The sequence below is a fragment of the Micromys minutus genome (assembly GCF_963924665.1).
Source record: "Micromys minutus genome assembly, chromosome: 1".
Classification (NCBI taxonomy): Eukaryota; Metazoa; Chordata; class Mammalia; order Rodentia; family Muridae; genus Micromys; species Micromys minutus.
In genome coordinates, this window is record NC_137969.1 from 120558328 (window position 1) to 120846685 (window position 288358).

A 288358-nucleotide genomic window follows, 5' to 3' on the forward strand; every position below is an offset into this window, starting at 1 on the left:
AAAGTGAAGCAAGTTATCAGCTAGCACACAGACCTAAGGCAGAGATTGCCCTAGGTTTGATAAATACCTTGATTTATGACTTTTATGTCTTCTGGAATAAATAAAAACCCATGTAACCAATTCCATGTTGGAGCATGGTATTTGGGGGGACATGAACCATGGGGGAACTGGACCATGATCACTCATATTGGCTCCTGACTAAACTCTTACTGCTTTTAAGGTGAGAGCTATTTTGCATTGACACTGTGTTTGTGTTGAAATTCATGTTGTCTCTCGAATAATTAAAACTAAACAACTCTTGGCTGGTCAGTGATTGGTTAGTGGTTGGTGGTGCACATCTTTTATCCCAGCACTCAGAAGGGAAGGCCAGGTGGATCTCTAGTTCTGACAGCCAGGGCTACACAGAAAAACTCTTTCTGGGTGGGGTTGGGGGGCAGGTTGGGCAGGACAAGACAAACAACTCCAAATTTTCGGCTTGAAACATAGTTTATTATTCTTTTAGTCTGGCAAAATTTAATGTAACCTTTGTCCTGAGGCAGCAAGGACTGAGGAATAAATAAGGACCTGTGTGCCAGCTGTTTTGGGTGTGGCATACCTCATCAGAGTCTGTCTGGAAGTATAAAGTCTATAGAGGTCTAGTTTTGCTGTGGCAGGGTTCACAGTCTAGTGGGTGGCTGTCACGCTGCTTTCTGCTGCTGCCATGGGTTTCAAATAGTGTAGAAAGCTGGGGAGGGCCTCTGTCTGCTCAGAGGAATGTCATAGGCAGGAAATTTGTAGGGTCATATTAAGTCAATATATGATTGGACAGTGGAGAGGTAGGTGGAGAAAAGATAAGAAAATGGAAGAGGAACAGATGGACGGGGGAGGAGATCAAGATGGACCCAGAGATAGCAGACCTATATCCTGGTGGTCGTAATTGGCATTAGGTAGCACTGAATATTTTTCAGGTATTCTATAGGTCTTTTATCTCTTATCGAACTGCAGTTTCTATCTTTGTCTATTTGATGTAATCTAATGGTATAGAGGGTTTGTGGATTGAGAGTTTGATTTATAAGCCTGTATGAAGAGCTATGAGGCCTTAGAGTCATGTTTGTGCTGGATGGTGGGGTAAAGAAACAAGCCAGGGCAGAAGTACCAGGGCAGGCAGAGTGAACATCCTGGGAAGGGAATCTCGTGGAGAGTGTAGCTTGTGGACCTAGTAACAGTCTCCAAACTAGAGTGGCATCTGTGGAGTGAGACCATGGGAACTGATAAAGAGATAATTTATATCCATTCATATACATATATATATATATATATATATATATATATATATATATATATATATATATATATATATAATTTCCATTTATAATATTTACTGCAACAGAAATTCTTGGTGATGAACCAACCTCTGAAGACAGTTCCCCAAACCCAGAGGATCAGAAAAGATATAGAAAAGATTCAAATTCAAGGAGGGTGAAACCACTCAAAGGAAACTTGAGGGCATACACACCCTCATCCTCATTCTATCCCCTGTCACCTGGATTTCTAAGAATTAGCATGCCATGTTATTTCTTTCTCCAGTTACTCCAGAATATACAGTAACAGCATCATGAAGTGCACATAGGTGTCCATGGTTTGAAACAATGTTCTCGAATTTCCAACTTGGCCTGCTATGTAGTAGCTCAGTGACCTTGGTCAGGTTGCTTAACCTCACAAAGCTTTGGTTCTCTCTCTGTGTGTGTTTTTAAGGACAGTTTTAATTTCACATAAAATTGAGAGGAACATACAGTGATGTGCCTACATTCCTTGCCCCTGTGCACACCTAGCTCCACACTTAGCACCCTTATACCAGATGAGCTTAAAATTATAATCACCCAAACTGTGCAAACAGTAAACAGTGACTACTAGAGATCGGCATGGAGGGAGGAATGAACAGGGCTTTAGGACAGCGAAAGTCCTTTGTTGGATTCTATTGTGATAGGCATGAATCATGTATTTCTCCAAACCACAGACTGTACCACACCACGACTGAAGCTAATGTAATTTATGAACACAAGGTGATAACTTTTTAGTTTCTAATCTGCTTTTATTACACTGATCTGTGTGAGACAGAGACAGAGAGAGGAAGGGAGAGGAGCCAGGGTGGCAATCAGAGGACAGTGTCCAGAGTGAGCTCTTTCTTCTACCGTGGGGGTGGGTTCTAGGGATCAAGCTTACGATACTGGGTTTGGCAGCCGGTGCCTTTGTCCACTAAGCTATGTAGCCATGCCCTCCAACTCTGTTTTTGTGTTTTGTTTTTAAATAAAGACATTTCACTCTGTGGTCTCAGAGGCCAGTCCCTGTTGCAGGTTTTTAACTTGTGGAAATCCATAGAGAGCACCTGTCATTGTGCATCGATGACGGGTCTGTGGCAGAATGCTTAGCCTGTTCTCTTACAACACCTAATCTTGTTGGGTGGCAGAAACCAGGAGACGCGACTAACTGATATGCCTACTAACATATCAAATCCCAGCCTTACTCCGAACCTGTGGTTCCTCCCAGCCTTTCTCACCCCTACCCTACCTTAAACCTCTCCCTCCTAGGGGTTGGCCTTCTGCTTCTCTCCCCCAGGCTGATCCTTATAGAATTCAGCCATTTTGGTTACTCTGGTTTCTTGCCCTAGGCCATCTCTCTTGCTCTCCCTTCTGCTCTCTCCTGTTTTGGTCCACTTTAGTCTGCTGGCTGTGTTTAGCCTGGACTCTTCCCCCTGCTTTCTCCTTTATCTCTACAGTAAAAGTCCGTGGTTTAGGGACCATGGTGTCCTCCTCCTTTTATTTAACTTATTTCATTCAACTGTCTTAGGAGAAAAGTATTTCATACCAAAAATGGCAGCCTGGTGCTCATGCCCTACCGAGCCTGGGCCTGACTGGAAGCATCTGTGAAGTTAGGAACACTCAAGACAGAACCATATGACATGCAGATACCACACAGATACCTGCAAGACCCTACAGTCTCAAAACCTCCTGGGAAAGATGGCCCCATGGACACTAGAACAGTAGTCTGTTTAAAAAAAACAAAACAAAACAAAACAACAAAAAAAAAAAAAAAACCAAAAACCTAAACTCTGTCTAAGAGACTGTGTCTGAGGGAGGAGATGTGGGCTCATTAATTTACATTTTTATGGTCTCTAAAATAATAGTTGTTACTCTTCCCTTTGGGAGATCTAGGTGTGCCAATCACCAAGTTTCTTTATGAGACAGACCTCTTTCTTTTGGACTCAGAAAGGTTACAGCTCTCCCCACCAGCCCCATTCTTTTGAAGGTTAGCCAGACCCTGAGCACGCTTTTTCTGGTACTCTGGGCTTCCTTGCTCTTCCTCTAAAGCCTTCCTTCCTACAGTGTAGCTGCACACGGCCAGGAGGAGATCACTGTGGACCTGGGAGCTGGTAACTGACAACTGACCACATGGCTTTCCCCCTTTCTGCATTCCATTCTCTTCTCCCAGGCAGCTTCCGAGTGAGTTACAGCTTTCCTGGGAGGTTTCTTTTAAATTCTGATAACTGCCCTGCAGCTTCTATTTGAAAAACAAATCAACAAAAAAGCCATTTGGAGTGTTTCTCTCTTATTTATCTTGTTGATTTATCCCAATTGTGATGCTATTAAGGCAAAGAATTGCTACTTCACTGAGGGTAGAAGCTGAGGTTGTTTTGAAAAGGTGTATGAAGTGACAGGAATAATACTTGCACCCTGCTCTGAAGAGCTCTTGAATAGATAGCATATAAATTTCTACACCCTAAAAGACAGAGTCCTCAGAGGCTTCAGTTTATCCCTGCTTTGTCATTTGGGCCATGTTTGAATCCTGCCAGGATCTGAGAAGTTTTCTGGATACAATCAACTCTGATTTCCCATGCAGTCTAGCAAGAGAAGTTCACAGGCACAGAGGTGCTGCCCACACCGTACCGAGGTGCAGTACAGAGGTATCTATTTGAACTGTGCATGCAGTTTTGTGAGACCCCATATTGAATATGGCTCTGTCAAAACTGTCACCCTCACATATGTAATTTTATACCCAAAACACAATGACTCTGGGAAGCTATTTCTATGTATTTTTTTCCTCCATCCTTTCTCTGTTTTATTCTTTTTGTAAAAATATTTTACATAGTCTTATTTTACATGGATGAATATTTTCCTACATGTGTATATGTGTATCATGTGTGTAAAGTGCCTGTAGAAACCAGAAAAGGATATCATGTCCCCTGAAAATGGAGTTCCAGGTGGTTATGAGCCTCGATGTAGGTGCTGGGGACCAAACCTGGATCATCTGCAAAACAGCAAGTGCTCATAACTGGTAACTATTTCCCCATCTATGTTCCAGTCTTACTAGCAGAATAGGAGTAGTTCCACTATAAATGGAAAGACATTATTAGGTCTAGGGATGTAGCTCTGTGGGTAAAGTGCTTAGCCAGTATACACAAGGCCTAGTTTCAATTCCCAACACCAAACACTCCATGGAAGATAAGTCAGCATTTTCTAAAGGAACAGAACTAACAGACGCTCTCGTTCCAGTGGTTTTATGTGTATGAACTTGCCAATAAGAATGAGAACAAGCAGACAAAGAGCAAAAGCATGCTTCTTCCTTGTCCTTTTTATAAGCTGCCACAAGAAGGTGTGCCTCAGATTTAAGGTGAGTCTTTCAACTTTAGTTATCTGGATTTAAGGTGGATCTTTCTGAATTTAAGGTGGATCTTCCCACTTCAAATAGTTGGGTTAACTAAAATTCCCTCAGAGTGCCCAGATGTTTGGGTTTTTAGTTTATTCCCAGATGTAGTCACACTGACAACCAAAAATACCCATCACCACATGTGAGAATCAAAGTTTGAAATAACACCATGTCTACAGATTTCTCCACGGGAGCAATGCATGATGTGTGCCTATATCAGGCTGTAGATAAAAACAAAAATGAACAAACCAGGGGCCTGAGAAACCCCAACATGATCCAGGCATGGTCCAGACAGTGGAGAACAGGATCCGGGATGTGAAAGGTTCCCACCTGCTCCTTTGCTAGTTCCTTGATGAAATTTGAGGAGCAAACTGTGACTGTTATAGTAAATATTAAAAATGGATTGCTTATCTCTTTATTGACCCTGTGGTCTCACTCCGTGGATGCTGCTTCTAGTATGGAGCTGTGAGCACGGAGTCTGTCACTCAGTCTGCAAACCATATCTTCCACACAATTTCCTTCCCAGGCGGTTGACTCCATCCTCCCTGATGCTTCTGCCCATATCCCTTCTTCATTCCTCCACCGCCCAGCACAAACATGACTCTAGTGCCACATAGATTTTCATGCAGGTTTATATATTCAATTCTCAATCCACAAACCCTCTATACAATAAGAATACATCCAATAAACAAAGATACAGACTGTCCTTCCATATAAGATAAAACCTATAAAATCCTTAAAATATTCATAGCTACCTAACACCAATTAAGTCCACCTGGATCCAACTCAGCCTTCCTGAGCTCCATCTTGATCCTCCTATCTTCCCTCTCCCTTTCTCCTCTAACCCTCTCTCTCCACCTTCCCTTCCCCTGCCCAATCACTAGCTCTCGACTTTATTTTACTAATTAAAATGGGAAGAAGGTTCTGATAAAGTCACCTGAGTTACTGGGCAGCCCTTCTTGGAAGGGAATTAACATCAAAATACAAATGGCTCCAGGACAATCCACAACATTTCCCTCTTTTTGTCCAGTTTAAAGGCTCTTTTCCCTCAACTATAAAATGAATACAAGTATTACCATTCTACAATTATGAAGTATTAAGACACACTTAACACCCAGTCCATCTATCCTAAAAGACTATAATTCTACACAGTTGGGTTGGCTATGAGACTATCAGTCTTCAGCCACATCAGAAACCCTAGAATGGATCTGGAGAGATGGCTCAGCGGTTAAGAGCACTGACTGCTCTTCAAGAAGACCTGAGTTCAATTCCCAGCAACCACATGGTGGCTCACAACCATCTGTAATGAGATCTGATGCCCTCTTCTAATGGTTCTGAAGACAGTTACAGTGTACTTGTATATAATAAATAAATAAATCTTAAAAAAGTAAAAAAAAAAAACCCAGAATGACTAATATTACCTGATATATGAGAAGCACAAAACATAGCTTCCAAAACTAGCTAATATATAGAGACCACTGATCACTTGGACAGTCCCTCATCCCTCAAAACATTGGAGCATCAGTCTTCAGCCTTCTGGCCTAGGATCATAATTGACAGACCTTTGTAATGCAGAATTTTGAAGGGCTGATAATTCTGGCTTGGCACAAATTATCAGTCGACTGTTTCGAATAATGTGTCTCTTTCTGGACAGTATTGTCTGTAGATGAATGAGGCAATTTTCACCTAGTAACTGTCTCACCACAACTGGAGCAACGCCACTGATGCTCAATTTCTTCTTAGAATCTATGAAGGGGTGCTGTCAGAAGCAGACAGGTCTCTAGTCAAATGATCGTTAATAAAAAAATTGTCTATAAATGTCATATTCTGTGGACTTCTGACGCCCTTGAAGATATCTACCTACACAAAGCATCTCTGATAAAGTGTATAAACCTTAAATCTGTATCAAATCAATTTTATAGCACTGTAAGAATTATAACTTTAACTTTGCATCAATTAGAAAGATTCCTACCAATGAAGATATGGCTTTAGCTTAGTTACCAAAAGAAGATTGTGGCTGTGTAATTCAATCCGGCTAATTCCCCCTTGTACAATTATAACCATTTCTAAATTCTTCGTAAAAACAAACTTACAATAACCACTCCCGGCCCCTACCCCTAAAGTCCAGGGAATCGGGCAACGACTCTTCATAGCTTCTTCAAGCAGAATATATGGGCATTGAGAATTTAGAAAGGGGATTGGGGGGAAGCTGGCCAGGCCTCAAAAAGAAAAGCCAGACTCATGATTGTTTTAGTCTCTGATGTTTGGAATCAGCTGAGGCCACTTTAGAATCTGGCCAAATCCCGCTGCAGAGTTGGAAACCCAACCCAGGAGCCCGCTGTAGGTCTTTCTAGCTGTTGAAACCATTTCAACATAGCATTGTGCAATTTCCAAAGGGAAGTTAGGGCTGAAAGTTACAGAGATGAACAGGCCCAGTTATCCTTCAATGCACTGTTCAGTACTCTGTCTACCCTCACTGGAAAATGAGACAAGAATCCCTAGATAACGTGGCTGAAGTGTCGAGCCATTTCTGATATGGGTTCCTGGGTTTAATGGTACAGCAGTCAAATGTGGCCACAAGGTTCACCTGAGACTTAGGGTTCCAGTGGCTTTCACGGTTTCCCTTTGGGACCCTTCACTGTTCTCTGTCCTTGGCAAGCTTCTGGGTGCTTCTGGCTACCGATGTTCTAGGGTTCCAAATTCTTCTTCCAAGTCCTGATATTGGCATCAGCATTTTCAGACTTGGACTTTCCTACTAGATGTCCGTAATAGAAGTAAGTGGCCACAAATTAGTTCCCCCGTGCCTCAGTTTCCCCACTGCCCTTTCCTTTCTGCTTATTCTAGGCCTGCAGCACTGAGAACCGTCGGTGCTTTGAGTGTCTTGGCTCTACCTGTCTTTTCTTCCCATGAGAATGCATTTTACGTACTTAGAGAGAATTTTAAAATAAAATAAAATATCAGCACCACCCTTGGCAATAGCCATACTTCAGTTCTTGGCCAGTCTTGTGACCTCATTTTACCCCAGAAGATTTCTGAAGCAAATCCCAGACCTGGCATCGGATCTCTAAATACTTCAGTGCTTGAAAGACAAGTACTTGTACACACACACACACACACATTGTCACACCTAAACATGTTGATCGATAAACAGCAAAATGACCCAGTCAGCACGGAACGTCCCCGTTTTTGTCTTATTTGTCTCATTTACATGTTGCTGGGCCAGGGTTCAAGCACTGACCACTCACTATGTTTGCTTAATCAATCAGATAATATAGAAATTATTTATCCCTCTTAGAATTTTTCCTTGTGAGTTGTTGTCTCAGACTACTCTGTTTTGGTTGACTATATGCTGCCCACTGTGTGGATTCTATTCACTGCTTACTTGTTTTGGGTATATTTTGCTTGTTCTTCTGGGCTCTGCTTTTCCTGTTAGCCAGTACTGTCCTTTAAGAAGCATGCTGACCCAGTTTTGACTTTCTGGCAACAATGGGATGAGGGGTCAGAGGGTAAGAGAGGCCCATACTATTTCTAGTTGTTCTTATACTTACAAAGTTTGGACAGATGAGGTAGCTCAGTCTGTAAAGGTGGAGGGAGAGACCTGACTGTACAATCTTGTCCTCTGACCTCTGCATGAGTGCCACAGCTTGTGTACCCATATAACTCATGAAAACACATGATAGGGCTGGAGAGATGGCTCAGTGGTTAGGAGCACTGATTGTTCTTCCAGCGGTCCTGAGTTCAAATCCCAGCAACCACATGGTGTCTCACAACCATCTGTAATGAGATCTGATGCCCTCCTCTGGTGTGTCTGAAGACAGCTACAGTGTACATTATATGTAGTAAATAAATAAATCTTAAAGAAAGAAAGCACAGTAATAATAAACTAACACAGTAGTAACATTTTTTAAGGTAACTAAGTAAATGGCAACAGAATTTACTTAAAAACAAAGGATCAGGGGCAGGGCAGATAGCTCAGTGGGTAAAGCACTTGCTGTCCAAGTATGAGGATCTAAGTTCAGATCCATGGTACCCACATAAAAAGCTAGGCATGGCTCAGTGTGTCTGCAGTCCCAATGTTGGTGGGTAGAAACAGAGGTATTAGGGAGCTCAGGAGCCAGCCAATCTAGACAAACAAGATAGAGATTGAGAAAGACAAATGATATCAACTGTGGTGGTTTGAATATGGTTGGCCCCACAGATTCATGCGTTTGAATATCATATAATATCCCACAGGGAATAGTACTACTAGGAAGTGTGGCTTTGTTGAAGGAAGTATGTCACTGTGTGGGTGGGCTTTGAGGTCTCCTATGCCTAAGCTCCACCCAGTATAGAATCAGGGCCTCCTCCTGGCTGCCTTTGAATCAAGATGTAGAACTCTTGGCTCCTCCAGCACTGTGTCTGACTGGATGCTACCATGCTTCCCGCCATGATGATAATGGACTGAACCTCTGCAACTGGAAGCCAGCCCCAATTAAATGTTTGCTTTATAAGAGTTGCTTTTGTTATGATGTCTCTTTACAGCAATAGAAACCCTAACTAAAGCATCAACATCTGGTTTCTATGGGCACACAAGTACCTACACACACACATGCATGCATACAAATCACACACACACACACACACACACACACACACACACACACACAGAAGAATGAATCAACATGCCCAATGCTACATGCCACGCATCGGTTATAATAGACAGACTTACACAGTAAGTAAGTTGAGGGAAGGAGGCTTCCTATGGAAGAAGTAAAAACAGTCCATGGACTGCCTCATACAGCCTTAGTCATTTACATCACTCTGACCGAGGGCTCAGAGCATTTAGAGAGTTCTGTTGGGCTTTGGGTCTTCAAAGAAGGTGATTTGTCACAGACCTATGGTGTTTTGGTTTGTTTTGTGTTTTTAAGGTTTGCCCACTTTTATTTTATGTCCATGGGTGTTTTGCCTACATGTATGTCCGTGGACCACACATGTGCATTGCCTGTGGAGGCCAGAAGGGGGCACTAGGTTCCTCCTGGAACTGGAGAAACAGATGGATGTCAGCTGGAGATCAACCCTAGGTGCCCTAGGGCATCTCTTCAGCCTCCACACTCTCCTATGTGCTTAGTGAGTCTGTTTAACTTGATCATATAGGAATTCTAGGACACACTTGGACATTTTTGTTGTTGTAACAATCAGCAAAGGAAACGTGTGAACAAGATGGGAAAACCCAACAGAAAGCTTTGGAGAAGGCTTGGCTTGTCACAAAAAACTGAGTCCTTTGTTGAGAAGGTTTGTGATCTGAAGTAAAACCCACAAAACCCACAACCCCCCAAAAAAAACCTACACAGTTTTTGTTGGTAAGGCTTTTATACGCGCGCGCGCGCGTGTGTGTGTGTGTATGTGTGTGTGTGTGTGTGTGTGTGTGTGTGTGTGTGTGTGTGTGTGTGATAGATGCATGTATGGGCACACTTATGTTGAGTGTTCTGACCTTGTAGATGAAGCTGACTTGCTAAACTCATAGACAATGTTTACATTTTATTTGGGGAAATTCTTGATTGTCCCAGTAATGAAAACTATTGAATATGACACTATCTAAATGTAAATGATTCAAAGATATCTCTTTGATGTTGAAATATTATGGATTTGCTCACGAACAAGAGTTCACTGTACAACTCATCCTGAAGCAGCTTTCACACCTCATAGCTAGAAGATCTGTTTCAATTGCTTCCGATCCTTACCAGTATAAACCAGTGGATAGTGTGTGGAGGTCAGCTTTCCCTTTCTAGTTCCACTGGAGACAAACTAAAATGATATGATAGTAATCTCAATTGTCAACCTGATGAGCTCCAGAGTAGTGCTGAATTGGTTAAAACCACTTTGGCTCCTGGTCGGTCACCTGCACTTCACCTGCTCTAGAGTTCTCTGGATTCAAGAATGAAACACACACACACACACACACACACACACACCAGCTAATTTTGATTTGTCTCGACTAGTTCAATGGATGGGCACTCTTAAACCACCCCACGGCTAGCATGCATTTTTCTCCGGTATTTCTGGCTCAACACTTTCTAAATCTATATTTTATCTCTGCTGCCCTATTCTCTTCTGGGCAGCCCCCTCCTCCCCAGGGCCACATTCTCTTTCCACCTACACTGCTGGATGGTTTTCTCCTGCAAGCTCTTAAATCTGATCTCTCTGCCTCTGAGTCATGGGGGTTGGTTTGCCTTCTCTCTGCTCTCCCTCAGTCCCTTGCCTGTGCGATCTAACAGTCCTGCCCTGTCTCCCTGCCCAGCCATTGGCTGTATGGCAGTTTTTTATTATCAATAAAATAAACCCTCAAGCCAAAATAAGACAAAGCATTAGAACCAATTCCCAACACTCTAGAATCATCCAGAAAGGCTGGAACATTGACCCACAGATGAGGAACACTAGCTGCTCTTCCAGAGGACTCAGGTTTGGTTCTCAGTACTCCCATGGCAATTTACAACCCAGACTGTCAGGATTTCATTTGCAATTCCACTACTAATGTGATATGAGACACATTTCTAGACAACTCAAATGTGTCTTTCTCTGTAATAGAAATGGGATAAAATTTGCTTTTCAAAATTATTCTTAAGGACATTTTTCAATTGCTTTGACCATAAAGGATACTAATTAGCGATTAAGGAGAAATTTGATTGTCTATTGAATTACCTCTTGTAGACCTCACATTAAGTTTTCTGGATGGCAGCAAATTAGAGTAAAATATTTGTAAATTGCATCAAAGGCAAAGGTTTCTCATCCTAGCGTAAAAGAATATCATATATATATATATATATATATATATATATATATATATATATATATATATATATGCACATATACATCATATATATAATGATTATCAAAAAACAATATGGGAATGGAAAGATGTCTCAGTGATTAAGAGGACTGACCTTTTGACCTTTATGTATACCAGGCATGGACATAGTACACAGATATGCATGCTGGAAACACATCCATATATGTAAATATCACATATAGATAGATGCTCAGGAGAACTTCTTTTACCCATCTTCCTGCACTGTTTTAAGTACACATGGAAGTACAACTGTTTTAGTAATTGCTTGTTAGGTCTTTTGTCTCTGTGTGTGTGTGCAGGATTGTGTGTATGCATGCATGTGTGAACATGTTTATAGAGGCCAGAGGACAATCTCAGCTGTCAATTTCAGGTGTCATCCACCTTGTTTTTGTCTTTTTTGTTTGTTTTTTTAAATGATTTATTTATTACATTTAAGCACACTGTAGCTGTCTTCAGACACACCAGAAGAGGGCATTAGATCCCATTACAGACGGTTGTGAGCCACCATGTGGTTGCTGGAATTTGAACTCAGGACCTCTGGAAGAGCAGTCAGTGCTCTTAACCACTGAACCATCCCTCCAGCCCTTTTTGGTTACTTAGGACAATGTTTTTCTGTGACTCTGACTGTCCTAGTACTAGCTATGTACATACTGGCCTCGAACTCATGGAAATTCTCCTGCCTCTGCCTTCTCAGCACCCGGATAAAAGGTGTGTGCCACCACTGTCCAGCTTGTTTTTTGTTTTGTCTCTCTCTTCCTTTCTTCCTTCCTTCCTTCCTTCCTTCCTTCCTTCCTTTCTCTTTCTCTCCCTCTCTCCCCCCCTCTTACTCCCTCCCTCCCTCCCCCCTCTCTTTCTTTTTTTCTTTTTTCATCTACCTTATTTTTCAACAAGTGTCTTAGTTAGAGTTTTACTGCTGTGAACAGACACCATGAACAAGGCAAGTCTTATAAGGACAACATTTAATTGAGGCTGGCTCACAGGTTCAGAGGTTCCGTCCATTTTCATCAAGGTGGAAGCATGGCAGTGTCCAGGCAGGCATAGTGCAGGAGGAGCTGAGAGTTCTACATCTCCATCTGAAGGCTACTAGAACACTGACTTCTAGGCAGCTAGGATGAGTGCCTTAAAGCTGATGCACACAGTGACACACCTACTCCAACAGGGCCAAACCTTCTAATGGTGCTGCTTCCTGGGCAAGATGTATAAACCATCACAACAAGATTCTCTTACTGGCCTGGAGTTTGTCAGGTAGCCTCAGGGATCTGCCCATTTCTGCCTGCACATCCTCTGCTGGGCTTACAAGTGTGGGACATTTCCTCTTACCATCTTGCTATCTGTGATGTTAGGTGATCTTGTTGTCACTGACTGGAGCTTGTCCTGTGGGTCTGAGGCCCGTGGGCTCAGAGGGAGATTGCTCCTGGGTGTTCGGCTCTTTGCAGATAGTCAGTGAGTCATGATGGCAGTGACCCGGCTCTATCTCTGGGCTGGAATGCACCCGTTCCCCGAGAGCACCATGCTACCTGTGCCCTGAGAGTTCCTGGTGGTCTCTCCCTGGATGGTCAGTGCAGGGCTCAGGTCAGGGAGTGCTTGTGAGGCTCTTCTGGGTGCTCTGCGGGCAGGCCCTGAATCCTGATGTTGGTGACAGGGCTCTCTCTCCCTCTTCCAATCCTCTCCCTCTCCCTCTCCCTCTCCCTCTCTCCCTCCCTCCCTCCCTCCCTCCCTCCCTTTCTCCCTCTCCCCCCCTCTCTCTTTCTTTCTCTCTCTCTCAGATTATCAGACCTAAAACTCTTTAAATCTTAAAATCTATTCTTGCATAATCAATGCAAAGTTGTTATCTCTAGCCTCCTCCTAAACAAGACTTGTATTGTTTTAATGTTTAGTTTATGCAATATATTCAAAAGACACACAGCTCAAAGGACACAGAAGCCACACAGCAAAATAACTTTATTCTTATACACAGTTCACACATTAATAGAGCCATCTTCATCAGCTTCAAAGGCATACAGCAATCTTGGGATGAATTCTTTTGTCTTGATTTGTTTTGTACAAATGGTAGAAGTCTTTCCCCGTTGTTCTCCGAAGCGCCTGTTTTACTATGCAGTTGTGAAATCATGTTTCGTGCCCTGACTTATTCACTGGCTTCTTCCCTGAGAGGAAGTTATTGAGCAATCCCTGTTCATTGTCACAAACGCACTGACATTCTGCAGTTGTTAATGGTGGAAAATCTACCTCCTACCGAAGTAAGTTTACTTCGCATCATAGCTCAAATCAATTTCCTTACAGAGGTTATTTCTCATCTGTGCTATTTCAAACAGCAGCAGTGCAGACGCTAACCTTGTCTTGTATCCCTGCATGTCTGATGATCTACTTCACTTTCAATGTGCCTCAGTGACTTGATTTTTGGAAGTAAGTGCGTCCAGTTCCTACCACGGGGTCTCCGCTGCACGCGTGCTGAAGCACCTAGTTTAGATGTTGTTTTCATCCTGGTCTGAAAATGTCTTCAGCCGCCTGCATTCTTTAATCCTACTTGATTTGGAAGGTGTGTTGAGGTGATGTTTAATTTCTGTGGCACTGTGACATTAGCACACACACTCTGAGATATGGTATGGTAAGGAGCGCAGACTCTTGGCACAGCTTTCTGATACATCCATGAAGATGGGGGACACTCTTGGCATGTCCCATTCTTCCACGCAGACAGAACCCTCCCGTATTTGCTAGAGGTAACAACTATTTTGGCAAAGTACTTTTACCTATTTGAGAACTCATATAAGTGAGGCTAGGTCATTTGTGGGGTAAGAGGACCGTGCCACCAGTCAGAAAAACTGGTAAGGCTGAGCGAGCTCAGACCCTGTTAATCTCAGAACTGAGTTCTCTATGCTAATGAGCTATCTAGATAGCTCTGGAGTGTTCAGCCAATGAGCTTCCCTTCCTGGGCATTCCTTCCCACAAAATGTAATCAATCCCTTGGTTCACCCTGAGTAAGCATTCACATCTACCATCAAATAAAACAGTTTGAACAAGCAAGGACTGAATCGCCATGGGGGTTAGGGGGTGGCCTCCCGGAGAAGCCCTCTCTTCTAGCCCCTCCATACTCTGCCACTCACTTGGAATCAAACCTGGTTCTGCCCTGTCTCAGGCTCTGCTTTCCCCTTCCTGCCTGGTGTGTGGATGCCCTGAGGAGACCGGCGACCTCCAACTGGGACTCCCAGCTACTCCCAGCAGCACCTGGGTACACAGGAGACTGGGAACCACAGTGATCGTCACAGATTCCAGTTGCCCACTCCTGGAGAACAAACTGAGGTCCCCCAACTATGGACCTCATTCTTCCTGCCTCTGCTTGCTGGCTGCACTCCAGCAGCAAGACAGGTCACAGCCCGGCAGCCATACCCTCATGCCGGGCTCTTTCTGGCCTGTTCTACTATGGGTATTTTTCATTGTGCCCATGTTAGATGCTGGTCTGTATTTCTTCATCTCAGGCTATTTTCTCATATTTCCTCAGCACTGTCTTCTATTTTTCTAATATTTCTCCCCCCCACTCTGAATTTTGTCTTATTTTTTTATTAATTTCAATGATGTTTTATTTTTATTGATCTTTTATTTTTTATTGATGTTTTATTTATTTATTTGATCTTTATTGCTGTAATTAATACTCTGTCCAATGTAGCTTAGGGGAGGAAAGGCCTTATTTCAGTTTATATAATTCATAGTCTATGATTGGGGGAAGTTGGGGTAGAAACTCAACAGCAACTTGAAGCAGAAACCATGGAGGAGCCTGAACACGGATGAATATATCTTTAATCCCAGCACTCAGGAGGCAGAGGCAGATGAAACTATGAGTTGGTCTGCATAGTGCATTTCAGGACAGCCAGAGCTGTGGAGAGAGACCTTATCATGAGGAAGAAGAGGAAGAGGAGGAGAAGGAGGAAGAGAAGGAGGAGGAGAAGAGGAGGAGGGTAAGGAGGAAGAGGAGGAGGAGGAGGAAGAGGAGGAGGAGGAGGAGGAGGAGGAGGAGGAGGAGGAGGAGGAGGAGGAAGAAGAAGAAGAAGAAGAAGAAGAAGAAGAAGAAGAAGAAGAAGAAGAAGAAGAAGAAGAAGAAGAAGAAGAAGAAGAAGAAGAAGAAGAAGAAACTACACAAGGAAATGCTGCTTGCTGGTTGGTTCGCAGGCATGGCCTCAGCTTGTTTCTGTACCAGCTTAGGACCATCTTCCCAGAGAACACTACCACCTACAGGCAGTGGGATGGACCATTCTGTACCAATTAGCAATCAAGACAATCTCCAACAGACAAGCCTCATCTGGGCAACTCCATCTCAGGTGACTCTAGGCTGAGTTAAGTTGACAGTTAAAGCTATCCAGGACAAATAATGATGTTCTTTTTTTCTCTTTTTCTAAATCTTCCCAATACAATGTTTCTTCAGGTTGCTGTGAAGCAGTGAGTTGTCTTCTAGTGTGTGTAAGTTTTGTTTCTCCTGTAAACATCTTTTGTGCCTTGCATTGCAGAAACACTATTGCAGAGTAGTTTCTGTGTGTGCTTCTGCGGATCCCAAGGATTTTGTTGTTTTATTGTTAGAATTGGTTTACTTATCTTTCAAAGACAATTTCATTTCCCATATACAATTCTAGTTATTAATTCCAATGCAGTTACTTAAAATGTTTATGTGTGTGAGTATTCCGCCTGCACGTATGTAAGTGTTCCATATGTATGCAGCACCCCATGAGGTCAGAATAGGGTGTCAGAGCCCCTGGAACAACAGATGATTGTAAGTTACCACACGGTGCTGGGAACTGAACGTGGGTAAGTGCTTTTAATTGCTGAGCCATCTCTCCAGTCCTCATCTACTTATCAATTCTAAGATACTATTTATATTTTTTAAATAAAATGCATGTTTAACTGCATAAAAGCATACATCACAATTGATACTTTGCTGTTGCGATAAATATTAAAAGGATGGCTTAACGTTTCTTCAGACCCCGTGGATAGTGTGGAGCGCACGGACTCTGTCAGTCGGTCCACAAGCTGCCCTCTCCACGTGGTTCCCTTCCCAGGCGATTTCCTCTGCTTGCCCTGTTGCTTCTGTCCCAGGTGGATAGGTCCGCTCTGGCGTCTTCCTCTCCTCCACCCCCCAGCACAAATATGACTCCAAATCCAGTACCAACATAATGCAATCCCACAAACTATACAAAGTCAACTTAAATGAACAAAGTAGGCCAAACTCGTGGATGAGAGGACACATGGGTAAGGGCAGGCAAGTAAGTGTTTATGACAGTTCTCTGGGATTTCGCCTTCTGCCTGTCTTCTGAGCAGAGGCCCTGTCCTAGGGGTTCTGTTGCTTTGAAGGGACACCATGATCTTGGCAACTCTTTTCTTTTTTCTTTTTTTTTTAATTGTATATTCTCTGTATTTGCATTTCAGATGTTATCTCCTTTTCCCCAATCCAACCCCCCCCATTGCCTCCATGAAGGTGCCCCCTCTCCCAACCACCTTCTCTCACCTCAGCGACTTGGCATTTCCCTACACTGAAAAAACAAGGCTTTGCTGGACCAAAGGCCTCTCCTCCCGTTGATGCCAGAGAATGCCATCCTCTGCTGCATATGAAGCTGGAGCTCTGGGTCTCTCTGTGCAAAATCACTGGTTGGTGTTTTAGTCCCTAGGAGCTGTGGTGGGTTTGGTTAGTTGATAATTTTGTTCTTCCCATGGGGTTGCAGACCCTATCAGCTCCTTCAGTCCTTTCTCTAGCTTCTTCATTTGGGTCCTCGTGTTCAGTCCGATGGCTAGTTGCAAGCATCCTCCTCTGTATCAGTATGACTCTGGCAGAGCCTCTGAGGAAGCATCTATATCAGGTTCCTGCCAGTAAACACTACTTGGCATCGGCAATATTACATGGGTTTAGTAACTGTATATGGGGTGGATCCCCAGGTGAGACAGTCTCTGGATGATCTTTTCTCCAATCCCTGCTTCTCTATTTGTCCCTTTATTTCCTCCCATAAGTGTTTTGTTCTCCCTTCTAAGAAGGATTGAGGCACCCACCTTCTGGTCTTTCTTCTCTTTGAGCTTCATAAGGTCTGTGAATTGTTTCTTGGGTATTCAGAGCTTTGGGGGGCTAGTATCCACTCATCAGTGAGTACATACAATCAGTGTTCTTTTGTGACTGGGTTACCTCACTCAGTATGATAGCTTCTAGTTCCATCCATTTGTCTAGGAAGTTCATAAAGGCATTGTTTTTAATAGCTGAGTAGTACTCTATTGTGTAAATGTACTTCAATGTATCCATTCCTCTACTGAAGGATATCTGGGTTCTTTCTAGCTTCTGGCTATTATAAATAAGGCTGCTGTGGACAAAGTGGAGCATGTGTCCTTGTTACACATTGGAGCTTCTTATGGGTATATGCCCAGGAATGGTACAGCTGGGTCCTCAGTAGTCCTATGTCCAATTTTCTGAGGAACCGCCAGACTGATTTCCAGAGTGGTTGTACCAGCTTACAATCCTACCAACAGTGGAAGAGTGTTCCTCTTTCTCCACATTCTCACCAGCATTTACTGTCACCTGAGTTTTTGGTCTTAGGCATTCTGACTGGTATGAGGTGAAATCTCTGGGTTGTTTTGATTTGCATTTCCCTGATGACTAGGAATGTTGAGCACTTCCTTAGATGTTTCTCAGCCATTTAATATTCCTCAGTTGAGAATTCTTTCTTTAGCTCTGTACCCCATTTTTAAATAGGATTCTTTGATTCTTTAGGGTATAACTTCTTGAGTTCTTTGTATATATTGGATACTAGCCCTCTAGCAGATGTAGGATTGGCAAAGATCTTTCTCCAATCTGTTGGTTGCCGTTTTGTCCTTTTGACAGTGTCCTTTGCCTTACAGAAGCTTTGCAATTTCATGAGGTCCCATTTGTCAATTTTTGATCTTAGAGCATAAGCCACTGGTGTTCTGTTCAGGAAATCTTCTCCTGTGCCTATGTGTTCTAAGCTATTCCCCACTTTCTGTTCTATTAGTTTCAATGTACCTGGTTTTATGTGGAGGTTTTTGATCCAGTTGGACTTGAGCTTTGTTCAAGGAGATAAGACGGGATTGATTTGCATTCTTTTTGCATGCTGATAGACCATGGGAACTCTTATAAAGGAAATCATGTAATGGGGCTGGTTTACAGTCCAGAGGCTTAGTCCATTATCATCATGGTGAAGCATGGCAGCATCCTGGCCAGCATGGTGCTGGAGAGGTAGCTGGGAGTTCTGCATCTTGATCCACAAGCAGCCGGAGACTGTCACACTGAGCATATCTTGAACATATATAACCTCAAAGGCCACCTCCACAATGGCACTCTTCCTCTAACAAGGCCATACCTACTCAAACAAGGCCACCCCTCCTAACAACGCCACTCCCTGTGGACCAAGCATTCAAACACTGGAGTCTATGTGGATCGTTCCACCACAGGCACTGATGGCTCCCTACATGGATTATCTTTTCAAAGATATCTGTACAGAAAACAGTTTGGAGAAAAAGGTAATGTCACCCCCCCACCCCCAGGCAGTGGCAGATTAGTTCTGATGTTTAAGATAATGGCTGACTCTCTCCCTCTGCATTGCAGAACAGGCAGGCTTACTAGGTCTGTTAGGATTTTCTAAGCTGGAGTTCCCCTGTGAAAAGCGGACCATTCATCATAGACCGCAGACATCCCAACGCACATACGGGAGACCTGAGAGCAAGCGCTGATGAGCCTGAACATGAAGTGCACCTACCCGCTAGGCAGTTCGCAATAACGCCCACTGTGCTGGGACTGCAAACGTAGACACTAGGAGAACAGTGGAGCAGTTCTTCAGGAAGGGAATCTATCTACCTTCAAATCCAGCTACGTTCCTGCCCCTAGGGCCATTGCAGATATGGCTGCTCTGTCACATGTACATTAGTAGGTGGCAGAAAGGAGAGAGGCTTATGTGTATAGGAGCTGTTCTGACCTACGGACGTCTAAATGATTAGTAGCCTAACCTTCCCTGAAAAAAGTGAGCCTGAGATGGCCACCTGTCTGGTGCCAGATGGCCTGGACAGGGAGCTAGCCTGAGATGACCACCACTCCAGTGCCTGGACAGGCTACCAGGACAGGAAGCAAGCCAGAGACTAAAAGAACTCCACCTAGGACCATGGGCCCCAGGCAGGGGTGAGCCCAAGACAGATGGCCACTTGGATGGACCAACAGAGGAGCGAGTCTGAACCGCCCACCAGACCAGCACCACGGGGCACAGATAGGGAGCTTGCCTGAAGTAAATACCAGTCTGGTGCACCCCAGGTCTTGGGAGGGAAGGAAGGGGCAGACCATGCTCAGGATGATCCCTGCCTGGTATTGTAACGCGTAAGTGAGACATAGCATTCCTAAAGTTACCCCAGAGCCACTAAGAGGATCAAGTAAATGGTGGAGAAATGAAAGAGAAAGGAAAAAACAGAAGGATGTGGCACAATGGAGAGGCAGAACCGGAGACTGAAGGGTGGTGAGGAACAGCCTGATGTCAGAAGCTGGTGATGCCCCTGGGACCATGGTGAGGTCGTGGCCTGTGCTGACAATAGGGGCCACATCTGGATCTGTGGCTCTGCAGCTGCAGGGGTCTGTCACCACCAAAATCCAGGCAGAAGTCCCTGGTCTGGGCTGCCACTGGGGACATGTTGATATCTGAGGTCTATGCAGAACTGGCCCTATCTGTCACCCAGGCACTGTGGGAAAGCTGCCCCTAGAGGCTTAAAACCAGGATAGCCAGTCACAGTAACTGGGAGATCAGGCCCCACACACCGTTGGAGTTGTGGGTTAGCCAGCTCCAAGGATGCAAGCTTGGGAGAGCCGGCCCAGTTTCTTGTCTGCTGTGTGATATGTTGGCAAAGGAGAGATTCTCTCTCCACTCTTTTACCCTTTCCACTGAGGTGAGCAGGAGAGCTGGCCCTGCCCTGTACCTATTCCAGCACTCAGGGAAGCAGGCCCGGTGCCCCATCTGGGCAGCACAGTGAAACGGACCCTGATGGTGGGGGAGCCATCCCTGAGGATGTGAGTCCTGCCTCTTGTCTGTCATGTTGCAGTGTCCTCCACCCTGGCCCCCTGCCACCGAGGGCAGGTAGTAGAGCTGGCACTGGGGTCATGAAACAGGAGACCTGCTGCAGCACTTGAAAGAGCAGGCCCTGTACCTGGTCTGGGCAGCACAGTAGAGCTGGTTGGTCCTGGATGTGGAGTTGCAGGTGAGCCAGCCACATGCATGAGCAAAGGAGAGCTGGCCCTGCCTCAGTCTGCTGGGGTGTGGTGCAGTGGAGGGAGAGATACCCTCCTACCCTCCCCATCCAGATGGGAAAGCTGGCCCCGGGGTTGTGAGAATGGGATAACTGGCCATGTCCCTCACTGGCTACAGGATGCAGGAGAGCAGGCCATGCATCTCACCTGGGCAGCAGTGTGGAGTTGGTTCTATTGCAGGGGTTTTGAGTAAGCCAGCCCCTAGGGTGTGAGTGTGTAAGAGCCAGCAGGTTGACTATCTCTGATCCCTCTCAGGCCCAGATCCAGGGTTTTCAATTGATCCACCCCAACATCTACCCCATCAATGAATTGCTGGAATGTATGAAGGGGGCTGGTTCTACAGATCCAAAACTACAGGATCTCCATGGCACAGGACAACAACAAGATACCTGAGTGGTGTCCCAGCGAGGTTCCAGTATATATAGTGTAGCAGAAGCCAGAGGCCTCGTACCACACCAATGAGTCATGGCTATGAACATCTGCAAGCAAAGACGTGTGAACAAAAGGAAATACTGTGGGACACACTGTGATATGAGACTATTCTCTGTTGAGGGAAAGGTTTTATGGGTGGAAGGTGGGTACTAAGGGAGGGGGAGATGAGTAGGATTGGGGTGTACAATGTGAAGTTCACAAAGAAACAATAAATGTTAAGAAAACAAAACAAAAAAACCCAGCTATACCACTCTTGGGCATATACTCAAAGAACTCTTCATCCTACCACAGACATTAGCCCAATCATGTTTCTTGCTGCTCTATTCTTAGTAGTCAGAGATTGTTACCAACTTAGCTGTTTCTCAACAGATGCATGGTGGGGGAATGTAGTTCATGTACACAATGGGCTGTTTCTCAGCTGTTAAAAGTGACATTTGCAGAGAAATGGATGGAAATCGGAGGTAGTTTCTGACCCAGAAAGAATACGATATGTATTCACTTATATGTGGATGTTAGTTCTTAAGTCAATGGTAACCAAGTTATGGTCCACATAGAACCACAGAGGTTAGGATTAGAGTAAGGTTAAAGGGGACACAGATCTCTCTAAGAAGAGAAATAGAATAGATAGTCGTGGATGGAAAGATGGGGGAACAATGGAACAGGAGGACCAGATGGGAAGACAAGAGTGAAGAGGGAAAGAATCTTACCACAGTAGAAGCTTTATAATATATATATTATATTATATTATATTATATTATATTATATTATATTATATTATATTATACATATATACATACATATATATTAAGGGGTCCTAAATGAAATCATTAGATACTGGGGAGACAGAGCCCCAACTGGACATCGCTTGTTACTAAATAAAGCATCCAGTTCCCTGATTGTGTTACACCTAATTGAGTTGTTGGCCAAAATGTTCCCATGGGAACCTTCAAATAACCCAAGCTGTTGCCAAGACTATAGGTCGCCCTCCATAATATACGACTCAACATGGAGATATTGAGCTGGTGCCTCCATAAAATCTCCACCCCACGTGCTAACATCGATGGTACAGGAAACCACCCTGCATGCTTCCAACTGAGAAACATAAGCACCGATCAGTCACAAACTCTTTCATCTACGATGGTGTCCTGCGTGCAAGATATATATGCTAATGTAATGGTGGCATGAAACCTCTGAGAGTAACCGACAAATAACTGATTTGACTTAAGATTCACAAAATGGAATCCATACTCAGTACTGCTTGGGTGACCAAAAACCTGATGATAGCCCAGAGACCTAGGATAAAACTGTCCTAAACAAACAAACAACATCAACAAAACCATAACAATAAAATGACCTCTAGTCCCATTCTGCTGCCCTCGTAGACCAGCCCTAAAAGGAATGCCTCCACCAAATCTCTCCTCAGGGCTCAAGGAACCCTGCAGAAGAGGAAGCAGAAAGAATGTAAGAGCCAAAGGAGACAGAGACCACCAAGAAAACAAGGCCTTCTAAATCAAGAGCATCAATGCATATGACCTCACAGAACGAGGCCCAGGGCCTGCACAGGACTGTACCAGACGGGGTCCTAGTGTTAAAAGGAGTGGACACAGACCCTCATCCCTATGCAGAAGCTGTCTCTAACTGATAACCACTTACAAATGAGAATTTAGTTTTCTCCAAGTGAGTCTCATTGAGGAAACAAACTTAGGCCTAGGTTACAATGCCCAGCAACCTGTGCAATGGCTAATAAAAAACAAACTTAAGATGTCAGTGGAGGTTCTTTGTCTCATGATGTCATGTCAAGATTGTTTGCTTTCAATTTTATCTATTTTTCCTTTCGTTTCATCATTTCTTTAGATGTTGAAGCTCTTCCACTAGGTTTTTACAAGATGGTGACAAACTATTTCTCCCACAGATTCACAGACAGCATAAATATATGGTTGAACTAACATTAATACACATCATCATTTTACCGACTACATAATAAAACAAATGATCAAGTATCCAATTATTAAGTTACAGAGCTTAAAAGGCATATAAACTATTTCTGCTCAGTTCACTAGCAGATCCCATTTTTTCTTTTGTGCAAGAGTTTGGGAAGAGAAGGTGGGAAACCATAATTCAAACAAGTTGGAAATTTCTGATAGGTATGGAAAACACAAGAATTTCAAAAATTTTTATTAAGAATAGGTTAGTACAACACTGTATCTCTATGTCTTAAAAATATTTACTGGGCTGAAGAGATGGCTCAGTGGTTAGGAGTTCAAAATCCCAGCAACCACATGGTGGCTCACAACCATCTGTAATGGGATCTGATGCCCTCTTCTGGTGTGTCTGAAGACAGCTACAGTGTACTTATAATAAATAAATAAATAAATAAATAAATAAATAAATAAGTCTTTAAAAATATTTACTAAATTAAAGAGCATATTCTACATGTTCTGCACAAGACAAAGGCAACATATTACTAAAGATATTTAATAGCCTCCTCTTGTTTCTTTTTCAGGCCCTCCCTGTTAGGTTGCACCTGAGTTCAAACATTAAAATAACCAAAAGGCTTTTTGTCTGGAGACATTATTGAAGATATGTGCTCCTGTAACAAAAATGGAGGTTTCTCAAAACAAGACAAAGGCATTACCATCACCGCAAGACTAGTTTTTAAAAAAATCATGATGGCTAAGCAAACCTGATGTGTTCTGGTGTGTGTGCGGGAGATGTAAACATGGAGTGAGGGGGCAGATAAGGAGAGAAGCCCTGCAGTGTTGGAAACGACTGAAGGAATACACCATGGGAGGTCTAGAGAGTTCTTAGTTCTTGGGATTTGGGTTCTGTACGATGCTAAAAATATACAAGTATTGTGCTGGGTGTTTTGGCACCTAATCCTTCTGAATTCCTTCTAGACTGATAGTATTCTGCCTCAGGAGTGCATTTAATGACATAACTCAACACCTCATTTTAGGAGAGGTCAGTTGCTGCAAATAATAAGCAAGTTTTAAATGCTGACCAGCAAAAAGTTTTGCTAAGGGTCCAAACATGGTGATCACAGCCCACACATAGAGGCTGCAATTCTAACAAGCTTGTGGCCTGGTAGAACTGTTTCCAATGTTCCTGTGGAGCTTCAGTAGACTTATTTAGTAAGCTCACACATTGGGTAATTACATATGACAAATTGGGTCCCATCTGACGTCCTGCTTCCAAGGCAATGGCATCGGGCGCACTAGTTTTATTAAATACAATAGTTGTTTCTATGACCATTGGAATCCCTGAAGCGGAGCCACATTTTCGGACGGTAAGTCTCCAGATACAAAAGCTGCTTGCTGTTAAAAGCTCCACGCTGTTTCCATTCCTCTATAACTTTGTTTAAATAGCATTGGCTGGATTGTGTGTAATAAGAAATCTCATGTTCTTGTATATGACTTTCACAGGAGCAGGGCGGTTCATTTGAGCCATGTTAATTTAGTTTAAAAAAAAAAAAAACACCTAAGAGGGTTATGAAAGAATTAAAAGAAAAATGAATACAGAAATGATTCTAAACCAAACCAAAACAAAACAAAAACAGCCTGAGGTCTACTTCAACATTCAATATACTCCCCTTGAAATTCTCAGTTATGCTGAGGCAACACAAAGGAAGTGCACTGAGGTTTACCCCTTCCATGTCTGAGCGCTTGTAAAATGCTCTGCCGATTTCAATTCAACACGCCCGTGTCCAGGTTCTCCACTCTTATTTATGGGGCTTCTTGGTGGAGTAGTAATGGATTTCTACAGTTCACTTGTCTGCATAGAGGTCGTGCTGTGCCCGGCAGTAATCTGCACTGCCCTTCAGAAACCCCATAAATGTGCGACTAAGAACACCACAGAACTGAGGAATATGTCTACCGTTGTAGATTGTGGCCTAACCATACAGCGGGTCCCAAGGCGCTGCGGGAGGCAGAGGCGCCAGAGGACGGTGTAGTGAGCTGCGGCAGCTCAGAGCCAATGCGCCGCCCGCCCCAGGCCAATTTTATCTTATTTTTATTTTATTTATATATTTTCTCTTTTTTTACCCTACAAGTTCTTTGTGTATAGGCTATGGCTTATAGCTTAGTGTTTTTATGAGATTCCTGCGTATGTGAACAAGTGGGTCTCCGTGTCCGTATCTGTCTCGTGTACCTTTCCTTCTGGTTAGTTGGTTGTTTTGCCCTATTCTGATGTAGTACTTTTTGGTTTTAATCTTATTATATTTTAGTATTATCCGTTTGTTTTATAATGAAGGACAGAAAGGGGGTGAATCTGTGTGGAAGGGGAAGTGGGGAAGAACTAAAAGTTAAGTGCGGGGACTACAGTCATGGTATATTATGTAGTGGGAAAAATCCACCTTCAGTAAAACCAAACAAAACCACACAACAACAAAGAAGTAGCCAAGCCCTGCGTGCAGGAATGTTTATTGTCCATGATCCCAGGGATTAGACCGGCCTCTAGCAAGTTGAAACATTCTTTCTTAGAGTCCTTCATCCAGTTAAAGCTGGACTTTGGGCTTTGTTGCAGAAGATAATTTCAGGATGACCCAGTAAGCCGCAGAATTGGAGTTTACTAGAGGATAGTTTAAATGTTGATCTTAAGCACAAAGATTAATTACAATAAGTAGGGCTTGAAAAGAGTGAGACCCACCCAAGTGGTGGGTATCAGCTTCTCGAGGACACCATGATTCACAACAGCCACACACACAAAAGTTCTGGTGATCTTTTTTTTTTTTTTTTTTTTTTTTTTTTTTAACTTACTATCTTTAGGGAATTGCTTAAGTTTAAAGGAGATTAGCAGAGCTCCTGCGCTGTGTGGGCGGGGCTACGGTGGGGCGGGGTTTCCGTTGGGCATTGTAGAGAACCTGGATTCAGGGGTTAGGACACCTTTCCTAACTGTAAGCCAAGGATAATGATCGTATTTGTGAGAGGTCTAGAAAATATCCAGGAGAAGAGTGAGCTCGTAACCATCACACTAGGTGTAAACCCCGTTTCCTGTTATTTTAGCGTTCTTAAAATAAACGACATCTCTGTGTCAGCAGTCTTCCCAGAGCTCTCTAGTTGTGCTGGAATGAATGGTCCCCAGCTGTGGAAGGGCTCCATTTCCTTCCCACGTTCCCATAGCTTTCTGCCTTCTCACCTACCTCTGTATTACTTGTGTGAGCTTTGAGTCCCTACACCGGTATTCATGCTTCAGACTCCGTGAACTCTCCTCCAAGTCGCCCCGGTTTCTGTGACTTCGCACCTCCAACCCCGGGTCTCAGTCAGACCATCATCCCCTTTGATCTAGGATAGGGAAGGACATGGTTTTTCATTTTGTTTAGTTAGGTTTTTTTTCCCCTAGATCTTTTTCAGAGAGTGGGCAGTGCTCTGAGTTTCTGCCTGGGAAGGGATAGGAGAGGACAGATAGGAACAGGGAGGGACTTAGGGGGTACAGTGACAAAGCAACACAGCCCAGCCCCCTCAGCTTCCTGGGTCTGCATCCCACGAAACTTCCAGCCTGGTCTGGTGTTAGCATGTTCTTTACACCCCTATCCCTGGAGATCTAAACCTCCTCTTACACCCCTATCTCGAGGGGACCCCCACCTCTCTGCCCTCCAGGCTCTCACAGGTCAGGAGGCTACAGCTACTTCACACTATTTTAAGCAACCAGGGCCTTTTTCCTTTTGTTCATTCCATTCCTTTCCTTTCTTTTCCTTCATTTTCCTTTCCCTCTCTCTCTTTCTCTCTCTCCCTCCCCCTTCTCTCTCTCTCCCTCCCTCCCCTCATCTCCCCCCCACCATGTGTGTGTGTGTGTGTGTGTGTGATTAATTTTTACAGGTGAAGATCATTTACCCCAGCTGTTTCTACTCTTGTTTTGTCGGGAGAATATAGCCCATCTTGGGATGTTCTTGTTGTCACTGAATACTTTGCATAATTTACCACAAGAAGAAACCAGAGAAAGTTCCCCACTTATGGCATGAGATGCAAATGCTACCTGGGTCAGAGGTAGACATTCTGGCTACCCATGTGTTCACTAGCACTGTCTGTGTCTGTCGCTTTCTTTATACAAGAGTTACGAAGCAAGTTTTACTGTGTGTATTTTGTAGGACACTGACATTTTTGTTTGTTTCTAACATAGGGAGCTAGCAGGACTGTGTATTTTTTATGTGGGTCTGTGAAATCATATTTTGTCAAACAAGCCTTTGACAAACCTTGCCTCCAGGAGAGGGCTCAGTGACTTTTCAGTGTCTCTGGAAATCAGGTCCTGTGTTGATAGCTAAATATTCAGTTCACCTGGGGCAGACAGACAGACAGCACAGCTGTGAATCTTTTCTTTTTAAATATTTATTTATGTATATGAGTACACTGTAGATGTCTTCAGACACACCAGAAGAGGGCATCAGATCCCATTACAAATGGTTGTGAGCCACCATGTGGTTGCTGGGATTTGAACTCAGGACCTCTGGAAGAGCAATCAGTGCTCTTAACTCTGAGCCCTCTCTACAGCCCACAGCTATGAATCTTGAGGTACAAGGTCCTAGAAAGAGTTAGCAAACTCCTTAAAACCATGCATCATCATTTTTAAAATGATTAATTTTTATTATGTGTGTGGGAGCACACACACATGTGGATACATATGTGGATGTGTGTCTGGATTTCCTGGAGCTGGAGTCACAGGTGGCTGTGAATCAAATTCTGGTTCTCTGGAAGAGCGAAATGTGCTATGAACTGCTGTGCCCTATCTCCGGCCGCATCATAAATTATTCCTCTCTGTTTTCTCATTCAACATATAGCTACTGAGTGTGCACTATGTTCTGACATCCAGTATATGCCTTGAAAACAGAGCCGAAACTGAAACAACCTTCTTTGCTTCTAGGGAAAGACAGATGACAAATGAGACAGACACTTCACCAATACAGCATAGGAGTGGGCAAAGGCTGTAGAGAGATGAAGAGCAATAAAGGTGGAAAGAAGTGTGTGTGTGTGCCTGTGTGCGTGCAACAATGGCTCCATTTTCAAAAATTGATCCAGAAGGCCTTCTGGAGATGGTACTACGTAGAGGATAGCAGAGACACTTGGGGGCAGTGTACCTGGGCAGAGGGAACGCCCTGATGAATCAGTATGTCTGTGGCTATGAGTGACAAGGTCAGTGTGGCTGAAGCAGAGTCAGTGGGGCACGAAAGGGGAAGAGATGCCATTGCTATATATAATTGTTAAGTTTCAAAGGACAAAAGGCTGAGGTGCTCTTTTAACACGTCAAAGCAGACCTGGTCTCCAGGTTTTCCCTGCACCCGTCAGTCACTGCGTGTTACAGGGTATGACTGGTATACCCCACCCTCTACCCTGGGACTGGGCTGCCCTTCCCCCAGAGGCTCTTCCTTATAAAATCTAGGCTACCTGCCTTTTTATTTTATTTTATTTTATTTTATTGTCCCTTTGGTTTCCTGGTTGCTGGCTGGCTCCCCTCTCTCTCCTCTCCCTTCCCTTCCCACCTCTCCCACTGGGCACTGCTCAGGAACTCTGGACTCTCAGATGTTCCTGCCTCTGGCTATGCCCTTTCAGCTATAATAAACTTTCTCCTTTACTGTACCTAGGAGCAGCCACGTCCTTTCCTTTTAATTTCTTTTTATTCAATAATTAGAACAGTATCAGCTATTATTTTATGACATCAATTTTTAATAATTATTATGCTACTAACTTTAGATATCTACTCTGGGAAGTCTGAGGAGCCATGGGGAGGCTCAAATGACCCAATTGGTACTTTAACACCTGTGTTGAGAATAGACCCAAGACAGTGCAGACAGCAGCAGGAAGCTGTTAGCCAGCTACGGCATTCCAGCTGAGATTTCTCAGGATGCAGCAGGCTAAGAAGAGGGGGATCCTGCAGGGTGGGAAGCTTGCTCAGTTTACCCACTTTGGGTGAGATAAATTGATTCGCTCCAAGAATGCACAGAAAGAGTCTTGTTGAGCTTAGCCAAATGCAGACTTTATAATAAGGGATGATGTGCTACCCAGCCCATGTACCGTTTAGTGTTTCCTGCCCACACTCATAACTCACTCAGATAGGAAGTGGGAACCCCACATGAAGGCTGGATATTATCAGCAGGCTGCATGGAGCATGCGCCGCAGAGCTGGGAGAAGCTGCTGAAAAGGGAAGTGGTGCTAGCACTCGGAGTTTTATCTGCTTTGTCCATAAAAGGAGATCAGACACTTTCCAGAAGTCCTGTGCCCAGGCTGGAGTATACATTCTGGTTTCAGTCCACACAGATGTATGTCACCCCATCCGTAGCAAATTCCAGCTCTTCACTCACTCAGACTTCTGTGTACCCCAGGTGCTGAAATTCAAAATCTGCCTGCTCGTTTTTTTAACTTTTTACAACACACTTTGTTATTCCCGGGCCTTTCAGGAGGTAAATTCAAGGACCACATCGAGGCAGGTCAGTGTATATAGCTCTGCTCTTGACTTTAATCTGTTTTCCTGTCATGAAGAATGGCTCTGGTGACTAATTAAGATGCATGGATGTGACCTGGATCCCTCTTCGGGAGTGAACCCGTCAGGCTGCTGGGAAGCTGCGTCCCTTCCAGTCTTGTACGCTTTCCCACAGACCACAGACTTGCTCAGGAGCCTGTCCACCTATGTGTCCAGAAAGCCACCAGCAGGCCATGGGTGAGCCACTTTGGCATCCCAGGATTCCATCCATTGTCATCTTAACTTTTGTCTTTCTGGGCCCAGTTTTGGAAAGGGACCATTGATTAAGACCTCTTACCTTAACATGCATATTTGGAAACTAAGTAAAAATGTATTGTGGCAACAATTAGGATTTGATTTCTTCGGGAATATGAACCTACATGATGTATTTAGTAATAGCCAGGTTTGGTGCGCACCTGTAATCCCGGAACTCCAGAGGCAAGAGGATTTCAAGTTTGAGGACAGTTCAGACTCCATAGTAAAGCCCTGTCTCAAAAGGAAAAAAATCTTCTAATCATTATTTTGTTTTAAATATTATTGTTTTGGAGATAGAGTCTCATATAACCTAGGTTCCTCTCAAACTGCTAGTCTTCCTTCCTCTACTTCCGTTTTGCTGGATTATGGCCACACACACCTTCCCTTAGTTTGGGTGAGCCTCAGGGCCAGCTCTTCCTACAGCTTAGGCAGCACTCTTCTGAACAAGCCGCATCCCTGGCCCCTAGTCATTAAAGGTCTTCTTTCTACATTAACCAAAAACTAGATTTTTTAAAGTGGCTCCTTTTACATTTTAAAAAGCCAATTGGCCTGTTTCCTTTGTCTCCGGGCTTTCTACTGGAACGGCAGGTTTTATTTTCTGAAGCTTGCAGCTATCTTAGAGCTGGTATTACTATTGCTAGTATTTGCCAATAAATAATTAATTATACTGCAAATGACTAAATTTGGAGCATAGGAATGACTCTCTAGAGAGAGCCCTAAAAAGAATGCTGTGCGCAGAGGCTTGGGGGCAGGGAAGCAAGTGCAGAGATTGTCTAAAGGCAACCAAACAGCATCCATGACTGAGAAAGATGGATTTTACCTATCAAGCCACCAAGATAGTCTATCCAAGAGCTCCTGCGTGTTTGTGCTCTCTCCCTCTCCCCGCTTCCTCTCTGAGAGAGGCAGAACCACAGAGGGTTATTGATGATTTAACTCAACCGGCCCAATATCATCCCATAGCCCAGAAGGAACTCTGCGGTGACACTCAGGCCCAGGCTGTTGGAGATGGTGTGCGGGGCTCTGCTGGAACTCCTGTACCTATGCCTCAGGAGGAGGAGCTACTTCCTTCCTATAACAAGAACACCTGCAGATGGGTGCGCAGAGCTTGGCTGGCACCGCTTACAGTGAGACTACAGACTTCTTTTCCTATTTGACAGTCTTTACCCTGAAAATCCCACATGCCAGCTTTACTCTACTAGAGACTATTTCTTCCTGAGCTGCTGGAAACCAAAGGGTGAAGTAGGCAGGCTGTCTCCTGATGTCCAGAATAAGTCAGTTAAGGTTTTTATTTTTTTCAAGTCCAGAATTCTTTATTGTGTGTTAAGTTATAGATGAATTCTGCTTTATAAAGTTCTGTAAACTTTCTCATCATCATTTCTGGACACTAAATGTCCCTGGGAACTAGAAAGGTGATGTAGAAATACCTGTTAGTTCCAAAGCCACAACCCTTTCCCAACCCAGGTCAGGGTTAGAGCATGGTTGCTTGCTAAGTTGTATGTCTCTGGGCTGGAATTTGTGGGAGACTATGGGGAATGAACTTCTCCCCCTCCTACCAATACTGGCTGGAGCCTGGACGACCAGGCTCTTCTCTACACAGCCACTGCCTTCCTTTCCCATCTGGCCTCTGCTTGACTGCTATGCCTCCTGTACTCCAGGACCAGAAGTTTAAGAGGGAGGAGGTGGCAGGGTTAAGACAAGGAAAGAAAATGGTAGATGAGTTGGCTCAGATGAAATGGCTCTGGCCCTACCCTGTAAGTATGGTCCAGAAATTCTCTGTCCCTTCTGTGACAGGACTGCAAGGCAGGGTAGTTAGGCAACAGGCTCAAACATCATCTTGTAGGCATGTTTGAAAGAAAGGTGGGTGTGACGCTCCTGAAATGGCTGGTGGGTCACCTGTCTTGACATGGTGACCTTCTAGAGGAAGGCATGGTCTGTAGGCCACAGAGAGAGGACAACTTAACAATGGGGTTGAAGGTAAAAGCATGAAAAACAGCAATGGCATGTTGCCGAAGACAGTATAATTTAACTGGATAACCTGATCCTGTTCTGCTGAGCAATTTCCATAAACCAATCAACACAATTCCCTAGACTATTCTTGGCTTTATCTATTCCTTACCTTTTTTTTTTTTTTAAGAACTGAATCGAGGAAGAAAAACTATGTTGTAATAAAGGATGAGTTAACCCACAAGACAGCTACAGAGAGTTTCAAGACAGTCGTTCCCACGAGCACGGCTCACTTTTCTTGGATCCCTTCTGGTGCTTTGAGAGCTCTTTGTGGCTCTCTGGCATGTACACAGGCGCGCAGTGCGTGTGTCTGTGTGTGTGTGTGTGTGTGTGTGTGTGTGTATGTGTGTGTGTGTGTGTGTGTGTGTGTGTGTGTGTGTGTGTGCTCCGCAAGCAGGGAGGGAAAAAGCGCGCGGTCCGGGCTCTGCGTCACTCCCCGAACCTGGCCAGAGATGGGTTTAGTGGCCACTAATCCGTGGAGGGCACTTCAGCCCGGGTGTTTTTCTGAGTCCCCGATTTTCCTGCCTGGAATGCCAGCGTCCGGTCCTGCTTCGGTTCCTGGTTTCCCTCCTCCTGCCATTCGACCCCAGTGCAAGAAGGATGATGCGGGGAGGGCTGGTGGCCGGGTGGCCTGCGGGTATGCTGCGCAATGATCTCTCCGTCGGTTCCGGAGGAGTGCAGAGAAGGAGGATTCCTACGGGAGCGCGTGCTCCACTACCACCTGCTGAGAGCCTCGCAGGCCAAAGCAGCGAGGGTAGAGCTACCTCGGAGTGTGACCACATCCCGCCGCGAGGGCCATAATCACGTGTGAGCACGCAGGGAATATTTTGGGCCAGGACTTCGCGCTGAGGCTGAATGGGGCGGCGATCCTTGCACCTTCCCCGAGCTCTCGTGGGGTGGCGCCTGGTGGCCCCTGGGCGGGTTGAGGATGGACCGCTGGGGAGCAAAGGGAGGGAGGCCGCGGAGGACCCGCACTGCAGCAGCTGTTGCTCGCCTGTGACTCGCCAGTCTGGGCCGAGTCGCCTAGCCAGAGAGAGGAAGGGAGGGCAACTAGTCCTGTTCTTGGCTCCCGGGGTACCCACTAGGGAGAGAGATCCTAGCTGCTGCCCCCTCCCCCGCCCCTGCTTCCCCCGCGCTCGCCCAGCCCGGGAGGAGGAAACGCGAGCAAGCCGCGCGCAGACACCTCCTCCTCCTCCTCCTCAGCTGCTGTCGCCGCCGCCGACCACACCGCGGTGCCTGTTGCTTTGCTGCAAGCCACCTCGGACCCGCCGTCTCTTCAACCCGCAAGAGAAGCAGTGACTGTGGAGCGATCTCCACCCCAGCAGCGTGAGGCGGCAAGAGCTCAGCCAGTCTCTGAGTACCATGGACGCCCCGCCCGCCCAGGCCATCTTCTGGGTGCCCGGGAGCATCTGCGCACCCCAGCTCAGCCCGGAGTTCTGAGCGCGCCATCTCACTGGTAGGTTTCACCTTGTATCCTTAGGGTGCGGGACAGCCCTCCACTTCCTGCACGCCCCTGAGTTCCAGAGAAGGCGCGGTCCCGCCACCCAAGGGCGTTGCTGTTGGGTCTCTAGGGGTGCTCTGGTGGGGGAGGGTGAAGAGGCAGGATTTTAGAGCTACCTTGTTGTCCCCTGCTTGGAGGGAACCGAAACCTTGATGCTTTCTGCGCTGCAACTAGGGTGCTTGGGTCCCCTCCTCTTCTTCCTCACATATCCCGCCTCCCCCTCCCTCCCGCCAAATAGAACCAGGGCGCAAGTGTTCGTAAAGCATCCAGCTTGGACGAGGCCCGTCAGAGTGACCCCAAGCCACCTTTGGAAAGTTCAGGGTACTTTGCAGCGGTAACTTTGGCAGCTCCTCGGTGCATGCAACATTTCTTTCTATGGGCACATCCTGTGCTGGTCATTTTGAAACCCGGCTTAATTGTTTTCTATCAGCTTCCGGGTTGCTACGCGAGTAAGAGGCTCACTCCAACTCACAGGTTGTTGCTGTTTTCTTCTTTTCTAAAAGATGTGTCGTTTTGTTTGAAACCCGCCTACGTGTGGTGTTCCTGGTTGTGATTTTATTTTAAATGGCTTGTTCTCCGGAAGTTGCTTAAAAAGGAAAAGAAATTGAAAGTGATGATTGTTCCTCTCAGCAAAACTTCAGTGTGTGGGGGGGGGGGGTTACTGACGGTGGCAGGCTTTCACCTCCTAGGAACCTCCTCTTTCATCCTCTTCGCGAATGCCAGCGTTCTTTTATTTAGAGCCAGGTGTTGGAAGGGAGTTTTTGAATGACCTAATTTAAATGGGTCACACCCAGGGAATGCAGCTGTCTCTACAAGTCTAAACTTCTAAACTTTTTGCATTGCATCTACATTGATAAAAGAGCTCCCTTTGAGCCCCCTAGATCTGAATTGGGATTCCGGGGAGTCACAGATTGTCCACACTTAGGCTTTATTGTTTGTGGAGCCTGCTCTAGGTGGGAGGGGTGGAGGAGAAGAAAGGGCCGCTGTATCCAGAGCTAGGAAAGTACCTCCAGCTACTTTTCACCATCTCACCACCTTTGCACTTGGCTGAGAGCTCACACAGGCAGGCAGTGCTTTTTTCTTTTTTCAGCATTCACAGGGCTCCCCTTCTGCAGAATCAGTCAGTCCCTTGAACCCCTGAGGACTTCCTTAGGGAGTCAGGAAGATGCATGAAAAGTGCTTTACAGCTGTTGGGAACAGAAAGCTGGATCTCTGATGTGCTTCTAACGTTTGTTCTCTTTAAGTTATAGGGGCCAGCTCTCTAAGTTTATCTGTAAGTAGTCGTGGATGTGCCATGTGATAGATGCTACAGTGAGCTAGATGGTACCCATAAAAGGCTGCATGTATTAACTGATGACCAAGGGACCAATTGTGGTCTAAAATCACCAGAGGACCATTAAAAGGAATTGTGTGTGTGTGTGTGTGTGTGTGTGTGTGTGTGTGTGTGTGTTCAGTAGTTTACAAGCCAGTAGAAAAAGGGAAAAAGCGATGGTGTTGTTATGACTTACTAATACCAAGGAAGAGCTTTGCAAGGGGCCTCCCTGCCACAACCTACCCTTATATGTCCTATAGAGAGCTGGAGAGTTCTATGCTTTGTCCCAGTACCCAAGGAGATCTGGAGGAGAAGGGTGGCTGGAGGAGCACCGACTGTCCCCATCTCTTCACTAGCTAGCCTTTGGCAATCTCTGATCCTACATTCTCAGAAGGCCTGGACTAAGAAGACCATGGCCAAGGTGCAGAACCAGGTGTTGGTGGGAGCTACTTTGGCCCATTGTTTTCTAGGATGTGCCCCTAGGGAAGGACTACCTAATGCCCCTCCCTCAACAGATGTTTGATAGTTGGGGCAAGGAAGGTAGCAAGGGTGCTTGGAGAGTGCTGTTTAAATATGCTTCTCTTTTACCTCAGCAAACGAAAACTCCCAGAATCCCCCCACCCCTGTGGGCTCCAACCCCCCAAATTTCTATATCCTCAAGAAAACTTAAAACACTTATATGCTCATGTGAGGACCTGTGTGTGTGTGTGTGTGTGTGTGTGTGTGTGTGTGTGTGTGTGAACGAGAGGAGAGAGAGAGAGAGAGAGAGAGAGAGAGAGAGAGAGAATTATTTTGCCTTGCCCTTTCTGTTTTACTGCCCTTCTCAAGTTTAATGACTGAGGTAATCCCAGTACTTGATCTGTCTCTCAGCCTTGTCAGCCCTGTTCTGTTCTTGGACATTAAACTTGGAGAAGCATAATCTGTCATTAAAATGACCGGAAGGCTCCAGCAGCCACCAGGGCATGTAGAATTCACATCCCAGGAGCTGATGAACAGACTTTGTCTTCAGAGTGGCCCCTGTGCAAGCCGGTTTTGCTGTCTTTGCCCCCTTTCTCCCTAACACTTGAGCTCTAATGAGATCAAGAAGAGTTGGAAATATGCCTTAGTACTAACAAATACAATTTGTTCTGAGTTTGGTGTTCCATCGAGATAACAGCAACCAATTCTCTCTTACTAGATAATACCTATCTTGGGTGTGGTGGTGTAATCTGTAATCCCTAGTATTCTGGGAGGAAGAGGCCCGGGAGGACCAAGGTCAATTTTGGCTATGTAGTGAGTTTGTGGCTTTCCTTGATTACAGACAATTCTAACCCTAACCAAACCAAACAAATTCCATCAAAAGATAACAACTTCTTTTAACTTCAGCAAATCATTATTTACTTATTAGCAGGGTGGTACACACCTTCAATTCCAACTACTGCAGAAGCTGAGGCAGAAGGATGGAGAGTTGGAAGCCAGCCTAGTTAATTAAGCAATATTCTGTCTTAAAATGAAAAGCAAGGGGGGCTGAGGATATAGCTCAGTGTTGGAGTGTTTGCCTAGTGTGGATGAGGCCCTGGCTTCAATATCTAGTATAGAAATAAAAACATAATAGCAAAGCAAATATTATATGGAATAAATGAATCTGTACTTCCCAAGTAATACAATATTAATGGGCTTGTTAGAATTTACGAACATAAACATTTAGAGCACTTAAAATATGCCTGGAACCTAATTAAAATTACTGCTATTTATTATCATGTTTATTTACTTTATATTTTAACTCTGACATTAAGCTTGAATTTCAAAGGCCATGGAAAATTTAGGTAGAACAAACAAGTTACCTCAATTAGAAACATGCTCGAGGGGTAATGATACTATTTGAGTGAGAAGAACAGGAGTTGTACACAAGACAGGTCTGGGTTCAAATCTTGCCTTTACCAGTAATTAGAGAGCTAACCCCTTCGGTGAAATGGGAAGATGAAGCTGAGCCCTCTCAGTTGTGAGCATCTGCATCAAATATCCAAGAAGTGGTTAGCTACAAGTGTTCCTCCAACAATAAAGGGTAAGCATGAAGCCAAGAGCCAAAAGAGCCAAAAGAGCCAGGTTCAAATCCTGTTCTGTACTTAAGCATTTGACCTTGATAAGTGCCCTTGCAGTTTTCCTCATTCCGTTGCCTGTGGTGGCTGAGAGTTCAGTCAGTCAGTGGATACACTTCACTGTTTTGTGTTGACTGTAGTTGCTACTCAAAGCAGCCAGGCAGGAGGCAGGGGTCATTCACAACTGTGTAACAAAGTGTAAGACAATATAAGAAGCGGGCACGACAGGCTACAGGACTAGCTTGAATTAGCTCTGACTTTTATAAGAAGCCATCCCAAAATGTCAAATTAGAGAGGCACACCCCGACTCCTAGCATTCGAGAAGATGAAAAGCTTGGGGTCACTCCTTGTCCACCTCCGCAAGGACCATCTTTATTTGATCACTCCTCTGGCTGGAACAGGGAGAAATGACAGCCATGTGCTTAAGCAGTGATCATACTGTGTGTAAGCAGTGGTCACACTGTGTGAGAATGGAGTACAAGGTTGCAATGCAGCTCTACCCAGATCTACTTGACTAAAGCACTGCCTCATAGGAAGAGACTGGCTCTCAGGAAACTTCCCACTTCTCTCTAGGTTCCCCAACAGCTGACTGATGTGTTCTATTTCCTAACCTGGCTGGGAACTAGAGCCCCTCCCCCTTTTCTCTGCCTCTTTCTCTTTTGCCTTAATCTTTTGTGTGTTGTGTGTGTATGTGTGTGTGTACACGAGTGTGTTCACAGGCACACATCACTATAACTAAAATACCTGAGACTGAAAACCTTGATGTTCAAGACAGGGTCTCAGTGTGTAGCCCTGACTGTCCTAGAATTCACTGTGTAGACCAGGCTGGCCTTGAACTCACAGAGAGCCACCTGCCTCTACCTCCCAAATGCTAAAAGTAGAGGCATGCACACCATTATACCCTGTTGGCTAGATATTTTTCAAAAGGGGGGAAAACCTATTTGGCTTACATTTCTGGTGAGATCCCAAACACCCCATATGCTGGTTAGTTTTTCTCAGCTTGACACAAGCCAAGAATCACCTGGGGAGAATGACTCTTGTTTCAGGAACTATCACCATCAGATTGGCTTGTGAGCATATCCTTCTTTTCTGATTGATGTGGGGCTGCCCCTACTCAGGTGGTTGTAGGTTGTATACTAAATCCAGCTGAGCAGACCATGAAGTGCAAGCCAGTAAGCACCATTCCTCCATGGTCTTGGCTTCAGTTCCTGCCTCCAGGCTCCTATTTTAAGCTCTTGCCCTGCAAGTAGTATACGGTAATGTTGAAGTGTAAGCCAAATAAACCCTTCCCCCTCAAAGTTGCTTTTGGTCAGTGTCTTACCACAGCAACAGAAACCAAACTAGGATGTCAAGGGACAGACATATGGTAAGGATGCCGTGACTGTGACATGGCACTGTGAAGAGCAAAATGAAGTTGAGGGTGTGTGAGATGTAGAGGTTTTCAGTGAAGAGGGGACGTAGCAAAGAGGGGATGGACCAGACTCCTTTGTAGTAATCCCCTTTGGTGAGAACTAATATATTCTTGCTAAAATAACTCACTGCATGGGAGGGGTATTTATCTCTTCATGATGGGGGTCTCAATTCAACCACTCAACACTAGGTCCCTTCTCTTAAAGGTTCCATCCTTTTTTAACATGATCACTTTGAGTGCCAGTCTTTTTGAACATGACCCTAGGGCATCCACCCAAACCACACTGAGCCCTGGTACCCTTCTGCCAGCATTTGGACAGGGCACAGCTGAAACTGCCCAGGCCAGCTATTGAAAAATTCTATCCTATCCTTTGTGGTTGGCTGGGATGGGGTACCACAGAGCCAGGGGTTCCCACTGCATAGCTTCTGAACATGGTTCCTCTTGTTCTTAGCCTTCATGTACTTCCCCCACATTTTTGTCCTTAAATCAAAGTTGGAAGCCGCTTTATCTCCTCACACAATGTGGAGGACATTTGGTATCCCGCATTATGGAAATCATAGTCACCAGATTTTTAGAAACAGAAGAAACTTGGAGATGATCTTATTTTATTCTCCTATAAGCGTAAACTTCGGATTTTGGAGAAGTTAAGAGACTTGCTTTTTTAACGTCACTCTTGGAAGTGTTCTTATGGGGGAAATCGAGGTTCTTTCCAGCTTGTGGATAGGAGTCAGGGGCTTGAACTGCCCCAAATCTGTCACTTAATTTAGACAAGTCACTTCTCTAGAATCTAGCCACTTCATTTCATATATGAGGGAAATTCCTAAATGGCTTAAAAGAACCTGGCTGCCTTAAAAGTTTTATAATCTTAAATGCATCCTTTCAGGGGTAGCAGATCTCATTAACAAGATCATTGAAAGGGCTCCAGAAAAAGCATGCTCTTGTGTTTAGGTAGCTATGTTTAAAGGTTATCTTAGAGGTTCAGGCTTGTCACATGACTTTACTAACAAGAGCCTGGGAACAAGTCACAGTGTTTATTGCTATGGGTACAAGACAGAAGAGACCTCACAATTGGTGTTTCATGTGGGAGTTTAAAATGCAAAATGTTCACTCCTGAAAGCAAGGCAACTTGGGATAGTTCTGGAAATGATGAGGTGATTGGCTAATATTATGGGATATCTCATTTATTTTATGACACTTTTGATTGGAAAGTAATATGATTATTTACCTAGCCTAAGTTACCCTGAGTCTTCTTGCATTAGTTACTTTTCTTGTTGCTTCAACAAAATACCAAGCAGAAGCAACTGAAGGGGGAAGACATTATTCTGGGTCATGATGAGATCAAGAAATACCAGTTCATCATGGTGGCTAGAGTCGGCCAACTTGTGTTGCTGTGATTGACAGGAGAAAAGGGGGCAGCCTGTGTTTAGGGAAGCATGGTGAAGCTCTTTACGTCTTGACAGAATGGGAAAAGAGCATGGGCTGAACTCAGAGGTGGATAAAGCCTTAGTGCCCTGTCCCCAGCAGTCCACCCACTTCTGTCTCCAGCAGCTGGGCCACACATCCCAAAGGTCATACAACTTCCCCAAACAGCAGCACCCACTGCTCAGAACAGGAGCCTGCAGGAGCCAGTTCAGAATAATCTGAATTACTCAGAAATAATTATGTATGATACTGAGCTTCAGTTTGATTTTTTTCTAAGCAGTCTTAAGGTCTAACTGCTTTTCACAGCCACGCCAGAATCCTATGCAGGTGGTTGGAAAGGGAAGTGCCCAAAGCGTTCAAATACTTTTGCCAATAAAATGGTAGAACTAATTCAATGAGTGATTGTTCACGGAGGGACTGAAATGACAAGAAAGCGGAGAGTGACTTTTGTCATGCTTGTTGCCACCTGGTTTTAAAGTGCATTACCTAAAATAATTGATAGACCAGGTCTGTCATTTGTGCTAATTCTAGAGTTTCTTTAATCATGTCTTGGGATTAGCAGCTGTCAACGGTTAGAACTTAAAGCAGATTCAGTTACAGGGCCGGACGTCAAGCCAGGCTTTTACCTGTAAAAGGGGGGAGAGTATTATTTACTGGATTATAAGAACTTAAAGGCTATCTGTTACCAAGAGTGGCTATGCGCTAGACTAGAGGATGAGAGGGAGAGACTCCACTTTCATAAAATATTTTAAGGCATGAAATGATATATTGTTTTATTGTTGAAGGTTTGAATATTTGAAAGGCTTTAAAAAAAAAAAAAAAAAAGCCAACCTAAAGCACTGGGGCTTGAGAGGTTCCTCAGTTCAAAGTGCATACTTCTTTTTGAGAAGACTAGAGTTTGATTTCCAACACCTACTTTGGGTGGCTCACAACTGCCTGTAACTCCAGCTCCAGGGAGACCTTTGACCTCCAAGGGCCCCTGCATTCATGTGCACACACCCATAAACATGTACATAGTTAGAAATAACAAAAATAAATCTTGAAAATTAGTTCTAAGCTATGTTCAAAATACAAAATGTTACTTTTAGAATACATGCATATACAAAATATGTACGTACATATATATGAAATGTGGGAAGACAGGGTAAAGAACAGACTTCATTTCTATCTCAGAAAAGGTTTAAAATTTGAATATTGATTTTTTTTCTAACCCCAAACCTTAACAGTTTATAAAGTGTGCAGTCCTGTTGAATTCAGACTTTTAAATAAACACAACAAATGGGCTCAGGGTTCAGTAACGGAAAGAACACGCTGCTGGTGGCTCTGACTTACTTGGAAGAAAGAGGCTGTGGTTGCTCTAGCAGTGATGTAAATATTTAGGCTGGAATCAAAGGATGAGAGTGGGGCTGACTGAGAAAGGATTCTTCTCTGTGGGTCTCTAACGCTTCTACACAGTCCCTGAACAGGGACACGGAATGCCTTTGTTCTGAACTGCATTTCTCATCATGTTTCGGCCATAAACATTTACAGTTGATAGAAACAGTGACTTCCTCTGGTGCAAGATGTACCCCTCCCCATAATGCAGTTCTCTAAGCCCAGCTTCTTTTATTAGAATCCATTGTGACAGGTGTCATCTGGCCCGTGGAAGTTGGGAAATTAGCATCAATGCTGACTCTGGTCATTGCTGTTGGTTCTTTACCTTCCACTCAGGAGTCTTATTTCTTCTTCCGTCAGCAGGTTAACTGTGAAGGCCAGCGTGTCAGCTACAAGTGCACTCATGTGCACACACCCACACACATGTGCCCCTTATAGTCAGTGATACGTTTGATGTCCTAAAGAGGGGGAAGGAACAGCATGTACTGTGGCACCAGGCCATGAGAAGCCACATCTTAGTTGGGGACTGTGATTGGTTCTTTATCTTAAGAGCCCAAAAGTGTACAGAAGAGGACATTAGAGAGGCATAAAGCTTGGGAGTCGAGAATGTTCGTGTGTAGCACTCATGGCGTGTGATACTGGTAGAATAGCAGAAGCATTCCCTAGGGGAGGGAAAGGTCAGATATATTTATATGGTAGAGTCAGGACTGATGGGATGGGGGAGGAATCTCAGAGCCTGTGGCCAGTGGTGTCGCATCCATCTGTAATGCTGCCAGAAGGTCCACGTGGTAAAAGCTTGGTCTGTGAGAAGCCACTCCTGGGAGATAAGATGGGACTGTTAAGAGGTGAGCCTTGTGAGGTGGGAGGGTCCCTAAGATGGCGGAAATCCAGGCCCTTCCTTTTCCTCTGTTCCTGTGAATTAAGTGGTGTAGTTGCCACCCCTTCTGCCAGAACGTCTCTCACTTAAGAGTAACAGCACAGCCAACCGTCTGAAGGTCTGCAGCCCTAGGCCAGAGCAAAGCTTTCCTCGTTCCAAGTTGGCTGTCTCATGTGTCTGTTCTAGGAGTGGGAAGCAATGACTAGTCAATGGGCAGTGATGCTCTTTGCTGGGATGCAGGAAAAGTTCTGTGGGGGAGGGGGCTGAGACTGAGTTGTGAAACAACTACAGTCAGGCTGAGGTGCTCATCAGCAAAGAAGATGAGCTGGAAGTATGAACGGCTGATCTTGAACTCAGAGTCTGTGAGAAAAATATCTGGAAATTATTAGAGTGTCTGTGGTCAGCTCGTTTTGTATGTGGGGTTAGTAGTCAAGAGGGCGGCCTCTGGGACCAGATGCGAACTCTTCCATGTCACTCTTCAAGAACTTTGATCCCCTGGTTCATAAGAATCTCCTCAAGGCAGCACATAGCGTGTATAAATTTGCCAGTAATATGAGTATTTGAATGTGGTTATTGGCACCAAAAGATAATGTTGTCTAAAGGAAAAGCAGGTGTAATAAGAGGAAAGAATAGGGTCAGAGGTTGTGAATCTAAAACAAAAACAAAAACAAAAACAACAACAACAACAAAAAAAACAAAACAAACCCTGAAAACAAGCACCCAGCAGGTAAGGCAGGAACCAGAAGACTCCCAAAAAGGGAAATATACAAAGGCTGGGGAGATGGTCAGGTAAGCTCTTGCCATGCAATTGTGAGCACCAGAGTTATTATCACCAGAGTCATGATCACCCTCATACATGCTGGCTGATCATCTAATAACATGTAATTGCAGCCTGGGAAGGCAGAGACAGGGGAGAGATTTGTGTGAGAAAATGAAAAGGGAGATTTGAGGCTGAGGGTGGTTCGAAGGCAAGGAAAAGAAATGCCCATTCTTCTCATTCTTCAGTAACATCAGCCTTTGAAGACAGGGAATGATTCTCTTGTACTTTGAGATATCCATGAGGTCAGGCTGGAGAGATGGCTCGGCAGTTAAGAGCAGTGACTACTCTTCCAGAGGTCCTGGGTTCAATCCCCAGCAACCACATAGTGACTCACAACCATCTGTAATGGGGTTTGGTGTGTCTAAAAACAGCTTAAGTATACTCACATAAATACATAAATCTTAAAAAATAAAAAAGATACCCATGCGGTCCCACTCTGTGTCAGACTCAGTATCAGGTAGTTTAAAATATCCTTGAGTAGGCCCTACTCTGTGTCAGGTAATGTGGAGTCAGAGTGAAGAGGACAGGTACAGCCCCTTCATGGAGATTCTCCTGTGTCAGTCAGTACTTTACAGGGAGGCGTGGACTCAAGGCTGGGTCAGGGTAGGAGTGAATAGAGCTTAAGATGCTATAAGCAATTGAACTCAGCACAAAAGGCTTTTACCATTCTCTGGGATGACCTTTAAGATACTTCAAGGGTAGATGATGATAATACAGAAAGGAAGTTAATCAAGAGAGTTTGGGTTTAGAAAGATACTATTGACATCTGTTGGTAGAGTGGAATCAGACTAATCTTTACCTTAGTGTTTAGATCATGATAAGTACTAAGGATATGTTCATAGAATATGAACTTGTGAGTCTGAGCCTCTCCTGTGTGGATCGTGTAGTTGTAGCTACACCACTTTGTGGTCCCAGCTGGCTTCTCCCCACCCAGGAGCTATTTCAGGTCTGAGAATAAAAGACATACCTACATTGGCTTACATTAAAACTGGCTTGTTGGTGGCTATGTGGTTCTTCTAGGCCTTACCTTCACTCCTAGCTCAACATCTCTAAGTCTGTCCTCAGCTTCGTTGCCCAGTTGTCTTCTGTGAAGCCACTGGTCTTGCTGCCTAAGACACTTTCAGTCTGCTTTCCCTTTTCGCCCACATTCTGGAAGATCTCCTCTGCAGCTCCAAGTCTGTCTTGTCTCCCTCCCCCAAGCATCTCAATTCTCTTCCTCTTTCCTAGCCTACAGGAACCTGGAAGTCCCACCTCTTTCTTTCTGCCCAACTATTAGCCACTGGCATTTTTATGGATAGATCAAAAACCAATTGGGGGTGAGGACCATCAGCATTAGTAAACTCAGATTCCTGATCAAAATATCAGAACCAACCCCCTTACACCTGTGGTTCTCAACTGGTAGGTCGCAACCCTTTTTGGGGATAATGTATCAGACATCCTGCATATCAAATATTTGCATTATGATTCGCACCAGTAGACAATTACAGTTGTGAAGTAACAAGAAAATAATCTTATGGTTGGGGTCATCACAGCATGAGGAACTGTATTAAAGGTCTCAGCATCAGGAAGGTTGAGAAGCACTGACCTAGACAGACTCCAGAAGGGCCCTTTACATTTTGAGTTTGGGAGACTCTGCTTTGCCATGCCCAGACCCATGTTCTTGGATGTCTCAGTTTCTTTCCATCTTCTTTCTTTCTCCTGATGCTAGTGCCTAAAATTTATATTAGAATATCTCAATAAACACCACCTCTTGGTGCTAGAAGGATGGCTTGGCAGTTAAGAACAGTGACTGCTCTTACAGAGGACCCATTTTGCTTTTAAGCACCCCACGTGGAGGCTTATAACCATTTATAATGCCAGTTCCCATGGAACTCTGTGCCCCTTTCTGGCCTCCTTGAGTACCAGATATTCAATGTGGTATACATGCATATATTCAGGTCAAATATTCATATAAATTTAAAAAATAAACAAAAAACCCCATCTATCTAGCTTTGCTTAAAAAAATAATAAATCAAGTAAAGTTGAATAAGATTTGAGTATGCCCTGGGGCTGTAGCTTAGTGGTAGGGCAGCAGCCTAGGATGAAAGAGGTCCTGGGTTTTTGTTCAAAAAGTAAATTTGAAAGTATCCTAAGTGATTAAATCAGTTGTTAAAAATGGGTCTAGTTCAGAAAACTATAAAGAAGGATGGTTGATACTTTTCTTCCTCACTGGATTCCTTTGGGGGTGGACTACCTCTACTAAATTTTATTGCCTTAGTAAAATTTCATGACATAATTTTTAAGTAATCCAGCAGACTGTAAACTGTCAGTCATCTCATTTTCTCCTGTGCTCTTAATCTCTCTCTCTCTCTCTCTCTCTCTCTCTCTCTCTCTCTCTCTCTCTCTCTGTGTGTTAGATTTATTCATTTTATGTGTGTTTTGTTTACATGTATGTATGCATATGATATATGCCTGTGAATCATATGCATGCTTAAAGCCTGCAAAAGTGAGGAGGAGATATCAGGAACGGGAGTTACAGATGGCTGTGAACCATGTGGGTGCTGGGAACTAAGCTTAGGTCCTCCATAAGAGCAACAAGTGGTCCTAACTTCTGAGCCCTCTCTCTAGCCCCTCCTGCACCATGATTTTCTCCCCCTGGCAATATGAAGCTCATATTGTCCAACAGATTCCCAGTAGGGTCTTTGTGTCCCACGGTGAGTGTGACAGTTACACCATTTTTAGGTGTAACTGGTTAATTTTAGGTGTAACACCATTTCAGAAAATCTTATTTTAGGAAGGGTTTATTTGAACAAGTAGCCATTTCTTCATACGTTTCAGTTTCAGACTGTTAAATTCTGGAGGAACAACTCTGCAAGTAGCTGATGCTGCGGCTTCATTAAATTCTAATGCCCTGTTTTTTCTCCCCCAGGATTCTGCCCTTAGAAGCATGCGAAATAGATTACTTCATTTAAAGTAGGGGAATTGTAGCACGCTTTCCTGGCTCTCCAGACCTCTCCCAGGATGGAGGCAATCACATTCACAGCGAGGAAGCATCTGTTCCCTAACGAGGTCTCGGTGGACTTCGGCTTGCAGCTAGTGGGCTCCTTACCTGTGCATTCTCTCACCACTATGCCCATGCTACCATGGGTGGTAGCCGAGGTCCGAAGACTCAGTGGCCAGTGCTCCAAAAAGGAGTCTGGGACGAAGCAAGTCCGCCTTTGGGTTTCGCCCTCTGGACTGCGGTGTGAGCCTGACCTGAGGAAAAGTCAACCGTGGGACCCACTGATCTGCTCCAGCATCTTTGAGTGCAAGCCTCAGCGTGTTCACAAACTGATTCACAACAGTCATGACCCGAGCTACTTTGCTTGTCTCATTAAGGAGGATGCTGCCCACCAGCAGAGCCTCTGCTATGTGTTTAAAGCGGACGATCAAACAAAAGTAAGTTGAGATGGGGATCCAAAGATAAGGCTTGGGTGGCCAGAGTTTGTATGGGGGCCAGGGTCCGGATGCTCTTTTCAAGTAAACAGGTAGTAATGAGAAAACACAGCCATTATACAGAGATTGCATAATGGAATTTGGGACTTACGGTGAGATGGTTTATAGTGTTTGTTGAATGATGCTTATAATAAATATTTAAGATGATAAACCTTGGGGTTCAGAACTTCAACAGAAACACCTGATTAGAGTTATAGACGAGAGCTGAGTTGTCAGGACTCATGTTCCTCAAGGCTTTTGTTTTAAAACCTCAGTGTCTCTTGAGTTGCACTGTGCATGTGAGCCATGGGTGATGGAGGTTAAAGCTAAAAACAGTCATGGCTCAGTGTTTGGTGGTTCCCAAGACTGCATTTGTCATGAGCGACAGGTAAAGACCAGGCTATTCCAGTGCAAACTGTATTCGGAGTAGCAAAGTTCTAGGTCGGTGATCTCCACATTCTTTAAGAAAATAATATGGTTATTTAAAACCATATAAATATACTTTTAGCCAGTTTCCTGAGACACAGATAACATTTACTCATACAAAGGTCACCGATAAGAGCCGGAGCTATGAATCTAAGTTTTGATACGATCAGAGCTCTTTTGTGCCTTTTTCCCGTCAGCAACTTCTGGTCGGATTGGATCACCATGTTGTTATAATGTGTTTGAGAGGAATGTATGAGGTGAGGTCAACACTCTGCTATTTCCTGCCTGTATGTATCTCCTTGCATGGTGACCGGAGTTATTCATAGTCCTTTGCAGGGCTCACTTTAAGTCACTCATCCATTTCACGAATATCAGTGCATGTAAAAATGAAAATAGAGGGCTGGAGAGACGGCTCAGTCATTAAGAGCACTGACTGCTCTTCCAGAGGTCCTGAGTTCAAATCCCAGCAACCACATGGTGACTCACAACCATCTGTAATGGGATCCGATGCCCTCTTCTGGTGTGTCTGAAGACAGCTACGGTGTACTTATATATAATAAATAAATAAATCTTTGAAAACAATGAAAACAGAATCTATGTAGGCACTTTGTCAACTGGATCCACAGAGGAAGATACAGTTTAGTACAGTACACAAGAAGCAGTCATGGGTCCCACAGGCAGCCCCACCAGTGGCTCAGGAAATGTTTGTTGTCTCAGGAGCTGGGCATAAGCATCCTGATGTGACTGGAGCTATGTCTGTACCAAGCAAGGTTAAGGAAATGACAGTACAGCCTGTGGCTCTTATGCTTTCTATTCTGTCCCTTCTTTTTCTTTCTTTAAAAGCAGGTTTCAGAGTTCAAGCTGGTCTCAGACTCAAACCCTCTATATGGCAGAGGTTGGTCTTGAACTGATAGTCCTCCCGCTTCTACCTCCCACAACCTGGGGTTACAGGAGTGGCCCCACTATAACCAGCTATGTTTTCCCAATTTCAGGTTTAAAAATGTGAATAGTAGTGCCAACATGTTCTATTGCTTCCTACGAGGTCTCTTTGCATACTCCCCAGGGTGTGAGGATATCATTTGGAAACAAATCTTCTCTATGCCAACTCTATCTTGACCCATTATGGTCACACGTTTCATGTCAGTGGGTTCAGCTAACAGCAGATAGAGAATATTGGCCAAAACATTGCATCCATGCCGAACATGTACAAACACTTTGCCTTTATGTTCTGTGTAACAACTCACAGAGCCCTGGCCTTCTGCCAGGCATTATATCAGCAATCTAGAGGTGATTTGAAGGATCTAGGACTATGCGGAGGCTGTTTGCAAACTCTAATGTTCTGTATGAGAGACTAGTGCATCTGCAGATTTTGATGTCTGTGGGGATCCTGGAACAGGTTCCCTGAAGATGTCAAGAGACAGCAGTGAACTTGTGGAGTTTTATGTTTGTTTGCTCCTTTTAATCACTGACGCAGGAGTTGCTGTTCTGGCTAGTGTCTCAGAGGTCATTAGCAGAAGCAGGTTGAGGAAAACAGATGTTCCAGGACAGATCGGGGCCTGTGGTGCATGCCAAAAGCAGGACGAACCGGCAGGTGGAGTCTAACTCATGCCCGGAGAGTAGAGAAGAGGGTTCTTTTGTTTGTTTTTTAAGTAACACTAAGGTGGGGCTAAAAGCCACCACCTTACCCAGTACCCGAGTCCTATGAATTTTGTAATATTGCCAGGCCTGTCTCAGACACGCCCCACAGATTCTCACTTGAAAGTTTAGAGAGAGTAAATTCCGGATTCAGATCCTGTTTCTGTTACCTAGAAACTAGTGACCCCGGGGAACTGGGTGTGTTTGCTCATCTGGAAAATGGGAATGATTACAGTAACTATCAACTATCTCATGTTGCAGGGAGGGTTAAATGAATGAGAATGGGATCCAAGACTGAGAATGCTGGTTTGAGGTTATGAGCCATGGACTAGCAGACATTAATCCCTGGCTTCTATCTCAAGCACTGCCAAGAAAAGAAAGAAAATAACCATCGTAATAAGCTTTTATGACCATGAAAAGTATTCAAGAAGGGGTTTAAAATGATATTTTATCTATTTTGTGTGCACTTGATGGGGGAAGTGTATATGGCATGGAGTATGGGTGGAGACCAGAGGAAAACTTTGAGTTGTCGTCTCTCTTTCTTCCTTATGGGTCCTGGAGATTGGACTCAGATTATCAGGCTTGGCAGCAAGCTTCTTTACCCACTGAGCCGAGTTCCAGGCCTTCGTACCCGGGAGGGTTTTATAGAGGCAGATTAAGTGGAGCTTTCACTCTAAGTGTTTGGAGAAAAGAGAGTGTCGCATATGGAAATGTCAGTCTTCAGCTCTCAGATGACAGACGTCCTCCTCATCCTTCACCAACATTTGACAAGCTCAACTTCCACAAAACTTCGCAGACATCTGTGAAAAGCGCTGGCCAGTCACTTGGACACCTGACTAAAGAGAGATTTATAACAAAGATTTTCAGCCCTGCTTCAAGTAGAGAACTATCCTTTCTCTGTGTCCTAAAAAGCCATCTTGGTAGTATAAATTAATTCTTAAGCTCTTGTGTACAGTGTTTTCCAACATGAGTTGCCATTAGAGTATAAATTGCTTTTGTCCTGCGCCTTTTATTTGAGAGGACTGTTCACGGCATAGCTACATAAGCTGGGTGTTTTGTTTTTGTCAGAAATAGAATAGTAAATGACAGTGGCCCTCATTTTAATTGACATATCTGTCACGTCCTCGAGGAGACACCTCAAGACACATCTAACAGGATCAGCTGTTGCAGGAGCATGCTAACCTGTACTGGCATCTCTCGACTGTTCTGTGACATTTGCTCAGTGAAAGAGTTCTCCAGATGAAGGCATCTTCTAAGTGGATGAGGTCAGCCTTGACCATGCTTGCCAAAGCAAACGTACCTTTGCTGCCATGGGCGCAGACATAGAACTCCTGCTTGAGAGAGGAAATCCTTTGATCAGCATTGAGTTTAACTTGCTGCAGAATATCTAAGGAGGATCGGCAGAGGTTTTACAGGTAGACCATTACACAGCCTTTTCCTTGTGTGTTCCACAGAGCATTCTGGAATGGCTTCACAGAGTAAAGTATCCATGACCAAGTAGCAACTGAAATGATTTTCCCTAAAGGCCAATGTTTCCTTTTAAATATCATTAAGTGAGTTGGGTGTGGTGACATGCTCTTGTGAGTTTGAGGCCACTTAGTCTACATAGGTAGAGCCTCTCCCACCCTCTCTGGTTTTTCAAGACAGGTTTTCTCTGTGTAACTCTGGCTGTCCTGAAACTCACATTGTAGACCAGGCTGTTCTCAAACTCAGAGATCAGCATGCCTCTGCTTCTTGGGTGCTGGGATTAGAGACCGGTGCTACCACTGCTCGGCTGAGAGATTCTGTCTCAACAAAGTAGAAGTTATCAAGTAGCCCAGAGACAATTAGTTTATGTGGTTCATGTCTATTAATACTTGCTCTATTAGAAATTAAAACTGAGATATTGCAAAGATACTAAGTTTATTTAAACATAAAAACAATGAGTGCCTTATCTGTTAATATAAACAACATTTTAGGGATTGTAGCTGTATTTTCCAAAAAGCGTTTAGCATTAATAGTGGCCAGATTTTATTGTTTCTGAGCTCTGTAGTGTCTGTTTAGGAGAAGATAGCTAAGTCTCTTGTGGCTGCTTTCTATTCGTTCTTTTGTAAGACATCATTTCCATCGAGTATCTGGGGGAAAAGTGACTTCAGGAAGATAGGCGGTGAGCAAACAGAAGCTCTGGGGACTTTTCCTTAATGCCACTGCAACTCAAAAACTGATGCTTTCTTGAAGTTTGCTGCAGTGCAAAATCTGAGTCCATGAAGGTCCTCTACACATGTTTTGTATTAAAATCCATTGGTTTATCCTGTGCTTTAATGGCAGTTTCTGCATTCATGATTCTGTACCATGGTGCAGAAACTATTGTCTCTTTAAGTAATATAGTGTGTTACTTAAAGTATGCACATGCGTGTGCAAGTATCCACGGACAACAGAAGAGCATATCTGATCTCCCGGAACTGGAGTTACAGATAGGTGTGAGCCGTCAGACTTGGGTGCTAGGAACCAGTTTCAGGTCCTCTGAAGAGCAGCAGGCACTCGTCACCTCTGAGAATCTTTCCAGCCTTGAGATATATTTTGTTGTCTTTATTCATATGTAGCTGTGTGCCTATATGACTGAATGAATGCCACATGTGTGTCCATATCCCTGGAAGCCAGAAGGGGGCATCAGATCTCTCAGAGCTGGACTTATGGGTGGTGGTTGTGAGCTGCCCCTCATGGGTGCTAGGAACTGAACTCAGGTCCTCAGGAAGAGCAGCAAGTTCTCTTAGCCAGAGTGTTCCTTATCCAATTGGAACACAGCTCCTCACTTACCGTTTCTGGCTCTGCTTCTGGTCTTCTGGATTTGTTGTCTAGTCTGTGCACAGTGTGGATTAATAATTATGATGGGGCAGGCGTCACTGGCCTGGGGGATGTTCCTCAGCTACCCTTTAACATTATTGCCAGTAGATTTTTGTTATTGCAGCCTTGTATCTCTGTCTCCTGAAAAGGAAGTATTTGTTTCCTGTTCCTAAAAGAGATGCTAAGTTTGAGTACAAGGGGTCTAAGCTTTGGGGGTGGGGAGAGCACCAGCGGAGTGAAGCTGGGTACCTTGTAGGAGATGCATGTCTAGAATTCTGCTTGGAGAGGATAAATGAAAAAAGTGTACTTGCACACTTCTTACATCCTAAGAGAGAAATGGTTTTCCTTGTTCTATGGCAACTAAACTACAATTCTATTATTTTTTTTATTAAAGATTTATTTATTGGTTTTATGTAAGTACACTGTACACTATCATTGTCTTAAGATACACCTGAAGAGGGCATCAGATCCCATTACAGATGGTTGTGAGCCAGGACCTCAGGACCTCTGGAAGAGCAGTCAGTGCTTTTAACCACTGAGCCATTTCTCCAGCCCATACAGTTGTTTTTTTATTTTTTATTTTTTTTTAATTTCTTACTTGTTACTTTTTGTGTCCATGATACAGTGTGTACACGACTGTATAGAACAGCCTTATGGAGTTAGTTCTCTCTAGCTTTATGTGAGTTTGAGGGACTGAGCTCAAGTTTCCAGGCTTGTTCTGCTAACATCCTTACCCACTGATACATCTTGCTGACACATGAACTACACTGCTCAAAGGAGACACAAATCTCAAAGTAAGCTTCTGCAGGATTTCTTACAGTAATTTTGAGTCTCTATAATCATTTACAGACTTTAAAAACTAATACATGTTACTTTCTGATATTTCTGGTACAGGCAAAATAAAAAGACAAGTACATCTTTGCTTGAGACTCTGTAAGTCCAATGTCTTTCTCAGTAAACACCCCTCTCCCCCAACCCTGCTGTGGGTTACCTTGCATTAAATAGGAGGGTGTTCTGAAATTGGTTTTGGCAACTAGTTTGACTGATATTTTAGTCCTTCTATGTTACCACTTCTCTCATCATGTGGCAAATGACTTCAGTCCGCAGTTTAGGCAGGGAGAGAGTCCACTGTGACAGTGACAGCATGGGACAGGAATGTGTGGAACTGGTCTCATTGGGTTCACAGTCAGAGAGGGAGGAACGATAGTGCTTCCTCCTGCCTCCTCCTCTATTCTGTCTGGGATCCTAGCCCATCAGCCCTAAAGACATACTGCCCACATTCACAGAGGGTCTTTCTTCCTTAGTTAAACTTCTTGGAAATATCATAGATATCTTTACCAGTGAGATGTGTTTCCTTGGAAACTGTAAATAATTAGGCAACAATGAACCTTAACATCAATTCACTTATATTGCTACTATGTTTCTTAATTAAAAAACATTTAAAGTTGTTTCCTTCTGGTGTTAGCTTTGTTCACATTTTACCCAAGGGCAACTTGTGCTAAGATTTCAGCATTTGAGCCAGGTACAGTGCTGCACACTTTTGTCTGATGTTTGTGAGTTTGACATCAGCCTGGTCTATATGGCAAGTTCTAGGGCAGCGAGGCATACACAGTGAGATCCTGTCTCAAAAATTAAAGTCACCATCTGTTTGGAATTTTATGGTATCAGTTTATTACCCACGCCACAGTTTTCGAGACACTAAATAGAGCCTGGTAAACAGTGGGCCTCTTACACACTGTTCTGTTGGCCAGCTTGGTACTCTGCCTAAGTGAAGATGGGGAAAGGCCACACTGAGCCTTGTGTCCCCAAGTCCAGTGACTCTGAAGAACATAGTATACATTTTTAGATACTCTTAGCTACAGGGAGCTGCTACAGTGGTTTTTACCTGTGCCAGGAGTTCAGCTGTTTGTCTTCATTTTTGCTGTGTAGGAAAGGGTTCTGAAAAGGTTTCTTAGTGGTGTTCAGAAGACTTTTCACTATTCAGTACCGACTCATCCTCTGAAGTTTTCTTTGGAGTGGCTTGTCCCCTATGACTTACTGTGCAGCTGCAGGGGACAGTGCAGTATCCATGTCAGCTAAAAGTTAGGTGACTGACTGTCAGGCCACACAGAAGCCAGCTGCTGGGTGCAAGGGTTGGCAAGGATTCTTCTCGTCTATAAAAAGAATGTCCAGGACTTGATGAACTCTGAAGTATTTGTTGGGAGGTTTCTGTTCTCGACGCTGGATTGATTACATAATTTATTTTTGACTTTGAAAAATGAGTCTGAGGGCTTTAGAAGTATGGAGACATGCTTGGACTTTAATTCTCTTTAGGTCTCGCTTTTCTTTTTCAACTCGAGCTGATTGTCATTGCCTTCCAATTTTAGCCAAATGATTTGAGTTTGATAATTGTTTATGAAAAACAAATCTATTCTTAAGAACAGATTTTTACAAGGATGTTGAACCTAAAGTTAACTTGTACTGAAAAAGGACATATTTATAGTTTAGACTTTTCCTCTCTAATATAGTAGCCACATGACTACCGAGCCAGTGACATGTGGCTACTGCCTGTGAAGTGTGGCTGTTCTGGAAAAGGATGCCCATTACTGAAAACACCATGGATACTGAGACACAGTTTGAGAAGCAGGATGCACGGTATCTCAATAAGATTCTGTGATGACTATGTATTGCAACTATGTTTTGTATCTTCAGGGTTAAATTACATGGGCCAAAATTGAGTTTCCTTCCTTTATTTTTATCATTTTCAGATGTTTTTTTTTGGGATAATTAAAAAATGTGTATATAGCTTGCACACTGTTTTCATGGGTTAGTATAGAACTAGGCGACATCGGGTATCCTGACCAGTATTTCTGGAAATAGCCTCGTTCATAACAGGGAGGCCTTCTTTGATGCTTTTATTTGTTAATGATAGGGTACTCATTATAAAGGTCACCTTTCAAAGCCATGGCCTGTTCTTAAGTCTAGCACTTTTGGACTGTTATTTTGGGAAGCAAATTACCTAGAATCACCAGGAATACATCCCAGGTAATTCCCATTACTGGGAGTCATCTGACTTTATTCTTGCTTCTTGCTTATCCATCTACTCACCTGCCTAAGCTCTAAGGGAAGAAGGTCCTTAATTGTTTTATCGCCACTAGACCTTGGTACCCAGCAGGGTCGGATGCAAAAGAGAGCATCTGTGATGAGCTGAGTATGGGTGGAGGAAAATCTGTGTTTCTAAGTCATTACCATTAGGCAGAGGGGTTCTGTGCATGCATGCGCGCGCGCGCGCGCGCGCGCGCGCGCGCGTGTGTGTGTGTGTGTGTGTGTGTGTGTGTGTGTGTGTGTGTTTTATGATGGGGTGTGTAGGGATGTCATCTGTAGTCAGTCCACCCATTCAAATGTTACTGTTTCAGACACACCCAGAATCAATGTTTAACCTGATCCCTGGACATCCCGTGGCCCAGTCAAGCTTATACAGGACATGAGCTGTCACACCCCATGAGCAGCTGCATGAGTTCCCTGCCTGTATCACTACACAGATTGTCCTGTCATCAGAATTGTGTTCTGAGATGGCCCCTTTTCTGACCACCCTGCCTGAGCGTCTTTTCCCTTAGAGTAGTAGTTCTCATCCCGTGGGTCCCCAAAAGACCATTGGAGAACACAGATTTTTATATCATGATTCATAACAGTAGCAAAATTACAGTTATGAAGTATCAATGAAAATAATTTTACAGCTGGGAGTCACCACAACATGAGGAACTGTATTAAAGGGTTGCAGCATTAGGAAGGTTGAGAAGCACTGGCTTGGAGTCTCCTTGGAATAATTCTCACTGTCTTAGTGCCCTGAAACCAGCACAGTTCTCCTTCTCAGGTTGAGAAAGGGACTTCAGTGAAGGAGGCAGTCTCTGATAAGTAACTTGTCAGTTAAGTCTTTTCAGCTGCAAAATGGGCCCAGGGTCTTTGCTCATTCTAATACAAAAGTGTGTTGGTTTTTTGTTTTTTTGTTTTTTTTTTTTTTGTGACTATAGATATATTTATTTTCAGTGTCAAAAACTAGTATAAAATGTTAGAGGTGGGGGCTGGAGAAGTGGCTCAGAATAGAAGAGCTCTTGCTGGCTATTTCAGACAATCTGGGTTTGATTCCAAGCACCCACGTAGCAGCTAACAACCACCCGTAACTCCAGTTTAGAGAAATCTGACACTCTCTTCTGGCCTCACTGGGCACCAAGTGTACCCATGGTGAATGGTGTGCATGTAGGCAGAACCCAAATACACATAAAATTTTGAACTAATTCTTTTAAGGTTAGGAGTAAAAGTTTGGCTGTAAGGCTGATGTAGTGGCACACAGCCTACAGTTGCAGTATTGGGGAGGAGAGGGAGGTGGATCTGTTCAATGTGAGGTCAACCTGGTCTATATAAGTATGTTCTAGGCCAGCCAGGGCTAAAACAGATAAAGAAAAGAAAAATTACCCTTTACTCGCATCTCCTAGAGAAACCAACATTAAGGCGTTGTTATTGTGTTAATTATAACCTATATACCTATAATTACTTAATACAATAACATAAATCATCATAGGTATATGCTCTTATTGATAAAATCAGATCTTTCTATAGGAAATACTTGTATGTATTCTGCTGAGATCTGGCTTTTACAATCATTTCCCCACTCCTATTAAGAGGTCCTCTGGGTTCCCCATTTCCCTCCTCTGTGATTGTTTCTTTTGCATCTGTGTTACAGCTGTCTCCTGGCAGATGTAACAAACTGATACAGATTCATAGCCAGGCAGAAGAGAATCCCCTGAACTGTAGGCCCGGCCCAGAGCCTCTTGCTGCTCCATGCTACCTCTCTGATGTTAACTTTCAAACCAGAGATTACATTTTAATTAAGATGGCCTGCCTTAGTGGGATTCAAAGCTTACAAAGGAGCAACTAGAGACCAGCATACATGCAAGGGGATAAATGTCACTTCCAAACAGTTTCCAGTGGCAGCCATCCTTTGCACAAGTCGGGCTTCTAGAATCTATTCTTGCTTCTCTCCTTCCTCAAAGTTGTGGGTTGCCTCAGGCCTGTCTATGACAAAGGAGGGGCCAGTCAGTGACTTTCACCACAAGGAATAAGAAGGGGGGGGGGAAGCATTGTTTTATGTCAAAAAGCAACAGCTAGCACTTGTGCATTATAAAGAAGATAAAATTAGACAAAATAAGATTTCAGGTTTTTCTTGGGTTTTTTTATGTTGTGCATAGTGACAAAGCTAATATTATCATGGTAAATTTCTGGCTTTTTCTTCACAAGGCTCACCTTACCCCTTTGGTCAGTCTCTAAAATGATATATAAACGTACACTTCATCTATCTATCATCCACGATGAGGTTGTTCTTGCTATAGCTAACACAGACTTTTAAAATTGATATTACAGTTCTGGCATATAAAACATTTTAGGAGATGCTAACATAATTCAGTGTAAATTGCCAAGAATTGTTAGATAACATTCCCCTTGTGGCTTTGTGTGATCACGTACTTAATACTTTTTAAAGGGCCTTTTAAAATTAGAAGCATGAGAAGTATAAAGGTCAAAAGAAAAAAAATATAGCCCAAAGAACTTTTAAAGTTAACTTTTTAATTCAGTAGGACTTTTCCATGTGATTATTACTGGGGAAGGAACAGCTACTTGAATTTACACTTTCTGAGTGGAAGGTCTCAGAAGAACTAATGTGAATGGAAACTCTTCAGGGTAGTTTGTTTGCATACATGTTTAGATAAACGGATTAGGTATTTTAACGATACAAGCATCCCCTCTTCCGTCTTGACTGTGTAAGTGTAGGCACGGACAGAAGGGGTTTTGTTTTTGTTGTTTTGGTTTGTTTTAAAAACTTTTCCTAGAGAGGGGAATAAGCCTTTAAGAAGTGAGACAATCTACATTGATTTCATTAGGAACCTTCGGTTGCAAATCTCATCCCTTGAGTTGACACATATTAAGACACAAGTTTGTTTGTTTGTTAGCCACAGGCAGTGTCTCTACTTAGCTTCTCTGCTGCTTGTCAGAACTGGTTTGTTACTGTGGGTGGACTTTGAGGTTTCAGATGTTCAGGCTGTTCTAGTCTCACTTCTCTGCTTCCAACTTTGTGAAAGCTCCCAGCTCCCACTCCAGAGCTATGCCATGCCTGCCTGCCTACTGCCGTGCCGCACCGTGAGGGCCGTGTTTGCTAATCCTCTGAAACTGGAAGCAAGCACCCGATTAAATTCTTTCTTCTGTAAATCACCTGGGTCATGGCACCTTTTACACAGTGATAGAAAAGTAAGACAAACCTTTCGTCATTATTATTATTTTCCTAAAAGACTACCTCATGATGAGCCTTGGGTAGCCTTGAACTCACAGAGATCTACTTGCCTCTGCCTCTTGAACACTGGGATTAAAAGTGTATACCACCACACCTGGCTTCATTTTGTCTTTATTTAAACTGCAGTTTTTTTCTTGCCAATTCCATAGCCTGTTCTACCAGCATCTTTCAGTACATACACAACTGATTTCCCACATGAACCTAGACTGGAAGTAAGCGAAGGGCAAAAGGCTTTGTACCTCTAATCACTACCAAGAGACACATCGTCCTTGTCATCGGTATGAAGAAAAAGTATAAATATAGCAAGGAAAATAGAAAATACCCTACCATCTTGCCTCCAAGAGATAATAAAATGTTAATAAGGTGATACAGCCTCCTTATTAGAAAATATTTAAGTAGTTTGAAATGAATATAATCTGTTAAACGAAAGAGGGATATAGACTCTAAAAGGCCCCACCCACCCCTGACATGTTTCTGTGATTCAGTTCCGTTGCTGTTGGTGAAGGAGCCAGATGGTACCCAGGGATGGTGCTTTTCATGACTCATCATCTCCAGGAGAAGATGCAACATAATCTGTCTGTATTCGCTGCAACTCTGTAGACTAGCATGTAACTTTGTAACTAATGTGTGTGCTTTGGAAGGAAGGTCATGATGTAACTATGTGACTAATGTGTGTGCTTTGGTGAGGAGGCATGCGGGAAGACCTCTCTAGGGAGGGCCAGCAGTGAACACTTAACAGCTAGCACCGAGACAAAGGTGACTCAAGTGATACTGGGTAAGCACCAGGACAAGAATTTCTCCCATCATACCTCTGCTTTCTTGCGCTCTTCCTTGATGTATTAGCATTGTTCCCAGTGAGAGTTTGGAACCTCAAGTGAATGAGACAGGCACTTTCTTCTAGGTGGAGCTTGGCAGATGGAGTCACAGTGTGTTCTTTTGTCACTTGCTTCTTTAGTGAGTCCCCCTCATTCACTGAACAACACACGCTACTCTGTTTCTTTATGAGGTTTGTTCTCCTCTGGGGATGGGTGTTATAGATGTTCTAGACATAAAGTGATACATCCCTGCTTTTAACGTCCACATTCCTAAGATTCAGTTTAAAAGTGCTGGAGTTACCGACATCTGCAGCTATGTCAATATTTTTGTGTGTGGGTCCTGGCGACTCAGCCTCAGGCCCTCATGCATGCAGAATAAGTGTTCTTACCACCGTTCCACCTCCCCAAGTCCCCATGGTTCACTTTGTGTTTCAGATTGGCCTGGAACCTGCAATCCCCTGCCTCAACTAGTTTAGGGGTAGGTTGTAGTGTGCACTACCATCTTTTAAAGACAGGTTTGTCTGTGTAGCCCTGGATGTCTTAAACTTAATCTGTAGACCAGGCTGGCCTCGGACTTAGGGAGTCATTTGCCTCTGCCTCCCAGGTGCTAGGACTAGAGGTGTGTGCCACCAACCCCCGGAGCCTTGCCTTGCTTAACTCTTAGTTTGCTTTTAAAAATGTTTCCAGCAAGACAATTGTGATGACACCTCACAGAGATTAAAATGACTGAAGCATTTTGTTTTGTAAACTTCTGATAAATGAGTTACCCCAGGTGCTTTGTTTTTCCTCTTGTCCTGATGAGATATCAAAGTCAAAGTCCAAGCAGTGAGCAGAACGGGCTGTTTTCCTTTCCCATGGGATTGCTGAGTTGGCTTCTGCGGGTTCCTGTGGCAGGGTCCTGCCTCTGTTTCGAATCTTGTGCAGACGATCTGGCTGGCACGCTGTCTTGCTCACTGCAGTGAGACTGCCAGCCCTTAAAGTGTGTAGACTTCTGAAAACTTGGATCATGACGCTGTAGCTTGTCTGCACACAATAAACTGCTACCCTGTGCCAGTTTTCTCCAGGGCTCTTTCTGAGACAGGAATTGACGCCTGGCTGCTCTAGTCGGGAATGATGTGTGCTTCTCAGTCAGAAGCCAAAATGTCACTAAAATGTAAGAAATCCAACTTTGAGGGACTCCAGTGTTTTTTGTTGTAGAAACAAACACTGTTTGATCTTACTGGTCGGGTCATGTGGCCATTGCCTTCACTTCCTACTCTACTCTACTTATTGTATAAAGGCAACTCTTTTTCTTTCATACTTAAAAAATCTATTGTATATATTTGATTGTTTTACTCCCATGTTTGTCTGTGTACCACATGCTTGTGGTGCCCACAGAAGTCTGAGGAGGGCATTGTGTCCTGCGGTGCCCACAGAAGTCTGAGGAGGGCATTGTGTCCCCGGGAATTACAGTCACCGATGGTTATAAGGGGTGCTGGGAACTGAACTTGGTCCTAAGCCTAAGTACCAAAAGTTCTTAATCACTGAGCCATCCCTCCAGCCCCCAGGCAACTTTTTGAAATCTAGGTTCATCCAAAGCACAGGCAGAATTCTTTGAAGTGGTTTGGTCCTATCTAAAAAGCTTCAGAACTGTGGCTGAAGAAACACCTCGTTCCCATCATGGTCTCTTTTGATGGGCACATAACAAGTCATGAAGAAACTGTGAATAGGTTCATTGGTAAACGACATTCAGTCTTGGGTCTCTTTATACTTTTTGATGATTTGGGTTTTGTGATGCTGGGGACCTAACCTAGGGCCCAGGGTATGAATATCCTCCTAGTGAGCCCAACTCTGGCCCCTGAGGAGTTTACATTGGTCAGTGGCACCTGCATTAAAGGGTAAGAAGCAGCTCTTTTTTCCTGTGTGTGGACTCTAATGTTTCACATCTGTGTGCTAGTTTGGCTTTAGGATCAGAATAGGTCACAGGTGATTTGTTATACATGAAATCCAGTGTCCTGAGAATTAAATATTGTCCAGCAGGGGAAGGAAAACCGGTGATCACAGCTCTAAGTTGCAGATGAAAGTGAGTGTGGGGGAAACTGTAGTTCTGATTGTTAACATCCACCCGACTCCCTGGATGGTGTGCTTCAAAAGGAGGTCCTTCAGCTTTCTCCCGGGAGCATCACATGTACCCCACCCTGAAGCAGGAGACTGTGGGACCCTTCTAGAACCATAGACCTATGTGCTTACTGCAGACCAGTGATGTTAGATCCAAGTTTTCTGGCAGCCCATGTGAGAAGGGAAGGTTTTCTTTTCATACCTGCTGAAGATAATTGAGTGTATGGTGTGAACAGATACTATGCTTACATTTATAAATGTCAGAATTCAGGGAGGGAAAGTCTGTCCTCCTCTTTAAAGTGACTGCTGCTGAGGCTATTGTAACCAATGATATAGCATTTGCTGACCTTCTGGGAGGGGTTCTGCAGTCTGTTAGAGAGAAAAGAATGGACAAACTGGGGAAAGACAGGAGAGTAGAAAGCGGCCTGTACTATTTGGACATGCTTGATTATACACCCCAGAGGCTCATTGTAATAGGAGGCTTGCTCCCCAACGTGATATAATTGGATATGGCACCCTAAGAGTTGGGATCTACAACCACAGGGTGGTGATGGGATGGGTAGAAGGGAGAAGAGAACTCTTGACAGGAATTGTAGGACTTCATCCCCCCCCCCCCATAGTTTTTTTTTTTTTTTTTTTTTTTTTTTTTTTTTTTTGCTCTTACACACACACACACCTTTGTGATATGTCTTTAGTTGGGGGTGGGGGTGGCTCCCAGAACTGAGCAGACACAGCTGCTGTGCCCTTGAACTTTCAAAACCCTGAGCTAAATAAACCTCTTTATATAAAGAAGCTTGTCTCGGGTATCTTAGGATAGTAACTGAACACTAGCTGATATACCCCATGATCCAGAATTTCTATTCCTAATTCTATATCATGCACACTAATGTCAGAAGACATGAATGTAAAGTCTGTAAAAGCATGGTTTATAATAGCAAAAGGCTGTGAGTAATATCCATTAGCAGTAGAGTGGATAACGTGTGGACTAGAGGAAGTACAAAATACCAACGACACGCCATAAACTACAATTATGCAGTAACTTGGGTACACTTAAAAAATACAAGGCAGATGGACACAAGTGGGTTGTACATGCCGTGTGGCTGTATGCGCATACACGCCACACGGCCCACAAATCTGCATACACGCTGCACAGCTCGACAAATCTAGAGCCCCAGGTGAACAGAGGGAGAACTAACCTGTTATTTAGGAAGTTTCTTCTTTTTTGGGAAAGGAAGAGCTGTGCAGCCTTTGGATACTTTGTCTCCATTTGGTGGACCTGTTTGGAGAGGCTCAGGGGTGTGGTCTTGTAGGAAAAGACATGTCACTAGAAGTGGCATCGAGGTTTTAAAGCCTGTGCTGTTATTCCAAGTTTGCTCTTTGCTTTGTGCTTACGATGGGATGGAATAATGTCCCCACGCCACAGCTCAGTTAGCTATAGGATCAGGAGGTTGTGTAGGGTGCTACCCACCAAATATTTCCAGTTAATGTGTTTCCCAGGCTTTTGATTTATGATGGGTTTATAGGGTCTTGACCCCATTGTAAGATCAGGAACCTCTGTGTGTGTCCTAATAGAGTAATTGTTCATGAGCTTAACAGGTTCAGCTGCATTGTGTGTTGGTTCCACGTGCTTAGCTCTATCACTCAGAACATCTTAAATAAAACCATGTATTAGTCTTATATCTAACTTGAAATAAAGTGAAATACTAAATGCCATGTCTTTTGACAGATTATCTGAAGAAACAAATTTTTTTTGCTTTATATTCTCAGGTTGGGAGTCAAGCACTTGCTAGTTAATACTCTATTAGGCAGTTACGTCTGCATTCCCTTAACTTTAAAAAGTATTCTTTTATCATCATGATCATGGTGGTGTGTGTGTGTGTGTGTTGTGCACACGCACACATGTGCACATTCAGTGTTGTGCTAGGAATCAAACTTAGAACTTGAAACTTGCCAGATGTACACTATACACTACACAGGCTGAGATTTCCTGAGGTTATGTTTCTATACTGCTGCTGGGCCTGTGGTCTTAGCTATGGGGTGCTGAGGTGGGAGGAAGGGAAAGTTCAAGGCAAGCCTAAGCTACAGAATTAGTTCAAAGGCAGCCTGGACAACCGAGTGAGCCTCTTGTTTAAAATAAAAAGTACGAATAGGCCTGGGGACATGGCTCAGTGGCCAGGTGTTTGTCTAACGGACACAGGTCCCTGGTTCATCCCCAATGCTGGGAAAAAGGTAAGAAAGCATTGTAGTCATTATTTTTTGCCCAATTTATGCTATTCACCTGGTAGTTTCTCGTGTGTTTTACTTTGTTTCCTTTAAAATTCTCAACTATGAACAGCTGTCAAGCATGTAATGCCCTTTTATGAACTGAATCAGTCTTTAGTTCTTGTTTTCCTCATTATCACTCTGCCTTACGATCCTAACCAAGCAGGATCCAGAAAGTCTCAGATAATGGACTCGACTTAAAGCCTTCAATTTAAGTCTCTGCTGTAATTTTTCTTTTCTCCTGCAAATTTTGGTTGGAGTCATCTGGGACCATCTCGCTCCCCTCTGTCACTGTTCCCCAGTGGCAGCTGAAGACGCACATTGTGAGCAGCCACCAGAGTCAACAGCCCAAGTCTTTAGCGGAGTCTCTGAAATCCAACTTGCAGGCGTTGCAGAGGGACAGCTTCTCGGTGAGCCCCTTCAAGTTGTCCTTTCCAGAAATAGGCTCTGTTCTCCATCACTCATGGCTTTCCTGGTGCGTGCTGTACCCCGTTAAACTCCAACAAAGTCTAAAACTTCATTTACTTCTACTTTACATAGGGAATTAGGAACCGCCACCAACAAAATCAAATTATTTTTGCTTTTAGCATATACGCCAGTCGGGAGTTAAACTTTTTCTCTTTTGATACTTGGAAAAATATGATATTGTAAAAATTTCAGGTAGAAAAAGGCATTTAAATGAAAAAGTCTAAATTGAGTGCCACTTAGAACCTGAGTATTACACCACTTTAGTTATCTAGATATTATTGCAAGAGGGATTCAGTGTGATGTTTAATTTTTCCGGGGTTGTGTGATTTGGGAGTAAGAAGAGCCCTGATAAGAAAAGGCCTCAAGTCATGATGATACTTCATTTTACACATGAAAATCTTCCTCCTAGAAAAGTGAGGTGCTGGAAATTACAAAACTGGGGCTACACTCCGGGACCCTGATTCTTCTCACAGCTGAGTTTCTTTCTAGTGCCTGCTTCTTCCCCTCCCCCATCTTCATGGTCGTTGCCATTATCTTCTTCCTCCTCCTCCTCCTCCCCTTCCCCCTCCTCCTCCTCCTCCCCTTCCCCCTCCTCCTCCTTCTCCCCCTCCCCCTCCTCCCCCTCCTCCCCCTCCTCCCCCTCCCCCTCCTCCTCCTCCTCCTCCTCCCTGTGTAGCTGGAACTGATTAGGTAGCTCAGTCTGGCTTCAAGCTTACAGAGATCCACCTGTCTCTGCCTCCCACGGCTATGATTAAGCTATGGTGTGTGCCACCATACCTGGCTTCTACAGAACAATTGTTTTTATTGTTTTAATTTACTTTTTATTTTACACAAACCTGTGTTTTGCCCACATGTACATCGGTGCACCACACGTGCCGAGCCACCTAAGACTAGAAGAGTCTAGTTAGTGCTGGGAATCCAATACGGGTGTTCTGTAACAGCAACAGGTGCCTTTAATCTTTGGGCTATCTCTCCAGCCCCCAAAACATCTTTGGATGGCTTCCAGACTACCACCATATCACCCTGAGTACACCAATTCCATGCAAATGATTTTTCCATACAGTGTAATTTTAAAAGCATTCTAGAGCTTTCTATCATATCATGTCATCTTAGATGTGATACCATATGGTTAAAGCAGAATATGCCACCTGTTCTAACTTAAGACCAAAAAAACCCTCATATCTTCCATTTACAAACAAATATCCATATTTTGCTTATTTACACACACACACACACACATACTTACAAACACACATATATACAAATATACATATACATATTTATATATGCAATCTTCATATTTACATATATACACAGATATTTGTGTTAGTTTTCCTATACAAACATACATAACTTCCCCTCTTATACATATGTATGCACACACATATATACCTTTACATCCTTATATATATACATAGTTAAGCACATACACAAAGAACAAAATGGTAAGGTGTGGTGTGTGTATGTGTGGTGTGGTGTGTGTGTGGTGTAGTGTGTGTGTGTGTGTGTGTGTGGTGTGTTTGTGTGTGATGTGTATGGTGTAGTGTGTGTGTATATGTGTGTGTATATGTGTGGTATGTGTGTGGTGTGTGTGTGTGGTGTGTGTGTGTATTCGTGTGGTATGTTTGTGTGTGGTGTGTTTGTGTGTGGTGTGTGGTGTGTGTGTGTATGTGTGGTGTGTTTGTGTGTGGTGTGTATAGTGTAGTGTGTGTGTGTATGTGTGTGTGTATATGTGTGGTATGTGTATGTGTGCTGTGTGGTGTGTGTGTAGTGTATGTGCGTGGTATGGGTGTGTGGTGTGTGTGTGTGTGTGTGGTGTGTGTGTGTGTGGTGTGTTTGTGTGTGGTGTATATGGTTTGTATGGTGTAGTGTGTGTGTGTATGTGTGTGGTGTGTATGTGTGTGGTGTGATGTATGACAAAGTCTCTTGTAACTCTGGCTACCCTTGAACTTGTTATATAGTAAAGATAACCTCGAACTCCTGATCTTCCTGTTTCGATCTCCCACCTTCTGGGACTACAGGCCTTGCCGCCATGCCCAACAAAACACAGATCTTTACTGGTGTGGCTGCTTTTCTTAGTAAGTTTCGCCATCGTATGAGGACAGAATAGAAGATCTGTGCTGAGCACTTGGAACCTGCCCTCCCATCCAGCAAGCTGTGACCATGAACAGTATGGTGAACGGTGAGCACACTGGAGAAAAGTGAGGCATGATCTCGGTATCCATGTGGACCACACCAGCGTGGGAGGCTGTGTTACCAGGTCTCACTGGGGTGGCTTGCCTGTGACGTCTGCCAGGCCTCTATTTTGGGCACTGGGTCTAAGCCAAGAGATATGTCATAGTCTTTTGAGGGTTTAATTTTTTACTTGTTACTTTCCAGTTATTTATTTATTTGTGTGCGTGTACTTTCAGAGGTCAGAAAAAGGGCATCAGATCTCTACCCTACCCACCCCTCCCAGCTAGAGTTACTGGCAGTCATGAATCACCCAACCTAACATGGGTACTGGGTACTGAACTCTTGACCTCTGGGGGAGTAGTGTGTACTCTTAACTGTTGAACCATCTCTCCAGCTCTTTAATAATAATTATTTTGCTTTTATTTTCTGCATAGGCTTGTTCATTTTGAAAAACTAGATATTTCAACAGAGCACGCATCACCAGCTCTGGCCTGTGATGCCGGGTCAAAAGTGTTTCACGAGCTTGGCAGGTGGGGACACAAGCCCACAAAAAAGCTAGCAAGGCCCCCTGTACTGCACGTGTTCTGCATAAGTGAAGGCACTAAGTATGCCAGTTGGTTTCAGTGAGTAGTGGCCCAGTGGAACCAATGGGAAGAACCACTGAACAAGCAATGTTGGCTGTAGGTACACCATGTGTTGTGATTCTGGGTGCTGGGATGGCTACAAGGCTGGCCTGTGGTTAGATGAAGAACCAGACTGTTGGAATCTAGAAATGTCAGCTGGCTAGGCAGCTGTCTGTCCAGGAGCAAGGCCAGACACACGGGATGAGTCAGAGCACTGGTATAGGGTGTTCGGAAGCTAGGCCAGTGCATGTGAAGTCCAGGCTGCCTGTCACAGGGATAAGGCTGGGACTGAGAACGAGGTTAGCCAGAACTGTGTCCAAGAACCAGACTGCAATCAGAGAAAGCCAAAGGCCACAACAGGGCAGGGACAGAGTGTGTTGCGGGGAGAGGATTGTTTCCTTTGCTTGTTAACTGACAAGAAAAAGGGAGATGAGGGTTCAGAGGATGGGTCTCCTCTCTGTGGGACAAAACCTGGCGAGCCCAGGGGAGTCTGACCCAGGGGAATTTGCAGTTTCTGTGGGGAGGAGCTCAGGGTAAGAGGGGCTACTGTGTTATTTCTCCAGGGTCTTGTCACATGGTTACTGTTCCCTTTCATCATATAGACTCAACTGTGCTGCAGAAACAAATGAATCCCAAAGCTGAGAGGCTTAGCACAAGGATTCTCTAGTTCCAGCTCTGGGGTTCCTGTGCATTCTGAGTTGACTATAGCCAATAATCTTTTGCTCTGAGGCCCGGCTCCCCAAACCACCTCTCTGTTGTATTCTGTTGTGACCTTTGCTATGGTGCAGAAGGAAAGGCTGGGAAAGTTCTCTTACTTCACTCTAACCCCACACTGTATTTCTTGTTTTTAATTTAATTGTTTAGTTTCTGTGCATTGGTGTTTTGCCTGGTTGCATGTCTATGTGAGGGTGTCAGGTCCCCTGGAACTGGAGTTAAAGACAGTTGCAAACTGCCATGTGGGTGCTAGAAATTGAACCCTGGTCTTCTGGAGAGCAGTCAGTGCCCTTAACCCCGGAACCTTCTCTCCAGCACCCAACACTGTATTTCTTATCTGGACTATTTGGGCAAGCTCCTAAACATCTCAGCATTCCCACCCTTCCCTTTCCCAGTTCTAGGCAGCCAGCTTCAGGCGTGACCATCATCACTGCGGATCTGGTGAACAGGCCCTTCTGCCGCCATCCCCACGTATGTTCTAGCATGGCTTTGTCCGCCAGAGAATCAAGCCGTGGAGGTTTAGTGAGATTGCCCTGGCCTTCCGAGTCTCATCTTGCCAGCCATCCCACCTCTTCCAGTTGCTTACATCTCATATCCCCTTATCCCAGGCCCATGGCACCCTCTCTCTGCAGAGGCTATAGCATGCCATGTTCTCTCTTAGTTCGAGAGCATCCCAGATTCCCTTTGTTCCTTGGGCCTAGATGGCTCGGTAACCTCCTCAGCTGGCTACTTTAACTTACTTGCCATACCTAAGCTCACATGCCACCTTCCCTGAAAACCTCTCCTGCATAAATTTCCATCTTACTCTCTGAATGACAGTCGACGGATAACTTCCTTGAATGAGTGAATGAACGAATGAATGAATCAACAAATTGTATGTAGAAAAACCAACACTAACCAACATAGGTGGAAAAGAGAATCATTTAGAAGAGTCTTCGGGTAGTTCACAGTATCATCATGACATGTGTAAAACCAGCCTGGCCATGCCATGAAGTGTTGGCATCAGGCAGGAGAAACCACAGACATGGTTACATCACAGAGGTGCCCTGGCAAGGGTACCACCATGACTCTGCTATCAGACACTGTGGGCCTGGCACTGCAGCTGCTGGACATTAGCTACAGCACCATGGCCTTCTTATGTGTCAGCTCTCATTACCCCTTGGAGACTTAGACAGGAATATCTGATGGGTGAGATGAGGTCAGTGTCCATTTGTGGCTGGAGACCTGGGGAAGTGAGTCCTTGTGCTTATCAGTGGACGGGGCATGCCTCCACCTGTTTTAGAACTTCTCCTTAACAAGATGGCCGTTCAATACCGAATGACCTCACAATCTTGAAGTATAGGATATGCTTAGTATAAAGATTTCCATCAACTCAGAAGGGCATAAAAAATTAGGAAATGTGAGATCACAATTTCTGGTCCTATTCAGTGCTAAGTTGGTAACAGTTCATCTGCATGTCTTCAAGTTGCTTCTTGGATCAGAATCATTTCTTGAGTCCTGCAAGGCTAAGTGTCGTAGCTGCTATGGTAAGCTTGTCCTTTGTATATGAAGTGTGTGCTCTGGGGTTTTTACTTGGGAATAAAATAGCTATTGAGAGTGTCAAGACCTGCCCTTGTGTGGTTGTGATTATGGTTGGGAACTCACAGGGAACAACAGCTGTCCCACGAGCAGGGACCACACTGGCTCACATGTCAATGCTGCTGCTTTGTGTGTATTATGTTAAGAAGCCCTGGGAATCAAGACACAATTCACAGACCACATGGACCCCAAGAAGAAGGAAGACCAAAGTGCAGATGCTTCAGTCCTTCTCAGATGAGGGGACAAAATATCCACAGGAGGAAAAATGGAGACAAAGGCTGAAGCAAAGGCCATCCAGAGACTGCCCCACCTGGAGATCCAGCCCATTTACAGCCACCAAACCCAGACAATTTTGCTGATGCCAAGAAATACATGCTGACAGGAGTCTGATATAGCTGTTCTCTGAGTGGCTCTGCCAGATCATGACAAATACAGATGTGGATGCTCACAACCAACCATTGAACTGAGAACAGGGTCCCCAGTGGAGGAGTCAGAGAAAGGATTGAAGGAGCTGAAGGGGTTTGCCACACCATAAGAACAACAATTCCAATCATTCAGAGCTCCCAGGGACTAAACCACTATCCAAAGAGTAGAAATGGACGGACCCATGGCTTCAGCTGCATATGTAGCAGAGGATGGCCTTGCTGGGTGTCAGGGTCCAGCCTCGACACAAGATTGGAGTTCTCAACTGGAATCAGGGATATCTGGAAGGTGTATACTAAATAAACATAGACTACTTTTTGGGTACAAGCTGACAGGCAACTTCTTAAGGCTTAAAATTGCGCTCTCTCTCTCTCTCTCTCTCTCTCTCTCTCTCTCTCTCATACACACACTTATGCTCTAGGGTTAAGGTTAGGAGAAATGGGAACTTTTTTTTTTTTTTTTTTTTTACAAATAGCTGCCTCAGGCTACTGAGATGTCTCTATCCCAGCCTACTGCAGGCAGTCTCTTATTTCAGATGGTGGGTACCCTGGAGAGATGTGTCTCCTGCTTCTCAGGGTCCCAGGCACCATCCTTTTTTACGAGGAGCTGCTGTGGGCTTCTGAGACATCTCCATCTCGGCCTACTGCTGGCAGTCCCTGTCATGGTGTGCTGCTCCCAGCAGTTGGGGATCAATGGGAAGAGAAGCCCTTGGTCCTGCCAAGGCTTAATGCCCAGTGTAGGGATTGTGAGGGCGGGGAGGTGGGAGGGATTGGGTGGGTGGGGCAGCACCCTCATAGACTAAGGGAGAGGGGGATGGGATAGGGGGTTTATGGAGAAGACACCAGGAAAGGGGATAACATTTGAAATGTAAATAAAATATATCCAAAAAAAAAAAAAAAAAGAAAGAAAGAAAGAAACTTTAGTTAAAAATGGAACAAGGAAAAAAAAAAAAAAAGAAAAAAAAAAAGAAGCCCTGGGTATTACCTGCCTGAGATTGATCAAGGATGTGACCCTGTCTATTAATTTATGGGTAAGCCAAGATGTCAGATTTTAGTGAGCCAAGATTCTATCCTACATAGAAATCCTTCACAGAATAAACCATGTGGAGAGTTCTGCTCTTAAGTTATCCAAAAGTGCGTGTGGTTTTTCTTCCTTTGTTTGTTTGTTTCTGGGTATTTTCTACTTAAGTAAAAACTTCGAGAACTAACCTACCAACACCTAAGTGCCTGAAAAGTTAGTTCCCACCTGCTCATTTTCTTTGTGTGTTGGTGGGTGGCTGACTCTTGGTCCCCTGGAGGCTGCGTTCAATAAATGAATAATGAACTTAAATGAGATCGAATAATTGCACCGGTGGTTATCAGGTGGCTGACCCTGACTCAGTAACTGAGTCGGTTCCAAAAGTAGGACCTCAGATCTGTCGTCTGCACCCACTGTGACCTCAGATCGGTCTGCACCCACTGTGACCTTCCGAGAACTTAAGATACCCATCTAACCTCCTTGGCAGCGTTAATCTTTACTTAGGTTTCTGCCTGTAGAAGACTCTATATGTGAGTTTTTGAGTGGTACCATATGCTTTTCTTTACTAAATAACCCATCCACAGAATTTCTACATTAAAGCAAGCCTCATGTGATGTATGTTTATGTAGGACATATGTCTGTATGAAGCTGTTATAGCTAGAATCAGTGTTCTATGCATATCTGAAAGAACAGCATTTTATATACTTCTGAAATAAAAGACTTTTTGTTTTGTTCTTTTGAGACAGAATTTCTCTGTGTAACCCTGTATGCCCTGGAACTAGCTCTGTAGACCAGACAGGTCTTGAATTCAGAGACTGATCTTCCTCTCTCTGCCTCTGGTGGAACTAAAGGTGTGTGCCACCACTGTGAGAGATATTTTAGGTCTTTTCTTCTTTCTTTCTTTTGTCCTTCCTTCCTTTTCTTTCTAAGACATGGTCTAGACATGTAGCCCAGGCTGGGCTGGAACTCTGTATAGATCAAGCTGACCTCCAACTCTTGGAGACCCAAGTGCTGAGATTAAAGATATGTACCACCACACCTGAATCATGTTAAATCTTTTTGATATAATCTAATGAACAGATAGCGCTAGATTTTTAAAATCTCTTTATAGATTTTGTTTTTGCTGTATTGGGACTTGAACCTAGGACCTTGCACATGCTAGGCAAGCCATCTACCACTGAGCTACACTCTCAACTGTTTCTTTCCTTTTACTTTGAGACAGGTTTTCACTTCCTTGCTCAGGCAGACTGGGATTCGGCTGTTCCAGTCTCTGAAGTAGTTGGCTTACACCACCAGGCCCTGCTCTGGGTTAGTAATTTTAAAATAGATGAATTGAGAGATTATTAACTTGGAGTCAACAGTCAAAAGTTAACTGTGATTCATTTGAACAGATGTTTGAGTGTTGATAATACACAAAATGTTGTCTTATAGCATGGATAACCGAGACAACAGCCCCAATACTTTCCGTATAATCTGGGCATTTTATATAGCATACGAGATTCAGTAGCAAATGTAGAAATCGATGAAAGCAGTCGTCTTTGGTGTTGTCATTGAAACTACATTGTTTTTCTTGTCTTGATGGTTATTCAAACAGTCATTGGAGGTAAGAAATAATGGGAAGCTTGTATCATGTGACTATTGAAATAATGTCTTTAATTTGTCTACACAGGAAATGACTAATTTTATCCTGTCTCACAGAGAGGCTAGGACCATGGCTGGGGCACTGAAGGGTCAGTAGGAGTCTAAGGAAAAGAATTAGAGGTATCTGCTGTTGGAAGAGAAAGTTCAATGTGTGCGCTAAGGTCAAGCAGCTGGGGTGACAGTGGTGTCTGGGAAGAAGTGGTAGGCATGGAGTCCAGCAGTGCTGATAGTTTGCTCTATCCACAATCCGGAAGCCATGCCCTTCAGTGGGATTTGCAAAATTTCCAGGAAGCCATAAGACTCCACCCTTTGCTATGTACTCAGAAAAAAATAAAAAAAGAAAGTCTGTGTTCACACAGGGTCTTACACAATCTGGAAATTCACTTAGAACCTGAAAATAGCCCAGATCTTATGAATGGTAACGAGAATACTGTGTGGCAAATAAAATCAGCATATCGTTGTGGTTTTGTGTGTGTATGTTTGTATATCTGTGTATATAGTGTTTATGTGCATGTTTCTGTATATAGTGCATTTGTGTCTGTATGCATAGTGTTTGTGTGCTTTTTTTTGTGTTTGTGTCTGCATGTTTGTATAACTGCATGCTTAGTGTGTGTGTGTGTGTGTGTGTGTGTGTGTGTGTGTGTGTGTATTAGGTTTGGGGGTGTTCCCAGAATCATTCTTCTAAGTGAGGCAGGGCAGGCCTGCCCAAAAGAAGTATGCAATACGTAATTCCACTTATATAAAGCTCTAGAAAATGCCACGTTCCTTAAGTGGCAAGAACAGAGCTGTAGTTGCCTAGAGAGAGAGAGAGGGATGGTAATGGAGATGTATCGATGTCACAGGTACATTCATATATCGAAACACAGGAAGCTTTACACAGTACATATGTGAGCTTATTGTAAAAATGTCTAAAGATACAAAAAAGAATAAGACTTGTTACATGTTTAATAAATGTCAGGTCATATGAACTAATAACTAGACACTGGTTGTTACTGTCTCTGTTACAGATGAGGGAACTGAAGCTCAGAGCAGGTAAATAACTTGCCCTGTACTACACAGCAGCCTAGAGGTGTGGTTAGCATGTTGTTGGCTCTAGGTATGGCAGATCTGACTCATCCCTAAACCAGCCAGAAGACTTAACAGTGCACTGTGTCAGAACAACCTCTAGGGGGCACTGGCAGTTAGTACCCAAGAATTTTAAGAAACTATGATTATTAAACCTATGGATTTGGCTTTTGAAGACAGGTGTGGTGGTTTATGCCTTTAATCCCAGCACTTGTGACTTCGAGGCCATCCTGGTCTACAGAGTGAATTCCAGGATAGCCAAGGCTAGACAGTAAAACCCTCTCTCAAAAATCAAGGAAAAATAATTTGATTTTCCTTATTCAGTTGTTAATTCCCAGGCAACAAAACTCATATCCAGTAGCTTTTGGTTATTGTATATTCCCAGGATCGTTCAACCTTCAACAGTGTATTTTCATAACATTTTGGCTTCCCTCAATGAAACCCTTTCATCCCTCCACCCCCAAGTTCCCCCCCTCTCTGTACCCTAGCCAGGCACTTGTGTTTCTGTAGGTATATGCTTGCCTCTTCTGGACATTTCATGCAAAGGGAATCATCTCTAAGTGGCCTTCTGTACCTCCTAGCATTTCCCCTCCCCACCCAGTATGTTTTCAGGATTGTCCATGCAATGCTAACTTGTTAGTTTTCATGGCCGAATGACGTTGTAATATATGGAACTTGATTTATCTAATTATCAGTTAATGGTCCCTGAAGTTGTTTCTGTTTTCCCACTGTTATGAATAACACGGCCATTCTCAGCTTTTTAGTGTCGGCTTTGTGTGGGGACTTCAGTGCTGGTTTGGATCCCATTGCCTTCCACGTGCTAGGTAGCTAAACCTTCTATTAGCTACAGCCCTGCTTCACCGTCCCCTCTTTTCCAAATGCAAGTGCTGGAAGTCTGGGCACCCACCACCACATTCATCTCTGAATCGGTTTTGCTTAAACGGGTGACTGCCATTTGTTAGAGGGGCAGGCACAAATGCTATTTGCTTTGTAGTTAAGAAAATGTGTGAGGGCTCTGGCAGTATTTTTCTTTCCTTGTATAAAGCATTCAGATGGAGACCAAAGGTCTCCATGACAGTGTTTTCCTAATTACTAGTGTTTGGGAAGACTGTTTGCAAAATAGTAGATAATATTTGTTCTCCTGTGCGAGGCATTTGCTATAAAGCCTGCGTGTATTTTCTGGTATAATTCCTACCCTAGTGTCTGTACGAGGTGTTATTATCTTTGCTACAGATGAGGCTTAGCCCACAGGCGTTGCAGACTACCTGACAGCTGTTGTTTTGGACGGCAGGATACAGGAGCAGCCTTTTAACTCCACTGTGTTCTCTGCTCAGCCCAGGCTTTCTGGGAGCCACTGGCTACTGGATTCCTCAGTAGCACTGGGAATTTTTAGCAGCTCCAGATGCTTCCCCAGTGTTGGAAATAAATACCCAGCATCCCCTACCTCCTCCTCTCTCACGTTCTGTGTGTGAGGTTGGCAAACCCTTGCTCCTGGGGCCTGAGAGTAGATCTCTTCCACCTACCAGCCTTCACAGACACTGTCCCACTGTCTCGGTGAGAACAGCCATTCGCTGTATGTGAAGTAGGGGATTGGCTGTATTCCAATAAAACTTTATTTATAAAAGAGAGTGGCGGTCACATGTGACCACTGGCTGCTGCTTGCCAACTTCCTGTTCTCCACAGTTTCGTGGGAAGAACCCAGTCACTCCTGGAGTTAACTGGTTCACCACATCTTAGTTTTTCTTCCCTGAGTGGCTGTTCACAAACCCTGACTCAGGCCTCCTGACACCATAAGAAGACAAACTCCAGTTCCTTGGTGCTGTTTGTAGGGGACTGAATTGCAGATCCAGGACAGTGCCAACCCAGTGCAGGATTTTACCAGGCCAAAGAGGGGGCAGAGAACTCCTGTTCTGTCCTCAACAACCCTGGCCAGGCTTTATCCCAGATCCTGCTACAGTCCTTCCTTCAGGAGAATTGTTTGAGTTCATCCGAGTAAATGAGTCCTGTGCCTAATACTGAGCTATTGTCAAAACTAAGATTGGTTTTGTAGGAAAACTTAAGATTTTTCTTTCATTTATTTAGTGCTTTGTCTTATTGGGCTGGGGGTATGTCTACGTCTCTGTGTGCTTATTTGTGGGTGGGTTGTGGGTATGTGTACGTGTGTGCAGAGGCTAGAGGACAGCCATGGCTGTCATTCTTCAGGAGTCTTTCTTGAACTTCTTCTAACTTGATCTTTAGACAGTCTCTTCCTGGTCTTGAACTCACTGATTCGAGTGGGCTAACTGGCCAGCGCTTCTTAGTGCTTCTCAGCCTGGAGTTTCTGTGACTCTAACGGAGATTCTCATGTTTGTTCAACAGTCGCTTTACCGAATGTGCCTCTCCCCGGCACCAGGACCTGGTTTTTAATGGAGTAGCGTTAGCTTCATAGAGAAACTTGGAGGATAGAAGGACCGGGAGATTAGCCATGGCTCCTTGTCCATATTGGTGAAGCCTACTACAGCCCTCCAGGAGCTACAATGAGGTCTGCATTAAAATACTCTGTGGGTATTTTGTGAGTCTGGGTATTTGTATGCTAACAAGAATCCGTCTTTGGTTATGATTTCTTGTGTAAAATATAAATGACTGGCCAGCACTATGTGCATTCTTCCAGCTTAGTATCTTTGAAAATCTGTCATCTTTTTTGTTTAAGAAGCCTTATCTTTAGGAATATGTACTGAAATCTTTATCAATGAAATAAGGTTTCAAGGATAACCTTTAAAATAATCTCTGGAGAGAGAATTGGGTCTGGATATGGTTAAAGCAAGATTGGTCCTGAGATAACATTTGTTGAAGTTTAGCATTAGGACTATAGTACTTCCCCATTTCTTTAAAAAAATTCCTTAAAGTGTTTTGGTTAAGACCCCACATCTTGAGACTTTATAAACAAACTTTACTGAGGTAAGAACTCCATGGTAGAAGGTAGAAGAAGGGAATTATCCCTGCTTAGCAGCTGGGGCCCAAGATGTTCCGATTCTGTAACATAGTGGGTCTTCAGGCTCTTTCATTCCTGAGTACACACTAGACATCCTTCAAGATCTAGGTCATGTGGTCAGAGGAAGGGGCATGAACCCTGTGGCACTGGGCTTGAAAAGGGAAGGCACTGTGACCTTCGCAAAGATGGGGAAGTGGGCTTTCCGTTCGTGCATCAGCAAACCTCAGAAAGATCCTGGAAAGGAAGAGTTCTCAAAATGAGGCTTTTGAGAGAGGCCAGGGCAAAGCTTTTGGAATGTGTAGGATGGGTGTAGCATTTGTTTAGGACAGTAAAACACTGGGATCTGTGAAGAGATTTGTCCAGAGGAGTACATCATTCTGATGTTTAACTTTCGTAATATTCACAGGCAGGCTGTTTGATAAGGCATATGGATTTTTACCGAGCCCAGTTCTCTGAGAGCACACATCTGCATGTGAATCCCCGAGAGTCTTCAGCAATGAATCAGCACATCCTAGATTATAATCTGCTCCTGTCAGTACAGGGAATCTTTGGAGGGGAAAGTGTGGAAGACCGGCCTGCCTGAAAAAAACGACATTGGGAGACACCTCTGTAGCTAGGTCAAGACCCTCACAAAGCCTGCAGGACTTCCAGGTTCAGACCCATGGCCCTGGGGGTGTTTATCTTTCCTCAAGCCATTCTTTGAAATCCCATCCTGATCATCACGTGGTTGAGTTGAAAAATGTTTTTAGTATGTAACTGGGGTTGTTAGTTTTAATTGTTAATTTGATACAATTCAGAATCACCTAGGAAGAGATAGACGCACAATGTATGGATTAGGTTAGCCTGTGGACACACCCGTTCGGGATGTTCTTACCTATGTTAATTGAGGTAGAAGGACTGGCACTTCATGGTTGGTAAAGTTCCCAAGGCTTGGCCCTGGACTGAGAGAAAAGGAAGGAGCCTTTTCTTTCAGCCATGCTCCGGCATGGGAGCATTCTTTGCTCTCTGCTTTCTGTTCCGAGGATACAGTGTGACTAGCTCCCAGCTCCTCCTGCTGTGGCTTCCCACAGATGGTTGACTGAATGTAACCTGGGTCTGTGAGCGGAAGTAAACCCTTTGGGAATGTTGTTTTTAACAGGGTATTTTGCTCCGGCATCTGGGCAGGAAACTAAGACAGTGACTTAAAGTTCTGTTGAGTTAAGGGCACCTCTAGTCTTCTGCAAAGTTCTGGAAATTGCAATGAATACCTCTGGATCTTGTTTTTTTTTTTTCCCCCAGATATCCTATGTGGCCTTTATCTTTGCACAGATTATAGGATGGTTATTTGCAGTGGCAATTAGAGTACCTCAGTGAACAGTGTGCTCTCATTATGAACCCAATAATTGACAGTGTGCTAATGGATGTGCAAGGTGAAATGACAACTGCAGGTGATATTTGTCCCCTTAGCCACATCCTCTTCCTCTTCCCACTCTGGCTGGGGACGGGTTTTGCATTCAGACATAGTAATTTGATGCCTTTTTCTGAATTTCTGAAAGTCCAGAATGTCCTATGGAAACTGTGATAATTAATGATGAGAACCAGGTAGGAATTAAAACATGGTCCTTAGAAAAGAGAAGGATGTTGTTTTTAAGTTGGCAATGATCATGAATTATTCTCCTGAGTTTCCTTTGGTGCTGCTGCATTTTTAATATGGGGCACTGTTTTTGCGTTTTTATTTCTGCTCTTTTTTAAGAAAAGCTTTCAGAGTGCCACATGCAATTAAGGCTTCATCAAGGAGAGGCACCTGCTTGTCATTACTTATAATAGAATGTTGCTCCTGGGGTTTTTAATTTCTGTATTACTGAAAGGGAACACAGCCATTTATGCAGTATAATACAGAACATTGACTAGGGAATTCAATAATTTTGCAATTAAGTTTGAGGACTTTCTATAACATTTTGCCCATTAAGCATGTGACTATAACCATTTAGTAGTGATTTGAGTAAGACTATGGAAAACACAGTTGGGGAAGCTGGACACATACAGATGACAGATGGGAAAAGTGGCCAAGGCAGATGTATAGCGTAGCAATGCCACCTATAGAAATTTATGGCTCCTTCCAGGGAGGTTGGGGCTCAGGCCAAGCCTGGCCAACCATTTGTGTGGAGTGAGAAGTCAGTGGAGTTAGTGTGGTTAGCTTGGTACGTGGACTATAGGCAGTAATAAGTACAAGTTCAGCTCAAAATAATCAAATGCCAATTTATAGTGGCTCATATCATCATCCCTCAAAACATGGCACTTAGCAATGTCACGAGAGAGCCTGTAATTAATGTAGATGCCAGTCCTGCCTCAGATCTATTGAACCAGAATTTTCATTTTAATGAGATTTGTAAGTGATTCATAGGCACATTAAAATGTGGTTTAGGCAAAAATGTTAAGATATCTCCCTAACTGTAGTCTGCAGGTAGGCTGGGCTAGTGCGGCAGCATTTACATCTTCAAGAATACGGGGGTTCGTTCATCTCATTCTGGTTCCTTTAGGTTTGTCGCGTCAGAGTTCTAACTTCTGTAGCTCCCCCAGCAATGGAGTTTTGAACAGGAAGGATGGCAGAGGTAACTTCTTATCAGCCAGACTTGGGTCATTGGCGAACTTTTAGACTAATCTTTGAGAAGCAGAAATGGCTTCACTCATTCAGTTTAAAAAATGATGACTTACTATTTGCCAACTCATGAGCACCCTTTGAGGCTAACATCAGAAGAATCTTTGTCCTGTGTGAACAAAATGAGGGTTCTGGTGATAATGAAGATACAGGGGACTGTTATGGGTAGGTAGCTGTCATGTGTAGGTTGATGTAATAAAAAGGAGTCATCGAAATCGTGACAAGAATAAATTGATCTGGGCTGGAGAGATGGCTCAGTAGTTAAGAGCATTGACTGCTCTTCCAGAGGTCCCGAGTTCAATTCCCAGCGACCACTTGGTGGCTCATAGCCATCTATAATGCACTCTTCTGCCCTCTTCTGGTGAGTCTGAAGATAGCTACAGTGTAGTTATTTATAATAAATAAGTAAATATGTTTTTTCAAAAAAACGAATGGGTTGATTTCGTCCTTGGGCGATTGTCATCTACTTTGTATTTTAAGAAGCAAGCACAATTATGTGGGGGATAGTAAAGAGATCTTTGGAGTGGTTCTGTGGGAGATGATGAGATTTGACTTAGGACATTGGCTGGTAGAATGGAGTCGGGACTGTGCTTGGCAATCCATAGCTACTGATCAGGGCACATGGAGAGATTCACTGGGACTTTGATGGGATGACACACTCAGCTCTCTGATGCTGGTTGACTTTTAAATATTTTCCTGGGTGGTGGTGGTGGTCCATACCTTTAATCTCAGCACTCAGAAGTCAGAGGCAGGTAGAGCTCTGTAAGTTGGAGCAAGTTCCAGGACAGCCAGGACTACACAGAAACACCATATCTATTCCAATCTCCATCATCAGAATATCTCTAACTAGCAAGCTAGCCATAGCAAACACGGTAGCAGGAACCAGCAGCAACCACCATAGGCTCTCTTGGGACTCTCCCATTTATACCCTCACCAAAGTCCCAAACGTAAACACTCTGCAGCTGGCAAAAATCAACACCTCTTTTAGAGTACGAGACAATCATAGCTAACGGGTGCGGACAAACTGAAGCAGCCCCATATCCCACACCTGGGTTCTTAAGGAAACCAGAACTCTCACTACACGTCTGTGAAGGCTTTTCTAAAGAACTCTGGGCAAGGAGCGCATTCACCAGTGCTGCTGTCTTGCTCCCTTTCTGGAAGAGTCAAGCTGAATGCGCAGATACTTAGGCTCGTGTCTCGAGTTGAGAGAATGCAAAAGCTGCATACACTTCTGCCCACATTAGGACAATGAGGCAGATCTGCCCTGGCCTTTCTCAAATAAGGAAGCAGGTGACTCTTCGAGTATCACATGATGTTATGCAATGCTTTGCCCTTTGGGATCATTAAGGTAGTAAGTAACTGTCAGCAGCTAAGGATGACTAAACCTGCCATAGACATAAATGCACAGTAAGAGGGGGGACTGAGATCTCAACCGTCTTTTGTCTCTAGTCTCTAATTTGTGTCACCCACACCGTTTTCCCCATAAAAACAGTTTTATTAAATATATATGTAAATGTATTCATTTATGTATACATTTAGTCCCCATAAATGTTTATGGGAAAAAGAGGCATTAAAGGTGGCCACTCCTCTTATCTGTGTTTCTCCTACTCAGAGCAGAGAATATAGCAAATGTAGCATCTAACGCAAAACACAACTGTGGCTGAAGTTCTGTCTTCAGGCGGCGTTTTCACGAGGGACTGGTGATCATTTTATCTGGTATTTAAAAATAAATATGCTATACAGGGCATCATGAAAATCTACCATCTGTTACACAATAACCATCAGCAATGGAAAAGGGGAGAGAGGAGAAGACGGGCGCACACGCGCTTGCGCACACACACACACACACACACATACACACACACATGCATGCACACCACATACACATGCATGCACACACACACACACACACACACACACACACACACACACACACTCACACATTGTAAATTTGAAGTTGGCAGGGGAAGAAAGCACGTTTCAGCAAACACATGTTCATCTAGACAACCTGTTTTCTGAGCAAGCCACTTACATCTTAGACGGATAACCTGGCTTGACGGAAACCCTGATGACTGGGCTGGAGATGGGTTTAAGATTCTGCACTCTATTCCACCCTCAAAGGGGGCTGTGTTCCCTACTGCCAGGCCATTTGCTTATTGTTGCTTCTTTTGTGCAGTGAGGTTTGCTCTACAGCTGCTTCAGAGGAATGTCCTATCCTTCATACCTCAAATGCTGCCTGCCCTCTCTGTAACACTTTAGGACTGGATTTGCTCCCACCCCTACACCCCAGCAGTGCTGTTTGCCTCCTCTCTAGGACTCATATACTGCGTCTTTTCATTCCTGAAAAAAGGCAGAGGGTGAATGTCAGTGCTGTTTATAAAATAGAATGTGTCAGCACATTTTCAGGGCTGGAGATGTAGCTCCGTGGTAGAACACTTACCCAACTTTTAGATAACACTGGATTCAATGTCCAGGACCAAGAACAAAAATCACATACTTCCAAAGAGGCCAATTAGCAATCAAGTGTGTCTGTAGTGTGTTCAGACCAAATCCACAGGGAAGTTATATGATGTCATATGAACTCTGCCTGAAGCACCTTGGATTCATTATGTGTTTGATTGTAGCCCCTGCATATTTAGAAACTTCCTGTTTCTCCCAAGTTGATTATGTCTCCCCCTCGTTCAGTTTGCAACTCTCAACGAGGTTGTGACCCACAGCTTAGGCTGGGGTCAAGAGAACAGAACTGGACTCAATATTGTGTGAGGGGGAAGAGAGCCAGTGAGGCTGTCTCTTACATTTTGTCTTCAGTTTCAGCTTTTCCTTCTGTTTTCCCATGAGTAGAAGGAGCCTGAGCCCTCTATGGATGTTCCTATTCTGATCTTGCACTTCCAAGCCTTTGGAACTAAGTGTGGGCTAAATAAACCTCTATTCGTCTCTTAAGGTCCCCAACTCAGGTATTCTGACATGCAACAAGAAGTGGTCAGAGACATGTTTGCATGTTAGCAGATCAGAGTTGGAGAGAGAGAGAGAGAGAGAGAGAGAGAGAGAGAGAGAGAGAGAGAGAGAGAGAGAGAGAGAGAGAGAGAGAGAATCTTTTTTTTTTTAAATATGGATTCATTAAAGAGCAGTAAGATGTGAAATCAAAGCCAGATTAGAAAACACTGTTCAACTCCCGTTTGTGCCTTGGCTGTTCTTCACTGTTCCTGAGAGGTTTGGAACGTTTGCATGTCTGGTGAATGGATGTTGCTTTGGTTGTGTAGGTATGGGGAAGGGGGTGTAGGGATCAGGTAACTTGCCCAAGTCTCACAGCCAGAGACAGTGCTGGTACTGAAGTTCCCAGGCACCTCTGTCTGACTTCAGGTCTGGGCTTCTCCCAAGAGGTCATCCTGGCTCTCAGATCCTGTACTAGGTGTGTATCAGAGTCATCCTGGCTCTCAGAGGACACCTTACGTGTGTAAGTTTGTTACTGCAACAATGGTGTGTACTCCCACTGACATTTTGTTTAAGTGGCCATGTCGCTCCCTTCTACTTGAGCTTTGTGTGCTTGCTCAGTCCTCTCAAAACGAGGCCCACAGTTTCTGAGAACATGATTTACTCCGTAGACAAAACAGGAGACAGGAAATAGCAGAGGAGAAAGGGGGGAAAGGCCAGGGTCAGGTCAGGATCTTCCCACGTCTTCTGTTCCCAGCTCTTCAGAGACAAATGAAAGCATGAAGGAAGTCCTAGAAGCTAGGGCACAGGCTTAAGGGTAGATGGAGGATCAGCCAAAATTCTTGGGGCAGGCGAGATAAAGGAGCACAGCAGCTGGTGATATTTCTAGTTAACATCCGTTGTTTTAAAATGACTGCCTGGTCAGACAGTGTTCATGCATTCCCCTTTTGCTTCTCCTGCTATCATGGAAAGCACTTTCCTGCCAGTCCCTTGGTCTCTGTTCTAGGCTCAGATGGAGACCCAAGTGGCATCCAGTGTCAATCAGAATCGCCTGGGAGACTCATAGGGGCTCCTGTGTAGTTTCTGAGTTCCAAGATGTTGTGAATTTCCTAAATTACAAGCTTGTTAACACCACATGGTTGTGGGTCTGAGGATACTAGTGAAAGTGGGTGCTGGTTAAGGCTCTGGAGGTGCTATTTTGAAAGAAGCCATCTAGATGTAGCTACAGGCACATCCACTTCCTCCCCTCCACTCTACACCGAAAGGACACAGGAAGACAACCGTGCACAGCAGACAGTGGTACCCAGTGGACATCAGGTATTGTCCCTTGACTTTAGAACTTTCCCCTACCAGAACTGTGAGCAGCGCTTGCTGTTTAAGCCATATAGGCTATGGTAATGGGATAACAGCCTTCGCTATGACACTCAGCATCCGGACAAGTGAATAAGAAGATAACTGTGAGGATGCTGTGATAGCAAGTAAATAATGTAGGGATGGGGAGATTCTATGTCCATTGAAAAATGGTTAGACGATTACGCTATGAAATAGTTCAGCAGTTAATAATACAATAAACAGTTTCTAAAGGACACACACACAGTGATACTGTGTAGGGAAATGTAAGCAAAAGAACAACTATTTTGTATTATTGTGGATTGGTATCTGTGGGGTGAATATCTAAAAATAGGAAAGAAGAGGTGACCCATTTGGTGTGCAATGGTGTTAAGAGTTGAGGGGAAACCATAATTTAGTACAGGATTTGGCAAGATGGTGCAGTTGGGGAAAGCACTTGTCACATAAGCATAAGGACCAGAGTTTGCTCAGAGCCCAAATAAAAGCCAGGCGGGCATGGCAACCTGCTTGTAATTCTAGCACTTGGGAATTAATGACAGGGCAGCCTGTGGCATGCTGGCTTGCTAGCCTAGCTGAACCAGTGAACTCTGGGCTCAGCAAGCCCCCGCCACAGTAAATAAAGTGGAGAGCCGTTAAAGAAGACACCTGGTTATTAACCCTCTGGCCTCTACATATGCATCCACACAAGTGTGAACATGCACACATATACACACACCACACACATATGCTCTTGCCAAAAAAAAAAAAAAAAAAATCCCATATGTATAAAAACATCAAAAACTGTTGTGACTGTGTGGTAGCTACATGGATGTCATAGTCCAGTTTCTTATGTGGGGCTGGCTAAATTCCTAAACAAACAGATTTATTTAGATCACGTCTAGATGCTGGGGAGTCCAAGAGGAGATCATTATAACTGGTGAGAGCCTGAGGGGTTCAATTCCTGATAGAGAAGCAAAAGGAGACCCAAGTGGAAGACAGGAAAGAGGGTCAAAATCGTATAAGAGCCACTGCATGCCTTCCAGAGAGTCATTAGTTCATGTATAAGCGTGATGACTCTGTGACCCAAATGCCTCCTATCAAGCTGAATCTCAAGTGCCTAGTGCCAAGGCAACGGCAAGTGAATCTCAGCATGTGTTTTGGAGGGGACAGACCATATCTGAACCATAAGAAAGTATACCCATCGTAGACTATTACATTTTGGGAGTTTTATGAGTTAAACTGTAGGATTTAGGATAATTCGATAAGATCTAGGAGCTGCAGAGATGGCTCAGTGGTGAAGAACACTTGTTGCTTTTCCTGGGTTTGATTCCCAACACCTATGTGGTGGCTCACAACTGTCTGTAACTGCAGTCTCAGGGGGTTCTAAAGCCCTCTTCGGCCTCTTTAGGCCAGGTACCCATGCGGTACACAGACTTATGTAGGCAAACATTTGTAAAATACTAAATCTAAAAATAAATAAATAAATCCTGTCAGTCCTTAATTCTAATGCTCTATAGATTGGGGACAGTCTTTCTCCTCTCTTCTCTGTAAAGGTAATTTCTCCTTAGCATTTGGATGCCTAGTTAAGGCTCCAAGCTGCCTACAGGGCCTCCCATTGGCTTAGGAGCCCTTTTCTTCCTCCTTGCATTGAGCACTCAGATGGGTTTCCTGTTTGCTTGCAGCATGAACTTGCTGGACTGTAACATGTTCCTTCAAGGGCAGGTGGTATGTCTGCTGTTGCAGCCCAGGAACTGATGTGCAGTGATGAGCCGTAGGCATTTAGTAGACTAATTGATGGTTGAGGTCTAGCCCTCAGTGGGGCCAGGTTGTATATGTAAAATTACCAACTGGCACTCAGTTTCCTCATCCTAGGGGGTCAGGAGGCTCCCTGTTTCATGCACTATGGATATTTTGAACAATGCTTGGGGGGGGGGGATCTGTGCTAATGGCCAAGGTCTAGGGTTCGCTGGTTTCCATAGAGTCTGGCAGGTAAAACACTGTGCATTATGCTCCATCACCGTTATCATTTCTTATCTCCAAGTGTTGCAATGATTAACGAGATAATGGCAAACATCTGCCAGACACTAAGTGCTCAGGGCTTAATACTGCTTGCTTCCTGATCTTCGAGAAGGCTTTGAGAGACGAGGCAGGCATCCATTCTTGATCTCTCCACTGAAGGAAGGATCTGGGCCTGAGTTCTGGAAAGTTCTAGGAGCTTTGGTGACCTGTTGAGAGTGACTCTGAACACTGAGTTATTTAGCAATAACTGTGAGCTCAGGCTACTAGGTTGGTTTGTTTTAGATGGGGTCTCATAGCTCAGGCTAGTCTGCAACCCTGTATGCAACTCTGGCTGGCCTTGAACCCGTCATCTCTCTACCCCAGTCTTATAAGTGCTGGGATTTCAGCAATGTGCCGCCATGGGATTCACTTCAGCATAAATGTCATAGTTTTCCTGAAGGAAGCTTGGAAGAAATGCTGGTGATTTTAGGTCCATGATAACTTCCACAATACGTTACAGGCTAGAGACAGATCCAGATGTGATCTGCCCCTGAAATGAGTAGGTGGAAACTAGCAGATCATACATGTCCAGCTGGCCCCGAGCCATCCCTGTTCTTCCTCAGAGAGAGCGAAGTTCAAAGGTTCAAATGAAAATTAATCCAACCACAGAAGAAGCCGCCCGACTCCCGTCTGAAAGCTGAGGTTATGTTGAAATTCATGAAAACAGGAAACTTCGAGTTGCTTGCACATTCATTGTCATATTTGGGGAATTCCAGGTAAGAAGAGCTACAATTCAGGCCTCCTGCATAAAAGCTCTTGAGAAGCTGGATGAGATTCTAACATGACTGGAAAAGAGAAGTCGTTCTCTCTTTAGATCCTCTCTCTACTGACATCTGTCACAGCCAGTAGGAGCCGGTTTAAGTTCTGTTCCTTCTCTAGCTGTGCAAAGAGGCCAGGGTGCACGTGTGCATGTGTGGCTTGTTTCACAACCCAGGCAGGTGTTCTTCTGCTAAGCACTAAATCCCCAGAGACTACTGGAAGTTGTTTCCCCCTATTTTTTCTCTCCCCTCCCCCCATTTCTCTCTCTTTCAGCAGTTACCAGGGACTGACACTTGGGTCATGATTTCTGGAAAGTGTTCTTGCTCAGTGCACCTGAAAATCCCACCAGGAAGAGCCTGAGCAGATACTTGTCAAGATGCAGGAGTCTGTGGCTCACTGGATTTTACCTTGAAATCTCAGGTTATACCAAGGAAGCAAACTTATAGCTTTAGCACTGAAAGGATGGATTAGCGGTTAAAGATACCAATCCTGACAACCCCAGTTCAACCCCTCAGACCATACGGTAGAAAGAGAGAACCAATCACAGCAAGTTGGTCTCTGACTTTCACACACGTGCCTGCCTCCCCTTGTCATGTCCCCAAACATATGACAATAATGTTTTTTAAAAAGAATCATGTTTTTGCATAAGGAAGCATGTTCATTTCAGACCTGAGAAAGGACTCCGCTATGGATAAAACCTGGGTAGTTAAAAGAAATTCAGTTTAGTTAAAGTCTTAGAAATTAAAAACGTTTAAAAAAATTGTATTCAAAGGCAAACTCAACCACCTATGACCTGCTGTGCAGGTAGGGAAAAGAGTTTGGATCAGGTTTTTATTTGCTAATAGACTAGTCAGGAAATAGCATTTTATACTTTTCAGTCTCTCTCTCTCTCTTTGTAATGTTTGTGTGGTGTATGTGTTCATGCGTGCATAAAGGCACATGCCAGAGGCCAGCTTTGCTTGGCATTGCTAAGGAGTTCTGTAGGAACACGGTGGCTCTTGGTCTTTCAGTCTTTGGCTGGTCTGGAACTCACCTATTAGGCTATGTTGCCTGGCCATACAGGAAGCTCCAAGGATCCGGTCTTCCTCCTTCTCCCAGGACTCAGATTACATACCCTCCGCTGCTCAGTTGTGCTGCCACTGTTACTGTTGTGGCTGCTGTGGCTGCTGTGGCTGCTGTGATTGCTTTCTTAATGTTTCTTGGTTCTGGGGACTGAACCAAGGTCCTTGTGTTTGCAAGGCGAGCTCTTTACTGACTGAGCCATTTCTCCACCACCACCCACACCCAGGTCTTTTTTTTAAAAGGAAGAATGCATTTTTTTCCCATTTACTAGTCACTATTTTTATGACATTAGTGCACAGAGAAATTTTGTGAAACACAGATGGATCTTTTTGAATGTTTCCATTATAAATGTTAGCAAGATGTCTGAGATGAAAGCTGAGATCCTCTGTTTCGTCATAACACAAAGTGTGGATGTCAAAATCTTTTGACTCTAATTTCTTTTCTTTTCTTTTCTTTTTTTTTTTTTTTTTTTTTTTTTTTTTTTTTACTGTTTTCTTTTATGAGCTCATTGCTGCTGGGTTGTATTTTTCCCCCTATGAATTTGAAATATGTACAGTGCTTTGGAAGGAAGATTATTTGCTTTAACTTTATAGACTGAGCTATAAGTGCTGTTTCTGTTCTTGGGATGCCTTACAAGCTAAAACGTGAATATGACCAATGTACGCAGGAAGTACGGAGAATATATAGAGAAGAAAGCAGATCGTTATGTAGCAGTAGCAAAAATGTAATCAGAAAGTTAGTTTTGAAATGGCACAGCATTTTGATACATTGACTATTACTATGGTTGAAGAGAGCAAATGTTGGTTTTCCTCACGCAGTTTGTACACAGAACAGAGGCACTCCAGAGATGGTGTGAACTTCATTCTGGAGGGATCCCCTGGAGGTCCATCCAAGTTCTGTCACTTCCTCCATTTTGCATTTTAGGATTTCTAGGTCTGGTGTTGCCTGCTTTTAATGTTGCAAGGCCTTTGGGTGCATTTAGAGAAAGCAGCTGGGGCTACTGAATATATTCACGGGGAAAGTTGTTTGCTGTTTTTCTGGTTAATAAGAATTTGCAATTCAACTGCAAAAATCAACATATAACACTAGAGGCTTGGCGCAGTGCGCAAAGGTGCTTGCCACCAAGCCCAGTGACTTAACTTAAATCCCAGGACCTACACTGTGGGAGGAGAGAATCCGCTTTCATCATCTGTAAGTGTCATGGGAAATGCACCATGTACAAAAAAAAAAAAAAAAAAAATACTAAATTGAAATAAAACTGGAGGTCTTGACTTAAATACTGACCTGGGTACACTGAGGTATAGATTGAACAGTCTTTTTAATATGAATGTGACGCCACAAGTAGAACATTCCAGGCCTGTGTCTGTGCCGGTCAAGGTCAAGTGTAGGTGATGTCACCCTTATCTGTGTGACATCACCTTTGAGCTTTGTACGTAAGTGTAGTTGAGCCAATCTAAGCTTATCCCTGACTAGATTACAAATAAATGAGACTCAGACTATGGTTATTATTTTATTTGGCTTTCACAGTTACTGTAGCTGACTTCTAGTCTTCTAACCCCAGATACTTGCTGTTTTTCCTGGCCACTGACCAACCCCTTCAGTGATAGTCTGGAGCCATTTCTATTAACCATTAGTTTTAAGTTGAGGAACAAGGATCACACAACAATAACTGGTAGCTGTGAGGACTCACTTGCAGGCCTAGACTTTTGGGTACAGAACTTAGCATTACAATATATAGCCACAGACCAAACCTCAACGTATAACATAAACAGAAGTGAGTTTTGTGTTCATCTTTGAGACCACGCACCCTTCTCCCAATCTCTGACGAAGGGTACTCAGCCTGAGGAATGTTCCACTGATAATCACCTAAACCTATGTGTTCTATCCCCATTTAAGTGCTCATCGAATGTCCTTCCCTCCCCTTTAACCTTTTGGCTCTTCTGTCCCTTGCTTTACTGAGCATCTTTGGCTCAGACGCTGGCTCAGTTTTGTCACCTGGAGGCCCTATCCTGACTCTTGAGCGTCTTCAAATGTGAGTGAGGCTGTGTTCTGGAAAAGAAGTCAGGATTATGGAGAAACGGAAATGGGTAGAGGGATGGGAATGGGGAGGCCACGCCCTCCTATAAATCAGCTGGATACAAAGCCTCTAGGAGTTTCTGAACCCCTAAAAGTGAGGAGGAGCTGGGACAGGAGAGATGGCTTTGTGGTTAAGAACAGTGATTGCTCTTCAAGAGGACCTGGGTTCAATTCCTAGCATACACATGGCAGCTTACAACCACCTGTAAGACCAGTTCCAGGGGATATGTCTTCTTATGACATCCCTGGGCACTGCATGCAAAAGACCCATACACATTAAACAAACAAACCAGTGGGACTAATAATGTGTGTGCATACTTAGACTCTGCCCAGCAGAATGACTGAGATTTACCAGAGAATCTTGGATGATGGATTGCATGGTTTCTAGAGTTAAAGAAAAAAAAAAAAAAAGCAACTCATAAAAAAGGAGATAAGAGCACCTAGAGACACCCATCCAGCATTTGGATTTGGCTGTTTGTTCTGTCGTATTTTGAAACTGTCTATAACACATATCTGAAGCCAGGGCCTTTGGATCATTTTTTTTTCTTTGTATCTACAATTTAAAATTGTACTTAGAACAGGAAGGACGGCTTGGTGGTTAACAGTGTTTGCTGTGCAGACGTGAATACAGATTCTAGCGCTCACATAAAATCTGGATGTGGTCCTATGTATGCCTGCTATCCTGCATCGAAGCAGGAAAAGACAGGAAGGTAGCTGGGGGTTTCTGGCTGCCAAAAAGCACAAGCTCATTGAGAGCCTCTGTCTCAAATGAACAAGGTGGAGAGTGATAGAGGAGGTAGCCCACATCTTCCTCTGATCATGATAGAGGTCACACACACACACACACACACACACACACACACACACACACACACCTTAGAGCTATCATTACCCAACACCATCAGTTCATGCTGCTGTCACTGCCATCACCACAGCGAGCTTGCCGAGCGTCACCTCACTCGGTGCTTTGTATGTGTCCCTCTCATTCATCCCCAAAGCCACCCGTTAAGTGCAGGTGCTATCACGTTAAAGGCTCTAGGAACTGACTTCCTAAGGTTGTTCCGCCATCACCACACAAAGTGAGTGTGGAACTGAGACATGGCACACATAGTGTGGAAGAGTTTGCTTCACAAACTTTTACAACCACCCTTCCTCTCTAATTCCAAAACACTTCATCACTGCAAAGAGAAACCCAGTACTCATTAGCAGTCCCTGCTCAACCCCTGCCCTGTTGTGTGTTGTGTGATAAGACTTTTCCTGTGGAGGGGCAATACACACATCTACTCAGCCCAGATGGGGAACATATAGTCAAGCAAAGTAAGAATACCATGGAAGTCCAAATTGATGAACTAATGACTTTTATTGGGGTTACTTACTGGAATGTGGATGAGGGGTTCCTTACAGGAACAGAAATGACTCAAAGACCATCCGCCAGCATGGGTGACAGCTCACACAAGCTGAGAACTTGGAGCACACTACACAGCCTGCAGGCAGCTCAACAGGTTGGAGGCAGTCCTTTCTAGGCACCTACCTCAGTTGGCCTGTTTCAGGCAGCTTGTCTGGACTCTGTGTCTTCCAATCTAGGTAGCAGGTCTGGTCTCAGAGTCTTCTTTTCAGCTTGTTTTGTCTGAGAGTGACTGTCTGCAATCTTGATTGTTTACATCGGGAGAGACGAGCCTAGTGAATCCTGTGGGTTTCAGGGACTTCTTGAAGTATTGTCTGACGTCTATACGAGGAGAAGCCCTTGGTATTGTGAATACTCATTTTCCCAGTGGAGGGGAGGGAATGCCAGGACAATGAGGTGGGAGTGGGAACATCTTCATAGAAGCAGGGGGAGGTGGAGGGGCATAGGAGAGGAGGAATATGGGATAACATTTGAAATGCAAATACATAAAATATCCAATTAAAAAAGAAACTTCAATCTGGGAAGAAACTGCTGGGTAACCATTGACCCTCTTTCTTTTTATACATACCTGCCCTGGACATTTTATATAAATGTAACCACACTATATATAGTCTTTTGTGACTACTTTTTGTTAATGTTGCCTAAGTCTACCCATGTTGTGTGTAATATTCCATCAAATGCAACTTGCTTAAAATTTATGTACATGACATTAAGTTGCTAATACATAGTTTTTTATAAAACTACTGTGTATTAGGTGACATTCATAATTTGTGGGAATTTTTTTTTTTTTTTTTTTTTTTTTTGCATAGGGATCTGGTTTCAGTTCATACACAGGCGTTTCCAGTCTTGGGGTTTATCTTAAGGAGGGTTCTATCTGTGTGATATTATTCTTAGCAAATTTTTTTTTCTTTAAGATTTATTTCATGTATGTGAGTACACTGTCCCTGTCTTCAGACACACCAGAAGAGGGAATCAGATTCCATTACAGATGGTTGTGAAACACCATGTAGTTGCTGGGAATTGAACTCAGGACCTCTGGAAGAGCAGTCAGTGCTCTTAGCCGCTGAGCCATCATTTCAGTTCTTTGTATTTTTTTCCCCTAGAAACAAACATTTATGACTAGAAGGGATAAAACTTAAACTGCCATTTTACTAAGTCAATGTCTCACCCCCCCCCCCATCTTCCTACTCCACGTAGACCATCTATCTCCGTAACCGTCCCGTCTAGTTCTGAGAAGCCTACCCTCTCACTTCTGTACAATGCCTGACGTTTCCCAGCCCAGAAGGCCATTCTGTCTCTGCAGCCTGCAGTCCTCTTCCTCTTGTGAGCATGCCTGGAAGTCTTACCATTTTCTTGGCATTTTACCCTCTGGTCCCAGTTTGTATTTCCTGGCTTTTATGCCCCTTCAGGGCAGGATTGAGTTCTGACTCACTGTCTCTATTCCCTGTGATGACTCCCTTCCCTTTCACTATAGGTACCGATGAATATTCATATTGGTGAACTGAATAAGTCCCTGGCTAGTTGCCAAGTGGCTCTGATTCACTTGAAGCCCTGCTGAATTTCCTTGTACAGTTAGTATTACAATGGTCCTATTTTTAACCAGGTCTTGTGGTGAAGAAGGAGCTGGTGAGTGAGGTCATGCTTTCTTACGCACTCTGGACTCTCTGGCCTCCTTCTCCTTTGGGTTAGAGGCATGCGTCTGCCATCTTTTCCTGGATACTCAGAGCATTTCCAGTCCTTGAGCTTTTGAGTTACCAAATGGCACTACAGGAAATTAAGAAGTTCCACAGTAAAAAGTTCCACTGTACGCATAGCAAACAGCCTACAGAATAGGAGAGAAATCTTTGCCATTTATATACTTCTGACAGGGGATGGGAGGGACAGTTTGTAAAGAAACACAGAAATCAAACACCAGGGGCAGAACTCTGCAGAGAAGCTGGGCGGGGTGTTTAGGCTTGTTCGTGTGGTATGGTCAGGCTTGGCAGAAGCAATCTTCTTCCATTCTGAAGACGTCCTTCTTTTCATGTTTCAGGAAGACTGATAAGGCAATCCATCCAGTCATTCTTTGGAACTACCTTGGGTCTTTTGAACAGACACTGTCGACCAGAGCTATTTGGTTGATCCATTGCTCACAGCACAACTTTCCTGTTCTCGTTACTGTGTTCCTTGGTGTGACACAAGATACCTGACCAGATCAACATGAGGAAGGAAGGGTTTGCGCTGGCAGATGGAGGAAGGATGGCATTCAGAGTATGAGGTGACAGGTCACATCGCATGTATAGTCAGGGGGCTGATAAAAGCTGACGCTCTGCTGGCTTCCTCTAGTTTCTCCAGTGTGGGACCCTAGCTCCTGGGATGGATGGTCCAAATCTACATTTAAAGTGGTTCCTCCCAGCTCAGTTCACCCAGTGAAACGTTCCCATAGACATGCCCAGAGGTTGGTACTTTAGGTGATTCTAGGTCCTATCAAGATGGCAGTGCCCATCTACTCTCTCTTATAGAACTGTGGAAGTGGCTCTCAATCCTGATAGATCACTTACTAGAATACGTACACAATGCATCTCATAAATCTTATCCAAGCTTTAAGTAAACCTAGAAGTCAACATCAATAATAATCTCTCCTCTCCAGCCAAATTCAGTTGCCTGGCAACTGACTGCATGGAGTGTGCTAATGTCAGACTAGAGATGCATTTCCTGTCCATTTGTTCCCTACTGTTTCCCTCATGGCTCTCCCAGTACTTGTGTAATTCATGTTCCCGCTAAGGTTTCTAAGGATTTGATCTTGGCATGAAAGCAACCAAGTTATCCATTCTCCTCTCCCCCCACGCCCCCATCTCCATGACACGTGACTGACAGGTTGACAGCCGAAGACCACCATCCTCCCTGAGCAAGGAGTTCTGGCTGCATTTAGATTGCCTGGGAGCTGTTACACTTAACTTCTGCCTGTAATTGATGCATACAGACTTCCACAAGGGTGTGGAATACATAGTCTCCAGTAGGCATATGGGGGGGGGGGCAGAGGTATGTTTATCAGATGTGAGGGAAGGTGGATTTTAAGGGAAATTGCTGTATTTGAGTGTGGGATGTTAGTACTTTACTTTCAGTGAAATTCCAGACAGTAGCAGAGAAGGTCTTTGTGCAGTGTGGTTGGTATGCTGCTCGCTGCCAGTAAACTAAGAGAGAGGGAAAATAAGGACGTTTCCTATGTATTTCTCAAAACACTTGGTGTTAATGTCCTACACATCCCTATCAAACCCACTCAATGTGAAAGCCCGTGCTTTCCTAAGAAGTAAGTATTCTGCTCACTCCTGGCACAGGCCAAGAGACCTGGCTGGCTCAGAGGCAGGCCTTTGAGTCTGTGAACTTAAGGCAAGTTCAGACTGGAGTGTGCCTGAGCCTGCGCCCTGGGTGCACCTGGGTGAGTCCGGGTTTAAACAATGAAGGCTTCATGTCTGTTCCTCCACCTGTCTGTACACTGTCTCCTCGTAACTCCCACAGGTCTGCATTTGGTCATATTCTCCCCACCCTGCCCCCACTTTTTTTTTTTTTTTTTTTTTTTTTAAGAAACCCTAGGGTTTTAATTACAAAGCTCTTGCTATATTACCTGGGCTGGCTTCAAACTCAGGAATTCTCCAGCTTCAGCCTCCCCAGTATCTGGGAATATAGGCACACGTGCCTCCACAGCTGGTTTAATATTTAACTCAATATTCTCTTGAATGTTATGTAAACTCTCTTTAGCAGTCTCATCATCCTTGGCAGAAAACTTAGTTCCAGGAGCTTCCGTTTTTCTTTAGACAATTCTAGGGTGTCCTTTTCCATTCTCCAGAGTGGCTCGATGATGCTGGGAAGTTTTGGAGTGATGGCATATGATGACATCGACCACTGTCCAGCTTTTCTACTTTGGTACCTTTGAACTGTCTACTCACTGAAATTCTCCAGTGTGTTCCCAACCCTATACGTCCCACCATCCCAAAATCACTTGAACTATTTTTCAAGGGTCTGTCGGTTCATAATTCACAGTAAATTTTAAAGACCAATGCTAATGTGTAAACTAGTCACTGGCTGTGTCTAAGGAAAAAAAAAAAAAAAAAAACAAACAAGCTGCCCATTTTCCTATGCCCTCAATCTGAATAGACTTTTCTGACCTCAAATGTGTGGGGATTTTGTTCCACCAGTAGACAAGCAATTAGTATTGTGGTAGAGGGAACCAGCTGGATGCTTCTAATCTAATTCTGTTCAGAGCTGTATACCTGGCTGTGTCCAGTATAACAGATTAAAAACTTAGTCCTTTTGATACTCTGCCCTCAATCAGAAGCCAGCTTGCAACTCTAGGTTGGTGTGATAGTTTGTATATGCTTGGGCCAGGGAATGGCACTCTTAGGAGGTGTGATCTTGTTGGAGTAGGTGTGTCACTGTGGATGTGGGCTTTACTACCCTAGTCCTGGCTGCCTGGAAGTGAGTATTCTGTTAGCAGCCTTCAGATGAAGATGTAGAACTCCCAGCTCCTTCTTCACCAGGCCTGCCTGGATGATGCCATGTTCCCTCCTTGATGATAATGGACTGAACCTCTGAACCTGTAAGCCAGCTCCAATTAAATGTTGTCCTTTGTAAGACTTGACTTGGTCATGGAGTCTGTTTACAGCAGTAAAACCCTAAGTAAGATAGTTGGTTATCTGGTTTTGTTTTAGAGACAGAATCTTTATACAACTTAAACTGTCCTGGAATTCATGATCCTACCTCCACCCGTTCCAGATTTGTTTTACTTGAACTTCTGACCCAACTTCTCTAAATTAAGGCTCCCACACATCTTCTCAGGTTCAGTTAGTTCGATGCAACTCGGGGAAACGCTGGCTATTAACGGATTCTCTATCTAGCAGCGGTTCTCAACCATCCTAACGCTGTGTGTTGTGCTGACCCCCAGCCATAAAATTATTACCATCGCTACTGCATAACTATAATTTTGCTACTGTTATGAATCACAAAGCAAATATCTGATGTACAGGATATCTGATATGCAACCCCCATGGGGTCTTGGCCCACAGGTTGAGAACCGCTGCTTTATAGGATACATGTAAGATGGCAGAATGAATTTTGGGGGAAGCATGTGTAGCTCTTTGCATTTTCTAAGCCTAACAGTCTCCAGGAACCTCTGTATGTTCAACCATCCAAAAGCTATGCCCTGCCCTTGGGGTTTTTATGGAGCCCTCTTTACATGGTCTAGTTACTAATAGACGACCTGGGAAAACCCAACAAGGCTTGTCTATGCTACATGGCCTCCCTGGGCCGCATTCCTTCCTCCAGAGATGAGGCAGGCCCCATCAGGAATGAAGGAGGCTTTTTTTTTTGTTTGTTTTTTTTCTGACCTGCTATTGGACAGGAATAGATAGGTCAGAGCTCTTTAAGGTCAGATCCATGAGAGAATGTGGGGGGCAGATTAAGAGTATCTGTGACCCACCTCCCTTGGAGAAGAGAAATTCATTTCTACAGTTGCCCTTTGGGAAGGGCTTATAAACCAGAAACTGTGGACAAAGGCCAGAATATACAAATCCCGATGAAAGTCCCGACTGGGGAAGGTTGGGCTGTACTGCTAACGGACTGACGGCCGTGCTGAAGTTGGTGGTCCGCTACTCACTTTGAGGGCTGGGGGTGCAGAGAAAGGCTCTCGATTTAAGAGCTTTTATTTCGCTTTCTTCCTTTCCATCACTTTCCAGCGTGTTGTGTGAGAACAGGATGATTTGGCGGAAAGGCTGCACAGCCCTTTCCATCTATACTTCTTGCTGGTCTTCGGGGAATGTCACCGATTAATGAATGAAGGTCTCACAGGTCCCAAAGAACTGCCTAGTTCTTTTATATGACTCTGAGCCTTGAATTTTTTTCTTTTATCACTCTTAATTTTGGCTTATCTTACACTGGGAAGGGGAAAGAGAACGAAGCCTTCTCCAGTTATTTTGCATGCCTTTGGGCAATCTCCCCCAAATTGCACTGGCTTCTTTCCTTGCATTAAGAAATAAAATGCAGAAGGGCTGAGATGTCACTTTGGAGATAATTTAACAAGAGGACTGACTCCTGCTTTGGGACACTCATGCTGAGTGACCAGCCCTGTGATGGGGCGCACCAAGTCACTGAGGTCCAACTCTTCCAAGGGGTCCTGAATCCTAGGAGCAACTCAGTGCTGTCTTGGAGGTGGGTTCTTCTACCACATCCAGGCCTGGGATACAGGCCTACCAACTTTATTGCCCACCTTAAGTCTCAGACATCCACATAGGCACCTGAGTTCCTGCCCACGTGATTTGTTACCAATCAATTTGGGGACAACTTGTTAAGTGGCAACAGATAACAATTGCTAAGATGCCAACTATTTGGTGACTATTAAAATATACTGAAGGTCATTCACAATCAAAGTGGAAAAAAAGAGGATTTGTGGGCTGGGCTGGCCAGCGGCAGGAGGTCCTGTGAGCACTGCTCTGACATGTATTACATCAAGTACTACACACCTTTGGACTTTCATTTTCTCAACGTGTAAGTTGGGAGCGTCTAGATTGGAAAGTCAGTTTAACTCTTATAGTAGCCATGATCTTACCCTGCCTGACCTGTAAAGGGTCCCTTTACCTCCAGGCTGGAGAGGCCCTTTGCCCGTGCACCATTTCTGTCCAGGTAGCTGGGTGGCCACACCATACATAAAAGTACCAGGGGCTGGGTAACACTGGTTCTTTTGTCCCCTGCTATCCTGAGACTTTAGGAAGAAACTCTGTGGGAAAACAAGCCGGGATGCTTGTTGTTCCAACTCTGGTTTTGAAATAAGAGGAGGGAGAGGAATAAAGGGAAGAGGAGAGAGATCCACCCTATAGAAAGGGGGGCAGCCTTGCGTTCTCTCCAATTGTGTTTTTTAAAAGCAAATCAGAGGAAGAAAGCGAGAGACTTAAGATTTCTGAAGTTGTAATGAGAAGTCCCGGAGACCGAGAGAATCTTATCCCCCTCCTCAGTCACCAGGGACTGAACACTAGGGGCGTCCATAGGGGGCGACCCCCCTGCACATCCCAACTTCCCGCGTGAACAGGTCCGGGTGGGCGGGGCTGGGTGGGGCGTGCCCATCTGAGGGGCGGGGCCGGAGGAGCCCCTACATCCCCGCCCCTCCCCCGCGCTCCCCGCCCACTTCCCTTTCTTGCCGGTCTGCCGGGCGGGCGCGACCTCTCAGGCTGTGACGCGCCGGGAGAGGAGGAGGAGCCCAGAGGCTGGCAGCGGTCTCAGGACGATGCCCGCACCCCGTCGCGCCCCGAGCCCGCCCCCGACCGTCAGCAGGCCCACGGGCCGGCGCGTGTGAGCGGGAGCGGCAGGCGAGGAGCCGCCGCCGGGCCCGCGATGTCACCATTGTTCAGCTGGGTGGCCAAGGTAGGCGGCGGCGGGCTACAACTACCGCGGGCCCTGGGGGCCTCCAACAGCCGGACCGCGGCGCGGGGGGAGGCGGACGCCAGGCCGTTCGAGCGAGCGCCGAGCTACTTTTCATTCATTCCTCCTCCCAGCCCACAAGCCAGCCTCCCAGAAGGCGTCGCGCCCGTTCCCGGGCTGGGGAGACTGAGGCACAGCCCGAGCACCAGGTGTAGTGCTGTCCTGGATCCTCTTTGCTTGGGGCGGCTGGAGTCGGTCGCCAAGCATGTTGCCTGGCTTTAGGTTTTTAACCCGCTGTTTTTTTAAGAGGACAAGCTCCGAGATCTAAGTGTGTGGAATGTAACTTTCTGTCTGCACAAAGTTTTATGACTGCAACACTCGCGCTTTCTGAGCCGAGCCTTAGAAATCCAGGCCGGCACACTGCTGCTTACACTAAAAAAGTGGCGGAATTGCCAGGATTCTCTCCAGCCTTGCCTGGGTTCTGTGTGTTTTGACTGATGGCATTGCTCCCAGCCATGAAAGACACCCAGTTCCTCTTGTAGGGTGGGTCCGTCAGTCTGACGCCCCCCCCCCCCCTGTGTGTGTGTGTGTGTGTGTGTGTGTGTGTGTTTGAGTAATAACTAAACCCGTTAGCTTATCTCTAACTCTTTAAAAGTAGTAATTAAGTAGGGGATAGTTCTGTGAGGCGTTCAGTGTGAGTGTGTGTGTGTTAATTACATTTTCCTGAATACCTGTTTGGGAGCAGATGTGGCTTCGTCTGTAATTTGAGTAATAAAGTGGAGACAGAAATTAGATAAGGGTTAGTTATGAGATGGCACCAATGAACATCATTCCAACCCCGAGTCTTCACCAGAATCACTTCCAGAAGCCGCTGGTGAGAGGGTGTGTAGAAAAACTCTGAGCCTGTACATAAAGTATACTGGGAAAAAATGATAATGTCCACACTTTTGTTTTTTAAAGAATCTCTTAACTTTAACATATATATATATATATATATATATATATATATATATATATATATATATATATATATAATTCTGTGTGTGTGTACACTGTCACTCTCTTCAGAAACACCAGAAGAGGGCATCAGATCCCATTACAGATGGTTGTGAGCCACCATGTAATTGCTGGGAATTGAACTCAGGATCTTTGGAAGAGCAGTCAGCGCTCTTAACCGCTAAACCTTCTTTCCAGTCCATCTCTTAACTTTTCTATGTAACGTTAAACTGAAATAATTTTCCTGTAGTTTATGAAGGGATTCAGAATATGTGTATTCTTCAAGTGCAGACCTGAGTTGTTTTAACCTTAATTATACTGTGGAAGGAAAATTGAGCTCCTCAGAGATATTTCATTCCAACACCAGCAAGGTGTAAATTGCAAAGATCTGCTGTTTCTTAAAAAAAAAAAAAAAAAAAAAACAAAAAAAAAAACAAAACAAAAACAAAAAACTTGCGTTCAGTGGGTTTTTTTGTTTGTTTGTTTTTCTTTTTTGTTTTTTCTTTACTTCTTTGGTCCATGTTCACTAAGTTGCTGTTCACTGTAGGAATGAGGTGGACCTTTGTTTACTTTGTTGCAGACCAAAGTCTTACTTCAAATAGCAAGGAGGACCTCTGTGAAGACTCACCCTCCTTCAGAGGTGGTGTTTCTGAAGAGTTCAGACAGCCACAAAGTGCTCATAGCTTGATTTTGATTCTTAGTTAATGCTGTTCCTGAGCTGATGTTAAAACCTTATGCCACCAATAGCAAAAACAAAACGTAACAAAACCCAGGCTGGCCTGGAACAGGCTAGGTGGGCCAAGATGGCCTCAAACTGACAGAGATCATCCGCTCCATCCACTAGTATCTGGTCTAATCACTCATGTCCTGGAATGAAAGTTGCTTCCATGGCCAGATCTATATTTCACCTCCTGCAGCTGGTACAGTTATTATACATTACAGCTTGAGTTAATTTTTTTCACCCCGTGTTATTTCCCAAGTGGAGAATATGACTTTTATTTTTGAGAGCTTATTTCATAAACTAGGGTGTGGCGGTGTGTACCTGTAATCCCAGCATTGAGTGGAAGGAGGAAGAGCAGGAGTTCAAGGTTATCCTTAGCTACATAGCAAGGTATGTCAGTCTAGGCTTTAAGAAAGTCAGTCTCGAGAGAAAAGGAAAGAAAAGCCTCTTGGGATTATAGTGTAAGAGTGGCTTTCATTGTATGGAGACTCGTGTAGACCTGTGCTTGGTTTATGCTGAAGACTTTGTTTTATAGTAGAGAAGGGTCTAAACTCGAAGACAAAGGCATAGCTAACACACATGATGGGCATAATTCTAATATGCTTTTATAATCAGTTTTAAAATGCCTAAGACCACTCAGATGCACTCAGACGCACACAGGCACGGGCCTCATACAGCTGGTTTCTTTTTCATTTTGACCTTTGGAACTGAGGCTCTGTACCTGGCAGAGGAGGAGGAGGGGAGTGGGGGGTATTGGTGCAGATGGACACCTGAGCGGCCATCTTCCTCGTGTGAATGGCAGACTCTGTAACTCTGTAAAGAGCAATTTGATAATGAAAGAATACAGTCTAGATGGGAAACGGTTTAGGTTTAATGGGTGTTTTAAAAATGAGCACACTTTGTGCTTTTCGTTGGACCTGAATTAGAGCTTGAGTTACCAGTGTGCATTGAATAAAAGATGGGGCGAGGGCTCTAAGTACAGTTTCTTCATGAATCGTCCTGGGGACACTTGCGCTCACTCCCCCATATAAAGGAACTTTTTAAGCTTTGTCATTTGTAGACGAAACTTGCAGATGTTCCCTTAAGCAGACAGCTTTGAGCTTGTCTCATGATTGACTCTTTGCCTCTGTGTATGTGTTCATGAAGACTGACCTCAGAAAACCTGCCTGCCCATAAGGATTGTGTCTAGGGCTATTGCTAGTATCACAGGGTGTTGAGTGTTTGTGTATATATCAGTTTACACATGAAAATAGATAGGGACATATAAAAATATAGGCAGATTGGCCATGCCTTTTGTCCAAGATCTTCTCATATGGGTTTGGGTGGTGTATTATTTTCCAGGTCTTATTGTTAATTCAGAAAGTGTACGTTGGGTACTTACTGTCTGTAAGTGTACTAGAGGTTCATTTTGCACAATAAGTTTGTCCTTAAAAAACTGTGCACATTGAAGATTTTCATTTTTATTTTTCTTTGAGACAGAATGTCACTATATAGTCCCGACTGGCCTTAAACATGTGATGTCCCTCCCTCTGCCTTCTGAAGTATGTTGGGGCAGGAGGTTGCACATACACACACTGTGTGCATGTGTGTGTGTGTGTGTGTGTGTGTGTGTGTGTGTGGCAGAGCAGTCTTCCTATAAACTCGTGGAGATCCTCCTGCCTCTTCTTCCTATATGTTGGGATTAAAGGCATGAACCAACATGTGTACCTCACACCTAACTTTATAAGGCAAATATTTTAAAATGCTTCAGGAAAGGAATAATTTTTTTAAAATAAGTAATTGAGTGATAATATATAAAACTAAGCTTTTTATATTTTTGTCTTCGTCAATAGGCACTTAACACACAGTACTTAACAGTGTATCTGCTGTATACCAGGCTGTTGTGAGAAGCTGGAGGTAGTAGACCAGTTCCCTATTTTTGTGGTCTTTAGATTCTAATCAGGAGAGACAGAAGCAAATAGATAAGCAAGGTAGTTCTAGCGGGTGGTCAGTGTTAGGAAGAGAGCAGAGAAATGTAAGGTCTAGGTGGGGTGAGTTGTGTGTTTAAGCTTGCTCTGGGGCTCAACAGCAGGGAACTGGTACAGAGAGGTCACTCCAGGTTGTGGAGGGGATTCTAGGCCAGGTGAATGAGAGTTCTAAATACTGGGCTGGGTGTGGAATTGCCTTTAATTACAGTGGGGAGCCATTGCTGGATGGAAAAGAGCGGTGCTGTCCACTGATGTGTGCTGTGGATGGGGTTTCTTGGGCTGTGTTCCAGCTGCAGTGTCTGTTCGGAGGCGATGGTGTTAGCCTAGGCTTGGGCAGTGAGGAAGGAAGGCCACATCATTGTTTTTCAGCTTTTGAAATGATCTGTCTTGCTGGATGTGCTCAGTCTGCTTTCCTGGAGCGATTTGTTGTTCAAGAGTACAAGTGTGTCTTGTTCTTTGATCAGCTTTCCTAACCACAGCATTCAGGCAAGTCCTGTCCTGGCTCCCAGCTGATATTTATTCACCGTGGAGGTTCTCTGTGGGCTGGATTAGCCCATCTTGGGTGCCAACGGTCAGCTGGACTTGTTCTTCTGTTTTCCAGAACACAGCAGAGCTCAGAGCCTCTTTCCTGAAAGGTGTCCACCTGTCTACTGCCAATGTTTATACAGGCAACACTGCAGTCTTGTTTGAAGCCAGTCCTATGTTGGTTTGTTCATGGGATGTAGCCTTAAAGCACAGATGGTTTCTTTATATTAATGCTACATTTAATTAGTGGCTGTATAAGTTTAATAAAGAGTGAAGAATTCCTTGATAATAGTCAAACCATCCCTTGAACTTGGAAACTGTGCAGCCTCTGCTAAGCACATCTGGAGTAGCCATACTTAAGAACAGCTGTGGAGAGACTTCATCTCTGCCTGTGGTGATGCAGGTTCTCTTGGGCTAATAACTCAGGCATAGGCTGTGCTTCTGAAGAGAATGAAGGAATGCTGGAGTGGAAGACCAAAGCCCAGAGCAGGCCTTATCTTGACAACAAGGTTAACCATAGGTTGTTCTTGGATGAGCCTGCTAACTCACCTTAGGCTGCATGTCTGTGCCTTGTAGTCCACTTCTGTCAAAAGCCTTCAGTGCTCTGCCCTTGTCCTGGGGGCATCTGATTAGTCATTCATTGGAGGAGTAGAGAATAACGGGAAGGGCAGGGTTTGTCAGACTCCGAATTGCCTTAGGAAAGCCTGTTGTGTGTATGGTGTGGGGACTGCAGTCTCTTGTAGGTGGGGACACTGTGCATCAGCTCAGGTGAGTGGGCACCTGGACACATGTGAAATGTGGCCTCCTTCAGAAAAGCTTTTACCCCAGGACAGCGGGAATCCTGTAGAGACCATAGTTTATCTTCCCTCAGATTGTAAGCTGTAGTCCACTGTGTGAAACACCCTGTGTTGTAGTTATTAAAAGTGTAGCTTCTCTGCTAGTCTGAAACCACTGTGAAACAAGCATGGGGCGCCTTATCCCAGTGTGTATAAGTCACATGGGTATCCCGGGTATGTGGCTGTGGTTTTGTTGGTCTAGATGGGAATACTAATGAGCTCCTGGGTGATGTGGCTGGTCTGGGGACCACACTGTGAGTAGCAAGGCTCTCATACTTTCTTTAAAACATATGCCATGATTTCACTTGGGCTTTTGTTTTTTGTTTTGTTTTTTTGTTTTCCTTTTTGTGTTTTGTTTTCTATTTTTGTTAGTTTCCTCTGCAATTTTTTTTTACAAAAATTGAATTTTTTAATGTAGTAACCATTTAGTTTATCAAGTTCAAAGTCTTTGGTCTTCACTCCTCTTTGTACTTACATCTTCGCCCAACATAACGTTAGAATATTATCACAGTTTAGAGTAGTGTTTGATGATAATGATACTTCACTTCCTCTCCCGTCTTACAAAATTACGTTTAAGGAGGTATTAGAGCCAGATGTGACACTCCCGCCTTTAACCCCAACACTTGGGATGGACGAGATAAGCAGATCTCTGGGAATTAATTTACATAGGGAGTTGAAGGCAGTCAGGATAGAATAAATAAGAAGGAAACCAATGTTTGTCTTATAGAAAAAGTACGTGGAAGACACAGAGGTTTCCTGCCCAGCCCTGTCTATACCTTCCTCACAGTCACCCTACACTGGGTGGGTCCTCTCTGGGCGTGGACAGAAGGACTGATGAGCTGTACCAGTTGTCACTGTCCCACAGAACAGTCTGGTTGCCTTGGAAACCCTCTGAACCTATGGCAAACACTTGTCTTTTTTATTGCCTGGGTATTTTTTGCCCACAGAGAGCGTCATGTAGTTGAAATTGTACCATGCACCACTTTCCAGAGTGACTCCTTTTATCTAGTAATAGTCCTTTCTATTTTCTCGTTTGTTTTTTAATTTTGATTTTATGAGAATGTGTGTTTTGCCTGCATGTAGGTGGGCCAGGTGAGTGCCTGCAGATGTCAGATGAGGGCCTCAGAACCCCTGGAACTATAGTTGTGGACAGTTGTGAGCCATCATGTGGGTGCTGAGAATCACACTCCAGTTCTCTGCAAGAGCAGTTAGAGCTCCTAATAGCTGGGCCATCTTTCCAGACTCACAACCCCCAGGCTCAATAGACCTTTGTTTGTTTGGTGGGTTTTTTATTGTTTTTGTTTGTTTTTTACTACTTAATAGTCATCTATTATTTGGATGTTTTGTGATTGACTTATTTTCCTCTAGAAGAACTTATGTCTAAGTTTTGGCAATTATAACTAAAGCTACTACTGTCATGTTTACAGGCTGTTCTGTGGGCATACATTTTCTATGTTTTGGGGTAGAGACTATGGAATATTTCTGGATCCCACAGTAGAGCCCATTTATTTTTGTGAGGGATGTCCAAAGTGTTCATTTTGCATTTCTATTAGCAGTGAGGAAAGTTCCCATTGCTCTGTGTCCTTGCCTGGGTTTGGTGGTCTAATGTTAATAAAATTGTGTGTGTGTGTGTGTGTGTGTGTGTGTGTGTGTGTGTGTGTGTGTGTGTAGCAGCAATGCTTTGTGGCATGTGCGTTACATTGGCCACAGTAGACAGCAGAGCAATTGCAGAGTGCTGGGGGCAGAGGACCAAGAGGGCCTCTTTGGGTTGAGCCAAACAAGGCAGGACCCTCACAGTTGGACATGGTGACATGGCGAGGAAGAAGTCCTAGATCCTTTGAGACAAAGCGTGATGCCAGTGTGTTCTCCAACAGCTGGAACCAGCCGTCTCAGTCCATTCTTAGTTTGCGTGTCTTGTCTCTGCTCAGAGGGGAGTACAGGCTGCTGTATTTGGACCACACCGCTCCTTTTCCCTTCAACTGGCACGTTCTCTTGCTGTCCACTTTTATCACGTGGTGCATATGTTTCTCCAAGGAAGATGACAGCTAAGGCTGTGAGCTGGATTTTGATCATCTTAGCAGGATTGTAGTATTCGGCAATGCTTTGTTAGAGCTATGTGAAAATAAAAGATCATTTCTAGTGTTCGTGCCCTTTTCCTGAATATTATTTTATACCCGCCATGGTGCTATGACAAGAAGGGATGCAAGAGCTCTGTTGGCTTATTTTGACCCAGACTGTCCAGGTTAATTTTGCTGAGTCTGTTTCCTCATTCTAAAAAAAACCCCTTTATATCTGTTCTTTGTCTCCTTTTGTTTGTAAAAATCCGTTTTTGACTAACATCAGAATATGCACAGGGAACTGAAGAACATTGGTAAACAGTCTGTTGAGGTGAATGGATGATGGTTGCACAGGCAGTGTTAGGTGCTGAGGGGACAGAGATAAAATGGCCTCCGAGCATCATCTTGCAGTTTAGTTGGGGGAGGAGACCTGTGAGGGAAAGTTGATTGCAGTTTGACTAGGGCTGTGTATGAATGGTTCAGCCAAGGTTATGGGGAGAATAGAAGATGAGGTCTGGCAGGAGCCTGATATGGATGCCTCCTCAGAGGCTCTGCCAGAGTTATCCTGATACAGATGAGGGTGCTTGCAGCTAACCATCGGACTGAACACAGTGACCACAATGAAGGAACTAGAGAAATGACTGAAGGAGCTGAAAGGGTCTGCAACCCCATGGGAAAAACAACATTATCAACTAACCAAACCCACCACAGCTCCCAGGGACTAAAAAACACCAACCAATGAGTTCACAAGGACTCCAGGTGCATATGCAGGAGAGGATGACATTGTCTGACATCAATGGGAAGAGAGACCTTTGGTCCAGTGAAAGCTTGTTTTCCCAGTGTAGGGGAACGCCAAGGCACTGAGGTGGAGGAGGATGGTTGGGAAAAGGATAGGAGTGGGGGGGGGGGGGAAAGGGAATAACATTTGAAATGTAAATACAGAGAATATCCAATTTAAAAGAAGGTGAGGTCTGAGTGAAATCTTAGGAAAGGGCAAACGTGCTCAGTGTGGGTAGGTTATGAGAAAGCATGGTTAGGAAACACTAGTGGGAGTTTCTTGATGTGCCTGAGTTATTCAAGGCCACTTTGAAAGTCTGCCTGCCTTGTTTTTAACTTTTAAAAAAGTTATTTTTAAAATTGTGTGTGTGTGTGTGTGTGTGTGTGTGTGTGTGTGAGGTAATGTGTCTGTGAGTGCAGGAGAAAGCCAGATTCTGGGGAGCTGGAGTTACTGGTGGTTGTGAGCCACCTGCTGTGGATGCAGTGGGGAGGGGGGCCAACTACAAACTCTGGTCCTCTGTGAGAGATACAAGTGCTCTTAACTGCTGAGCCACAGCTACAGCTCAGTGCTTCTCAGCCTTCCTAATGCTGAGACCCTTTAATACAGTTCCAACCATAAAGTTATTTTTTGTTGCTGCTTTATAGCTGTAATTTTGTGTCTGTTAAGAATCACAATGTGAAGAACCTGTGCTTTCCTGTTGTTCTTTGAAAGGTTTGTGTTGGTCCCTCTGAAGTGATGTAGACCCAAAGGTTGAGAACTGCTGAGTCCAGCCCCTTGCCTTGTCGTTGACTTTTTTTTTCCTTTTGCTCTCCTCCTGTACATTTTTATTAGTTTTTTTGAGGATTTCATACAGTGTGCTTTGATCTTAGCCAACCCCTTCCCTGAGCCACTCTCAGACTTACCTCCCTTCCACACACCCCAATGTTTGTGTTCTCTTTTATTTTTAAATCATTAAATTTAGCTTATACTGCCTATACACTCTCTTCCCACCTTCCTTTCCCCAACTCCGCCCATATGTTTCCTCCTCCCATCCCTTCCCTCTCATACACATACATATGCATTCTTATATATGGATATATACTTATTTATATATATCCCTAAATACATGGATTACGCCTGCTGAATCTATTCAGTGTTAATACGTGTATGATTTCAAGACTAACTGCTTGGTGGAAGACTATTTCTTCCACTCTAAGTTACGTGGAGTTATTTGTCTAGGGGTGGAGACCCCATGAGCTTTCTGCTTTAACACGTCAATTGGTGTCCTTGGTCGGGTCTCATTTAGGCATCCATATTGTAGAGGTATCGTGAGTGAAGCTTCACTCTCATGTCTAGATTTCCTGGTCCTTGGGCTCTTATCATCTTTCCACCCCCTCTTCCACATTCTTGTGTTTCATAGCTGTCACACGGGGTAAGACTGTTGGTTGCTTCCCACTGTTAGTAGCTTGCATAGAGCCTTCTGACACCAGCCTTTTTCACCTTGGTGAGGCCTATTATTTTTACCAAATTATCCGCACGTGGGTAGATTCAGAAGGGAAGGATCCTTTTCTTTCATTCCAGCACATCCTGTTAATGGTTGTGGCTCAGGCGTGGTAATTCTGGTGCAGCTGGGTCCTGTTGTTCAAAGTAAATGGGATGGAGCTTTGAATATGATTCCGTTTGCTCTTTTTTGCATAAAGAAGCTGGTACCCAGAACAATGAAGTCAACTTTAGTCATTAAGTTCTCATAGCTAGTTTATGGCTAAACTTAACCCCAAATTTCTTGTCTCTTGGTTTTGTATACATTATATATTGCCTTGCTGACTTGTGAGTCAAAGCTATGCATATCTTTGAAACAATATATTGTATTTCTCATAACTTTATTTAGTCACATAAAAGCGCACTTCTAAATTTCAGATCATAATGGGCATGGGAAAGAGACAGGGGTAGGTAGGTTGGAATTGTGAGCAGTGGTTGGGGTGAGTGGAGAGCCTTTGACCTATAAAGGGTGTCATTAATATAAGGCTGTGTGGTCTGGGAGACCAGCTGTGTAAACTGTGTGCTGGTAGGAAGTATGGCCTGAACGTTTGTAGAGAGAGAGCTGCTGGGGTTCAGTGTAGCAGGGTATTCCCTGGCACTGGGCTGCGGTGACATACTGATCTATTTATTTAGTTCTCTTGTTTCCAGGAACTCATATAAAGTGAGTGACATGTATAATGTATTTATTTCCTTTCCTCCAATAAGGATGATTGATTTTGTTTGGAAAAGCATTATCTATATTGGGCACTAAAGAGGAGGGAAACTTGAGTTAGCATTAAAACATCAAGGGGAGGGAAAGATGATTACACATCTGAACACTTTATGTGTGCGAGCAGTTATGATGGGAGTAGTCAAGTTCCATAACTTACCTGATTCTTGGAGTAATTATGATACTAGTGTGGTTGGTTATTGGTTCTTCCTACGTGTTTTACTGGTGTGTGTGTGCATGGGGAATATAAAGAAACCAACATTTAGAGAAACTAGGTAATTTACCAGAACCATTTAACATTTAAAAAATTATTTATTGTACTTTATGCGATGTGTTTTGTCTGAATGTACATCTGTGCACTATGTGTGTGCAGTGCCAGTGGAGGTCAGAAGAGGGGGTTGTTTCCCCTGAAACTGGAGTTGATAGCAGTCATGTGGGTGCTAGGATTGAACCCTGGTTCTCTGCAAAAGCAACCAGCTCTTAAAAGTGCTGAGCAATTCCTCTGGTTCCATCATAGCTATTTTTAAAGTGCTGTTTTCAGGGACAGATAAAATGATATTTACTATACCTACCACGATGTTTTGACATGTGTACAGCACAGAATGACTAAACCTAGCTGACTGACATCCTGCTTATCTTACATCTTCACTATTTCTATGGAGACACTTCATATCTGTTATCTTGGTTCTTTCCAAGAGTATGATGCACTACTAGCTGTAGTCATCATGTCGAACAGCACAAATCCTACCTACGATTGAAGGTTGAGTTATATGACTCTAAGTGCATCAGGCTTCAGCTTTCATAGCTGTGCTGTCTGGGTAGGAGGAGGTGTTCTCATTCTGAAACAGGGTTGGCAGGACTTGGAAAGGATCTTGTCCACTGAGCAATGGAACTTCTTTTCTTAGGAGAAAGGTATAAAATGATCTAGCCTGCTTTTAAAAATAAGTATACCAGGGTGAAACTAGTTGTGGGTAATATACTTTCAGTATCCCTACATATCAGGAGTTCTTACTGAGAAAGAGGAAAATAGATGAGAGAGAAGCCTGGTGGAAAGCTAAAGATGGGTCAAGATTGGAAGGAAGATTGAAGCAGACCGAAGAGGTCAGTTTCAAGGTGATGCATTTTTCATTATATTGGTTATTGGATTTCCCACCCCATCCCTTTTTTCTTTTACTCCCCCTCCGCTTTCCTTTCTCCTGTTCCTTCCTCATCCTTGTCCCCTTGTTGCCCAGGCTGGCCTGGAACTCATGGATGCCTACCTAGATCTTCAGTGCAGGGATTGTGGGTTTGCACCACTACATGTCACTTGATTTATAGAAATAACCGACAGAGCCACATCTTTTCAGTTGCTGTCTTCAGCGTGGGCATCTTAGACTTCCCTGGGACCCAGTTTCTGATAGATGAGCATACGGTGGTGAATGGTCACTGTGTCCTTGCTCCATGTGGAATCGGTTTCTGTGATTGCAGCTCGGACCAGAATCATAAATCTTCATCCGTGTCAGTCAAATGGGACAAATAGCTTTCCTTCAGGCTACTTAGCATTTAGCTACTTTATATAGAACAATTCCTGGGCCAGTTAACACGTAAGCATGATCCATCAACACCAGCTCACTGCGTTTGTGGGTAGAGAAGACTAGTTGGCTGCTCTGTTTCTTCCCATTTACTATTGTTACCATCATTGTTCTCTTGTGGTGGTGGAACTTGAACCCAGGACTCTGTGGATGCCAGGCAAGCACTCTACCACCAAGCTACAGTCTCAGTTCTTCTTTCTTCAACATGAGAAAAACGGAGCCCTTCATTGCTGCGGTGATTACAGCTAGGATGTTTACAGCTATGCCTCAGTGGGTAGGAACACTTGGAGCTCTAGTGAGAGGACATGAGTTCAAACCTCCCAACACCCATGTGAAAATCCAGGGATACCATGTGCACACCTCCAGCTATAGCACTGTGCAGGATGGAGCCAGGATCCCTGGACTTGGACTTCAGATACAGATAGCAGAAGAGATAGCAGCATGAAATGGAGAATGGCCTAGCAACATGGCGCCTGGCATCCTCTAACACCCTCCTGGCTCCTGCATGCAGGCACAGTATGTGCTTCCACATGCGCACATCTGCACACGCCCATTCCTTCATCCATGCACTGACAGGGAATCCTGGCTAGTGCCGTCTGCATCTTTCTGTGCGTGCTGTCATGCTTAGCTGCTGCCTGTTGCTTTCAGGCAGTGCTGGAGTTAAACATAGCTCCCTCAGTAGGGCAGAACAAGAACACGATGCTCCCGTCAGGCATCAGCTCATTCAGATCAGATAAGAGGGAAATGGGGCAGAACAATTGCTCTGTTCTCTGCTACCTGGAGCCTGAATGTCATCATCCAAGGTCACAATTCTGTGCCTTTCCCCTATTGCTGAGCCAGGCAGAGCGCTCTAAGGTTCTGCTCCTTTTACTCTCAGTATACTGTGAAGAATTTTTTATTGCCAAGTTTTCTAAACTAGAAAAAGTTGGCCAACCAAAGACATAGACACACCAATTTTGGAAAACTATAAAAATAGGAAGGAAGTTTATTTGTTGGGCGAAGTTTACAATTGTAGGCCTGCTAAAGGCAGAGAATTAGCCAAGAATGGTATTTTGTGGAAGTTATTTTTACTGGGTGGACCCAAAGGAAACCAGTCATTAGGTGAAAATAACCCACGATCTTTGAGGCAGTATTTGCTAACAGTCATTTGTGACTGTTCTATTGTTAAATCTTTTTAATACAATGTAAGTTTCCAAATATAAAATAGTAGAGCTGATTAAATTTGGCTTCAGAACAGACAAAAACCCCATTATGATGAATAAGTGATTGACTTCTTGTCTTTTGATTATTAACAAATTACATGGTAAGCATGAAATACTACTAGTATATGTACTATGGTCAAGGCCTTCTTATTGTTTCAGAAATAGGCATGTTCCCAAGTTTCCATGTGAGGGGAAGGATTTCTAAAATATTTTCAGTTCTGGAAATTCATGACTAATGCCTAGGAATCTGCATCATCCTGATGTTTCGGTCTGTTCCACTTGATTTTGGTATGCATGAGAGAACCTGAAACGGAGGCAGCTCTCTAGTATGTTAATCCACCGAGGCTATGGTGTGTAGATGGCCTTTCTCCCAGGAAAAGCATCCTGTTAGACCAGGAGAGCATCCACCCTGCTCTAATGTTCTGTATTCACCTTCTGGTCAGTGGACGGCTATGGTGACTTTAGACATTTGCTGAGAATCTTGCCTGCTCCAGACTCTCTGTGCAGGTTGAGTCTTACTGTGCAAGTCCACCATGGTGCACACAAAGTGAGACCTTACCTAGGAGAAGGCAGGTGTGTACCGAGGAGTAATTGGAATCAGAATTGCTGTAGATGGCTGTCTCAAATAGAATTGTCTTTTAAAATGCGATTTTCGGAAGGCTGGGAGATAATTTAGTCAGCACAGTGCTTAGTAAAGGACTTGCTGAGTTAGGTCAGGTTCAGTCCCTAGCACCCAAGTATGAATGGAATCTCATTGCCAGAGAATCAGAACCTGGGATCCCAGCATTGGGGTGGGATGGGGTGCAGTGGGCGTTAAGACATGAGAATCCTTGGGCCTCATTGGCTAGCCTGTCTAGTTGACTCAGGTTGTTGAAGTCCAAGTTTATTTGGGGACCCTGTCTCAAAACAAAGTGAGCTAGAGAGATGGCTCAGCAGTTAAGAGCAATTGCAGCTCTTCCAGAGGACAGCACGTTATTCCCAGCACCCACACAATCTCTAATGAATGTTTGTAACTTCACTTCTAGGGGACCTGAGAGTATCTTCAGACCTCTGAGGTCTATGCACACTTGTGGTGTACCAACATATATGTAGGTAACAAACCCATCACATAAAACAAAGGTAAATCAATCTTTAAAAAAAAATAAAAGTTGTCAAGCGGTAGAGGAAAATACCTAGCATTAACCTCTGGTTTTCACATGCCTCCCGTTCATGTACACATATGCTCCAGATTTGAGTATTTAGAAAGGACTGCAGTGACCTGGAGCACCTGGTGACTTCGGTGTGGGGTTTTTCATTGCTCTAATACGTGTATGCTTTCTCAGGAGTGGGTAGATGTCAACAGAGTGAAGGAAAGGGTGACTCTGCCCCCAAGCCTGTCTATGCAGATCTAGGGTAGGTGCCAAAGGTCTTCATTATCATGAAGCACTGTTGTTAAGCATATAGTGAAAAACTGGTAAGGTTTGGGTCTCAGAGGTGTCTCCTACAACATGTTTCTAGGCATATGGCATATGTTGTTCTATTATTATCATTATTTATTTGGAGGCTTAGGAGTGTTACCCAAATAAGGAAATCTGACACCAAAGATTACTTCATCCCTACTTCATCAGGCAAAGCAAGTCCTATGACTGGGGAAATGACTTTGACTGGGAATGTCTGCTAGTTCTGTGCCCCTGAGCTTTGTGACTTGATGACAGTCACCCTAGCTCTTTGTGGCTTCTTTTCCTGATCTCTAAAATGATCTCTAAAAGGTGGCTGAGTGGCTAGGTGGTGGGTGGGTAGGTGGCTGGCTGGGTGGATGAGTGGACAGTGGATGGATGGATGGATGGATGGATGGATGGATGGATGGATGGATGGTGGGTGAGTGAACAGTCCTGCCCAGGAGTTATGGAAGAAGCTGAATGCCATTAAGGCATGGAGGAGGGAATGTTCTAGGTGGAGGGAAACTCAGGGTGCCTATGATTGACAGAAAGGCTGTTTGCAAGGGAGCTGAGTGAGATAAAGTAGTATATTGACACTCCTTGGGGGAGGACCCCCCCAGGGAAGCTGGGTACCCATGTTTTGGTAGAGGTCAGAGAAGGAGGGTTCATGAGCAGAAGCCTGCCCTCAGGATGTGTGGAGATCAGAGTGAGTGAATGAGGGGATAAGCCAGTGACAGAGGTTGGGCTGGGTGAGAGCCTTGTTGGGTGATGACTGGCTGGACTAAGTACAGGCTTGAACAGCACCTGAGATCTGGGCTCATGCTGAGGAATGAATAGTGTGTACCCTGACAGTTGAAAGTTGACAGGAGGAGGAATGAATAGAAAGAAGCCTCTTGCCAAGTGCGAGCCTGGTCCCCTGGAAGCGCTTGGGAACCGGGGAAAAAGGGAGGATTCTTTAAAGAGGTGGTTGGCCAGTGGAGTCCAGTGGAGAAAACCATGCACAGGTAGAGATCTACATTAAGCCGTCCTCTTTGGATCAGAGAACAACAGCAAGCATCTGTCCTGGCAGTATCGGAGGTCACCCACACCCAACGTCTCTGGCACAGCTGAAGGAGCCCAGAAATCCTCTGCTGGGTCTGAGAGCAGAAGTCTAAGATGACAGTGCAGTGCATACAGGTGACATCTCAAGGAGGCTGTTGGCTCACATGCCACTCACACCCAACCCTTCCTGGCTTGTTCTGTTTTTTTTTTTTGGTACAGAATAGAGTTTATTAGAGGCAGAGAGAGAGAGGGAAGAGAAGAGTAGAGAAGTAGAGGCCGGCCATGAGCACGTGGAGAGAGGGGTGGGGGAAAGGAATAGGGAGAGGAGGAGGGGTAGCAAGAGGGCAAGAGAGAGGAGGGGCAAGCATCCACTTTTATAGTGTCAGGTAAGTAGGGCGGAGCATACCTGGCTGTTGCCAGGTAACTGAGGGGTGAGGTTTACAGAATCACAACGTTCCCTGTTTTGATTTAATTAAAAAGAAAAATTAGAAGCTATGGTGGAGCAGGAATAGGGTTGTTGTGATCTTTGACTGCTTCATGCTTGTTTTGGGGCGACATTTCTAGAGAGTCTAGAAAAGTGGGAGTGGGGATGTTTGTCCAGTCTCAGAGTTGGCTGTTTCCTTGTTGTCCAGGGTCTGTGGACATCAGTTCTCTGAAGTTTAGGCTAGTGAGCATGTCGGGATGTGAACCTGCAGAGTTTCTCAATCTGAGTCACAACACCAATAAAAGGAAAAAGAGATACCTGGTTGTGAGGAAATCTAATCTCACCCGGGACACCAATGATTGTGTGTGTGATATAAAGATGATGTCTCGAGTTTCAGCACCAATGTTAGGAAAAGGATGAAGAGAGTGGAGATGGGATATGACCCATGGAGGCCTGGGGGAAAGGGGATGCCTCTGGGTGGCCCATGCTGGGAATCCCTTCCCCGGAGGGACCAGACATGACGGTATAGTACAGAATAGAGTTTATTCAGGTCATGGAGGGAGTTAAGAGGGTAGTAGAGGCAGAGGGGGAGAGGGGGAGAGAGGGAGGGAGGGAGAGAGAGAGAGAGAGAGAGAGAGAGAGAGAGAGAGAGAGAGAGAGAGAGAGGGAGAGAGGGAGAGAGGGAGAGAGGGGAGGGGAAGGGAATGGGGAGAGGAGGGGAAAAGGGAGGGAGACCAAGAGGCCAAGAGAATCTAGATTGAGTGTCACTTTGGAAAATGTCCTTAGGATTCAGAGACTTTAGTTCCCACTTGGTAGATGGAATTTAATTGTAGTGGGTGGATCAGAGTTCAGCCTGAGCAAAACTTCTGGCCACACCGTAGTGCTCTCTGGCATGGGAAAAGCAGCCAGCTGCAGGCAGGTTCCCCAGTAGCTCTTGTCAGCTGCAAGTCTCCTTATCTCTTTTCAGATATCTCCTTATCTCTTGGTTTTTGTATTGGTTCTCTAGGAATGTTCCTGCTAGTGAATGTTTGATCCTGTGAAAGAAATCAGTGTTCCCCCAGCAGGGTGAGAAAACTGAGTTCTGCATGCCCTGTTCTCAGCAGGCTCTTGAAGGTGGAGGTGTAAGCAGGTTCTTAGTACTCACCACCCCCACCCCACTCCGTAAATAAAGTAAAATAAAATTTAAAAAAGACACATGTATTTATTGTGTACCTGGTAACATTCAAACCACAAGTCAGCATGTAACTAACTCATTTACCCGTTTCTCATTTGCTGGTTCATAATGTTTAAGCCTGTTCTGAGGATAGACTTGCTCCCTGGGAGATGGAGGCCCTTCCTAGACTCAAGCCCTTGACTCCTCACCCGGGTCTCTGCTCAGAGCTTTGCACACACTACTCCACTCTCCTTGCTGCTTTTGAAGTCTTCTAAAATCAGAACTGTTACAGCCTGATCAGCAAGAGGAACTATGGGGTCATGACCCCTCTCTTGATGTGAGGTTGACGTCTCTCCTAATGCCCTAGGGCTTTGTTCCTTTCATTCTTTGGATATCCAAGTCATTCTGTGGGCTTATCTCAGACTTAGAGTGAACTCAGGTCCTTAAATCTCCTTCACATGAACCTTTGGCAAGCCGAGTCTGCCATGAGTTCTTACCAGCCGAGAGGGGTTTTCGTGTTTGTAACTTAAAATTTAGTATATCATCGTGCTCCCTATGTGGAGTTTTTAAACCTTTATATTTAATAGCTTATTTACTGGTAGAAGCCCTTATCTGACTCTAGTAGTCAATAATGTTGAAAAGACTGGTTTAAGAAAAAAGCATACATTTTTTTTGGTGACAGTGCTCCAAAATGGGACACCTTTAAGCTCACACAGATCCACCTGCACAGGCCTCCCAAGTATGGGAATTAAAGAAGGATGCACCACCATGCAGACCCCCAAACTGTGCTTTAAATTTTTTTAAAAGCCTTTAAAGATTGTAATGCTAACATGTATGAAGTACAGGGAAAACCCCGCAGAGTATGAAAATCACAAACTCCTGTTACTGTTGCCTAGAGAGTCTGCCCCATGCTGCCCCACTCACCTCTGTCCTTTGTAAGGGCTGGGGAGCTGGCTCAGCAGGTAAAGGTGTTTGCCACACAAGCCTGCAATGAATTTGATCCCTAGACGCCATAAGAAGGTAGGAGAGAAGAGCCCCTGACACAGAGTTGCTTCCTGACTTCTACTTGCAGACCGTGGCATGTGGATGCTGTATACATACACATTATGTATACACAGTAATAATTAAATAATAGCTTAAAATGATATCACTTAGGACGAAAATGTGTGGAAGAAATAATAGCTTTTCATACATATTTGCTATTACTAGTTCTTTTGAAAAATAGGTCAATTTGAGGGGGAATGGGATGCTGCATGGGAGGGGTTGGAGGGAAGAAAAGGAAGGGGAAATGATGCAATAATTTAAAATAAAATCAATTATCTTGAAAACAATTCCATCATTTTGGCCAGTGTACCGCAGTGGTCTGAAGAGCTGGTTTGCTTTACCCAGCATCCTGGTTTCACACAATGGTGCAATATCCTTTTTTTTTTTTTTTTTTTTTTTTTTTTAATTGTTTGGGAATAAATCTCCCTAAAAAGGAACTGTGCTCAGATTTCCAGTCCCCCTTTGTGTGTGTGTGTGTGTGTGTGTGTGTGCGCCCCCTTTGTGTATGTGTGTGTATGTGTATGAGTGAGAGAGAGAGAGAGAGAGAGAGAGAGAGAGAGAGAGAGAGAGAGATGATCCTTGACCACTGCCGGTGTCCTCCACTGTTCCTAGGCACCCTCCATGCCGTTGCCATCCTTGCCCATTTTAATCTGAAATGCTTCTCTGACTCATCCTTGCTTCCCACTGTCCGAGTCAAGGCTGCTCATCTCTCTTGGTTGCTAGTTGCTTCCCTCGCCAGCCATGTACCCTGTGTGAGGAGTAACAACCATGTTGAAGGTTGGCTTATCTTTAAGAGTGTACACAGAGCTGTGTGAAGAATTGTTGAGCACCCCCCCCCAAAAGGAAAGCTAGACGTTGAAGTCTGTTTCCATTTTACCCTACAGCGTGCTCACCTGTAACACGCTGGAGCATTTTCAGGTAAATATGTGAAGCATTGTTATATTTTCCATTTTATACATGTAAGGTGGAAAAACTAGAAGCTTCCGTTCTTGTGCCATATATGTTAAAGGGCATCGGCAGGGTCCATGTAGACAAACCTGATGTGATCTCCAGTACAGCATCTGGAGTAAGACAGAATTAGGTGTTAGGTGTCCTGGGAGTTGATGAAAAAGCATTCTAGAAGGAGAGCCTCTTGCCTGATTGTCAGATGTGAGCCACAAACCAAACAGCAGGCTCTTGAAGTGAGGTTGCAAAGATTCCAGCTGTCAGGGATGACAGGAGGCTGACAGTTGAAACTAAGCACAAGGACTAATTGAACCATAAAGTATATCAGCCTTAAACTGTATACTTGCAACATTTGGAAGGAGCTATAATTTGTTTGCATTGAATTTATAGCATATGGAAGCCAATTTTGTTACTATAACTAATAGCTACTTGAGATTTGTTCGGAATTTACATTCTTCAGGAATTGCATTTTTTCTTTTTAAGTGAGAGAATTTAGTTATAGCTTTCCTTATATAGCTGGCTTTGGGATGGTAGGGATGGCTTTGGTCACACACATAACACACACACACACACACATACACACCCATCCACTGTGGTTCAAAGGGAGATGATTGGTGGGTTGTTGCACCAGGAGGCACAACTCAACATTGATCATATGCCCTGAGTTCTCTGTACAGGTACAGAAAAAACTTTGAGGATGTTAAAACAAAGCAAAGTTGTGTTCAGTAAAGCAGATTATTAAGGAGTTTATTAAGTAAAATGATGGCGTTTCAGAAAAGTGGAGTGTTCTCTTCAGAAGACATGAGGTGATATCATGAGAGTCAGGTCTTTGGGTTTTTTGGATGGCTCCTTTAATGGGCAAACTTTTATGGAATCAGGGAATTATTTTTGAGTATTGTTGGTTTGATGATGAGGGGAATTCCAGGAATGGAAGTCTCTTTTTGTCTCAATGTGTTTCCCCCCACCCCCAAATGTATCTTAAGTCAGATGCATGGTGGGAGCAGACAGTTTTGGAAAACTAAGGATGTGGGGATGCCATTACAAATAAAGCAAAGGACCCTGGTGAATTTGGTCAGCCATGTTGGTCCTAGCCAGTTTTGAGTTGTCTTGCTGTACAGTGAGTCTGTGGTTATATCAGCTTGCAGACCCCTTGCTCCTCGCTCCTTGCCCTCCAGCCCTCACACCTATCCAGCCTTCCTTTATCAGTCTTTCCTGGAGTAATTCTTTCCTGGACTCCTTCAGTTCAGTGGTCCTTAACCTGGGCTCAGAGGATAAGAGGTTGGGTACATGCAGTTGGATGGAGAAAACAGTATATTACGTCTCTATTTTCATCAACTTCAACTAAAATTTTATTCCCCTGATTGTTAATGAAGTCAGTAATTTAGCAGCTCCTGTAATGGTAATAGCAATAAAACCACAGTATTATGGCCTACTCTCAACATTTTATTTTATTTTATTTTATTTTATTTTATTTTATTTTATTTTATTTTATTTTATTTTTGTATGTGCGTGTAGGCCAGAGGTCACTGCATCTTCTACATCTTTCCACTTTGTTTTTGAGACAGTTTCTCTGTGAGCTTGGAGCTCATCAGTTGGCTACACTAACTTGCCAGGGAGTTCCAGGAGTCCTCCTGTCCACATACATATCCTTCCTCCACCCAGCATTGGGGTTAAGGGACTTTACTGCCATATCTAGTTTTGCAAGGTCACTGTAGATCGAGACCCAGTCCTCATGCTTGTGTGGCAAGCACTACCTGAGCCACTCCTGTCCAGCCTCCAAGCCCCTACTGCTAATATCTCTGATGTGAAGTCTTTGAGGATATTTCCCCCCACACCAACATCAAGTTCTGCAAATTTCCAAGCACCAGCTCAGTTCAGTTCTGACACTAATCGATCCACAGAGCATAGACAATGGCTTAGTCCCACAGCACCGCATGCACTGCAGGGCCATTTGTAACCCCCAGGATCCCCCTCTAACCACTATAACTGGGTTCAGTCCACCTATTTTGGATTCAGTAATTTGCTAGTGGCACAGAACGTTCTTTTCTTATATTTCCTCATTTAACAAAAATGCAACTGGGAAGGAGCCAAATGGAAGAAATAAATAGAGCAAGGTTTCTATTAGGATAGAGACTGCCCTGTCCCACCTGCCTGTGTTCCTGTGCCGTCTCTGTTCACCAAATGGGGAACTCTGGACCTCATTGTTTTCAGGGAATTTTTTTGTAGGTTACACTAATGAGGTGTTACTAGTTCATTACTTAACTTGGTTGCAACCTTTGCCCATTTAAGAGGTGGTGATGGAACCAAATTTCTATACCTCATATCATATGATTGACTCCTGAGCTCTTTGGAGACCCACTCTGAGTCACTCAGTGAAATAAATAATAAGTGAAAATAAATGAGTTTATTTTTATGTATTTTAATGTTTAGTGAGGACCATCTCTGTGGCAGGACACCTCACATGTGGGTTAATCTGTCACTGGGCTCTGAGTTCATCAGAGTTTCTCAGGTGCCTGTCACCCTTGAGTCCAATATTACTTAAGCATGTACAGCCAAAATTCAGCACCCATTCCCTCCCCCCCTTTTTTTTGTTACCAACCCTGTGACCAGCCCACCATTTGGCCTGAGCTGCGCATACCTACTAAGCCATTGTGCCACTTGAATGGCACATTACTTCTTTAAAGTGACTTTTATTCAGTTACTTGGGTTATTTTGGACATGTATACTCTTCATGGCCTGGGTAGTTTTGTGGGTGTTCATAAAGTGAACATGAAAAATTGAACCTCTTGGTTTGCATGATTCTGTAGGGTTTTTAAGTTAAGAGAGGAGGAAACTATTTTCATTGGTCACTTCAGGCTGCTTAAATAGTTATATTTTAACAGCCGGCAATCCTGTAAATGCAAAATAAAAGGGGCTTTTTTTTTTAATTCTAAAGATTTTCAGAATGCCTTCCTAAATCTTTGTGAATAAAATTACAGTTACAGTGTGCTTATAATCCCTTAAAATCCCTAAATCCTTAAAAAGCTGACCCACATGTTTGAATAAGGGTTTTATTTACAGAAGTATCCCTGATTCTTAGAGTATCATTTCCCGGTCCCTATGAAACAGTGCTGACCTGAGCCTGCACCAAAAACTGCCTTTACCATGCATTCATTAGTATGAGAATTCTATATACCTAAATAGGCCCGCTTCGTTAATTTGGGGCAATTGATTTTAATTACCTAACATTTTTGTTGTGGTTCCCATAGTATCAGAAACTCCAACCAAACCCAAATCCCTATTAGATTTATTCCAGGAAAGCAGTTTTCAGGTCCTTTCCTCTGCTCTAGTTAGTTTGGATTTGCTTTATCGGCTTATCTGCAAACAAGAATGACATAGCTCTTGGCCCTCTGGCTGAACTAGGCAAGATATTCATTAAAAGTACCAGATTTCATCAGAGGGAGTAATTCTTTAGTTCGTATGCCCCCAAAAGGTCTTTGTTTGTTTGTTTTGGCAGGAGTTATTATAACTTGATGTATATGTTCCTATAGACCATACAGGCTGGTTTTTGGTTGTGTTTGTTTTGGATTTAATATTGACGACTCCCCTTTTCTGTATCTGTGAGCTTCAAGCTCTACCTGGCCTACTTTCATGTGACTGGTCTCCCTGTCTTTACATCTTTGCTTCGCCCTTGTGTTGCCTCTGCCCTGCCTCACTGCCCTTCTTAGTCCCTTCAGTCCTGAACTGATGACCCAGGGCCCCTTTGTTCCCTCCTGTTGCCTCTTGCTCCCCACAGCTTCACCCCACCCCTATCCTGCCCAAGCTGGTCTTCTATCTATCTACCTTGTCTCCCAGTGCCTATCTATCTCACTCCCATCTTACATGTACCTTCCTGGTGTTCAGTGGCAGGAGGCTTGAGAGAAAATTGATGTCTAAGTAACAAGGTCCACCAGAGCATAGAAAGATGGGCCTTGGTCTTTGAATGAAATGTGTCTGTATTTTTTATTCTAATCAAAGTACTGGAGAAATCTGTAGTTAGAGAAATGGTGACAGCCTGAACTCTGACCAGGGTGTGGTGTGCGCCTCAGCTCCTCGGGCTCCCAGAATCTAGGGGCCACTTGAGCACCTTGTTCTGTATCTGTTCCACTCATTGCTGAGGTGCTATAAGTTCATATGGCTTCATACATTTTTCCCTTCTTTGAAACATGATGAAAAATATCGCTCTTGCCTCCTGGCTCTCTTGCTCTCCCACCTCTATCTCTCCTCTTCCCCTTCCCTTCCCCCTTCTCCCTCCATGTGCTCATGACTGGCCTCTACTCCTCTATTCCCCCCTCCCTCTGCCTCAACCACCCTCTTAGCTCTCCCATGACCTGAATAAACTCTATTCTGTACTAAAAAAAAAAAAAAAAAAAAGCAAAAAAAAGAAAAGAAAAAGAAAAATACCATTGTTCTCTTGAGGTATTAGAAGATGTAGTGTATGGAAAAATTAGACATTTTAGCAGACTTCAAAGTTGCATTTTTCTGTTCAGAAAGTACAGTTAATAATTGGGAAATATATGTGACTCCTGTTAAAATAGTCTCATGCCATCACTAAGAAAGTGGCAACCCTTCTCAGGTATAAGTTGGCAATTTTGATTTAAAGGAACACTATTTTTACTACACAGAAGTAACTTTTTCCTAGAAAATCTTAAGTGCTGATCTTGTAAGCCTTTCTTCCCCAGAGAGAAGCCATAGCTTTTGTTTTTTGCCTTGATCCTGTGAATAATTAGCAAAGTTGTGGCTGCAGCCCAGACTTCCTGCTGTTTCTTTTCTTCCTTCATCCATATTTTGTACCCATAGCAATTTCTAGGCTGCCACATGTTGTGCACAATGAGCTGGCAGTACGGAAGTGAGCTACAGCAGGAACATGTGAAGTCCTCAGTGCAAACATGATCACCAGGCCAAACCTCAGCCTTGGACCCCTGCTGACAAAGCTAATGGCTTGAGTTCTAACCCTGGGTCACATGGTGGAGAGAAAGAACTGAGGCCACAGGTTGTCTTTTCACCTCCACGTGAACACCAGAGAATGTGCCCAGTATCCCCTGCACGCACACATGCACACACACACGTGCACACACACACTTAAAAAAAATCTGGCCTTTTGTTTGTATTTTGAAGCAGCCTCTCTGTGTAGTCCTGGCTATTGTAGAACTCTCTGTGTACACCAGACTACCCTAAAGGTCACAGATACAGAGCTCCACCTGTGGCCTGTGCCATCATGACCAGCTGACAATTCAGGTTTCAAATATTTAAATCTATGCTTTAGGAATTTTTTTAAAAGGATTTATTGCCTGTGTGTGTGTGTGTGTTTGTGTGTTTTGCCTACATGTATGTTTATGTACTTCATGCATACAGTGCCCAAGGAGGCCAGAAGAGGGTTACAGATGGTTGTCAGCCACCATGAGGATGCTGGGAATTGAACCCCAGTTTTCTGAAAGAGCATTAAGTGCCTTTAACTGCTGAGCCAACTCTCCAGCCTTGGAATCGTATTTTAAAAACCTCTCTCTAAAGATAATGTTGACTCTTGTGGTAAAATACGTTGAGAGGAGACATATGAATCTTTATGGCACAAAGGTTGCCGTGTGTGTGATCAGTATTTAGTGACAGAGCTTGCTCTGGGTTAAATAACTTTGAGTTAAGTCATGGACACAGAATACAAGCTTGCTTTCAAAATGGACTGGAACTATCTCCCTTTACACACTAGTGGGAATTTTTTACCTGAATTGGAAGAGGGATTGGGTTTTTCTGGTTAGGATGTTAAATGTTCAGGGCCTACAGGTGTTTAAGCCTCAACCAAAAGTCTTATATGTAGAAAAATGGGAAATATAGGTATATGTGTCCAGTCAAAGCAAAACCTGGCACATAAACCGGAAGATTAAGTCCGTGCTTGCCATGTTCTTATAGACCGTGACGTGAGAGTGGGTGCTGGGGCTGTGGGGCCCGTGGCTCGCTGTTAATTCCCTGTGCTGTGGTGCCCGTCTTATTTCTGAAGTTGCTGTGGAGATCCTAGTGGACAGGATGGAGTGGCAGGGATGCCTTAGCCCAGGAGAGCCTTTCCTCCTGAGACTTACTCATTAGGAAAGAAAAGCTGTTTGTGAAGTCTCAGGCATGGGCCCTCCTTTGTTTTATCAGTCCACACTAGGAAATACAGGAGCAAGTCATAACTTGTCATCGAAGAAAACAAGGGTGCCATAGTTTCAGTCAGTGGAAGGACCTTCCATCCCACCATGTACTGAGGGAGGCTTTTCAAAGACACTGCCCTAGAATCTTCTGAATGTTTAGGTCACCGTGGCAGATTCAAAGCCCAGTGGAGATGTAATCCCCGAGGCCCTTAGGGATTACAATGTGAGCCTGCCCTGGAGCTGGTCATTTAACCTTAGAGGGCACTGTGATCTGTGAGCCAGTACAGCCCAGCCCCTCTGTCAGCCTGCTCTGGAAGCTGTGTCTGAGTTGTGACTTTGATATTTGGTACCACTGCTGTAAGTGTCCCTAACCCCGCTCTGTTTTACACAGGTGCCTGAGATCATCAGCTCCATCCGGCAGGCAGGGAAGATTGCCCGCCAGGAAGAGCTGCGCTGCCCCTCCGAGTTCGATGACACCTTCGCCAAAAAGTTTGAGGTGCTCTTCTGTGGCCGGGTCACTGTGGCCCACAAGAAGGCGCCACCTGCACTAATCGATGAGTGTATCGAGAAGTTCAACCATGTGAGCTGTGGTCGCAGAACAGACTGCGATGCACCCACCGGGCAGCCATCAGCACCTGGTCCCCGGCCCATGCGCAAATCCTTCTCACAGCCTGGACTGCGCTCGCTGGCCTTCAGGAAGGAGTTCCAGGACGGTAGCCTCCGCAGCAGCACCTTTAGCTCCTTCGACAACGACATCGAGAACCACCTAATTGGCGGGCACAATGTTGTTCAGCCCACAGACATGGAGGAGAACCGAACTATGCTCTTCACGGTAAAATCTCTGTCCAAAAAAAAAAAAAAAAAAAAAAAAAAAAAAAAACAAACCTATACACATTCGGGTTTATAGACCTTCATTGCAGAAAGAATAGCTATACAAAAGAGGTTCAAGAGGGTTGCTAAGCAATATGTTTCAACACAGTTTTAAGTGGAAAATATTAATTTATAAAACACCTTTTGTTAATCAAAGTAACAGGATTTTTAAAAATAACCTACTATTTTAAAACTAAAATACTAGATTAGTTGCTTGGTTTTTGTTGTTGGTTTGTTTTGTTTTATAAACAAAATTGTTAAAGGGATAGCATTAGAAGAAAGACTGGATAAGATAGCCAGCTCTGGAGCTGCGTGACGGCTTGGGTGTTCTGGATGGATGGTCTCTCTGTGAACTGACAAGGCCTTTCCTGAAGTGAGCTGGGCTGTGCCTCTTCTCATCTTTGCTTTAATAATGGGAGCAAACAAAGCTGCCTTAGATGTAGTATAGCCTTATTGTGCTTAACCAAAGCACGTGAAATGGCCACGGAGTAAGGAAGCTGAGCCATAGGTTAGTGTGTGTGGATGTTGCTGGCTTTAAAAATGCAGAGAATGGATCTGACGAGATGGCTTAGCCTCTAAAAGCACACAGTGCCCTAACAGAGGGACTGAGCTTGGTTCCCAGCACATATCACTCCACTTGCACACACACACACACACACACACACACACACACACACACACACACACTAAAACATAGTAACTTAATCAATAAAAAGTCCAGATGGTGTGTCAGGGGTATTTGACCCAGTGCACTAAGAATGCAGGGTCGCTGTAGCACTTGGGCTGCACAAAGTGATCTGTGTGCTTTTCCCCAGATACTGCAGTGTTGTTGAGAAAGCTGCTCAGTACATTTAAGTGGCTACAATAGGCTAGAAATACATCTGTGAATAGACTGCCCACACAGAATGCAGATTCCAGCAGTGCAGACAGGCACCTGACACACCAGTAATTACGTAATTACAGTTAAAGTGACTCTGTAGAGAAGTAGTGGATGCTGAGGAAATGCCTGGGATGTGAGTCTCCCTAAGCAGAGGTTCCCGTGTGGCTGACAGGCAGGGTCTCCTGAGCAGAAGGGTGGGAAGGAGCCACACCGCAGTCCTGAAGACACTGCTCCACTGCTCTGCCTGGCAGCCCCCTCCCTCCCTCCCCCCTTCCTCCCTCCCTCCCTCCCTCCCTCCCTTCCTTCAGGTCTTTCCTGAGGTAGTGATGTGACATGGGAAACAGTCTCATCAGAAAGACCAACAGCAACCTCACAGTCCTGGCTCTAAGCTTAATTACAAGTAAAGAACTTTGTGTTCCATGTGATCCCTGGAATTTCCGTCTCCCTGAGGCTAGTGACCTTCGTGTGTTGTTCACCACCATAGTCACCAGGGCCTAGAGCATGGTATCCCTGGGTTCTCGGGTAGACCCTTAGTGAGAAGGTCAGGAGACTACATAAATTGGGAAGGTGAGTAGGGATGGGGCTAGGATGCTAAGCCAGGCTCCATTATTCACAACGTTTTATAGGTCACGTTCAAGATTTTGTTTTTAGTAAAAAAAAGGGGGGGCAATTATTGAAAGATTTAAAGTATAGCATTAAATAGGTTTGGCTACAGAGCAAAGAAAGACTTAGGGAAGGAAAGTAAACAGAGGCCTAAGAAGCCATTGCTGCAGTCTAGTGAGAAGTAGGGAGCTTAGAGTACGAAGACAGTAGGGATGCAGAGGGGTAGACAGATGTGTGAGGCCTCAGGTAGACAGGGGTGCAAAGCCTCAGGCAGACAGGGGTTCAAGGCCTAAGCTAGACAGGGGTTCAAGGCCTCAGCTAGACAGGGATGAATGGCCTCAGCTAGACAGGGGTTCAAGGCCTCAGCTAGACAGGGGTTCAAGGCCTCAGCTAGACAGGGATGAATGGCCTCAGCTAGACAGGGGTTCAAGGCCTCAGCTAGACAGGGATGAATGGCCTCAGCTAGACAGGGGTTCAAGGCCTCAGCTAGACAGGGGTTCAAGGCCTCAGCTAGACAGGGATGAATGGCCTCAGCTAGACAGGGGTTCAAGGCCTCAGCTAGACAGGGGTTCAAGGTCTCAGCTAGACAGGGATGCGTGGCCTCAGGGGTCAAGCTGACATAGAACAGAGTGATGAACTGGATATGAGAAGACACCCAGGCCCACATCTGACTTTAAATTCTCACCTGCTCCTTATAGCCTAGCCACATCCAAATAATGCTGCTCAGCTGAAGATTTTCCAAGATGTTTTAAAAAATAATGATGATTATCTTCATTATATAGATGAAAACAGAAGGCTGCTAAGATGAAGTATACAAAATGTGGAGCTGCAGTTACTGTTGTCCAGTAGGGGATCCTGAGTGGGTTCCTCTTAGGAAAACCCAGAGTCTGGGCTGCTCGAGGTGTGCTGCTGTTTCAGTGATGGTGGTTCCTGCACTCGAGTTCTATACACCTTGTCAGTCCCGCTCGAGTGATATGCTTCAGAAATGATAAGAACAAACACTGCTCTGTGTACAAACCTACAACCTGAACTACAGAATGCATGGTTTGCACATCTTCCTAAACGGTGCAATTTCTTTGATTTACACCTCTGTCTCCAACAAGCTGATTTCTCTGACTTGTAGTCCAGATCAGAGTGTAAAGAGTTTGGAAGAGGAGCTTGAGAGCTACAGGTACTCCGAGGATGTGACCGCTAACTTGTTGATCCCAAGGAGGGATTGAATCTGTAGAAACCAACACACAGGAAGGGAGAATGTCAGCAGATGGGGGCGGGGGTCAGACCAGACAGCGCAGCACTCTCTGCCGTAGGTGTTTTGGGAATTTTATAGAGGAACTGTTGTTTTTGGTAATATTCACTTGTATAAAAAATTATGTATGAAGGGATGTGGGCCTTGAGGCTTGTTTGAGGATTATTATTATTGTTTAGCTTATGTGGTCTTTTCCTGAGAATATGGATGTATCATGTAGGTGTTTATCTCCTGTCACTGGAATCCATGGCATAACCTGTAACCTTTGAAACTCTAACAGTGGTATAGCTAGAATTCTATAAGAGCTCGTCACTGTCCTCTGTATCCTCATAGGTCATGACATGTATAATAAATTCAGCTTTTAGGAAAACCACATCTCTTTGTTTTTGTTTGTTTTTAAGATTGGCCAATCTGAAGTTTACCTCATCAGTCCTGATACCAAAAAGATTGCGTTGGAGAAAAATTTTAAGGAGATATCCTTTTGCTCTCAGGTAAATTCACACAGATTATTGCTTAAATTTCAGTTCTTCTGATGCATACAGTAGATGGGATGTTGTGTTTTAAAAAAGCATGTTTTTAATGTTTGATTGGTGCTTTCTTCTGCAGTGTATTAAGTCAAATTATAATCTTTAAACTAACAATTTTGCTTTTTGGAGCAATGCACTGGAGAAAATAGGTCTACCCCCCTTTCCTTTCCCTGTTATTGGTACTAATGCTTTCTAGCTATTTCTGGTGGACTTACGTGTGTGGCCGTGTTTCATATGTAGTTGATATCTATGTGTGCACATGGCTTGTACATAACTGTATATTTTATATATAAATTGTATAGAAACATTTCTACTTTCTTGATATTCTTAATTTTTTGTGTTGTCATTATTTCTTCTGTAAGCTATGAACGATGATACTTATCTTTGAGGAGGTTTTTACCCAGAATGCAGTGTCTACTAGAAACTTTCTGTGTTTGATAGTTGAGTCTTCCAGCTGTGTTTCATCGACAGATTTGGGAGGAATTTGTCAACTGTGATGAGCCAGTTTTCTCCAGATTGTCCTGGCAAATAAAATATCATTTACATTACTGTTTAGTGACTTATTTTTTTCTTAAAGTCTAACTTTTTATGTCTGTAATACAATGTAAAAATCTTCGTGGTCTATTAATCTAAAATGTAAGCTAGTTAAGTCATCAAAAAGACAGTATTTTCAATTATGAAAATAAGTAAAGTTCTTAACAAGGTGAATAGGGAAGGCTTTTCAAATACAGTACTAGGGTAAATGACCACCTCCACGTAGCAGCCTCTGCCATGGCTTAGTTGATGGAGGACACTGAGATCAGGACATATCAGCAGTTACTGACTGGAAAATGCTGGCCTGAAAGTGATGTTATCCACAGAATCTCGATTTGCTCCTAATTATTGTTAAAATATTAAAATTTTAGATATTTGCTTTTCTTTCTTTTTCTTTGCCCCCTCCCCCTTTTGAGATAGTTTCTCTGCACAGCTCATGCTGCCCTGGGACTCAGTATGTAGCCGTTCTGGTCTCGGAACTCACAGACATAGACGGCTATGCCTGCCTCTGCCAGTGCTGAGGTTAGTGCTGTGCACCACTGCACTAGGGGTCCTTTGCTTTTTTAGAGTGGTATGGTGGATTATTTCCTAAAGAAGTGAGGTTCTGCAGATCATCTCAGCCTAAGTTATTAGCACCCATGTTTCTGCATGGCGATACTTTCAGAAGGCTTGATACATTGATAGTCACAGAAAATACTTGATTTGTATTCAGGTTGCTCTTTTAGTTTCCTTCCCAATTGTTGTGGTAAAATACCCTGACAAAAGCTACTGAGAGCTTTTATTCTCGTCACAGTTCTGCCTGGTTGGTGATGGTGGGGAAGTCACAGGAGACAGTGCATGTTGGTGCTCAGCTTCCTGTGTCTTGCCTTCAGCTTAGGGCGTGGCCACGTGCCCTCCACATTTCTCTTGGGTCTACTCAGCTCAAGTGATGTAATAAAATATTCCCACAGATACTCAGGCCTTTCTCCCAGGTGAGTCTAGATCATCTCGAGTTGACCAGGAAAACTAAGGGTTGGTGCTGGAGCTTTGGTTTACTGCTAAAGCACGTGTTGCTTTGCTGAATGCCCAGGTTCTGTTCCAGCACTCAACATGGTGGCTTATAAGCATTTCTCATTCCACTTTGATGTCCACTGGCACTAGGTGTGCACACAGTACCCATACACACACAGGCAAAACACTCACATATAATCTAAACAGAGAACTACCACAGTTGCTTCTGGTAGGTTTGTGAGGCAGCAACCAAGGTGATCTTTGAGTGTCTGTCAAGCGTGTGTGTTAAGAGCTTGTGGGACATTGGCAGAGTCCCGGCCTTCATTTCGAAGATGGCAAAGTTGCTCTTCTGGGTATATAAGTCATTCTTTCTCATTCTTTGTGCAGTTTCATTTAGTATTCACTTGTAATTTTGGTACAAATGCATTTTGACGGTTTTAACCTTTCTATATGTACATGTGTGTACATGTTTGTTTGTGTCTTGGTTGTGAATGTGTGTGCTGTTGATTTTTATTTTCATGTTTGCTCCGTAGTGTTCTTGTCCTTCCTCCCAAAGTTCTTCTGTCAGGTACTCTGCTATGTTTCACTACTAAAGAGACTTGAATTCACAAACCTGGACTCTCATGTAGCTAAAGGAACATTTCACTATGATGCTAGTCTTTGAAAATATGGGATCAGTACCCTGCAGTGCTTTGTACACAGGGCAGTGTCACCATGGATGGGATCAGTACCCTGCAGCGCTCTGTACACAGGGCAGTGTCACCATGGATGGGATCAGTACCCTGCAGCGCTCTGTACACGGAGAGTGTCACCATGGAGCTGCCAGTCAGCTGTCCCGCATTCGGCTTACCTCCCACCTTCTCCTTGTACAGGGCATCAGTCATGTGGACCACTTTGGATTTATCTGCCGAGAGTGCTCAGGCGGCGGCAGCGGTGGCTTTCATTTTGTCTGTTACGTGTTCCAGTGCACAAATGAAGCTCTGGTAAGAGGACGACTCTGCCCACTGCAGACCTCGTGAGGAATTTCAACCCTGCTGAGTCTTCTGGGCTGAGCAGAGTTGTAGGGCCTCACTGCCGGCTGATAGTGGTATTTGCTTTAATCATTCACTCATGACTAATACCTCACTGTTAGGCATTCAAGACTCATTTGCGTTTGCATTTTAAATTTCAATATTTTTGAAAAATATGCTGGCTTTCACCCTCTGCTCTAATGCAGCATTTAGAGTTCTAATACATTCATTTTGCCTGAGTGTGGTAGCTCTGGTCTTGTAAGTTCCAGTACATAGGCTGGAGGTAGAAAGGATGGAAGCTTTAGGGTCGTACAGCAAATTCATGATCCTCTGGAGCCATGTTGTGGTACAGAGAAGAATCACTATGAACTTTGGACCAGAGGCACTTGCTTTGTACTCAGTGATAATGTTCTTACTTTGTACCTCATCCTCTTTAGGAGTGCTGACACTAACATAGTCATTCTCAGACAACAGAGAACAACCCTAGCAATTATTTTCACTGTTTCCTGTCAGTCTGTGAAATATAGCCCAGAAAAAGAAAATTGCAGTACAAAGTCTCTCCTCTAAACTTGCTGTCCCCGTCAGTCAGCCCAGCTAACTTGCTGTTGACACTTGGCTCCTCTCACAGGTTGACGAGATCATGATGACTCTGAAGCAGGCTTTCACCGTAGCTGCGGTGCAGCAGACAGCTAAGGCCCCAGCCCAGCTGTGCGAGGGCTGCCCCTTGCAGGGCCTGCACAAGCTCTGCGAGAGGATAGAGGGTGAGTAGGAGGCGCTTTTCCCTTGTAGCACCAACCCGTTGGGTCGGAGTGCTTGTGGCACTATTCTGTAGGGCCACTACAGAGGGATCATAGGTGAACTTATATTGTGCAGTGGATGTGTTCTGTATGACATGAATATCTCCTGAACATGATGGTTACAAAGCTAAGGACCCATATTCCCTCTTGGCTGTCTCTCCTCCAAGGTACTCCGAGAGTAATAGAGAGGCAGCAGACGAGCCGTGTGAGACAGGTGGGTTTTTAGATTGGCCACCACAGAGATCTAGTGAAGTGGGACTTAAAAGAAATTAATCTTGTTTTCCTGTTGAAGGTCACTTGCAATCTCTGCAGGGTAGAGATGAATGGAGGAGAGCAGAAAACAGGTTCCAACTGAGGAGCGTATGGGAGGGAATAAAAGCCCAAACCCCAAAATCATGGTGACCATCTTAACTACAGTTTCTAGACACAGATGTCACCATTTGTAGGATTTACTTCATAATAAAAGTTACTGTTTGATAGTAAGCCTTTCTATCTAGGGGTATGGTTTTTGAGATTGCCACATGATTTAAATTATCCAGTTGTAGAAACAAAGACATGATCATCTTATGTATCTAGAATACTTCTCACAAATTATAATCTATAAAGAAAAAACTATATTGACATTTAGACCTCATTCCTTTTTTCCTAAGTAATTGTGGGAAACAGTGCTAAGATGCTTTTAAAAGATACTATCAATTTTATCTTCTTCATGTTTGTGAAGAAAAAGTGAATTATTTATAATTTTATAAGTAAGTTGAGAGGTTAGAGCCATCTAGGGATACACCAGGGTATAGCAAGCCCAGGATCCACTGTCTGACTACCAGGCAGGATCTACCTGCAGCCTACCCTCTCTAAAAAGATGAAGTGGCTCTGTTGAGTGAGAATGGTTCTGTCAAAAGTGAAGTCTGGTTCTGGTCCTCAGGGAGGAGCAGAAGCTAGAGTGGTAGTGAGTGGTCAGTGCTCCTTTGGAGGAATCTGGAAAGAAGTATTGTGTTCCCTATTTTCTTCATTTTGCATCTGATTCTATCTGTAGATAGCTTTTTAAGCTTTATGTAGGTGTATGGTTTTTGAGATTGCCGTATGACTTATCCAACTGTAGAAACAAAGGCGTGATCATTTCTTCTGTATCTAGAACACTTGTCACAAACTATCATTCTATAAAGAAAAACTATATTGACATTTAGACCTAGTTTTTTTTCCCTAAGTAATTGTGGGAAAAATATACCCAGATATACAATGTATTGTTTTCACCTATTTTTTTTAAAAAAGAATCTGGTTCTGTGGCCTTGTGTGTATCCACAGCGTGAGTAACATCCCCACCGCCCACTTTTTGTCTTCCTGAGTCATGGCTCACTCACCAGTCTCTCTCCCTTGTAACTTTCCCACAGCCCCAGGCAGCCACTGTTTACTTTGTGTAATTTGTGGTGTGTGAATGTATACATATGTGTGCCTGTGTGTGCAGAAACCGGAGCAGGGACATGGGTTTTTTCCTCTGTGTTCTCTGCCTTGTTTACTTCAGACACGACTTCTTCCTGAACCACAGCTAATTTTGGCTGGATTAGACCAGCTGGTAAGTGCTGAGGGTCTGTTTGTCTCTGTTCCCTGGTGCAGGGTTTATAGGCCCAAGCCACATGCCCTGATCTGAATGCAGCTTCAGTTGCTTGCAGAAGCCTCTTACCACTGATTCTAAAAATTGAGTTAATCTAGGTACCTTTTACAGTGGAATCAGCAGGACCCCTTTTCTTGGTCTCTTTCATTTAGCCTATCTTCTCTGGGTTTGCTCATTTTGTACATGGCAGAATCCTATTTCTTTGTTTGGCTGAATAATATTCTATCAACTGATTCATTTATTTACCACTGGACAGTCGGGTTCTTTTTTCTTTTACTGTATTATTAGTAGTGCTAAGAATTTTGGTATCCGCACATCTATTCAGGTTTCTGATAGGGTACCTGTCCCACTTAGGGTTTCTCTTGCTGTGGAAAAACACAATGAAAAGCAGTTTGGGGAGGAAGGAGTTTATTTAGCTTCTATTTCCATATCAAAGTTAATCACTGAAGGAAACCAGGACAGGACAAACCGGCAGGAACCTGGAGGCAGAAGGTGGTATAGAAGCTATGGTGGGAGCTGTTTACAGCAATCCATGGCTGTCTCAGCTGCTTTCTTATAGAACCCATGACCACCAACCCAGGGATGGCACCACCCACAATGGGCTGGGCCCTTCCCCATCCATCACTGATTAACAATATGCCTTACAGCTTGCATAGAGCCCATCTTAAGGAGACATTTTCTCAATCAAAGTTCACTCCTTTTAGACAACTCTTGCTTCTGTCAAGTTGACATAAATCTGGCCACACAGTGAGTCTGTTTAACTTTCAAGCCTTCCTGAACTGTTTTATAATAATTATCTTTCCATTATTCAGAGATTCCGAGTTCTCTGCATCCTTACAAAAATGATTTTTGTAATGGTAGCTGTCCTAGTAGATATGAAATGTTACCTGGTTTACTTTTTGAATGAGATAAATTAACATCAATATCATGAAGTCTGAAAAGGTTCACTTTGGTCATTATGGTGCTCCTGAAACAAGCATGATTAATTCATTTTAAAAAGCACCTCCATGCCGTTACTGCTGGCTGACATCATATAAACTGTATCTGGAATGAGAGTTTTGCTTTAACAAGAGATCCCAACTGAGAGGCTCACTAGCTCTTTCCACACGAGTTGTCCAGACAAGACAAATGATGGTGGAGATGCCTCCATTTTTAAAGGAATAGATAGTGGATCATGAGATGCCACCTTGGAAGAAGAGCCCATTTTGGGTCCTTTGGTTTTTATGGTTGCAAATGCAATAAGTAGAATGAAATAATTTATCAGAAGCCACTGAATTACTGTAAGGATGGTCTTGGGTGGGGATGTATCTCAGTGGTAGAACACTGACCTGGCAGCTATGAGGTCCGAGGTTCTAGGCCAACAACTCCCACCACAACTCTCACCAAGCATTTTGTTATTGCCAGTTGAGCATCCCTAATCCTGAAATCTAAAAGACTCCAAAACCCAACAAGGCTGTGGCTCAAATTATTCTTCTATCCGACCAAGCACCCAACAAACTATAGGAAGGACCAGTAACATGTCCTTAAGAAGAAAGACTTATGTTTTCTTAATCACTTGGTGTAGTTATGTCCCAGAATGTATAAAATAACAATACATGTGTATTTATTCAATACATAATGTATGTGTGGGTACACTGCACACTCAATGCTGACATGCTTGCACAGCTTCTAAGATTCAAAGCTACTCTGGAGTCTGTACGTGAGTTTTATAGCCATACAGCTGCTATGATACTCGAAGGGTATTTTATTTTGCTTATTTCAGTTTAGAGGAACATTTTGGAGATTGCTAAAATGAATCATGCTCTCTCTGAAAAACAAACTATTGAGTTGAGGTAGAAGGGCCTACCATAGTGAGGTATCCTGAGTTTGGCTAGGGCCAGTCAGAAAACCCAACCGTCCACAGTATGAGGAAGAGGCAAAGGCTTAGGATTCAGGCTGAGGTTCTCAGTGTCTTAGGAGCTTGAAGCTTGCCTCACTTGCTAACAGTACAGTTTGTTGCTTGAACTGCATCTAAGACATTTTCTATATTTGGGAGGGTTTTGGTGGCCCTCACTGGGTACTTATTAATAAACTCAGACATGGCCGTGCTGCAGTTTCAAAACATTGCTATAGACAGCCTTGAGCCTGCCCCTCTGCCTTCGTATGAGCCTCTGCTGCCTGGGAGGGCTGACAACCTTTTCTCTACCCCACCTCTGTGTTCGATAATGGCCTGGAGCCACATGTGTGTTGGACCACGTGATTCTACCAGTCCAGAGAGGCAAAGGGGACCATAGTGATCTGGTTCTGGAGGCAGACAATGCGCCTCCTTAGTTGGTGGGTAACCTTCGACAAAATATGTGATTTCAACATCTTGGTTTCTTATCTATACATTAAGAGTTCTATAAACAAAATTTCTACCTCTGTGATTATTTTGAGATCTTAACATAGGAAGTATTGAATGAAATGATATTAGTTTTATAATGGCCTTGTAGAGTTCATCTTGGTTTAAGACAAAATAAGGAAAAGTACCATTCTGGAAGCTGAGGTGCCTGTTGGACTTTGCATAGAGTCAGTATCTTGTTCCTGGTGCAGCTGTAAGGAGGGCTGGGCTTGCCTCCAACTGAGAGAGGGAACGCTGGCTTTGGGACAGACTTCTGACCTCTCAGGAGTTCCTAATTCATGAGCCGTGGACGCAGTGGACTCAGCTGTAAAGCATGTTTCCTGAGTCACCGTACACGCTGTGCTCTGGCGGGATTCTCCCCAGCCCTCACTCCTGGGGATGCTTTGACCATTGCTCTTGCTACTGAACTACACAAAGTAGTCATAGTCCTTACTGGGCTGTCTCCTCCTGCCCTGCCGAGCCATTTAAGCACATCCTGCTGAAAACATTTCCCTGCAGCCTTACCTGCAGCTCAGAGGCCCACTGTTTGACAGAGTGAAACAAATTGTTTAAAACAATTGAATTGAATCTTTTAAATATTCCTGCTTCCCACCGCAGCCACACACATCTGGTTTTGGTATGATGTAATGTAGGCCTTGGCTTTATAAACCCTATTTTGTCTCAGTTCAGGGCCAAGAGGGTTTTGGTTGTTTTTGCCAGGAACCTGCTCTTGGTCACTATCTTGAAAAAAGGACTCTTGTTTGGCCTTATATTTTTGGGGACCATAAGTTACTCATGTGGATAGTTCACTATAAGCTTTGTCTAGCCACCTAGCAGGGCTCCTTCCTCAGCATGGGGAGACTTGGTAGAGGAAGCCAGCAATAGGTCTTTATTCCATGAAGGTTGAGTTAGCAAGTTCTTTCGTTCTCAAGCCTCACAGGTTCTGTGACATCTATACCTGACATAAAAATCAAACAAACAAAACCGCCACAAACTAGGCCCTTTACTATATTCATGCAGGAATGGAATGTCTTAAAGAGATTGTAATGGGAGCTGTGCTTTTATGTAGTCATTTTTATAGTGTCTCCACAGAATCCTTTGTAATATTAATGTGATCTTAAGACAGTTAAACACATGATGAGAGGAACAGTGTCAGCCACACTCATGTCAGGGACCTTAGTGGGATTCAAGGGAAAAGTATGGTTCGGGTTTCAAACCAGCACCAGCTGCTTGTTGTCAAGAGTGTATTCATGTTCTCTTGTAGTTAAAAGAGTTTGTCATTTTTAAAGAAAGCGTTTGGGTTGTCTTCAGTATCGTGACACCGAACAGTAACCTGGAGCTGCGTACACCCGAGGCAGAGGACACAAGGGCTGTAGTTGAAGAGGCTTTATACAACTCTGTGTCCTTGTTTTCCTGTGTCTGAGATTGGGCTAATATCACACTTTCATGGAGTTATTTGGAGAGTTCAGTGGAAGGAGACAGCTTCAGTCTTGGAGTGCAGCTCACACAGCAGCACGCCAGTTCACAGTGATGCCATTGTTGACTAAAAGTGTCCTGGAGTGGGTGGGTGAGAACATGAAGGAAATGAGTTTGGAAGGTGGTAAACACAGCTCAGGACTTCCCCCATAGAACCTTTGCCTTGTTCTCTCTTCTATACAGGAATGAATTCATCCAAAACCAAATTAGAACTCCAGAAGCACCTGACCACACTGACCAATCAGGAGCAGGCAATGATATTCGAGGAAGTTCAGGTACAGTGTGCTGTGGTCCTGTGGACCCAATGGGGAGGAGTAGGCACTGTCACCACCCCACAGGGGCGTGAGCCAGTGTCCTGTTACAAAGTGGAAGACCTTCCGACCAGGAGGCAGAAGGCCTGTATGTGTAGGACCACATGCTCTCTTTGCTCCTGGGAACCTCTGCCAGCCTCTTCCCATGAAGTTACAAGACATTCATATGTGGGTTTGAGCACAATTGCTCTTTCTATATTTTTTTGTTGTCTGTTTTGAAAATATGTGTCATGTGTTAGAGCCTTATAATAAATTGAAACTCAAAAATCAAAACAGACTAAAACCACCACACACAGAAGCACACTCATGAACTGTGTGCATTAAACCTGGCAGTCTGCTCTCACCATGCTCGGAGCTGCTTTATCCGGTAGACCAGGCCACACGTGTCAGCTTTCCCAAGGCCTTCTTGTCAGGAGGAATCTCTATTGAGATCAACACAGTTTTTCATGTCTACAAGAACTTGGAGCCATTTTTGTGGGTTTTGGCACATTTCAAAGGAGGCAAGTGCATTAGGACAAAGAGTTAATATACCTGTGCATGCCTGCATGCTTTTGCATGTCTGTCTGTCTGTCTGTCTGTGTTTGTGTCTGTGTGCCCACTAGTGCCTTGTCAAGTTCTACAGTTAGGAGCTGACTAAACCAGACAAGCAGGTAGCCTTGTGGGGGAGGGGATGAAAAGGTTCAGTTTTTCTTTCTGGTCTCTCACTAAAGTTCTCTAGTTCCCTCATTCTGTAGGCCTGGGATACATTAGTAGAAAGACTAGGAAGATTTTGTTGTTGTTTTAATTTTGTAGATGGCCTCGAGGGTTGTTTCACAATTTTTATTTGCCTGAGCTTTATTGGGAGTCTGCACTTTGCTTCTTATTCTTAATGCATTGCAACTGAAGCTAAGGCCATCCATGTGAGCCCACTTAGGACAGAGTGCTACCAAGTCAGTCGGGAGCACCTTCCTTGGCAGGCACCGAAGATGCCCTTCCCATCCCTAATGGTTTTCACTTTTATATAGACAGCACCGTGTTGCTTTCCCTAAGCAGAGGGGTGATGCCTCAGGAAGGCAATTCCCAAACCCTCCTGCATACGAGCTGTTTGATTTCCTCCTGCAGTAGCAAGGAGTCTAATGGACATGGCCCTTCTCCTTTGTGAGCAGAGACATTGGAAAAAGGCAGATAATAAAAGTGGACTGGAAAAGCAGAAGTATTGTGATGCTCTTGGAGAATGCAATTCAGTGTTCTCCACAGCTCTAGGTTTGTGATGGCTCTGAAGAACAGAAGCGGTCATGCTGTTCACTGGCTGAGAAAACCCAGCCATTACCTTCCTTTACCTTCCACTGACACAAATGTGGGCTCTTTTTGAGTGACACACATTTGATTCTCTCTGATGGCATGCTGATGGTCTTCCTGAATGGCTCTCATGGTTTTTCTAAAACATTTTAGTCTTGGCCACACTAGTCAGTGATGGGTGGCTGTCCCTACTAACATATTTGAAAATTCACATTAATCAAAAAGGCCATATAAAAATGTGATGTAATCTTTTTGGAGGGTAGTTTATTTCTGAAAAACTCACCCAAAAGCCAATTATTATAAATCCAATGTGATTAATATTAACAATGATACATATCATTTCATTAGTAATGACCCATATCATACTCACTGTTTCTTTAGGAGAAAGCTTAAATAATAACTAGGCAAACAGTAGTGGAGAGGATGGTGGCTGACCTTGAGCCCTCAGCGTACTCAGTAGCCGACGGGCTCTCGGGTGTTAGCCTGTACCCTCCTGGAAGACCTCAGGGCGCCACAGAACTGCCATTTTATTTACAAGCTACTTGATGGGATGTTTCAAGCATGAGCTAGGGTCACTGTGGTGGTGACATCACGGGGGTCCCCTCTCCTCCTGCTGTCCTGCTCTCTTCCAGTGACCCAGACTGCTTTAGCCATCCTCAGCAGAAGTGTCAGCACTCAGGCCGGCACTGCAGCAGTAATAATACAAACAGTGGCTCAGACTTCTTAGTTAAATACTGAGTGTGGTATCCATGCAAAGCGTGGCTTAAGTGCCGTCCTTGGAACAGCTTAAGCTTTTGCAGTATTTGGATACTTACTGTTGGTGTCAGGGATTTTTTTCTGTTGCTTTTATGGTAATTTAGAAGACCCTTGGAAAACAAGATTGAGAAATTAACTTTCAGTACTTTTAGCAAGCAGTTTGGCTGGTTTTGATAGTTTAAATTGACATAACGTGTTTATAGAAAAGCACACAGTGGATGGTGTGTGCACCATTGCAGTTAGCACCGAGGTTGAGCATGGGGTCTCTTCTCTGCTGCCGAATGCACCTTTACCCGGTGACACTGTCCCTGGTCACCGTCATCCCAGTTCCTGGCACCTCTGATTGTGAGCTAACATTAATCAATTATTGACTGCCAGGCTTTGCTACCCAACTTGATTCATAGTCATTTTCGTGATTGTCACTTTGATTAATGAATATGAGTAAAAATTGAGAGGAACAGTGGTTTGACTGCTGTAGAGAATGGAGAGGCACATGAGAGATGTCAGGGTAGTGACACATCCCTGATCTTCTTGAATGTAGTGGGAGGGTAACATCTCCGTACTTCACAGTGGAAGTATTTACTTCTTGAATTTGTGCGACACCCAGATAATGCATTTTGCTGCACTGCAGTCATTGCCTGGGGGTGATTAATGAGTTGCCTAGAGGTCTCCTGGCCCCTGTGGCCAGTGGGAAGCACCTGCAATGTCCACCATGCCTACTTGTGACTTCATTTTCTGTCAGTTTAAAGTTTGTCCCTTCCTCTGTATCTCTCTTTGGCATGTGTGTGTTTGAGCTCTCACAGTTCCATTGCATAGTTCCAGTGGTCAGACTCAGGCCAGGGGGTTGGCAGCAAGTGCCTTTATCTGCTGAGACATCTTATCAACCTTTAAAACTTGCCATTTCAAATGACCTTTTTAGAAGGAAGTCTGGGTTATCAGAAGTCTGGATTAAGGTTCCCTTTATCTTTAATGCTTGTGGCTCTAAGAATTACACCACTGTTCCTTATTAGCAGGGAAGAAATTTGCCAATAATGGCACTGACGCAGACTCTGAGGCTTGTGTAGTTGATCTGCTTGTCACCCTTGACCTGTTAAAGGGCAGGCTATGGCCTGGAGTTAGAGAAGCACCGGGCAGTGCAGCTGGCAGCAGGAGCAAGCAGATGGCCAGGAACTTAGTGTCTCTCTCGGGTGGTTTGAGCAATTTATTTCCATTCACAGAAAGTAATGTATTGAGTTAGATGACTTCTAAAATTACCCTGTGGCTGATAATTCAAATGCAAAGATTTGGGAGCTGGAGGACAGAGACCACGTGATTTTGTGTGTCACTATCCTTTCAGTTGAGGGGAAGCTAGACGGGATGAATCAGTAACTAAGATCTGCTTGTCCTCATTTGTAAAGCAGTGTGCCTTGCCACTGCTAGCAAATTAAAAGTCCTGTAAATTTAAAGAGAGAATGCTAAAGGAGCGGAGAGAAGGCAGAAAGGGAGGGAGAGAGACAAAGAGGAGGAGAGGAGGGTGTGGGACTGAGAGCTTGGCATACAGGTTTTCATGGAAGTGTCTGCCTCACAGAGATGCCACAATGTGCCACATAATCAGCACATTTACCATGTGACAGTGTGACCCTAGATCCAATTGCCATGTTCTTTTCTAGGTCCCTAACCTTAAGAGCTTATAAATGTGTAATCATTATGACTCTGGGTATTTATGTCGATTTTGTTTTATTGATTTTTAAAAGCTGTTTATTTAGTAACTATTTTGACTGCCACTATTTGATGTTAAAATTTTTATCTTGGTTAAAAGAACATCAAAGACGACTCCTAAATCTGTCCCAGTGGCCCTGCCCTCTGTTCTTTTAAAAAATTACCTCCACTCTTAGGGTCACTAGTGCCACCTAGTGAGGTCATCGAGGAAAAGCATTCGTTAGTGTGGAAGCTGTTAGCACTGACACCTTATCAGTTTTGTCAACAATTAAAAAAATGTAATGTTTCTGTTTCTGATGTTTTTTTTTCCCAAAAGAAATTGAGACCAAGAAACGAGCAGCGAGAGAATGAATTAATTATTTCTTTTCTGAGGTGTTTATATGAAGAGAAGCAAAAGGAACACAGCCACACTGGGGAGCCAAAGCAGGTGAGCCCTTTCTGACCCCTGCAGCTTTTTATGGGGCTGCCTTCTGTATTCACAGAGTCTAGAGATGCTGTGATAGGCAAAAGCCTCTTCTCCATAGGTTTTATTTTCATTGTTGCACATCTGGAGGGAGTGTTAGTTGTGTTTAAAGATGGTGAAAGATATTTCGGAGCCAAGCACGTGGGAGAAGTTAATCTTTGTTGCCTTTGTCCTTTTAATCGAGATTACTTTATTTCACAGAAGACATAGAGTATTTGAATAGTTGAAAAAAAATGTCTTAACTGTGTTCTAGTAGTAGGAATTAGGCCATATTCAAAGAACATTCTGTATTCATCATTTGGCAGAAGTGTAAGAAATCTGACAGTGCCCTGGAAAGATATTCTCTTGTGTGCTGTTGCAAAGGCTGTGAATTGGAATCATCTCAGGAAGAGAAACTTGAGGATACCTGCCGCAACTGTAGATGCTGAGTCCCTGTGAACCAGCAATGGTGTCCCCATTATTTCCCTTGTAAAATACAAGTGCTTCAGGAGCTGTGCACAAGACAGTTTACTGCAGCCTCTTTTCTTCTAGCCGGAAAATGGAGTAAATACTTAATAGTAGAACCAGGAATAGGTTTATTATACAATGCAATCAGACTGTACTCTGAATGAAGTGAATGAACCAGGAGAATTTGTGAACATGGATAAATATTTAAAACAATATTGGAAGAAGAAAGAATTATAGGAAGATTTGTGCAGTATGGCAGTGTGGGGGGAGGGGGAGAGATTGATTGATTGATTGATTGAAGTCAAGATTTTATATATGGGGGAAAAAACGTAACATTTGCCTTTCTAAGTCTGGCTTATTTCAGTTAACATGATTATCTCTAGTTCCATCCATTTCCTTGAAATGGCATAACTTTGTTTATATGGCTGAATAAAACCCTGTTGTATGTGTGTACCACATTGCTTTATCCATTCATCTCTTGCTAGGCATCTAAGCTGATTCTGTTCTTGCTAATTTGACTAGTACTGTAGTAAAAATGGATATGAAGGTGTCTCTGTGTATGCTGGCTTAGAATCTTATGAGTGCATAGCCAAGAGTGACCCACCTGGGTCATGTGGTTTTTCTCTTTCTAGAGTTTTGAAGACTTCATGCTGACTTTGATAGTGGCCACACTAATTCCCATTCCCATGACCAGTGACATCTATTCCTTACGTGTTTATTCACATGTGAGGCAGCATCTGTTTTATGAATAGATGAATCAAACAAAACTCAGGAGAGTGGTTGACACAGTGGGCACTACTGGTGGTCAGGAGGTTCCAGTGAAGTGTAGTGATTCTCACTAAGGGCAGAGCCAGAACACAGGCAGCAGCCGTGATGACACTGTGCTCAGTGTTGGGATGAGTGTTCACTTGTTTACAGCCATGGCACACCTGGGAAGACAGTTCAGTCCTCAGGTGGGGGAACTCAGAGGTGCCACACAGCTGTGACAAGCCAGGGGAGCTCACCTGGCAGTGAGTTCCAGCACGCCCTGCTCCTCTCCTCAACACCTGGCAGTGCTGACTTGGCCAGACTTGAGTCTGGCAGAGGTCATTTGTCTTAGTCTCTACACGTACTTGATCACTGCAAAGGGTATGCTGGTGTTTAGAGTGATTGAGATTTTGTTTGCTTGTCTTTTCCTGACAAAACCACCAACTAGCTGCAAAAGTGGCCAGGTGAATGTCTGTGTAAGCAGTGTAGTACTCAGTCAGATTTGGGGTGTAACTTTTTGGAAACATACCTCTTCACTAACAGGTAGCATTACATATTTAGTGAATCTCAGAGTCCACTGGCTTAATGTTAGTCATTAAGCTGAGTAAAAGAAGCAAAGTTTTAAAGGGGAAAGAACAGAAGAGGGAGAGGAAAAAAAGCTCATAAAAAGATATAGAAAGGATGGATTCAGTTGATAAATTTAATTTTTAACTTAGTATCTGAAATGCCCCTATAGGGTAGGTTATTGCTTTATTTTAAAAGGTTGGCAAAGTAGGTTTTGTCACAGATCCTGTGTTCGGTGCCTGCCATATCCCACCTGTATGGTCTCATAGCACAGTCATCTGATCAGATAATGCTACTCTCAGTTTATTGAGAAGAATTCCAGGCTCAGAGAAAATGGAAATTTTCATAAGGCCACAGTTAGGACATAGCAGATTTCTGATTCAGAAGCCTGAGGGAGCAAGCTGATTAGATTTGAGCCCATTTTCTCATTTCCTTGGGGATAACAGACTGTGCACTAGACTTGGAGGCATGCTGCTGAGGAGCACATGACACCCCAGGCTTCCAAGAAGAGGAGCCCCACAGGTTGTTCCTTCTTGTGCACCAAAGGGTAGAAACTTTAGTTGATTAACTTTTCATTGTTTTTCTTTTCTAGACACTGCAGGTGGCAGCAGAGAATATTGGGAGCGAACTGCCACCCAGTGCTAGCCGGTTCAGGTTAGATTCACTCAAGAACAGAGCAAAGAGGTCCTTAACAGAGTCCTTGGAGAGCATCCTGTCCCGGGTAAGTGGTGCCCTTTCTTCTCACTTAAGTTGAATCATTTTTAAGCAGAGTCTAAGATTCAACACTGTTATATGTTTCATCAGACTTAGAGCAGTAATTGTCTAGATGTTATTTACTTTCAGCATTTGTTTATTGAAGTAGTGTCATGCGATGTAGTGAACTTCACACTCCCAATCCTAGTGCCTAAGGCTCCCAAGTGCTGGAAACTTGCACTCTTTCTTGTTTATTTCATGGGGTTCCCAAGAGTGTTATTATTTATTCAATTCCTATAAAGAACATGGATTATGTATGCCAAGATGTAGGTCCCATCTTCTTGGCTGTCCATAGGGACAACTTCAAAAACTATCCTGTCAACTCCTTTTGTTGGGTATTTGGAACTCCCTAGGAGATTCATGACATATTTGGCCCATTGGCCAAATCCTACTTCTCTCTCTCTCTCTCTCTCTCTCTCTCTCTCTCTCTCTCTCTCTCTCCATTAATAAAACTTATTTCATTTACACAGTACCATTCATTCAGTTACTTTTATCTAAGGCTACATTTGTACAGAATTGAATACTTGTCACAGAGGCCACATGACTTACAGATGATAAGATGCTTATGAGATACTCGCTTTCAAAGCCAAAAAGTTCAAAGATCAAGAAATGGGACTTAATGAGATTGCAAAGTTTCTGTAAAGCTAAGGACACTGTCAAGAAAACAAAACAGCAGCCAACAGATTGGGAAAAGATCTTTACCAACCACACATCTGATAGAGGTCTAATATCCAAGGTATACAAAGAACTCAAGAACTTAGATGCCAGAGAATCAAACAATCCTATTAAAAAATGGGGTACAGAGCTAAACAAAACATTCTCAATTGAGGACTATCGAATGGCTGAGAAGCATCTAAGGAAGTGCTTGAAATCCCTAGTCATCAGAGAAATGCAAATCAAAACAACCCTGAGATTCCACCTCACACCAGTCAGAATGGCTAAGATCAAAAACTCAGATGACAATAGATGCTGGTGAGGATGTGGAGAAAGAGGAACACTCCTCCACTGTTGGTGGAGTTATAAACTGGTACAATCACTCTGGAAATCAGTCTGGCGGTTCCTTAGAAAATTGGTCATAGTCCTACCTGAAGACCCAGTTATTCTACTTCTGGGCATATACCCCAGAGATGCTCCAACATACAACAAAGACACATGTACCACAATGTTCATAGCAGCCCTATTTATAATAGCCCGAAGCTGGAAAGAACCCAGATGTCCTTCAGTAGATGAATGGATACAAAAATTGTGGTATATTTACACAGTGGAGTACTACTCAGCTATCAGAAACAATGACTTTATGAAATTCTTAAGGAAATGGATGCATCTAGAGAATATCATCCTGAGTGAGGTAACCCAATCACAGAAGAACAGACATAATTTGCAGTCACTAATGATTGAATACTAACCCCAGAAAGCTCTGAACACCCCAGAAACAACTCACAGGCCATTTGATGCTCAAGAAAAACAAAGGCCATAAAATGAAAGCCTCAGTCCTTCTTAGGAAAAAAATAAATGTATAGCACCCTCTCAGAGTGTGGTACGCCTGGATCTTAAACCATTAATAACCCAAGAGCTAAGAATATAGCCTTGTGGCAATTTTTGGTATTCAAAGATCATTATGCTTAATCTATACTCACCAAGAAAACTGTTTCCATGTTACGTTCTGTCCTACATGTACTTTATGCTTATGGTAACTAGTGGGATTTCAATGCATGCTATCAAACCTCTAAAAGAATTAAGTACAGACAAAAAATATTCATATAGTGTTATGCCAAAATGCTTTTAAAAATCTGTATATGTATCTCTCTTTTTTAAAAAATAAAGTTGTAAGAGAGAAAAAAGAAAAACAGAAGTTGCCCATCTAGGGCTCTCTAGGAAGATCTAAGTGCACTGAGCATCAGCTGAGAGTTCCTTAGGAAGGCACCTATCCTGGCTGGTTTTGTGTCAACTCGACACAAGCTAGAGTTATCACAGAGAAAGGAGCCTCCCTTGATGAAATGCCTCCATGAGATCCAGCTGTAAGGCATTTTCTCAACTAGTGATCAAGGGGTGGGAGGGCCCAGTCCATTGTGGGTGGTGCCATTCCTGGGCTGGTAGACCTGGGTTCTATAAGAAAGCAGGCTGAGCAAGCCAGGGGAAGCAATCTAGTAAGTGACATCCTTCCATGGCCTCTGCATCAGCTCCTGCTTCCTGACCTGCTTGGGTTCCAGTCCTGACTTCCTCTGGTGATGAACAGCGATATGGAAGTGTAAGATGGATAAACCCTTCCCTCCCCAACTTGCTTCTTGGTCATGATGTTTGTGCAGGAATAGAAACCCTGACTAAGACAGCATCCTAGCCCATGAGTGTGAACAGCCTTATGTCACTTCTAACAAATCAAAACGTGATCTTTTGATAAAGACTCACATCTCTTGCACTTGCACTGTTTTCTTACAGCCCTTCCAGATGTTAGGGAATATTCTTTCTGAAACACAAACTTTATTTTAGTCAATTAAAGACAACTTCATCCAATGATATTACTGAGGTTTTTCAAAACATCCTTTAAGATAATTCAAAACAGTCCAGTTATAAAATCAAGACTGAAAGGACTTGCCTTTGAGAGTTGTCAGAGGAATGCAGGTTGATGAGTGACATCAGGTGGCCTGTTATGATCACCCATGACTCAGGAAGGAGGATCATGATAGGTGTATTTGTTCTTTTTCCTGTCTGTCAACCCCAGCAAATGACTGATCCATAGCTCTGTGGATCATCTGGGTTGGCATGGTCCTTAAAATGATGACAGCAATGTGATGGTCAATGCAGGGATGCACGGAGCTGTGCTTTTCAGGGAGTTCATTTTCTGGGCTTACTTACCAAGGCCAGCTGCTTCCAGGTGATGGTGACTTTGGGGCTGTGTCTCAACTACCTTTTCTTTCCTGCAGGGTAATAAAGCCAGGGGCCTGCAGGACCACTCCACCAGTGTGGATCTGGACAGCTCTACTTCTAGCACTCTAAGTAACACCAGCAAAGTACGTGCATCTCACTTTCATGGTACCCAGAAGATCCAGCCAACAGGCCTGCCCATCTAGTCTACACAGCTATCAGGACAAAAAAGCCCACATCTCCCCGGTCATAAAACATTTAGTGTTTCTAGACTTCTCTAGAAGTGGAGGACGAGCCATGTGAAAAGTTTTAAATAAAAAGGCAAATAGCTGTTCCTATAAACAGAGAATCAAGATCATAGTTTTAGGCAGATGAGAACTACTCTGTAACAGTCATGGGCTTCTTATCCAAAGTAGATTTTGCAATAATAAAAGATTGAGAGAGCTTCAAAGGTGTGTTTGGGGGGGGGGGGATTGAATTCAGGGAATTCTGCAGCAGAAAGCCCTGGAACTGTGTCCTGTAGCTGACCCCATGACTGAGAAAACACGACTGTTTTGTTTAAATAAGTAGCCAAGCCGTACCCCGTGGTCTACCGCAGAGCTCAGGTCTAATGAGTTGCCTGACAGTCTGCTGTTGCCACAGACCCGCTGTGTCCCCTTGCTTGCTATCTCTTCCAGAGGCATTTACTCATGATTGGACCTGTTTGTTTAACCCTGTGGCTGCCAAGAAGTAAAGTCGGAGTTCAGGTGTTCAGGAGGCAGCCCCTCCTCCACACTGTCAGTGAGCTCTGACGCAAGAATGAGGAGGCTCCGGAGCCCCAGCCCCATCAGAGCTCTGCCCTACACTTGTAGTTTTCAACGGCTTCAAATCCTAGCCAACAATAAGAAAGGCATTTAACATTTGATATGGTTTGCACATACACGTAACCCTCCCACACAAATGAAAATGAGTTAAAATGAAATTACTCTCTGGTTAATGAGCTGCATACACTGTTATTTCTGCTCATTTATTTTAAAAATGCTCCCGGCAAGCCACTAAGTTGCTGTTACTACCTACTGGTGTGTGGTTTCAGCCTTTTTTCTTTAGATGAGCATGACTCAGACTTTAAAGCTGCATCTGTGGTTCATTTGTCTGGGTGGGATCTAAATGCTGACTCCACTAAGCAGCAAGGTGATGTCGCTGCTCCTGCTGGTTTTGTATGTGGCATTGTACAGTAAGACCTGGAAGCTGGTCTTCTGCATGTGCTTTTTAAGTTAAGGCACAGAGGCTACATTATCATCCAGCCTCCACAAGACACACACTGATCGTACCTCACAGTTCATTTCAAACGTGCAGATTCAGTGTGCTGCTGGTTACCTATTATAAAAAGATAGCCAGGTCCATAGGTGAGAAAGGTCACTTGCACAAGTGAACCCCACACTGGGAGTGTGTTGAGAGCTGCAGCAACAGATACTGGTGGCTTGGACTTCAGAGGAGTGAGGAGGGTAAGCGGTATAGTTTGGTAATAAAAAGCTTGGAGAAAGGAAGGGTACTGATGCTGTGGATTAAGTCTTGTGGAAAGCCTGGAAGTGGTGCTGAGAAGGCAAGCCAGGGAGAAGGGACTCCAGATAGCTCGGTGTCAATTATGAAGTTCTTCAGACTCCCATCCTTTGCTTTTGTGTGTTCCCCCTCTGGTCATGTACCTAGCTCAGGCTAACCTTGATGTGTATCCTAAGCTGGCCCAGAACTCCTGATCCTCTGGCCTCTGCTTCGTGGGAGCAGAAATTATGGGCATGATCACAAAGGTTGGCTTGTTAGAATCTTGGTGAACATTAGAGCATACAGTAAGGAAGGAGTACTTAATGAGACTTTAGCTCATTTCTGTAGCATTAGCATACAAACCGCTCTACAGTTGTCTCATCTTGCTTAATTAAAGAAATGGTGCGGTGAATTTTCACTGTACTTTTTACAGAGGAGGACAGTGAAGTGCAGGAAGAAGCTAAATGTTTTCCTGAATTATGACAAGTCACATGTGAGAAACATGCTTCCGCTGCAGGAAGAATATAGGGTATAGTTTTAGCATCAAACTGCCAAGGTAAATCTCAACATTAGATCAGGAAGAGCCTTGAAGTGTGGGTAAACATCCATGAACATATTTGATAATGGTAGAGAAGTTGGTTAAGGGCTGGAGATACGGCTCAGTGGTTAAGAACACTGACTGCTCTTTCAGAGGTCCTGAGTTCAATTCCCAGCAACCACATGGTGGCTCACGACCATCTGGGATAGGATGTCCTCAGAGCAACAATGTACTCATACATAACATAAATAAGTAAATCTTAAAAAAAAAAAAAAAAAAAAAAAAAAAAAAAAAAAAAAAAAAACCCTGTCTGAAGCCTGTTCTCTGGAGTGAGTAATTTGTTCATGGTATTTGAACAGTCAGTGTTGCAGCTGTGAATTTCATTATTATATTTTTGATACTTTCCCCAACTCTGCAGGAAGCGAGAACCTGTCTCTGAGAAGGAGGTATTATTTAACAGCCTTAATACGCTTATATCTTTGGTAGTCTCTAGATGACATTCTAGTCAGATAGTCCTACAAATTTAATGTTTCTGTATGCTTAGATTGCCAGTCCCATCCCTACCCCCATCCCTAACCCCATTCCTGTCACATGTCTAATCTGCTGTCTGTCTGCTGTTAGGAGCTGTCCATGGGTAACAAGGAGGCCTTGCCCATCTCTGAGAGCTCCTTCAAGCTCCTTGGCTCTTCAGATGACCTATCCAGTGACTCAGAGAGCCACATTGCAGAAGAGTCGGCTCTGTTGTCACCCCAGCAAGCATTCAGAAGGAGAGCCAACACCCTGAGTCATTTCCCAGTAGAGTGCCCTGCACCTCCAGAACCTGCCCAGAGCTCTCCAGGGGTCTCTCAAAGAAAACTCATGCGGTATCACTCCGTGAGCACAGAGACGCCACATGAACACAAGTAAGGTTTACTTAAAGTGTCAGATTTATTGTATATTCTGAATATAGTTTTTGGGCAAAAGAATAACCCAAGCCAGGTTTGACTCTTGGCTTCAAAAGATAAAACTTGAAGCAGCGTCATGATCTTCTTGGCTCCCTCAGGAAGCGTGTAGAGGTAGGTAGGTGCAAGCATTGTTAGCAAGCAGGTAGCCAGGAGCAAAGATGGTCCTCATGTGTGTCAGTCAGTCCTTAATGCATGAGATGTTGTCTTTGGAACTTGTGTGCTGGTCTTGGGAAGAGTGTCACGTGGGTGTGAATGGAGGGGAACCTCCTTCAGATACCTGGTTCTGCTGTGGATGGAGCCACCATGTCCATATAAGCAGGATGGGAAAGATGTGCTGTGAATGTCCACGATCACACTCAGAAGCCTGGCCACTGGCCCTAGCTATCTTGATGTAGGTGAGACTGGGGCGTCACTGTGGGAATTCTAGGCTCAAGATTCTAACCCCTTGTCTTAGGCTGGGTTTCTATAGCTGTGATGAAACACCATGACCAAAGGTAAGTTGGGGTGGAAAACTTACTTTGGCTTACACTTCCACATCATATGCCATTATTGAAGACAAGTTGGGGGCTCCTGAGAGAGCCAGGAAGTCAGACAGTCGGAGCCTGGAAGCAGGAGCTGATGCAGAGGCAGAAGGATGCTGCTTACTGGTTTGCTCCTCATAGCTTGCTCAGCCTGCTTTCTAATAGAACACAGGGCCACCAGCCCAGGGATGTCACCATCACAATGGTCTGGGCCCTCCTTCATCAGTTACTAAATAAGAAAACACCCTATAGACTTGTCTACAACCAAATCTTATGAACACCTTTTCTCAGCTGAGGCTTCCTGCTCTTTGCCTCTAGCTGGTGTCAAATTGACATAAAACCAGCCATCACACTACATTTAAAAGTTGGCTCAAACAGTTAAACCTTTCCAGCTATAGCATAAGCAGTGTGGTGGCAAAATATTCCCTGTATTTTTCTGGGTCTGTTAATGACTAATCTCAAGTACCAGTGACTGTGACCAGGTCCCACACTATCCTTTAAAATGGGGCCATACACATGTATAGTAGCAGCTTCCCACAGGCTGGTGACAGCAGAAGCTGGGGACACATGTATCCATGTAACTTGTACCAGGCTCAGACATTTGAGTCAGTGCAGTGGTTGGTGTTTGACATGTGTGGAAGAAGGTGTGACGTGTACCAGTAATTCTCAGCCACACAGAGCCATCAGCTTTGTTTCCCAGGCCATGCGTTGAGAATCATCCTTGGTTCTTTGGAGTTGGGCAGGACATCCTCCAGGATCTGTTAACAAGTCTGCTGTTTGTGAGACAGGTGCGCTGAGCAGTAGTCTGACAAGCTCCCTGCTTCCCCGTACCTGTGAGCGTACTGCTTCACACCGTGGCTGTGTGCCCACCCCCTCTGGCATTCTCAGTACTCATAGAAACATTTCTACCTGAAAAGCCCGAGTTCTGTGCCAGTCCTCAGGTGGAAGGACCGAGTGCTGAGAGTAACCGCTTTTCCTCTCTCTTTGTCATTGTACATGATGGACCAGCCATGGGATGGTGGGGACACGCCCACCTTTTGCATATTTATTTTGCTTTCTTGCTTGTGAACTTTCCTCCTCAGTCTATGGGAAATAAGACTTTGAAATCCAGGACAAAACATCCTGAAGAAAAATGTGGCTTCCTAAATTTTGGGTTATTTTCTAAGATTTTATTCATCATTTCCCAGCACGGGGATAGAGTGAAAGGTATTACTAGAAGCAGAGAACCCATCAAGGACCTGACAGTTTGTCCATGACAGCGGTCCCCGACTGCTGGCTCCTGTAGACACTCAGCAAAGCCTCTGTTCTCCACTTCTGTCCTCCTTTTGAGTGTGCCCTGTTCCCTCTAATCCTACATTCTCTGATTGCTGTCTAGTGTGGACCATCTTCCTGGGGGCGAATCTCAGTGCTGCCAAGGGCAGCCTTCAGCTCCGCCTCCACCTCGTCTTAACCCCTCCGCCTCCTCACCAAACTTTTTTAAGTACCTAAAACACAATTCCAGTGGAGAGCAAAGTGGAAATGCTGTGCCAAAAAGGTGAGCACACTCGCATGGCAAGGTCAGTGCTGTCTGTCTGCCAGGCATCCACTCTGAGTCAGCCCAGCCGCATGGGGGCTGTCCTGCCCGAAGCCCCAACACCGCTTCTGTGGGGGGCCGTTTGCTATTATTTGGATTTGCTATTTTTAGCTGTCCTTTGAATTGACTTAATTTTACTCTTAGTCTTCTCTAAGCTATTGTGAAGAGTCTCCGTGGTGAACTGTTTTAACACTTAGCTTTCACACTTGACCTTCAGGGGAGCGCACACATGCATGCGTGCAGGCTAACAGCTGTGTTTGTATACAGTGTCATTCGTCTTATGCTAGAACACTTCTTATTAATTTACATAAGTGTATCATGTGGAGGGTAGTCTTTTTTTTAAATTGACTGAAAACAAGAGTCAGTTTCAGTCACAAAATATTTTACATGTCTTACCTCGTTTGTTTCTTAGCATCACAGTGAAGTGCTTTCCTTTTTAAGCTTAGAGTGTTTACTTTGTGTGTTTTTATTTCTTTATCCTAAAGTCTTTTTTTCAACCAAACTCTTAGTGTCTCCTACCGTAATGCCCTGCGGAAAAAAAACTCCATTCTTCCTCCTCTGTGCCAAATTTTCTAAAATTTCTGGCTCCTGTAGATGAAAATAACACCTGTGACTTTAAGAACATGAACAGGTAGGGCTCTGTTTAAATTTGTGTGGTCTGGATGCACTGAGTGTTGAGTTGTTTGATGGTTGGGACATTTCCACTGCTCTTCTGCCATTTGCAGCACTAGCCAAACCCTGTGTTGCCATCCTAAGCCCTGTCTCCTCATCCGTGCTCTCTGTAAAGCACGCAGCCTACTTTGCGGGTTTGCATGGGGCTGGTTTGCTGACGCTGTTACCCTCAGAAGAGTCAGTAGTCTGGTTCTGTGGGGCCGTAGAAGGGCGGTAGCCAGAGCCTGTCCTCACAGGGTCAGTGATCCAGTCCACCAGGCGGGACTGCTTTACTATGGTGCATACTGAGTGTGAATTGCAAGGGCCTGCTCAAACTCTCTTGTGAGTGGAAAGAAAATCAATGAGCTATTTACTTATTAACAATTATACCTTGTTTTAAAGTAGGCAACACCATCAGTGATTGATTGTATCATTAGTTCCTCGATGGGTCTCTAATTAAATTATAGCTGCTTTACTGTTGTAGTCTGTTGTAGTGTACATGCATGGAGGGGTTACAAGGTGGGAGGAGAGTTGGGGATGGGGTGCTGTGTGGGTGTGATCTGGGTTTGGATGTGTAGCGTATCCACATGGTATGCTGGGTGTGGTTTGTGCCGAGAGAGAGAGAGAGAGAGAGAGAGAGAGAGAGAGAGAGAGAGAGAGAGAGAGAGAGAGAGAGAGAGAGAGAGTCAGAGAGAGGGAGGGAGAGAGATTGGTGGCAATCATGGAAATATATGCATGCTGAGGCTAATTAAAATAATCCCACATGATGACTAGAATGGATTGTGGTTCTGGTAACAGTACCCCAGCTAGGTAGGTTCCCTCTTTGAAGTAGCACCCAGAAAGGCTCAATTGGAAGCTATGGTCTGTGGGGCATACTTCTTAAATATCTTTTATGACAGCAGTGGTACAGGGCATGTGAAGTTGTCTTTTTACCGTGTCCTTTAAGAATACGGACCCACTGTGACTTTGATAGAGCTCTGTGACTATCAAGTGTCTGTTTATGGAAAGATAAGATCAGCTGCACTATAACTGATGCCTTCCCACCACTCGTGACTCAGCCATCTCTTCATTTAGGGACTTTGAATCCAAAGCAAACCACCTGGGTGACACAGATGGGACCCCTGTGAAGACCAGGCGGCATTCATGGAGACAGCAGATATTCCTCCGAGTGGCCACTCCACAGAAGGCGTGTGATTCCCCAAGCAGATATGAAGGTAAGGCCACCCATGAAGGTTCTTCCCTTGTGAACACCACAGAAATCATGGACGCCCTGCCTACTGGGAGGGAACTAGAAAGTGGGCCACTTGGCTGGAGTGTCAGAGGCAGTCTTTGAGGTGAAATTAGGGAAGGACAAAGTCACTTAGTACCCTGCTCAGCAACAGCAGCAGCAACACTTTAAGGTCTCAGACAGGGATGAGGGAGGCCCGGAGCCCTTATTCAGACTCTAGTTCTCCCCAGAGAGAGCCTCAGGCTGGATCAAGCTCTAAAATTCTCATAGTAACCTAGACTTAGGATTTTGCCACCCCTAGATAAGGGAACAGAATGCTAACGAGAAACCTTTTCTATGTGGGTGTGTGCTGTTGAGACAGGGTCTCACTGTGTGGTCCTGACTGGCCTGAAACTCTATAGACCAGACTGGCTTTGAACGGAAAGAAATTCACCTGCCTCTGCTTCTCGAGAGCTGGGATTAAAGGTGTGCCCCATCACTCCTGGCAAGGATTTAAAAGAAAATCATAAAGTATTGGTAGAAAACAGCTCCAGTGGTTCCTGGATTAATGATTATTCATTCTGCATGCCATACTCTAGGGGGTCCAATCTTGAGCTACTTCGAGAGGAAACTTTACAGTTTCCTTAAGTGTAAGAACTAGGCTGGGACCTCTCACACCCATCCTTGCTCCTAGCACAAGCCTATTGTCATTTTAAAAGCATGGTGTTTGCTGTTCAACAACAGTATTACTGCAAGAACAGAGGCGTGGTCTGTGAACTAGGGGTTCTGATTTTTATGTCTGAGCCAAACCCTGGGGGAAGGCTATTAGTTTCTAAGGACAAAATTCATAAAATAAAGGGGGAAATGGGGTGTGAAGAGTGAGGTGGTGGTGAAGAGGTCAGACTGGACAGATACCATCCTTAGAAACCACACTATGGGTAGAACCCAGGTCCTGTGCATGTCAGGCAGATACTCTACCACTGCGCTGTGCCCCTGCCCCTCTTCCCTTTTGAGTTCAGCAATGGAGTTGCTATGAGTTAGAGTTTTGTGAGACTGACAAGTTTAAATTAGCAAAGTCTGAGAGGGCTAGCGCTGCTTCTGAGCCTACAGAAGGTTGGTCCCTACATCTCAGATGGTTGAATGTGATGCTGCACTCACTACATGGAAGCAAAGCTTCGTGATAAATGGGAAACCAAGTCTTATTCAACTGTGACGAGACAACTGTTTCCACAACGAAACAAACACAGATGGTGAAATGAGATGCTAAAAGCAGCTTGGTGGCTTAGATATAAAGGGCTTACTGATGTTCCACATAGTGGTGGCTGCTTACCGTTGTTGTCTCTGAAACCCAGGAAAGCCGCTGGCTCACCGGGTGAGGACTTGTGGCACTGAGCATGTAAAAGGACCATACTTGGTAAAGTATTCGCTCCATCCCGGGGGGTATCACAAGAGTGCTAGTAAATCACAGCAAAGCTGCAGTAGGTTGGTGTGTTCAAGAATTCATCTGAGGGCATGGCTGAGGGCACACTGGATTCTCTGAGACAGAGATGTTCCACCTTTGAATTAAGTCACTGTTGTTCCTACCATAAGTGGCGGTGCACTTGTCCTTGGACAAAGTTGTGCACACACTTGTCTATTAAGTGGTTTTGCCCATTCATGGGTCAGAACATGGATTTCACTAGCTTTAATGAGATTGGGGTCCTTTGGTGATCTTGTTGAAAGGTGGATTGTTGAGGTAGGATCAGTTGCATCCCAAGCTCCTCCTCTATTTCTGAAAGGCTTTCTTTCCCACTGATACTGATGTCAATATCCTGTTTTGAGTAGTTATGGCTTAGATAAGCAGCTACAGTGAGTATGACCTGGGTCTTCAGGACTCTGCGAGACTGCTCTGGGCCTCTGCAGTCTATATTCAGGGGTCTCCAAGGTTCAAGAGCCTCCAATTATCCTGGTTCTCGATGACTTTCTTGTTTTCTTTGTGGTGACAGGAATGAAGACAGGGCCTCCTGCCTGCTAGGCCAGTGTTCCACCACTGAGCTGCCAGTGACCTTAGATGAGAAGGGTGTCTGCGTAAGGAGGCAGGTGCCATGTGGGCAGTGGTGGGGAATGAGAGGGTAAACACGGACCTGGGAAGGCCACAGTCTGCCCTCACCCTCTGCATGTGGGCTTTCAACTAGATAGTCTGTGGGACATGTCTCTAGTTCCTTTTCTCAGCGTACCATACAAAAGAGAACCCTGTCCTTATGGAGTAATTTTTAGGCAGCTCCCCACTTGTGATGGAGAGAATCTTTTTGTTGTGTTCGTGCCAGGGAACAGTTTTAGTCCTTGTCTAGTTCTTTTCATCTGAGTATTTCATATCACACTGTGCATTTCACCAACAATGGGTGCCTTCAGATTTCGACATGTCTTGAAGAGGGGAAGGAAACTCTTTTTGGCATAAATAAGAATGATTTATTGACTTGAAACCCATTGTGTGAGTATATAGTCCGGTGAAGAGTTGAGAGGAGGGTTTTTTTTTTTTTTCTTTTGTTGTTGTTGTTGTTGGCTTGTGAATACAGCTGGTTCAACCTGCCCTGCTTAAAGCATGAAGAACTTTAGTTTAGTTAGCATGTAAACTGAGACAGTTAAGGCCAAACTAAAGCATGTAAGGGATCTCCAGTGTAACTTATGTGTTACTGTGCAAAAGGTAGGAAGTACTTAGTGACCGATTTGTTTTCAAGAATCTATGTTCCTTGGGGAGATTTTAATGGCTGACATAGTGAAATAATACAAACACCATACCCGTCTCTGCACAATCATTTTCCCTTGATTAGGGGTGTGTTTTTCACAACTCATTGTGTAGCTGAGGTTGCCCTTGAACTCTTGATTCTCCCTCCACTTCCAAGTGCCGGGATGCCACGGTTGTGCCATCATGCCTGGTTTTTGTTGGTGGTGGTATCTTGTCTTTCTGGTTTTTGTTTTGTTTTTTAATGTAGTGCTGAGGTTGGACTAAGGGCTGCATGTCTGTGGAGCTAGTTCTCTACCAGCCGAACTTTATCCCTGGTCCTCCTGGGGAGATTGAGTAGCCAAGCTGGACCTATCCTCCCACTCCCCGAGTCCAGGTCAGACTTCCTGGGTTCTTTTCCTTTTGCAAACTCTCAAGGATTGGGATTACTGCCCATCAAGACCAGGCAACCTCAGGTGTCTGGAGAGCCTGTCACCACTTGGTGGCAGTGTTCTCCCTGGTCTTGGTGGCTCTGCTCTCCTATTCCCAAGAAAGAACTTGCTTCCTTTCCCAGTACTGTTCTGTTTGAGTTAAGATAGTTGTACTTCTGTGCACTTGCAACTTATTTGAATAGGGAGCTGGGATTTCCACGGGACTTTATGGGACGAGTCTTTTTCTCCGGAGTCTTATGGCAAAGAGAAAAGCCGATAGTGTCCAGTTGACAGATATGTTTTTTTTTTTTTAATTACTCCTCTTTGAGATGGGCTTTGGCTCTGTAGGGCTTACTTGAAAACCTCTGCCATATCTTCCCAGATACTGGGGTTCCAGGCATGTGCCACCTCCCTTGGCAAGATTGATTTTTGTTCAGTTTTATTTAACTTTGCTTTTCTGTGCTAAATAAAGACCTGTCTTGAGATGGAGTTTTTTTTTTCAAGCCAAGGATCTGATTGTTCATGTGAAGTTTTTTTTTTTTTTTTTTTTTTTTTGTCCATTTGAGTTTTTGTTTTTGTTTTGTTTTTCTTTTGTTTTATGTGCACATGTGTTGTCCCTCAAATATTCCAGAAGCCACTGTGACTGGCCTTGGCTGGCTGCTTGTTAGCACTGCTAAGCTAGTCCTGTCAGCTTGTCCTGATGTGCCTCTGGAATTCACACCGCAGGTTCTTCCACTTTGAGAAGTGACCTGAGACCACCATCACCCTGACCACTTCTGCTTGCTAACAACCCTCAGGGAATAGAGCTGAGGCGTCTATGTCTACACTGCAGCATAGGAGCTGGATGTTCTGGCAGTCAGGTGACCGGGACTTGACTGCGGCACCCAGCTGGCAGGGACTTCCTTCTTAGGGTCAAGTGGCTGCTCAGAGCATGCATGCCCCAGGACAAAGACCAACGTGGAAAGTCTTGATTTGTCATTCTTAATTTTGAGGCAAGGACAGGGTCACATATAATCTATACTGGCCTTGAACTCCTAATCCTATGAGTACAGGAGTTACACGTATGCTTTTCTAATCTAGTCTAATTGGTTACTGTTAAAGGTGTGAGTAAGCTATTGAAGTGTTTAAAATAAGACAATGGAAAGAAGTTTACAATGTTTTCAGGGGGATCAAATCTGTGAACTTAGTGAAAGCCGGGTGTGACCAGCAGGATGGTGCACAGAGACTCCATGTCCTGCAGGTGCCCTAGGGTGAGTGTTTGCTGACACGTCATACTGCAGCAGCCTGCTGGCCTCCGAAGCTGTGCACCCTACAGCCTCCTCCCCAGACACAGGGCTGTTTCTGAAGGGGAGGAAAGCATGAGCTCTGGGAAGGGATTCTTTCTTTGGAAAAACCAGTTTAATTTTACTTAAAAAGCAGCTCTGTTGGGATGTAGCCCACAGTTCAGTCTGGCTGTCTTTAGAGATACAGTCACAGCACTGTGCAGCCATCTCTACAGTACAAGTTCTGATCCTTAAGTCACTGGAAAAGGACTTTGCTAACCATCACTTCACAGTCCATCACCCGACCCCTGGCTAATAGGCAATCACTAATCTATCCTGTCTCTGCTTATACTGCACATTTCTTGTAAATGCATCCTGAGAATTTGTGGCTCTCTCTGCTGGCTCCTCCCACTTCTCATGATGTTCTTTAAGTCTTCTGTCATGTCAATGTCTTATTCTTAATGGAGACTAATGCTCCGTCCTGTCCACGTGCTACATCCTGCTTAACATCTCCCAGTCAGTAGACATGTGAGTTGTTTCCACTGCTTGGCTATTAGGAACAATGCTGTGTGAGCCTTAATGGAAAAGGGGTTTGTGGATGATCGTTAAAAAAGGGAGTTAGGACTATGGATGCGACACAGTAGTTGAGGTTTGCCTAGAATACATGAGATCTGGGTGTGGTCCCAGCCCTGAAGAAAAAGAAGACTTTAGTTGAGTTGGTGCAGAACCCCTTCCCATGGTGAGAGCCTGCACTTCTGACCCACTGGGCTGGTTCTGCCAAGTGAGAGCTGGAGGAAGGGGTATTTATTGGCACTTCGGTTCTCACTGTGGCCTGGCCTTGTTTGCTTTGCTTTCGCTCCAGTCTGATTCTCTTGGGTACTGGTACTGTCTCCATTAGCTAGCTCATGAGAAGCCTGATCTCCACAGAGCCTTCCTTGGGGCTCCCATAGCTTGCCTTCACCCTTGGGAACCAGCCAGAGGGTCATGGGTTACTGGCATTTGCAAAGTACCACATCTCTTTCAGCTATCCATAAGCTTAGCATACCCCAGAATGCTTTGGGGTAATTGTGGAAACATAGGCTACTGGGCATCACCCTAAAGTTCTGGAGATTAAATTATTTGGGGAGGAACTTTTAAGTGCCAGTGACTTACAGGAAAAGGGCCTATTATCTTCTGATCTAAACTCAGCTTCCAAAAGTTCTAAGTAAACAGTAAGATAGCATTGGAATGGAAAACAGATATATCCTATAACAGATTGGGGTGCCATTGCACACCCTGTTTTCTTTGTATAAAACTCATTGAATACTAGTAGTAGCTGTTGTAATAATCCCAGTGTGTCCTAAGCATTCATTATCTCTGCTTTTACACATTCTAAATTCCTGGGTGTCATTCCTCATGTTTAAAAAGATGGGGGGTGACATGAACAACATGCTCATGGCTCCCTCTGTTCTGATTACTTAATGCAGCTAAGTTCCACTCTGTTCTTACTAACATTAAATTCAATCTCTAGTTGCACAGGTGAACTGTTCACAGTTTAGGAATACATACCCAAGAGTTTGGGCTGGTTTGCTCACTTCAGCTAGTCCCCAATCAGAGTGAGGCTACGTCACAGTAAAAGAGCATGGCCTTACCTGCTAATTCTCTAATAAAGCACACATGTTAGGCATTACTAGGGACCCCAAAACTCTGGGTGGTGGTGATTAGAATCTGCCTGGTAAGATGGCTTGGGTCCTTTACAGTTAAAGGAAGGAATGTTTGTCTCTCAGGGAGAGTAATGCTGCATGTGCCCCGTGCATGGGCTGGTGGCTCCAGGGTTACAGCTCTTGGCACATGTAGTAAGCTCTTGCTTTTGTAAAAATCCTGAGACAAAGCCAAGAGATGCATTATGCTGTTGTCTAAATGGACTTTTCCAAGTAAATTGGTTTTAATGCTTTCATACAAATGAATATTTGCAGTCTAAGTCCTAAAAGATTTTAAACATCTTTACCAGTGCAAGAACACTGTAATTATTACGGTCTTGCATAATTCTGAATAAATATTGGTAGTGGCAAATGATAAATTTTATACTTGAGCGACTGCTTAATTTTCCACAGATGCTGAGAAAGGTTCCTGTCCTGTCAGAGTGTAGGCTCTGTTTTATCAGGATGAAGAGTGGTGTCTGGGGTTGTGTGTTGCAGTTCTGTCTTCCCCGATTACCAAGAGAAAGCTTTTCCTTTCTCTGTTAGTACCAGCCTGTTTTCTTGAGGGTAGGGGTGTGGTGGGGTTAAATAAAAGCATTTGACTCTCAGCTCTCTGAGACTTCCATGGGGCCTTGGATTTAGATGTGAAGGCACATGGGGGAGGGGGGGTGTCCTCCCTTCTCTAAGTTCTAAGTCTTGTTCATTCTTATCAATGCTCGAAAAGAAAGCAGGCATGCAACACTGAGGAAATCTATATGCCTCTCCCTAAGTCTGCAGTCTCAGTGACACCTGGTGTCTGTCCCCATGAAAAGCAAGCTACATATACCTAGTCATGTGTTCTCCCAGCACAGAACCAGCTCAGTGGATCTCCTTTATTTTGTAGGGTCCACCCTTATGTCCTGATGCTCAGTTTGCTTTGTCCTGCTGGTCTCTCATTCCCAGCCTCAAATTTGAGATCATTGAGAGATTGCATCTGAGCCAATGCACAGTGATGTGACCACAGAGGGACTCATTTGTCTCCTATGAGAAGTATGGCCAAGAGGAGTGTAATGGCAATTCCTGGTTGTCACCTTGACAATATCTGGAATGAACAATCCAGAATTGGAAGGCTCACCTGTGATCCAGATCTTGAGGCTGGGAGACACAAGTTCTGAGCTGGATCTTGGCATGGAGATCTTGAAGCTATGAAAAGCTTAGGCCCAGGCAAGGTAGTACATACCTTTAATCCAGGAAACTAAGGCAAGGAGATCTCTGAGTTCAAGGTCAACCTGAGACAAAGCAAATCCCAGATTCCGGCATGGTACACACCTTTAATCTGGGCCACACCAGCTGGAGGCCTGCATAAGGACATTGGAAGAAGGAAGATTTGCTTTCTTCACCTGCTTGCACTTACTCGCCAGCACATCTGTTGGAACCTCCTTCTACAGAAGACCTGCTGAAACAACTAGCCTCGTGTAGGTAGGATTGAGCAACTACTGGTTTCTTGGATTTCCCATCCACAGCTGTCTATTGTTGGGTTAGTTGGACTGCAAACTGTAAGTTATGACAAATAATTCCCTTAATATATGGAGACTATTCATAAGTTCTGTGTCTCTAGACAACCTAATACAAGGAGGTGCGCTCCTATCGTTTCTGTAATGTTACTAGTGTACCTGGCCTCATCTCTGTTCATTCTTCCCTTGCCTCTCAGGCCACCTTCATCCATTTTCCACCATCTCTAAGCCAAACAAAGAAGAAACTACCAAGGAGGATGGCTGTGATACTCAATTGTAAGCCCTTATATCCAGAGAGTAAAATCCTCCCACAAATGCCTACTGGGCTCCCTTTTGCATCTCATTGTCTGAAACATTGTCACCTAGCCACATGTAGTGACCAGGGAAGCTGAGAGGTTTGTTTGTGCCTGAGTTATTGCTGCTTTATTTGGTATTTGGGGACTAGGAATGGGGTGGGGCTTGAGGACCTTAGCAATGCTAGTGTGGAAGTCTTATCTATTGCTTTCTTCAGTTAGGCTGGCCTTCCGTTCAGGCAGCCATGATTTTACACAGGTGATTTCTCTTGCGGTGGATGATTTCTTTTGCCCATAATGTGCTTCCTGCTTATTTTCTCTCCTCTGTAGGCAATTCATCACACTTTACCTCTGACAGGTTTCTTTGCATCTTTTTAGGCAGCCTCAGTATCAACATTTTCCCCTTTACTCATGGGACATAGTCAGCTTCTCCATTCCTAATGTTCCTAGCTAGCTTCGGGGTGTGCTTTTTTTCTTACCTCTGGTTATTTGTGGTAACCCATGACACTGGTATAGCCATTCACATGTAAGAATAAACTAACCACAGTTCAAAGCAACAAAAATTTAGCTCCTCAAAATGACATGGTTTTAGGTGCTCAGAGGCTACAAGTGAACTCACACGGTATTCAAAAGCACAGGCTTAGAGTATGCCCCCATACCCAGTTCTGTAATACCATCCTGATGTCCCCCTGCCACGGTAGATTTGCTGCCCCAAAAAGATCTGAGGAGATTTCTCATTGGACTGCCTGCCTCTCAGAACTACTGATACAAGCTGCAGAGCCCAAGTGTGTGTGTTCTCTGCTCGCTGATGTGGTCATCTACAGGCAGAGTCAAGATTTCCCACACTTCTTCCCAATAATAGCTTTGCTGAGAGTGTGTGATGGATATCAAGTGGACCACTTTCAAGGAATCCTAAAAGCAGGTGAGAATGTTGAAAGTCCTTATAGAGAATGTTCAACTTCCTTATAGATGAAGACGCTGAGGCTTATGGGAACAGAACCTATTGGTCACCAGGCCTTTTGGTGGTAGATTCTTCTCTCCACTTCTTACCTCGTTGTGGGTCTGAGTGTCACCCAACAGCTTGTCTTCCCTGAGCCTCGTCCTGTCTCAGTCGTTTCTAGTTCAGTGACAGAAGGTTGTTCTCAGCTTCTTAGCCATCTCCTGTGCTCACTGTGTAGCTGTGCCCGGGAACACTCAGGAGACAGTGGCGGAATGTAAGCCCGTCCTCCTCAGTGGTTATCGCAGGTGACTCCAGCCGGCTCACCCATGTGGGTACTGGGCACCAAACAGGATCCTCTGTAAGAGCAGCACATGCTCTGTACCAGCAAGCCATTTCTCCAGCCCCGTGAGACTACAGACGCCGATGGCAGGCAAGGTAGAAATATAGAGTATAATGAGTTCTTCTTGATAGCCAGGGATTTCTTTTCATGTTTAAACAAAACAATCTTAATTTGGTGCCTCTTTTATATGTGAGAAGACCGAGACCCACAGCCCCAATGTTCACAGTAGCCTTCATTTGCCCTTTACCAGGGTCAGTGTTCAGTGGGGACCATAAGCTTAGAGATGGGCTGGCATGGGCTTGTGGTGCTACCCTGTTTTCACCTCTCAGCTCTGTGCCTGGTCCCTGTCTCTGCTCCGTGTTCTGTAAGATATGTTACCAGTCACTGTCCGGAACTGTGAGGGGCAGCATTGCACAGTGCATCAGAGCTTAGTCCTCCCACACAAGGCACCAGTGTGAGCCTTCAGCACACATCCACATGGAGATCTTGAGCTCTGGAGTGCTGTAATCTCAAGTACCAAAATGATGTGACCTTTGCAAGGGCGGCCTGCTTGCAGAACTCTCCCTCAAGCCAATCATCTTTCCTCCTTCCCAGCTTCGCTATCTCAGTGGGGAGTCTGTAGGTTCTTCTGCACTGCAGTTCAGCCTGCAGCCTTTGTTTTCCTGGTATGTCACCTGGCAAAGCAAAGCACAACTCCAAGCCCAGTATGGGAGGGTACTCCAGTAGTCTCAGGAGGCTGAGGCAGGAGGATCCATGAGTTAAGGGCAGACTGGACCACACTGCAAGACTTGTTTAAAAGAAAAAAAACTAAAAAGTAAAACTCCATGCTGGCTACTAACACCTACTATGATAGTAATTCTACTATTAGCTTCTGGCCATTTGAGAGAAAATGGGTGACCTTGGAGATACTTGATTAGTTGGAGAGTCAGGGTAGTGTCCTGGTATTTATATTTTTTCCAGAATGATTTTTATTATGTAAAGCATATACTTATACCTCAAAGTGGTTAAGATGGTAAATTTTGGTTATGAGTTTTCTTCTTGTAAAACTGAAACCTTTAAGGCTATTAACACCCTTCCCCTATCCCAAGCCCACATTACCCTTTGTTCTACTTTCTATTTCTATAAATGCAGCTACTTTAGATGCTTCCTGTGAAATCATGCAGCATTTGTCTTCTTGTTTCAAGTTTATTTAAGTCGTTTCCTCTAGCTAGCTTATGGCAGGTTTTCCCTTTTCAAGGTCCAATTATACCTATTGCATTTGTGTGTTGCATGTGGTTTTGTTAACATTGACTGGACTTTTTTGGTATCTGTCTCTACTAACACTGCTGTGAACTTGGGTGCAAATACCAGAAGTGGGGCCTGATCATATGGCCCTTGTATTTTTAATGTGCCACACTCTTCACAGCATTAGTGTCTTCCCAGTGCCCTAGGGTTCCATTTGTTCACACACACACACACACACACACACACACACACACACACACACCCCTACCTCCCTACCTCTGCTATCTTCTGATTAATTTGATAGTGGAACCCCATTGTGGCTCCTCTGTAACCTGTTGGGCTAACAGTGATTTTGGAACGCCCTTCTCCATAGTATAGCAGGTATAGCATAGAATAATGCAGCCTCTGCCTGATGATTTAGGGATGTGGGACCAGTCAGTGGAACCTGTAATCATGTAGGATGCATACACCCTCATCTCTTAGGGGCTTTAGAAAACAAAAAATCGGCACTTCCTCCACAAATAAGGGCCACATTGTTCGGTTTTGTTTTCTGACACAAACTCTTGCAGTGTAGGCCAGGCCAGCCTTGAACTCGAAATCCTCCTGAATGCTTTACTGCCACACCTACGTTCAGCTCATTTTTAGCATCACAGAGAATGTCATTTTTGCAGAAGAGTCATATTATCAAAAACAAATCTTTTGTCCCCCTAGACAGCATGCTGGTCATTTGCATGGTTACCTTGGTTTGCCAGGTTCCTCAACAGCTGAGGGTACTAGCTCCATGCTTGATGTGTCCAGGATGTTTGCCCTGTCAGGAAAGCCTTAGTGCTGTGTTTTCCATTGAGAGAGGCGATTTCACATTTAACAAGCTGAACATTATAGGGGTTAGGGGAAGAACTGGGTCCACTATTTTAAACTTTTCGTTTCATTGCATGGACTTGCCCATTCCCTCTCCCCAGCAAGCACAAAAGTCTTTCCCAACTCTCAGGCTTCCTTTCACAGAATTCAACCTTAGATCACACTCAGATAAGCATTGTGTAATAGATGGGCGGGACTAGGATTTCAGTGACATATGCCTGCAAGGTGGGTGGGAGAGGAGGGAAGCAGAGGTCCTGGCTACAGCTGTTAGCACTCAGGCATGGAGTTCTACTTTAGTTCTGCAGCCCAGCAGCTACCTAGCTGAAGGTCCCTGTGGGATCCCAGTTGTTACCTAACCATGGCTTTTCTGATTCTTCCCTTGCTCACACATTTTCTCCCCACACTCCTCATGGGACTCTCGCTGAGATTCTTATAATACCACCTGCTTCCCAGTCCTACTTTCTTGCCTTCCCCATCACTAAAAAGTATCTGCCCAGCATGGGCTACCATGTGACACTCTTGTTCCTTAATTGCTTCTGGATATAAAGCATCTAGAGCCCCTCCCCCTTCTGGTATGCACCCCAGCTTGCCCTTAATGATCCAAGGGTCATGATTCCCCTGCTTTAGAGCCTTGGCCCATCACACATTTGCTCAGGTGCTTCAGACACTGCACCCCATCGTGGTACTTTAAAGTAGTTACTGGCCAGAGAGCTACTCAGAGCACAGTGCTAACATGCAGCAAAAGTTCATTGAAAGGCCAGGGAGAATATGGGGAGATATTAGGAGTGCATATCCTTGGGACGGACGACTGTAGCAGATTTGCCCATTAAAAGTGTATGTTTTGATAAATATGTAAACTATAGAAGTATATAGATAAATATTTTACAGTTTTTCTGACCCAGAAAGGGAAATTTGGACTGTTTTTAAAAGTCGCCATTTGTGCTATTATGTGACATTCTGCTTGTTCTTCCTACTGAGTGCTCTCCATCCTCTGTGCACCACTCCTCCAGACAGTTCACACCATCCTTTCCACCGAGTGCTCTCCATCCTCTGTGTACCACTCCTCCAGACAGTTCACACCATCCTTCCCACCAAGTGCTCTCCATCCTCTGTGTACCACTCCTCCAGACAGTTCACACCATCCTTCCCACCGAGTGCTCTCCATCCTCTGTGCACCACTCCTCCAGACAGTTCACACCATCCTTCCCACCGAGTGCTCTCCATCCTCTGTGTACCACTCCTCCAGACAGTTCACACCATCCTTCCCACCGAGTGCTCTCCATCCTCTGTGCACCACTCCTCCAGACAGTTCACACCATCCTTCCCACCGAGTGCTCTCCATCCTCTGTGCACCACTCCTCCAGACAGTTCACACCATCCTTCCCACCGAGTGCTCTCCATCCTCTGTGCACCACTCCTCCAGACAGTTCACACCATCCTTCCCACCGAGTGCTCTCCATCCTCTGTGTACCACTCCTCCAGACAGTTCACACCATCTTTTATGCCAGTGAGCCCACAGCACAGCAGCTCTTTGTTTTGTTTTGAGGTGTGTGTGGGGGGGAGTGGAAGGAGATAATCTTTTTATAAAAAATGCTCATGAGTGCTAATTAAGGGCTTTACCACATGGGTGCACTTCCAGCCCTTGGGATAGTCTACCATGTCCTAATAAAAATTTTAATAAATGTCTAACATGTATAGGACATGGTACCTGCTCTAGAATAATGCAGTGGGTTTATCGTGTTTGCAGGACTCCTATCTGTTTGTGGAAGTAGAAAGAAGGACAGTTTAGAATGGCACTTGCCACTCCTATGGGTTGAGTGTTTGCTCTCTCCCAGATGCCTGTGATGAAGCCCTGGCCCCTACTGGATAGGAGATTGGGTACAGCTATAGAAGCCCAACAGCTCTGCCCCCCACTACTCCCTTGCTCCCATCCACTCCCTAGCTCCTCACTTCCTCCCAGCCCCTGGCATGGGCTGATTTGAAAGCATACTGTCTCGCTCGCCTCTCCTGCTCTAATTTAATCTCTTGACTCTTTCCAGGTCTTCTTTTAGCCTCCATAGCCCTGTGCCATGCTTACACCTGTGCCATAGCTGGGAGAATGAATAAGGAAGTGGGTATCTTCATGGTTCACCAGGCCTCAGTAGAAACTGAGCATCAGAGAGCCCCTATCCCCTGGCTATACCTGGCAGAGTATGATGGCTAGCAGCACCGTGTGAGTGTGTTTGTGTGTGTGTGTGTGTGTCTATGTGTGTGTCTGTGTCTCTGTTAGATAGAAGCTCTGCTGCAAACAAGCTGCTTCACTGAACTTGGCTAAATAACACGGGTTGAGAAATCATGCCCTTAGCTTTCTGTAGTATATTTTTCTGTTGTGTTGAGTGACTCATTGGTTTCTGTCCCTGACTGTTTATGTTCAGATCTGGAGGGGTTTTTGGAAGGAAATTTATTATTGCTAGATTTGTGTGGGTGGTAGATTTGGGTCAGTAGGGAGGGGCCCCTTTCTGAATGCATTTCTTAAGAAAATGGTATTAATTTGAGTTCAAACAATTGCCTTTGACTAAGATAATGTGATTTGGCAAGTGTTTGAAAAGACAGATGTATTTTTATACTTTATTTAATAGTCATGGTGCACATGATGGGTAGAGTCATTGTTTAATCTGAAATTTATTTAAAGGTACTCCTGGGGCTAAGAGGTTAGCTCAGTGGTAGAATACTTTAAGAAACCCTCATTAAGATCCCCAGAACTGCAAAAATAAATACGAGACATGCCTGTTGTCTCATGTTACAGTGTCACATAGTATGATACCATCAGTTAAGGCAAGTGTATGAAAACTGAGCTGCAGTGAACATGCTGGATGCCCAGATCCAGGGCCTTCAAACATGTTTTATGAATTAGGATTTCTAGTTGTGTAAGCCTTCTTTGCTAGATCTACCCTAGAGTTTATCGTTTATCAGGCCTTGGTGTTTGGGACCAAGACTGCATTTCTCACAGGCTCTCAGGGTTGTCTCTTGCTGACTCTATTAGGGCCATACTCTGAGAAGCAGTCCCAGGGACCCAGCTCATTGTCACTGTTACCCGCATGCTGTCGGAGGGACTCAGAGGCAGGTTTCACCTTCTGTACCCATGGTAAACTTCAGGAAGAGGAGGCTTGATCAGCAACTGTAGCCCAGACATCAGCAGTATAAATGATGAATGCTGAGTGCTCTGACATGTTTTTTAAATTGTTTGTGGGGCCTAGGGTGGGTCAGCTAACCACATGCAGTCCCTACCTTCGGGCATTCTTGGCACAGAAGTTGAGGCATGCCTCCCTTTTACTTCTTCACTGCACTGTGTCAGGGTGGAGGTCTTGCTTAACTGGTAACCCTTTGCTGACCCAATTTACCAACTTGACTTATGTCTTACAGTATACCTGGGCTTCTTTCCTTTCCCTTTTCTTTGTGGCCTCTGATTTTATCTGCTGCTTTGCCCATGTTGAACTCCTCAAGGGGTAGCTTCCCCTGGCCTTGGCCGCTGCTCTTCAGGACTCGGGGCTTGCCTGCCCTAACCCCACAGAATATTTGTTAGGGCTGGCTCATTCATTATCAGTGGCCCTCTGGACTCATACCATCTCTGTTGACCTGCCTTCAGCCACTCCTGACACTGTCTGGAATGGGGCCCACTCATCTGTCTTCTTAAGAACAGAACTTGATTTTATTTCAACATTGTTTTGGGCTGAAGTGGATGGATGCTTGGTCACAGGAGGATTAACATTGAATCTGCCATGTTTCTTATAAAGTAATATGTGTATAAAGGTATGTATTGTTAAATATCTACCTATCTCTATAGATTTCAGTGAGGGGAGGGGATGGGTGGGTGGGTGAGTGGGTGGATGGATGGATGGATTGATGGACAAATAATTTAAGAATAAAATTGTTTTTTAGAGAGCCACAGCCCAGTCACTCACTACCAATATAATAGGCTCTACAGGGCCTTGCCATGTTTTGTCCCTCTGATTTCTATCTCTTCTAATCAATCTCAGGATGTTCCAGGATGCCCTTGTTCCCTTCTCTGGGATCCTCTTATGTTGTTTGTTTGAAGTTCAGAGTGTTGGAGAAGTTTGCACCAGTGCTGTGGTAGCAGAGGATAGGTTCCCGGGACCCCAAAGGCAGAAGCAGGGAGCAAGAGTAGGCGTCTTGGGGCAGGGAGGCATGACCGTAGAACTGAGCTTTGGTGGTGGTAGTGGGAAGTCAGCCAGCCTCACCAGAGAGATTGTCCATCCCTGACAGTTAAAGCAACCGTGGGTCCTGGATATGCCAAAGCAGGAACGACGGGGCCCTGTTGCTGGGGGAAAGGCCCTGGGGATGTGCCATTAGTTTTTAACATGGAGCAAGCATTTCTCTTCTCCAGTGTTTTCACTGTTTGAATGTTCTTTCAAAAACGCTTCAGTGCAGGTTGGAGCAAGGGCTCAGTATTAAGAGCATATATTGTTCTTACAGAAAACCTGACTTTGATTCCCAGCACCCACATCACACAGCTCACAACTGCTCCCAGGAATCTGACATATCTCTGAACTGGATAGGCACTCACAGTGCACAGCACACATACACACGCATGCATGCACATGCACAAACAAAGTAAGAACGACATGTATAAATGAAAATTTTCCAATTTATGGAGAAATCTAAGCTGCACAAAGGTTTTACGCACAAATTCTGGTTTTAGAATTGCGTAGTCACTAGTCTTAGTCAAAGTCAAGCACTGAACCTTACCCAAACACAGTGGTAAGTGCTCTCGGAACTTTGCATAGAACTCCCTATGTGCCCTGTGGGTGACCAAGGCCTGGAGCTGGCTTGTTTGGGTGTGAATGACTGGGCAGCATCAGTATGATTCAGCCTTTGCTTCTTTCCATCTTCGTTTTGCCTGTATTCTCATTACCTGAATGAGGCAGGGGGATGAGTTAGTCTGGCCTCTAAGTTCTACTCCTGGCTCCACTAACTGATGAGCCCTATGTTCTGGGTGTTTCCATTGAGCCTTAAAAAGTGTCCCTGGGTTATCTGGTGAAATGGAGGTATAGTTGGTAGGTACTTATAAAACATGCCACCTAGCACCTAGGAATTATTCAGACACGTGACTTTGAGCCTCAGTTTCCACACTGGGGTGGGAAGAGTGTTGAGTGAAGTCACCTAGAACAGAATCTCTGCATTCCTAATGCTGACTATTCTGAACTGTATTTGCATTCATCACCAGTTCTTCCATCAAACAATACAAAGACAGTATTGGATTAAATAAATTAAATTTCATTTGTTTTGGGAATTAATGTATAGCTATTTCCTTTAAAGTTATTTTTCTTTTATTGGCAGTGTTTTTTTTTTTTTTTCTCATAATACATTCTGATTACAAACTCCCTTTTGTCTACTCCTCCCAGTTTCTCCCCAACCTCTTCCCATTCAAATCCAACCCCTTTCCGTCTCATTAGAAAATACAAGTCTCTAGGTATAACAGTAAAAAGGGATATGGTAAAACAAAAACTAATACATCATAATACTACAAATTAACAGACAGAAAAGAACCTCAAAAAAGGTTCAAGAAACAGAGATGCAGATACTCACTTGCACACTCAGGAATCACATAAAAACACTAACCTGAAGCCATGATATATACAAAGGAACTGCAGGGTAGAAAGAGGAGGAAAAACTCTGTGTGTGTGTGTGTGTGTGTGTGTGTGTGTGTGTGTGTGTGTAATTTTTAAAGGAGAAGCCTGACTGGACATGAGACAGCAGAGCTGTTGGCCGTCTACTCCTGAGCATACAACCTGCCCTTTAGAGTAGTTTGTTTCCCCAGTAAGACTCATTGGGAAAAAACTAAATTTTTGTTTGCAAAGGGAGATAGCTTCGGCCTAGGGATGGGACTCCATCTGATACGGACCCTGCAGGCACTGTGCCTGCTGCCTCCGTCACTGTACGAGCATATTGCATCAGTCCCATTGAGGGCCTTGTTTCCTTGGTGTCCTCCATCCTCTCTGGCTCTTACACTCCTGTCTCTTCTGCAGAGTTCCCTGAGCTCTTAGGGTAGGGAATCTGTTCTTTTAGGGATAGTGTTTAAAGTCTTACTTTTTGCATACTATCTGACTGTGGCCTCCTACTCTCTCATCTGCTGCAGGCGGAAGCTTTTTTAATGATGGCTGAGTCGGGCACTGATCTATGAGTGTAGCAGAGTATCGTTAGGAGTCATTTTATTGATACTTTTTCTTGTTAAGAACTGGTAGTATTTGCTTTTACCCCAGGTCCCTGGGAAATCTAGTCTCTTTTGGTAGCAGAGTAACTTTCTATACCAAAGATGTTAGCATGTAGGGGTGAAGGCTTTGTTTAGGTACCAGCTTGATTTCTCTTTGCTCAAAGAGTTGTCTAAGTATTGCGGGCCTTTCCATAAGTCTATGAAGAGCAAGCTATAGTCTTGGCAATCTTTCTCTGATTTGCCACTTTGTCTGCCGCTCAATAAGACATCACTTTCAAATGTGGGTGCATCTACCTACAAACTAAGCAAACCAACTTTACCTTCATTGTTTGGGATTAAAGGTGTGTGCTAAGGCTGAGCCACACCACAAATAGAAACAGTTTTGTTTTGTTTTTTGGGTTTTTTTTTTTTTTTAAGAAGATGACACAATCTTGGGGTTTACAGTATGATCAAATATCCTGCAACACGTTTCCTTCCTTGTCCCCCTCTTTCCTCCTTCCTCCTGTTCTAGCTCACATCTGTCCATAACTATTTGTTTTATTTTCCTTTCCTAGAAAGTCTGTCTCTCCCTAGTTTTTTTCCTCTATGCCTAACCTCTGTGGTCCTATGGATTGTAGCTTGGTTATTGACAACTAATATCCACATATAAGCAAATACACAGAATATTTCTCTTTCTGGGTCTGGGTTACCTTACTCAGGATCGATCTTCCTTCCTTCCTTCCTTCCTTCCTTCCTTCCTTCCTTCCTTCCTTCCTTCCTTCCTTCCTTCCTTCCCCTCCCTCCCTTCTTCCCTTTCTCCCTCCCTTCCTCCCCCCCTCACTCTTTTATTTTGGATTTTTGAAGGCAGGATTTCTCTGTGTCGCTCTGGCTGCCCTGAAACTTGCTCTGTAGGCTAGGCTTACCTTGAACTCAAGAGATCTGCCTGCCTCTGACTCCCAAGAGCTGGGATTTAAGGTGTGCACCACTAATCCTGGATAGGATGATTTTTTTTTCTAATTGTATTAACCTGAAAATTTCTAAGCTCTATTGCATAAATGTACTACTTAAAAAAAAATAAATCCATTCATCTGTTAAGGAACATCTTCATTTCCAGTTTCTGACTATTATGAATAAAGCAGCAATCAACATGGGTTAGCAAGTGTCTCTGTGGCAGGATGAAGCATTATTTGAGTGTATACCTAAGAGCAATGAACCTGGATCTTGAGGTATATGGAGTCACATCTTCCTGAGGAACTACCACACTAATTTCCATGGTGGCTATACAAGTTTGTACTTCTACCAACAATGGATTAATGTTCCTCTTACTCCACATCTTCACCAGCATGAGCTGTCATTTATTATATTGATCTTAGCCATTCTGATGGGTGTAAGATGAAATCTTAAAGTCATTTTTATTTGAATTTCCCTAATAAATAAGGATTGTAGCATTTCTGTGTTTCTCAGCCATTTGAGTTTCCTCTTCTGAAAATTCTGCTTTTAGATCTGTGCCCTGTTTTTTAATTAGGTTGTTTTCTTGGTATCTAGTTTCTTGAATTCTTTATATATTTTGGATATTAGCCCTCTACTGGCCATATAGTTGATAAAAATCTTTTCCCATTCTGTAGGCTGCCACTTTGTTCAAATGATGGTGTCCTTTGTCATGCACAAGCTTTTTAGTTTCATGAGGTCCCATTGATTAATTGTTGATCTCAGTGCCTGTGCTGACAGTATTTTGTTCAGAACATCTTTTTCTATGCCAATGAGTTCAAGGCTATTCCCAACTTTCTCTTCTATTGTGTTGAGTATCTGATTTTATGTTGAAATCCTTGATCCATTTGGAGTTGAATTTTGTACAAGGTAATAAGTATGAATCTATTTACAGTCTTTTACATACAGCCATCCAGTTTGACCAGTATGTATTTCTGGCTTCTTTTTCACAAACCAGGTGCTGATAAGTGTATGGATTTTGGTCTGTGTCTTCCCTTCTATTCTACTACTCAGCATGTCTGTTTTTGTGCCAATACCGATCTGTCTTATTACTATAGCTCTGTAGTACAATTTGAGGTCAAGGATGGTGACATCTCCCACAGTTATTTCATGTCTTTATTTAATGTATGAGTGCTCTGTTGCATATACATCTGCAGATCAGAAGAAGACATCAGATCCCCTTATAGGTGGTTGTGAGCTACCACATGATTGCTGGGAATTGAACTCAGGACTTCTAGAAGAGCAGTCAGTGCTCTTAACCAGTCAGTCAGTGCTCTTAGGGATGCCTCCTCAGGAGCTCTGCCAGAGTCATGCAGCTGAGCATGCTTGCAGCTAACCATCAGACAGCATGGGGACCCCAGTGAGGGTGCTGGGGGGTGAGGGATGAAGGAGCTGAAGAGGGTTTCAGCCTCATGGGAAGAACAACATTGTTGACCAACCAATTCCTCCACAGCTCCCATGGACTAAAATACCAACCATTGAGCACACATTGAGAGACCCATGGCTCCAGTTGCATATGTAGCAGAGAATAGCAGTGTCTGACATCAGTGTGAAAAGAGGCCTTTGGTCCAGGGAGGGCACGTTTTCCCAGTGTCCCAAGGGGAATGCCAAGGCACTGTGGTGGAGAGGGTGATTGGGAACTACTGCACCTTTGTGAAGACAAGTAGAGGGGGAGGGAGGATGGGAGCAGGGTGGGCAAAGGGGATAACATTTCAAATGTAAATACAGAGAGTATCTAATAAAAAATTTAAAAAAAAAAAAAAAATCAGACAAGCTTATTTGTATTAGCCAATAAATTGCCCCAGTGACTTTCAAGTAGGCAAAGGCAGAGAACACAGGAAGGTGGTTTATGCCTTAAACCTTATATCATCATCATCACCAAACAGTACTTGGAATGTTCCAGATCTAGTTTTGGTACTCTGAAAGCCTTTGTAGACAGCTCCAGGCAAAAGCCACCCTGGACCTGACACCAAGCAGCCTAAACTACTAGGATTGTTCCTAGTTCCTAGCTGAGTTACAACCCAGTATTGTTAGGAGTTCAGATGGGCAGGTTACTAGAAGAAATTAACATTTTTGGCTTCAGTGTGAGCTCAAGGATCTCATAGCAGGATCCTAATTCAACTTCAGGAAAGACAGTGCTAGTGGCTGCTAGGGAAATGAGCCTAACTCAGGACTGTATTAGAGCTGGCAGTCAAACACACTCTATTTGGGTAGTTTTGAGGTGCAAGCTGCCTGTGAATATTGTTTCACTTGTAGATGTTAAGATCCATGTTCCTTAAGTTTAGCGTGCACAGGAGCTCCTGTGAATGCTTCTGTCATGTGAGGTCCAGTTGTATGAAGACCTCTGCTGCCTTTCAGTGAGAGGGTCACTGTGAATAGGTGTGACACTGTATATGTCTATAAGTTACGCTATCGTGTGTACCAGGAATGTGGTTTCTATAAAGAAAGGGATATAGATTAATGAAATGTGAGGAGTTAAAGAAAACACAGACATTTAGAAACTGATGTGGGAACACATGAATTGAAGTTGAATCTAGTGATAAGCAGGTGGCTTCTAAGCCAAGCAAACAGTGGAATCTCTGTGTGCCTGCTTGCTTATTAGATTGTTCTTTAGGGGCATTAGTTTTCTTTTCAGGTAATTGCATGTCAGTCAGGATAAGTGACTACCTGTATAAATGCCCAGTACCACTAGTGTCCTGTACTTGATGGGAATCTGATAAGAGTCCAAGTTCACACTGTCTCTTAAATACATGTAACTTTCTCAGAGTATCCAATGGTGTGATAGTGAGGGTGCTTGTGTAAGCCAAGCTTCTGTGTTCTCATGCTGGTTCCCTCCTGCCTAGCTGTGTGACACCGGGAAGTCTCTCATACACCTATACCATATTTTGTTTGTTGTTATATCAGGGTTTTTAAAATATAAAACTAGATTTACAAAACTAAATACCAGAGTCTTAGGGTGGTTGTATTACATAAGGGATTATAGAAACATAGTAACAACTATATGATCAATTGTTATCAAATAACCCCAAAAGGTCATCTTAAACCCCAAAAGGTCATCTTAAACCCTAAAAGTCTCTTCAGACATTTCTCCAACTACTGAAGTTTTGCTTCCTAGTTAATGTGCCATTTATTTCATGTTTGTGACTCATACATAATTTATTGTGATGAATATTAAACATAATTTTAAAATCACATTTATGTGTTTGTGGGGGCCAGGGGCAAGCATGCCTATACCACACAGCACTTATGTGAAAACCAGAGGACAACTTTTAGGAGTCAGTTCCTTTCTTCCTTCATGTGGGTCCCAAAGATTAAACTCAGGTTTCCAGCCTTGATGACAAGTACCTTTACCTGTTGAGCTATCTTGCTGGCCCCAAAACATAAAATTTTACGTTTGGTGATGTCTTGGCTTAGCTAACTGAGCAGAATTTTCTGAGTTGGTAAATCATTTGACTGTATATTGTTTGTTGTTTAAAAAAAAGGTGGGGGGAATCATTCTGAGGCTGGTGGGATGACTCAGTAGGTAAAGGTGCTTACTGTCCAAGCCCAGTACCCTGAATTCAGTCACAAGGATCCAGGTAGAAGGAGAACTAACTCCACAAAGTTGTCACATGCACACATGCGCCTGCGTGTGGTTTTAAAAGGAAAGAAATACCGTCCTGCAATGTCCTTTTTGTTTGTTTCCAGATTATTCAGAGATTGGAGAGCTCCCTCCACGCTCTCCTTTAGAACCAGTGTGTGAAGACGCACCATTTGGCCCAGCACAAGAAAAAAAAAAGAGGACATCACGCGAGCTTCGAGAGCTGTGGAAAAAGGCCATCTTACAACAGATCCTGCTGCTCAGGATGGAGAAGGAGAATCAGAAACTGCAAGGTTGGTTTTGGAGTATGAAGCTGGACAAAACTGATGCTCTTATTAATCCTTGCACACAGGATACAGTCTTAAATACAGACAAGGTGACCTCACATACATGGAAGCCTGTTGTGTCTGTTTACTTTTTCGAAGTAATAGTGGCACCATTTGCTTTCCAGACATTTAAAGTGAGTCTTACCTACTATCATATATTCCTGTGTAGCATTAGAAGCACCATGTCTAGAACTTCTGAAATACAAGCTGCCATGTAAGCGCTAACCCTCAGAAGTAGAATTTATTGGCTGGTTGGCTGGTTCGTTGCTTTTGTTGTGGTGGGTGAGTTTATGGGGTTTTGTTGTTGCTGTTTTTTTCTTTTTATCCCCAGCCATTTCTGCCTGAATAGTAATGATAGTCTATGTACAATAAAAGAAAAATAGAAAATAAAAAGATACCTCACATATCAAAATATATATTAAAATATAATAAAGATTAAACAAAATAAAAATTAAAAAAAATATCTTTTGGGCCTGTGAGATAGTTCAGTAGCAAAGAGACTTGCCACACAAGCATGATAGACAGAGGTCAGTCGTCAGAGCCCACAGTGGGGAGAGAGAAGCAACTCCTGTAGGCTGTCCTCTTACCTCCATTCATGCCCCGTGGCATATACACCCTCACTTATGTGTGAGTGTGCTTGCACACACACAGGGTGGGGTGGGGTGGGGGTGGTGCTGTTGATGATAATAAAACTGTCTGTGGTCATAGCATTACAAAGTGTGGCTTCAAGAAAATGACAGCTGTGTATTTGAAGATCTTTGTTAAATACTGAGAAATCAATAATGCTCATTTTGTGGCTCTTGATGCTTAGTGCTTTTTAGCTAGTCTTGCAAGTGGCATCCAAGTGGAATGAAAACTGAGATACAGAAGGAGAGGGAAGTTGGTTGCTCCCCGGGATGTTAGAAGTCATGAGTATAGTTGATGATACAGGATCAGCATACCTCAGAAACAAAGTGCATGCTGCTGTTCCAGGGCTGGCTGATGGTCTGTATGAGCAGGAGTGGCCACTGGGTTGCCTTGGTCACTTTGCCAGGGGCTGTGCTTGCCTTCACTGTCGACTTGACCAGGCTACGGGCAGTGTTTGTCCTGTATTTTAAAATAATGCTGTGAACTGCCTAGTGGAGGACAGCATAGTCTTGGCACAAACATGTCACTGCATATCAGACTGATTCATCTACGCAAACAGTTTATGCCTAACTAATATTACAGTGTTATACAGTCTACAAATCCACAGGGATACATTGTATCTTGAATTGGAGTTGAAGGCCTTTCAGTTTACAAAGTTTTTCTTGAGTTTATTGTAGAAAATAATTTAGAGTGTTATAATTTCTCTTTTAAGCATAGGGGTCATTTAATTGCTGAGCCCTTGAAAGTTTTCGTTCTCAGCTAGCTTACAAGGGATGGTGATAGTTTGCAGGAGAGTTTTATGTGGGGGAAGGATTAATAAGGACCCTGGGCACAGAGTCCCAGAGCTTGCCCTACCCTGTGGGTACTCCTCAGATGAACAGCAGTCACAGTGTCCAGGTTAGTTCATGTCACCATTGCTGTGTTGGGAAAACCCTGCAGAATCACATGTGATTTCATTGTGTCCTGTTGCCCCTGTCCAGGAAGGGCATAGACATGCAGGTTCTTTAGTAGTACTGTTAAGATTTGGGTGTCTACTGCTATTGGCCCTGCCACTGATGGTTGTCAGCAGTGTCCTTGGGAATCTGTGGCAGGGGACGCTGCAACAAGATCTTTGGATTAAGCTTCTGGCCAAGTCTTCTGGCAATTTTGTTTTTTTTTTTTTTTGTTTGTTTGTTTGTTTTGTTTTTGTTTTGTTTTGTTTTTTTGTTTTTTGTTTTTTTTTTTGGCTGTGTGGAGTTCCGTGGACTTGATGGAGTTCTGGTTGTTTGCTGGGCAGAGCTGGGGAACACAGACATGCTTATGACAGAGTTCACTGCTAATGAAGCCACTGGTGCTCAGAGCCCAATGCTGGCTCCAGTCAGCCTAAGGAGGCAAGTGATGATCCTAATTTGCCAGATGTGGTGAGCTCATCTCCAGTAACACGCTTTCTCATATTGGGGAGTTGTAGAAATATGTACATATGATGGATGTGTTGTAAAAATATGAGACCCAAAGTCTTTCTTCATTGGCTTCTTTCTATTTTATGACTTAAGTGTAATTGTCAGTGTGGCTTTAGGCTTTGTTGGTGAGATGCTATAACGAGCTTCAGGTTTATGAGATGTTCTGTGAAAGGGAGTCTCTTCTGCAGAGACATTACTAATGGTTGATAACACCTACATGAGGCTTGCCTCTGGGTGAAGAGGAACTTAGACTGTTTATTGAGATTAGTGAACAAAACTAAACTTATTGAGACTGCCGTGCCAAGCACTGGGAATACCAGTAAAGTATTTCTGTCTTGATAGGGTGGTCATGGAAATGGACAGACTTGAGAAGAAGGGGGGGTAATACCTTAGGAGTAAGGCCAGCAGGCCATGTTGGAGGTGAGGTTAAGAGAAATGAAGGCAATTTCCTAGGCTTTTCATATTTGTTCCATCCAAGTACTGACCAGGCCTGACTCTGCTTTAGGGTGTGGATGGTGCATTGAGTTAGTGTAGTATAGCTAAAGATACATGTTAACACGTCTAAGAGGAGGAGAAGAGATGGGTTCAGTTTGACCTGTGCTATTGGCTCATGCAACATGCGCTCAGCAACTCAGGAGCATCTACTCACCTGCTTCCCTCATCTTTTCCAGCCTCTGAGAATGATTTGCTGAACAAACGCCTGAAGCTTGATTATGAAGAAATCACTCCTTGTCTTAAAGAAGTAACTACAGTGTGGGAAAAGATGCTTAGCACCCCGGGAAGATCCAAAATTAAGTTTGATATGGAAAAAGTGCACTCAGCTGTTGGGCAAGGTAAGCTTTATCAGTTGCTGTCTGGCCAGCCTCGCCCTCTGTAATGACTAGAAGGGTGGAATCAAGGTATTTGCAAGTCTAGTTTCTGTGGTAGTCTTGCCTTGTCATCTTTACTCACTGTTTTTCCAGATGTCTAATTGATTGATCTGGGCTCCATCACCTTTCATTATCTTAATTACATTAATTAAAATGCCCAGAAAACCAGGCACCAGTATGTTGACAGGAAAACCCAAGGCTTAGTTGCCTATGAACTGAATAAGTGAGGAGTTAAATAGGAAATGAAAAGAACCTGTGTGGTTTCTTGCTAGTTGGGTATCCTAGGGAAACAACAGGCTTGGACCTCAGTCCAGGTAAGCATCTTGTGGTATAATCTTAAGCAAAGACCCACTCTCTCTGCATGAAGGCAGCTTGGTTTTTACATTTTTCTAAAAGGATGAATTTCATTTTTAATTATGTGCATGTGTGTGCACGTGCACTCGAGTGAGTGCCAGTACGCATTGACGTCAGAGGCTTTGCATCCCTGGAGGCAGAGTTATGGGTGGTTCACAAGTTATACCTCGCCCTGAAATCAAACTGAGGTCCTCTGCGAGAGCAGTAAATGCTCTTAACTGCTGAGCCGCCTCTCCAGCCCTGAGCCTTACTTTGTACACATGGAAGACATGGGAAGACTCTGAGCCCCCAGAGCATGGCACCCCAGTCAGTGTCCTAGACGGCTCGGGAGGTGGGACAGATGGTCGTCTTTCACTGTGGTCTGCCAGTCAGGATTTGCTTTGCCTGAGAACAGCACTTGAGGTGAGTCTGGAAATGCTTCTAGCAGCTTGCTACGGTAATCCTCAAGAACCACATGCGTCTGTGTTCCGGTTCTTTGTTTTTGGGTTTTTGTTAATTGTTACTAGTTACTTAAGTTGACTCACTAAGTAGTAGGTTTGTGTGTCCATGGGTATGCATCACTTACCTTGTCCTCGGCTGTTCTCTCCCCTGGTGCCCTCCCTGTGCTCCCTGCGAGTCCCTCACTTTGTTTTGCTCTAATTCATTTTTACTGTGTATTATAAAAACATCATTCTGAGGCTGGTAACATTTCTAGAAGGGTAAATGTGCTTGTTACACAAGCCTGTCAACCAGAGTTTGATCCCTTGGGACCCATGTGAAGGTGGGAGGAAAGAAAGATCTATGAAGCTATTCTCTTACTTCCACATACATGTCATGGGACATATCCACACATACATTGTACACACATACAAGTAATAAAAAAATTAAACACATCAGGTTTTTATAGATGTTCTGAAAGAATGAAAAAGTACATTTTAGAGCTTAATTTAGAGGAATTTGGGTGTTGAAATAAAGCAGCAGTGGTTTCTCTTGGCATGGACCTTCGTGACCATCAGTGTGAGCTGGGAGCCTTCCGAGCGCTGCTCACTCTAGTTCTGAATGAGGGTTCTAGTTACATGGGAACATCACAGGGCTTTCCTGTGACGTCTGTTATCCCGAGGAAGCAGCCCACATGTGTTACTCATTGCTAAGAAGGTTACTAGAACTAAGCAGTTTTTCTACCATAGTCTTCTTATAAAAATAAAGATTTATTTATTTTTATTTTTTATGTGTATGGTTTTTTTTTTTTTTTTTTTTTTTTTTTTGCCTACAGTGTGCATGTTTGGTACCCACAAAAGACTAGAAGAGGGTACCAGATCCCCTGGAACTAGAGTTATAGACAGTTGTGAGCCACCATGCGGGTGCTAGGAGTTGAACCTGGGTTCTCTGAAAGAGTGGCTAGTTAGTGTCTTAAGCCACTGAGCTGTCACTCCAGCTCTTTTAGCCATTATTAAAACCTTTTTACTATGTTGGGAGATACCTCAGTGGATAAACCACTGTCTGTGCAAGTCTGAGCACTGGACTTTACATCCCCAAAGTATGTAAAACCTAGACAGGTGTGGTAACTCAAGACACAGAGGGGGATTCGCTCAGGAGGCTGGATAGCTGAACTAACTGCACCTCCAGGTTTAATAAGATCCTGACTCAAAATAAAGTGGAGAGCTATTGAGGAAGACACTTGATGTCAACTTTGGCCCATTGTAGCACATGCCTGCCGCCCCACCCCCCACATTTAAACAACCTCATGCAAATAATAAGTAAGAAAATAAACCCTTTTGCTGAACTTTGGCAAGGTTTGTTTAGTACTCATGGGTAGGTATTGCTGGCTTTGACCTTCCTGTCCTATGAATTGAGGAGACTTGAGGGACAGTGGCCTCGGTCCCTCAGCTTGCAAGAGTTCTCACCATCATGCCAAGCTGCCTCTGGTTGAGTCATGTTCTGTACAAGCAACAGCTTCCAGAGTGACCTTTAGTTGGTGTCTTCACCTCTCTGTTTCTGCTCCTGGCTGGCAGCAGGCGAAAGCCTGGCCCAATTTGTTGTTGCACTGTTGTGCAGTTCTGGTGGGTTTTACACCCATGGTGGCGGCTGCAGTGACCTTTACATGCAACACTTTTGTTGATAACTGTTTTGTTTTGAACGTGTAGAAAGCAGAGGTGAACACACCTGTCATTCCCTTTTCACACTAAACTAGACAGTGTTCTGTAGGGGCGCCTCAGAAGCAATTGCCTGGTAGCTGCTCAGAGGCCTGGCACCTGGGCATGTATTTCCTGTTCTGTGCAGTAAAAGGGATCATAGGCTCCAGGTATTTGGCCCCTGTGGGCTGGAGTTGGGCAGGGCTGGTCTACAATTCCTTTTGCCCTCTCTGACTTGTTTCTTCCCTGAAGAAATGAATGTATGCAAATGGCAGGGGCTTGTCATCCACTTTCAACACCTGAAGACTTAGCAACTTCAAACAAATGGCCACTGCTCATCTAGGTCTCAGCCAAAGCCATGGTTTCTACTTTTCAAGCAAAGGCTAAGTCACCTCAGAGACTGAGAGAGAGAACAGTCCTTGTGTTGGTGATGAGTCCTTTCCTCCTAATAGGGATTTGGAAATTGTTCCAAGTTGCTGTGAGAAGAGAGTAGCAGATTAAGGAGTTGATTTGGAAAGAGAAAAAGAGTTCTGTGGAATGTTAGATCATTCAAAGTTTGATGTGCATCAAACGATTTCTTGGAAGCAAGCAAAATACTGAATCCTAGAAGCAAGTAGTGTTTTTTTCAAATGTTGTGAAGTGATCACATAAACAATCATCAGAATGTGTCAGATACAAACTCCACTTACTTTGATCCAGCAATGCAATTTCCAGAAACCTGTTCTAGAAATTAATCAGCCACAGGTTGTATAATAAGACTGCTTATTGTGCTATGTTCTTAGTAGCTGAAATCAAAACAAAGTGACCCAGCCATGTGACCTTCCATGCATATTCCAGGGAAACAACACAGTAGGTGTTTCCTCGTGTTAAGAGTATTACAGTACTCATGGTCTCACTCACAGCTGGTACTTTCTCTACCTAGAGAAACTCCCACTTGAATATGCCTCCTGGGTTATTTGGCACGGCCCCATGCCAGCTCTTGTCCTGGTAAAAATAGACAGTGTGTCTCCCCCCTCCCCCTCCCTTTCTTAAACATTCTGTTTTGAATGTTGGAACCACATGTCCACTCTGGTTATGAGTGGGATTTTGCTTTTCATTTTATACCCTTTGCATTACCAGAGTCTTTTCTTTTATAGAAATAAGCACGTATTACTTTTCACATTAGTGAGAATAAATTTATTCACACTTGAGCTGGGTGAACAGTCTCTTGCCTACCCAGAATTCCCTGCCTGCTGGCCGTTTGTGACTAAGTTTCCTCTTGAATAGGAGTAAAACAAACCTGAGCATGGGGAGGGTGTTTCAGGACATTCATAAAAGCACTGAGTCTGACTACATGACTTCTTGCTTTAAATCTCAGACTCAGCTAACCCTGCAGTTTGAGAGTATCTGGTATTGTCTGGTAACATGGCCAGTGTTCTTTTCCTCCCCCAAATAATTCTGACAAGATAATGGGAATGATTTAGTAATAAGAGGAAATTGGACATCTCCTGACTTGGGAAGAATTTCCAGTTTGACAGAAAGTATTTGGTGAAAAAGCCCCTCTATAAATCACTCATCATGCTGTGTTCTAGTTCACTGTTTGCTTTTAGTCAGGGTCTAAAGTATCACAGATCAGTTCCTTCTCTATCTACCTCCCCCATTCCTCTTTCTCTGTATGTGGGCTCACATGGGCATGTGTGCATGCACACACACACACACACACACACACACACACACACACACACACACACTTGTCTAAGATCTGAGTAGGCATGGTAGGAAGGAGAGAAGAAGTGATGTAGGAAAGCAGCCATTATGGTATGTTAGTTTCCTGTTGCTCCCATAGCAAATAACTACAGATTTGGTGGCTAAACTAACACAAGTTGGCCAGCAAGACTGTTCAGTGTGTGGGCGTGATGAAACTGAGTTCAATATCCAGATTCCACAAGAAGGAGAGAACCAACTCCTGAGAATTGTCTTCTCGGTGCCACACAAAGGTTTTGCTTAACAAAGACCTGCACAGGTTCAAAGTCACACAAAATTCCATACTGGAAAGGGATAGTGGACATGAAGTCCCACTGTTAACCAAGATGTCATTTGCAGTTGATAGTTGCTGGCACAGAGATCAGTTTTCTGCAATGATATTTCAGTCAAGTTCCAGGGCGGGCCCATGCTCAGAAGCAGGTGACCAAAACAAAACAGACGCCAGGGTTTGAAGAGGTTTTGTTTGCTGTGGCTTGTCTTACCTCCTTCTCCTCCTCCTCCTCCTCCTTTCTTTCTTTCTTTCTTTCTTTCTTTCTTTCTTTCTTTCTTTCTTCCTTTTTCTTCTTTTATTTTCTTTTTTCTTGGAGAGAGACATGAAGTTAGGGAAGAGGGAGGTTCTGAGAGGGGTTGGAGGAAAAGAATATGATCAAAATGGATCGTATGAGACATTTGTAAAAACTGGAGGGAAAGGCTGCAAGTGACAGTAACAGCATGTGTTGTCAAATGCACAAAATTATCAAATAATGAAAGTTAACCTTGAGACTTAGAAAACACATACACACATTTTCTTTCTTTGACAATTGTAAAGTCTCAAGTCAAGATGTTAGCCCAACTGTACCTGGGCTTTTCCAGCTTCTGCTGGCTGTAGCTTCTTGACTTGAAGCTATCTTCCTCTGCTTCCATGGACACACTGGCTTCTTTTCTCAACTCCTCCTCTGGGAGCTGTTGTCAGGGACATTTGTCTCAAGATACAAAGTCCAGGTTCTAATCACGTTGACGTTATCTTCAGCCACATCTGCAGAAACAAGGCCAATTGTAGAGGTTCCAGGGGTTAGGAGATGGCTGTATCCTTTAGAAGCCCACTCTCCATTCCCTGCTCAGTATCATCAAGTTAATGCTGAGATAAACATTTAGAGAAAGTGTGGACTGCAGTTACTTAGGGACAAGGACCTTCCTTACATTCTCCCAAGTTGATATACAGGGTGGCAACAAAAATAGATGTCCAAGGTCCCCTGACCCACTCAAAATACCTTCCTCTGGCTGGTTCTCTTCCCCTTCCCTTCACCTTTACGGTTTGGCTTGCTTAAAGAAGGCTGTGAGATCGTAATTGCTGAGATACGAAGGGCCAGCTCTCTTTCACTGAACTCCCTCACTTTGATTCTCTTCTGTTCTGAGGCACATGCATTCTCCAGAGCATTGTTAGTTGACTTCAGGTTGGGTCATGTCAGGTTGGCATTCCTGCCATAACTCACAGGTTTGTCCTTTGCAGAGTCTAGTCAAATTATGTTGTATCTTTTGAAAGCTAGAAAGGCCAAAAGGTCAAGGCAAAGGAGAGGGGATGGTGCGAGATGGGAGAGATGATGGGAAAGGGGTAAATGCAACACACTCTCTGCTACTTCCTGTACAGTTAATTCATGACGAAACAAGAATCACATTAATTGGAGACTAGGGGATGGCATAGTTCATGAAGTGCTTGCATTGCAAATGTGAGGGCCTCAGTTTGGTTCCCAGAACCCATAAGGAAATCTGGGAGTGATAGTGCCTGCTAGTCCCAGGGCTAGGGAGGGGCTGGTCAGTGAAACCTAGTGAGTGGCCATGTCTAACTAAATAAAGTGAGCCGATGGCGTTCCTGAGGAACAACACCTGAGGTTGTCTTCTTGTCCCCGTGTCTATGTGTACCCATACCTACATGCCACTGCACATGTATGCACACACAAAGAATTTGCAGTAATGAAAAAGGACACAACTTTTTTTTTCTAATCACTGAGCTGAATTCTGTACATAAAGCCTGGTTTTCCACTCTGTTAAAGGTGTGCCACGTCATCACCGGGGTGAGATTTGGAAGTTTCTAGCTGAGCAGTTCCATCTTAAACATCCATTTCCCAGTAAACAGCAACCAAAGGATGTACCCTACAAGGAGCTCTTGAAGAAACTGACCTCTCAGCAGCATGCCATCCTTATCGACCTCGGTGAGTCTGCCCATCCCCTGGAGGCAAGAGTGGATGTTCCACCCTTGAGGAGTCTGAAGGGCTGTCCAGTTCATTAGTGATCACAGATGCCCTCTGAGAGCATAAGCTGCTCCCATTTTACATGGTGGATACCTTGTTCTGCTTGGCATGTTGTGGGGTGTGGGGAGGTGTTCAGTGGTCATTAAATCTGTTCATTGAAACATAACTCTGGTTCAGTTATTCATATTTCCAAGGGATGGTTTGCAGTACATTGAAGGAGCATCCTGGGAAACACATTGTCTTATATTAGTTGCAGGAGAAACACACTCGCTTGGTTTACATTTAGAAGCATTCTCTGGACTGTGGTGTACAAACAGAACTTGTCAGAATAATTGTAGAAAACTGTGTGTTTGCAATTTCATCTTGGAAAGTAGTCAGTGCCTTGTCTCTGGAATAGCTTTCTTTTAAAACACAGAAAGGAAGCAGTGTATTGGATTTGCAGTTGCCATGGGAAAGACCTCACTGACTTAGAATGTAATTATGTAGAACAAGAGACCCTCTGACTGGCGGTCTCTGCTGTGGGGAGCTGGCTCCATGGCTTTCATAGGGACTGGCAGAGATGTGGTCCTGCTTCCAGAATGCAAGTTCTGGATACTGAGGATATACCCCCCCCCCCCCCAGGACATCTGTCAGTCTTTGCTCAGTGCACTGCACTGGCCCCATTCTGTGGGAATGTTCACGTGCTACAGCCACAGAGGGGAAGGTGAACTGGGTCAGGCAGGAGTCAGAGTTTCAAGCCACATAGTAACTTCATGCTTGGAAAACTATCTTCAGGCTACTCTGTAGTACTGGCTTTGAATGTCATCCTTCAGAACTGTCCTCATTGTAACTTCTCCACCTATAGGCTGGGACTTGGGTAACTTATCAAGCCTGGGACTTTTTTTTTTTTTTTTTTTTTTTTTTTTTTTTAGTGTATAAAATATTTATTTTCGGGCTGGAGAGATGGCTCAGTGGTTAAGAGCACTGTCTGCTCTTCCAGAGGTCCTGAGTTCAAATCCTAGCAACCACACGGTGGCTTACAACCATCTGCAATGAGATCTGATGCCCTTGTGTGTCTGAAGACAGCTACAGTGTACTTATATATAGTAAATAAATAAATCTTTTTAAAATATACTTTTTAATAAACTAAGAAATTGGTGAAATGGAATCTTACTAAGAGTCTTAAAATCAGTAAGTTCTATATCCCCAGTATATTCAGCATTTTTATTGTAGCTCATTGTATAACAGATTTTAATTTTCTAACTACCTAAATGCAGAAACATATGAGGTTTTCAATGAGTTAGTTAAATGGAATTGGTAAGCATATCTAAGTATTGCTATATCAAATGATTGTAGTATATTCCTTAAAAAACCTATTTTCTAATATAATCTCAATAAATGGAAGGGCAAAGGAGACCTGGAAGAAAAATAAAGTGTCATCAGGATGGCAAGAGATGGGCAGATAGGCTGAGAGAAGGAACTTATCATTCATATCTCAATTAACCACCTATCACAGAGGGTGCAAAATCCAATTTTAAAGTTTGTTTCCTAGGATGGTGTTAGTCAGACCCAATAGGACTTAGCCAGTCCCATTGCTATCACGAAGAGCATATGGCAAGGGAATTCACAACCATGGAGAGCCAGGCTGTAAGTAGGAGCAAACATATGAATTTCCACTCAGTGAGGATCATGAAGGCACTGCCACTGCAGTTCTAGTGTGACAATCAAAGTAGTGAGACAATCAAACCATGTAACAGAAACCAAAGCCAGCCCACAGAAGCAGTGTCATCCTCTGAGGAAGTCAACTAAGCACCTTGCAACTTTGTACAGGAAAATCCATTTTGGTCAGAACTGATGCACTTGTTTCAGTTTTAATTTCTCACAGATTATCTGCCAGCACTAGTAATTGAAAACATTTAGGTCAAGTGTTCTGTGATTAGAAATGCTGACTTGACAGAATGATATATAAGCTATTTTAGTATCTTATATGAGTCAATCTGCAGGAAACGGGAAGATATAGTATATTAAAGCTTTTACTGATATTTGTTGGTAAATAAATCAACAACCACTATTCAGTGCTTCATTTCTGACATAAAAATGCATTGACCTAGAAGTGAAGGCTGAATTATGACTTACTATGTTCTCCATGACATATGAAATGGTTTAGAATATCTCCCTGGTACTTAACCACTGTGGTGATTATTATTATTATTACTACTACTGTATTGTTTAATGCTAATACCTTGAGTTGGATGTCGTATGAAATTACTCAATCCTTTCTTTTCATTTTCACAAGAGTATACGTAGATAAGTACAGTGAGGTTGCATAACTTGTTCAAGGTATCATAACTATTTGCCAGTGAGCAGCATGGCATGAGAATTGTGTTTGTCCCCTCCCATGGGCTGCACTTGAGCTGTATTAAAGTCCCCTTATCCCCAAGGACAGTGCCTGACACATAGTAGGTACTCAGTGTGGTTTGTTTGCCACATTGGTATGAGACACTGCGATCTAACACCTTCTACAGCTTCTCTGGGAACCAATCCTCTACCCTAAGAAAGGAGGAAACAGGCACTGAACAGTTATGTCACATGGTCATCAGAGCAGAGTTGCTGGGACCTACCCACCACCATTCTGACAGCCCTAAGATGGCCAAGCCCTGTGGGCTCCATGTTGCTAAGAAGATGCTAGTACTGGGCAGGTGACAGGGAGGCTGATGGGCATGACCGATCTCCAGTCAAAGTCCATCTGGCCTAGTGACCCTGAGGATGATATTTGTGCATTGGCAGGAGCTGAATTTGTCCATTTGGTAACAGAACAGTGGCATCGTGTTCCTGTTTCTGTGAAGTGAGCTGAAAACTGAACTGGGTAGGGGTGTGGAAAGGAGTCATGGGTCTCTCTCCTGCCTTCTCCACGCCTCCATCGCACAGGAGGAGAGAGGAAACAGATTTTGCTCCCTGTTTTGCATTTCTTCCCTTGGCTTGCCATCTGCGTTGCCCTTACTCTTCCTGGACATGGCCAGCCCTCTGCCTCTGACTGCTTGGATGTCATCCCATTTCTGCAGAAAGAGAATAAAATACAGATTGGCCACACTCCTGCCCTCACTCCCCCACCAGCCAGCCCTCTCCCTAGGAAGCACTGTTTGTCTGAGCCCTAGCTCACTGGCCTTTCCCCTAGAAAACAGCGCCTGATTCACATCCTCTCTGCCCCTATTCAGCCCCACCCTCTCCCTTCTGCTCCCAAGGCCAGCTGCACCCAGCCCCCACTCTGCTGACCCTTCTCTTTCCTCACCTCTGCCCCAGTGCTGGCCTGGCCTCCACTTTGGATGACCTCCAGCATCCTCCCAGGGGCCTGAAGAGCCTCTCTTTGCAGTAATCTGTGTCCCAGTGTACCTCCACCAGGCTCCTAGGACTTATCCAGGGACCCTGCCAGCATCAGCTTTTGTCCCTGTGTGAACCAGAAATCCTGGTCGCTGGCCTAGACCAGTAGTGGATTCTGGGTGCCCTTCTGCAGGGTTCTTGTTCTACTGTGAGTTGACATCAAGTAGGCCTAGTGTGGTCATCCTCTAGCTCTGGCAATGACAAGTGTCACCTCACACCACCATCTTTTATCTAGTCCACACTGTGTATCTTGTCTATTCTGGGTATTCCGTCTATACTGGGGCAGTCTGGGCCAGTAGAGGTGTGTGGCATAGAGTGAAGGCACATCCATTTCTTTCACAGTAGCTTTCCTAGAGTGAGTGGCCGGAAGAAGAGCACCACTGAGGAGAGAATGTTGACTTTTCAGTGATTTGTTTTCTGTCTCTTGCTTTATTTTATGAAACTGGCCTTTTGCTTAAATAGCTTTCTGTAAGATTTATTCCTTCAAAGAATAAAAACAGACTGTATAGTTTGGTCATAGTCTCTAGTTTACAAAATGTGATTTTAAATGCGGCCTGGCTTCATCTTCACACAGCCTGGTGTGGACTGTGTGGCCCAAGAACTGGAGGAAGTGCTTTGGCAGCTCTATGTAGAGCCCCTTGGCCTCTGCACCTCACTGCCGGTTGCCCTGGCTCTGTTTCCTGCTTTCTTACATCTTGCCTGCTGCCTTTCCCTTAGCACAGACTGCAGCCAGCCAGGGGAAAGCTGCTATGAGGCTCAGCAGGTGCCATGTGGCTTTCACTCTGTCTCCCGGGACATGTATTGGCCTGCCCTTTTGATGACTATAGCCTCTCTCCCCTCTGCTCTGTGGGTCTCTATCCTGGGTGGATAGCGTGGACTGCCAAGGTCCTGCCTTATGTTTGGGGCTCCTGCTCACTTTCGACACTGTTACTGGAAGATACTGGGGATCCCAGACATCCACCATGGCACCCATCCTAGCTTGCCAGCAAATTGTATACCTGCTAACGCTCTGTAGTCTCTCCTGTGATGGGAGGGACTAGTAGGAAGAACAGTTCAGTCCAGACACAGGCATTCCATCATCACAGCAGGAGCTGAAACTGCCTCTATCAGCTCCTTACAGACTCATTATTGTGGTCGTTACCATGTGTAAAGTTATGGCATTATGTAGACTCTCCGAAGATCCCTTGAGTCTCTCAGTGAGTTTCCCGAGGCAGGATCTCGCTGTCCAAGCCTAAGATCAGCCCATTATAGGCGTGCCACCATTTCTGATGTCAGAAATGCTATTGATGAGCCTCCTGGAGACCACAGTGACACTCAGATGGCTTAGGCTTGCCTCTGCTGGTCTCAAGCAGAGCAAGCACATGTCCAGAAGAGTCACTTGGGTAAAGGATCCAGGTCAGGTGCTATCCACTAAATATGTTTTAACCAGAGACCTCAAACCTAAGAAAGAAGGAATTCCTTCTCTCTCTCCCTTCCCCTGCCTCCTCTCTTAGAATTCATAAAAGATGAGCAGGCCTTCGTTGCTAACTGTAAAACAGGTAAAAACCTCGATGGCAAAAGACAGAAACATGCCTAGAATTTGTAATGCATTCACACTAGACTAAACTCTGTCCTGTGGAAGTCAGAGTTCCAGAGTCTAATAAATTCCTGCACCAGCAGCACGAATTATCCAAGTGTGCCCTTCCGATATTCTCAAGCTCTCAACAGGAACTCACTTTTGTTTGTTATTCTAAGTAAGCCCTGGGAGGTGCTTAGTGTCGTTTGTCAGCTTGACACAGTCTGTAATCACCCTCTAGGCAAGCTTATGGGGAATTATCTTTATTATGATTACAATGTGGGAAGACCTATCTGTCTACACTGTGAACAAGAACATTCTCTGGGCTGCAGACCCTAAACTGTGAAATGCACATGATGAGCTATATACTAGCATGCAAGCACATACTACCATGTATGCACGTACTCACATGCATGCACTCACTAGCATGCATGCACATAACTACCATGCAAGCACATACTACCATGTATGCATGTACTCGCATGCAAGCACATACTACCATGCATGCACTCACTACCATGCATGCACATACTACCATGCATGCACATAACTACCATGCATGCACATACTACCATGCATGCACTCAGTAGCATGCATGCACTCACTAGCATGCATGCACATAACTACCATGCATGCACTCAGTAGCATGCATGTACATGCTACCATGTATGCACATAACTACCATGCATGTACATGCCACCATGTATGCACTCACTGGCATGCATGTACTCACTGCTCTTCTCTGACTTTGGACATAACATGGCCAGCTGCTTCCAGCCCCTGCTGCCTTGACTTCCCTCCCACGATGGCATATGCCTCAACTGTGAAGTAAACAAGTCCTTTCTCTCAAGTTGCTTTTGTCAGAGGATTTTATCAGAGACAGAAGACACTGAGTCGCCCTGTAAGCTCACAGTGAGAGAGTGTGGTGGGTGCTGAGATGGGTAAAGCAGAGTGCACTTCCATTCCTTCGTAGACTCTGAAGTCTTCCTGCACCCACTTGCCCGTCAGTCAGTCGTCTGCCAGCCACTGGTTCGCAACCATCTCTAGCACCTCAAAAGATGTCTAGTGTTTAGTATTCAGTGTCAAGACTCCCACAATATTCAGGCTTAAGCTGCCACACCCGTGAAAATCTGTGGCAGATTGTCAAAGGTACTTACATGCAGAGCCCTGAGACCAGTCCCAGCAGTCACTGCTCACTCTTATGCTTCTGGAAACTGGACCACTTAGGAAAGATGATGTCATTGCTGCCATTGCAGTGAGTCATCCTGAGCAGCTAGATATGCTGTCACTTTAGAAGGCACAGTTTAGTGGAAGGGCACATGGCCCAAAGGAGGACATCTGGTGTCTAGCTGTCACTTGCCACCTCATGCCCTTGAGACAAGGTCTCTATCTCTGAAGCTGGAGCTAGGCTGGTGACCAGCAAGCCCCAGCAACTGTTGCCTCCATCCACCCACAGTGCTGGAATTACAGGCATGCGCGGACTGTGCCCAGTTTTTATGTGGATTCTGGGGTTTGAACTCAGTTGTCTGTGCTTTTGTGCAGCAAATGCTCTTACCCTCTGAGCCATCTTCCCAGCCTACAGGAGTTTCTTTGTGCCCCTTTGACAGTTAACATTTAACAATCTTTTGGTGTATGAAAGTAGCATCTGAGATTGACAAGCCTGCAGTTCTCTACCTCATAATAAATTATAAAGTACACTTTACTAAGGAAGGAAGTCCCCTTATTCCAATGGATTTGCCGAGGGTTCTTTGGTTTCTACTTACATTCTCTAACAGGGGTCTTTCAGATCCAGTGCTACACATAGTGGTTATTCTGCCTGGCTTGTTGCAGCAGAGACTTAGCCCTGGACGTTGATTTTACTCTTTCTGAAGTCTGGACCAGCATAGTAACAGCTGGCAGTGTTTTCTGTAGTCATCCAGCCGTCAGTGAGCACGGAGGTACACTGGGCTGACATTGCCCTTGGATATTCATCACACAAGGCTCAGCCCCTGCTTCAGCGGGGTCTTCAGTAAGGCCTTCTGAGATATAGTCTCCCTCTTCCTGGTGCTGGCATAATGCCATCTGACCACTTTCTCACCATGACTGGAAGGCCGCCACACACTATCTTCAGGACACAGTATCTTCATGAGAGTGGGTTGTCCAGAAAACATTCTTAATCCAAGTGGTCCATTCTCTCTCTAATAACCTGCTTGCTCTCTTTTCTGGAATTTCAGCCAGGAAGGTGGATAAGCTGTGTCAGACTAGAACAAATGTTTCATAACTGGGAGGTCAGGATCCCCCTTCTCTTCTAAAATCCGATAGCTTAAAGAGCTTTGGATTATATGGAAAATGTTGTTTTAATTATTTACTATATTAGAAATTAAAACTAACAGAGTTAAAAATACTTAAGTTTTTAACTTAAAGTGACTATCATAAACTCATTATATAAACATACAATGAAAAACAACTGTTTTCCAAAAGAAAATCAGTGATGACTGTGGCATTATGTTGTAGTTTTTAAATATCTTTCATAGCTTATTTAATACATCATCTGAATTATCATATTATCTTTATCTAGTTTGTTATAGTTATAATCTTTAAAATAAACAAAGAAAAGGCTGACTTTATATAGATCTGTAGTTATTAAAAAGAAAGGTTTTGAGGCTGGAGAGATGGCTCACTGGTTAGGAGAACAGGCTGTTCTTCCAGAGGGCCTGGGTTTAATTCCCAGCACCTGTATGTCAGCTCACAACTGTCTGTAATTCCAGTTCCTGGTGATCCAACACCCTCATACATATGTACAGACAAAACACCAATGCACATGGAATGTGTGTGTGTGTGTGTGTGTGAGAGAGAGAGAGAGAGAGAGAGAGAGAGAGAGAGAGAGAGAGAGAGAGGTAGACCTATGATCCTATGAACCCTAAACAAGCTCAGAGAGCCAGGGATCCCCTGGCTGCCGTGGAGACGCACAGGAGTGGTGGCACAGGGATGGAAGAATGTCGGACAGTGGGAAGGTGAGAACATCCAGTTTACCTCCGAGCCTGGCAACAACCTCAGTTTGGTGCCCGAACCTACAGGTTGAGGTTGAGAGAGAACTGACTCTTCCAGGTTATTCTGTCACATGTGAGATGTGCATCCTTTGATGCACCCATAAATAAGTAGATAAATAATTATTTTTTAAAGAGGGGAGAGGACTGTCCATGATGAGAAGGACTGTCCCATGTATGAGGGAAGTGCTGAGGGACTGGGAATGGAGTGAAGGGATGCTACCTATTTTTTTCTGTCCTAGGAAAGCGATTCTCTTGGCCTATTCAATACAGAAGCCAAAAATGGCTGTTGAATCCTCAAAATGTGATGAGCCCAAGTTAAGGTGTGCTGTCACTCAGAAGAACCCACCGGAATTCAATGACATGAAAAGAGAAGGCAAAAGGCCTTGATGTTTTTGTGTTGGTTACATATTAAGATGATATGTATATAGTGTATATGTTGGTTTAAATCTTATTCAAATTAATTCCACCTATAACTTTAAAATGATTGTGTGTGTATATGATGTGGACATGTGGGTATGTGTCCCATGTGCATGGTGGAGATCTGAGGACAGCTTTGCTGAGTCAGTTGTCTCCATCCACCAGTGCCTTGTTCCAGAAACTAAACTCGTTCACCAGGCTTACACACAGGTCCCTTCACCCATGGGTCCATCTTGTTGGCCCACCTGTAATTGTTAGATTCCCTTTATATTTTACGTTGTAATCACATGCACCTGTTCCTCAGAGCTAAACAAAGACATCTTGCCTTTTATGTTCATGGGCACATATACAATGCTATCCATAGCCACTCAAGGGCTGAGACCCTGGGAATCCTCACTCAGCCCTGCACCTAGCCTAGGGGACAAATCTTGGAGTGGGACATTAATGTGCATATCTCCAGGTTGATGGAGGGGAGGGAACACTTGTTCTGTGTGCACAGAGCATTTGGGGAGTGCATGTTGATGAAGAAGGTATAGCATAGGCAGGAAATGAGCTTGGAATGAAAAGCAGGTGTCTGTGTCTGTCTGTCTGTCTTCCTAAAACCAAGTTCAGACATGTTTCTGGGAGAACTAAAAGCTTTCTAAGGGAACTTAGGGCAAACCTGTAGATTTATCCCCCTGTCCCACTGAGACAAGTTCAGTAACTCCAGCTAGCAGTTGCTGTGGCCCAGATGTACCTGCTGCCATTGGTGGGTTTCACCAGTGTCAGAGCTGGACCCGTGTGCCTCTGCACGTGACTAGGCACCGTCCTGTTCTAGAAACCTTCTTCTCTGTCTGTCACCTTGGCAGGCATCAGCAATGAAAGCCTCTGAATGAAGTCAGACACACACAGAAAATGTGCCACCTTTTACTCTTTTATTTTTGGCAGTTTTCTTTATTGTGTTTGTATGCACACTTCTGCCATACCTCAAGTGTTGATTAAAAGACAACTTGTAGGGTTACTTTTTTTTCTACATGTGGACCCTAGAGATCAAACTCAGGTTGTCAACTTAACAAGTGCCTTTAAGACCCACTGAGTCCTCTTGCTGGCCCATGACATTTTTATTTTGAAACCAGCTTTGTGAAAATAATCATGATTCTAAGACCCATTTTTAACCCCTTTCCAAAAAGTCACTGTTTTATTTCGAGAGAAATATCTTGGCTTGTCTCAGATCTCAGCCTATGGTGTAAAAGTGTAAGAGTGTTGTGGTGACACCCACTTGTGGTTGGAAAAGCTGGTGGGAAGGGTCTGTCACAGCATTTGAATGACATAGACTAGGGCTGATGTCTAGGGCTCTTAGAAAGTGGGGTTCTATACTTAGGACAAGCAGCCTTCTTGTTTCTTATTGAAAAAAGAACAGATATAAAGGTAGTTACAGTTTCTTTTACCTAAACCACCACTGAAAAGTAAAATTGCTGGGCATGCTGGTATGCACTTGTAATCTCAGCACTTGGGAGGGGGAAGCTTCCTGATGACTGATCTTGTTCCCTTAGCCTAAGCATGCTGCATTTCTGGTTCCGTGGGCCTCGTGTTTGATACCCCTGACTTAATTCTTTTCCCAGGGCGAACCTTTCCAACACATCCATACTTCTCTGCCCAGCTCGGAGCAGGTCAACTGTCACTTTACAACATTCTGAAGGCCTACTCACTTCTGGACCAGGAAGTTGGATACTGTCAAGGTCTCAGCTTCGTAGCAGGCATTTTGCTCCTTCATATGAGTGAGGAAGAGGCATTCAAGATGCTCAAGTTTCTGATGTTTGACATGGGGCTGCGGAAACAGTACCGGCCAGACATGATTATTTTACAGGTACCAAGTATCCTTGTGACATAAATAAAAAGATGCAGAAGAAGTGTGTCATTTCTCTGTGGGCAGATCTAGGCTCTTGTCCACTGCTGGCTGCTGCTAACTGACTCTGTGTTAGGTGCTGCTCTTCCTGCTTCCCAGGTTGTCTCTCAGGATGATGTTAATTCACTCAGCTTGTAGACAGGGAAACTGAGGCTCAAATGGATTATGAAGTTGGTCCAGGGCACAAAGCTAGCGGTTTCTGGTTTCCCTTCTTCCTTGTTTTGCTCCTTCCCTGGAAGCTGGGGCTGGAGGTAGAATTTAAATCCCAGGCCTGCCTGGCTCTAGGACCTTAACTCCTATCCTTCCCTTAGCCTCCTATGAATGACACTGATGTCTCCAACCCTGTGATCTGTTCTGTTTTCTGCCTGGAATCCTCCCTCTTTCCACTGTCATCCAGGGTTCAGCTCCACTGTCATGAACTGTATCCTAGAAGCTCCCCCTGCCTGTGCCTGGAATGGAATAGAAACCCTGTCAGTATTCGATTTATGAACAAGTTCCTCAAAAGAAAAGCAAGCTGGACTTGTTGCTGTAAGCCCACTTTTGAGAGACTGAGGCAGAAGAATCCAAAGTTGTAGGCTGTTCTGGCCGATATAGTGAATTTAGCCTGTGTGAGCTCCATAGTGAGGCCCTGTCTCGGAAAAAGAGAGAAGTCTAGGGATGCAGCACAGTGCTTGAGTGTTTTCCCAACACATGGTAAAATCCTGGGTTCTAGCCCCAGCGTCTAGGCAGGGAGGAGGAAGACCAGGCATAACAGTGTACCCAGCTCCTCAAGCACTATGCTTGCAGCTTTCCAGAGGTGGAGAAAGCTCTGGGCCCTGACCTGGGAATATCCACAGCATTGCTTAACTGTTCATTTGTTCATTTTCCAGCAGGATTCCATAACTTCGGGGCTTTAGATTGTAACATGAGAGCTAAGGACTTCATTTGAAAAGACCAGTATGCATTATTAAAAGTTCATTTAGTTCTTCCTGTAAGTTTGAACCATATGAGCATGAATCTCACAGAGGGAGGCCAGGTGCTGTAAGACTTGACTTTGACTTTCACCTGTAGACAGAGGGAACTGACAGTTGAGCAGATGCTCTCTGGAACCATGATGAAGGTACCCTTGCTTCACTCCTAGCAGGAGCTTTGGTTCCAAATTCCCCTTGGTCAGAGTTTTTCTAAGAATGTAAGGGAATTTTTTAGATCTTTGCACATATTTAGGGTCTCTTAGCTAGGGAGCACGGGGGAGGATGATGGAAGTGGAAGCAGACCTGGCATTATCATCTAGGCTTCATCTACTGACCTCATAGAGCCTGCTCCCCGAAAGCTCTGGTTAGATGCTTTAGGTCAATGGATACCCTAAGCCAAATAGAGAATCAGCAGGGCTGAAAACCCCTCCACCCCACAAGATGAGTAAGTCCATACACGTAGTAAGTGCATAGTTCTCAGCCCCTGTGGACGTGTGTTCTCACAGATCCAGATGTACCAGCTGTCACGGCTCCTCCATGATTACCACAGAGACCTCTACAACCACCTGGAAGAACATGAAATCGGTCCCAGCCTCTACGCAGCTCCCTGGTTTCTCACCGTGTTCGCCTCACAGTTCCCACTCGGCTTTGTAGCCAGAGTCTTTGGTGAGCGTCCTGCATCTGTCTGCCAGGCAGCGTCCTCCTATCAGGAAGCAGCATTATTGCTACTCTATGGTAGTTTGCTTGGCTTTTATAACTGTCTAGTCAAGCTTGGTATGGAGACTTGCAAGTCCTGTTTAACTTTTGATAACCCAGCCTGGCCTAGGAGTCCTCATCGCATGAGTGTAGGTCAGGTCCTGCATACAGGGCCCCTCCCGTTAGTCACTTCTCCTACTTTAAAGCACGTGTAATATTACACTCCTAAAGATTTATTTCAGAACCTGAGAAGATATTTGTGTGCACACTTAAGAATACTCATGGATGTGGTAACCAAGCAATAATACCAGGTATCTTCCATTATACCTCTCCATGTTAAATTTTGAGACAGTGTCTCTCATTTATTGGCTGGCCAGTAAATGCCAGAGAATCTCCTGTCTCTACCCCTCCAGACTGGGCTTACATATAGGTTTCTGCCATGATACTCAGTTTTCATGTGGGTACTTGGGTTCCAAACCCAGTTCCTCTTGCTTATACGGCAAGTACCTCTCCAGCCCCTCAGAGAGCATCTTAAGGGATTGTTCACAAAAACTAATTGTACACTATTTTGTATATACTTTGACTATACATGATTCTAAATTCTAAAAATGCTAAAACTTTGTTTTTTTTATTTTTGTGTATATGTGTGTGCCTGTGTGAGTGTCTGCCATGTGTATGCTAATATCCAAGAGGCCATAAAGTGCCATGTCCTTTGGAACTGGAACTAAAGGTAGTCTGAGCTGTCTGACATGGGGTGCTAGCAATTGAACTTGTATCCTCCGGAAGAAGCAGAAAGCATTCTTAACCACTGAGCCATCTCTCTACTCTGAGTGAGTATTGGCTTCATTTCCTTCTCTCCAGCAGAGTACTGGACTTTATGTCCCTCTGTCTGTTCACAGGAACCTTTGAAAACTCCCTTCTCTGACAGGAATCTGTATTTTAAAAATGGTATGATTCTCTTTTGCATAAGTCTCTCCCCAGATTGAATTACTACCGTAAGCTAGCGAGCAAAAATTATCTTTAGGCAAATTGTGAGATTTTATAACATTTAGGTCAATGGGGGGTGGGGAGGGGAGAGAGAGAGAGAGAGAGAGAGAGAGAGAGAGAGAGAGAGAGAGAGAGAGACTGAGACTGAGACTTCAGGACAGAATTAATGGCTCACACCTTTAATCCCAGCACTTGGGAGGCAGAGGCAGGCAGATCACTATGAGTTCAAAGCCAGCCTGGTCTACAAAGCAAGTTCCAAGTACTCTGTTATACAGAGAACCTGTGTCTAAATAAGTAAATAAATAGCCTCAAAACTGGGTGCTTGCTATACTGACAAGAGTTCCAGGATGTACCTCTAGCTGTGGGCTTCAGTCTTTTTTGCCAGTAACATCTGAGTTTTTGTTTTCTGTATCTTGGAAATGGGAAAAAGCCCCCCCCCCCCCCAGCACCCTGTTACCCTTTGTCTTAATCCTTTTTGCTCTGTGGGTCATGTGAGGACAAGAACAGCCAGGGGCAGGGAGAGCTGGCTGTTGATAGGCTGAATACAGCTGAGAAGTTGAATTCCATGATTTGTGGGGAACATTCTGCAAGGAGCTGCACTGACTACAGCTACCAGGGATGAGTGGTACTCCTGCCTGGGCCAACAGAGCTGCCAAGTACTCTGGACTCTGGGAGAGCAGTCTGATTAGGCTGTGTAAGCCGCTGAAGGACATGGGAAAACAAGCAGCCTCCTTCCTGGAGATGAGAGCCTTTCTGCTGCAGAATCACTTGGAGCTCTGTGCAACATGTTCTCGTGACTTAAATTCTAATAATAAAAGCTGAAACCAGTTCAGGCAGGATGTTTTTCTCTGAAGAAGTGATGAGTCTTCGAGTTTTATATACAGTGTGCTTAAAGATGCCAATGTCTGCAAAATTCCTGGATCCCACAGCTCCCTGCTGTACTAGTGGGTTCCGGTCTGACTAACAAGAGCTCCTGGGAGTGCAGGCAGGAAACAGGGTCCCAAAGAAGGCTCTGTGCTATGATGTCACAGCAGGTGCTTTTGCATATTCCATCTCCGCTGATTCCTCAGGAAAGGTAGATTTTTCCAGCTGTTTTCCTTAGTGGTGACTAAGCCTGCTTGTTGAACTCCATACGTAAGTAGTTTCGTTGCAGGCTCTTACCATTCAGGCTCTTAGACATTTCTGGCCTGGGGCTTTTTTCATTATTAGCCTTTAAGTCCAGATAAGTCCTAAAGCAAATGACCCTTTGTCAACAATTCTGTTTTATACATGAATAGATGATTGACAGTTCACAGAGTCAACAAGATGACACAGCAGATAAATGTTTTTGCTGCCCAGCCATGATGGAACCAACATGACTTCAGTCCCAACGTGAGTTCGATCCCTAGAACCTTTATGGTGGAAGGAGAGAACTGACTCCTGCAAGTTGTCTCTAACCTTCCCCATGAGTGCCATGGCACACGTACAAATACAGTCAATCAACCAACCAGTCAATAAATGTGTGCAAAGAGATTCCCAGCTCACAGCAACATAGCTCCCATATTAATAATTAGGTCACCACCAAAGAAGGACATGCTGCTTGAGAGGCAGGCCTGGTCAGTGTGTATGCCTTGACTCCATGATGATCGATCACACTGAGCTAGATGTCAGTCCTCTGTCCAGTAACCCCACAGTCTGTATAATTCTAGTTTGAGTGGAACAGGGACCTTGGGAGAAACACTTGCCCTGGTGCTGAAAAGATGGCTCAGAGGTTAAGAGCATATACTGCTCTTGCAGAGGACCCAAGTTCAGTTCCCAGCAACCACATTCAGCTGCTCACAGCCACCTGTAACTCTGGCTCCAATGGATCTGATGCCTTCTTCTGGCTTCTGCATGGCCACACATGCACACATAAATAAAAATAAATCGTGTAGCACCATTCTCCATCTTCTCATCCACCCTGCCCCTGGTCAGGTGTGGTGTTTGTGGTAGCTGAGGACTAACCAACTGTGTGGCTGTGGGCTGCAGGCTGTACTTGCTACCCTCATTCGCAGCACAGGCCATTCCAGTGATACCAATGCCATTCATGTGCCAGCGACTCTGAAAGTTTCAACATAACCTGAGAGCTAGCCTGCTGAGTAGCCTTATAGATTAGTCATCTTGCCTGCTGTCACCAGTGTCTAGCCTTTATGTTTCAGGTGTGAACCGCTTTTTTACACGCTGTCATTCCAACCCACATGGAGAGGCATCTTGGAGACTCTCCCTCTGTGGTGCTTTTGTTTGCCTTGATTTCTGTGGTTGGACAGTTGCCATCTTATCTTTTTTCTACTGTGCTTCAGCCAAGGGTGGGGTAAGGGGTATCAAAGAAGAAAAAATTAGATTAATTGGTCTTAGTTATATTTATACTTTTGTCTTTAACTATTTTCTTGTTTGATCTTTAAACTTTATTCCAGTTACTAGGTAAAACTTGCCTGAGTTGGGTCACCCAATAACCAGCTTTTCCCTCTGTGTTTTAGCCCAGGATACTGGTCCTTATTCTGTAATGGCTCCAAGTCCAGGAGAACAGGGGGGATGGTGAGGCCAGCTGCTCGGCCTCCTGCCTTGTGCGCTTGCCTGCCTCATCCTCCTGTGTAAGCAAACTCAGGACAGGAATCACTGTGGCTTACCAAACACCGTGAGAACACAAGAGCTGGAAAGTAGCCTCACTCAACTCAAAACTCCTCAGACAGAAGAATGATTCTTGCCTCCATTACTGTGATGAAGTTCAGTGTGGTTTTACATTTCTGTAGGCCTCTTAAAGGCTTTGGGCATCTTTTCATTCCTTCTTTTGTTTCAAAATATAATTCCCCAACTATAAGAGTCTTTTGGCGTCACTGATTGGAAACATGTTTTAGAGGCTGGAAAGAGGTGGCTTAGAGGTTAAAAGTTCTTGTTACACAGTCATGAAGGCTGGAGTATGCAACTGGGCCTCCCATGCTTGCCTATAACCCAGCCCTGAGTAGGACAGAGACAGGAGGATCTCTGCCAAATGCTGGCTCCAGCCCAGTCAGGAAAACATGAGCCTCGGGTTTGGGGAGGAACCTTTCCTCAACGAAATATGTGGAGAGTAAAATAGGAGACGCTCGATACCGTTTTTGGCCTCCACAAATGCATACAGGTGTATAGATGTGTACATACAAATAGAACTGTTTTGTAAAAACACATTTTGGTAACTCCTTTAAAATCTAGATCATTCATGGAAAAAATCATAAGCTATTAAAACTTTTTCAACCTTCGACGCTCTCTCAAATTTAATTGATTTTTCAGAGTAGAAAAAGCTTTTATCTGAATCTGTGATAAGACCTAGGCCATTTATTTATTGTTTTTAAATTATTCTCGTTTGCAGTATTGTCTTGATAACTATCTGAAATAATAGACTCTTAAAAAGGAAATAAAATCTGTAACATGAGCTTCTTTTTCCCACCCTTCCGTCCCATAATGCAAGGAATAGAGAATACAGTGGTATTTACTGGCAGGGTTTAACTCTGCATTTCTGTGTCTTTCTAGATATGATCTTCCTTCAGGGATTAGAGGTCATATTTAAAGTAGCTTTAAGTCTTTTGGGGAGCCATAAGCCCTTGATTCTGCAGCATGAGAACCTGGAAACCATAGTGGACTTCATAAAGAACACACTCCCCAACCTGGGCTTGGTGCAGATGGAGAAGACCATCAGTCAGGTATGGACACTCTGGGCTTTCCAGATGCCTGCTGAGGTCTGGTGTGTCACCTGAAAAGGAACTGCCTTTCACCACTTTGTCCTCCATGTAGCATCTTACCTGATGCCTGTCATATGGAAGACACATCACAGATATGTATGAAAAGATGAAATATATGACTGGGCCTGTATGTTGTGTGTATGAATGGCAAAGGCACTGTGACACCAGGTCTGATTGCATGTACAAGTCATCAGTAGTTTATTGCAGTACGAGGCTTTCATTCTTGTCATGGTTCTGCTGAAATACATATATTTGTTAAAATGAATGCTTTGGTTTGTCCTCTCAGTGGTACTAATTTTGATGTTCAGAAAATGACTTTTCTGTAATCAGACTGGTTTCATGAATTTGCTGTATTTCTTTTGCTATTATATTGTTACTGTTGTTGGCAAGTTTTGGCATCTCTAGGTTCTAAATGCAATAGCACTTTTACTCTGAAATGGTGAATGTTTTAGGTAATTTAGCTGAAATTACAACTAGAGTTGATGATGACAAGTGGTTTGGGTTGGGTGTGGAGGCCAATTTCAGTTCTGTAGAATGAAGACTTTTCCATTAAAGATTGCTGATGGTAAAAGATCAAGATATTTAGAGGGTAGGTTGGCCACCAGAAGTGTCCAGAGGCTGTATGGCTGAGAGAAACAGAACCAATAAATCAATAATTATAAGATGGGGAATATTAAATTGGCTTTCATGGTTGGAATTAAACTAGGTAGTTTAATTGCCTTCTGAATACTATTGATCCAGAGAATCTATTAGAAGTTCAATTCATGAAGCCAGAAGTCTCAGGGAAATAGTGGTGCAGTTGTAGTTCACAGCTAGGTCTAGAACCTCCTGGATACATGTGGGGGCTGAAGGAGCTAGTGTCTGCTGTCTGTAGTGGGTGGCAGCCGCAGCAGCTCCACTTGGCCCAGGAGAATGGAACTTGGCTTACTTACTGGCAAACTTTACTTACTTTACTTCCTCCTCCTCCTCTTCTGTGTCTTGCTCCACCTCTTCCCCCCCCCCCTTTTTTTTTTCTTAGACAATTTTATTGTGTAGCCCTGGCTCTCTGGCTGCCTTGGGATTCACTCTGTAGACCAGGCTGGTATCATCACAGAGATCAGCTTCCCTCTCTCCTGAGTGCTAGGCTTCCTTCTCTTTTTTGCTTTTGTGTGACTGGGTCTCCAGCCTGTTGGATGGCATGGCTCACATTCAGGACAAGGCTTCCTTCCTGAGCTGTTCTGGCCTATATCAGTAATCTCCAGAAAATGCCTTTACAGACACACAAGAGTCTTGCTTTACCAATCACCTAGCATCTCTCAATTCAGGCACAGTGACAAGGAAAATAACTCACACAGAGAATGTACTGGAAGGGATTGTCATTATTGGACCACACTGCAGAGTCATTAGTTGGCTCTCCTGAACTTAGAACATTATAGATAAAAATCTAAATAAATCACTTACAGATGATGAAATACAGCTTTTTTTTTTAAGTACTTTTTTCTTTAAGTAAATACTTATGTAAGTTTTCTGATCATTCACCAGGTAGCTCAGGACAGTCCAGTAAGCTCCAGTACATTACAACCAAATGCAGCCTCTGCAACTCTCAGCTCTTGGGGGAAAGATTCAGATCTGGCCTGGGCACAGAGAGAGGGCATCCTGTAGCTTGTGAAGGGGACTGTGCACCTCAGCACCCTGCACTTACCTCTGGCTAACTGATTGGCTCTAGATCTTCCCTGCCTGGCCTTGTTCCTCAGTATGGGCCACTTCAGCTTGCTGAGTTCTTAATTTTGGCCGGGTCCTAAAGAATCTATATATACACATGTCTTCATGCAGTCATGGCCATATTCCTGAGGACAGAGGGGAGGGGTGAGGTTTCAAATGCATCACACCTCAGAGTGCTTCAGCAGCTGCCCACACCTCCCAATTCAAGATCTTACTTGCATCTTACTGTAGGATAAACGCTTGATTCTCTTCATTTCTGGTATTCACACTTTTTACGTTCTTCTTACTGTGTTTTTTGAATATATTTAATGTCTCACGGCTTCTGGGGTAAACCCAGAATCTTGGCTACCTATGTTATGTCTGTCCCATGAGTGCTGACTTCTAGCCTTGTTCCAGCTCCAGAGCATGTCACTGGTCGACCTCCTGAGTAACCAGCCTCAGAGAAGGGGGTGGGGACAGGTATTTATTTCCTCCGCCCTTTTTGTGAAGAATTGTACTTAATGGGAGCACTCAGCACTCTGGCATGCATCAAGTACCCTTTGGAATATTGGAATATTCAATATTGAAAGCTTAGAATGCCCCAGCATGGGAAGACAGCAGTTCTGTGTCTGTGTATGTGAGTTAGTTTGGGCAACCTCTATGAACTTGGCATGCAGTAATACTCTCTGACTCCTTAGCAGATTTGTGTCATGTGTTCCTGCGCCATTTTCAATAAGATTAGATGGGCCTAGCATCCCATATTTCAATGTCAAGGCTTATAGGGGGAAATCATGGGGTGCCTGGGTATTGAGCGTTGGAGCTGACATAGTTGTATCCATCTGGACCTAGAAGAAAGATGATTCTGGATGGCCAGCACTTTGTGTGATGGCTTGGTAAGTGCTTAAGGTTTTAAGCTTTTAGGAGGCTCAGAAGGCCTCTACTGCAGATACTCAGCGCTGCCTTTGCAGTCTGTAAAGGGATAAAGTAGCCATGATACAGTAAAACAGGCTGTAATTTGCTGAGCCACGTGCCGAGGGCATGGATGAAAGAATACATGGAGTAGTTCCAGTGCCAGACGTGTTCAGCATTGTGCTGAGGTAATGAGGGTGTAGGCTAGATGAGCGATATTTTGGAGCCAGGTTTTTATTCCAGAACTAGTGTGATGGAAAGCAGGTACAGGTGCAGGAAGCTCCAGCTCTCCTCTCATGTCACAGTCTGGAACCTGACCTCTGAGAAGTCAGGCTTTCTGTCTCCTCCCCTCAAGAGGATATTTAAGTCTTGAACCAACACTAGAGCAAGCCCAAGGTGTACAGCATGCTTACTCAGCCTGAGAAACCCCAGCACAAACCTGGGAATTTCTCACGGAGAAGTGAGGGATGTAGTTATTGCATGGCAGACTATTCAACTCTGTTCATGGACATGGTAGAAGGCAGTCCCAGAGAGCATAGCCCCATTTCATTTGTCGCTCTTTATAGGCCTCCTAAGCAGCTGGCACCCAGCCAGGCTCCTGGAATAGAGTGTCTGGTACAGGGTTCCAGAGCCCTGGCTTAGTTGGGTCATGCTGGGAGCCGCATCAGGTATTTGCAAGGGTGAGTGTGTAGACAGAGGACCTAGGGTCTCTGGAGCCAGTAGCCTTCCTCCATATGGCCTTGTGCTCACCACAGTTGTTAGATAGAGTAAGCCATGAGCACCTTAAGAGGGCTCTCTGGGAATTAGCAGCACTAACAGAGTTCTAATCATTTTACAGTGAATGCTCTGTGACTGAAGCCTTGGTTCAGTTCACAGCTGCTCTGAGAGGCAGACCTGCAGCCTCTTGCAGCATGGTTTAGCCTTTGTACTGCAGTTCCAGATCTGTACTCAAATCATGTAGGAACTTGCTAGGAAGGTGGGATCGGGGCTCCACCTAGACCTGCCGACTCAAGAATCCACATGACCATGTGGAATCTATGTCATGAGCAGCATTATTAAGAGAAGTTCCCTGTTGGGCCTGACCTTGTGGGGTAGAAACCAGTCTTCACAAAGTTCCTGTGTTCAGAGGAGGCTAAAGCAGCGCAGCGGCATCTTGTGCCCTTTCAGGAGGCACAGCACTGGTTGAAAGGAAGAGTTTGTAAAAGGCAGTCAGTGGTGCCACAGCAAGCGGGTGAAGTGCCTTGGGGAAGAAGCAAGTTACCACTGCCACATGTAATGCTGATTAAAATCAGATTGAATTTTAGTTAGCTTTATTATTGTTGTTATAATTACCATAGACGGAGTGCCCTTGTTCTGGATATCCAGGCAGACTGCTCCCTGCCTTAATACTGAGACTGACAGATTGAGGGAAAGGTCCAAAAGTCAAAGGTGGCAAATTGTACAAGCCACCAGTCAGTGCCTTTCTTGTGCATGTCCAGAGACTTCGGAGTAGATGCTGAGTCTTCATTAGCAAATGAGCCAAGAACAAACAACAAGAAGAGCCAGCTAGCAGACACTGACCTGGGGACATATTTAGCTTCATGTATAACTTCTGCATAGCATATAATGCCTTACTTGCCAGCTTTTTAATACCAGCAGTGCCAAGGGCGTGCAGCATCTGGCACTTCAGTGCATGCTGGTGACATTCTGTCTAGATTGTTTCTCCTGGAAAGTGGTTTAGCTAGTACCAGCTAGTAAACCATTCAGACCCTTCTTAGGAACTGGCACCAAACACAGGGAAAGCCTGTGTATAAGGAAAATCTCATAGTTGGAGACAATCAAGCTGCCCAACATTTGCTGAATGGTCTGAGTTGGTGGAGAATCATGAAGTCATTTGTACTGATGGTTACAGGGACATGGTGCTGCCCTTAGAACATAAAGTTAAGAGAAGCAGTGAGTGGAATAGGATATTTGGGGTTAGTTGTGTTAGAGCAGTGAAGATGGAAGGAAGTACAAAGATGACAGAAGCTGTTCTGGAGGTTTTACCTCCCATGCTTCCTGCCTGGAGCTTTATTGCTTCCGTAAGAAAACTGAGAGGATGTCTTCTTGACAAAAATTGAACATAAGGAAGTGAATAATTCCTGCTTTGACAAGCAGAAGAAAATGCTCTTTTCAGCACCAAAATTCTGGAACTTTTCTGAAACTATGAAGAAATAGAGAGGCGGGAGAATGGAAGGCTCAAGGTCCCCAGTGTTTAAAGCTCAACTGGAGTCTGAGATGAAACCAGACCGAAGACTAGGGCCACTCCTTGTGGACTGTGGAGAGCCCATGCTCAGGGCCTGGATTGTAGAAGGCTCAGGGGGAGGAGCTGTGCTTGTTCTAGAACCCCTCCCAAGCACACTGACTTTTCCCATCAGCACCCTGTCCAATGTTCCTGTTTTCAGCTCACTGATTGTGCTTCTCCGAGGTGCCACTGGGATTAATCTGGCTTTGATCTTAGGTCTTCCTGCATCAGTCCCTCGTGCCCTGTAAGTGTGTAAGAACAAGGACCCTTACTGCCATCCCTTTAGTCTTACGTCCCTTGGCCTAGGCAAGCCCAAGAGTTGTCCATGCTACTCAAGGAACAGGACACGAGCCCCACCAGACACACTGCTGTGGGTTTGGACCATTCCTGGGGTACAACTGTAGTCATGGCCGGTGTTCTGAGCAGCCAGGTAATGCTGCAATTTCACCAAGACAATGAGAACCCAGGATATTTTATTAAGAATTCATGGAGGCCCAGAAGGGCACACAGCCTGGTTCAGCTCAACCTTAACATGTCATCATAAGTCTGTAGAAAAGGCCAGAGGCTTTGTTGCCAATTTTCCCAGGATAAGGAATGATCTTTAAACACAGTGTGTTTTTCCATCCTCAGAATTACACAGGAGCGATTTCATGGCAGTGATTTTTGTCCTGCTCAGACTTTCAGAAACCCCACAGTGCATATCCATTTGAAGTTCTGCTGAGATACGAGGTTAAATTCTGAAGGGATTTTGTGTGTGTGAAACAGACTCCAGCTAAGACGAGAGCTTTCCAGGCATGCACTGGGACTTCTGTGAACTGTGTCCCTTCATTCCCAGCTTGGTGCTGGGAGGTAGGTGCTCCTGCCCCACATAGGAGACCAGGGAGATTGAGTGGGTTGCTTGGAGTCACTCAGAGAGATCCCCAGTGTCAAAGCTGACTGAGCCTGAGCCACTCACCAGGGATCTAAAATGCAGTGGTCCTTCCCACTGAGCCTTCTGTCACTCTCAGGCACAAAAGGAAGTCAGGTTGATGTAGATAGCACATGACTTAGTATTGACAGAGACTAACTTTTGAATCTACTTAGTATTAATCATGGAGTTAACCTGAAAACTAGAAAGCTGATTTTTTTTTTTCCTAATCTCAGATTGAAAATAAGACTCAACTGGGAAGGGCAAGAATGTGGTGGGGCTTTGGAGGACAGCCTCAGGGCTTGTAGGGGACCTTGGGGAAAGCTGGCTTTCCACAGCTAGAAAGGGTATTTTCTACATTAATTAGGAAATGCAAGTAGCTTCAGCTCTTCAGAAGCCTTGACTTTATTTTCAGAAAAGTATTCTAGACTAAGGGACAAACCATAGGATTTGTGCAAGGCAGTTTCCAGCTAATTAAAGTGAGAAAACTTACCCAAAATGTGGACCGCACCATCCCAGGAGCTGGGGTCCAAACTGAGTAGAAAGGAAACAGCTGAGCATCTGCACTGTCTCGGCTTCCTGGCTGTGGATGCACCCCACCCAGCCACCTCAGGCCCCAGCCACCTCAGGCCCCAGCCACCTCAGGCCCCAGCCCCTCAGGCCCCAGCCACCTCAGGCTCCAGCCACTTGAACTGAGCCAAAATAAACCTTTTGTTCTTTGTTACTTTCATTGAACATTTAGTCTCCGCAATGGAAAGTAACTGCTGTGGGCCTCTGCTGAGTGGCTCCAGCCTGCAGGCTTACCGTTCCACAGAGAAGGGCTTACTTACACTGGGCAGCAGCAGTCTGACTGCTGACCTCAGGCCGACCCTCTACCGCCCTGTCACTTCCTCCTCAGGAGAAAGTACAGATACTGCCTTGTGGGTGGCTTCTGCACTTTGGGCTTGTTTCACAGGTGTGGCTTTGTTGTCACTGTTACTGTCACAGGGAGAGAGATGAGTCGGCCATTATTTTGTGTTTGCTCATCCATGTGTGGGTGACAGTTGGGGTTGACTTATTTCTGCAGATCTGTGTCAAGAGGACTTTTATAAACAGTTCTGTCACTTTCTTATTCTTACAACTCTTAAAAACCCAGCTGAATCTAAACTTGGTATCTGTGCAATAGAACATGATTCTTTTGTCACCTTTACCCTATAGTCGGTGTACTTAATAGAATTCAGAGAAGCAGCTAGTCTATTCTGTCTGAGTGTCCAGTGCCTGTGAAGGCCAGAAGAGGGCATCAGCTCCCTTGGAACTGGAGTTACAGCTAGGAGCCACCAAATGAGTGCTTAAAATTATGCCTGAATCCTCTAGAAGAGCAGCCAGTGCTTTTAACTGCTGAGCTGTTTCTCTAGCCCTTAGAAAGTCTTTTTTTTTTTTTCCTTTAATCTTTTTAGCCTTTTTGAAAGAGTGTTAAAACCCATACTTATTCTTTTTTTCTTGGAATTATTTCTAGGTGTTTGTTATATCCTCTCTTTGTAAAACCATTGATCTCAGAGCTGAATTTTCTCCTCTCCTCCTCTGTGTTACCACACATGATGCTAAGCGTGGCGGGATAGTACACACCCACACATGTTAGCGTGAATATGAGCACAGGTGCCTGTGCCTGTGGGAGGCTTGTCTTAGTTTCTGAGCCTGATGATTTCTCAATCCAACAGGTGTTTGAGATGGACATTGCCAAACAGCTACAAGCCTATGAGGTTGAGTACCATGTGCTCCAAGAAGAACTTATCGATTCCTCTCCTCTCAGTGACAACCAAAGAATGGATAAATTGGAGAAAACCAACAGCAGCTTGCGCAAACAGAACCTTGACCTCCTGGAACAATTGCAGGTAGAGCATATTTGCAAAGCCGCTTCCTGAGCCTCTGTGTATAGTAGCTCATTAACTTACCAAAGGCAACGGCAGCCTGGCCTTTCCCATGACCAGAGGACCTTTCCCACCCTGTGCTCTTTGTAGTTGTGATCAGAGGTGTCCCAGCAGAATCAGCCCTTTTATTATGGAGCAGACAGAATGTCCTTGCTACAGTCAAACAGTCCAGGAGCTTTCTGAGAGGCTTTTTCTACACTTAGCTTTGCAGGAGACCAGCTTGGTCCCAGATGCTGAATGCCAACAATTGTGCTTTGAATAATGATGAGTCGGAAGCTTTCATTGCCTGGGGGTGAAACGGGCTCTAGGTCCTTGGAGAGATTCTGAAGGACGGGGGTGACTTAGAAATCTATCCAACGAAATAAGTCAGAACAGATGATGGTTTTTATAAGTCTAATACAAATGCAAAGATTTGTTTATTGAGGGCACAGTTTTCCCTCTAGAACCTCCCATCTTAAGTATGAATGCAGGTGAAGACACTGAGCAACAGCTTATAAATAGTCCATGCAGAAATGAGAGGGAATGGGCATGTGCAAAAACCACTGCAGGGCGTGGCTCCTCAGTGCACTGGCGCTAGGGAACCATGAGGTCTCCTTGTTTGATGGTGTAAATGAGAGAATGTGTCAGTGTTCAGAAATTATTGGAGTGATGCTTTTAAAACAGGTTGTTCGTGGAGGCTCTTGGCTCCATAGACTATGTTCTCCATCTTTGTCTGGTTCTGATCTTTCACCATAGAAAGCCACCATTTCATGAGTTTGTCTGTGATGTGAGAAAGGTGGGCATTTGAGTACTCCCCCCTCAAATGCCCTTCTCCCAAAAGCCCTTGACGGCAGGAAGCTTTCTAGATCCTTACTGTTGTGCACAAAGCTAAAATGTTTCCCTCACTCATCCTAACTGCTGGCCACATCTAAAGCCACACTGCTTAATCTGTCCTTACTAAAAATATGCCGCTGCACTTCTTCCCTGGACATCTCAGCTGTCACCCGAAGGGGAGTCATGGGGGACAAAGAGCCTGCTCTGTCCCACAAAGGCGTACTGGGCAGGTCACTTCCAGTGACTTCAAGCCAGTAGTTGACCTGACATCAACCTTGAAGCGAGCACCTCCACTGAGCTCACATTTGCATTTTGAAGCTTCAGCTTTCTATGAGCAGGAGCGTGGACTAGGTTCCTTACTTAAGCTAATCCTGTGTCCATATTTGGAGTTTCAAAAGCAGTTACACATTGCTCTAAATGATTTGTAAACACTGCTGAGATGCCTGAATACTGAAGAAAAGGCATCTGTGATCACTTGTAGCCACAGGTGTCTTCAGGATCAGCCTCTTCTCTAGACCAAGGGCTCCTACACTTCTAGGAGAGTCTTATCCTGGGTTGCAGGTTTTGCTAACCCACTGTAGTTACTGAACCTGTGCTGTGCTAGACACAAACTGAACTGCACATTGCTCCTCCTGAAAACGTGGGCATGGGATTGTGGTGCTGTGTGGTTAGGCCCTGTGTAGTTTAGAAGGAGCTTCCTCATGATTCTCTCTGTCAGTGTGGATCTCATATGTATTCTATCCTTTTGTATAAGGAGGTCTTCAGGATTATCCTAACGTACAGAGAACAAGGTGTATGGTAGCTTGGTTCTGTTCATATACTTGATGGACAAACCAATGTTTATTGTTTTTTAAACATTTAAGAAAGTGTGTGGCACAGAAAGACAAGTCCTACACAGTGTTACCTGTTTTCTCTCAGGAGGAGAAAGAAAGCTCCATTTAAAAAAAAAAAGAAATCTATAAAAAAGAAAGATGGCCTAACAGCAGATGTGCCCAGTGAAACCTGTTAATACTCAGACTTGCTATGCATTAGTGACAATGAATCTGAAAAATTAGGTTGTAAAGACAGCAGTGGGGGTGACTGCGTGGGAAATTAGACTGCCTCCCATTACTGTGAGCAAGTACTGTCTTCTCTGCAACCTTTAGCAGTGCCTAAATTATTCTCAAATGGGAGAGAAAATAATCTGGAACCAGCCCACTGTTATGTTGTCATTGAAAATACAGAGCATTCAGCTGTTGTTTTGAATGAGTTGGTTTTGTTTATGATGTATTAATTAGAAAAGCAATTTAATAAACTGTGGTATTCTTTTCTTTAAAAGTATAATATATGTGTGTTCTCTGAAAAATACAGAAGAGAAAGGCTATATACACTCAATCCCAGTAGTAGCTGTTTCTGTGAGGTGTAAGAGTCAGCGTCCTGCCGGCTCTCCAGTGACCCTCTAGCCCTTTCTCCTCGCCAAGGACCCCGAGTAAATGCAGTTAAAGGGTTAATCTTCTATGCAGTGAGAATATGCGTTCTGCCAGAACCTTTAAGTCCAAAGGTATTTTTAACTTTTATAAGTGGCACAAGTTATTCAAGTCTTTGTAAATATACATAAAAGAACAGTGATCATAGATTATTACCAGTTATCATTTCTGACATTTAATGGAGTCCTAGACTATAAACACCAAATGTATGTATGCCATCCAGCAGACTAGAACTAATGTTTTTTTTTTACTTAAAATGCTATGAGAGCTTTATTTATTTATAAAATACTTGAGATATTTCTAAAGTTTTCTTCGCCTATTATGCTTTAATGTCCAGTGTTTAATTACCACAGAGTTTAAATAACGCACAGAGTACATCTAAGAATAGGTTGTCTCACAATGAGTTGTCCATAAGCAGGAAATGCAACCCTTGAACTGGTGTTCATAGCAGTACATGAGATTTTGTATCCTAGGTAGTAGCAAATAGAGAGGCATGAGACTGCTTCCTGATAACCAGCTTAGCTGCAAGTAGCTCTTGTAGGGCCCGTGTGGACCAGATCTTGAGAGATCATACATGCTTTCTTTACTATCCTAATGAGTCTGCCATCTGTGCCACTGGTAAGCCATTGTGTACATCAGCCATGCACACTAGTCAGTCCGTTTCTCCCACCCCCAGAACTATGTGGTTCACAGAACAAAGAGATGGGCCAGAGCCAGTGGGTAGAATGTAAGGGCTTAGAGGGTACCACTTAAGGAGAGACACAGACATGCTCCCTCTCAAGCGGGTGACCTGTGCCTCCCATCCTTTCTCCCTTGACTCAGTATTCTAGTAGTACAGCTGGCGCTAGACTTGGAGTCACAGGTTTTCTGTCTACCACGAAGGTTGTCTTGTTCAAAAAACAATTTTTCTGGTTTTAAAAATGAGGTGGGAAAATAGTACATCTCTTTTCCCTAGCTAATACAAATGGGCGTGCAAAGGGGGTGGGAGTGGACTGGATTGATAAGGTAGGCAGCCCTTGTGCAGAGTGCCAGCTGGGAGCTGGAGTAAGCCAGAAAGGCCTGAAATATAAACTGCGGGGCTGGAGCTGCTCCGGTACTTTCAGTGGGCCTCTCAGGTCACCAGAGCCTCTCACCCCTAAGATACCTGTCCTCTAGGTTCAAAGCACCCAAACTTCCATTTCCCTGGCCCTGGTGTGTGCTTTCTCCCCTGGAGTAAGACTCGGGGCTGGTCCTTTACAAGGTTGGTGGTGGCCAATAGACGACAGTAAAAAGAAACCTCAGCAAAATGGAATTGTTTGAGCATTCCGCGTATCAAGAAAAACAGCTAGTTTGTCAGTAGTAATGTCTTATTATTCTACGAAAAATAAGAGAACCAGATTTTAGGTTAGAGAGCTATCCCTAATACAAGTAGACTATCACATTTGACCAATTGTGAGAGTGAAGTTAGTTTTTAAGTGTAGATATATGGTTAACTGGGATAGGCTATGCTGTGTGCACTTCAGTTCTGCCCTTCTCCCAGGGTATAGATTGGGGTCCAGTTCCCTCTGTGTTCTGATGCTACTTTCTCAATCCCTTGTCCCCAGAGGGGCTCAGATGCAGGAGAATGTTGGTGTTTGTAAGGGACCAATTGGCCTGCTCCAGAAGCTAGGGTCATTCTTATGTGACCAGAACTGATCATCACCAGCTTATTTCTGCTCCAAAGTTCCCAAAGTGGTAGCATTCACAGCAACCCCCTCTTGTGTAATCAGAGGCAGGTACATTCTCACCTCTCCTTTTATTCTCCAGGTGGCAAATGCTAGGATGCAAAGCCTTGAAGCCACAGTGGAGAAGCTTCTTACCAGTGAGAGGAAGCTGAAGCAGGCTGTGCTGACCCTGGAGGTGGAGCGCTCCGCCCTGCTGCAGATGGTGGAGGAGCTGCGGAGGCAAAGCGCCCAGGCCAGCGCTCCGGAGCCAGACTGCACCCAGCTGGAACCCACAGGTGACTGACAACTTGGAGAGACTGCACACTACTGACACTGACCAGGCCTTAATCAAGAGAGACGGAAGCCGGAGGCAGAGAAGAGAGAACTTCTCAGGGAGGAAACTGGCTGACCAGCCTGCAGATTCTTTGGAACTCAGACTTGAAATTGGAGGACAAAAGTCTCAGAGTTATTGTTGTTTTTGGTTCTAATTCGTCCCCTTGCTGTAGCTTTAGATGGCATGGACATGAATAAATCCCATTATGGTTCTTCCTTCTTCAGAGACACGTTGTGTGAAAAGAACATTCATGACACCAGTGTTTCAGAAGCAAGAGGGGCTTGAAATAATTCCTCAGGCAAAAGTGTGACCCTTTGTCAGTCTGCAAGAAAGGTCCCTGTGACTGTGCCTTTGGTGTCACCGTGAGGTGCACTGGGCCCTTGTCCTTTTCTATTATGGAAACATGATGTGACCATGGGGAAGGAAGAAAGGGGTTTATTTAAATCGGACATATTAGTCACTCCTGACTCCACAGTCACTCCCATTGATACTGAAGAGGCTCTTCTTTTACAAACACAGTGTTTTCTATGTTTCTGCTTACAATGTTTCATAAGGAAATGACAGTTTTTAGAGTCCCTGTTATTGCCTGTGTGTGACCTGCAGCTCTGGGGTCTGACATATTTATTTCTTTGTGATTGTTTCATAGCCACACTATAGGGTCACGTATTTATTTTTGTCTGTTGAATGATGTGCCACGGCCATGTCTTCCTTTGAGCCTTGACCTCTTGGAAGTCTGATTCCTCATAGAAGAAATAAAACATATCAAGATTTTGAGGGGCTCCTAAGATTCTGAAACATTGCAAAAGAAACCAGACTGAAATTGCAATCAGATGTATGGCAGCTGGCGGCTTTTTAGAGGTGGAAAGTGTGTTTTGAAAAGTACTCAAACACGTGCACTCCTTCCTTGGGATGTCGAGGACCCTGTGCCCTCAAGCAGAGTGCAGCTCACAGTCACCCTGGTGCCAGCAGGTCCTGTGTGCCCATGTGCACACCAGTGTGAATTACCCATTTTATTGCTTGTTTCTTACCGTAGAGTCAGTGTCCCTGAGCAGTAATAACATGTCCAAAATTCAACATTAAAACATTTAAATAATAAAATGCAATGTAGAAAGAAGCTGTCCACTGTTACCCTCCTCTGACTACCCCTGCTCGAACCAATTGGGACTAGTCATGTTGGTTTATGGAGAGAACTCTCTGACCCAAGACCATGAGGGATTCTTACATCCCTCCTGGCCATTTGGTGTCTCTTTGAAAAGGCTAGGAGATCCCAAATGACCAAAACCAAGAATTTTTTGTTTTGTGTTTTTAACATACAAATGAAGGCTTAGGGAAGAACCACCATCACAGGGGCCCCCTGAATGTGGCATTGGTCCTACTTTGTGCTCTACTGGTTCTCCCATGCATGGAGGTCTGTTGCAGCTCTCTTGGTAGGAAAGGAGCCTTGTAAGCCTGGCTGTAAGAAGAGACCGCCACCATGGGGTTATTTGAATTTTTGACATGTTATTACTGTTCAAAAACACTGACTCTACAGTAAGAAACAAGCGATAAAATAGATAATTCACACTGGTGTACACATGGGCAAGCTTTGTGGAAAGGTTGCCCAGCATCATCAATAGTCAGACACTGATACTGGAAGCAGAGCTGATACCTCAAAAGTGCCCTTGCTCGTGAGATGACATGCATACCGAAGCCCCCTTCACTCCGAGCTGCAAAGCTAAAACTCAGAGTCTGAAAAGGACAGCCCACGAAGACACAGGTGTGAATTATGAGTTGCCTTTGTATATTTCTTTCCTTGCTAGGTCACTAGCTGTGACCACGTACAGCCTATACCCACAGGTTTACCATGCATACATGCTACTCTGGCCCAATACAGTCTTGACTCATGGATGGTGTACAAAGGCAACTCATTTCACTGTGAACACTTTCTGGCAAATGATTAAACCATGGTTCATGTTCATTTTTCTCCTATCATACTACTCTACAACCACGTGTACACTTGGAGGTTGCCCTTCTTTTGATATAGTTTATGTCTTGTACACTTGAATCAGGTCCTTAAGAACCACTGATACGTAGAACCTGGTGACAATCAGATGCGGTCCCTAGGTTCAGCTGCCCCTTTTAGATAGAAAAGCAGTGTCCATCTGGGATTTGGGGAATTGGAAGAAAGGCTGCTCTGGTGATTGGAAGACTAGATTTGCTTTACAGATGGAGAAGTGAGGGACCAAATGGAGGTGTGTGACTCCAGAAGACCCCAGTTGTCTGAGATACAAACTGCTGGGCCTGCAAGGCAGTGTGGGACCCTGTGAGAAGCTGCTGTTGCAGTAGCGACCACCAGTGGCTTTGTAGCCAGGGGTCTGGTGGGAGGTCTCAGGCCTTCCTTCCTCAGCACTCCTGCAGAAGGGGGGGGGGCGGGTAAGGCAAGGAAAGGACACTGGAATTACCATGTGCCTCCATTGTCATGCTGAGCAAGATGGCCTTCAGGGACAACAGACCTTCATTTTGGTCTTCGCTATCTCAAAGCATCAGGTCCTAGATCCCACCTTGATCTACCACCCTCAGGGTAGCTGACTATGAGAAATTAATCCTGGATTAACCAAGTTGACAGTGTAAACCAACACAGCTAATTATGGAACCTAAGTGATTTGGGTGATAGCATGTGGATCATTTGACACAGGCCCTTGGCTTAAGTACAGTTAGTGATGTCTACAGAGTACAGATTCAGAGACTGATTTCTGCAGATAAAACCCTGGAAGACTCCTGTGGACATCCGGAACTCCCTACTCTCTTCTTCAGTGTGGTAGAGTTAAGTGATGGACCCTGTGCTCTTAAGTCTGAATGCTGTTGTAAGAATTTGGTGTAACTATTCTTGGAAAAATTGAAGGGAGTCTACTATCTCACTTTGCAAAGAAATGGGGGGGGGTGTAAAAGAAGGTTCAAATGGTTGGCTAAAGTGTCAGGGTGTATCCCCAGTTTCCTGTCTGCCTTACAGTGGAATTACATTTAATTAAATTGCCCAACTTAAATTGTAAATTACATTAGATTTTTATTGTTTGTAGTTTCCGAAACAGGAGCTCACATAGCCAAGGCTGGCCTCGAAGTAGCTTGAGAGTGACCCTGAACTTGCCTCCATTCCTCAATGGTGACAATTTTAGCACACCAGATATGGGCAGTGGTGAGCTTTAGGACTCATGTCTGATGGTGTCTGGGATTCTGTGAGATTCTGTGAACCCCACCCATCAGTTACCTAGCAACAGCCAGATATTATCTACCCCAGTTACCTGGCACTATAAAAGGGGCTGCTTGCCCCCTCCTCTCTCTCTTATTCTCTCTTGGTCTCTTGCTCTCCTCCCCCCTTACCCCTCCTCTACCCATTCCCTTACTACTTCTCTATGTGCTCATGGCCAGCCTCTACTTCTCTATTTTCTCTCTCTCTGCCTCTACTACCCTCTTAACAACCCCCCCCCATGACCTGAATAAACTCTATTCTGTACTATACCGGTGTGTGGCTGGTCCCTGGGGGGGGGGGTGGCAGAGGGGGAAGAGATTCCCAACATGTGTCCCCCAGAGGCCTGCCCCTTGCCCCCATGCCTTGCCACAGCTCCATGGACCATATACCACCTCCCCCACTCCCTTCATCTTTTTCCTAACAGTGTCAATAAACTACCAGAGAAAATTGTGTCCCCCGTAGACAAGGGAGATAGATCTTCTTATCATACAGATTCCAGATGAACTGACTCCTGAACTACCTCCTACAGCTTTAACATACCTGAGTTAGGATGGGGCTCAGGAGGCGTTCTAGACAGGGCTCCTCGGTGTGTGCTCCAAAGTGGAGGAGGGCTGCAGTAGGGTCCGACCTCATCCGATGTTTACTGAAATGATGTACTTGATACCTGTACCGCTCCTCCTCCTCCTCTTCCTCCTCCTCCTAAATGATTTCAGAAGAAAAAAATTCAACACAAACTTGACTTTGACTTTAGAGAAAGGCTTCCATTGAGTAAGATGTTGGTGTTGTCCTGTCTGGAAGTTATTTCTATAAATGTTATTTCTATAAATACGAGCAAGTGTTTTCTTACACCGCAGTCAGAAGTCATTTAGACCATTTAAAGCAGATAACAAAAATTATATTCGAAGTAGCTAGGAGATCTCTAATCGGGTGGTTGTTTCTGCTGTAAACCTCTGATACTACTATGTGTCTATTTATGAATAAGTCGTGTGGCCAAACAAATTAGAAAACAAGAGTTTTGAATGAAGCAAACAGTTTGTTTAAAAGCTGAGGAGGGAGAGTGGTTTTTGCAGTACTGGGGTTTGAACCCAGGGCTTTGTGCATGCAAGCAGGTGTTTTCTCTCTGGCTGTACTCCCAGCCCGACCAGGTGTTCTTAAGGCGTACAGTGAACACTCTGTTATTTTGATCAGATGCCACCTCCCAATCAGCCTAATTGGAAAAAAAAAGTTCTCTGTCTAAGGCTAAGGGTAGCTTCTAGATATGAATAAAAAGGTATATTTAAGAGGCAGTTTGATATACATTAATTCTGCTATGCAGCAATTTTAGGTTGCAACCTAGGGTCTAAACCCTGTTTAGTAATGGATATTTTAGACAGGCTTTACGGTATTAGATATGGGTTTCCTTGAGTACAGTGGGCCTCAAATCTGAGCATGGAGTGGTTGGTTACCCCCATAATAGTCATGCCTCTGTTGATGTAATAGCACATCTTGCCAGGTTGGTATAGCTCCCAAACCATCCTTTCCTACAAAGCTCCCATATTTCTCAGTAAATTTTATTTGGGTTCAGCCTACTTAGAGCCTTCTGCTCTGGACTGTCAATGTGGGGGTGTTGGTAGATGGTCCTAGTCTTTGGAGTTTTATTTTGTTTTTACCATCCAGATGCATTTTCACCCGTGTACCATGTAGATATGCTGTCTGGGTTGTATTTTTTCTTATAGGTTACAAAAAGTTCATGTTTCTGCAGCTGAAGTTGGCTTTGTTGTGTAGAGGAGCAGAGCTGGTGGTTGGGAGGATGAGAGAGAAGGAGAGAAAAGAGCATTGCATTGCGGTTACTGAGCACCCTTAGTCTGGGCCCTTTCTCAGATTCTGGGATGGTTGCTATGGATAATCAACCTTGTTACGTTGTTTCCGATAACCTTGCTATGTTCCCTACCGTAGCTTCAAACTGATGGTTCTCCCACCTCAGCCTTGTGAGGGATAAGATGACTAACTGCCTTCTTCTGCTCCTGACTATAGATGTGATGTGACCAGCTGTCTCAGCTCCTGCCTTTGTGAGTTTCTTGAAGTGAAGGACCACAACCTTGAATTATGAACTAAAATAAATTCTTTGTTCCCTAGGTTGCTTTTTGTTGGGATATTTCTCATATCAGCAGGAATAAAACCAGAACAAAGGTGAACGGTGTAATTTGGGGTTCATTAACCTCAGGGGCTCACTTGTCTGCATGGGTCAAGGTGTTCTTAACAGATATTTCTTTAATCCTTGGGACTCTCTAAAAAAGCTCCAGGAACATCTTGGGTACTTGTCCTGCAATGTTTGTGTTTAATCTAATGCCAACTGTGTAGGTAAGCACATAATCCTATTGGGCCTTGACATAAATATTCAAAGCTAAACTAGCAGGCATCCCATAAATAAGTGTGCAGGTATTTGGTTCTAACCCATGACTCATTCTGACCCTATCCACTCTTTTGTCTGTTTAGTGTATGATTTTTTTTTTTTTTTGAGGGACAGAGTCTCACTATATAGCCTGGGCAGACCTGGATTCATTTGTGTTTTTCCATTATGTACAGTCTCAAGATACCAGGAGCAAAATGGAACCTGGAGCCAGTAACAGAAGGAACATGCCTTAGTTATAAGCAGAAGCCCTGGAGTCAGCTGAAACGAACCCGTGTCCATAAAATGGAAATAAATATTTTGCATGTTTATTGTGCAAGTCTTTGTGGAAAGCACAGATTTCTGAGGCAGAAGGCACATTAGCAAGCAGTGAAAGTTAGCATTGTGTTCTGATACCATAAACCAACTGCATCTAATCCGTGAGCTTGAAATTCCCCCATGGGATATAAACATTTAAAACGGGGATTTTTGAGAACAACTGTTATGAGTCCTGAGGAGCAGTTCAGACTGGGCCGTTGTGACTGTGTTTCTGAGTGTGCTTAGCCAAGCATGAGAGGGGCTGTAGGAAACCATCCTTTGATGTCACAATGCTTTTGATGGCAGCTCTTACAATAGTAAATAAAGCTTATTAAACCCTCAAGCTCCACTGCAGACATTGTCTTGTGACAGAGGAACCCTAGATGTTTGTTTCCAACCTCAAGTATGCATTAGAATCTCCCACCAATTTTTTTTTTTTTTTTTTTTAAAGACGGGATCTCATATAGTCCTGTCTGGCTTGGAACTCTACAGGTACATGCCATCTTCTTATCTTCTTCAGCAGGTACACAAACTTCTGATTCTCCTGCCCTCAACTTCTCAGCAGTAGGATCATTTGCATGCTATGATGCCTAGTGTATGTAATGCATGCTAGACAAGCACTATCAACTGAGGCGCAGCCCCAGGGAAAACTAAAACCCCAGTGCCACGAGGAAAGCTGTCTCATAAACTAGACTCCCTGTGATAGAGCACAGTGGTTTTTAAGCTTAGCTAAGATCAGAAACAAGTACCTTAGTTGATAATAGATTCAGATGAGTGAAAGGAATCAGGATTTAATCACATGATCTAGACTTTAATTTCTTAAGGATTATTTTATAAGTCCTTAACCAGTTGGGTTCATATCTATGTCAGTGACGTAGATGAAGCCCTTGGGACTGTACCTCGGACTGCATGCAGTGGATGACAGGACCTTGAGACTGGTATTGACAAGTGCTATAAGTGACCTAATTTGAGCAAGATGAACTTGACACATTAGGTTTTCAATTTGAAGGCAGGCAGTGATACTAAGAGTAGACTTGGACCAAAGCTGATGTCAGCTTTAAAGTAACTAGAAATGCATCCACTGGCTCTGCTCCAGACTATTAACTGGGGACTCTGGAAGGCCAAGTTGGATCGTTAACAAGTCCTCCAGAGGGAATACGGGTGTGCACTAAAGGATTTTGAAACCATTGTGTGGAGGGAAGAAGCCCCTGAACCAGAACAGAACGAGAGGCTTGTGGGTTAGTGATGGCAACAGCTGCTAAGAGTTGCTCTTCTTGGGCTGCGGATGTGGTTCTGTGGGTGAAAGCAGTGTGCAAGCTTAAGGACCTAATTTCAAATCCCCAGAACCTATGGAAAGCTGAATGGGTAGGGTATCTGTAATCTCAGTGATCCTAAACAGAAACGGGGGTAGAGACAGGAGAATCAGGCAGCTGGGGATACAGTGGAAAAACAACAAAAAACCCTAGTCTCAAACAAGGTAGAAGGCAAGGACCAACACCCAAGAATGGCCTAACCTCTATATGTTCACAGTACCATGAACATGACAGAATTACACCACACACACACACACACACACACACACACTTGCTGTTCTTTCATTATTTATTATTTTTATGTGCATGTGTCAATGCCTGCTTTTTTATGTGTCCACTCCATGTGTGCCTGTTCCTCCACAGACCAGGAAAGTGTCAGAGCCCCTGGAACAAGAATTACAGACAGTTGTGAGAGTCCTGATGTGGGTGCCAAAAACTGAACCCAGATCCTCTGCAAAAATTAAGTCATATGACCATCGGAAAAGTCATTATTTTGCAAGCTGTGTCATTTGCTTATCTCTCTGTCCCACATTGCAAATCTACTTATAAATCTGACCAATTCCATAGAAAGGTCATTGGCAAGAAGCAAGCATAGATAGAGTGTCAAGATACAGTAACAAGGAAAACACCAGTTGCCATGTGCCAGCCATTGTTCTGAGCCACCCAGATGGATAATCACAAGGAAAGATGTGAGCGCAGTTGCTTTGGGACAGCAGTGCTGAGGGAAATGCCAGTTCACGTCCTTGTTTGTGGCCGATCACTGGAGCTCTGTGTGCCTGTGAATCTTTGACATAAATAGTCAAGATACAAAAATGAGTGGCCACCAGGGAGTTAAATATTAGCCTTCTTGGATACCCATTTCTCCCCTCGTTCCCCCAGAAGGGCATTGTGGGAAATGTAGGAAACTTCTGCCTCAGTGTGTGAAGGGGATGGGAGAGGCAAGGAAGCTGAAAGAGATACAAGAGAGTTAGAAGAGATGCTACATAAACAAGTCTCCCTGGTCCACAGCACTTATATGGCATTCATGTAGCTTGAGACCCTGGTTGTGGGAAATGGGGTACTGGGGTGTAGACACAGATACTCCTTCACTGTTTAATGGTTGAGTGATGGTTTTTATACACAGGTATGATAAACAGAGACGCCAGGATAGTGTAGGAGAGTTTGCCTAAGAGTGAATTGCTTTGTCTCAGAGAGCTGTCATATCAGAAGGCAGATTTCTTCGCTAAGTGTTGAAAGATTAGAAGCAGGCTCTGCTGCAGCTGTGCGCTCCTGAGCCTTTGACTACTGTCTTGCCTGGGAAGGTTTAGGGAAGCTGCATTGACTACCTCAGGGCTGCCCAGGAAAGTACCACCCCATCATTCCCCAGGTTTAGCTCCTCTGGAGTTTAGAAGGTTGTTGGCATGAGGTATGTGTGTCTGAGAAGTCTATAGTAGGGAAACCTAGTGTCTTTCCAAAGCCACTTCTTAGTGATGGGTATGTTACATGTGTGACAAAGACCCAAATGTAACAGAAATGTACAAGATCAAAGGAAAGGCTTCCATAGCTCTGGTCTACCCACACTCTATCATCCAAAGATAATCACTACAGCCTAACCCCTGGCTAGTTTTACCTCCTGACCACCCAACCAGGGAGGCCTGTTCTTTATCTGTCCCCCTGTTCCCGTCCCCCACTGCTTTCCAAAGCAGAGTCCATGCTTGCTGATGTATTTGTTCCTGCCTGAAGAAAGAAAGAAAGAGTAGCAAGATCAAGGCCTGTCCTCATGAACCTAAGATTCTGGAGCACCTGAGCAGAAAAGACTCCTGCCGTCACTCAGGAAGTGAATACCACCATATCGCTCTTCAAATGGATTTGGCCTTACAAATTGTAAATCCTAAACCTGGAAAAATCCTCAGTAAACTGAAATGTTCCTTCAGGGCTTCTTATGCCCAGGGGTTTTGTAAATAGGGCCTGTCCCTCTGCCTCTGCAGGGACCTCATCACTGCCCCCTCGGGCTGTCTCCCAGCCCCGGGTGGCCGCTGTCTCCCTCATCAGGGGACTCCGGGTCCCAAAGGGTCTGTATGACAGTTACACTCTCCTAATGTTATACCCCCACCACGAAAGTCATGCTCTTGTCTAAACTATCTTGAGTTAGAAGAACTTTAATGGTTACAGAGTGCCTTGTCAGCTGTAGCTGATCTAAGAAAATAAACATTTTATAAGGACGATATCGCAAGTGGCTCCAGACACGAGAGACACTTGGTCCCAATGGATGGTTCTTATAAATAGCCAGGCAGTCACGCACTGCAGAAATAGCTAGAATTTCTGTGACTTCATAGGGAGCCAAATGGAAACGCCCTTGCAAAGTGAACGCTAAAGTCACCCCACAGTCAAAATTCAGTCAGGCGCTGTGTGGAAGCCAAAGGTATTTCGCTTCACCCCCAGCCTGGCCTCCAGTAGAACCACACTGACCTGAACCTTCGCAATGAATCCTTATGCTTAGAGCCCACACTTGCCAAATGAACTCACTGAAGAGGCCTGGCAGGACAACAGAAATGACACCGTGGCCAGAGCCAGGCCTGAGGCTAGGCTTGACTTGGTTCCTATGCATTGCTTATATATGGGACCTGCCATCTGGAGCCCATTGCCCTACAGCCCAGTGGGGTTCTGAATTATTAAAGACAGGCGGCAGCACCGGTCCACAAAACGGAGTTTTGGCATCACTGGCTAAACTTAAAGGGTTTCTGTAACCAAGGGGAGTATCAGAAGAGCCCCATTTCCTCGGCATTTTTATTTTAAGATTTTATAGTGATAAGGGAGAAAGCAAATTATTTTTCAAGGAAGGGAGATGTAACAATCTCCCTGGGAAACTGTCTTCAGGAACAAGGTACCCATTGGCTATTTCCCCCATAAGAATTGAAACAAGGGAGACCTAGCAGTGCTCGGTGGCTCTATTCCCAGTCTGGACAGCTCAGCCAAGAGAGGTCATTTCAGTTCAGACTGGTCTTGTCATACAGCTCAGGCTTGTTTCAAACTCTTAGCAATTCTCCAGCCTCAGCTTCTAGAACTCCAGGATTACAGGTTTGTGCAAGTATATCCAACCAGGAACGGTCATTTCTCTCACTCCCGTATTCCCTGAGTTAGGGTCAGAGCTGGGGCCCTGGCAGCCCTAACAAGATGGCTCAACCACCATTCTCAACAGACCAACTAAAAACACAAGCAATAGTGGAAAAGGCTAATTCACTAGGAAGAGGAAAGCATGCCAACATTTGGTGACCCTTCTTCAAGTTCACTTCATGAGGTTTCGGTTTAAACAGAGGACAAGAAGTATGTAAGTTAGTCTGACACATTAGAACTGTGTGAAGTCTCTTCCTGGGAGACAAGTTCTCCCTCTGGCTGGTGCCAGGCTCCACAGTTTGTTCCTTCTCCCAGCATGAGATTCAGGGAAATTCCATTTCCTCGGGGACCATTGTTTCAATAATCTGATAGGCAGAAGGAGGGGCATAAATATCCCTCTTTAGAATATGTTCCCTCCTGCCAGGATGGGTACACCCAGATTCCAGTTCTTCTCTGGTGACTGTTTTGTGGGCCATTGAAAGAGAGAGTCGTGAATGCCTAGGAAACGCAGGCCAACTCTAGGCTGTACTGGCAAGCTCAGGAACGAAGTCTGAAACATTGGCTTCCCTCTCTGGCTTCAGGACAAAATTACCTTTTAGCCCTTCCCAGGTTTTTCTAGAAGGTTCTAGCACAGTCCTCCTGTGGCACAGTGGAGTGTAGGCAGCTGTCCCCACAGACACCTTCCAGGGAGGAAGTGCTGCACCATTGGCTGGGCAGATCAGATCTAAAGAGGCTCAGCTCACTAGAAACTATTCATGTGACAGATTTGGGAACTGTCAATGGCAAAGGTCCGCTGAGCCCCCAAATGCTGCAGAAACCCAAGAAGCCCTTCTAGTGTCCTGAGACTGCATGGCAAGGCTGCGCATACTCTATCGGATGGTGACCGAAGCATCTCCCCTTCCATCATTTCTGATTCTTGCTCCAGTCCATCCATTCTCTGGGAGAGACTCCCTTAAAGAGCTTCTGGCTAGCTGTGAGAGTTAGAGAAGAGGTAAAATGAGAGGAAACGAAACACCCAGCAGCAGCAACAACAAAAACCCCTACCCTCTAGACTCCCATGGAGTCTTGCTTGACCCCTCTCCCTGTTTCCTCCCCTTGTCTGGGTTGCTGTTTCTAATGTGCTCTCCTTATATCTAGACTAGAGAGGAAGAGAACTCCAGCTACAAGGAAAGCCATCATCCCCTTGACCTACATACAACTCTGCAGAGGAGGGAGAATACTTTTCCTGAGTTATTCATAATTCTTGTCATGCAAACCCACCCCTGGCTGAGCAGCACCAACCAGAAGTATCAGGTGCTTTAAACCCGGGTCAAACCTTTCCTAGCTCTCTCTACCTTCAACCAATAGTCCTTCCTTCCAGGCTCTCCAGACTGCTCTATGAGGACTCAAACACAGCTCCTGCCATCTTCCCAACAGGAGCAGGGAGCCCCAAGCAAGACAGTACAAGCCTTGCAAATGCTCTAGTATGGTACTGATACATCTGTAACCCGGGGTCCTCAGAGCTCTGGATATATAACAGAGTGGACAGTCATACTTCTTTATAAAGTGCTAATCAGAGTTTAGACACATCATGTAAAAAACAAAAAAGAAAAGACTGCACAGTATCTTTCTAATGGTGTTTATATCAATTACACTCTGAAACAGTAAACCTTAATTTCACTTTTAAATGTTTGACTTTTATTTATGTGGCTACTAAGAAACTGTGACGGGTGTGTGTGTGTGTGTGTGTGTGTGTCACAGCTCCATAATGTTGTGGCCTTGCTCTAGGAGTACAGAAAAGGAAACCCCCATCACTATGGCCTGAAGGTGACAAATTACCCAAAACTATTCAAAAAGAGGAACAGTTTATTTGAGATCATGGTTTCCTGCGTTTTGTTGCATGGCCACCTATCCTGCTTGCTTTTAAGCCTGTGTCTGAGGCCACATACGTCACGGCAGAAGTTTGGGGGGGGAGTAAAGATGTGCACCTCTCAGCACTCAGGAAGCCAAGGAGGACCTTATATTTTGTTGTATAAAGCCCCTCTTCCAAAACTCATTCATTAGCCATGAGCCTTTAAATAGATTAATTCACTCGTGACATCTGTGCTAAACTCAGTGTCTACCACAACGTCTGAGCCACTGTGATCCACATGGTGCCTACCACGATGTCTGATCTTAAAGGCCTCCCACTCGGGACACTGTTGCCAGGGAGACAGGGCCTTCAATCAATGCATGAGCCCTTGGGAGACATAGAAGATGTACGAAGATGTACCTTAACAGGGAGTCAGGAAAAATGGAACATACATTCATGTCAGGACTGAGTTCTCATGATGGGGCTAGAGCTTAGAGGAGCATTGATCCTAACTCAAGCCAGATAGGAATGGGATTGTATCAAATGCCTATTTCTGATGACTTGTTAGCTCAAACCAGCCTTTGTTCATTAGCAGAAAGTAGGAGGCCAAAATTCAATGTCTTTAAGATGCTTCAGCCCAGCAGGGGCATGGGGACTTGCCCCACCAGAAACTAGCACACAGTGGCCAACACAGAGGCATTTTTGAGTTCAGACAACACATCCTATAGTAACAGCTGCGGTCTCCACTGTAAGTCTACCCTGAGCACTTAGTGCATGTTTAGTGTTCTCAAAATTCCCATTTGGCTGGTTTGATTATAGCCTGAGTTTCAGAAATAAGGATGTAAACCCTCCAAGGGTTTACCAACAAGCACATCTCACAGACAAGAAATCAGGATTTGTTCCTACCTCCCTAGAAGCATCCTGGACTACCATGGACCATATTGCTCCAAGTTCTGTTTGGCTGAGGGGAGGAGCAGCCCAGCCGTTCCACCTGGCAAATCCACATCTGGCTGCTGTTCCTTCTAATTGGGCTCAAGCTGCCCAGGGAGCAAACGCTGTTGGAATCACCTAGCTCCTCCTAATCCAGTGGGTCCAGCCTGCATCACCCTATTCCTACCAGTAGAAGCAGCAGGGGAAGCCTGAGGTTGCAAAAGGCTCAATCCCTCTACTGTTCTCTGCTCCCCTACAGTCTCTAGGGGCCCCTCCAAATCTGTGTTTGCTCCAGGAGAGGGCTGGGCTCTGGGTCTATGCTTTTTGTCACGATCTCTGTTGCTCTTGGCAGGTTCCATCTGGCGTTTAGATATTATAAATAACCACAACTAGGGTGTGACTTGGGTGGAGACCTGGAGCCTGCTGCTCCACCCTGAAGAGGGAAAAAGGCTTATTTAATTCATTTCTGCACTTGGCAACCTCTAGCTATTTAGAAGGCCAATTAGGCAGCAGCTGTTGGTTGGGATTTTTCCCCTCCCCCTATCCTAAGATGGATTGTCTGATTTTTTCCAAGCCTGGGAGATTTAAGGTTTTACCGGAGAGTGGGTGGGGTGGGTGGGGTCGACCCACAGCAACTCTGAATACAAGCTGTCTATGCTTGGTTGACTCTGGGCAAGCTCCCGAACTGGTGGTGGTAGCCATGGTGGGGTGGTGCCAACTGAGAATCAGCCTCTGCTGCTTCCAGGATACAGGAGTTTGGGATCAAAAGAAAGAGAGGGAGAGGGAGAAACAGAGGGGGGGGGGGAGAAAGAGAGAAAGAGAGAGAGAGAGAGAGAGAGAGAGAGAGAGACAGAGAGACAGACAGAGACAGAGAGACAGAGACAGAGAGAGAGACAGAGAGAGAGAGAGAGAGAAGAGGAGAGGGAGAAAGAGAGGAGAGGAGAGGAAGAGGAGAGGAAAGACAGAAAAAGTATGTGTGTGTGTGTGTGTGTGTGTTTGTGAGAGAGAGAGAGAGAGAGAGAGAGAGAGAGAGAGAGAGAGAGAGAGAGAGAGAGAGAAGGAAAGGAAAAGAAAAGAAAAGAAAAGAAAAGAAATTCTTCTCAGAGAAAGAGAAAGAGAGCCCTGGTGTCTGAAGAAGTCTTAAACTAAGGCCAAACTAAGGCCTCTACCAGTGTCCTGGAAATTTCTGGAACTCTTGGCTTCTGCCAGCTTTGGGTTACTGACAACTCATTTGATAGTGATGGTGTGTATGCTTTAGTTGGCATCTACTTGAACCCCCTGTTGTGTCATAACCCTAGTGGGGATGATGGTACTTGCCAAAATTGTGGGGAGGGTGGGCCAGCAGCTGCACCTGGCACACAGTAGGACTCACTGATGACCACTTTTACTGGCTTCCTATTAGGGCAAGATTCAAAGCCAGAGAACAGGCAAGTGTTTGTGATTTACAGGAAGAGCAGAAAAGAGTGGAGGCCTTCCAGTGTTCAGCACTTCCAGTGTCCAGAATTTCCAGCACCCAGCACTCCCCAGTACCCAGCACTCTCAGTACCCGGGACTTCCAGTGTCCAGCACCTCCAATGTCCAGCACTCCCAGTGTCCAGCACTTCCAGTGTCCAGAATTTCCAGTGCCCAGCACTCCTACTACCCAGCACTCCCAGTACCACCTAGCACTCCCAGTACCCAGCACTCCCAGTACCCAGCACTTCCAGTGCCCAGCACTCCCAGTGCCCAGTCCTTGTTGCTATTCAATGCGATTATTTTTAAATGAAAGTCCTACACAATACAATTCTATGCTGTTACATAATGTTTAGAGTTTTACAAGGCAAGTGACCTGCAGCAGTAAAAATGCAAAGGAAGTAACAAGGATCCTCCATTGCAGAAGCCGAAGGCATTGTTAAAACTTTGCTGTGAGGTCACTGGTTCTTTCTCTGGTCCTACATTATTGCCTGCGTGTGTACCTGTGCAGGGAAGCCTGGCTGAATCTCTGAAGCTGAAAGTAGCAACAACAACAACAAAATCCCTAATCCTCACCCTCAGGTATCATGAATATGCTTCTGTGAAGAGTAGGAGTTCAGTGGGGATGGGGGAGGCACAGAGAGCCCCACAAAGAGTGGGGCTGGTGTCTGTTTGGCATCTGGTGAGTCTCTATGTTCAATCAGCACAGGGTTAAGGCCAGGTCCTGGTGGGAAGGACTGAATGTAAATGTGTGTGCTCAGGTCTGCCCTGTGCTGTGAAATCACAGCTCTATTGGATGAGGGTCCCGCCATTGATTTTATTTCACCTTGCATCCAAATGACCCTCCCCGCAAAGACTGTTGGATTACGTTTCTGCTCCCTTAACACCACACAGCGGGAGTTACGATTTGGCATAACTTTCGGGGAGAACACTGAAGCCACAGCATTCCTGTTCTCCCAGTGTATCCTGAATACAGTGGCAGGATCCTCCTGCTTATGGTAACTCTACATCCATGTGCTCCTGGGACAGGTGAGAGCAGGAACTGTCATTCAGCTCCCAGATGGGCACTCCGGCACTCTGAAGAATAATCGCAAACAAAGGACAGGCAGCCCAGCAATGGCCGAACGGGTGGCCGAGGAGCAGACTTTGATTCCTGTAGGCTTTCAACAGAGGGCTGTGAACGGCCCTGGAGAACGTGAGCAGACATGGAGCCCTACTATGGCTTGTAGACACGAGTCAGTGGTTGCAATTGTGAGTTAAGCTTCCATTCCGAGTGACACTGACCTTGGTGTCATGATGCTGTGGCTCTAAAGGAAGAAAAGATTAAAAAAAAAAAAACAACTTTTTATGCATCTGAAACTTAGAAGAGGAGTCTAAAACTTAGTTTGACTCATGGGCTAGTGCACAAGAGTAGAATGAGAGACCAGTTGGCAGAGAAGGGCAAGTTAGGAAACTCCACTGTGTGTAAGAAAGACAGCCAGAAAGCAGCTCAGATCAACCTCATGTGTAACTGCAGCATCAGAAAAGCATGGGACGAGGTATTGAACACAATGCAAATCTGTCTGTCTGTCTGTCCATCTTCCTGTCTGTCTGTCCATCTGTCTGTCTTTCATATCTGTCTGTCTATCTATCTGTCTATTTATCTATCTATCTATCTATCTATCTATCTATCTATCTATCTATCTATCTATCTATCCATCCATCCATCCATCCATCTATCTGTCACTTAACTATTGCATATTTACCCCCATGAAAGCAGTAGGGGCAGAAACCCATATTTTGTGGGTCTCTGTGATGTAATCTTCTTTCTCAGCTTGGCTGGATTCAGAATTGTGCAGGAGCCGCTCTGTGACTGTATTTCCCGAAAGGGTTAACTGAGGAAAGAATAACCCCAAATATGGGAGGCACCATTCCTTAGGGTCCCAGACTGGAAAGAAGAGCAAAACTTGGGGTGGGGAAGCTGAGCAGCTTCTATCTCTCTCTGCTTCTTGACCACGGTCCCAAGCTGAGCGGCTCCTGCCAGACCTTTCCTGCACCGACTGACTCTCTCCTTCCTTACCAACGAGCTCAAATGAGCCCTTTCTTTCTTAGTTTCCTTTTACTAGGTATTTTATCAGAGTAACGAGAAACATAGCTAACACTCTCCAGATGTCACTTTAAGTGTTACCTACAACAGAGAGAACTCTGCAGTCCGCATCAATGGCTCAGTTATGCTCACAACTTCTGTGTTGGGTTGAGGTAATTAAAAAAAAAAAAGTCCTTTGAATTGGAAAAATAAAATCTTTCTTTCAGATCTTAGCTTTTCAAATCCAAAGTAATAACTAAAACACTGAAATGGGGTTAACCTTAAATCTTCTCTTCTCTCTTGGCATTGCCTTCCTCTTCCTGGAAGCCTGCCCTGGGAAGGGGGCACACTCCTCCTCCTGGACTCTCTCCTCACCTCCTCCCCTTGCTAGGCGCCATCCCCTGTATGCCTGGAATGGAGCCCAGAGAGGGGAAAGGTGACAGAATAAGAATCTTCTCACGTGTCAGGGTGGCCCAAGCCTTTTGGGCTGGGCAGCTGGCCTCCCTGGAGAGACCTGGCAGCCCATGAAAGCTGACCCTGTCAGAGGCCTCCAGCTGGGCTGCTTTCTCTTGCTGTCCCCTGACTTGGGCTGAAGCGTCTCTGTGCCTCAGGGTGGCCTTATGTGACTCTTTCCCCAGCTGCAGGGATTCTGATGGTCAAAGAACCAGCTCTTTCCACCGAGGTCTTCTGTTCAGGCCCACAGGCCCCAAAGGCCAAGGTGGCCTTGCTGATGCCCTTTCCCACGGGGCCCCATATCTGGTATGGAGACATCTCCTGCTCTGTCACTAAGGAAGTGGCCACCACTAACATTTAAATGTCACAGTATCCATCACTGTCCTACGGCCGTCACATCTACTATCTAGTGACATTAACATTCACCACCATCTGCACAGCAGGTGAACCTGGCAAGCTGCATCCACAGCATTGACTCTAAACTTCTGCCCGCAGTTTGTTGACATTTCACTTACCATTGGCTCTGCAGAAGCAGAAACCAGAAGAGTGAACCTTTCTAGACCAGGAAGAACTTACTATAAGGCTTTGAGCAGTTCAGTAGTATCTCTGGGTCTCAGTTTTCCCAACTAGAAAGTGGGGTGGACTTGTTATCATACAGGTCCTTTCTCACACTAAAGTGCCATAACCTATCACAGCTCTAGCATGGAGAATGGCAGGAGGGACTTGAAGACAGAGGACAAAAGGACTGCATAGGACCATGGCCAGGCTCAGACAGAGTGGTATAAATACCCCCGAAACCTTTAGCATCTTCAGACATGATAAAAGGTTAAGTACATACTTAAAAACGCCTTGAAATCTAGGTCTTTGATAATTGCTTCTTTTCAACTCTAAAGAGAAGGCTCAATTAAAAAGCACATTGTCTCAAGACCCTTAAAACATTTGTTCTTCTGACTCATTAACTCTGCACCAGAAATAGATTCAAAGAACCCATCAGAAGCATACACAAAGATCTATTCGCAGGAGTGTGAATCATGGTCATCCTCATGGTAGTATAAACTAGAAGCTACTCCCTTTATTCTGTCTCTGCTCACATGATACTTCCTTAGAGACGGTTTTCCACTGTACAAATGAAAAAGGACCAGTGTCAGGTCTGGGGAAATGGTTTCGTCAGCAACGTGCTTGTTGCATGAACACGAGGATGTGAATTTGGTCCTCTAGAGCCCATGTTAAAAACAAAATGAGCTAGGTGTAGTGGTGCAGACCTCTAGTCCCAAAATTCAGGCAGAGAGAGAGAGAGAGAAAGGGGAAAGGAGGTGGGGGGGGGGGGGACCAGAGAGATGACTCAGCAATTAAGAACACTTGCCGTTCTTCCAGAAAACCTGGGTTTGATTTCCACACAGTTACAGGGATCTAATGCCCCTTTCTCGCCTCTGCAGGCACCTCACACATATTTACATTCAGGCAAAATGCCAATACACATACATTAAGAACAATTTTTTTTTTTTAAGCCAAACATGGCAGATGCCAATAATCCCGGTGTTGGAGATGCAGCAGCGCAAGAATCTCTGGAGTTCGTTAGCTAGCCGTTCTATCCAAACTGAGAAGCTCCAAGCTCAGGGAGAAACTGTCTCAAAAGCTGATATTAACTTTAGACTTCCATCATATGCTCACACATGTACATGTACACACACAAAAACAACACATGTACACACACATGAATATTCAGAACCCTGCCTCTTGATCTTAACTGTATTTTATATCAATATCACTGTTTAATGTATGTATATATTTGTTTCCTTTCTGTCCCAACTAAGATGTATGACTTTCTATGCTGGAAGCACATTTAAATCCAAGGATGTTTTTAAAGAAAAACAATTTGAAGAAAAAAAAAACAATTAGACACGAAGATGAATATTAGTTCAGAATAAGAACAAAAGGTCCGTGTATAATTTCTTATCAGTCTAGCATGCAGTGAATCTGATTTCAAAATTAACTACTTGGTCTGTTTTGTTCACAGCTAGGTCACCAGTACAGACAACAGTCCCTTGCACATAGAAGTTATGGAGGAAATAAACCCAGAATGAAGTGTCCAACAAAGGAAAACTGATAGTAACTGAGCAAAGAGAAGCAGGATGAGGCCTTGTTGGATAAATATTGTAACCAATAGGAAGAGATAGATTTGAACCCGGGTCTGCTTTCCTTTTCTGTTTGGAATGGTGGCTTCTCAGATAGACTCTATTGCTAGTTTCCCTTGAAGCTAGGTATCCATTGCCAGCTTCCATTGAAGCTATGTATCCATTGCCAGCTTCCATTGAAGCTAGGTGTGACTATGCAATTTGACTAAGTAGACATGATGGTTCCACTTTTTGGCCTGGGTCCTGAGATCAGGAATATGCCACCTTCATGTTAGCCAACATCTGGATGTAGTGGTGGCTTAATCTGACTAGATCCTGAGGATTGTACCATGATGACATGGAAGAAAAATCAGCAATCCTGATAAATAGGTATGGACCCTCCACACAGACTCAGACAGCTTTCATCACTATTATTATGTGACAGAGAAACAACCTTCCTTCTTCTTTGAACCTTGGTATCTGAGAGTTCACTCTTACAGAGGTTTAAGGTTCTCTGTACTTCTTTCTTCCTTCCCCTCCTTCAGGTCCACTGCAGTGTGAACAGCCAGACATCTAGGCTTAAGAAGATATTGGCCCCAACTATAAAGAAGCAATTCCTGCCTGGGATCCACGTCACCTGACTTTTTTTTTTATCATGCTCTGTTAGGGACTAAGTTAGCTCTGGGGCCTGTGAAGTGATGTCAATCATAGCACACGATCTTTCCTCCAAATAGGAGGCTTGAACAGGAAGACGAAGATGAGGCATTCTGAAGAAATGAGGGTTGTGGCAATTCACTTTCTAAGGGTATCATCATATAGAAACGATACTCTTGCTTTTCATGGTGGCTTAAATTGGTTCTCATTTCCTTCCTTAAGATCAGACTAGAGCACGCAGGGCCATCCCCTGCGTACTCTGGAGTCTTTGATTCTGGTGGCCTGCTAAAACCAAACTCTCCCTTCTTGCTTATTTCACCTGTGCCATATTCTGGGAACTGCAAGTGGTTGTCTTAGAGTTTCTATTATTGTGTTAAAACACCATGACCAGAAGTGAAGTGTAGAGGAAAGGGTTTGTTTGGCCTTCATATCCCGGATCACAGTCCGTTAAGGGAAGCCAAGGAAGGAACTTGATCTAGGCAGGAACCTGGAGGCAGAAGCTGATAGAGAGACCATGGAGGGGATGCTGCTTACTGGCTTGTTACTCATGGTTTTCTCAGCCTGCTTTCTTATATAGAACCCAGGACTTCCAGCCCAGGAGAGTCTCCACCTACAGTGGACTGGAATCTCCCACATTAATCAGTAATTTAAAAAAAAATGCCCCACACCCTATCTTATGAAGGCATTTTCTCAGTTGTGGTTCTTTCCTCTCAGATGACTACAGCTTGTGTCAAGTTGACACAAAACTAGCCAGCACAACAGTCAACACATATCAGCTCTTGGCAAAGGAAAAACAAAGGTAGTCAGAAAAAAAATTGTTCAATTATAGGAAACAGACTAAAACCACAGAGACAAACCAAAACCTTAAAAAAGGTCTCTGCCAAAAAGAGGATGCCCTTTCCCTTTCAAACGAAGAGATTCAGCACTTTGACTTCTGAGGCTGAGCAGATGTTCTCTTTGTCACAAATCTATTAGCTCTGTGTCTCCTCTGTGGAGTGAGTGGTGCAGGAAATAAAATCTGCCAGGGAGAAGCTGACTATGAGAGGCAGCAAGGGTCCTCTGAGCCATGGGGAGCTGGGATGTGACCCAGAATTCAGAGGAGAGGGCATCTAGGGGCATGAGTCCGCAGCATTCTCATTCAGCTCTTTCGTCTCTAAGGACGGAGAAAATTTACATGACCACAAATTACTGCAGTTCAGAGATTTGGAAATATATTTTGTCCTAGGATATTTGTTGGTACACTTGGGCTGCTGTAACTGTAACAAAGTGCCTTAGGCTGAGTGGCTTATAAACAACAGAAATTTACAGATTTGATGTCTGCCAAGGGCTCCTTCCTGGTTCATACTTGACTTCTTCTTATTGCACCCTTGCATGTCAGAAGAGACCAGCACCTCCCTAAGGTTCCTAAAGACATTTCTCTTGAACACGGAGCTCTTCCTGTGATCCAGTGTTCTCACAGACTCTCCCTGCTATCATGGCCACTTAGATAAATAGGCTATTCATGTATGAATTTGGGCATAATGGATGTAAGCCTTCAGGCCATGGCCAGGGCATTCATAATAATGATGCCCCAGATAGTCCCCACCCAGGGGAGGCTATCCATTATATCTGGGAAATTTTTAGTGACACAGGAAACTTTGCCATTACTCTGCCTTCATTTCTCCTCTTTCTGCATGCCTGTCAGATGCTCAGCTCAGGCAGGCCATCTGGAACCTTCCCTCCAAGATAATGACGTCTCCTCCTCAAATGGGGGAAAAAAAAGTCTAGTTCCCCCCTCCTTCTTGTTAAGATGGTAGCACAATGTGGAAAGTTCTTGAGGATTTCAATCACCTGGCCTTTCCTGCCCTTCGTGCTAAAGGTTAATCGAGAGGGGAATGAAAACAACGCAGCGTCTTATGAGAAATGAAAGATGGCCAGATGGAACCCACGGAGGGCGGCTGAGATTTCAATTTCCTTACTGTAATGAAAGCTGCGTTTCCATTAGCCACTGTGGTAGAAGTCATTTACCAGCAGAATCACCTGAGGTGTGCTGCTGCCCTGCTCCTATTGTGAGGCCTGGCTCCACAGAGCCAGCATCTTTTCACTACCACCTGCCATGTGGACCTGGGGTTGCTGCAGAGGGCAAAGGCTATCTGCTTTGGGAGGGAAGACTCTCAAACTATTTTTCCTTCCCCCATTCTGTTACCACCTTTTGCCTGAAAAGAACAGATGTTTTTTTTTCTATATGTGTTTCACAGGCAGCCAGACATAGGTCAATAAGTACCCACAGGTACCTGGTGAGCTCAGTGCTTTAGGTCATCATTAAACCCCATACCCAATGTTTGAGATTTCTCTATGAGATCGCCCCTTCTCTCTTCTCTAACAATAAGATCTGTGTGGCCACTGGGAGAAGGAAGAAGGGCTCATCTGGTTTTCAGGTGATGTCAGCTGGACTGTGTACTTGATAGGTGGACTTGAGCAACAACCTTCTTATACCCTGAATAAAAGCCACTCGTGATGGCTAAGTACTAAGCTCTCTTTTAATGTCATAATGGGGAGGAGCCTCAGAGAAGCTGTGGTGTTTCATTATAGCCACAGAGAGTCATACCTGGAGTTCAGCTAGGTCTGGGACTTTTCAAGACAATGACCACTACGATCACCCATGAATAACAAAGGCTGTTAGCTCTGTCTGTCTGTCTGTCTATCTATCTGTCTGTCTGTCTATCCATTTTCTATCTGTCTGTCTGTCTGTCTATCTATCTATCTATCTATTTGTCTATCCATTTTCTATCTATCTATCTGTCTGTCTGTCTATCCATCTTCTATGTATCATCTATCTTCTATCTATCCATCTCTATCTATCTACCTATCTGTCTGTCTGTCTATCTATCCATCTATCTATACTATCTATACATGCCTCTTCTATTTATCTTCTATCTATCTATCTATCTATCTATCTATCTATCTATCTATCATCTATTCATCCTCTGTCTGTCTGTCTGTGTATCTGTCTATCTACTTATCTAATCTATTAAGTGTGTGTGTTTGTGTGTGTGTGTTATGCCGTGGTGCTTATGTGGAGGTCAAAGACAACCTGCAGAGGCGTCTGTCCCCTTCTACCATATGGGTCCTGGGGGTGAAACTCAAGTCATCAAGTTTGTTGGCGAGCACCTTTGGCCTCAGCCATCTCATGACTCCCCAAGTCATTCGTTGAGTTTAAAATTAAAATCTTTAACAACAAATCTCCAAAGTGGGGGGTGTTTGTTTACTTGAGTTGAACTGCACCAGAATTGGCACCAGTTCTAGTAAGCTGTGTTGGTGGACCGTGATCTTTGGATGGTGATACCGTCCTCCCTTCTCCTTCCCTGCAGTGGGCTAGCCTTTCCATTCTCAGATCATTCAAACCTGGAGCTCTCCATCCTCGGACTTTCAAATCTGTTTCAAAGAAATCCTTTTTACCCTAACTTCCTCAAGATCAAGGCTAGGTTTGGGAAATAATTCTTTTCCACCCACTGTGGACCCAGAGAAACTGTAGTAAGGCTGGGGGTTATTTTCAAGCCAGATGCATTGCTGTGCACCCCATGAAGGTAAGGATTGAGCCGGGCCACCAGCCTGTCCCTACTCTCAGTTGGACTGTTTCTACTTTATTGTTGAGCTCAGAAAGGCCTCAACAATAGGACCTGGAATGAAGGCTGGGGGGTGGGGGGGTGAGACCCTCCAGGCTGCCAGACTCACTGTAATAAGCAGTGCTGACTGAGTTAAGACTGAGTTCATGCCTACATGACACCTCCCTATCCGGCACAGAGCTTAGGGATGACAGCGATTAACTGGCTTCCGCCCACATCTGAGTCCCACCATTTTATCTGCACCCCATCTTCTTTTTAGGACATTTACTCCTGTGGGCTCTTATCTGACTGGGGTTGGTGGTGGTGGTGGGAATATTTGCTTCTTAGGGGGACAAAAAGACCCTCTGGGCACTTCAAACAACTGCCAGGACAATGTGAGATAGCAGGAGGTCACTCTCCATAGGCACGAGGACCACCCACAAGGTCCAGGCTTGACAACCGCAACCCCACCAACAGAGCCCCACCCACTTTCCAGCCTCAGATTTTCAGCTTCCCACAGATTCCAATGTCCCCGCACACTCCGAACAGCCCCCATCCCTCTGCTTCTTCAGAGAGCGTGCTAGTTGAATTGTAAGAGCAATTTCACGGACGGGCTTTGTCCTCACCCACAGGGCTGACAATGGCTCGGTAAGCATGAAGACAGTAGAAGTTGCAAAGAGAGGTTGCACAGTCAAGCCTAGTATTTTTCTGTTTGCAGTATGGAGATTGAAATAACCGGGGAAGGTGATAATGACCATTTCTAAAACGCTTACGGAGACCAGCACTTTGGCATGGAGAAAGCTGGAGAGAAAGCTGAAAGCCCGGGCAGCATACGCTGGGTGCCAACACCTGCTTTTGCTCTATGGCTGAGGCATTTCCCTCACCCATCAGAAATGTGCCTTGGCAAATGCTCTCCTGCCTTCACAGCGTGGTCGCTGCTCTGCCAACTCTTCACATATTGAGATGATTCGGGGCTTTTTCTCAGGCTTGAAGCAGTGTGTGTGGTGACTGTTGCTTCCAGATAGAAAACTGTGGAAGCCTGGGAAGAGCTGAAGAAACGCTTGCCTTGTGCTTTGATCCGGCTGAAAAGAATGGACCATCCCCCCCATTACTAAATGCTATCGGAAACAATTTCTTGTTTGGGGAGGGTATATTTCAAAAGGAATGATTTTCAAGAAGTACATTCCATAAGCCATGTTTGATAGTATACTTTCTGGTGCAGTAATACTGCTGTTTCTCTTTTGAACCTTCTGTGTGGTGATGGTGATGGTGGTGGTGGTGGTGGTGGTGGTGGTGATCGTGGTGGTGATGGTGGTGGTGGTGGTGGTGATGGTGGTGGTGGTGATGGTGGTGGTGGTGGTGGTGGTGGTGATGGTAGTGGTGGTGGTGATGGTGGTGATGGTGGTGGTGGTGGTGATGGTGGTGGTGGTGATGGTGGTGGTGGTGGTGATGGTGGTGGTGGTGGTGATGGTGGTGGTGGTGGTGATGGTGGTGGTGGTGGTGATGGTGGTGGTGGTGGTGATGGTGGTGGTGGTGATGGTGGTGGTGGTGGTGATGGTGGTGGTGGTGGTGATGGTGGTGGTGGTGGTGATGGTGGTGGTGGTGGTGATGGTGGTGGTGGTGGTGGTGATGGTGGTGGTGGTGGTGGTAGTAGTAGTAATAAAACAACAATGGAGAGTAGGGAACAAAGAGAAAAGACAAACAGAGATCAAATGATCACTTGAGGTCTATATGGGCGAAGCACTTCCTAAGGCTGAACTCAGGTGTTGTCCATTTCTATCCACAGAACTCTGGCTAAGCCAGACCACCGCGCAGGCAAGTTTGGGTGAAGCTTTGTGCCCATGCTAACTGCCTGTTTCCTTAAAGGAAAAGGAGACTGGAAAGGGGCAAGGCTGCACATGTTCCATTTCTCCTCACTAATTTATCTGTAGACTGATTCTTCTCGAACTTGGAAGGGTGCTGAGGAGGGACCCCAAAGGCTATGAGGAAGTTATTATTGTAATGGGAACCACCCCTGATAGAAAGCATCACTCAGAACGGGAAGCGTTTTCTACAAACAGAACAGCATTGAAGTGGACATTTTCTATTCCCCAGCTGTGTTTCCCACCCCTCAGCCCCCACCCTGTCCCCTCAGCATCCTCAGCTGAGCCAGAGAAAGAGCCACACCATAAAGGACTGGGTCCTTCAGGAGACTTGTTCCTCAAAGGACCTATGAGGATCAACAGATCTTCCTTTCCTGCCTGGAGTCTGAGGCACTGACAGATGGTTCCCCTTGTCGACACCATCCTGTGATTTGGGGGCCAGCTTCTCCCCCTTCTCTCTTGGATATCCCACCACACACACAGTTGTATTTTTTTCCCACATGCCTTCGGACTTGGAGAAGTGTTACCCATATAAAAACAGTATTTTTACTTGTCCCTCATTCTTACCAGGATATCCCTGCCTCTATATTTCTTTTTCTATATCCCCCCCCCCCAAAATGGCTTCAAAGTTTTGCCGAAACATACAAGAAACAGAAGCCCCGTCTTGCTGGCTGCAGTGAGGTGAACCAGGATGAGACGCTCTACACAGTGAATTGCTAGACACAGAGGCAAATGCTGTGTTTCTCTACTCGTTGGTGGCAGCTACTCGAGTTTATTTCTCAGAAACAGAAGTAGAAATGGGGACTCAGAAAGGCAAGAGGAAGGGGGAGGAGGGTAAAGGGGAAGCCAGAACACAACTGGGAACTCACTGGTAAGTTAGGAGACTCAGCAGAATGTCCTGCGGCAGGAACTGAAACAATTTTAGAGACAACAAGCAGAGAGGCTCTCAGAGGGTCCCAATGAAGAAACGCTGTTTAAGACGAGGGGAGTGCTCATCACCCCAACTGGAACATCTCATGTTACTTATCATTGCAGATATGTATAGATTATCATTTTGTACCCACCCCATATGTACAATGACTATGTGTGATTTTTTTTTTTTTAAAGGAAAGAAACCTATTAGCTGAGGGTCTGTTGCTCCCCTTTCACTCCCCAAAGCCACCCCACCTGTGCAGCCTTCTGACATGGCCGGCGACCTTCATTCACAGGCAGTTCCTATGGACAGTGGGTCCGTGACCTTCTGACATGGCCGGTGATCTTCATTCACAGGCAGTTCCTATGGACAGTGGGTCCGTGACCTTCTGGCCTCCAGACAATGAGCACCCAGCTGTCTCAAAGCTTGTCTTCTTTATTCTTGCTCCTTCTTGCTGTCTTTGGAAGTTCATGCTCTCCTGGCATCCTTGTCTGTCCTCCCAACCAATGAATGATCAGACGTCATGATTGCTTAGTCAGTAACGGTTTCTTGAGTATCTATTACGTGACAGGTAACATCCCAGACATGGAGAATTTACCAAGAAACACTCAAACTGACAACAAATGCCCTACTCTGATGGGACTCGGGTGCTAATGGAGAAGAAAGGGGGTGAATAAGTAAGTTAAGTAACCCATGAGTGGGAGGGTCAATGCTAAGAAAAAAAGGGAATTTGGAGATTGAGTCTATGAAAGGTACTGGGTTAGAGAGGACACCGGTCTAAAAGGAGTCAGGAACTATTTTGTTTGTTTGTTTTACTTTTGGGTAAGGCTGACCTCACAGAATAAATTTGGAAGTGTTCCTACTGAAGTTTCTGTCTGTGAACTCTGCTTCTATCTGTTGACTCGGAGAGCTAGCTCTCTCTGGACTTTCTCTCTCACGGGGTGGGGGTGGGGGGAGTAAGCGAGGCAATTTGCATTTCTGGAAATTGCTATTAGCTAAGCAATTTCGTGGCATGTAACTGTCCTGCGCCTCTGTGCCCGCTTGTTTCTGTAAGTTGATGGTGACATCTTGCTTTCCCTTGTTCGTACTTTTCCTCTTTCACTCTAGCTAAGGGGTTGTCGGTTTGGCAGAGGGCTGCAGAGGACCTGGTGGCAGACACTGGTGGAAGGACACCATCTAACTGAGGCTTGGCATTGCTGAGAGTGCTCAGTGCTCCACCTGGACGCTACACAGACCAGTGGCCATCACTGTCACACTGTCATATCCTATGAGAAAATGAAGGCATAGAGAGGCGAGCGTTACAGCCTGCCATCACTGGGCACAGAGCCAGCAGCCAGACACCAGGACGCTGCCTTCATCTCTCTTCTCTGACCCTTCAATCTGTGTGCTCGGAGAAAGGAATTATTACCCCAACAAATGAGAAAACAAAGACAATAGACCAAACTGCCTCTTCGGTGCCCCAGTGTGGTATTCGTCTCCTGTAGAAGTTTGTGAGAAACGCGCTATTCCCAGCTTGGCACAGCAATGATATTACAGCCTAACTTCACTCCCTAGCTGGTTCCAAGATATTAATAACTAAGTCTGGGCTAACCCTCTTACATTTCAGGTTTCTTAAGAATCTCCAGCTCTCTCCCAATATAAGCCATTTCATAAAATGTATTCCCCCCTCCCCCGGCGATTTGCTTTTTCTTTCTGAAGAAACAAAGTGTTTAGACAACATGCCTTTGGATTCTTTTGTATTCAGATCAGCCCTCCTGAATATTTCATCATTTCCTTTCTTTAAACATTGAGTGGTGTTTTGCTGAGAAAGGATATCCAGATGTACCATAGCTGAACTGACTTAGAAGCAAAACCCAGGGCTTCTGGAGAGTTCTTGGGAAAACATTTACCCAGCCAGAGCTGGAGCCCTGGTTGATTCAGAAACTCAGCAGCGCGCAGCACAAGGTAAAGACACCGAGGGCTCCCAGGCCCCAACAGAGCATTTAATCAAACTCCAGAAAGTCTACTCTGTCTCTTCTGTATACAGGGACTGGGGTCAGCGGGGAGGCGAGGGTGGGGGGAAGATAGGGGTGGGGTGGGAACTTCCCTTGTCTGCTAGAGTTTTAAAAAGAAGGCGGAAGCCTGGGGCGAAAGGAAGGCTTCAAGCTCAGGCTTATGTTAAAGGAGGAAATGGGTCTGAGATTTAAAGTGCTGACCTACGGGAGTCTCCACAGCCTGTGAATGACACCACCCCCCATCCCCCAACCTCCCCCCCCCATCTGACCAGTTCCTGTAACAGGCACCACATAAAGAGCAAGTTTTGTAACATTGGAACTGAATAAAGTCAGCAGAATAAACAGTGGTCCCAACACCCCTGACCTGCCTGTGAAACCCCCAACCTCATTCCCCACAACCCTGCTTCCTGCGTGTGCTCTGGCCTTGGCATTATTTAGGTGCCTTTGTTAATGGGCTCAGCAACGGAAGCTTCCCTGGGCCATTTTCTGAAACACCAGGGATCCCTGAGTGGTGAGAAGTACAGCTTTATCAGTCAGACCCCCACCCGCTCCCCAGAATCGCAGAAGTCCAAACTCCAGCGCCAAGAAGCTTTGCCAGCTCACAGATTCTGAAGGCTTCTGGTAATCATTGGATAAAGAGCCCGGCTAGAAGACATTTAGGAGGTGTTTGATCTTCTTGCCCTTAGGTTTTGAGGCTACCACCATCAATCCATATCCACCCACTTCACCAATAGGAAAGAGAAAAGAAAGAGACCTAAGACATGGAGCCTCCGGTAAGACGGGCACAGGCCAGAGCGCCATGGGTCAGGAACTGGTGGGTGGGTCCATTTGTAGCTGGAGCTCCTGGAAGGGCCTAAGCATCCAAGGAAGAGTAGCAATGTGAGCTCCCTTTGCCTGGCTCTGAATCTAGCTGTTCATCTCATTTCTTTCTCTGCGGGTTTTTGAGTTCTTCAGAGGAAAGACCTGCGATTCAGAGTAGGGGACAGGAGAGGGTCAAATCACTGCTCTCAGAACTGTAGACAGACACCAAGTCTTCTGTAGATTCCTCTCCTGGAAACAGGGCCTGGCCCGTATGCATTCCAGATCTCCATCTGCAGTTCCTTCACACCCACGGTGGGCAGGAGAATCCCTTGAGCCTGGGAATTGTAAGATCAGCCTGGACAATATTTGAGACACCCCTCCCAGTCCCAAATAAGTAAACGAATAAACAACCAAGCAAACAAACAGATGAATTAAGGCATATTTTAAAAATGACCTGTGCATATTTCCTGCATGCTTTAAATAGGTTCTTACATGAATGTACATTCGAATGTGAAGTATCGTTACACTCAATACAATGTAAATGCTGTGTAAGTCAATGTTCTGTATATTTTAGAGAAAATGGACAAGAAAGAAACCTGGGGATGTTCAGGACAGATGTGGCCATGGTATGTTTAACTATCCCTGCTACACACAGCTGGTGAAGTCCTCCGGTTCCACATAATGGAAGCCGGCCCTCGAGACAAGAAAATCCAGTGTGAGGAAACCGTACAGGCTCAGCCATGCCACCAGGAGGACCCAGAGCCGAGTGAGGAATTCCATCCTGCCAAATACAGGAACGTGCCACAGCCGTGTGGGGCTCAGTCCTGTGGCCTGTTTCCCCTGTAGCCTTGTCCTTGTGGGAGCAAGCCAGCTGGGTCAGCCTCCTGCCTCAAACTCTCTTTCCTCTGAAGTGTGCGGGAGAAGGAAAGGTTGGAGCGGCCACCCCCAAGATCTTATCGATTCACCTCAAGATCTTATCGATTTCTTATGAATTTTGTTTTGGAAAAAAAAAAAAAGCTAGATGTTGAACTCATAAAATGCAGCTCTCTTTACCCTGGTGAGGAAGTAAGTTGGGTCAACCAATTTCCTGTTTGGGTTTTGACAATAAGGTTGTGGGGTTCCCAGGCCCTGCAGGGAGGGGGCAGTTGGCTTCAGCCAATGGCCACTCTCTCTTGTGAATTCCCCTGTTGGCTCACTGGCAGATGTGTTCTCCCTCCCTCTGTCCCCTCTCCCTTCCTCCCTCCCTTCCCCCCTCCTCCCCCATCTCTCTCTCTCACACTCTTTCATGCTCTGAGTATTAGTGAAGGCAAATGGGGAGTTATAAAATCCATGACATGCCCGGAGTCATTTACTGCTAAGTGGGCATTGTGCATTCTCAGAAAGTGGCCAAGCCCCGCCCACATGCTGTGACTGTCAGAGACTCACAACTCCTAGAAATGTTAAGAATGGTGGTGAAATCCGTCTACCAAGGCTGAAAGAGCCAAGGAATGTGTTCAGGAAAGAAATATTATAAGTATTTGTTTCCTCAATCGAAATTTAATTACTCTTCCATTGACACATGGTAACTAAGTGCTAAGGATTTCAAAAAGAGTAAGAGTTAGTAGCCCACTCTCCCAAGCCTACCCCCATATTGCGGGGAAGACAGATAAATAGGAATACAATTGAGAAAAAAAAAAAAGTTTGCTGACAGGAGTGTTTGTGAAGTGCTCAAGGCTTCCTGGAAACACAGTGAGGCTGGCACAGAAATGGTCTTGCAGAAAGCAAGGCCGGAGGGCAGATGGGTATTCTGGAGGGAAGTCCGCCACTTTCCAAGAACTGCACTTGAGAACCGTGGCAGGGCTGAGAAGACTGCATGCAGCAAGCCAGGAAGAAGGAAGTGGCTCCTGCTGCCGAGAATCTGCTCATCTGGAAGAGGCGCTCCCCCAACCGACCTGTGCCACCAAACTCTGCATACTGGGAAATGCCTGGGTCTCTGTAGGAGTAGCCAATGCTGTTTCCACAGCCGTAGTAGGCCACTGCTGCCTTCCGTTTGCTTGAGAAAGCCTGAAGATTTTGTAATGACTATTTCTCACAAGGATGAGCTTTCTTGGAAAGTAGGCAGTCCATGAAACCATCACCTCAGGAAATACACATACTTGCTTCATAAAATCTCAGTGTTTCCCAGACAACCCTATGGTTAGCCATTCCCACATTTCAGATTGGTGACTCCTGTTTTGTCTTAGCCTGATGGGAATCAGGGATGAGTTAATCCGGCAGGCATAGGGCTGGATAGAGATGTTAAACTCAGAGTCTTGGAGATGTCCCAGGATAGACATCAGTTTGCTGTGGCTAATGGTAGGTGAGTGTATAGCATGGACAGCAGTCTCTGCCTGGATTTGTGGCCTGGTGGTCCTGAACATGCAAAATACCAGCTTGAATCTTGACAAGGCCACCAATAGCCAGAGGAGCACAAAGCCATGATTGTCTATAGTTATTTATTTAGAGACAGGGTTTCTTTGTGTAGCCCTGGCTGTCCTGGAACTGTGTAGATCAAACTCACAGACACCTCCCTGCTTCTACCTCCCAAGTGCTGGATTTAATGGAGTATACTACCCCCACCGCCCCACCCTCACCACCCCCACCCCCTGCCCCAGCTTGATATTTTTACCAGCTCAGTCCTTGATGGCCTGAGTACTGTGCTGGTTTGTGAACACACTGTTGACTTGACTGGTCATCAAACAGATGGGAGGTGTGTGTTGGTGAGCTGGGTGAAGGCAGGCCAGTGTCTGACTGACTGTGAAGATGGGTAGGTAGGATGGTTACTAGAATAAGGTAGGGCAGGGTGTTAATATGGGCACAAAAAAGAAAAGGAAAGAAAAGAAAGGGGTGCCTTCCCAAAGTCTGTAAACAAGGGAAGCCATACTTTGAAAGCATCAAAATGAGTACCAAAAGGTTCTGAAAAGCAACATTTTAAATTGCTATAGAAAGAGAGAATACAGTTCTGTACCGGCACAGTTCTATTTTCCTGATCTCGGGCCTGGGCTTTGAACCCAAGGAATGTACACACTTAACATCCCAAACATGTATTTGAGAAATACCTGGCAATTTCATTGACAGCTGGACCTGGACTTTGTTGAGTGAGTTCCTGGAGCTGTCTGGGAACATGTCCATTAAGTAGGAGCTCCACACAGCTTCCCTAAAACTATTCAGCCTTCAGACACCCACTCAGCGGGCCTGCCCATTTCTGTGGCAGTGACCCAGATATTACAGCAGGTGGCAATCTTGCTCCAACCAGGTAAAGTGACCTCTTAGCCAAACTAGAAATGGGCTATTATATTGTGTCTTGAGCAGACACTGGGGTAAATGATAATGCAATATGAGAAAGGCTGGAGAATAAATATCCTGGAAAATATGGGGCCACATAGGACCTGATTCGTGACCACAGGCTTCGTTATAACCTCAGTGGGTGAGAAAAATGAGATCTTAAACCCTGTTTGCTTCCCTGACAAGTGTAAACACAGGTGACAGGGGAGAGAGGAATGTGGTATTAATGGGCTTCTGTGATGTCTGGCCTAATGGTAACATGCACCAGAGTCAGAAAGACCTGGGATATTGGTTCTTCCTTCTATTGGCTGTGATCTCAGATGACTCTCTGGGCCCTGCCATGCCTGAGTTTCTGGTCCTTAGCTGGAGATTTTTGTGGCTAGACCCTGGAGAGTCTTAAATAAATGCCTATATCTGCATGTGTGGTAACTGGGACTTAGTAAACGGTCAACAAAAAAGATATGTTATTGTGGATATTTAGACAAAGCCCTTGCAGCTGACCAGGGTGTCGATCCTCTGGGGCTATGGTATTAGTTAAGAGGGTGACCTCAGAATGACCTGGAAAAAATCACTTGATAATGAACCATGGCTTCAGGAGTCTCAGGCAGAAGAATTTCCCACCTGGATAGAATTTCACAGGTGTGATTTTTGAACCAGGAAATCAGGCTGCATTCCTAGGCTCCCCAACAGAGCTGTCTCACCCCCAGGAACTTGGAAACATCTGACCACCAGGTGACTGATCCCACTAAGCTGCACATTGTTGTAGGAAGTATCCGTTTACAGGGATAGTAGCAGAACCTTCCCCATTAACTGGTCTGGGTCCTCTATTCTAAAACCCTTCTCAATGGACCCATGCAAATTCTTCAACAACAGTGACCGGAAGAACAGCTCCTGTTCATAGACCTTGCTTTCCACTTCATGGCAGTCATTGGAATTTGTCACTGTTCTGTTTGGGGGCATGGTCTTACATTGTGTATAGTGCAAGCTTTGTCTGAAATTCATTGTGTAGCCAGGATGGTTTGGGAGCGTGAGGGTTACAGGCATGAGCCACCAGGCCTAGCTCTGAGAAGTACTTTACTGCACTGCCTCGTTTATCCTTTGAAACCACCCGGAGAGGAGAATGAACCATTTTACAGATAAGTAAACTCAGGTGTAAGGAAACATTATCAGGGCTCTTTCAGTCAAGAATTAGTATAAACTTAATTTTGACTTCCAAGTCTACTGATTATGACGTGTCAACAGAAAACAGTATGAACAATTAAGAGACAGTTTCTTAGACATCCAGGGTCTTGGGAAATCTCAGTTGATGCCCTTTGGTGAAAATATAGACAGATCCTACTTAAGTCAAGCATGACATGTACGTATGACTTTGTAAGTGCTGCAGGCTAGGTCCACAGAGCCATGGCAGAGATTGGGGTCTGCTCTTTCACCCTACATGCCTCTGGGATTCCCTGGAGAAGAGGTCTGTGTTAGATCCTGCAGTAAGTTCCTTTGCTGGAGCTGGTGTGGGGCTGGGAAAAGTCAGTCAGCCAGAAATGATCTCCATTTTCAACAGGAGACTGTGGAACAAAGGGATCTGTTTGATCTTAGCCTCAAGAAAAAAAAAAGAGCAAATTCTGTCTTCTCAAAGGAATATAAAAAATGTCACCCCTCCAACAAGGAGAAAAAATTTTCTAGTTCAAAACTAGGGAAACTAGGCACACAAAGTTTGGAAGGGAATTAGAGAGTTCTCTCTGCCTGAAGTCAGCAGGCGAGCCCTGAGGAGGATGAGTTCCCACACTGCGTGTCTGCTGTTTCCTCTCCATTCCTACCAAGCTCACTTCAGACTGAAGACACTTCCCCCAGTCCAAATGGGTTTTAATTACTCAATTAGAAAACAAACCTTACTCTTGGACTTAAACTATTTAGTCAGATTAGCTCAATGAAAAGTAGTTTTATAGTTACTTAGCAACTTTAAACTTCTTGCTTATTCTGTTACGAATCAGTTTGACCCAGTGCACCAAGGCTCACATGTGGGGGTCAGAGGACAGCATAGTGGTTTGATTCCTTCTTTCTACCCTGTGGATTTATAGAACCCAGTCTTTTAGACAAGTGCCTTCTTCACCTTCTTGTCAGCCCTATCTAATCTAAAATGTCCCTGAGGTTTACCGATTCAGTCAGAAGAAAGAGAATTCATTTTGTGCAAACAATTTTTTTATTTAAATGGAAATAAACCAAAATAAAGTAATAATAAAATAAAATAAAACCACCACAGTTGCTTGGGAACATTGAAGCATCGAAAGATCTTTTCTATTCTTAAATGGCACATTAGTTACTCATCTTGTTACTGTAACTATCTAGAGTTTAAGGAAGGAAGAGTTTATTTTGGCTCTCAGTTTGAAGGTGCAGACCATCACGATGGGGAGGTGTGGTGGAAGAAAAGTCAGGCAGCTTGCTAGGTACCCCGAGTCGAGAAGCAGAAAGGAGCTAATGTGTGTGCTCAAGTTGCTTTCTCTAATACTCAGTCCCGAGGAAGGTGCTGTGCCTATGGGGCAATTCTACCTCCTTAACCTAAAGTAGATAAGCTCACAGACACGTCCAGAGAGATGCCTTTGAGGTGATTCTATATCTTGCCATGTTGGCCAGCAACATAAGCCATCGTCAGTGACCATGCAACCACTTGTAGAAGGGCTTGGTGGAAGGGCCACACCTGATGACTTAATCCTTGGTCTCCAGCATTCGATGGCTGACATCTTTCTCTCAGACATACTAGCACCTGCTTTCCTCTCTGTGTTGGCTACTTTCATATTTCTTCTACTAGAGGATCTGATAGAAACATCGTAAGAAGGGAAGTTTATTTTGACTCCTGGTTTCAGAGCAGGGCAGAAATATAAGAGCCCATGGTAGCTGGAGCATGTGATGGAAGACCTTCCCATCATAGTGGGTCTGGGCTAGAGGCTGGGCTACCTTCTGAGGCCTGACTTAAGTGACCTCCTTCTACTAGCAAAGCTCCACTTCCCATCCACAGCCTCCCAAAATAGTACCACCAGATGGGGATAAGCTCTCAAAGCCTGAGTCTGTGGGGCCACCTCAGATTCAAGCCGTGATATTTTACTACCGGATCCAAAGGCTCATGGGCATCTCATGACAGAAGCTACATCAAGTCTATTCTTAAGAACTGCTGTAGTCTTAATAGTCCTAACGCTGTTCCAGAGCCCAATGTCTCTTCTGAGGCCCAAGAGAAACTTTGGGCTGTGAGCCATTCAATCAAAACTGAAATGGCGTATAAGATGGTATAGACTGAATGTTGCCATTCTAAAAAAACAAACAAGAGAACGTACACAAAGATTGGATCAGAGTAAGACTGAAACCCAGCATGACAACCATCAAATTCTGTAGCTTCTCAGGCAAGATCAGGCAAATGCAGCCCCCGAGTGCACACAACCTCTAAGAACATGCAGACTCTGAGCGCACACATGCACAGTGTCAGGCACAAGCAGACTCTGAGTGCACACATGCACAGTGTCAGGCACAAGCAGACTCTGAGTGCACACATGCACAGTGTCAGGCACATGGAGACTCTGCGTGCCCATTTTGTTGAACCAAAGAAAATACTTCTAGTCAGCACTTTTCTAGGAGGATTTTTAAACTTAAAAACAATTTTTATCCATATACTTTGATTATATTTTTCCTTCTCCTTCAATTTCACTCAGATTCTCCCCATCTTTCTACCCCACGTGGCTTCAAGTCTTTTCTCTCTTAAGAAAAAAATAAATGAAAGAGAAAATCAAAACAGACAAACAAAAAAAGAAAAGAGAATCAATTGGGAAAAAATACCAAGTAAACAACACAACTCACATATAAACAAGCACAGCCTACTTTGTGTTGGCTGACTACTCCTGGGCTTGGCGTCGGCCCTGGAGAGTGGTTTCTACATCTGTGTATCGCTCCACTGAAGAACACAGATCTCCCCATTCCCAATAGGTTCATTTGCAACTAGCTTGTTGGTTAGGACTAGTTAGGAGTGGGTTCCTGCTCCACTTCCCCTTCTCAGTCCTGGGCTCTTGACTTGTAACTACTCAGGCCTTACTATCTTATTACAGCCTCTGAGAGCACACATGTGTGTCAGTTCTGTTGTGTCTGGATTACACTGTTTAGGAAGGCATGTTCTTCACTCTCTTAGAAAGGAAATTCTTTTAAATGAGTTTGTACTTTCATGTTGTAGAGCCTTCCTAGGGTGGGGTCTCATTTCCACTCCTGTTTCCTGGGGCAGCTTCCTGAAGGACCCTAATCTGTTTAACAGATTAGCTGCTTTGTCTATACTGGTTTTATCTCCAACTTTATATAAGTTTGTGTGTGTGTGTGTGTGTGTGTGTGTGTGTGTATGTTTCTCTCTCTCTCTCAAACTACATGTTTCCTGACATCTTTCTGCTCAGAGTTTTTCCACTATAAACCTGACTAGAAAGAGCCAAAAAATGACCCTGTACCAGCCTGAATGCTGTGAAGTTTTGAAAATTTTTTTCAACCAGATAAATTAGCTCACTATTTAAAAAGCAGGTTCAAAGATGCACGTGGTGACTCACACTGTTAGTCCTAGCACTCAGGAGGCAGAGGCAGGCAGATCTCTGAGTTCAAGGCCAGCCTGATCTACAAAGTGAGTTCCAGGACAGTCAGAACTACACAGAGAAACCCTGACTTGGAAAAAAAAAAATAGAAAAATCTAACTTCACTTCCAATTGTAAAGACATGAAAGAATACAGACAAATTCCTTCCCAACATAGAATATAAATGACTTGAGATCTAATTCTTAATATAGTCCCCGTTCCTGATTCCTGTGTGGTGCCTCTGAGCCTGCCCTTTGCCATCTGTGTTTCTGTCAGCATTCTGGGTCTTCTACACTGCACCAGAATCATTATGATTGGTTTCCAGCATTTTAGGGCTTCTCTGGTTCACTGCTCTAAACTTCCAAATTCCTTCCACAAAGCAGTTCCCAAAGTCTAAGTAGGATGTCTTTGGGGTGTTGGTAGAAATCACTGTACTTCTCTGCTACCTGTTTTCTGTGTTTGTTACTTGAACACCACTCTGACCACAGCATCCAACAGAGATGGTGGAGAGGAGTTTGCATTCGCTCCCTAGTGGGCCCAGAGGTTTCAGCTCATCACAGCAGGGAGGGTGTTCCCAGAGGCTCCATCCCAGTGCAGGAAGCAGAGAGCAGCCTCTGGAGGCCCTTTATTGATCTATGACTTCAGTCTATTGAAAGCTTTGTATTCTCTGCCCAAGTCCTTCTCAATACCAGGTCTGACATAGGCAGATCTCAGCCAAGAGTGTGTTGATTAAAGTTTGTATTTTGGGGCTGAACAAATGACTCAAAACCCAAGACCATTAATTAAGCATTAATGATTTGTGTCCCATGATGCACAGAAAAGGCCAGGCATGGCTGTATATGCACCTCTAACCCCAATGTTGGGAGGGGATTGGTGGAGGAGCAGAAATGACCTCCTCTGCTTTGTGCTCTTGGCAGGTTGTGCCCTTCCAGTGACCTGCCCAGGAACTCTTTGGGTTGGCGAATAAAACACACACATTAGTTTATTTTTAAAATGCTGTGGTTAGCTCAAAGGCTGAGCAGTTCTAATCCTCCGATTGTTACCCCAGGCCAAATCAAGGAAGTGGCCAGTGACCACTTACCTGAATTCTTACATGGCATGTTGGCTCTCTCTCCTGCAGCCCTAAATCTAACCCACCGAATTATGGCAATCCTGTCTTTCCTCCTTTCTGTGTCCTAGCCAGCACACATCTAAGGGTCCTGCCCTATCTCCTTTTGACCAGCTATTGGCTGCTGGCATCTTTGTTGATTGATCATAAACCAATTGGGGGCATGGCCCTTCAGCCTTTGGACATGCAGATTCCTGATTAAATCATAGCATTAGAACCAATCCCCAACACACCAGTCCAGATACAGGTTCAGAAACCCTGTCTAGAAGAAATACAGAGAAGAAAAATGGGGCAAGATACCAGCTGTCTTTCTCTGACTTCTGCCAACATGCTTAGGCATGTACAGATGAACATACATGTGCACATAAATCATATATATATATATATGCCATGTTTTGCTTTAGTCTCAAAAAACCTGAAAAATCCCAAATGCTACAAGTTGTTTCTGCTTGAAATTCACAGAGATCACTAATGCTTTTCTGAGTCAGCTGTGAGTCTGAATGAGCTCAGAAAACCAGGAGCTAACTGCAAGGTGTGGTGGTGGTGGTGGTGGGGTGGGGTTGGGTGGGAGGGTTGCCACTAGATTCTGCAGGGGACAGGGGGGAGGGGAGGGAGTGGGAAGAATAGAAGGAGAGAACCATCCAGCAGCTGGCCCAGCTGTGTGGCCTGTGCTGTCCTCCCTTTCTGGCCCTCAATTGCTCTTTGAACAACTCTGCATTTATGGCCACTTGGACAAGCCCCGGCATTGTTTGCCTCTAGTATCGGGTCAGAGGCCTTATAGGAATGGCATGGTTCTACTTCCTTAAATAGTGACTTGGGAATGAAATGAGTAACCATGTCTTTAATTAGCCATACCCCAGAGGCCTGCAGGGGGCTGGTAGCTGGTGGGCTCCCTGCCAAGATCAGCATTGTGAGGCTGGTATTTGGTCCAGCAAGGTTCAGTGGGATGTATTATTTGCCTTTCCTCCTCATCTCCTATTGTCCTATCAGCCTCTACTCCATTCTGACCCCATGTCAACATGAAGGGTGCCCTGGAGCTGGAGAGAGGAAAGAAGGGAGCCCTTTCTGAGCATCTACCACAGCCTAGGCACTGTGCCAGACACTGGGAAGGGCAAGGTCAAACATAGAAGGATCGCAAGGATGTGAGCCAATAAAGGCTGAGTCCAAGACATCTGGTTCCAGAGTCGTGATGCAGTTAAATCACAAGGGTCCCAGGGACCCAAAGAGGTTTCAGAATAACTGCACCCCCTTTTCTACAGTTATCACACTCTGTAAATACCCCACAGAAGCACCCCTGCTACAGACTCCACCCTTTTGATTGCTTCCTGAGCCTGCTTGGTCCTCTTTCCTCAAACCCTCCAGGGGACTGCTAGGCCTCTACTCTCTTCTTTTTTTCTCTCTGAGAGAAAGTACCTTCCCAGCCCCCACTCTGCACACATCTACCTTTCCTTCTGTTTTGTCAGTTCTTGTGGCCAATGTCAAGGGAAAGAAAATGATAATTCAGAAAGGACAAAGGAAGGAGACAAAGGAACAGGGAGACTGCAAAGAGGATGCTGATCGGCTGGGAATGCTTGTGGGCTTAAGGATGCTGGAAGTCTGGAAGCAAGAGAGGGAGGAGTATGGGACCACTGTCCAGATGGAAGAGCCATAGCTGACCTTGGAGGGGAGACTAGGAGAGGCCACAAGAAAGGAATTTCCATTCAGAAGGAATGGAAAGAATTTGGAAAGAAGCTGAGCGGTTAATCTACTCAGGTTTTAGCTTCCCGTGTTTATGTTTCTAGAAACTGTGATTGCAGAAACGGTCAGAACCTTTTCAGTCTTCTCAGCTACTCAGATTGGAGTTCCAGGGTCCACTCAGGCTGGCAGGCTGAGACAGACAGGGTCCCCAGTTCGTGTCCCACATACCCCTCACCCAACCCCCACCCGGTACCATCATCACCTCCAAGGAATGAGGGAGCACCTTGGGCAGGTCCGGGCAGGGCAGGCCTGTTTTGCCCAGATCATCTGTGGTTGCCTTAGGAATGAGAGGGAAAGGCTGACTATAAACAAGACGTTTTCCATGATCCCTTGCTGTGTGTTCCTTACTGGAGGCACAGGACTTCAAGGGCTCTCTTCTCAGTGTTTGGCTGGGGCTTGTCTGGCTTCACCTCTTCATTCTCCTCGACCTCTTGACTTTGCACGCTGATTTGTGCTTCTGGGGTTTTACATAATATATTATCCTGGAATTATGTTTTAAATGGGGCTTTGTGGGAATGGCATCGCTGGGGCTAACACAGCACCACAGAGTAATCTCTGGAGACGTGTGGTCCAGGACCAGCAGCATCAGCATCTCTTAGGAACTGGTTAGAGATACATGGCCTGAGGTCCTGCCAGTGGGTGGAGTTCTGCTATCTGAATTTTAACAAGCTCTATGGTGGGTCTGACTTTTGAGCATGCTCCAGTAAGATTACCTAATGCCAGGAGATGGAACCCAGGATTTGTAGACATCCCAAGGTACCAAAAATATCATTTGCCTGTTACCCCAAAGTCCCCCTGCCTCTTGTAATAGATGCCGTTGGTTGACAAGACCCCAGACACGTTGCACCAGAGGCAGAGATGTGATTTCTTGGCAAGTTAATGAACCTTTGTTCTCCAAGGTAGAGAGGGCAGGGGTGGGGGAGGAGGAGGAGCTTTGACAAGGATGCAGGGGGTGGGGACCTCTCTCCCTTCTCAGAAGTTGCCACACCTGATTCTCTAGCATGCAGGCCAGGAAGAGGAACTGAACCGTGACAGAATGGGAGAAGCTCAAACGCTCGAAGCTCAGTGAGGGACTTTTCTGAGGGCAATGCCTGGAACGGATTTTCAGTGTGGCTTGCGCAATCTCCTTTGGACATCTTTTCTGGGGACAGGAGAATGGAACAGCTAAGCGTCCTGAAGGGACTTTGGTCCTAGTCTTTTTATGACGTTGCCCTGTACTCCTGGGGAGATTGCTCAACCTCTCAGGGCCACTATGGTCCTGATCATACACTGGGAATCATGATAGCAAGACTGAGAGGAGTAACATCCCAGGTGAGCACCAGCCAGTGCTGGGCCTAGAACAGTGCACTAAGCCCTTAACAACTCCTCGAGTGACGCACACACTGTGTCCCTGTGTGTATCCCTGTGTGTGTATCACACATGCTCACTGAGTGAATGGTGGATTCATAGTCTCCAGCTGCAGTGGCTGGAAGGCCACCATTCTGCAACTACTCCAGACCTTCATGCTCAGCACAGTGACGTTACCACAGTCCTGTTCCAGCGCCCAGTGGAACTCCAGATAGGTATTGTTTACGGCGTTTTCTACTGCTGGGATGTCTCCTCTTCTGATCAATTGTCTTTCAGGAGGGTGGTTGTGAGGAAGCAGTGGGGGCTCAGAGCTCTCTCCCCAAGCCTGAGGGAGGAAACAGGTAAAAAGAAGGGAAAACAGACGGAAGAGTGATAAGATGTGGAGGAGGTAGCATTTCCCAGCAGGCCTCAGCTGGAGTTGGTTGGAAGAGTGGCTGTGGTTCCTTCCATCCATCCATGCATGGTGTCTGCAGGTAAAGGTCCTAGCTTACTGCAGGGTCTGCTTTCTCAGCATGCTGGCTGAGATACCCATAGGAGGGGAGTCTGCATCTTTTCTCTGAAGCTGTATTCACGGGGAAAGGCAACTTTGATAATAACGTAACTGATAGGAGTCAGTACATTTCATAGACCTTGACCCTGCACATGCCTTCCACCCCAGTGTTATTCCTAGATATTGTATTGTGCCCCAGAACAGGTGTAGGTCATACAAGAGAAGGAGTCTGGAAGGGCCCGGGAAGGTCCCCTTTCTCCAGCCTGCCAGAGAACAGGAACCAACAGCAATAAACAATTTGGAACTGATGCTTCTGGATTTTTCCCAAGTGGCCTGCTTTGTCCCTGTGGGTGAGCTACAGGGTCCCTACAGTGGTCCTTTCCTTACCTCCTGTCCCCCTGCACAAACCCCCTGCAGGTAACCTGAGTGATGGCTAGCTATTCCCTTTGTAGCCGCCCTTAGAAAGTCCGTTGAGGTGAGCTTTTAAGAAACACTGGCATTTAAAAATCAGGAACTTGAAAAGTACATTAGCCGAGGAAGTGGGTGATTATTTGTCTTTACTATATATAGGAGAGAGTCAGTTTATAACAGAATTATTTTTATATGCTGTTTTTGCCAGTGCAGCCAGCCTGTTTTCTGATGCCAGTATGCAACTGATTTTTATAGCATCGCCGTCCCCTCCATAGGGCCAGTCATCAAGTGTTCCAGATCCTTCTTGCTATTTGTAGCTGTTTCTGGTGCCTGGAAAGAAGATCAGTACCCATCAAAGTTCAGCGAGTTCTCCTAGGGCTGGCTACATGAAGCCTGAAGTAGAAAGAGCATATGGGTTTTCTAGCTTCACCCCATACCCATTCTTCCCAAGGTACATCCTGCGTAAGCAGCCATGTCTTCCCCACTGGAAGTGGCTGGTATTCAGAGAGCCAGGAGTGCATCTCCTCCCCACCTCCTCTGATATTTTGGCTGGAATGATCCATGTACAGTTGGACCCAGCCTGAGCATGTTCTTAAGGTGCCTGTGAATGTGAGCCCATCCCTCTGTGATTCGAAGAACAGCAAAATGTGCTGTTTGACCAGCATCTGTGATCCAAGGACGAGAGTGCTCTTAGCATGCCTGCCATCTGGCTTCCTGCCTCTCAAATGGGCTGGCTTGTTTGGCTTTCATGGGGTTCTAAGTCTGCATCTAAAGGGAGTTTATTTTAACATGAAGCTTGTCTCTGAGGATCCTAACGGTTCAGCTGCTCAGTCAGAGGACCAGGTTTCTGGACTCGGTGCCCACAATGCTTGGCCAGCCTCATTCCCAGCAAGTCACCGCTGCAAGTCACCACCACACCCAGGGTCAGGCATGCTCAAGAATGTGGCCTGTGCATTTGTCTCTGCATTCTTGGCTCACACTATGAGAGTAGTCAGGATATGTTTGTCCTGTGCCCACATCACCAAACCCTTAAAGAAGATCAAAAATGTCTTTTTTTTACCTAGAGAAGACAACAGGTGCTTAATCAATGAATGGATAGATGGATGGATGAATGGATGACATCTCTCACCCCAGATGTTATATTGCATTTAGGGAATTTTACTGAATGCTTTTTCCATGCCAGATTTTATTTTAGATACATAGTGTGCATCAAAGCTGACCAAAATAATCAAAGCCAAAAACAAAAACAAACAAACAAACAAACAAAAAATTCCTCTTTCCTTACTTGCAGGGAAATTACATTTTAGCAGGGCAAAATAGAGAAGCAATAAGTAAATTGTGCATGCATATATAAAATATAATATGTACACTCGACATATACATACATGTACATATATATGATGCTTTGGGGGAAAGTCAGGAAGAGGAGGGACTGGATGTGGAGATCAGGAGAGTCTGAGCCATGAAGTAGAATGGTCAGAGCAAGCTCCAGGATGGCTTATTTGACCCAAGATTTTATCCCATCAGTTCCTCTGGCATTTTGGCTCCATCATTTTTGCTTATATGTATGTAAACACATACACATCATGTGTCAGTCATAGCAGCATTCAGAAGTGGCTTTTATGTCTGCTCAGTACCTAACACCTAATACGTGTTCAAATAAAAAGTAGCCAGTTGGGGCCAGAGAGATGGATCTTCGGTTAAGAACACTTGCTGGTTTGGAAGAGTTCTCAAGCTCAGGCCCCAACACTCAAGAAGGGTGGCCCATCCCTATCCTTAAGGTCAGCTTCATGGGATCCCAGGCCCTTTCAGTCTGCAGGAGAACCAGCATACCCCACCCCCTTGGTCACACACACATGCACACATACATACATGCGAACACAATAAAATACAAGCAACTAAGAGGAAAATAAATATTTTTTTAAAAAGTAACAGGTAGGTGAATGTTTAATAATTGATTTGTTAAAGAGGATTATCTGCCTCATGTTATAGAAATAATAGCTGTTCCACTGGCTTATTTTACATGATCTTGGTTAAGATTTCTATTGTGATAAACACCATGACCAAAAACAACTTGAGAAAGGAAGGGTTGGTTTTTATCTTATACTTTCAGGTAACAGTCCATCCCTGAGAGGCAGGAACTAACGTAGAGGCCATGGAGGGGTGCTGTTCCCTCCTCATGGCTCACTCAGCCCATTTTCTTATACGATCCAGGACTACCCACCGAGGGGTGCCACTGCTCACTGAGATGGACCCACCCACACCAACTATTAATTGAGAAAATCGAGGTTTGCCTGTAGGTCACACTTGTGGGGCATTTTCTCAGTCGAGACCCCCTCCTTCCAGATGACTCTGGCCTATGCCAAGGTACATAGAAGTAGTCAGCACACACGTACAGCTTGCAGAGTCTACTTCGGGTAACACAAGCCTTTGAGTGCTTAATGAAGGGCATTCACCCTTGAGTTAGGCATCAGAGCTTAGCTGTTCCTGCAGTCTCCATGAATAGCATGTCGTTAAGCATGGAGCTCCTGTCCCTACAGGAGCAGCTTTTCCTAAGCCACATAGATTCTGCCAGCCTGGCCAGACATGCTTTGGGCAATGTTTCTGCTTCATGGGTCTGTTTAATGCTTGGTTTCCCTAAGGTGCTAATGTACTTTACCCAAAGCGATGCTGTATTGACCTAAAGCCTCGAAGTGGGGCTTAAGCAGGCAAATCCCTGCCCAGGAAGCATAGCAGATGTGAAGCTTGAGGTCCAAGTGTCTGGATACTGCTTTGCTGTTTGGAGGGGAGAGCACATGGTCACTCTTTACTCTTTTGGCTTTTCTCCCTCCCCCCCCCCCCATAGCATGGGACACCGTCAGCCTTGTCTGTTGAGAAACTTAAAGAAACCCTCTCCATGTTTTGCACCAAATAGCCTCTGCTTCTCAAACCCTTCCCATAGGCCAGTTCCCACGCTTACGTCTATTTTCCAATATCTTGACTCAACTCCCACGGTCGTTCTGACACAAGGACACAAACACTCCGAGGGTCCAAACCGACCACAGTTGCCAGGATGACGAACAGCAGCCGGAGCTTAGATTCGAGGCGTTTTGGTTCCAAAAGTAACCATTTAACCACTAAAGGATATAGATTTTTTTTTTCTGGAAAAATGATACACTGTTGAAGGGAGTAATTATGAAGACTAGGGGGATGTATGAGCACAGGAAGAGGTAGATTCTTTTATTATTCAAGATTCTGTGCTAACAAGGAAAGGACAAATTACAACTCACTGAAAAGATGAGACAAACTCAGAAACTTGAGTGTATCAAGATGACAGAAGGGGTTTCTTCCTCTTTCCATCTCTGGTTCCTTTTCTATTCCTTTTATTTTTCTTCTCTGGCCTTGTCCTTTCCATCCTCCTCCCTTTAAACTTTTGAATATGTGTATGCGTATGTCTCTATATAGGAGTACACGCCTGTGGGTGTAGTTGCTGATGAAGGCCAGAAGAGGGCATTTGGATTACCATAGGCTGGGAGCTGACCTTGGATCCTCTGCAAGAGCAGCCTGTACTCTTAACCACGGAGCCATCTCTCTTTCCCTTTCCTCAGTCGACTCGGAGATGGCTCAATGGTTAAGAGCACTGACTGCTCTTCCAGAGGTTCTGAGTTCAAATCCCAACAACCACATGGTGGCTCACAGCCATCTGTGATGGGATCTGATGCCCTCTTCTGTTGTGTCTGAAGACAGCAACAGTGTATTTATATACATTAAATAAATAAATAAATACATCTTAAAAAAAAAAAAAAGAAACTTAGCCTTAAAGTGTGTCAGATTAAATCAAGACTGGGTAAATAAACCAGTGTACTCCATGTTTCGGCAGGGGATGTAGGTGCAGGAGTTCAGTCCTTTGAGATTAAATCCCTTGTTCCCGTCAACCTCCCCAAGGATGTATAAGAGACCCTGCAGATCCAGGGTAAGTGTGCCTCTTCTCTATTCGTCTCAAGGGAAATGGGAGTAGGTCCAGGTGACATTCTAGAGGCTACAGTAGCATTTGTCTTCCTCGTTCTGTGACTTTGGACTTTAAAAAGAGTTAAAATATAGGATCGTGTCCAGACATTTTGGGTTTAATCATTTTTCTACTTGGACTAGAGTACTTTAATCATTCTGTGTTTCTCTGGCTCATGTGGCCTTAAGGACAATTTCAGCACGTATGTGTCCATAGTTTTCATTAGAAGAAGAACTATTGAAAACATAGAATGTGGCCTTCATGTCATGGCTGCCATTGGAAAGCAGCAACCCTGCATTTTCCCATGGCTTTGGGCTTCAACAAGGGCCAAAAGGTAACGAAAAATGTGAGCAAGGCATACCTGGTGCCTCAGGCATCTTAGCAACTACACCAAGTTCCTGCTGGGCACACCATGGAGCTACTCATGCTGTCCAAGGGCAAGCAAGCTCTCAAGTTCATCAGAAAGAGGATGGGTATGCATATCCACACCAAGAGGAGGTGGGAGGAGCTAAGTGGGGGGTCGAGAAAGACTGATACATCATACTGCACCCTCATAAATGCTTATGCATGAGGGGCAGGAGTAACATGTGAAGCCTAACTACAAACAATTTTTTTAAAGGAATTAACACTTGGGATAGGTTTATAAGCAAACCCTGTCACTCCACACCATGTGCTTCTGTGAATGTGGTTAAGGCTCTTCCTTTTCTTTCTTCACAAACACTTGGCTGTCTCTCCCATTCTCTGATGGTTCACAGGTCTGATTGTTTATCTGGGTTCAATCGATCATCACCTCTCTCTCCTGAAGATAGATTTTCATCCTGCTATCCTCCAAACCACAGTCTAGCCTAACAATCATCTTAGAGTTTGAGTGTGACATCTAGCACACCCTGTCAACCCGCTACCTGAAAAGTCACCTCCCGAGATGCTGAGAGGCACTTTGTCTCTAGCAAGGATGAAGAAATCTCTTACTAATCTGCATCTGCTGCTAAGTATCACTTGGTCTAGATGGGCACTCAGGGATTCTAACTCTTCATCTACGTGTCCTTGCTTCCAGCTCAAATCTTTTAATCTTTTCTTTCAGTTTATTTCAGTTAATAACTTACTTTTAAAAAGTAGCACCATGACCAGCTGCCTTGGATTTGGCTGTCGTGGGTCTGGTAGACCTGATGCCAGGGATGGGAATTCCCAGGCACCTTTGCCCAGGAGTTGAATAGATTTCCCTGCGCTAGGGAAGTCTGTCTTATGGTAGCTGTCCTTAGACATGTGGCTCATTTCCTTGTGTTCCTGAGAATCATGGGCATGCTTGTGACCATGCTTGATTTTCCTTTCTGCCTGCTCTTTCTTTGGGGTGTTTGTCACCATCTCTACCCCCCCTCAAGCCCAGACTACACCCACCAATACAAACATGCTATCATGTTTATTCCCACCCCCATAACATGCTTTTATGCCCCATGACAAGCTTTTAGTAAGACTGTAGCAATGTCTTTGACACCTCCAACACTTTCCACCAAATTCATTTCTTGAGTTAATAACTGTTCAATCAAACAACTGACTTTTTAACTGAGGCTGATGGCTCCTCTCCATTCCAACAAGATCCTTTGTTTTTTCCTCTGCCTTCTATTCCTATCTACTCATCCTGAAATTAATGGGCATTCTGAACATATTGGCTAAATAAATCTCACTTTATTTAGAAGAGGGCATCAGAGTCCACTGCAGATGGTTTGTGAGCCACCATGTGGTGGCTGGGATTTGAACTCAGGACCTCTGGAAGAGCAGTCGGTGCTCTTAACCACCGAGCCATCTGTTCATCGTGTGGAATTTTAAGGGAGTGGAGGTAATGAATACAAATGATGGGAAAGGCAGGGAGAATGAGGAGGGGTAGGAAGTGCGGGAGGATGCTAACACTAAGCGTGCTTGGAAATTTATGGAAGCCTACTACTTTAGATATATTTGTACACACACACACACACACACACACACACACACACACACACACACATACTTTATGTATATGCACATATAATTGAAATATATATTTAATTGGAATTACTCTGCATAGGAAATAAATATCTTCCCAGAAGCCACAGATTGAAAACTAAAAATCCATTGGCAGGTAGAGTATGGGACACCCTTTCAAGCTGTTGGTCACAAGTCCCTGGAGACTCCCCAAACAAAGCAGATTATCACCATGCTCTTTGTTGTCCGCCAGAACGTGATGGTAAGAAAACCCTTTTATTGAGATAGCACATACCTCAGTCTCTGCCTCCCAGTTCCTTCTTGAGTGCCTGCCCTGAGTTCCTTCACTGATAGAGTGTGTTATAGAAATATAAACCAAATAAGCCCTTTCCTCCCCCAAGGTAGCTTTTGATCGTACTGTTGTTATCACAGCGACAGACAGAAAACTGGGACAGAGAGGAGAGGCGAACCTATTATTTTACCAGAGGCCTGGTCTCCTATGGTGGCTTGAATGAGAAATGTCCCCAAAAGCTCATGCATGTGAACATGTGACTTCTCACAGGTAGCACAGTTTTGGAAGCTTGTGGAACTTTTGAACATGGAACAATGGTGGAAGAAGCAGTCCCTGGCTTTCAAGTTTACAGTCTTACTTCCGGGTCTGTCTATCCGTCTGTCTGCCTGCACATCCGTCTGTCTGTCCAGTCAGGTACAGATAGAAGTTATCTCTACTTCTTGACTCTCAGGCTGGCCTCATTCTCCAGCTGCTGTGACCTCTCCCACTGTGGTGGCCTCTATCCCCTGGAAACGTAAGTCCAAACAAACTCCCTCTTCTCTGAGTTGCTTTCGGTCATAGTGTCCGTCATATTAGCAGAGCGGTACCTAGGGCATCTCCTGTAGCTGTCCACATCTTCATGATGTTCACTTGTTTATGAGTGCTCTGCTTGTATCACCTCCTCTGTTAAGACAGAGTCTTAATTAATAGCTCAGGGTTGCTTGGAACTCATTGTGTAGTGCAGGATGGCCTCAGACTCACAGGAAACCTCCTGCTCTGCTTCCTGAGTACAGGGTTACAGACGGAAGCTGTCACTGCCAGCTCATCACCTCTTGAAATCCCTACATCTCGGCATTACCGCACTGGCAATTAATTTTCAGCATGAGTTTTAGAGGTGCGACTCAAACAACAGCGGAGAACCAGAGAACAGACTTTCCCCTAGCTACTCGATTGCGAAGATGCAGAAGTCTTGTGTGAATTACATCTCTCTGGTTCCCAAAACCATACTCATTTTCATTGCATAGAGGGTTGAATGCCACTGAACCCAGTTAACTGCTTTCGACAAGCTTAAATCATGGGTCTTGTTTGAGAGGAAACTAGAAATGCTCACAATAACACCAGTTTAAAACATGCTGTAGGTATAACAATGCGTCCTTGTGTCTTGTTCACCGTTCATGGGCTGGCAAGGGTTTGGCTGATCTAGGCTGAGTTCTTCTTGGCATAATACTACACTGTGGACTACATCCAGGCTGCGTGAGACTTCCACTCTCATTGACAGTGTCCCTTTGGGGCATGCCCTTCTCTTGGCAATGGAGGACTTACGAATAGGATAAGTAGGAATACAGAACACTCAAGGCCTCTTCTTGGAAGGAGTTCATTGTTCAGGCTGCCCACATTCTACTGGCTGCACAAGTTACAAGCCATCTAAGCCTGGTCAGGACCACTGGGGGGTCAGGTACACTCTATCTTCAGGAGAAAGATGCAAGGTCACATGGCAATAGATGCTGACTTGGGGAGGTATGAGCAATTGGTCCAGGTTTAGAATTCAGGCACTGGGCTGCTTTATGTACAGCTTGTTGACACCCCCAGCCTCCACCCTGCGACAACACCATCCTGTGAAGTTGGATCGCTGCGATCTCTGCTTCTCAATGAAATAATCTAGATTCAACATGGTTAGTCTTAAGGAAGTAAGTGAACTAGCAGCTGCAAACACCCAGTTTGGTCCACACCAAGTTCTTAACCCAGACTCAACTTCACTGGATAAACTGAGAAATAGGATGTAAAAAGAGAGCCAGGCGTGATTTTCAGGCACCAGTGTTGACAGTTGGAGACACATGAGGAGACACAGCTGGGTGTGTCTGAGCAAGAGGCAGTGGGCTCTGAAACGATCATTCAAAGCTTAAGTTTCTTTTTGTGTCAAGGACTGATGCTTTGTAAGAACTCTAGAGGAGAAACACTTTAAGCATGTGGCCCTCAACATGGATGGGAACTATTCATCTACCCTGCCCTTTTGCCCCCAGTCTTGATCCACAGAGACTTTATTCCTCAATGTGCTTACACCTCAAACTCAATTTGAACCCCTACAATGGATGGTTGGGGTCTCTTTGCACAAATGCCCATGAAATTGTACTTCATGAATTTCAGATAAAGCCCGATGTCCAACAACGTTTGTCCTCACTTTGAGGTCTTTCTCAATGCCTGGAAACTTGAAGAGTGATACTTCTCAAAGAACATTCTAGAACAAGTTTGAGGAAAGTGGCTCAAGGGTGTATCTCTCTCTCTTTCTGTGCATGTGTGTGTGTGTGTGTGTGTATTTCTGTGTAGTATACACATATGTGTGTATGTCTGTGTATCTGAGTGTAGTATACACATGTGTATGTCTGTGTATCTGTGTGTAGTATACATGTGTGTGTATCTCTATGTAGTATAACATGTGTGTGTGTATCTGTGTGTAGTATAACATGTGTGTGTCTTGTATCTGTGTGTAGTATACATGCGTGTGTATCTGTGTGTAGTATAACATGTGTGTGTCTGTGTATCTGTGTGTAGTATACATGTGTGTGAGATGCAAGTGTGTATAGTGGCCAGAGGAGGGTGTCAGGTGTCCTTTTCCATCATTCTTCACATTATTTTCCTGACAGGGCCTCACATCGTACCTGGATCTTGGCTGGAGTTCAACAAACTCCAGTGGCTTTCCTGTATCTCTCTGTCCAGCACATCAGTAGGGTTCTAGACATGTGTGGCACTCAGGTTTTTATGTGGGTGTAGGGATTCAGACTCGGGTCCTCATGCTTGAATAGAAAGTGGTCTGACCACTGAGCAATCTCCCCAGTCCTCCTCATAGTCAGTCCTGAAGGGAAGGGAATCCAGAAGGGAGTGTGAACTCGGGGGTGGGAGTGAGGGGGGATGAGCATGGCCCAGCAGACCCAATTTCTTTGTTTAAAACTGGATTGTCAGACCAGGGGAGGGTCACGAGGACAGCCTCAGATTCCATCCAGGGGTTTGACAGAGCCTTTTGTGAGTGCTTTCAGAAACCACCGAGAAACACAGGCTGATTTAGGACGAGTAGATTGCTGCTTGGCTGGTTAGAGACTTGGGTTGTCATTAATCGGATGTGCTCTCCTATCCAGAGTAAGGCTTCCAGAGTCAGACAATAGACCTGTGTCCTCTGCTGGGACTTGCCCTGGGCTTGCTTCCTTTCCACACCTCCCCACACCCTGCTTTCTTTCTCTTCTCTTCTCTGTTTGAACATCTTGGATGAAGACATAGGACATTCATTTATAAAATTGAGGACTGGCATAAACAACAGGGAGCTGGACTAATTTTAAAAAGCTACATGGTCAATATTTAATAAACTACTAATTACTACATGGACAACACCTTACAAAGCCCATCTGTAGAATGTGATCTCTAAAGGGCTCTGTGCAGGAGTCGAGGCCAATTATCCTCTTTTTCTGAGAGGTTTAGAGCTTCAGCAACTTCCCCATAATCACTCAACACTAATATCACAAAGCCCAGGCTTAGAATCTGTTTGAATTTTCCCTTCTGATTTCAAATCCCATCCTGTTTTAAATGGACAGAAATACGGGATGTCATTCAGTTGTGTGCTTAACATGTATGAAGGAAGCCTTGGGTTCAACCCCCAGCACCACTTACCTGTAATCCCAGTTTTGGGGAGAGACAAGTGAATCCTTGTCTTAACAGTAAATTCAAGACAAGCCTGGGCTCTCAAATAAAATAAAATAAAATAATACAAAGCAAACAAGAGAAAATAAATAGAAACAATGATGATGATGATGATGATGATGGTGATGATGATGATAACCTAAACACAATCTGGGAGAAACCTGAAATACCAGCTGCCGTAGAATTCTGCCACTTTTGGTCTTCTGTCCCACAGATGTTTGCTGGAGCTCTCAGCACCCCTGTGATGCGGACATCCTCCTGTCCAGACTGATGGCTTCAGGCACTGCTGGGGTTCATCTCGATAGAGCAGAACAAGACTTTGACTTTGCCCCCTGTTCATAAATCAACCTATTCTCAGTCTAATTCACGGGCACCTGTAACATGGCAGGGAAAGAAGCCCATGAGATTAGAATTAGTTGAGCGCACTTGCGCAAGCCTTACCAAGCCTCAGTTTCTTCCTCTGCAAACGGAGAGGTGACTTTGCACCGATCTCAGTGGTTAACCGTGAGGACTGCATGGGTCCCCGGGGGAGAATCAGTCAACAGTCTTCAGAGCTGCTCAAGCCCAGGCGGCTGCACAGCTGTGACATGATTGTCACGTGCTCATCCACATCTGCACATCTTTCCATCCATGTGAGAGCTAAGTCCTGCCTGGTGGAAGCCATCTTGAAGACCCGAGTACATTTTGTTTACTCTGATAAAAGGGCTTCCTTGCTCACAGGCTGAGAGATGGCCTGCGTGGGGGTGGTCGTGTTTCTTCTGCTAGAGTTTGGCAGAGCCTAGTGATAGTTGGGGACCCTCTAATACTTCATAGTGTCATGTGGACTCTCCCTTTCTAGGGTCACCATGCAGGCATGTGGATGGAATAACACCCCTCCTGTCCTTTGAGTCGTGAACATGAGGGGCCATAGAGAGGGTGGAGTGGAAGCAGGCACAGAGTTTTGGGGACAAGAACCTTCGTGAATCTCTCAGTGTTGGGCTTCAGCTTTCTCTGAGTCCCCCTAGCTTCCAGGTGGCACAAGGAAGCTACTGTTTGCCTAGACTTTGGTACTTTCTTCTGTTTGCTCTAATCCTTATCAGGACCAGGTGTTTCTCTAGGTTTTTGAAGTTTTCACCGGTACGAGTCAAGTCATTTGGCCCATAAAACCCTACTGTAAATAAGACATACGATTTTATATCTCATAAAAGTCAGAACAAATTACTTTCAAAGCGATGCATCTGAAACCGTATCCAAGTAATAAGCACTTACCTACGGGAAGAAATAAACTCGTTTTTTGGCCACTAGATTATAGAAGTGACTAATGTCTTTTGTTCAGAAGCAGATGTTGACTTCACCCAGTGCTGCTGCAAAGCATGGCTGTCTGCACCTCTGTCCACAAACACCCAACCTCTTCAGCTTATATCGACAGGCATTGATGCTTGGTGTTGTACTCTAGCCTTACATTCTGAACATCACCATCCTGTCAATCACTCCCCACCCGTCCTTATTGATGCACATCAGTTGCATCCCACAGTGCTCTCTACGCTCAGCCTCCACGCGCTGCTGGTCCTTCCTCCAGCTGACAACTCTTCCACTCGCGAAGCCAGTTTCATTAATCTATTCTGGGTCCATCAGGATGGACGGCACACCTATTTTTTAACCTTCCCCCTTTTTGTTTCTTTCTTCCTTTCTTCCTTCCTTCCTTCTTTCCTTCCTTCCTTCCTTCCTTCCTTCCTTCCTTCCTTCCTTCCTTCCTTCCTTTCTTTCTTCTTGATAGTTTTTAAGGCTGAATTTGTATTTTATTAAACAATAATTCAATGATTTTGAGTGAGGGACAATCATCACTGTGATCCTGCTTTAAAATCTATCCACTGCCCCCGTCAGACAGCTCACGGCCATTTGCAATAGCCTCACGATCTACTGTGTGTCTGCGGAGACTGGTCTGTGTAGTGCAAACCACAGGACGCCAGGCGGTTGCTGTCGTGTGGCTCTAAGCAATGCTGGTTGCAGGACCCTGTTTTTGCTGCTGGATGAACTCAGTGTGTGGATGTGTGTCACACCGCATTGGTCTCTTGTCCGCTGTCAGATGTCTGGGTCACTTCCACCTTTCGGCTATGGGGAATGGCATTTACCAATATGATGTTGTACTGATTTCTATGGGAATCCACTTAAGAGTGGATTTGGTGAGCACAATTCCCTTTAACAGTACTTTTAAGAGTAGCATGGTTGACATGATTTGGAGCATTTATAAAGTCAGGAACTACAGTCCAGTTTTGAAATCTTCGCTGTTGTAGGATGTTTGTTATATATCTGACTATGTTATTGTTTCTATCATTTTGGCTCTGTGAAAATTATCTATTGCTTAAAAGAAATGGCTAGCATCATCTCCTGGCCGTAGTCCTCAGTGCTGAACATAGGACTCCATGCATGCTAGCCAAGCCCCCTATCCCAGACCTCTCTTCGTGTTTTGAGTCAGGTCTTCCCTGGAAGAGCTTGAACTTAGGATTCTCTTACTTCAGTCATCACAGTGGATGAAGTTACAAGCCAGTACTACCAGACCCAGCAGCATTTTGAAATGTATGTTTTAGGGGCTAGAGTGATGGCTCAGCAGTTATGAGCATATACTATTTTTACAGAGGACCTGAGTTCTGTCTGTCGTTCTGTAGCTCACAACCAACTGATAATTCCACAACCAAGCGGTATATCGCCCTCTTCTGGCCACAATAAGCAACTCCATTCACATGCATATATACGTGTATATACAAAAACAAAACAAACAAACAAACAAAAAACCCCAAACAAATCCTTAAAATTTCTTTTAAAATCATGTTTTAAGTGACCTCATTAAAACACACGCGCACGCGCGTGCACACACACACACACACACACACACACACACACACACACACACACACAGAATGACTACTCAACTTGAAATCAGGAAAAGCTGGTTTGATGTCCACCTGTCTTGCCTGTGAAATCCTTTGGACAAAATCGCATAACGACTTAGAAGTAGTGCTCGCTGCAGTGAAGGGGCAGAACGATGCTCAGGTCGCCTCCTCAGAGCATCAGTGTCTGAGTGATTCATGGCTGGTTCAGCCTCAGAGCGGTGCCGGGACTTGAGAAGCGCCGCTCAGTTGCAGATAATAGGAAGTCATCCCGCTCCTTCCTGTCTCCTGCAGAGCAGAACAGAGGGCAGATCCACACAGTGCGTGATGATAAAGGGTCCCCCTCTCTGCGCCCCAACGCGCCCCAGCTCCTAAGTCCCAAACTCCAAATCTCTGCGGTTTATTTTCCTCCTCCTCTCAATGCTCTCCTCTCCTCCTTTGTGAATCAGAGCACCTTCTCTTTCAGGAGAAAGAATTCTTCCTGAGAAAAGAGGGCAATCAGGGAGGAGACTCCAGAATTCCTCTTGGGTCAGTGGGGACCGTTTGAGGCTTTAGTCTCGTGCACAGTATAAAATGTAAAACACAATCAAAATATTAGTGCTATCCTAGTCATTAAGATCATAAAAAAAAATAGGAGGGGCCTAGTACTCCAAAGAATTGAATAGCTAAAATAGTGACATTTTAGCATCAGCACATTTATAATATTGTACAGTGTTTGTTTGGTTAATACTTTGGATGTAAGAACGCCTTTCAACACCTGATGCTTTACAGTTACCATTAGTCATCAGCGCTTCTGATACCGTCCAAATCTCATACTCAGAGCGCTCTTAGGTAAAGATAGACTATCGCGTCCCCCTCCCCCGCCCCCAGGAAGGGCAGGCGCGATCTTTAATAATTAAAATGTAAACGTGAAAAAAAGGATGGAATAAAAGTCCCTACTTACTTCTATTTAAGATGTCATGTGATAATATCTTACAATGTCCTGTGGGTCAATGCACGTATGCATATATGTGCACACAGATCTGCACATAGGATGCATTCTCTTCCCCACACGTACACACAGATAATCATCGCAATTCAGTTGGGGGCAATGCTAACGTGCCCCTCCGTACAGTTGCTTGAACCGTATGTGGACCCGCTTTCTTCTCAAAATAGAGGAGAGAGCAGGAACTAAAAAGTGGTCTGGTCGTCTGAGAGTCCTTTGTCTAACTCTACACGATGAGTAGATTCTTCCGTGGTAGTTTTGTGATGGGCTGACTCACGGTGGTTTTCACGAGGAGACTCGGTGATGGATCACACACTCATGGTCATGCTGGGGGAGTAGCTCTGACTCTGAAAGGGGTTTAGGAAATTGCCCCCCATTTTGCTGTCATCCCTTGGAGTGCCCGGCTGGTTACTCAAACTCATATTATTGGAAGAATTCTTGGAAATACTGTCCATATCTCCTGAGCCTAAAGAGCCATTCATGTGATGGGACTCCATTTCTCCTAATCCACCCATGGGTCCGTCTGATCCAGGGTCCATTGGAAAATCAGGTCTGTTAGGCCCAGGAGGTACTGCATTCATTAAAGTATACATGTTGTCTCCAGAATTGGTTAAATCTGCTGGACTAGGCTTGATGGGTGTTCCCAGTGGTCCCCCACCTCCTGGAGGGCCTACATAATTTCAAGGAGACACCAAGGAGTAGGGTATTGAATTGGCATTTGTTGGGTTTGGCTTCAGCGCGCTCCTCGACCAGCGAGGAAAGATGACCACCACCAGAGAATTCTTCTCAGATCACGCTTTATTGTGGGAGCCTCTTGATTGAAGGGGAGAGCAGGAAGCAAGGGGGGCCCAAACTACCCTGGCTGTCCGCTTATATAGGGAGAAGCGCATACGGGCTTGCCATGATTGGTTGTCACCAGTCTGCTGACACCAGAGGCCTCAGGATTGGCCGGAGATAGGTTATTTACTGCACATGAGCAGGGTGCAGCGCCTTAGCTGACAAGAGCATTACTATATATGGAGTTGTTTACCTCAAACCGTGAGGGAGCCAGCGCCATCTTGTAAAGGCGTCCGCATTTGGCTCCTCACATTTGGCCAAGGTCTAACACCACCTGGACCCATGTTCACTCCAGGCATTCTAGGGCCACCTAAAGCATTCAGTGGGGGTCTCATTGCACCTCCATAGTTCTGTGGTCCTAAGGGCACCATTTCTCTTGGGGGAGTCATTCTCTGCATTGGTCCACCCATATTTGGATGTCCTTGTTGTCGTGTTGGGTCCATTCCACTGGGGAGTAATGGCTGACTTCCTGGGACACCTCCAAGTGCCTGATTAGGTATCTTCAATGGGGACCTTGGGCCTCCAGGGTACTGAGGTGACATAAAAGGCTGAAAGAACCCTGGTGGCATGGGACCTACTGGCATGCCATCTCCTGGGGGCATGTTTCCTAGCATGGGGCTGGGAGCTGTTGCAGCACTGTAATCATGGAAGGCTTTTGCTTCGCTCGAGTGTTCACAGGTTTCCCGTCTCTCTGGAGCTGCACAGTAGAGATCTCAAAACACACACCGCCAAGAATGTAAGAATCCTGGCGGCTCCCCCAATGTGATGGTTTTTTTTTCCCCATCTTATCTCTGATAAAAATGTCTGAGCCGATTTCTGAGCTCCTACATGGAGCAGATATTCATACACGTAGAGCGCTAACTTCTCCCGGGCCTGGATGTTGGACGGGACAGCGCTCCTGTTATTCTTGCCTTTGCCGTACGTGCTTGTGCCGAGAGCAGCTCCCACTGTCACGCACCTGTCAACCCATATCGTGTTCACTTGTAGTGGGTGAGGTATGTGCTGAGTGCTACAGTCAGGCTGCGGGGTCGGTGACAGCAACCGGGACTAGGGTTGTCTGGTCATTGTGTGGAACAGCAGTGTGGACAGCTTTGCCATGGAAGAGGGAAGGAGTCTGATGGAAGCAAGGCTTATGGCCATGTATTCTCTGAGTGGTCGACTTAGGAGGCCTAAGTGAAGGAGGCTCAGCATGCCACACACACTTTCTTCCTCCCTGCGTGGTACACACCCGCTTCCTGGTTGCTTTCAGGACGCATTGGCTTCTTCCAAGCCATTCTTACCTTGGAGTTCCCTGTATGGAAGCCATATGGCATGTCTAAAGCCACACCTTGCATTCATGTGACACTGATTCTTAACTTCTTTACTAAAAGTTTTAAAAATCATTGTTTTGTGTGTGTGTGTGGGTGTTTGTGCTTTGCCTATATGTATGCACCCACAAAGGCTAGACAAAGGTTCTGGGTCCCCCAGAACTGGAGTTATAGATTGTGTGGGTTATCATGTGGATGCTGACAATCAAACCTGGGTCACCTGGGAAGGAAGTTGGTGCCCTTAACTGCTGTCCCATCTCACCAGTCCCATTGTCTCAACTTTCTAAATAGCTTCTACAGAACCCCTCAGCCTGGTCATGACTGAAGTTGGATGAAACAGTTTTGGCTGGTGCCAAGGGACAGTATATTACTCGGGTCTGTGGGCTAGCGGCACCATGAACGCAGGAAAATATTATGACAAGGAAGTTAAAAGCACAGGAAACAAAAACAATATAGTGGCCTGTTATGAAGATCCTGGGGTTGACTTCAGAGCTGTTGGAGTCTGTTTGTAAAAGCAAATGTTGTCCAAGCGAAAAACAATCAGCGTAGGAACCCATAGCTTCTACTCCCAGTAAGCAGCCTGCCTGGGATTGGTAGGAAGACTCTGGACTCTTTCCGGAAGTGAACCTGTGCAGGAGAAACGAAGGTAGTGGATGGTGCAGAGGTTGTGCTTGGCTGGTCAAACCCCGGTTCAGCTGAGGGCTAGTTAGACTGTATAAAGGGTTCTTTCTCCTTTGCTTCCTCTTACTGGCTGTTGGTTTAGCACATGTTGTGATGGTGTTTATTTTTGACTTGATGGTGACTGTTTCAGGAAGTCTGAGGATGTGAACAAGAATGTAGAAAGTTCCAGGCATGTTCTTAGCGTTATATGACGTGCTATAGGAAAGGCTGTTGGGGGGGGGGGTGTCTCATTAAACAACCACAACGAAAACAACAACCAAAGATGGTTCACCAAACAATAACAGAATCAAGAGAGTCTAAATAATGGTCCATGAAGGAGGAGCATCAGCTACATACAGCAAATATTCCCTTCACAATGGAGTATATAGAGGTAAGCAGAAGCCAGACATTTTTGGAGGAGTTGACAGTCAGTATATTGGTTTGTTGGTTAGTTTTGTTATTGACTGGACACAACCTAGATAAGATAGAACCTCAGATGAAGAGCTGCAAAACCAGCCTGGCTGGTGGGCATTATCTTGATTGCTAATTATAGATGGGTCAGACTATCTTCCCTAGGTAAGACATCCCGGACTGCAGAGGGAAACTAGTCAAGCACGAGCCCATGAATAAACCAGAGAACAGGCTGGAGAGCTCTTGCCCTGAACTCCTCCCTTGACTGCCCTGGACGATGGACTGGGACCTCTAAGGTGAAATGAGCTCTTTTCCTGCCCTAAGTTTATTCTGGTAAGAATGTTTCATCACAACAACAGAGGTCAGACTTGAACAATTAGTTACATTTCTTTTTATTGCTGTGACAAAATAGCTGAGAAAAACAACTTAAAGAAAGATGTGTTTGGGCTCACAGTTTAAAGAAACACAGTCACCACAGTGAGGAGGGTGTGGTGAGGGCATGAGGTCATAGTGAGTCCTTGGGAAACAGAGAGGATTGATGGTGGTCAGCATTTCTTTTCCTCCCTCTAATTGAGGTTGTTCCTTGAGAATTTCATATACAAATACATCAAATATATTGGGTTTTGTTTTTGTTTTTACTTTTTAAATTTAATTTGATTTAAATTTACTTATTTAATCTGAGATTCTAGCCCAAGGATGTTGCCATCAGTTTAGGTGGGTCTTCTCAGTTAAACCTCCTGAAAACAGACATACTAGAGGTGTGTCTCCTTGTTGCTCCTAAACCCTGTCAAACTGATGAAGAAGATTAATCATCACATTTACCCTGTTTCTGCAGAACATCAGTTCTATAGACTGAGGTTTCCTTGGATGTTGAGAAAATTGAGACCCACTGAGGAGGTGTAGTTTGGTGACGACAGGCTACAACAGTACATACCAGAGGTGGGGTGTTAACCCAGTTCTTTCCTTCCCAGCCTCTTTCCTCCTCACCCAGAAGAGAGATGGTTGCACAGTGACTGTCAGCTGACTCTACTCCAGTGTGTTCTGCAGGGTGGGTCATCCTAGGGATGGGAATGTCGAGGACTCTGGGAAGCCAAGGTCCCAAAGAAACTAAAAAGGTGAGACCAGAGTGAGTACCTGTGCTTGTTGTTTTCTCACATGCGCGAGAGGGAGTTTGCTTTGGGGGATTTCAGTCATGACTGATGGACTCTGAGATACTGCATCATGGTAGTGCCTTCTGGGAATGAAGACTCCAACCCACAGTCGGGGTGCAAACAAGAGATGTGGGTCCTATGTTCCTCTTCCAGGCCCACAATAACCAGAATCCCACACACAAGTTTATACCCCTCCATCTTCTCTCGACATCACCAAGTCCGGGGACAAAGACTATAACATAGTGGTTCTCAACCAATGGGTTGTGACCCCTTTGGGTTCAAATGACCCTTTCACAGGGGTGGACTAAGACCATCAGAAAATGCGGATATTTACACTGTGACCCATAACAGTAGCAAAATCACAGCTGTGTAGCAGCAACATTCCAGCAGAAAGAAGATTAAGATCCCCTGCCTTAACACATAGGCTTTGGAGGGAAGGTATTTAAAGCCCAGATTCTAGCAGATGGTCAAGAGTTATTTTGCTTTCAGCTTTTTAACAATGGTTCACTAAAGTAAAGCCTTCAAACAAAAGGGGCAAGAAAGAGGAAGGAAATTCAAGCTGGGACAGAGCTTGATCAGAAGTCTCAGAATTTCCCTGAATTAGGAACCTAGTCATCACAGAACATCTCCCCTTGTCCTGAGTCTGGGGACTGTCAGAATTAAGAAACTGTGAGCTTACGTTGAAACCTTAGATGTTGCAATTATTTAAACATGAAGGGTAAAAGCTGCAGCTTGGTAAGAGAAGGGGCAAGTTCTATTTTAGAAGGGGACTTTGGAGATGGACCAAGGGTGTGAGGTAGTGACCTCAAAACTAAACAAGCAAAGTTTGTGTGTGTGCCATCTCGGGGTGATCATAAAAGGCTCATGATAGGCAAAGTCAAAAGACCTTTCCCTGGTTTCCCTCCAGTGGGTTGCTGGAAGTATCGTAGGCCCATAAGATGAGCTATGTAACTGGAAAGAAAATTTTACTTTGCACAGTGGTGTTTCTTTTCATTGTTTCTAGAAAATGCTGGTGAAAATGCTAGCAAAAGCACTGTGTGTGGGGCCAAGACGAGGGTCTGGTCCCTCAAACAGTCATTGGAAGGAGACTTTATATAACTCTCAAATGCCTGCAAGGCAGTGGGTGTGGGGGGCTTGGGGGGCTGGAAGCAGTGTGAGGAACAAGAACTGCATGGGCTGTTAAATGAGGCTGCTACGTGCCCATTGTGGCTCAGTCATAATATATGAGATTTCAACAGTATCTAGTAACATATTGTATGCCTACAATGTTGCTTGTCTTAGGGTTTCTATGGCTGCAACGGAACACCATGATAAAAAGGCAAGTCAGGCAGGAAAGGATTTATTTGACGCACACGTCCATGTTGCTGTTCATCATGGAAGGAAGTCAGGACAAAAACTCAAACAGGGCAAGAACCTGGAGGCAGGAGCTTTTACAGAGGCTATGGAGGCGTGCTTCTTTCTACCTTGCTACTCATGGCTTGCTTGTCTTACTTTCTTGTAGGAATGAAGGACCACTAGCCCTCTCCCATCAATAACTAATTAAGGAAATATCCTACTGCCAAATCTTAAGGCTACATTTTTCTCAAATGAGGTTCCCTCCTTTTAGAACTATAGTTTCTGTGTCAAGTTAGCATAAGACTAGGCAACATATTACTCTTTAATTTTCCTACAATATTAGGCAGAGTCTTTGGACCTTCTACATATTTTTCTCCAAGAGTATTATGTTATGTACAAATGCCTTGAAATTTGCCATATTTGAATTTACATAATGCATATTAGTAACTTTTCTATTATGATAAAACACTGTGATCAGGCAATTTATAAAAAAGGAAGGGTTTATGGTTCCAGGGGATTAGAGCCCATGAGCATCATGGTGCGGATGGAGCATGGCGGCAGGCAGGCAGCAGGCAGGCGGCAGGCAGGCAGCAGGCAGCAGGCAGCAGGCAGCAGGCAGCAGGCAGCAGGCAGGCAGCAGGCAGCAGGCACACAGGCAGGCATGGTGCTGGTAGAGAAGCTGTCTTGTGATTTTCAAAGTGGCCTTGGTTTCTAGTGTGTGTTCCAGCTTTATGCAATGGGACGAGTCGTCTATCTTTCTAATGTGTAGAAGATTTATCTGAGACTGAGATAATATATTTACTTTGTTAAAAGATTTTAAAATATGAATTTAATTTTTAGTATCTTTCATAAGTTTCTAATTTTTCTGTTTCTGTTTTTATAACATTTCAGTATTTTAGAATTTCTTTTTTATTATTTTTTATTTTTATTTATTTATTTTCATTTTTAAACACTTTATTTTAAAATACAGAGATAAATGTACAGATTTTTAAAAGCATTTTTTTGCATAAAACTATACGAATATATTTTTGTCAGTACTTGATTTTTTTTAAAGTTTGATAGTTTGCATTGAACTCTTACTAGTTACAATGAGCATAAAGTACATGTAAAACAAAACATAACATGGAATTAGTCGAAGTTTTCTTGGTGTGTAAAGATTAAACATAATGATTTTTAAATACCAAGAATTGCCACAAGGCTGAATTCTTAGTTCTTGAATTATTAATGATTTAAGGTCTCTATACACTTCTTTTTTCTTCTAAGAGGGACTGAAACGTTCACTTTCTGGCCTTTCTTTTTTCTTTTTTTCTTTTCTTTTTTTCTTCTTTCTTTCTTTCTTTTTTTGAACTTCATAAGGTCTGTGGGTTGTTTCTTGGGTATTCAGAGCTTTCTGGGGCTAGTATCCAATTATTAGTGACTGCATATTATGTCTTTTCTTTTGTGTGACTGGAATACCTATTTTAGATTTTCTATAAATTTTTCTGCTTGAATGTATATCTATTTGTAACAGCCTATACTTTCTGTTTTGCTTTGTTGTTTTACCCGTGGTGAAAGGCTGGTTTTGGGTAAGGAAACACACACATGCAGTGAGTTTATAAAGAGGAAGATTATCTACAAGACAAAGGTAGGAATCAGGAGGTTAAAACCGCACACCCTGCCATTTTAATATCCACAGAACTATAGCTATATTACTCTGTTCATATATGATGCCATTTTAAAAGCATTATTGCTCTCTGTTAATTGGGGTTGCCAGAGGTTAGTCAGGTCTGCATGACTTCAAACAATAACTTGAAATTTATGCATCCTGTCTATTGTATGTGTATATTTACACTGATTAACTTTTGTCCTGATATTATTTCCTCTTCTTTCCAGTTAGTTTATTTATAGTTTCCCCTAATGCTGACAGTGCTGGTCTCAGGTCTCAGATCTGTGCAGGAAATTCCTAATTCTTCCTACGTTGACTGACACCTAGCTTTAAAAGCTCTTGTCAAGACAGAAGTTTGGTGATATCAGGACATGCCTCAAGCTACAACAGCAAAGTGGCTGAGTCATCCAAGCTCTCCCTGTTTTCTATACTTGGTTTAAGGACTGGCCGTCCTTTCCCACCAGCTCGGTGACACATTTCAGAGATGATTTTTGAAATGCCTTAGTGATGGTAGAAGAGATACTCCTTCACCGTGTCCCACTGGATTGCAAGACACGTCAGTCACTCTGATTTCCTCTTCTGTCTTTGCCTGTCCATGTCTCAGCTGCATTTCACTTCCAGGCCTTTGGAGTCACATCTGATACCAGTATCAGTGTATCTGTAATGTGGCTTTGCAGACTCCGGAAGGTGCCCTTAACCTTAAGAGCTCTAGGTTGTTAGTGTTGTTAGAGGGTTCCTTTATGACCTTCCAGGTTTGCACGTCTGCTTACTCAGCAGAGAGGATTTCAGGAAGAGGAGAGGGAGGAAAAGATGGGATTAAACCAAAGTTCACTACATGTACCCAGAGCAAAGGTGCTCTGACATCACCACACGCACATGCAAGTGCGACCGAGCACGCTTGCACACACACACACACACACACACACACACACACACACACACACACATCCACAGGTCCTGACCTACTCTACCTTTATAGGGCTGATGTCCCACTGACAATGAGACATAATGTCCACTGACCATCCTTCCCTTTCTCTCCAACTTAAAATGTAAATAATAAAAAAACAATTACTTCATAACAAAGTTCATGTATGATTTTCCGAAGATATTAATATCTCCCATGGTTTTATCTTCCTTGTTCCTTTTTTCTTTTTTTTCTTCCCATCTCCTGTTGTTGGTCTCTGTCATGTTTATAGCCTAGAATATTATTCTGACAAATTTTCATCCATGACTGTAACTATACACATGAAGATGTAACATTATTAACCCTAAAGAAATGTTCATTTTTTATGCGCATTTGTATGTTTTATTCGACAATGCTTCATGAAAGTCTCTCAAAGCCAACTCATAAAGCTAGTCCGAATTATTCTAATGGCTTCACAAACCTTTTGTTGGTATGGATAAACACCATTTATTGGACTATCCACCCACTGGTGGTCATTCTGTCAGATTTTATCTTTAAAAACAAGGGTCCACGCACATCCTTGCAGATACTCCTTCTCCAGTGCTGTTATTAATGTTCATAGGGTGGTTCCCCAGAGCACACAGACAGCAGATGGTACAGGATGCTTACTGGATTCTAATCGCACTGCCAGACTGCTCTTCACAAAGGCTGTGGTGACTTGTGTTTCTGCCATCAGTGAATGGGAGGTCCCCTCTGTTGTGGCATCTCTAGTCACTTAATATTTTAGTTTTAATGTTTTGTTTTGTTTGGGGGTGGCAGGTAACAGGAGTCAGGTGATAAACTTATCTGCATTTTCTGGTTATAATGAAATGATTTTGCTGTTTGGATGCGCTCTCTGGCCTTTATTCTCAGTCTTTCTCTCTTTTTGGAAATTTGATGATTTTCTTTTTACATTATAGACAATGATGTTTGGCTTATTATTTATAAATTTTATTCTGAATCTATTTTCATTTTAAATTTAATGTTTTATTTTTTAAAAATCACACACACACAGACACACACACACACACACACACACACACACACACACACACACACACAATGTATCAGATTCACCCATTATTGTCTGTTTTAGTTAGAGTTTTACTGCTATGAATAGACACCATGACCAAGGCCGCTGTTAATTGGGTAGAATTCATGCAGGAATGATGTAGGAGGAGCTGAAAGTTCTACATTTTCACCTGAAGGTCAGTAGAAGACTTAGGCAACTAGGATGAGGATTCCACCCCCACAGTTACACACCTACTCCAACAAGGCCACACCTCTTAATAGTGCCACTTCCTGGGCCAAGCATATACAAACCATCACATTGTCTCTTTAAGATTTAGTTTTTACTTGTGTGTGTGCACAGGTACATGCGTGCATGTATGTGTGTGTGTGTGTTTGTGTGTGTGTGTGTGTGTGTGTGTGTGTGTGTGTGTGTGTAGGTACACATAAGCAGGGGTATCTCTTGCGATTCGAAGAGGGCAATCAGATTTCCTGATGATGGAGTCATGGGTAGTTTTGAACTACCTGGCACAGGTGCTGGGAATAAAACTCAGGACTTTTTCCAAGATTAAAAATTGTTCTTAACCCTGAACCATCTCTCCAGCCCTGCCCCCATTCTCTCTTACATACCCCCTCATTTATATCAAACTCTTCTTCTAGCCCCCTCCTACTTTCATGTCTTACTTTCTTTTTGGTGCCTTCTTGCATTTAACTGATCTTGCTTGCATGAGCATTATGAGCATTTAAGTTGTGGGTAGTTAACTGGAGGAAGGACAACTTACCAGTGCCATACCACTGAAGAATATGAAGCAACCATAACAGCTTACAGCTCCTCAACAGAAGAGTGGGGGCCTCATAAATTCATCTTCCAGTCTTGTGCAAGTAGCTACTATTCACTGATGCAATAGCCACTTGATGCCCAGAAGACAGCATTTCATAGTATCCTTCCCCATCTTCCAGCTCTTAATATATTTCCCCTTCATTTTTCTTTATCTGAACTTTAAAGAGGTGCTGTAGATATCTCGTTTAGGACTGAGCATGCAATAGTAATTTATTCTCTATCCTTTGACCTTCTATGTTTTTCTGCACGCACTGTAAAATGAAGCTTCTCCGATCAAGTTAGAGAGCAGTATTAATCTACTGGCACAAACTTAAACATTCAGAGAAAAGTTTGACGACACGTCCATTTAGTAAAAACATCAGTAGTTGGTTCCCCCTGAGGACTTATTGCCTTTTCAGCCATAGACCTTTGATGAGGTTTACAATGCCAACTGAATTTCTTCTGTGGAGCAGAAAATCTGATGAGAAAGAGGTTGTCCACGACAGTCATGCCACTGCTGTGTATCTTGCCTGGTAGGCTGGTACGCAGAGTACAGTGATGGGTAAAACCACTCATGGCTCGTCCTCCAGTAGTCTACAGAGCACCCACTGGCACTGTGCAAGCTAGTCATCAGGAAGGAAGCTTCCAGTTCACTTCAACTGCAAGTTTTCCCATGTACTGTAAATTAGGTGTGTGGTATCTTCAGCAGTATGGTCTTACAGCCCAGCTCTGCTGGGGAAAATCAGAGCAATCATAATACCTTACATCTTTTTGCTGACATCCTTGGCCAACAACTCACAAGTAGATACTTGGCACGGAATTTTTATTTAATAATCTGTGGCTTCTGGGAGCAGCATTATTTGCCCATGCAAGATTCCTTTTTGTCTTTAGCCTTTATCTTCAAACTTATGGTTTTTAGTTATAGTTTTAAAGAAATTTCAACCTTAGGATCATTGGCATCCTTCTAAATCTGGTCTAAAGCTGCCATGTTTTCCTGCCCACTTAGGGTAGACCCTGGTCTCCTATATCTGCAGCAAGCAGCTTCCTTTGCCATTGTTATTTGGGAGCAGAGATTTCTTTAGACCTTTCCCTGTCACAAATAGGAAGCTTAGATGGTTGGAGTTGTGCCCCAATGGTACCATTTTTTTCCTTTATCTTAATGTGAATGTGGCCTCTCCCTATCTCCTTCAGTACAAACCCTGTTCTTTTCTCTTCCAACTGTACATTAGTATTTATTTCTGCATTCTTGCTATTTTTCACTGTAGACCTGCATAAGAGTGGTTATTAATATTCACACAATAGACTTAATATTAGTGTGGTGGTTTAAAAATGCTTGGTCCAGGAAGTGGCACTATTAGGAAGAATGGCCTTTCTGGAGAAAGTGTGTCACTGTGGGACTGGGTGTTGAAACCCTCCTTCTAGCTATGTGGGAGCTATTCTTCTCCTGGTTTCCTTCAGGACAAAATGTAGTAGAAATCCCAGCTTCTTCTCTAGTGCCATGCCTGCCTGAATGCTGCCATGCTTCCTGCCTGGATAATAATGGACTGAACCTCTGTCTTAGTCCGGGTTTCTATTCCTGCACAAACATCATGACCAAGAAGCAAGTTGGGGAGGAAAGGGTTTATTCAGCTTACACTTCCATATCGCTGTTCATCACCAGAGGAAGTCAGGACTGGAACTCAAGCAGGTCAGGAAGCAGGAGCTGATGCAGAGATCATGAAGATATGTTACTGGCTTGCTCCCCCTGGCTTGCTCAGCTTGCTTGCTTATAGAACCCAGGTCTACCAGCCCAGGGATGGCACCACCCACAATGGGCTCAGCCCTCCTGCCTTGAGTAGAAGTTGAGAAAATGCCTTACAGCTTGATCTCATGGAGGCATTTTCTCAATGGAGGCTCCTTTCTCTGTGATAACTCCAGCTTGTGTCAAGTTGACACACAAAACCAGCCAATACATATATTTAAAAAAAAAACAATACACACACACATGCACAATCATACTCTCACACACAGATAGACACACAGAGAGACACATACACACACACACACATAGACAGACATACACACACAGATAGACACACAGAGAGACACATACACACACACACACATAGACAGACATACACACTCAGATTTACACACACAGATACACACACTCACACACACAGACACACACTCACACACACAAACACACACATACACACATACACACACATTGGTTAGCTTCTTCACAACAATAGACTCCTTTCTAGTGGTAAACCAACTTCTGTGTTAGTTATTTTTCAATTGCTGTGATGAAACAGCATGACCAAAACAATCTATAAAAGAGGAGTCTATTTTGACTTATAGTTTCAGAGGTTAAGAGTCCATCATAATGGGGCACATAACAGCAAGCAGTAGGCACGTTGGCTGGGGCATCAACTGAGAGCTCACATTTCAACTGATAGCAGAGCTTAATGAGCTATTTCCTGCGAGAGCTTGGAAGATATTAATGCTGTAAGACTTGTGAGGTTTCAGAGAGGAGCAACTGTTAATTAAGAACTAGTCCAGGAATCATTTGTGTAATGTGTTTTCAAGTGTTTGTGGTTGGTGGTCAGCTGTGCTAAAGAGCCAGCTGTGAAGAACAAGGGATTAGAATTTCTGAAGGGAAACTTTTTATGCTTCATCGGAGCAGTGAATTTCTAGCTGGGACTGAGAAATTAATTGTGATTAATAAGAGATCAATATCATCAATGTGGAATCTTTGGGGAAGCATTTCTTCAAGGCCAATAAATAGATACTTTGGTTCAGGATGGCCAAGGCTGCATGTTCTATACAAGATGACTCTTGTGTAAGAGTCATCTATATGGTACTTATTTTAAAGGCATGAAAGATGTAATTCTGATAGGGTCTAAGAGAGGGGCTGAGGCTTAGCACCACGTGGTGGGGCAGAGTCCCTGAAAAGAGCCTGGGAGAAGCCATTAGAAAGTCAGCCTGTTGCAGTGGAGACTTCAGGATATTGGAGATGCCAGGACCTTGAGAGATTTAGCAAAGACAATGGAAAATGTGGAGTATATCAACCCTGAACAAACAAGACACACTGCATGTGCTATGAATGGTAGAGTTGGAGAACTGGGACTGCCCAAGGCCTTTGGATTCCAGAAGATTACGAGTGACTCCACAATCATGAGTGAGTTCATGATCATGGACATTGAGCTATCATACAGGATTTATACTGGTAGATATTGGTTTTGCTTTGATGTGATTGTTCATATGCTCTGGTTCTTCCTTTTTGGAAAGAAAACATATGTAATTTACTTTTGATTTAACAAGAACTCACAATTAAGATACTTAAAAATATCAAAGATACCTGTATTTTTTTTAACATGTTTTAAAATGTAAAGTCCATGGAACTTTCAAAAGTTGAGCTGTGTTTTTATACTTTAATATTAATATGAGATTATGGTAACAAAAAAGAAAGGTTATGGCTTAACATGATATACTTGTATGTCAATTAACAAGGGACAGAGTATCCAATTAGCATTAATTGTAAACTTGACATAGCCTAATATTACCTGGGGGAAAATAGTCTCAATTGAGTATATTTATCAGGTTGGTCTGTGAGTGGAATTGTCTGTGAGGAATTTTCTTAATTGTCTTAGTTATTACAGGAGAACCCAGCATAATGTGAACATTGCATCTCCTGAATATGTCTTCTTGGGCTACGTAGCAAAGCTAGCTAAGAACAAACTTATGCGTGGGCTTGAAAGAGCCAGCAAGCTGTGCTTTTCCATGACTCTTGCTTCAAGTTTTGTTCCTGACTTTCCTCGAAATTGGATGTGACCTGGAAGCGTGAGACAAACCCTTCCTTCCTTGAGTTGTTTGTTCTTTTGTCAGACTGTTTAATCATAGCAACAAATAACAAATTAAGAGCAGAGCAGGCAGATCCCGAGATATGAACTCATCCTCATGGCTGCAAAGCAAACATTTTAACCACTGAGCCATCTCTGGTCCTATTTGCTGGCGGCTTTAATGGCAGAAACGAACAACACTTAAAGAAAGAATAGGAAAGGCTCTCATAGCTTGCTCAAGATTAAGAAGAGCTCTTTGTCATGACTATGATGTACTGTGCCAACTCTCAGATGTGTGACAGCACCTATTCTTCCTCCCTCACAGTTGGACACCACCAAAGTGAGCCCTAATGTGAACAATGAACTTTGGATGATAACAAGTTGTCATGATAGGCTTATTAATTGTGATGAAAGTCCCACTTGGACAGCAGATATTGCTAGTGGGGAGACAAGGGGCAGACGTGGAGATACAGGAGACAACTCAACATTGTTATGACTGAAAAGTGCTCTTTGAAAAACCCACTGCCACCCAAACCCAGCAACACCCAAAATTCCCCCCTTCTGTTAGAATGTTCAGTTACTGAAGAGTTTTTAGAAGTTTTATTGTGTTTTCCTTTAGTGGAGTCAACAGATATTTCAAGAGGGGAAGTAAATTCAAATGGAGACATCTGAAAAGTCGTCTCATCTTGATAAACGGATAAGATAGCACATTTGGACAGATAGACTGTGGAAGTCTGGGAGAGGTACAAGAATAAATCAAAACACCTAGGTTCTAACTTCATTCCTGACGTCCTTAACATCCGTGTGATGACTTTACACGCGTCATTCTACCTCCTTGTGATTTTTTTTTATTCACCTGAATGTGGGAATATTAAAAAAAAATATTGTGCTGAGTTCACAGGTTTGGCACATTTGAGTACATTGTCTGGCACATGAAACATTTTTAGCAAATGTTTGAAATAACTTTGTGTGTGTGTGTGTGTGTGTGTGTGTGTGTGTGTGTGTGTGTGTGTGACAACTTTCTGGAGCTGGCTCCCATCTTCCACCTGAAGCAGTCTATATGTGTACTTGTGAACAATGCTTTGCTGGAACATTTGTTTGTGGGCAGGAAGATTTTACTCTATTACAAATGGACAATCCAACATGTTTTGGAAAGGCCTGGGCTTTGTGCTTGGTTCCTCCAATAGTCATTCAACCCCTACTCAGTACTAGGGACTATGCTAGACCTTGAGGTGGTTACGTCCCTTCCCCTGAGACACTCACTTTTAAAGACAGGCTCTTTTGAGACCTGAGTTAGCCTCAAAATTTTTATAGGGCAAAGAATGACTTTAAACTTCTGATCCTCCTAATTCTACTAACCAAATGCTTAGACTACGGGTGTGTGCCACAATGCCTCCTTTATGAGGTCCCGGGAATTGAACCCAGGATATAGCAGATGCTAGGAAAGCACTCTATAAACCAATTTCCATCCCCAGCCCCTCCTCTCTCTTTGGTTGTGAGCCTAATACTGGCTGAGCCATCTCTCCAGCCCTCTCCTTCCCTTTTTAAAATGTGGCTCTTCCCATATGTTTTGAGGTCTGGAGATAAAGGTAATTTTAGTTTAGGTTTTGCTTTTATTTTGTTGATCTTAAAGCAAAGCACGTATTTCTCAGCCATGTCCATACCCAACCTATTTCCTCTTATAACCTCTAAAAGCTTCGGGGTTGGCGTTTACAAGGTCCACAAAACGTCGTTATAGGAGATTAGATTCGCTTCCACGAAACTGGTTTTATTCCCTGATACAATGTCCGTAAAGTTGTAAATAAAGGTTTTGGAGCTGATAGATCAATCACAGAGGGACCTTCCTGCTGCCAACCATCCCCTGGAGAACTGAGTCCTTGGGGCACAGATGTAGAGAACTGAAAACACTCGGCAAAGTTGCCAAGGTGCCCTGCCTCGGCCTGCCAGGGGGAATGTGAACTTCCGTGCCTTTGCTTTGCAGCAGAGAGAATCAGCTGCCTTTGTGTTGTGTACTTCCAATCTATGGAATTATTGAATATAGGGCTTAGGGAAATATGCCAGGTCTGCGCGTTGATTTAGCCCTGAAGCTTAATTGCCAGTGTGAAATCTATGGCCCCTGAAATTTGCTCTGATTAGAGAGCTGCCGGGAGCCCCACGGGGGCCACCCTCTTTTATTACTGTTCTTCTGAAGAAAGTCTCAGTGTTCAGCCTATCGTGGGAGTGAAGATCTCCAGTCAATGATTAATGGCGTGATTGCATTTGTTTTCTTTCTGAATTAACCCATGTGACCCACGGCATTACAGCCAGTGTTAACTATCAGGCACATAATTGAGCCCTGTGTTTATTTGGGTGGTGGAGATCCAATGGCTGTTGTGTAGTTTGATAGTGAGAAAACGGAGGGATCAGGAGACCTCTGTCAGCAGCCAGGGATTGAGGCCCTGCCTGCCCTCCTCTGGTGTGAGGAAGGGGCTCTGGCAGCTTCCTTTTCTCCTCAGAGAGGCTTTTCCTGGGTCTTTCAGAGCTTGATATAACAGTTCCCTTGTTTAGTGCAAGGTCTGAGTGGTTTCAGGCTCAGCACGTCGCAGTTTGGATACAGTATAGGATGCTTTCTACTTCCCATGAATTCAGGCATCTTTCTCTGATTCTGTTTTTCTGCCTTCTTCTTCCTTTTTCTTCTCTTCCTCTCTCTAGTTCTCCTTTTCTCTTCCATGGGGTCTCAGTATGTAGCCCAGGCTAGACTCAACCCTGAGATTCTCCTGTTTTAACCTTTTAGCTACTGGGATCATAGGTAGATGTCCCCAGAGTCAGCTTAAAATGTCTCGTTTTCTTAATTACGTTATCTATATGCTATTACCCTTTGAACTGTTTCTGTACTTAATCGGGGCAGAGAAGTTTCTAAAGTACCACACCACATTGCTGGTCTTGTATAGAACCAGCTCACATTTAAGCAAGAAAATGCAATCTGATTGTTGGCATTCCCCATCCTCCCAGAAATGAGATTGAAACCAACCCCACCACCAATACATTCTTCGAAACCTGTTCAAACTGGTTCTGTTGCCGTAGGAAGAGGCTATGGGACCAGCAGACCTGTTATGTTACTGTTCTCTGAATCTGCTTCATTTGTTTTGCAGGGTTTTTCCTCTCCAGATAACACAGAGTAAGGACATTGTTTGCTAAAATGTCTGCTGCAAGACAGCATCTCAGCCCAGCCAGGAGGCTGTAATACAGTTTCTTAGCCTAAGCAGCCTAGTGCAGTGGATTTAGTCCTCCAAGTTCTTAAGACTACAAGTCCAAGATCAAGACTGTCTCGGATGTTGTGTTCAGTCCACAGTCACCTTCAATGCCACACCCTGGAGTGGACAGGAACAAGCTCTCTAGGTTTCTTTATAAGGACTCTCATTGGAAGCATAGGGGTATGGCTCAGTGGCCAAAATGCTTGCTATGCAAGTGTGAGGACCAGAGTTCTGATCTCCAGAAGTATGTTATGTGGGGGGCTCACCTGTAACTCTAGCTTTAGAAGGTAGAGATGGGGAATCGCAGAGCAAGCTGGCTAGAGAGACTAGTCAAACCTGCAGTCTGTGAGTTTGACAGAGAGACCCCCTCAGCAAATGAACCAGAGGAGCAATTGAGGATAATTTCCAACATCAACCTTGAGCCTTCACATGTATGCACTTATGTGTGATACTCACATGTGTGTGTTCCCCCCACAAGTGTGCACACATTCATACATGCAACACAACACATACCCCAAAAGAAATGAAAGAAGAAAAATATACTAACGGCTCTAATCTCTTTCATGAGGGCTCACCCCCATGGCCCAATTACAGGCCAAAGCCTATTTCATAATTTGATCACAGTAGGGAAAACATATTCCTAAAAATGAACTGGAGGAACCAACGTTTGCCCTATAGTGTTCAATCTCTGGCCCTCCACCCCCAAAGCTCATGATCTTCTCTTCCACGTACATTCAGCCCTCCGATAGCCTCAAGTCCTAACCCCTCCCAGAATCACCTCAAAGCTCTAAATATCATCTAGTTGGGGTACAGAGGAGACTCAAAGGAAAACTCAGAAAATTCCTTTTTAGCTGTGACCCTGCCAACCTGGATAAGTCACACTCTTCTAAAATGTAGTGGAGGAACAGGCACAGGCTAATCATCCAAAGGGGGAGGGTTGGAAAAGAACAAGTGAGTGACAGATCCCAGGAAAGACCCAAAACTCATGACACAAATATTAGTAGGCTTCCAACCTCAAGCATAGTCTTAGTTTGTTGGGATGCTCTCTAACGTCCTGTCTCTCCATGGTTTGTAGACAAGCACCTACATGTTCTTCATAAGTCGCAGCCCAGACGTTCTTGTCTTTATCCTTGAAACTTGATGTCAGTTGACTAAACATCTCTGCGTGGATGTCTGGGGTGCTCCTTAAACCTTATCCATTCCACACCAAACTCTTGACTTTTCCTGGGAAACACCCATTTCTCTAATTGCCCACCTCAGTAAACAACAGATCCAACCTCCATGTTTTCGTCCACATTAGTTACCTCAGAGCCATCTCACAGTTTCCTTCCTTCCAAACTCTACCTCCAGCTCCAACTTACCACCTGTACTTCTGACATTTGGAATCAAACTACTCCCTTCTCATCACCATGGCCACCACCGTCCTGTCTCTAGCCTTTGCCATCTCTTGCTTGGACAGATGAGAAGTAGCACCTGCCTGATTTCCCAACTCCTGCCATTGCTCTGATTTGAATGGTTGCTCCTTTGTATTTGGAATGAAGGTATGGAAGAGGCAGTCAAGTCAGATCGTTCTCTGCTCAAAACCTTCCAGGGCTTTCCTAAATCCTTCAGTATGACCAGAAAGGTCTAGTGCCTCCCAGGCTTTCCTTGCTCTTCCTCCATGGTCTTGTTCTATGCCATTCTCCCCACCACCCCGCTGATTCCTTGCTGGTTTTGATATATGTTGGCCTCATACCCCAATCTCAGTTCCACTTATATTCTGCATTCTTTTTTCTAGAATTCTCGTTTTTCATCTGTTAAAAATTTCTATATCCAAAGGACTTCCTTGAACACGTTGCCCAGGACACCAGCTTCCTCCGTCACTCCATGTCTCTACTTTCTTGCCTCCCTTCCTCATCCTTCCTGTTTACTGTGTCTATGTCTGTGCACTATGACATTGAACCAGAGTTCTAGGAGAGCTGGCATAGTCTCCACCTGACGTGTGTCCTTTGCAGGATAGCTGAGTGAGCCTATGAATTCACTGGGAAACACCCAGAGCTTTCCAGTCTCTGGCTCTGGTGGCAGCTATGATAGTCTAAGAAATGAGTGAAAAATTAAGGACCAAAGGGCATAGCAAAATCCAGCCAGCTCTCTCCACTACTAGTTACAACCAATGTTGGCCAGTTTAGTTTTTCTTCTTCTTCTTCTTCTTCTTCTTCTTCTTCTTCTTCTTCTTCTTCTTCTTCTTCTTCTTCTTCTTCTTCTTCTTCTTCTTCTTCTTTCTTTTCTACAAATAGAATCAGTAGTTTGTAGGTTTGGATTTTTTATAGCAGGTGACTTATACCATTGGGGTGTGTGTGTGTGTGTGTGTGTGTGTGTGTGTGTGTGTGTGTGTGATCATTAATCTTAGTGACTTTTCCCAAGTTTCCACCACATCATGGCAGGTAACCATCCTATCTGTTAATGTGGTCAGACACACTATCCTCACTGTTGCTAACTTTCTGAGCTGATGCCTAGGAACTCCCCAGTCTAGTGGCTTATGGCCTGGTTTGATTATCTGAGAGATCTCAACATTTTCATGACAGCCCCTTGCCACTGGCTCAAGATCTGGCCTCTAATTTTAAGATCAGCTCTCACTTGTGGTCCTCTTTTCTCTGTCTCCCGAGTGCTGAGATTACAGGAACCTTCATTCCCTTGTATTGGTTTGAATAGGAATGGCCCCCATAGAGTCAAATACATGTTTAGCCCCTGGTTTGTCACCTGTTTGAGAAAGACTAGGAGGTGGGGCCTATTGAAGGAAATGTGGCACTGAGGGTGGGCTTTGAGGTTCCAACAGCCCAAACCCAGTGGTTCTCTGCCTGCTGTCTACGGATTAGGATGCAAAGCTCTCAGTCAGTGCTCTAGTACCATGTCTGCCTGTATGCCACCATGCTTTCTGCCATGATGATAAAGAACTAAACCTCGAAAACTGTAAAGAAGCCCCCAATCAGATACTTTCTTTTATAGGAGTTACTTTATTCATGGTGTTTCCTTATAGCAATAGAAACCCTTACTAAGACATCTTTAGAAACCATTTGCCCACATGGTCAAGAGGACAGGGAAAAAAAAGCAGCAAAATTCTGGAAGCTGGCCATTACAAGTGACCAAGCAGATTGGAAGGTTTCCCAACACTTCTCCCTATCTCCAAGGCTCATAGAAACATGTTTTCATTCAATTATAGCACTATAGTGTGTGAAAATGTCCTGGAAAATGCCACCTCTCTGGGTGGCAGTGAAGAAAATGGCTTGGATTGAGAAAGCTTAGGTGCTTCTGTAACTGTTGGCAAAGAGGCATCTGACATGAGAAATATGAAAACAGAAACCTTTGACCTCTAGGTCACTGTCTTCCAAGCCAGGCATGTCTCTGAGAGTTTGTTTCTCATATCACTGAAAGGTGTTGGGCTATGTCTCCATGTCTTCCCCCAAACAGGAAGCCTCTGGGTGTGAGACACTTAGTAGATGAAGTACATGACCAGAGCAGGGGACTCACTGCCTGTGTGAGTCTCCCTAAACATTAATCAAGGTCCAAATAGTGGAAGAGACAATGAGCAAAGTTAGATCTCAGCAGCCCGGAGGGTTCAAGATCTACATA

General features: G+C 44.4%; 1 protein-coding gene and 1 pseudogene across 2 annotated transcripts; one reads left to right on the forward strand and one right to left on the reverse strand.

Annotated features, from left to right (window-relative positions):
• The first annotated feature begins 32546 nt into the window (after positions 1-32546).
• On the forward strand, positions 32547-212645 carry TBC1D1 (TBC1 domain family member 1). Its single transcript, XM_080932552.1, is given in 23 exon segments — positions 32547-33363; positions 45611-46119; positions 122288-122728; positions 125897-125986; positions 128419-128529; positions 129185-129317; positions 134981-135072; positions 139157-139267; positions 141654-141782; positions 144736-144822; positions 147354-147634; positions 149573-149731; positions 150280-150304; positions 150307-150401; positions 151496-151635; positions 173714-173899; positions 176670-176831; positions 183106-183264; positions 193263-193507; positions 195003-195162; positions 199705-199874; positions 207370-207543; positions 211644-212645. Coding segments are annotated over 22 exon segments (3768 nt in total). The 5' UTR covers positions 32547-33363; positions 45611-45702; the 3' UTR covers positions 211845-212645.
• Positions 212646-267833: 55188 nt separating this feature from the next.
• On the reverse strand, positions 267834-268996 carry LOC308414470 (single-stranded DNA-binding protein 2-like; annotated as a pseudogene). Its single transcript has 2 exons — positions 268664-268996; positions 267834-268306 (listed from the first exon to the last, which is right to left on the reverse strand). The product of its transcript is annotated as a single-stranded DNA-binding protein 2-like (transcript).
• Positions 268997-288358: the final 19362 nt, after the last annotated feature.